Here is a 288,358-nt window from a genome sequence, read left to right as displayed (position 1 = left end):
GCTAGCAATTCATTCCCAAGTTGCCAAGACCCAGATGTTGGATGGAGAGGATAATGATTTTGGGGGGGGGGGGGGAAATGGTTTTCTATTGTAAGGCAGAATCACTTAAAAAAACCCTTCCCAATGTGATTGATTAGACTGAGGAAATGGCTAGTTGGCTGTGAGAATAACGTTGATTTTACAAGCTGCAAGGAGATTTAGGTATTTTTTCTTTCCTACACACTTTCTTCAAAGGAAGATAAATTGTCAGAAGAATGATTTGGTGAATCAAACACGTAGAGGGATAAATGTAGAGGGATGTTACCAAATTTTGCAGGCACTCTGGATCCATTTGAAAGTTCACTTATTTTTGGTTTCTCCACACATGGAATGAAGCTGTGGTCTCCTTTTCTTTTCATGATTGTATTAATGAAATTCAGTTGGAAATGGCACTATGAAATTCAGTTGGAAATGGCACTATCAAAATGAATGCCTGCTTGACATCATTTGCATATAAATGGGGTTAAAATATCCTTAAATGCTGCAAAAAAGAACAAATGGAAATCTGCCAAAGGTTTAAAATGGTTCTTTCATCTATGCCCAAAAACTAAAAAAAAATGCATTGGTGTAGAGTCTAAGAGTGGTTGGCTCTAATGAGTGACAGACTCATATCTGGATTTGTTTCCCTACTCCTCCACATGAAGTCTGCTGGGTGGCCTTGGGCTAGTGTTCTTCAGAGCTCTCTCAGCCCCAGCTACCTCACAAAGGCTCATTCTGCATATGCAGAATAATGCACTTTCAAACTGCTTTCAGTGCTCTTTGAAGCTGTGCGGAATAGCAGAATCCACTTGCAAACAGTTGTGAAAGTGGTTTGAAAATGTATTATTTTGCGTGTGTGGAAGGGGCCAAAGTGTCTGTTGTGAGGAGAGGAAGGGAAAGAGTTGGTAATCACTCTGAGACTCCTTATAGGAGAAAAGGACAGGGTGTAAATCCAAACGACTATGACTACGACTACGACTACGACTACTCCTTTGTAATTATCTACTATCATTGGAGGGCACCCACTCTGTGACTGTTTGTATAACTGTTCTGAGTAGGAGAAAAGTAATTTATTTTGTGTGTGTGTGTGTGTGTGTTAGAACAAAAGATATCCTACATTTTAATTTCAGAAATGTTCCTCCTATGAGAAGTAAACCAATGTAAGCCTTCTACATGCCCCAAATTTTGTAAAACATAAATTCTCCTTGAAGTACAAGTGGGAAAAACTGTATAGACTCTCATGGCACAGATGCAAGATGCTAGCATGTTATGAGAACTTCACAATTAATAACACATATGCACATGACATTCCAGCAGTAGGAATGGGGGACCAACTGATCTCCAAGTTCGTCAATCTCCCACAGGAAACTGTCTGGGATATTAAATTTAATTGTTCCTCACATACGTTCCCATTTATTGTTTGTGTATTGTGTCAAAACAGCACTGTGAGCTTACAAAAGGACAAGACATGCCACTTGCAAACTGAACCAGATGCAAAAAATATAAAGCACCTCTGGACTGTCCCAGCAGAACAAATGCTTCAGGAAGAGGAATCCCCTGGTTTCATCCCTGTCTCTCCCACTGGGAACCCAACGTGACTTACAACAGCATTCTCCTCTCCTCTGATCTATCTTTACGATAGCTCTGTGAGGTATGTTGAGCTGGGAGAAATTGACTGGTCCAAGGTCACCTGGTGAGCTTCCTTAGCAAAGTGGGGATTTGACCTTGCATCTCCAGGATCTTAGTCCAACACCATAACCACTGTACCATACTGCTGGAACTCTAACTATGAAGTGTTTTTAGGATTTCCAGCAACATTCCAACGCCAAACCATGAAGAACTCTTTAAGGCTGTCTTAATACATATGATACACCTATTTGTCTTTAATGTAAGAACTGCATGCAATTTGTAAAGTATATACACACATTCTGTGCTATTTATACTCTTAAACGTATCAGTATAAATAGCAAACAATCTCTTTCTGGGTATACATACATTTTGCAAATTGCATGCAATTCCCAAACAAAAAACTGCAAAAAGTCAGCATACACATAAAAGCAACACTAAAAAATGGAGAACTGAAATCCTTGGCAAAAAAATGAATACTGGAAGGATCAAAATTGAGAAGATTTGCTCATTGCTCCTATAGGATCTCAGCTAGGTGCATGATCATTTAATTATTATTCATAGTCTTCCCCCAGTGAAAACTGTCCTCTTATTTCTTTTGCAATACCCCCAAATATATAAGGGGCAGACAGCAGACACCACAGAGGCTATGCAGACAAGCCATCGCCACCCGCTTAGTGACCTTGGGCAAGTAAACTGACCCCTGACTATCTTGGTTTCTGGATTTTATAAAATGCAGATAATGATCTGTGAAGTGTTCCTGCAAAGCTCTACAAAATGTGAAGTGTTGCCTTGTCCAGTGTATTCTTTTGAACTTCCTGGCCAATGAATGAGCTGGTTTTTATATGGCAGTTCAAGTTCTCCTAAGCTGCTGGAAGCTGCTGGGAATGTGGCAGGCTTCTGCTCTTGCTGAGATGAACTGGATTCAAACTGCATTTTTCTGTAAAAACTTAGTTCAAAAACTAGGAATCTTCATCCGTAAAGTTATTTCTCTACAGACAGAGACATGTGGACTTGAGAAGCAGCACAAAAGTTAATCATTTCAGCTTTGAAATAATGCAGCTTATTCTCCCCCTCCCTCATCATACTCCAGTTACCACCTAGAGATCTCTCACTATTACAGTTGTTGTTGTTGTTGTTGTTGTTGTTGTTGTTGTTGTTGTTGTTGTTATTGTTATTATTGTTGTTGTTGTTGTTGTTGTTGTTGTTGTTGTTATTATTATTATTATTAGTATTATTATTATTATTATTATTATTATTATTATTATTATTGTATTATTATAGCCTCTCTTGCTGCTGAGCCTCACTGGGGGGGGGGGGCTGCTCATGCAGCAGCTCCCCTGGGTAACAGCCCCCACCCCTCCACCGGCAGAATTCCTGCCGGTGCAGGGGCACCCTTTGGCCCGTGCGGAAAGGGCCTCTGGCTGAAAGGTTTTGAAAATTACTTGTGCGATCTATTGTCTACATTTCCCACGCTTCTCTGCCTCACTGCACTTATTCCTCAGTGCCATTTTCTGAGCTCACTCGGTTCCCCCTTGCCTGTTTATTTCCAGCATTTCTCTGTTTCTTCTTTCATTTTTTTGGGGGGGGGGTAATCTTTGAAGCATGGAGTATAGGAGGAGTATCGAATGCAGCACGAGGCTGTGAAGCATCGATTAAACACAGAACTTAAAAAGGGGGGAGAGGAATCACGTAACGGTGGTCAGGTGCACGTGCAAATATTTGTAACCAGAAAAACCTCAACTGCCTGATAACTCTAAAATATGTATTGTTCTGGTTTTTTAATAAAGTTTTATTATATTTAATTATTGTATTTTATGTTGTTTGCCGCCCTGAGCCCTTCGGGGGGGGGGGCTATAAATTTAAAGAATACATAAATAAATAAATGTTGAATAATAAGTAGCCCTTTTTTTGACATTTCAAGGTTGCCGTTCACAACATGCAATTCAAGCACAGGGATGACAGAACATTGGTAGTCGGTTGAACACAAGAGGCTTAGTACAAAAATAAATGAAGCTGAATCATTCCCACAAATGTACTTTCCAGCTAAGCAAACTATTTTGTGTTTGTGTGTGTGGGGGGGAAATTAACCCTAAGTTTGAGTAACACAGTCACTTGCTATCTGATCCTCAAGTACAGATCCATTGAAACAAGTGGGATTTGTGCCAGCAAAGAATATTGAGGATCAGCACTGTTAGGAGAATGCTTTTATCTTTTAGATTATATTTCCTTCTTTCTCAAACCATGGGAATAAGTCTCTCTCTTTTTTGCCCTTGCCAAAACCACAGAAGAGAACAAGCATCAGTAAGTGATTAACACTGTCTGTCTTGCCTGATTATTTTCAACAACTGTAAGGTAGATGTCTAGGATAGAAGTTGAACTCGCTAAGTGAACCTTCTTGACAACAGTAATGTTGACATCTTCTGACCCAAAGAGGAGTTTGATGAGACTGCGCTGGAGAGAAATGCCTCCTGACTTGCTGACGGTTAGGAAGCCAACAGAGCTACACTTCATGCATATTTATCTGTCAGACTGCACGTTGACTCGAAAGGACTGGGGGAAAAAGCAGCGAAAATTCGCTGAAAATGTACTTGGAACAGATGATCTTTTCCACAGGAGAAAAGTACAGCCATATGGGGAACAAGTTTGCTGGAGGCAACAGAGAGGCATTTGAAGCGCAAGCAGAACTCAAGCAGGACTCAAATGCCCTTATGCAACACAAAAGGTTGGTTCAGATGTCAAGATTGCAGGGAGATGTAGGGCTGTTGGAGAACAAGGCATGACAGATCATGACAGATTATCATTCAAAGATGTATATCCATTCCTTTAGGAGGTCTCCAAGGTAGTTTATGAACTGGCCTGAATAGAATTGTTGTTAGTGTTAGCATGCGGTGAGGTTCTATACATCAATCTTCCATTTTGGAACAATTCAAATAGGAACCCTAGGCTGATATCCCTTTTGGAAGACCTTTTAGCGTCACTTTTGTAGTGGTGACAGGGCTAAGGGCGAAAATGGACCCCGCAGAAACACTCACCCCAAACTAGAGTTATAGGGAATTCACTTAATTCCTCTTTATCCAATTTTCCCCTAAAATCCGGCAATCTGTTTCTTTTCCTCTCTTTTTTTGAGAGTATGAAGTCTATTTTGAATCAATTCTATTTTGATCAAAAGGGAAATTTGAAGAGAGGAGGGGCAGGAAAGAAGGTTCCACAGAAATTCAGAATTTTATTTTGTCAGTGCTAAGATGCAGGCGATATCTTCCCAGACATTCCTACCTTCCCGTACCCTGTGGAGTAGGAAAAAAAGAGAACAACGCTCTCCAGCAATCCCTCTTCCCATAACAACACACCACTCCAGTTTGAGTTCAAATGCTGTTTAGTTCTTCCCACAAAGAATGGGCTCAAAGGCAATTACAGATTACTCAGCAACTGACTCTTAACGGCAGCTCACAAATAACACAATACAATAAACATCTTAAAACAATGCAAGAACATCGAAATCCAAACCAGTTCTGCAAAGTCAGAGCTTCCATAAGTCACAACATTTGTTGTTTGCAGACCAAAAGCTTTCTTAAATATGTTCCATACATCTTTAAAATGTTTTTTGAGGACACAGCCAGCATCTCAAAGGACCAGAGCCGATTTGGTGTCATAGTTAGAGACTTGGATGGTTCCCAAATGATGGGGTCCAATCGCCATAACTTGGTAGTGCAATAATATGTAGTGTGGGTGAGCTTGGGACAACCACTGGTCCTTTTGCCAAGCCAATGAAAATATTTGTAAAACGTGTTCAGTCCCCCACCGCTGTTTGTTCACACCCACCCCCTCAAAATTATTTCTGCCATTTTGTGCTTGTTCTGTCTTCTTTTAACTTCTCCATGGATTCGATGCCTTGATGCTTCAAAGCCTCGTGCTCTGATTCTTCATAGGTCGTGCACTCAGTGCTTCAAAGATATCAACCCCCCCCCCTAAAAACAACTGACAAAAATAAACAGGTGACATGATGGTGCAAGCTCAGAAAATGGCACAAAGGAGCAAGTCAGGGGACTGCAGAGAGTCAGGGGAAACATTTTAAAGAGCTATGTACCCGCAAGCCAAAACGTTTTGAAAACATTTCAACAAAAGAATCACTAGAAAAGAGGATGTACTTAAAATGTTTTCAGGCTGGAAATAAAACATTTTGGGTGACAAAAGTTGCAAAACTCCTTGGAGGAAATGTTTTATTTCTTGCCTCAAAACATTTTCTTTAGTCTGTGAAGAAAATGTCATTGTCTCAGCCTAACCTACTGTATGGGCTATCTGGGAAGACAAAATAGAGAGGGAAGATCCTTATATGCTCTCCTGATTTCCTTGGAGGAAAGATGGGGTTAACAGCAAAATAACCGGTAAGTCAACCTTCATGGGCAAGGAATTAGGAAGAGAATTTGCCTTCAGACAATGAAGGAAGATCCCTCAATAACTTATTTTGAAAATCCCAAAGTCTGAAAAAATAAGGCATTTTTGTTTAGGCTTTGAAGGTAGGACAATACTTCAAATTGGGCTGGGGAACAGAGGGCTCATAAGCTATCTGAGCACAAGTATCATAATCTTTCTAAACATTTTTGAAAGGAGCCTCATGTAGCTTTGGAATTATTCAGTCTAGAGGTCACTAAGCCCTATGTTAAGTACCAGTATCATGCCTGTAGTAGCATGTACCATGGTCTGAGAGGACATTTGAAGAACATATGCCTAGGGATGATTCTTTGGCCAGGCACATGAAAAATTGTCTCCTTCTGTTTTAACTCATCAGTTACGATCATACACTTCTCTCTGTGCCCCTGCCTGCAATGGTGAAGTGAATGAAGACCAGAAATGGGACTTTTTGAAGTGCCCCCTCACCAGTATTATATGGTGGCTAAGAGGTGCAAACTATACTCTGAAGAATAAGGTTCAACTCCCCACTCCTGCTGGGTGACCATGGGCCAATCACAGTTCTGCCAGGACTCTCTCAGGCCACACTGATGCAGACAATGGCCCTTTCCACACAACACAAATAAAGCATTTTCAGGCAGGAAAGAAAACGTTTCCTCCATGGAGTTCAGCATAGTTTTTAGCCCGAAACATTTTATATCCTGCTGAAAATATCTAATTTGGATGCTGTTCCTTAGCAATTCTTTTTAAAAAAATGTTTTCACTTGCTGTGCAATCTCTTTGAAATGTTTTCTGTGCCCCTGTGCAATCCCTGAACTTCCTCGTCAGTGCCATTTTGAGAGCTCAGGCTGGTCACTTCATGCTGCATTTACATCAGTTTAATTTTTTTTAATAGTGAGGGGTCATGTCTATGTAGCCATGTAGAAAAGACCCCTAGAGAATCGCAACATGAGTCTTTGAAGCCTCATAGCATAAGGATTGCAACATATATTGAATATATATGCCACATCTATAAAACATGTATCAATAAGCAGTTTAAAAAAAAGATGTATAAAAAAAAGTAGGCAAGGGTGTTTGGAGAGCAAGTTGCTGCATGGGTTAAGATCAGCTAGTGACTTTTCTTTGGTAAATAGTTCACCCTTTCCCTCAGATGAACTGTGTGGAATAGCAAAATCCACTTGCAAACAGTTGTGAAAGTGGTTTGAAAATGCATTATTTTGCGTGTGCGGAAGGGGCCTTAGTTTACTTACTTTGTTACATTAAAAACACAACTCTTTTTCACATTTACAGATTACAGGCTACAGGATTCCAGCAGAACAATAAACAAGGTCTGAACTCGCAGAAATACATTCAGATAGAGAGAGAGAGAGAGCTTTTAGTCAACTGAGTTTGACACAAATAGAATGTTTCACCCTTTGAAAATTCTCCCAGCATGTGGTGCTTGTATGCTAAATGAAAAAAAAGCATAACAAAGGCTTATAAGAATGGTGCTCCCCACATCCACAAGGAGCCCTTTCCACAAGTTGAGAGCCTATAGAGAAAACAGCTGGGCTTTACTATATGCAAAAATGCAAAGGGGGGAGTGGTACCAAAAGAGCTTTAGGTAACCTTTAGGAGAAACAAAAAGAAATTGACAACCAGAGGACTGTAATTGGTGCATGGGGACACATGGGAAGAGATAGTCCTTCAGACTGGTGGGTCCTAGACCATGAAAAAGAGTTTTCAACTGCTCACTTTGTGTCTTCGTGGTAGCGATGGAAAGGACCATCCATTCACAGCTGACTTATGGTGACCCTGAAGGGTTTTCAAGAGCAAGAGATGAACGGAAGTGGTTTGCCATTATCATTCTTTGTACGACAACCTGGACTTCCTTGACTGTCTCCCATCCAAGTAACAACCAAGGCTGACCTTGTTCAGCAAGCCTGGCCCATCCAGGTCAGGATGGTATGTGACTTTATCCAAATTGATTCATGAGAAATATAAGCATATACCTTGAGAGCCAATAAGATGCCCACAACAATAATGCTGCAAGTGATGGACAACCTCATGCAAAGAACTCTGTGATACAGCAAAAAGGATGCTTCATGTCTGGTCTTGTGAGGCGGGCTAGACGGTGTTCTCAAATATGGCTTGAGTCACTCCCACGTCTCTCAGTTAATCAGCAGGCATATCAATCCAGTCCCAAATCCTGTCTAAATGTCAGTCACTGATATTATCTTTGAAAATAATGTGCCGGAGCAGTCAGCAAAAGGTTCCTCCGTTCCACTTAAACAATTAAACAGACTTTCCCTCACCGTCTGAGCTGGAAACAGGAATGCAGTCTCACCAACCAAAACTATTTGCACTGCTCTCTGAATGGTATCAGTAGAACATATGGAAAAACCTTAACAGCAAATAAGCACTTGAGTTAATTTATTGTCACATTTTCAGCATAATTTAGGGATTTCTGACTAAATGTCAGTTAAATTAATATCACATGGTAGCAGCCAAATGGTACATTCATTAAGCCAGATCATTCAACTTTTTCCACAGTATGATCAACTTCCTAACTGCCCGGATCGTAGGGGTATGTGCCTGATTCTGCATCCTAGTTTGGATCCAATGGACAATGGAAGAATTTCTGGGAGTGGAAGGATTTTCCTCCACAAAATTCAATTTTTGCATCTGCCCCTACTTGCTTCTCCTGGGGAACAGAGGAACAAATGTAACCTCTATCTGTGGGTTCTGTGGGGCAGAACTTGGAATGAGTTTGCAACAACAAGTTTTAAAACAAAATGGTTTACTTTCTTAACATATAACATCAACATTTAACATCACACTTCAAGGTCCTGTTCAGGTTGCATTTTCAAGTCCTTATATTTACAGTCTACTGATACTGCCAAGTCCAATTTTTCTTTGCAAGTGGGTTGGCTCCTGAAGACTCCAAGGGCTTGATGAACAGGATTCAACATGATGAAGGTTTCCAGGAGAACTCTCACCCATTACAACCACAAAAAGAAACCCTGAAACAATAAACTCCAACATTTACAACATAACAAAAATAAACAACTACCTTCCCAGTAGTTCCCAACAACATTGCAGTTACCTTAACAAGGTGTTAAGGGCTTATAGAAATCAAGGTCTGAGTCTGGTAGCCTTGTCTCCTCCAAACTAAATGAGCTCTGCAGCCTTCTGCTTTGGGTCTCCACGCCTTTTTGGGTCAACCCATTCTGAGCATGGGGGTTACACAAACAGGAGTAGCGTGTGTGTGTGTGTGTGGGGGGGGACATTTTGAGCTGCAGCAAGGGGGGAGGGAGAAAAGGCACATTGTACAAACAAACTCTTCTGCCAATAGAAATGCTCTGTTGGGTCCCAGTCCCCAGTTTGCATCCCAAGGCCTCGATGGATCAAATAGTTGTCTTCAAGCAACATCTTGCTAAAGTAAGCCAGCATCACCAGGGAGAAAATATTCTACTTTGACAAACAGCCGAGCAAAATGGACTGGTGCTCTACTTCCACACATTGTTGGATCGTGCAGTAATTGTTGTACCACAACAATAATCTGCAACCAGATTTTTCAGTGTGGACAAGACTACTTGCCAGTGTCCCACAATAGGTGTGATCCAACTTACATGCTGCCATGTCAGAGTGAAGTTTTACCTTGGGTCTCCCAGATCTTAATCTGACATTCTAACTGTTATAGCATGCTGGTTCTCAACTTTCCTTTCCTTTAGAGCCCCTCCCTGGGAAAAGTTTGGCCAAGGTGCAAAAGTCATGCAGCGGCAATCCGATCTGGTGAGTTGTGGGGTGGCCACTGCCTGGCCCAGACAAATTGCACAGGTTGTGTGGAGGCTGCCGGTGGATCTAGGTGAGTTGTGTGGCATCAAATAATTTGGTAGCCACCACCAAACCAGGATGAGTTGCCCAGGGGTTGTTGCTTGGCCTGAGCTTATGTGTCTACCATCCATGGCAGGAGGGAAGAAAAGAGGAGTAAATTGGGAGGTAAACTGGAAAGAGTCCTGCCTCCCCTTGCCTTTTACTGATAGGAAACAAGGCTTGAAGGCTTGCAATATTATTGAGGTTGCTTAGCAACTGCCACAATGGACACTTAGATCTTCTTTCCTAAGTGTACAGGCACAACTTCTATCATCTGGTGCTCTTTTTAACACACACACACACACACTCTTTTTATTCAGATTTCAGGGTTGGTTGGTTGTTTTTTTCCAAACCTTGTCTGATCATGATTCCAGTCTTCAAATTTAAATCGCCACAAATTGGGACATACGAAGAATCTGATATATTAATGCAGCAGCAGCCAGGAACTGACTTGGGACTGGAAGCGAAGATAGACACACTGCTTCTGTTCAGTCTTTCCAGAAGCCACTTCTGGGTCTGGTAGAAAAACACCGGAGGTGAGGGACTTCCTTGACCAATATTTATATTAAATTTTTCACCTAATCCCCATTCCAATACTGATTCACATTTCTTCATTTATGATATTTCTAGCATTGGATCCGGGCTAAATTTTCTGCTGAGTGGGAGGTGTAATTTCTACCAGTTCTCCTTCCTACTTTAAATAACCCCCAATTTGCTCTTTGTGACATTCTTGGGGAGCCAAATTCCCCAGGGACAGCATTTCATGGATATCAGTGAGCTGTGTCCCACTGATGGAAAGCATGTCCATCAGTGGAAAATTTAGTTTGGACGCAGACCATGGAAGAATTTCTACCTTTTTCTGATAACCACACTGAAACTTTTCAAAGTAAATCCTTCCCCCTAAACTATTTCTTCCCCCTCCCCTTTCTTTAAGAGATGTGCATTTGGAATTCATAGAGAGAGAGAGTTTCCATTATCTGCACATTGGTGAGACATGAAATATAATCCAAATCCTTTTGTTCAATTAACATGGGTTCCTAGCGAACAATGAAGCCTCTTGTCTCAAGCATATCACAGTGTGTGCATTTCTATTAAGGTAATATTTTCCCTAAAAGCCTATCAGTGTATATGAGCAGAAAAACAGATCTGTAGATATGTATGCTTTGGACAAATGTTAAACCCCTATGTATATTGTTTTTAGATAATGCTGTAATAACATCTTTCAAAGAACAGGAAATGTAGCTTCTGTAGACTGCAACTTCTAGTGAAGATTTGAAACAAATATATGCCACAGAGGTCCTTACTGGCATATCAGGCAGGGTATGTAACATATAACTACTGCTTATAATGTAGAAAGCATTCACTGGTTATAAAAAGCATCTCTTTAGTATCAAGCATAAATTGTATAAACTGTCTTTGGTGTCAGGTTGCTACTTTGCTTGTAAAATTCCCAGAGACATCGGCCTAGCTGCTGGCCTTGGCTTTCATGGAAGAATGAAACCACAAGAGTTTACCTGTTTTGGTCAGAATAATTCATGTTCCGATCACATCTGGAATAGGCTACTGGGGTGACCTTTCTGTGGGGCTGCCCACAAAAACAGTACAGATGTTTTCATTGGTGCAAAATGCAATGACCAAAGAAGAAGAAGAAGAAGAAGAAGAAGAAGAAGAAGAAGAAGAAGAAGAAGAAGAAGAAGAAGAAGAAGAAGAAGAGTTTGGATTTATATCCCCCCTTTCTCTCCTGCAGGAGACTCAAAGGGGCTGACAATCTCCTTGCCCTTCCCCCCTCACAACAAACACCCTGTGGGGTAGGTGGAGCTGAGAGAGCTCCGAGAAGCTGTGACTAGCCCAAGGTCACCCAGCTGGCATGTGTGGGAGTGTACAGGCTAATCTGAATTCCCCAGATAAGCCTCCACAGCTCAGGTGGCAGAACTGGGAATCAAACCTGGTTCCTCCAGATTAGATACACGAGCTCTTAACCTCCTACGCCACGGCTGCTCCTAACTCACTTCTCTGGGTTTTCAGGAGCTGAACTGTACAATTCTGAAGCTTGTTTGTTGATTGTCCACTCCAGGCACCTGATGGATCCTGGTGGTTCCTGTCAGCCCTTGGGGATTTTCCCACTTCAGTTGCTGACAATTCTGTTAAGGCTCTTACCACTTTCTGGAATAAGAAGATGACCTGGACTGCTCACATGATTGCCCCCAGGAGCACTCTTCCCCCAGAAAGAGTCAAGACCCCCTTATTTACACCATTCTTTAAGTGTTTACTAGGGGGTTAGTATAGAAAAAAGTAAATTACAGTGCAATTCAAAGTACACAGCTATCCTTCTAAGCCCACTGACTTCATTGAACTTAGGAGGGTGTAATTATGTTTAGGATTGCAATATCAGCCTCCTTTTCACATTTCCCTCCAATGAAAAACATTCCTTTACTTTAGAAGCAATAAAACTTTAAATGTTCTCTGCACTTAAACCAATAGTGAGTGTGGAGTTCAACATAAGGTTTACATATACATATTCAATATGCCAGAGCATGCAAGGAAAAAATGATCTATTTTTCAAAAAATAATCCTGGTAACTGACCTTTAAAATAGTGACATCATGACCAGACAGAAATAACAAATGCTTTTAAACAAACATCCATATGCAATTAACAGTCTTTGCAATTAATCAGGGCAGAAAATTGGAGACAAGTCCAGGCTTCCCTTGATCTTGGTGCTTCCGCAACCATTTTTTCTCTCTGCCCCTTTGAACAATTCTCTCTCTCCTTCTCTCTCCCCCTCCCCTCAAGTTCTTTTTTTAAAAAAAATCATCTCACACATTTCAGAAGTGACAATTGTCACTCAGAGGTTTGTCAGCTTGGAAATCCTGTCTCATTAGGGTCAAAGGCAGGAAATATTTCACTGAGTCTGGCTGCAATGTGTTAGGCGTGGTTCTTATTTGGCAACTTCATATTCTATCCCCAAAAGGAAATAACCAGAAGATATAAGTAATAGGTGAGATAGGCATGTTTGTCCGGCTTCCAAGGGTTGGCATCACAGGCCTTATCTCATTTGCACAGGAGGGACTTTGTACTTAGCCTTTCAAAATCAACTAGTTCACAGCTGTAGTGCCTTTAGGATAAAGGTAGTCTTCAGTGCAATCCCTGGGTCATTACTGACTCATGGGGTGATGTCACATCATGACATTTACTAGGCAGACTTTGTTTTGAGGGTGGTTTGTCACTGCCTTCCCCAGTCAGCTACACCCCCCAGCAAACTCATTTTACCGATCTCAGAAGGATGAAAGGCTAATGCAGATTCCGCATGGACCAAAAACAGTGGTGTGAAAATGGTTTAAAAGGGTATAAAACGGTTTAAAAGGGTTTACACCATTTTCATACCATTGTCACACTGCTGTTTTTTGGACCAATGTGGAATCAGCCAAAGTCAATCCTGAGCTGGCTACCTGCAACTGATTTCCCTGGGATCGAACTCAGGTTGTGATCAGAGCTTTGACGGCAGTCTTTTAGTTTAGCATTCTGCACCACAGGGCTCCTTTAGTGCCTTCAGTAAAATGATATTTCAGGTTGATAGGGATGCTTCTGAAAGTTTCCTCATCTATATCTCACCTCAAATAACTTGTAGTGGAATTGATGTATTAGGAGAGTCAGCCATGTCATCAGTCTTGTGTCATGGAAACCCAAGTTCAGATCTGCCATTCTGCCATGAAAGCTTGCTAGGTGGTCTCATTGCCCCTCAGTCTAACCTAACCCCATAGGGTTATGATGGTGATACAAAGATGGGGGTGGAAATTCAGTATCCTTCATCTTGTTGTCTGTGTCCTGAGCATAATGAAGAATGACCAGCCAGCAGAGGTCATTGGGGGCGAGGAGTTACTCAGTCTTCAAAACCTCAACAACTGGGCATCAATGCGGACGTCTGTTTCTTGGGGTAAGACTTTTTCTAAGATGGGCCTCTTTGGCAGCTGTAATTTTACTCTTCTCATTGGCAACTGCTGTTTGGATCCACGGCTTAAAAAGAACCCACTTCATCCATCACAAATTGAGCTGAGCCAACAAGCATGAGAAACTGTTTTTCATCCCTACATTCAGTGGTGGGATTCAGCCGGTCCGCACCACTTCGGCAGAACCGGTTGTTAAAATGGTGCTTGTAAGCAACCAGTTGTTAAATTATTTGAATCTCACCACACCCTACATTGTACACATACACTGAATGTTACAACCATGCTATGTGCACATTTACACAAAAGCTGACAGTAACACAAATGAAGATAAAATTATGTGAAACAGGCAATATTCCTTATTTGCCCTGCCATTTTTACACCTTTTGCAGCATCCAAAAACCACTCCATCCCACCATGTTTTCATAAGCTGCCTTTGAAAATGTGTGCGACACAACCGCAAATCCTGCTCAAGAACAACTTTGAAGCCAGGCTCGCATTATTCTCAAATGAAGTTTTCCATTTTCAGCTTAATTGGAAACGATGAAAAATATAATTTTAATATTCTTTCCTCATTGCAGAGATCAAACGGCGACAAAAATCCTACGCGGTCCAAGAGTTAAAAATGGTTTCTTGAACTTACGTCAAGGATTGTTAACAGTTTGGAATCCGATGGATCACAGATGCTTCTTTTTAGGGGAGTGTCTCAACAGAGTTTATTATTAATACGATAGGACTTTTCATATTTTTTGCATTCCTCCCCCCCACCCCCCGAAGAAACATGCATTAAGTCATCCAAGATTTTTAGACAAGGCAAGAAATACAATGCAGATAATTAAGCAAAGGAGGAAAGAAAAATGCTAGTAAAAAAGGAGCTGTACAATTGTGTTAATGCAACCTTATTGAAACAGAGGATATATTGTATAGGACTTCTCTGGGAGAAATGAATGCACTCCAGTTTCTTAAAGAGAGATGTGCTAATCAAGAAGAAAATGAGTTTGTTTATGCAAATATTTATATCTTACTTTTTCCTGATAACTCAAGCTAGCTTCTAATTTTGAAACCATCCATAATATAATAAAACCACATTATCCCCTATCCAAAAACAATGTCTACAGCTCCAAACCCATTAAAAACTCTAGCAAGTGAAATACCTTTCAGATGGTTAAATATGGTATCTTTCACCCTTCCCTAGACATCCTATTCCATGAGATGGGAAGCATGATAAAGGAATGGAACCAGGGGGCATTCAATACTAGAACCAGGGGGCATTCATTGAAAATGCTGGGGGGAAGAATTAGGACTAATAAAAGGAAACACTTCTTCACGCAACGTGTGATTGGTGTTTGGAATATGCTGCCACAGGAGGTGGTGATGGCCACTAACCTGGATAGCTTTAAAAGGGGCTTGGACAGATTTATGGAGGAGAAGTCGATTTATGGCTACCAATCTTGATCCTCTTTGATCTGAGATTGCAAATGCCTTAGCAGACCAGGTGCTCGGGAGCAACAGCCGCAGAAGACCATTGCTTTCACCTCCTGCATGTGAGCTCCCAAAGGCACCTGGTGGGCCACTGCGAGTAGCAGAGTGCTGGACTAGATGGACTCTGGTCTGATCCAGCTGGCTTGTTCTTATGTTCTTATGTTCTTAATGGGCTCTGGTAGATGCCAAATGGACAGCATTAAGCCAGAGGTGGGAGGGAGGGGGACAGCTGAAAGATGACAGTTCGCATATCTGAGGTGATGGTCCTTAACTGACTGCCAGGCTGATCCTATGCATATTTATTCAGAAACAAGGTCCTCTGAATTTGAATGGCTTTAGTCCTAGGTAGGTTTGCCTGGGTTTGTGTGATTATTTGAAAGAACTGGCCCCATTTAGGTTGGTCTGTTCATGGCCCCCATCTAGTTATCACATTTTAACACATTCTGCCTCCAAGCTTTGCACTTCAGGTGAAAGAAAAAGCATGTCCTTAGCTTCACTCCTGCAATGGTGTGCTAAAGTTCAACGTGTACTGCATGTGTCACTGGTCTGCACATTCAAGTCTCCCCCCCTCCCCCCTCCCCGCCCCAGTGACACCAACAGTGAGAAGTTAGCATGAACAGCAGCTGTGATATCCCAGGCTAAAATATTCAGAAGGAATTGAGGGTCCCTCAAAACGCATAATATGCTGACCAGCGATGATACTTGAAGCAGATCTGTAATTTGAAGCTGGAAAAATAAGAGGGGGAAGAATCATGTTAACTTGGGGATTTGCACTTTCATTTGGATTGTGGAATTTTTAGCTTGATAGCTACAGGATTTTCCATCTGACTGATCCTTTTGCCGAGATTTGGCTTTAATCTGGGATCAGAAAGAAGGAACTCCCCCACCCCCATAATCATCGGTAAGGGCTAATTGCAGCTTTAATGGATAAGCTAACTTTAAAAGACGCAGGAGAATCCGTATTCGTCGAATGCTGGTATCCTCCCCCCCCCTCCCCACTTTGTTGATTGTCTTTGTTGTGGGAAAGTATGGCAGACATTTCAGGAATGATAACCTGGTGAGTGCCGGAAAAGATGTGACCATGTTATTGATACTGATGGGAAGATTTAACTTGGGTTTCATGGGGATTGCCTTGACGGGCAAGCTAAAGTGTACTCGGAGGGATTAGTCTTGTCAACAAGACATAGTGGGACTGGTTAGGATGGCCAGAACAGTTTGATTTCTTGAAATGGCCCACACAGAACCAGGGATGAATTAATCATAATGCTAACTATGGGTCACAGAAGGTTTCCTGCCAGATGAAAGTGCCTTTTATACAACTCTTACATTTTTATCCCATCCTCCAGGGCTCAATGAAGTAAATATGGATCTTCCCTTAATGTTATTCTTACAGTGAACCTGTAAAATTGGGCTTAAAGAGAGTGACTGGCAAAGGTCAACTGCTGAACTTAATGGTTGAGAAATCAGAGCGAGTCTTCTTTCTTTCTTTCTTTCTTTCTTTCTTTCTTTCTTTCTTTCTTTCTTCACCCCAAAGATTAATTCAAGGTGGGAAACCAAGGCTTTTGTGGGTTTTCCAAGCTGTGTGTCCATGGTCTGGTAGTTTTTGCTCCAAACATTTTGCCCACATATATGGCTGGCATCGTCAGAGGCATATCATGGTGATATGTGTTTCCCTCCATGACACAGTGTGGAGTGATTGGGTGGTGGGGTATAAGGCATGAATACCTCCACTGAACAGAATAAAATGGTTCTTGCATGTGTTAAATCTGGTATTCATGAAACAGTAATGCAACAAAAACCATGATGGAGTGTGACTGTGAAACCATGCATAAATTAAATGTTCAAGATTAATTAAGAAAGTCAACCATCACCAGTATAACTAAGAACATGAGAAGAGCTCTGTGGGATCAGACCAGGGGTCCATCTAGTCCAGCATCCTGTTTCACACAGTTACCAAACCAGTTGCCCTGGAAAGCTAACAAACAGGGCATGGAAGTCAAGGCCTTCTACTAATATTGTGTCCTGGTACAAATATTTGGACTGGTGCTATATATGAAGATACTCTTTTTTCACCATAGTTACTAGTCTCTGATGGACCTCTTCCCCATGAACCTAATCCCCTCTTAAAGCCAACCATGCCCAAAAATTCAACAAGATGCATTTTCAATTGAAATCCAGCCATTGGTATTAAGAAAACTGCTGGCTAACGATGGACCATAACAGTAAACAGCAATAGATTGGTCTTACGATGCTTCTGACTGATGCTATGACTTGGACTTTACAGGCAGATGCAAAACTGGAATCCATGCCCTATCAAGAGAGGCTAAGGGAGTTGGGGATGTTTAGTCTGGAGAAGTGAAAGTTAAGGGGGGGACATGATATCTATGTTGAAATATTTGAAGAGATGCCATGTCGAAGAGGGAGCAAGCTTGTTTTCTGCTGCCTCAGAGACTAGGATCTGGAGTGATGGATTCAAGGTGCAGGAAAAGAGATTCCACCTAAATGTTAGGAAGAACTTTCTGACAGTCAGGGCTGTTTGACAGTGGAATTCACTGCCTTGGAGAGTGGCGAAGTCTCCTTCTTTGGAAGTTTTTAAACAGAGGCTGGATAAACATATCTTGTGAGTGCTTCGATTGTGTGTTCCTGCATGACAGGGAGTTGGATTTGTGGTCTCTTCCAACTCTATGATTCTATGTGTTCTATGTGGAAAGCAGGGTACCTCTAGAAGTTATTTCTTCAACATATTGCTGTCTAGAGATGATGCATATGTGATGCATTTAAAAGGGGTTCCTTAGTTGATGAAGGGTGTATCGTAGGATACAATGAGGAAGGAGTTTCTACTGGGCTTGAATGAACCTAGGTAAAACACAGAGTCCTGAACTGTGATCAGAAATACATTGGAGCTGTTGCAAAGATCAGAGGGCCATAAAGGGAAAATCCCTGTAACTGTTCCACGGTTACTTTATGTTACGAAACAACGCTACAGTAATTAAACAGACAGCTGTTTTTTTCTCCCCAATACAAGGAAGTCTGTGTTCATATTCAGAGTTATAGGTAGGTATCCTGTGCCTTCTTTTGGAAAAAAAATCAATGTTCTCTGCCAAAGTAAACCAATTTCTATAAACCACCCAGACTGAGGGTTTGGTAATATGATTCAAGGGAGAGCCCATAGCTCAGTGGTGGAGTCTATGTTTGGCATGCTGAACAGCCCAGGTTCAATCCTACAGCACTTCCACTTGGTGGGAGAGCTCAGAAATACAAGACCTCAATCTTGGAGATCTACAGTCATTCATAGTAGACAGTATTCTGGACTATAATTTGAATCACTATAGGGGACTTCATATGTGTGTTAATCAGCTTTCTTGAATTGGCTGGCAGCCCTAATAACGCCTTTCTAAGCATAAGCATAAGCATAAGCATAAGCATTTATTGTCATTGTGCACGCACAACGAAATTTACAGCAGCATTCCTCAATGCACACAATTTCAGACTCATACCCCATCCTCACTTTCCCCTTCCTCCACCCATCCCTACACAGCCCCAAACACATCAACACGAAGCCATGGAGTTTAGCATAGCCACAGCTCTAGAGTAGAATCTGTCTCTAAGCCTCTTTGTCCTAGTTTTGATAGACCTGTTTTTTGATAGAATCAAACTAAACACTCCAGTTGCATTCATTAGAACTAGTCTATTCTTACTCATAGGTTTTCACGTACCATTAATAACTTCTAGTCTTAGGATTGGATCCGTTGAGTCTTGGTGACAAAGATTTTTTTCCCCTTTCTCCCCTCCTCCCAACTGTCCTTTTCAACCCCAGGGAAATGGATTCCCATGAGTTGTGAGGCTCATGTAGACCGGTTGCCACGCAGGTCAGAGGACTGCATCAAAGAAGGAAAGGGGCACATTTGCCCTTCTTCTGTATGTGCAACAATTAGTCTACACCCTGGGAATCACATTTCCTGAGATCAGAAAGTGAAATATCCACATCTGTCAGCATCTTCTACTGATGGATCACTGGATCCAACTCTTACATGGAGTCAGAATTTAAACTTCCTGGCGAGACTCTAAAGAGTTCATTCTTAACAGATAAATTACTTAACCAAGAAGGTGGACCCCAAATGAATTCTTTTTTTCCATGAACCATTTTGGTAATGTCAAAAATCTCTCTTTTCAATGATTCTCTGGCATTCCTTGCAACAATGTTGGCTTACCTACGTGCATCCTCACTGAAATCTTCCCGTGACCAAATCTGACTGGCTAAATTGCATTTAGTGCCTGATCCCTAATTGGTAGATAAGAGGGAGGGAGGGGCAACAGTAACTGGCGGTGCCCTGGAACCAGCTCAAGGAAAAAGTAGGGCTGAACAAAATGTTAATGTCTGTGCAATCAAAGTGTGTTTCAGGAAAAAAAATGTCTGCCCCACAGAAATTACCCCCCACATATTAAAACTGGAGCATATTTGGCAATGCTCCAAATATGCATAGACAGCCTAAGACAGCTTGAATGAAGAGAACTGAACCCACAAAGCTGAATTAAATAAAAATAAAACTTGATCCTTGGGGACATCTCTCATACATTCCACAGTGGAGATGTCAGACATATGCCGTTGGTTACCATTACGCCACATCAGGCATTGTCCTTGAATTACAGTGTTTGGGTGGCTTGTGCTTTTTGGTCTGGTTCCTGGTTTGTTCTCCTTTCACTGTGTTTGACACGTAGCAGATGCTCCTTGGGTCAAATAAATCTCCAAACAAGATCATTAAAAGTAAATCACATAAGTGACAAGTTGCAAGGTATGGGCTTGAAAGAAACATTCTGTAAATGGAAAGGGTGAAGATGAATTAATTCAGCAGGAAGCTGTAGAGGAATGGAAGCATCTGGTCGTCCCCTGCTTCACTCCATGCTGTAGCTTCCCCAAACTGGCGCTCACTGATTTGTGCCAAAGCTTGTCCTTAGGATATGTAAAGTATAAAAGAAAAATTAGCATTAGTACAAAGTGACCTTCCTTTACCACTGAATAAATCAACTATCTAGCTTATCAGATTGAAGGCAGCGTAGCCTGATCTCACCAGATCTCGGAAGCTAAGCCGAGTTGATACTGGAATGGGAGACCACCAAGAAAGCCTCTGCAGAGGAAAGCAATGGCAACCCACCTCTGCTTCTCATTTGCCTTGATAACTCCTAACTGGATTTGCTATAAATCAGTTGTGATTTGACCATTCTTAGGTACAATAGGTGGTTTATCTTGAGAGGAGGTACACTGAAAATAAGAATCCTGTGCCAAAAGATTTGTGCCTATGCCTGTGCCCGTACCGGGCCTTCAATACCTGAAACCTGCCTTGATCTTCTACAGCTGGCAGCTATAGTCACAAGATTCCCTGGTTAAGATTACAAAATGCACTGGGGGAAAGGCTAAGAGACTTGGGAATGTTCAGTCTGGCAAAGAGGAAGTCGAGGGGGAACATGATTGCTCTATTTAAGTATTTGAAAGGCTGTCACTACTGAGAGGAGGGCAAGGAGATGCTGTTCCTATTGGCACCAGAGGACAGGACTTGGAATAATGGGTATACGTTATGGGTTGAAAGGTACTGGCTGAATATTGGGCATTTTTTTACAGTAAGAGTAGTTCAGCAATGGAATCAGCTGTCTAGGAGGGTGTTGAGCTCCCCCTAATTGACAGCCTCCAAGCAGCAGCTAGTGGTTCTCAAACTGGGGGTCGGGACCCCTTTGAGGGGTCGAATGACCCTTTCACAGGGGTCGCCTAAGACTCTCTGCATCAGTGTTCTCCATCTGTAAAATGGATAAATGTTAGGGTTGGGGGTCACCACAACATGAGGAACTGTATTAAAGGGTCGCGGCATTAGGAAGGTTGAGAACCACTGAGCTAGATGAATGCTTGTCAGGCTGCTTCTGCATCAAGTAGAGGTTAGACTCGATGTTCTAGAGGACCCCTTCCAACTCTATGATTCTGTGGCTATGTATAAAGCACACACATCCAAATGTGTATCTGTCCAAATAAAGTCCTTAGAATTGTTGAAAGGAGGTCAGAACACAGTAAAACTGTGGAGCAAGTACAGAGCAGAAAGGACCAATTGACAAGACTGGGGGAGCCATTTTCTAGGAAAGGAAACATCCTACCACTGTCTTCCTTGGTAGCCCAGTAAAAGTACAGACAAAAAAAAATGGATGCCCTATCCTGGACTCCAGTACTGAGAAAGATACCCTTGTCAAAAACAAGACATTTCTCCTTGCATCCCAACAAACAAAGGTTTTTCTGGCAGCCTTCTGCCAGTCCATGCACAAGACAGGACGGCAGCCTTTGAAAACCACACCTATGCTCAGCCTAACAAAGGTCAGACCAAGTGCTGAGCGCTTGAATTGATTTACAATTTGCCCCTTCCTTTCTTGCCAGATTGCAGTCATCTCCTGCCCCAGAGACCTAGAGCTCTGGAGTACTTTAACATATTAATCCAGACTCCTTTCTACTTGAATAACCCTCAGTATCAATCTTTTGATTTCATTTAAAGCGCAATCAATACTCTGCCTATAGCTCAGTATAGCCATCATTTTCATGCATTTGTTCCTTTATGGGAATGAATCACTGACTTTGTCCAAGGAGTGGACTCCCCTTTTAGCATCGTCAGAGGGCCAGATTCCCTTATATCAAGGCTTCCCAAACCATAGTTCTGGGCCCATTGACCCTGAGCTGTCTGTGGCTCTGGTTCAGTGTGTGCCCAACATTGTCTCTTGGCATTTCCAGTGCAGGCACTGGTTTTGCTCTCTTGGACCCTCTTTTGTCAGGAAAGGCAATTATCATCCAACTGTGCAGCTGTTCTGATCTATCTTCATCTCTATCTTAGGCTTTCCATACATCTGTGTTTTTGTATTGCTCATTGTGTACACACTCATTGTGTGCATTTTGTTCTGACAATAAAGATTGTCAAACTTTTTTTCATAAAACCTCATCTCCTGCAGATTTCTAAGGGGAAAAAACCACCAAAACCCTGGTATAATTGGTGGAGCCATAGCCTGTTCTTTTGCAACACAAGGTCTTTCCCCTGCTAATTCCCTAACCCTAAAATGGGACCCTTCCAATCTGGGTATCATAATCTTTGGTGACATTCCTCAGCAACCAGCTGCATGTTCCTGTGTCCTTTAAAAGTGCAACTTTGAGGTGGTGGTAAGTTCGCCAATGTTCAGGTGGGACCTAGAAATCTCCTGGAATTACAACTGATATCCAGACTACAGATATTAGTGCCCAAAGAGAAATGTCCTGGTTTAGAGGTGGGGTCCATGGTATTATACCAAGGTGAGATCTCTCCCCAAACTTTGCCCTCCCCAGGCTCCACCCCCTAAATCTGCAGGAATTTCACAACCCAGAGCTGGCAACCAGAGATGAAGGCCAGGAAAACAGGGAGGCTGAAGTGACCTCAGGTGAACTCACATCCCAAAGGTAGTTTGGCAGCGAATGAATGATTCCATTCGCAGAATGGCATTCCAAAAACAAAGGGAGTAAGAAAGAAAGGTATTCTTAGGAAGGAAGACAGACCAGTAATGATTCCTTCTACATTAAAAGCTGGCAGACAGACTTCATAACAGTCCACTAGTACATACTGCACAGGTCTTCTGTGGGCACATGTTCGATGGTAAACACTTTAATGTCTTTCAAGTTCTTGTCAGAGCAAGCTGAGCAGTCTGAAGAGAAGAATGCTTTTAATATTGCAACACCCAAAGCCACTTGATAGGCCTTGTGGGTGAAATCTCATTCTTGAGTGGGGTTGCCCTTTTTCGTTCTCCCGAGTGTTTGCATCTTTGTGGTATCAGCAATAGAGGCTCAGCTTTAAAAAACCACACCAAGCAAGAAGCAACAGTAAGTCTTTGAAATGTGTCCTCAATATGTACAGGATGGTAGACTGAAAAAAAATCCATTCAGGATAAAACATCACTTCTGACCTAACCCGAAGGAGCTGGTTCTCACAAAAAACCCCACTTCAACCACAGTTTAGACCCAGGTCCTAGACAAAAGAAGAGTGTGTATATTTTTTTACTTCAAAAGAATACTCAAAACATAACATGGAATTGGGGGGTGGGGAGGCAGGAATCAAATTTGAAATGAACCAGGAAACAAAAGAGTACTGTGTAAATAGGCATCTCTGGAAACTGGCTACAAGGAACTGATGGTTTTGACATTAAAATAGTTAGAAAAGAAGAAAAGTTTGGATTTATGTGCCACTTTTCTCTGCTGTGAGGAGCCTCAACGCAGCTCCAAATTCCTTCCCTTCCTGTCCCCACAACGAGCACCTTGTGAGGTAGTGAGGCTGAGAGAGTTCTGAGAGGACTGGGACTAGCTCAGGGGTCTGCAACCTGCGGCTCTCCAGATGTTCATGGACTACGATTCCCATCAGCCTCTGCCAGCATTTTATCTATGCTGCAAATTGACAAGTCAAGAAAGTCTGTGACCCAAAAGTGTCCACTAACTCAGTACTAAATGGTCATTTGATGCTACCCACTATCCATTGCCTGTCATGTATAGATCCAGAGATACCTAGTATATGATCAAACACATCCATGTATTGATATAGTGAAAACAAGCCAGGACTAGGGCTAGGCCATATTTGTGTTATAAAAGGTCACATACTTGAATTGGAGCAAGAGAGGCTTGTTCCCTTCATCCAGAATTGTGACTGAAATTTGCAGTGAATCTGGTAAGCCATGCTGGCAGGGGCTGATGGGATTTGTAATCCATGAACATCTGGAGAGTCACAGGTTGCAGATCCCTGGACTAGCTCAAAGTCACCCAGCAGACATCGAGTATAGGAGTGGGGAAACAAATCCAGTTCACCAGATAAGAGTCCACTGCTCATATGCATGAATGGGAAATCAAACCTGGTCCTCCAGATTAGAATCCACCTGCTCTTAACTACGGCACCATACTGGCTCTCCAATAATAACATTTAGGATTTTTAAAAGTGTGTTACAGTGCAATCCTATACAGAGATACAGCTTGCTAAACTAATTGAAGCCAATGGGCTTAGAAGGCTGTAGCTTGATTTAGAATTCTACTGTAACTCTGATAATTGATATTACCAAAAATGGGTCATCCACAGGTCCACTCAGAGATGTTGGAATCAAGAACAGCTTGCCAACAGCTGATGGAAGCAGTGTAGCTGAACTGTGCCTGATCCAGCAATTAAAATCCCATTTTCTTAATAGCAAACTGGAGAAAAAAAATAAGCCATCTTCTCTCTGTTAGTTTTCTAAAACAATACAATCCCCTCAATTGGAGCAGTGAACAAGTATCCTGACTCAGCACACCTCCGAGTTGCATTGCTCTTCATGCTTTAAATCAAAACCAACACTCACCCCCACCCGCCAATTACTGACAAAAAATTCACTGCTGCCTTTTTAAGTGGATTGGATTTCAATTCTTCCAAATAATCCTTTAGAGAGATGCCCTTTCGAAAAACAAGGAAAGGAGATTTCAGTTTGCAATGCTAAAAAAAAATAAAATAAAAAATCATTTCAGCTAATAAAAAACACTTGTTCAAGCAAAGATGAGCCCAGAGTGGAAATGTGATTTTCAAATTAACTGGGATAAATGTATTGTGCAATGAAATAGCCTCCCAACAGAGAGGATACATTTTTACAACGCTGTCCTGTCGTTTCTTGTTTTGGAGAAGGCATAAGCATATGTTCCACTGCTGCTTACATACTTTTCTTTTTTTTTTTCTTCTGGCACGAATGCTATGTACAATCAGGACAAATGCTGATGTCGCAGATTGGAGCTTCGCTGAACTGTGAGGGCAGTTTTCTCTTCCCACTTAGCCTATTTCGGAGAACTTATCATCTAGGGACATCTTGCTGAGGCAGAAAGGTGCAATCTGCATGCTTTTTTGAGCCTCAAATTATCCACTAAAGCAGTGGTTCTCAACCTTCCTGATGCCATGACCCTTTAATACAGTTCCTCATGTTGTGGTGACCCCCAACCCTAACATTTGTCCATTTTACAGATGAAGAACGCAGATGCAGAGAGTCTTAGGCGACCCCTGTGAAAGGGTCATTCGACCCCCAAAGGGGTCCCGACCCCCAGTTTGAGAACCACTAGCTGCTGATTGGAGGCTGTCAATTAGGGGGAGCTCAACACCTTCCTCGACAGCTGATTCCATTGCTGAACTACTCTTACTGTAAAAAAAAAGCCTAATATTCAGCCAGTACCTTTCAACCCATAAAGGTGAAGAGCATTAATGACGGATCTGCATCTCTGAAGGACAGCTTGACCACTGTGATAAATTGTTCCTATAATGCTAAGGTAGAGAAGGATGATTCAGTGATCATTTGTAGAGCTGTTGAGTGACTGTGCTCAGAGAGCTGGGCTAGGCCCAATCATTCGGTGACCTTGGACTAGTCACAGTCTTCCAGTTTCATCTCTTTACAGAATTGCTGTGAGGATAAAATGGAGACCTGTGAAATCTCTCCAGAGCTCTTTGGAGAAAAGGCAGGATATAAATGGGAAGGCTTACACTGGAGCAAAAAGAAGTCTGATCGATTAAAAAAAACATTAACGCTTCCTGAAAAGTATGCAAATCAGCTTTTTGAAATGTGGGTTCTGATATGTCAGACAGGAAATTGAGTATGCATGCATAGTTCAACAGGTAGATTGATGACAAGAGGATAGGAAAGGTTTGAGGATTTAGGCCAGGTGGTTGAGTTAGTGACTAAGGTCCAGCCAATGTATAGGCAGTTCTCTCCAGTTCTCGTTTGTGGTGTTTTAGGACGAGGATCTAAGGAAACAGATGTTGCAACCAAGAGCTCAATATCCCTTCTGAAAGGAAACACTGAAGGCCCACTGAAGGAGCTGCTAATGAAGACGAACGTATGCAGGAAAAGGAATTCTGTGGCTTCGGTTTCCACAACACACTAAAAGGATGGTTGCAACCAAAGCATCTGTGAAACCATCCAACGAAGGACCTTGTCAGAGTGAAGCTGACAACACTTTGAAGTTTCACGTCTCAGCTTGAGCTTTTACCATGAGTAGCTGATCCTCAAAGTATAAAATATGAGGGAATTAAGTTGAACTGAAAGTTGGGGGCTGGCTGCCATGATGTAAAGCAAAGCCAACGAAGAGAAACTTTCAAGGAATGTGGTTGGAGTGCAGAAGACATATCCATTGCGAATTCTTACAGACAGATTTCTTCCTTCAAATTCCCTGAAATGAAAAGCAGTGATTCTCATCCTGTGAAATGTGTCACCTTCACAGTGGGGAGAACAAAGATTTCTCCATTTGTTGCCTTTTTGTTGCTTGGAGAAACATGTTATTTTCTCACTCGGCTGGATCTCATGGAAGATTTCCACACGGACAACAGTTCTTGATAAAGTTGAAGGGCTAAAACTACTCCTCACTGTCTACGCGCGCTGAGGGAAAATAACTGCATCCCTGCTATCTTTTCTGCACGTGTACGATGTAGCACAAAGTATTTCTTCCAATACAATTTCAAAACCAATGTAAAGGAAATCATGTAAATCGTGTAAATTGTTCATTTTTTTATATTGTTGCTGCAGCCATTGTTCTACAATTTGTGCAAGCAGAACTGTGCAATGTACGTTTACCTTTCTGGTTAAGTGTTGTTGGGTCCAACCCTTATGCGGTATGGAAGATCATAATGCACACTGAAAGATGTTTCTTTTACTGGCTGCTCCGGAGCTGTGGAAAGCCTATCTCCCTAAAAGTTGACTCAAGCTCAAGGCTAGCAGCTCCCTCCAAAGGAGGGATGGGGGCAAATCCAGGCAGCACCAGTGAATTTGTCCTCCCCTGGGCACTTGCCCTGGTGGAGGGGTGGAGGCCATGATGGTAGCCCTCCACAGTGATAGAACATGAGGCTGAGCACCACACCAGTGTCCCTATGCACCTACTACCATAGAAGGAGCAGTCCAGAGATGTGGCTGGGGGAGGAGCTGACACTACTCGGCTTCCACCCAGCCATCTGATTTTTGGGTCTTCCTCTTTTCCTGCTGATTTCAACTTTTCCTAGTGTTACTGTTTTTTTACAAAGAGTCTGGTCTTCTCAAAATGTGACCAAGGTATGACAGCCTCAGTTTAGTCATTTTGGCTTCTGAGGAGAATACCCACTTAATTGTCTTTTGGAGTCCAATGGTATCCATAAAACTCTCCTCAAACACTACAGTCCAAAGGCATCTATGTTCTTCCTGGCAGCTTTCTTCATTGTTCATCTTTGAAACCCCTACATAGTAATAAAGAATACTATAGCATGAATTGTTAATCTTGGTGGCCAGTGAAACTAGATAGACCAATGGTATCAGACAGCTTCATCTGAACCAACCCCACAGCAGAAGAGACATCAATGTGATGGTGAAGAAGGCATGACTTTAAATCAATACAGTAATTTGAGTCAAATATGTTCTGCAATGTCTCTATAATTATGGAATTACGGGCATTCAGCAGCCTTCAAGTAAGAGAGCAGAAATCCCCCCCCCCCCGTTTCCTTATAATGAATTTATTCATCAGGCAAGGAAAGGGGGAGGCAAATCCACTCCACCAAGCAAAGTAGCTACAATTTGTGAATCATCTGCCTTTTTACTAATATTTGTGGCTTTTGGCAGCAGGAGAACCATTCCATTTCCCTGGAGAAGTGCTCTCATAACGTTCAGAAATGCATCTGCCTTTATGGGAAGGCCCTCAAGAGCATCGGATGTGGCAGCTTGATTCAAACAGCTGTTGCCTTAGACTCTGCTAATTGAAGGAGGGGGGGATGAACGACATTCTAAAATGTTATATACTCCCCTGTGTTCCCTTTCTCAGCCTCGAGTAGAGTGTTTGCAATGCAGCTGCCACCTGTCTGCCACAGGGAACGCTTTCTGAAGGGCTCTCTTGAAGTTGCGGTTGGCTTCCCATAGGAAACTCGCATCCAACACCAACTGTTTGGCAGCATGGTTGAAATTGAATTCAGCTCTCTCTACCTATCGTTAGTAAGTGGGTAGAAAGAGCCAAATTCTATTTCACCCATGATCGATTATAATTTTATGAGGAATTTTTTTTTTTAAAAAAGAATCCTCACCACTCTGATATTCCACTGGAATTGCCAGCACCCATACACAAAAAGATTTCTGATAGTTTGAATGGTTTTTTAATTACGTGTTGCAAGGAAAGATTTTAATAGATTTTATTCTGTCTCTTGATAGAAGTCTGCAGGAGGCCTATTCTGCTTGGAACTGTGGTGTGGGAGGAGGGGCTACTGCCTTCCCTTCCACACCATTTTCCTGAGCGAAAACTGCCCCAGCAGGAAGTTTTTTGCATAACTTTGGATTTGCTCAAACTTGGAATACTCCACAGGGAGCTGCAAAGTTATGCAAATAACTCATTGCAGGGGACATTTCAGCTGAGGAAAACAACATGGACAGGAAGGCAGGACCCCTCCTCCCCCACACTACAGTTCTGATTAGAATTGGGCTCCTGAGGACTTTTGAAAAATGACTTTTCCTTCAAGTGCTGTGTGACTGAAATGACGGAAACCCTCCCTGACCCACCGCCCAAATAGTGTGCAGTTTGGCCTTCAGTTTGCTTCTACACAAAGCTTTTGTTCTGCAGCAGGGGCTTTTCTGGGGAGTTCTGCACCACCCTGTTGTCTGATCCTTCTGGGTATTCCTCAGCTCCACTCTGACATTTTCTAAACTTGCTGTTTGTTAAAATGCTACTTTTTGGAGGGGGGGGGAGGTCACCTTCACATGAATCATCCCATTTGACTCTGAAGTCTTAATGACAACAGCGTATTTTGAAGAAAGATTTCAAGGAAGTGCATACCCAGAAACCAACTTGCAGGCAATAAAGCTCCCATCACATTGATGTAATAATTCAACATCGATCACACTTTGCTTTGGTAGAAGCTTCAATTTACCATTTTGTTCAAGATTTTAAAGGGCACTCAAAAGTGTGGACCTTCATCATTGGGTCAGGAAAAAGGAAGATGCTAATAATATTTTTTATTTATTTATTTATTAGATTTTTATACCACCCTATCCCCGAGGGGCTCCGGGCGGTGTACAACAATAAACATAATAAAATGGCTAAATCTTTAAAAGCGGCGATAAAACAGTAAAAGCTAAATCTTATAAATACAATACAATAAAATACAATAAAAATACAATAATAAATATAATACAATAAAAATACAATAATAAATATAAATGGCGTCCAGCAGCTCCGTATTCGAAATCCTCTCCCCAAGAGGGAGGAATGGCAGGTCCCAGATGTAGAGGGCCATGAGGCAAAGGGCCATGAAAGGGGGAGGCACCATCAGCGGCCGGTTCCTCCAAAGGCCCGGTGGAACAGCTCCGTCTTACAGGCCCTGCGGAACTCACCAAGGTCCCGCAGGGCCCGGACAGTTGGAGGAAGAGCGTTCCACCAGGCCGGGGCCAGAGCCGTGAAGGCCCTGGCCCGTGTGGAGGCCAGCCGCATCACCGAGGGGCCAGGGACCACTAGTAGGTTGGCCTCAACTGATATTGAAATGCCTCCAGTGATCTCAAACAGAAGACAGTCAACTGGTGTTCATCCTACCTCATTAACTAGGAGTTAATGAAAGCTGTGTGCCCCTCCCCTGTGGTTATATGAGTACCTGTAAAAATCCCTCTAAAAAGCATATTGCTTCCCAACTAGAACATGCACCTTCCTTGGATTATGTACTTTCAAAAACCATCTACAGAATTTGGCCATGGCTTCAAATCAGAACTGTAATTTTTTCTCTTTTTAACACATTTGTGCCAATATAAAAGCCATCTGGCTCTTTAAAATCATCGCTTTAAACATTGCTTTGCATGTTAATTGGTCGAGGTTGGAGAGAAAGGCTACTCTAACATGTAGTCAAGCCATGGCCCCCAGCTTTTTTGAAAAATGCAGCCACCAATAACCAGAATTGTTCCAAAGATTTATGGCTCCCTCTGGCCTTCACTGAACAGTGTGGCCAATCTGGAATTCCAGCACACTCGGTGTTAGTGAGAGCTACCCCCATCCAAATTATTCTAATAAATCTCATTTTTGATTTTGCACTCATAAATGTAAATGAAACAGAATTGCTCCTGTGAGCCTTACCTCCAGTCTACAGCTTCTGTTTAAATATAGCAAGACAACTGTGGAAAAAGAAAAAAGAGAACAGCACAGAATTTGGGGAAATGCTAAGAATTCTGGGAATGGAGCTCCCATGGGGTAAAAAACAGACACGAGAGACACCATTCTAACCTGCAGTTATCTGTGAGGGAATAGGGTGGTGAGCTTTCCCCACTATACCATTTTGCTGACTTTTAACAGCCCACAGAGTTTCCGTTTGCTCTGTTCATGGCAATATGCCTGTAGGTTTTGTTACCTTGACTATGATCAGAATCAGGGCCACATTCCATATTTTTATGGGGGGAAATGCTAGGAGTTTTGTTCACTGTTTCCAGCTTCTTATTTAGTTCAGTCCTTTAAGGCAGGGGCACAGAGGAGGGAATATAATGACTAATAATTACTTGTGTATCAACATAATTACAACAAATATATAGAACACCAATCAATCATGTCTACTCTAAAAATAAGCATGTTGTCATTGAACCACAGAGCAGTGTCAAATCCTGCCCAGAGTTCCCCTTCACTACAACTATGGCAGTTTGTCTGTTTCTGTCTCTCTCTCTCTCTAACCATCTTTTCAGGCATTACCGTTTGACACTCCTGTTGTTAATGTACTGGGAGAATGCATTATACACGATCCTCTCAACAAGCACATTGCAGTGTGGTGGAGTCTCCTTCTTTGGAGGTTCTTAAACAGAGGCTGGATGGCCATCTGTCAGGAGTGCTTTGACGGTGTGTTCCTGCAGAGCCAGGAGTTGGACTTGATAGTCCTTGTGGTATCTTCCAACTCTATGATTCTATGATTTGCTACTTTATGTAAATGGGGCAACATATTTTCCAGTTTCAGTATGCCTGAATTCATGCCTTCAAAAATCTGGGTTTCTGATTGTGCATCCCAAAGCTGAAACATATGCACATTGTTCTGTTCATACAACATGGTAAAGACACATATTGAGTGTGCTATTCTGGCATCCCAGTATATAAGGAAGGAGCAACATAAATATAATGACTGGAAAGGACTCCTCTCTCTCTCTCTCTCTCTCTCTCTCTCTCTCTCTCTCACACACACACACACACACACACACACTCTATTATTATTATTAAAAATATTTATTCTTATATTTCAGATAACATAACGGCATAAAACCCTGGGCCTCTGATGTTAGAACTGCTTGTCAGCATGAGCATGTGTAAGCACCTAAGTCAGTTCAGGATGAAGGATGGTTTTACATTAATTGACTGATAAAGTGTATTGCTTAACTGTTCAGATAAATGCCATGTTTTGAATGTTCACTATCAGTAACCCAAATACAGGCTTGAGAAAGCAATTGTGTAACATTAAGGAACCCTTAAAGAAACATTAAGGAACCATGGGAAAGAAAGATTTTATAATAGGAACTCTGACGTAATTGTAGCACATTCTGTCATGTTCTTTTTGGCTAACATGGCCATGGCCGCTTTTAATTTTCTTGAGCAAAATCGCTTAGCCCTACCATATCGTAGCAGTCATCCATACCAAAGCACAGAAGTAACTATTTGATTAACAGATGTCAGAATGAGGAAACTTCCTCGTTCATGCCAACATTCACTAGCATGGAGAATTAATACCTATTCCACAGTTATGATTATTATTGTTCTCAGACAGAAATCCTGTAAAACCAAGGTTGTAAATAATTTCCTGACAACTTTAAGGAATAATAGTCAGAGCCTCAGTGGGCAACTTAGTGGGGCCCCATCAGAAGCTGATATATCTTCCTTTGTCACCTGTTACCATCATTGTGATGCACTGATATAACTCCCAGCCACACAGCTGAATCTGGCTGGCTGAAATTGCCCCATGTTACTCTGTATGGTTTGGGCAATGTAGGGAAACAATATGGTGGGGAATGAGGACATTTCGAGATTTCTAGTTTTATGTGTGTCTGGAAGGGCTATAGCAGGCTTTCCAGAACAACAATTCTGTTCTAAGCAGACTGACATCCTTCTAAGCACATTGACTTGAACGGCTCAGTAACCCACCATGATGGATGGTTACAATGGCACTACAACCCACCCTATGTACTTTACATTTTGTTTTTAAAAAGTCCAAACATTTCTATCCTGTCCTTCAACCGGAAAAATATTAAGACAGTTGAGACATTACAAAATACAAATGTCCATGTTAAAAAAAACAAACCATCAGAGAACGTGTAGAATAAACAGAACAGCAGCATAAAGTGTGTGTGTATATCATCATAAAGCTGACTTGTAGCAATTGCTGGTGAGGTTTTCAAGGCAAGAGACGTTCAAAGGTGGTTTGCCATTGCCTGAGTTCCTGACATTCCTTGGAGATCTCCCATTTAAATGCTTGTCAGGGTTGATCCTCTTTAGTTTTTGAGATCTGCAGAGATCAGGCTAGCCTGGGCTATTCAGGTCAGATATAGTAAGCAATAACTTAAAATCAGAAATTAAAGTGGCATGTGTGTGGAGGAGTTCACCTACAGCAGTGATGGCGAACCTATGGCATGCATGCCAGAGGTGGCACTCGGAGCCCTCTTTGTGGGCACGTGCACTGTCGTCCCAGTTTGGGCACTCGGCAGTGGCATAGCACCAAGAGGGCGAGGGGTGTGCAATGCACTGGGCACGTGCCCCTGCAGGGGCATGGTGAGAGCATTCTGGGGGCATGTTGGGGGTGTTTCAGGGCATTCCGGGGACGCTCCAGGTCAGGGCGGGGGTGGACGGGGGCACGGCAGGGACACAGGGTGCACGTGTGCCCCAGATAGAGTTTCCCCTTGCTCCGGCCCGGCACTCGGTCTCTAAAAGGCTCGCCATCACTGACCTACAGTATGACTGCACAGTTTTCCATCAGCACTGGAACCTCTGCACAATTTCAGGAAGAAACCATGCTGCATTAGATATTTTGCATAAAAATAAAAGCCTGGTTTGCCCCGAGACCAATTCAGATCTGCAGCTTCTGCTTGTCCTTTGGAAAACTCCCTGTCTCCACACTGGCTATGCCAACTGAAAAATACACAATGCATAAAACTCTGAAGGCCAAGTAGCGCACACTGTTGGAGATTCAGATTCTCAGATGTATCTTTAAGCTGCAAAAAAGCAAGTACTGAGAGGTGGGTAAGTGGGAATCAGACTGGATCCAGGGAATTAGAAAGGGGAACTTTAATTCTCCCCCTATGCTATTTCCCCAGTTGTAAATGCCGGGGGTTTGCTTCTAATGGTTTTAAAACCAAATATGGATCAGTGCAGAATCCAGTAGACCTCTTTAAAAAGGGAAATGGAGTCCTTAAAGTAAGGTAGAGTAGAAGAGTAGGTAGGATGATAGATAAAGCAATATGCGAAGAGAATCATTGGCCAAGAATTTTATGGGACTAGTGAGCTTCTTAGAGATGCTTTACAGAACGAGAAATGATAGAGGCAAACAGCTGCATGTAATCCACACACAAACTATGCATCCATTTATGCCACTACACAATAAAACAACCACATAGGATGCTCTTGGGTATATTTGTTACATAGTGTGAGGCCTTGCATGTTTCAGTTCCTAACAACAGACTCACAACAAATAGCGTTTGGTCCATAGAAACTTGATAGATCATTAATCAACATTTTAGTCATCAGCTGTGTAAAAATCATAAGGACGTAAGTATCAATCCCTATATACTTGTCTAAGTAGTACTGATAGATGATTTTTCCTTTTATTTTCTGAACTGGCATAGTATAGCCTATCATAATTTTTTTTAGCAGCCCCCTTTCTCCCATATGGAGATCACGACCATTTACAATGTAGATAAAATACATAAAATTTACCAGTGGATTTTCATGACATTAAATACAAGCTTTGTCATGGCACTGAACGAGTTAAGCAGATTCCTCGATTTGCTGATGTTCAAAGGACAAGACCCAGTTTCTATGCTTTTATTTTCTTTAATAAAATCTTTATTTGTATCATGCTACAAAAACAAATCACCTTCTATCATCTATTGAAGCAGCCCTACAAGAGGCCATAGATTGCCCACATCAGGGGGGCTTTAGAGAGGAGCCACCCACACATTTGAGAGACCTGCCCCACTTTGAAAACCAAAGGGTTTTGAGAACTTCTTACATTTCTCTTCTGAAATTCGGTCCAGCTTCTCCTCACCAACCAAAACAACAGTCTGCAGGTCCACACAAGTAAAAAATCTGTCGGAAAACCTGGTACAAGTTAAGAAGCGAATTCCAGGGCTTCAATATGTCGGTGGGCCCCAGAGCTAGACTGTTGTGTAATAATACGACAAAGCAGCCCACTTGGAGTTCAGAAAGGACACATAAACAGTGAGCCATGCTTTCCGAGAGGAGGTTTGGGTTCTTTCAATTGGGACTGTTGCTTTAGGAAGACCACATGCACAAAAATATAAAATAGTATTTTTTTCCTTGTCTCTGTTTCTTTTTCCAGTCCGTTTGATGCAAACACTGACATTTCAGGGGGTGAAAGGACTACAGGGATTCAGATCTACAGGGATTTATCTTTGCATTTACTGTGCTATACTAACTCCACTCCCCCCACCCCCGAATACTGAATTTTGCATCCTGGTTTCTCATCACAACCTGACACCAATGAATAACTCTTGTATAGCCTGATTTGAGTCCAGTGACACCTTAGAGCAGAGGTCTTCAAACTATGCCCCCCCAGATGTTCATGGACTACAGTTCCCATCAGCCCTGCCACTTGGCCATGCTGGCAGGGGCTGATGGGAATTGTAGTCCATGAACATCTGGGGGGCCATAGTTTGAAGACCCCTGCCTTAGAGACTAATGAGATTTTTGGGGTATAAACTTATTAGACTCTCAGCTCCCTTCATCTTCTGTATAGCTTGGGCCTTGAGCGCACTTGATTGTACGCAGAAGGAATATCCTAAATCTAAGAGATAATTCACTATGCTTGGAACGTGAGGCGATGACTCACTGCTAACCAATCACTGCTGAGTTTAACATTCTGAAATATGTATAGGGAGAGACAGTCCCACAGATACAAAGGTCTCAGACCACTCACTGAAGGCTTTGAAACTTAGTAATAAAAGCCCACATTTCCCAAGACTGACTTTCATATTTTCACATGCATTCTGTTGCTATTATATTCGTTGTATATGGTACTTTTAAAGGATATCAACAATTTCAGAAGCATACTGAATAATCTTTGGCAGCTAGAATCAGCAGGAAGTGGCACATCTAAAACACTAGCTGGTGGGCAGGGGAAAAGGGGGATTAACATGAAAGTTAATATTAGCATGCAGAAAAGTCACAGATGGACAATCCATGGCAGCTAGGGTCAGTAGGATAGCAAATTTTTAGTAACTATTATCAGAACCTGTATCCCACTGGTGGTAGAAGTACCAGTGGTTGAGAGCCACCAGGCTGAAAGTGCAGTTTGCATGAGCTCCTCTGTTCTAAAACCATTTGCTTCCATCCCTATATCTTATAATCATCATCATCATCATCATATATTGTCAAGTAGCAACCAATTCATGGTGACTGCATCCACAGGACATTCCAGGTCAGAGATGAGAAGTGGTGGCTTGCCATTCCCTCCCGTGCATAGCAACTGTTGTCTTTCTTGGTGATCTCCCATCCAAGTATTAACTGTTGCCACCCTACTTTTCTTCAGAGCTCTGATGAGATCAGGTGGTTCAGGGCTATTCAGGTAGCTTTCTCTGTATCTCCTTAGAAATAAATGGGTGTTGTTTTGAGCATATCCGCCTCTGCTGTATGAACCTGATTGGAACCTCTGTCGTTACCCTAATCCTGATTTACAAGCAAAAGGGAATTACACACTGCCAGACCACAAAGAATCATGGGAAAGAAAAAAGCCTAGGTCTTTCTCTTTATAGCCTCCTCCTTGATCCTTTCTGCTTACTTCTATCAGTCTTCGGTTTGCTGCCTTCTCATTCTTTAGCAATCAGTAGTGCCATCTGAACTATGGGTGTTTTAAATTTTCAGTATCTACACATGATCAGATATTATTGGTTTGGGAGGGTGTTTACCCTCAAATAGAGCTGCCAACTTGGGGGTGAAGCTGGGGACTTGGTTTTGTTTGGGATTTGATTCAGGTATCATTTTAAAGTTGTGGGTGTAAACCATCTTGGAGATTATTGGTGAAAAGATGATATGCACTTGGCAAAAGGTTACTGTTTTTGATTCATTTTGACCTGATTAATTAGACCACAATGAAGAAGTTGGAAGTGGGGTATAGTGCCATAGAACCCATCTTCCAAAGCAGTCATTTCATTTAGGGGAAACTGATTTGTAGTCTGGAGATGTTACAATCCTGTTGGTATTTTGCAAGTGACTGTCACAACCAGTCACGAAAGTGTTAACTGTTTGTTTGTGTATAAACAGGATGTTGAGGTCACATTCTAATGAACTGACCTATTGATTAGCTATTGGCCAGTTTGAAAGCCACTGCTTACGTGTTTGTGAGCACATATACCCAGTGGTGGGATCCAAAAATTTTAGTAACAGGTTCCCATGGTGGTAGGATTCAAACTGTGGCGTAGCGCCAATGGGGCTGGGCGGGGCACGACGGCGGCGTGGCCGGGCATTCCAGGGGCAGGGCATTCCTGGGCGGGGCTGTGGCAAGGACGCAGCTGCTGCACCGGTCCTTGGGCGGGAAACGAATGCACGCAGGAGCAGGCTGCCACGCATGCCGGTGCACCTCCTGCTAGACTGCTTCAAGTTCTGCGCGCTACTGCTGAGAGGAGGGGCGTAACTAAGGCAAAAATCACATGGCAAAATCACCAATTAGTAACCCCCTCTCGGCACACACAAATAATTAGTAACCTACTCTCGGGAACCTGTGAGAACCTGCTGGATCCCACCTCTGCATATACCTAAAGTTATAAAGTTAACTTGCTTTCTCTGTTCTCTCCTCCCTGCTCACTCAGTTCTTGCCATATGCGGGGACAACTGTAAATACGTAACAGTACAGTATAGTATCTATTGTTTTTCTCCATGTTTCCTACCCTTTTAGCTAGTAAACCTTTATGCCAAACAACTTAATAGTATCTGGGTCTTTATTGGTATCTGCTAAACTCTGCTAATATTGTATATCCACCAAAGAATTCCAAGAGGTCTCAAGGCCCCACATGAAGCTTGGCAATCCAACTCCCAAACAATCACACTTAACAAAGTGATGTTTTGCAGAACTTGTCCTTTTCTTCACCAATTCCAACACGTCTTGCCAGAAATTTATTCGAAGAAAGCTGCCCTAAACCTTATGCACCAATCTAGTTACTCCTCCCCGGCTACCGAAGCCTTCTTCTAAGCTGCTGACATCTTTGATTGAAAAGATTATGCCCTGCCTTTTTGCCAATAATCTCCACGGTGGTTTGCCCGCAACATCAAAATGATACATGAATCAAATCCCAAACAAAACCAAGTCATCACTAGGGATAGCATCAGTATTAGTAACGGTTAAATGAATAGACCTCTACTGATATCCCACCCATGGCTTAGGACAATAGAGCAGCTTGTACAAAGGATAGCAGAATGGGTGCCAGGTGAATCTATTTAGGGTATAGCTCACCTGCTGAAATCAATGGGACTTAAAGGGATTTAATTTGAGCAGGATCATCCATATAGTCTTTAAAATATGGTTCTGGGGTAGCTGTGATTATGATGGATAAGCAGGGTTGATTTATATTTAGTCTTTGTAAGACAATGATGTGTGAGGGGAGAAAAAAAAAGTTTGGAAATCTCCCTATCCATGAGAGTATGTTTTCCCCCCCATCCGAAGCTCACTTTTCTTTTGAGGAGCTGTTTATTTAAATGTCAGCAGCAGACATCTCTTTTTATGCGCTTGGCAAAAGGTTACCGTTTTTTATTCATTTTGACCTGATTAATTAGACCACAATGAAGATGTTGGAAGGAAGAAAGCGGACTGGTGGCTTGTCTTTCTTTTGTTTGAAAAATAAACATGCTCTTTTGAGGCCACCACATTCTTCTGCTGGAGCACCAAAGATTACATTTTCATGCACTTTGATTTTTTTTTTTTCGTTTTTTGGGAAAAAAAAGTTAAATATGGTTCTGATTAGTTTCCTTTGCTGGGAGCCAGGGCTTCTTTTCATTAACCTGCATTTTTTGGAAACCGCAGCTAGTGACCCTCCAGAAGTCCCCAGCGCAGCCTTCTCTGTCTCTTCAAGGCTACATTGACCTGATTAAAAGGATTTGTTCGTAGAACAACAACCATAATTGTGATGACGATTTTGATAATGTGTCAGCATCTTAACAGAGGCCTTTGGTGGCTGATGGCTCATTTGGTTATAAACATAGCTGAGCTGGAGGTGACCTTGAACCATGGATGCAGGAGGTTATATACAGGAAACAGTGAAAGACAAAGTCTCCGGTAGCAGCAAAAAGTGATCGGCTGGTACCTCCTGTACCTCCACCCCTGCTATTCTCATGGCCTGAGCATACCCATACCTGTAAGTTAGAAGAACCCCCAAAGGTATCTGTGTCTCTTTTTAAAAAGTGTACCATATAGAGGCAAAGAAAGTGTACCGTATTGAGCCATGGCTTGGTAGACATGCCATGCCTCAGTGGCAGAGCATCTGCCTGGCACTCAGAAAGTTCCGGATTCAATTCTTAGTAACTCCAGTCTATTATTGTCAGTAACCTTGAACCAGAAGGAAAAACCAGGTTTAATTTTGTATTGTCGAAGGCTTTCATGGCCGGAATAACTGGGGTGCTGTGAGGTTTCCGGGCTGTATGGCCGTGTTCTAGCAGCATTCTCTCCTGATGTTTCGCCTGCATCTATGGCTGGCATCTTCAGAGGATCTGGAGGATCTGGCATCTTCAGAGGATCTGAAGATGCCAGCCACAGATGCAGGTGAAACGTCAGGAGAGAATGCTGCTAGAACACGGCCATACAGCCTGGAAACCACACAGCACCCCAGGTTTGTTTTTTTTAATAAAGAAAGAAAGGATCAGTTAGTAGGTGGCATGAAGGACTTCTACTGAGTCCCTGGAGAGTTATAGACAGTAGAGTAGACAATAATCCCTTGACAAACTATGGCAGTACAGTTTGGTAGGACCCCAAAATGACCGCACTTTCAAGAATGAGGCAGCTAAGAACAGAAAGATGAAAGTTGGGAGGCTATGCCTGAGGGTTCACAGTCCAACCCTGGTAGCCAAGGTTTGGAGGGCTTAACTGGGCAAGTATGGTGGTGCACTGGATGTCCAGGTTGCAGGCAGCTGACTTTTTGAGCCCCGTTAAAGGGGAAGAATATTGAATTTCATCTAAGGAAGGGGCTGGGAGAATCTATAGCAGGGAGTAAGACTGGTCCAATGTGCCTAGGGCAAGCCCTCAAAGAAGTGTCCTGGTGAATGTCTGGGGTTGGACTAAAGAGAGGGTGGAACTGGAGCAAGTGAAGTAGCTTGACCTGTCTGTAGGGCACAGCATTATAAATAAATTACCTGCCAGCTGGAAGTAAACTGTTTTTTTGTTGCAGGTCTCCTTATGTGTGGTATGGCTCTGTTGAGCCCTATGGGATGGAGCAATGAAAGGTAAGCAATGAAGAAAGCTGACAGGAAGAAAAACTGAAGTGTGGTGTTGAAGGAGAGTTTTATGGGTACTGTGGACCATCCAAAAGACAAATCAATGGGTTCTAGATAAAATCAAGCCTGAATTTTCCCTAGAAGCCGAAATGCCTAAACTGAGACTATCATGCTTTGGTCACATCATAAGAAGACAAGAGTCCCTGGCAAAGACAATTATGCTAGGAGAAGTTGAAAGTGTTAACAAAAGTGTAAGACACAACGTGAGATAGATTGACTCACTGAAGGAAGCCACGGCCTTCAGTTTGCAAGACCTGAGCATGGAATTTGATGATGGAACATTTTGGGGATCATTAATTGATAGGGTTGCAGTGAGTTAGAAGCAACAGCAGATACCACATACATTCTTTGATAATATAGAAAACAGGATAGTACCAAAAAACACCTTAAATACGAACAACATTCATTGCAGCTTGACAGAAAGCTCACTTCCTCAGATGCATGAAGCAATCAACTGTGAGGCAGATGTGATAACCATTCAAAGCAGAAGACTTTGAAAACTGTGGAAGGGATGTTATATGTGAAGCACTTCACTGAAACAGCTATAAAATGTTCAGTGGGATTGCCGTTGTTGTCTTCTTTGTACACCAGGTTGCTTATGTGTCTTTACAAATCAGCCTCCTGGTATTCAACCTGTTTCTTGTATCAGATGAACAAAACTCTTCCTTTTTGGTTATTTTTCAAAACTTTAATTGCTGCCATTTATTTGTATTCGGAAATGAAGGGAAGGCGCAAAAACTTGAATGACTCAAGCTCACCATCCCAACAGTCTTCCCTTCTCTTAACAGTTCATAAAGTAGTTATTAAAAAAATCATTAAGCCCCACAGTCCCAGTAGCTAATTGCAACAAATGTATGTTTAGGAAAATAAATCCCACCAGGAAGGTTCAGTTTAAAGCACTGCTAAAACTTTCCTGCCTTTGGAGATCTCTTTTTTCCCCTTTTTCGGTTGTTTTTCTTTTCTAATTTGTCATGCTGATTTGAAAAGCTCCCTCGTTATTCTGGTAATGGAAACAGCCCTAGATAACAGCAGACCTTCTTTGTCTTGGAAAACGGCCCAACTTTTAAGTATCTCATTTGTCCAGACAGTTTTAGGCTCTCTCCGTTTTGAAATTACAAGTTCAACATCAGAAGTTGCGACAGCTAATTACATATTGCTACACCAAAGGTGTGTGTTTCAGGAGCTACCAAAAAGAAACGGGGAGTGTGCTTGTTTTTGAGACGGATGATGCTATCCAAATATTTATTGGCTTAAGACATTGCTAGCTCAAGTTTGGTTCCATATGGATCAACAACAAACATAACTCCACAATAATCTAATTTACAAGAAGAATATTGCAAAAGAGAAACAAAACCATTGTATTTACTTGGGCAATCTGTAGCCTATTTTCCACACATGAAAGAACATAGTGGGCACTTGCAGTTATAAATGGTAGATTCTTTTTCTTTTTGTTATCGAGTCACACCTGACTTATGGCAACCCCTGATGGGGTTTTATGGCAAGAGACATCCAGAGGTGGTTTGTCATTTCCTGGCTCTGAATCACAACTCTGTTATTCCTTGGAGGTCTCCCATCCAAATACTTGTCAAGGTCAACTCTGCTTAGCTTCTCTGACAAAGTCAGGCTAGCATGGGCTACCCAGGTCAGGGCAAATGGTACTATATCTCACATATGCTTGGAATGCAGCCATTACTATGATCTACGCGTATCTCTGATTCAATCTTTGCTAACAGCAAGGACCACCCAATCAAATTTCCAGGTTACTCACTTTTTACTAAGTGATTGTAATTCATAAATTACCTCAGCGGTAGCCATATGTCTAGAAAAAAAATTAAATTCTTAAACTCTGTATTTGGACATTTTACTTTTTAAAATGTTATTCTTCTGACAATCTTTTAATATGCCAATAAAGGTATAATGAATGGATGGATGGATGGATGGATGGATGGATGGATGGATGGATGGATGGATGGATGGATGGATGGATGGATGGATGGATGGATGGATGGATGGATGGTACCTACCAATCAGTAAAACATCCGCAGATAAAACATAGTGTACAAATGATAGCAACGGCAGCAATTCTAGAATTCGAGTCACTGATGGTCGAATCAGCTAGGGTGCTCCTGGATTTCTCAGCCATTGCTGTCATCACTGCAGTGTGGGGCTGTAAAGGACTGCCAAGGTCACAGGAAAACCAGCTGCCAGTGGCCTTCAAGGGCAGCAACTCACCCGGAACTTCCCCAGTAAGTTAAATAGCCCGGCCAGTCTGCTCTGGCAGGGGAACACAAAGGAAAGTCACTGACCACATGGATCCGTTTATGAGTTAGGTCCAGAGGTGGGATTCAAATAATGTAATAACCAGTTTTGGTGGTGGGATTCAAATAATTTAACAACTGGTTGTTTACAAGCACCATTTTGACAACCGGTTCTGCCGAACTGGTGTGAACCTGCTGAATCCCACCACTGGTTAGGTCCCAAAATGTGATAGAGAGTGCTAATTCTTTTCTAACTGAAGGGCTTTGACAATACTTCTTTGGTTTGAAATGGGATAGGATTTCCCCCCTTCTCAGGATTGCTACTGTTCTTCCTTGTTTTTCATCTTGTTTGCTTCATTCACTGGTAGGGAAAGTAGTTTCAGAGGGGTAGCCAAGATGGTCTGCAGGAAAACAGTTAGATTGGAGTCCAGTAGCACCTAAGAGAATAGCATCAATTTCAGGGTATAAGCTTTCAAGAGTCTAAGTTCCCTTTATCAGATACGAGTAGGAATGGAGATCTCTGAGTATTTATATACCAATTAGAAGGTGGAAAGGGTATTGTAAAGAAGGAACTCAGCAGGCAAAGCCCATAAGGGGAAAGACAGCATGTAAATTTAATACAATAAAAGGCACAATACTAGTGTAATAAGCTTAAGCAGTCCATAGGAGAAATCCTTGGGATAGAAAATTAACATCTGTAGTAAGATAAGGATTCTATGTCCCTGTTCAGCCCTGCTTTGAACTTGCCAATGATCTCAAGTTCTTGCGTTGTAACCTCCCATTGAAAATTCTTTGTTTGAGGCTCTTAGGTCAGCATGCAAACCTGGAAGATTATAATGTTCTCCCTCTGGACCTCTAAGGGATACCAGGGGTATGAGACGGAGGCAGGCAAAGGCAAACCGCCTCTGAAGTCTTTTGCCTTGAAAACCCTATGTGGTCACCACACGTCAGCTGTGACTTGTTAGCCCCCAAAAATCTGCAATGTTAAAAAATCTCAGGGATCAAAGAAAAGACATTTCAGGCAGTCATTAATGATGCTTTGTAAATTGAAACCATGATTGAAAGCAAAGATAATTCAAATCTAGTCGTAACCGAGACTGTTGAAGGTGGAACTCCTAATAGCAAACAAGCAAATTTGTTTTGAACGACTTCTAATGTGTAATATTTTCCAGATGCCCAGATTGCAGCTTGATATACTAGCTGGGGAAGGCACTGAAAAAAAATTAAGAGTGGAGCACCAGGCAACCAGCGTGGCGTAATCGTTAAGAATTGGATTCTAATCTGGAGAACTGGGTTTGATTCTTTACTCCTCCACATGAACAGCAGACTCTTACCTGGTGAACTGGATTTGTTTCCCTGCTCTCACACATGAAGCCTGGTGGACTAGTCACAGTTCTTTCAGAACTTTCTCAGCCCCACCTACCTCACAAGATATCTGTTGTGCGAAGAGGAAGGGAAAGGAATTTGTAAACCACTTTGAGACTCCCTACAGGAGAGAAAGGAGGGATATAAATCCAGACTCTTCTCTTCAGTTTTATAAAATCAAAGCATGCCAAACATAGCCTTTTAACATTTTTGTTTGGCGTAGTTCATATAGGTTGCCCAGGAACCTGACTGGGTAACATGAATCAAAGATGAAAGCAAAAAAACAACAAAAAACAGCAACAGGCTGTTCTCAACAGTGAGGCCCCTTCTGCACATGCAGAATAATGCACTTTCAACCCACTTTCAGTACACTTTGCAGCTGGATTTTACTGCGCGGAATAGCAAAATCCACTTGCAAACAATTGTGGAAGTGGATTGAAAGTGCATTACTCTGCATGCGTGGAAGGGGCCCGACACTGGGCAAAACTGGACTCAAACCAGATCAGCATTGTTTCCCCACTTGCTTTTCCCGCACAGCAGCAAATCCAGGAGTCCAAAACAAATGAAATGCACAATGTTGGACATACTGGAGACAAAAGAAAATGGCAGCATCAATGATGTGACTGTGGCCCATTTTGTTGTGTGTTTCATTGTTAACCCGGAGGGACATCCGGATGAGCTACAAATTCAGCAATATGGGCGGGGCTCATTCCTCGAGCTAATGCTGCCATCAGCGAGTTAATGCTTCCATCAGCTAACCAATTGCGGCAGCTGCCGTGACTCACTGAACTTGTGAACTGGCCTGAAATTCTATCTCATTGAAGTCTCTGGATACGCTGATTTCGGTGCTGCTGTGTCAGTTCACACCAGTACAGAATATGGCTTCATGCTCCCGGCAAGACGGCTGAGAGAAACCGAAACTCCCTTTGTAACCTGAACCTCAGCTTAGCTCTGTACATCTTTGCAGAGAGGTGATGGGAATATGATGGGGTTATGTGAAAACTGTCAGGCGTGTGGATTAGAAAAGCAAGGCTCTACTGCATTAGGAAACGATATACTACTTGGCAGCAAAAACTAATACCCAGAGTCAGGGGAGTCGACGGTGGGAGTCAAAAGCAGGGCCAGGTTGCAGACACGGCAAATGTTCCAGGTGACCCGGGTTTATGACAAAGACTGATCTTTCTGGACACTGCAACTCACAAAGGGGGCTCACACACAGCTGCTGTGCTAAAAAAACGCATGCTTCATTCCACAGTGTGGCTGTGTGGAAGTTCCGTGTGGCAGTTTCGCATGACTGGAGGAGTGGTGTATCATGTAACATGTGTACTGAGCTGGGTCGAAAGCAAAGAGATCAAGTTGGAGCTGTGGATTGTGAAAGTCTCTGTCTCACTTCAAACTTGGAGAATTAGCTTTTTGTCTCAGACATGGATCTTAACGGTATTTTACCCTCCGTTTTACTCTCACGCTAATCTTGTCAGGTAAATTAGGCAGAGAGCAGGTAACTGGTCCAAGGTCACCAGCAAGCCTTCCTAGAAGAGTGAGGATGAGAACCTGGATCTCGCAGATCCATAGGTGTCGGGGGGGGGGTGCAGGGGTGGAAGCCCCAGGTGCCACTCACATGAGGGTCGTGTCTGGCCACTTGCCCCCTCCCTCCCCAGCCGTGAGGAACTGCAGGAGCATTGTGCTGCCTGCTGCCTCCTTCTTCTGTGTCCCAGCCAGTTTTCCCCGTGGTGCTCCCTGCCCTGACTCGGCTTCCCCAGTATGGCTTCCAGGTTATTGTGACCCTGCTGGGGCACTGGATTCTGGGCAGGGGAATCCTCAGGCTCCCAAGGATTCACCTGCCCAGAATCCATTGCTTAGAATCGCTGCCCTGACAATCCAGGCTTTTGTGGCAGTGACGAGGAGGGGGGGAGTGGCTGATGCTCCTCCCCACCTCCCTGCTTCTTTCACCAAAGTGCTTTCTTCCTCCCATTTTTCCCCCTTCTCTCGCTTTCCCCCTTTCTGCCTTCCCCTTTCTCTTCCCCTCAGCCCTATGCTTGATCTGCTGGTTTTTCTCTTCGAAATAGTTTTTAACATGGGATAATATTTAAAAATATCCTTCCTTCCTTCCTTCCTTCCTTCCTTCCTTCCTTCCTTCCTTCCTTCCTTCCTTCCTTCCTTCCTTCCTTCCTTCCTTCCTTCCTTCCTTCCTTCCCTCCCTCCCTCCCTCCCTCCCTCCCTCCCTCCCTCCCTCCCTCTGGGGGGGGGGGGGGGGGGGGGGGGGGGGGGGGGGGGGGGGGGGAGGGGAGGGGGGGGGGGCGGGGGGGAGGAGGGGGGGGGGAGGGGAGGGGGGGGGGGAGGGGGGGGGGGGGGGGGGGTGCGAGGGGGGGGGGGGGGGGGGGGGGGTGGTGTGGGGGGGGGGGGAGGAGGGGGGGGGGGGGGGTGGGGGGGGGGGGGGGTGGGGGGGGGGGGAGGGGGGAAGGGGGGGGGGGGGGTGGGGGGGGGGGAGGGTGGGGGGGGGGGGGGGAGGGGGGGGGGGGGGGTGGGGGGGGGGGGGGGTGGGGGGGGGGGGGGGTGGGGGGGGGGGGGGGTGGGGGGGGGGGGGGGTGGGGGGGGGGGGGGGTGGGGGGGGGGGGGGGTGGGGGGGGGGGGGGGTGGGGGGGGGGGGGGGTGGGGGGGGGGGGGGGTGGGGGGGGGGGGGGGTGGGGGGGGGGGGGGGTGGGGGGGGGGGGGGGTGGGGGGGGGGGGGGGTGGGGGGGGGGGGGGGTGGGGGGGGGGGGGGGTGGGGGGGGGGGGGGGTGGGGGGGGGGGGGGGTGGGGGGGGGGGGGGGTGGGGGGGGGGGGGGGTGGGGGGGGGGGGGGGTGGGGGGGGGGGGGGGTGGGGGGGGGGGGGGGTGGGGGGGGGGGGGGGTGGGGGGGGGGGGGGGTGGGGGGGGGGGGGGGTGGGGGGGGGGGGGGGTGGGGGGGGGGGGGGGTGGGGGGGGGGGGGGGTGGGGGGGGGGGGGGGTGGGGGGGGGGGGGGGTGGGGGGGGGGGGGGGTGGGGGGGGGGGGGGGTGGGGGGGGGGGGGGGTGGGGGGGGGGGGGGGTGGGGGGGGGGGGGGGTGGGGGGGGGGGGGGGTGGGGGGGGGGGGGGGTGGGGGGGGGGGGGGGTGGGGGGGGGGGGGGGTGGGGGGGGGGGGGGGTGGGGGGGGGGGGGGGTGGGGGGGGGGGGGGGTGGGGGGGGGGGGGGGTGGGGGGGGGGGGGGGTGGGGGGGGGGGGGGGTGGGGGGGGGGGGGGGTGGGGGGGGGGGGGGGTGGGGGGGGGGGGGGGTGGGGGGGGGGGGGGGTGGGGGGGGGGGGGGGTGGGGGGGGGGGGGGGTGGGGGGGGGGGGGGGTGGGGGGGGGGGGGGGTGGGGGGGGGGGGGGGTGGGGGGGGGGGGGGGTGGGGGGGGGGGGGGGTGGGGGGGGGGGGGGGTGGGGGGGGGGGGGGGTGGGGGGGGGGGGGGGTGGGGGGGGGGGGGGGTGGGGGGGGGGGGGGGTGGGGGGGGGGGGGGGTGGGGGGGGGGGGGGGTGGGGGGGGGGGGGGGTGGGGGGGGGGGGGGGTGGGGGGGGGGGGGGGTGGGGGGGGGGGGGGGTGGGGGGGGGGGGGGGTGGGGGGGGGGGGGGGTGGGGGGGGGGGGGGGTGGGGGGGGGGGGGGGTGGGGGGGGGGGGGGGTGGGGGGGGGGGGGGGTGGGGGGGGGGGGGGGTGGGGGGGGGGGGGGGTGGGGGGGGGGGGGGGTGGGGGGGGGGGGGGGTGGGGGGGGGGGGGGGTGGGGGGGGGGGGGGGTGGGGGGGGGGGGGGGTGGGGGGGGGGGGGGGTGGGGGGGGGGGGGGGTGGGGGGGGGGGGGGGTGGGGGGGGGGGGGGGTGGGGGGGGGGGGGGGTGGGGGGGGGGGGGGGTGGGGGGGGGGGGGGGTGGGGGGGGGGGGGGGTGGGGGGGGGGGGGGGTGGGGGGGGGGGGGGGTGGGGGGGGGGGGGGGTGGGGGGGGGGGGGGGTGGGGGGGGGGGGGGGTGGGGGGGGGGGGGGGTGGGGGGGGGGGGGGGTGGGGGGGGGGGGGGGTGGGGGGGGGGGGGGGTGGGGGGGGGGGGGGGTGGGGGGGGGGGGGGGTGGGGGGGGGGGGGGGTGGGGGGGGGGGGGGGTGGGGGGGGGGGGGGGTGGGGGGGGGGGGGGGTGGGGGGGGGGGGGGGTGGGGGGGGGGGGGGGTGGGGGGGGGGGGGGGTGGGGGGGGGGGGGGGTGGGGGGGGGGGGGGGTGGGGGGGGGGGGGGGTGGGGGGGGGGGGGGGTGGGGGGGGGGGGGGGTGGGGGGGGGGGGGGGTGGGGGGGGGGGGGGGTGGGGGGGGGGGGGGGTGGGGGGGGGGGGGGGTGGGGGGGGGGGGGGGTGGGGGGGGGGGGGGGTGGGGGGGGGGGGGGGTGGGGGGGGGGGGGGGTGGGGGGGGGGGGGGGTGGGGGGGGGGGGGGGTGGGGGGGGGGGGGGGTGGGGGGGGGGGGGGGTGGGGGGGGGGGGGGGTGGGGGGGGGGGGGGGTGGGGGGGGGGGGGGGTGGGGGGGGGGGGGGGTGGGGGGGGGGGGGGGTGGGGGGGGGGGGGGGTGGGGGGGGGGGGGGGTGGGGGGGGGGGGGGGTGGGGGGGGGGGGGGGTGGGGGGGGGGGGGGGTGGGGGGGGGGGGGGGTGGGGGGGGGGGGGGGTGGGGGGGGGGGGGGGTGGGGGGGGGGGGGGGTGGGGGGGGGGGGGGGTGGGGGGGGGGGGGGGTGGGGGGGGGGGGGGGTGGGGGGGGGGGGGGGTGGGGGGGGGGGGGGGTGGGGGGGGGGGGGGGTGGGGGGGGGGGGGGGTGGGGGGGGGGGGGGGTGGGGGGGGGGGGGGGTGGGGGGGGGGGGGGGTGGGGGGGGGGGGGGGTGGGGGGGGGGGGGGGTGGGGGGGGGGGGGGGTGGGGGGGGGGGGGGGTGGGGGGGGGGGGGGGTGGGGGGGGGGGGGGGTGGGGGGGGGGGGGGGTGGGGGGGGGGGGGGGTGGGGGGGGGGGGGGGTGGGGGGGGGGGGGGGTGGGGGGGGGGGGGGGTGGGGGGGGGGGGGGGTGGGGGGGGGGGGGGGTGGGGGGGGGGGGGGGTGGGGGGGGGGGGGGGTGGGGGGGGGGGGGGGTGGGGGGGGGGGGGGGTGGGGGGGGGGGGGGGTGGGGGGGGGGGGGGGTGGGGGGGGGGGGGGGTGGGGGGGGGGGGGGGTGGGGGGGGGGGGGGGTGGGGGGGGGGGGGGGTGGGGGGGGGGGGGGGTGGGGGGGGGGGGGGGTGGGGGGGGGGGGGGGTGGGGGGGGGGGGGGGTGGGGGGGGGGGGGGGTGGGGGGGGGGGGGGGTGGGGGGGGGGGGGGGTGGGGGGGGGGGGGGGTGGGGGGGGGGGGGGGTGGGGGGGGGGGGGGGTGGGGGGGGGGGGGGGTGGGGGGGGGGGGGGGTGGGGGGGGGGGGGGGTGGGGGGGGGGGGGGGTGGGGGGGGGGGGGGGTGGGGGGGGGGGGGGGTGGGGGGGGGGGGGGGTGGGGGGGGGGGGGGGTGGGGGGGGGGGGGGGTGGGGGGGGGGGGGGGTGGGGGGGGGGGGGGGTGGGGGGGGGGGGGGGTGGGGGGGGGGGGGGGTGGGGGGGGGGGGGGGTGGGGGGGGGGGGGGGTGGGGGGGGGGGGGGGTGGGGGGGGGGGGGGGTGGGGGGGGGGGGGGGTGGGGGGGGGGGGGGGTGGGGGGGGGGGGGGGTGGGGGGGGGGGGGGGTGGGGGGGGGGGGGGGTGGGGGGGGGGGGGGGTGGGGGGGGGGGGGGGTGGGGGGGGGGGGGGGTGGGGGGGGGGGGGGGTGGGGGGGGGGGGGGGTGGGGGGGGGGGGGGGTGGGGGGGGGGGGGGGTGGGGGGGGGGGGGGGTGGGGGGGGGGGGGGGTGGGGGGGGGGGGGGGTGGGGGGGGGGGGGGGTGGGGGGGGGGGGGGGTGGGGGGGGGGGGGGGTGGGGGGGGGGGGGGGTGGGGGGGGGGGGGGGTGGGGGGGGGGGGGGGTGGGGGGGGGGGGGGGTGGGGGGGGGGGGGGGTGGGGGGGGGGGGGGGTGGGGGGGGGGGGGGGTGGGGGGGGGGGGGGGTGGGGGGGGGGGGGGGTGGGGGGGGGGGGGGGTGGGGGGGGGGGGGGGTGGGGGGGGGGGGGGGTGGGGGGGGGGGGGGGTGGGGGGGGGGGGGGGTGGGGGGGGGGGGGGGTGGGGGGGGGGGGGGGTGGGGGGGGGGGGGGGTGGGGGGGGGGGGGGGTGGGGGGGGGGGGGGGTGGGGGGGGGGGGGGGTGGGGGGGGGGGGGGGTGGGGGGGGGGGGGGGTGGGGGGGGGGGGGGGTGGGGGGGGGGGGGGGTGGGGGGGGGGGGGGGTGGGGGGGGGGGGGGGTGGGGGGGGGGGGGGGTGGGGGGGGGGGGGGGTGGGGGGGGGGGGGGGTGGGGGGGGGGGGGGGTGGGGGGGGGGGGGGGTGGGGGGGGGGGGGGGTGGGGGGGGGGGGGGGTGGGGGGGGGGGGGGGTGGGGGGGGGGGGGGGTGGGGGGGGGGGGGGGTGGGGGGGGGGGGGGGTGGGGGGGGGGGGGGGTGGGGGGGGGGGGGGGTGGGGGGGGGGGGGGGTGGGGGGGGGGGGGGGTGGGGGGGGGGGGGGGTGGGGGGGGGGGGGGGTGGGGGGGGGGGGGGGTGGGGGGGGGGGGGGGTGGGGGGGGGGGGGGGTGGGGGGGGGGGGGGGTGGGGGGGGGGGGGGGTGGGGGGGGGGGGGGGTGGGGGGGGGGGGGGGTGGGGGGGGGGGGGGGTGGGGGGGGGGGGGGGTGGGGGGGGGGGGGGGTGGGGGGGGGGGGGGGTGGGGGGGGGGGGGGGTGGGGGGGGGGGGGGGTGGGGGGGGGGGGGGGGGGGGGGGGGGGGGGGTGGGGGGGGGGGGGGGTGGGGGGGGGGGGGGGGGGGGGGGCGGGGGGGTGGGGGTAGTGGGGGGAGTGGGGGGGGGGGGGGGCGTGGTGGGGGGGGGGGGTGGGGGGGGGGGGGGGAGGGGGGGGGGGGGTGGTGGTGGGGGGGGGGGGGGGTGGGGGGGGGGGGGGGTGGGGGGGGGGGGGGGGGGTGGGGGGGGGGGGGGGGGGGGGGGGGGGGTGGGGGGGGGGGGGGGGGGTGGGGGTGGGGGGGGGGGGGGGGGGGGGGGGGGGGGGGGGGGGTGGGGGGGGGGGGGGGGGGGGGGGGGGGGGGGGGGGGGGGGGGGGGGGGGGGGGGGGGGGGGGGGGGGGGGGGGGGGGGGTAGTAGTGGTGGTAGTAGTGGTGGTAGTAGTGGTGGTGGTGGTAGTGGAAGACGAAGAAGACGAAGAAGAAGAAGAAGAAGAAGAAGAAGAAGAAGAAGAAGAAGAAGAAGAAGTAGAAGAGTTTGGATTTATATTCCCCCTGTCTCTCCTGCAGGAGACTCAAAGGGGCTTACAATCTCCTTGCCCTTCCTCCCTCACAACAAACACCCTATGAGGTAGGTGGGGCTGAGAGAGCTCCAAAAAGCTGTGATTAGCCCAAGGTCACCCAGCTGGCATGTGTGGGAGTGCAAAGGCTAATCTGAATTCCCCAGATAAGCCTCCACAGCTCAGGCGGCAGAGCTGGGAATCAAACTCGGTTCCTCCAGATTAGAATGCACCTGCTCTTAACCACTACACCACTGCTGCTCCACTGTACTCAAAACAACATGAGAAACATCATGCCCGTAAATGCAAATCACTGTATATTAAATTATTGACAGTGTTCCTGAGGAGTGAAAGGCAAGCATCAAAATACAAAGCTGAAGAAGAAAACTGGCTTCCATGAAATGGGAAATAACCAGTGTTGTTCTGTTGGAGCGATTTGGATTATTGTACCTGTCTGATTTGGACTTTGCAGTGACTGGTTCCTTGTATTCTGTGGTGTGATGCCTGCATGGTTGTTTTCAGCCTGTGTTTTTTGACTGGATTCTCATATCAGGCATAACACTTGGAGCTGCACGTATGGGCTTGATGGTTATCATGTTGTTTTGAGCATGCAGGAGTAAACTTTGTTAGTATTCAAGAATCATTCTAATTTGTCCTGCAGCTTGGTTTAGTGTTTTTTTACTTTAATAGAGTAAGGATTCAAACCTGGGCCTTCCAAATCCTAGTTTGCTCTGATCACTGCACCACACTGAGTCTTATCAGCAATTTTCTAACTAGCAAATCCCCATGAAAGTTAAATTAATTTAAGCTGAGGAGAGGGTGTTTTACACTAACTATTCTGTTGCCCAAACTTCTGAGTGCTCTTTAAATACTTCTAGAGTAGTCCAGATAATAGGAAAACATGGTTTTCTTCCTCGATAATGTGTCTACTCTAGAATAATGTCAATAAATTTACACAGCAATTGCTGCTCACAACGCTGGACACAAACAGTGTTATTCCTTCAAATATAATAAGTTTCTACAAAACTCCACTGTAAAGCCAATTTTAAAAACCTGGTTCTTTTGCCTTCGGATGCAGCTGGAGGATTGCTGTTAATTCTCGTGTTGTAGGAACGAGGAGTTATCCGAATGACTATGTAATTTCATTTCCTGTTCATTTCGCCGTTGTGAAATTTCTGATCTCTCAGTTGCTGAAGTCGGCAAAACCCCACACGTTCCACTGAATGCAGACACAATAAGAAAATGAAAGAATCGCTGTCACAGCAACCACTGAAACAATGGTTAGAAAACAACTGTCGAAGGCCCCCGTGGGCCAGGACATTTCTCTTTGGATTTGACACCAGACGGTGTCAGCTTTGTTTGCAAATTAGGAATTTGGTTTCCAAAAATAAGGCATGCAAAATCTGGAATTGCTGAGTAAAAACAGAGACTATCCATTGCAAGAAGATTTGGCAAAAAATAGTCTTTTGGAGGGGAAGTAAAAATTAATGTATAGAATGTAGGCTTCACATCAATTTCTTTTCAGCAACCCAAGGGGGAAAAAATAACCAGACGGGACAAGAAATTATGAGAGCCATGAATGTGTGATCTCTTCTTCAAAGCATCCAGTTTAACACAATGTGTGTCATAATGTCACTGGATGGTACTGTTGCCCCAGATCTGCCGCTGACAGTCTGTTATATCTGGGGCAGAGCAATAGGGTCACCAGAGCCTGCCAATGGCAGGGGATCTGCTGCTTAGGGGCCCTCTCCTCAGTGCTGTTTGACAGCAGGTAGACTTACCAGTAGTAAATGGCTTAGATCTTTGTCACATAGTGATGTGTTGATGCATTAATCGAATAAATGATGATGATAATGATGATGATGATGATGATGATGATGATGATGATGATGATGATGATGATGATGATAATTTCTGTCTTTGTGGAACACGGTCAAATGAAACCTGGGCATGTAAAATGGAGCTGTTCAATCAAGACAAAGGCTGAGGCAGCAATCGTATCCACCTAGTAGGCCTCCCTATCCTACCCTCTCCTCCTTTCTCCATTCCTTCCCTTCCTTTCCCCCTTCATTTTTGGATGTGAATGAGTGAGGATTTTTGGAGAACAATTTAATTCTTAACCCTATTGAAGTGAAGTGTTGAGTCTAGGAAAGATACGCTTGATTGTCCTTTGTAACTACTTAACATTGGAATCTGCCCTGCGCCCAAAAGCGGAAGGGCATCCTATGAACTGAATGAAATAGGTAAGTAAACACGCCATCGTGTTTTGGGTGACACAGAGATCTGGCAACCCTTCAGCCTATAGAAGTATATTGCATAGGAGTATGATCTCAGTGAGAACTCGGCATCTGTCTTGAGTATACAAAAACTCAATGGGCGTGAATTGGAAAATGACTTGTTTGGGTGTCACTTTAGAGCATAGGTGTCAAACTTGCGGCCCTCCAGATGTTGTGGACTACAGTTCCCAACATCTCCTGTCAGTACATTGCTGGCAGGGGATGATGGGAACTGTAGTCCATAGCATCTGAAGGGCCGTGAGTTTGACACCTATGCTTTAGAGTTGGCAACATCTAGGTGGGGGCTGGAGATCTCTTGGAATTCCAGTTGACCTCCAGACTGCGGGCATCGGTTCCGCTGAGAAAAATGGCTGTTTTGGAGGAACCTGTTGCTGTGCCTCCCAATCCTCACACCCAACCATCTCCTGGATGCACCCTCAAATCTCCTAACCCAGACTTGGCAACCATCTGCCCAGAGGAACATTTACTCCTCCAATCTACCGCTTGCTCTCTAAAATGGCTCAGAAACCGTTTTACACTCGCGGCTGCTATTTTTGTGAGAATCAGGCCTGTAGACCTAACTGAACTGAAAAGAGTTGTGGCGAGGATAAAATGAGAAGCACCCCATGATTGTCACCCTGACCTCCTTAAGGGAACACTGCAATAAAAAAAATGTGATAATTAAGAACATCTGAAGAGTCTTTGTCTGGCGATCATGAGACACGCTGCTTAGCTGGAATTGAAGGCTGAAACATAATGGCTAAAACGGACCTCAGCAGAGTTGCTGTCAGGTGATGTTAAAGACACAAATGAAATCCCATTTGTGCCACTTGGCAAGTTGTCTTTCCTACCCCTTGCATCTTTTGTTTTAGGCCGATGAGAAGGTCGCTGCTGGTATTGGATGAGAAGCGGGCAGAACAAATTTAATTCTTAATTGGAAAGAGCAGCTGAAACATTAAATAGTTCTGCAGAGCAGAAGTTTGGAAAAAAAGTGTGGAATGATCTGGAATGAAAGGCCGTCATGCCAGGTAGGGGTCTCTCTGCATAAGGGATGGTTTATGGCTGCTCTTGGACCACAGTTAAAAATGGATATATTGACAAGGAGCTAAACATTTGATTGCAAAGTACAAAAATGTATCCACCTTGCATACAACCAGGCCTAGTTTGGCATTCACTTTCCAAAACGGTAACAGCTAGGTATGTCTCAAAAGACTAAAAAACAGGACATGAAGGAAACAGATCAAGCCACCCCTGCTATCTGTGAGCAGCAGTGGCGTAGGAGGTTAAGAGCTCGTGTATCTAATCTGGAGGAACCGGGTTTGATTCCCAGCTCTGCCGCCTGAGCTGTGGAGGCTTATCTGGGGAATTCAGATTTGCCTGTGCACTCCCACACACACCAGCTGGGTGACCTTGGGCTAGTCACAGTTCTTCTGAGCTCTCTCAGCCCCACCCACCTCACAGGGTGTTTGTTGTGAGGGGGGAAGGGCAAGGAGATTGTAAGCCCCTTTGAGTCTCCTACAGGAGAGAAAGGGGGGATATAAATCCAAACTCTTCTCTTCTTCTTCTATGTGTCCTGAAAGGAATGGTCTGCTAAGCACCATCATGTCTTTGACGATGTATCCCAAGAGATAATTAAGTGTTATGTGAAGAACTACTCACAGGACCATCCTAAGCAGTATGTTATGTGCCATCAAGTCCTTTCTGACTTATGGTGACCCTATGAATTAATGGCAACCATAATAACCTATCATTAATAGCCTTGCTCACTTGAGGCCATGGATGCCTTTTTTTTAGTTCATCCATCTCATCTTGGGTCTTTCTCAAGATGTGTCTTTTGCAGTGAGTCTTGTCTTCTCACGGTGCAACTGAAGCACAAGAGCCTCATCTTAGTCTTGTTAGCTTCTAGGGGAAGTTCAAGTTTGGGTTGATCTAGGGAAAGGTAAAGGCAAGAACTGTGCCATTACTGTGCACTGCGCCATTACTGACCCATGGGGTGAAGTCACATCATAATGCTTTCAGGGTGCCATTGCCTTTCCCAGTCATCTACACTTTATCCTCTGCAAGCTGGGTATTCTTTTTATAGCCACCTGATTGGTGGTCCAAGGTATCCGTGAAAACCTTCGCTAGCACTACATTTCAAATTAATGAGTTTTTTTTTAGGAAGGGTACAACTGGTTAGATAGGCAAAAGGATATTAACTTTATAAAAATCTTGCCAAAAAAAAGTCCTGGAAAAAATAACTAGATTTCCACATAGGGTTGCTAACATCCAGGTGGCAACTGAAGATCTCCTGCTAATACCACTGATCTCCAGGTGGCAGGTGTTCATCTGGAGAAAATGACCACTGTGGAAGGTGGACTCTATGGCATCATATGCCATTGAAGTCCCCCCCCCCTTCTCCAAACCCTGCCCTTCTTAGGGTCCACTCCCAAATTCTCCAGGTATTTACCATCCTAGGATTGGCAACCCTATTTCCACACAACTTCTGGCAACCTATCGCAAAACACTGCAATGACAAATGGCCTTTTTCATAGGTGTCCGCCCCCAGCCAGCAGAGTGTATTTGTGAAGCAAAATTGATCTGCAGGCTTCTGCCAGGAGAGACAGCCCTTCATTTGTGCCTGTCCCAGCATGGAACCCAAAAGCAAATTTGGAAGCCAGTTAAGTGGTTTGATAAGTGGCATGGTGTGTGTGTGTGTGTGTGTGTGTGTGTGTGTGTGTGTGTGTGTGTGTGTGTGTATTGGCAGCCCAGTACCAATCAAGAGCTACTGAACTGCATTTTGTACCAGCTGAAACTTATAAAGCATTCTAGTCATCCAACCTGGAAGCTATAGAAGTAAGAATTTGCATCTGCCAAAAGGTGCAATTCTTCTGCACTATTCCTTCCGATTGTACCATTAAAAAAATTGGCCTGCCTTTGTGGGCATCGTACAACATAACGTTATTTTTATTAGAGCCCTGCGAATTCAGTGTCACCTGCTCTTTAATTACACTTGGCCAACTTCCAGAGAACTTCTCTGAAACAGAACACTTGGAAAAAAAAATCTAATTTGGGCCACCCACCATGACATCTCAATCTCTACCCCCTCCTCTTATTATGGGTGGATATTTGTATTTAATTTTCCCTTTGTATGTGAGAGAAAGAACCCCAGCGACAGAACCAACGACAGCTTCTTTCCTTGTTCATAGTCCAGCCGTCGGGGTGTTTGGTGCATTAAGACAAAAAACTTGTGATATTTGGAACCTGTCCAAATAAATTTGCCTGCTTTCCAGGACGTCTCCTTTGCTTTCCTGGCTTGGCATTCCTTTTTCAGAGCTTAAAAAAAAAAGTACGGGCGACACTGGAAGAGCAAGTCAGTTAATCTATTTTCAAATCCCGGCATTAACCTTTAGCGACCACTGAACGAGAACGGCATCCCGGAAGGCACCGCATGTCAGCCCTTAAACACTCAGCAAGGGGGCACCATCGTAGTTTTGCCCCCCGAACCTGTACCGGGCAGCAGACCACAGAAAAAGACAATGCCGGGATGTCAGCAGGATAGCTGGAACTTCATGCGCCTTGCCAGGAAAGAGGATATTCAGCAAACATAAATAAATGTGTAGGACTAATCAAATTAGGACAGCCATGCTGTGCTATACAGAGCAATTCATGTAAGCAGAAAATTGCTATTTAATATTTGTAATCAAAAGCATCTATTTGGGACCCGGAGTAGCCGGACAGAGTGATAATGTCAACATGTGTCTCTTTTGATTTCACCGGGAGTTTAGGGGGGGCAAAGCAGAAGGGGAGTTCAGGACCTCGGTTCCAGCTAACGTGATTAGAAAGCTATGCAAAAATGAACTGAAGGGTTTATTTTAAAATACACTAATACTGTAAACATGGTGAAAGCCAATTCTATGGAGATCTGTCTTTATTGCTCAGAGCTTGCCAGGATTTGTAGGTCTCGGTCCCAACGTTGGGAGTTTTAGAGCTCATTGGAGGAAACATTTCCACATCTCACACCACGTTTTGAGGCTTCTGCAGAATGTAGAATTTAATACGGAGACTTGGGAAATGGTTGGAATTTTATTCTAGGCGCTTTCTTGGCTCAAAAGTAACATAAATTAATGGAGGAACCATACTATTTCGAGCAGTAGATGTTTTTGTTACTTATCCTGTTTCCATGTCAGCTGAAATGTAGTTATCTTTAAACAGAATAGGTGGTGGTATGGCAGAGGCAGTACTATGTGTAAGAGAAGAAATCAGCGAATCGAAAACAACTCAAGAGCAGGCCATATGTTCATTAAAGGAGCAAAAGTTATATTTCAATGGCTGAAGTGGACCCTAGGAATACACAAAGCATATATTTCAATGGCAGGTCCCCAGGAAGGCTAAAATGCAAACAAAACATCATTTCACTGGCTGGAGCAGACCTTAGGAGCACAAAGGTGCAAACAACATAACTTTCAATTGCTGGATATCTCTGCATAATGCTATTACAGGAAACTCTAGGGTGTCAATTGTGAGAAGCAACTCTCGACATTTAAAAAAAGGATCTAAAATAAAATTACAAATTAGAACAAGGGGATTATACAGTTTTATTTGACCTTCCCGCCTAAGAGCTTAGTGCCTTGCTCACAGACCTGCTTTTACCTTCTCTTTTACTCTAACAAATAGGTTAAGTTATGAAGCAGTGACTGACTCCGCTACTTGCCAGTGATTTAAGATTTGTGGCTAAGGGGAGAGTTGAGCCTGCTTTTCTCCAGACCATGCAGAACTCTCTAGCCACTTCATTACCCTTTCAACGCTTTGTTACCCTGTTAGTGACCAGCTAATGTAGAAATTGCTGCACAAGTGCACATGTATGAATTCCCTCTAGGATTCAGTGTATGCCCGGGAACCAAAGTAGCATCCAGAAGTTAATGCATTCAGTAGTGAAAGTAAGTCAAGAGACATATCTTAAGAAGAATCAGGGAACTTGTAGTCAATTGCTTTTAATTAATTAATAATTAGGGATGAGCAGACCCACTTTGTTGTTGTTGCTGTTATTGTTGTTATAGTCCTTTATTCACTGTATTCCATTCTTCCTGAATTCTGTGATAACACTTATCTGAATTTCTGGCATTACAGAATTTACAGTGCAGAGTTTGTTGCAGATCTGCACTTTCAATCCACTTTCACAATTGTTTGCAAGTGGAATTTGCTGTTCCGCACAGTAAAATCCAGCTGCAAAGTGCATTGAAAGTGGATTGAAAGTGCATTATTCTACATGTGCGGAAGGGCCTTTGATTCACAGATAAAACCACTGCCAATCCTGCCCACCACCTATTCTTTGGGTCTGATCACATTAAGATTCTTTTAATACAGTGTTTTCCTGATGTAGACACACGGTCCTCTGCCTTGATAAAACAGCAAGGAAATAAAATCTTAGCACAATCATACCACTGTTGTTTTTTGCCATGTTCTTCCAATGCACATGTACATAATAGTAAGATAGAGGCAAACAGACCGAACTAAAAGCTGCAGCAAACTGCAGCTATCTTCATCTTTGTACATCAAAATATTTTTAAAAGGAGCAAAGATGGATGAATTCTGGTTTAGAAACACTGATTGACAACTCTGATTGAGAGTCAGCATGGTGTAGTGGTTCAGGGCAGGTGGACTCTAATTTGGAGAACCGGGTTTGATTCCCCGCTCCTCCACGGAGCGGAGTCTCATCTGGTGAATCAGATATGTTTTCCCACTCCTACACATTCCTGCTGGGTGACCTTGGGCTAGTCACAGTTCTTTGGAACTCTCTCAGCTCCACCTACCTCACAAGATGTCTGTTGTGGGGAGAAGAAGGGAAAGGAGTTTGAAAGCCCTTTTGAGTCTCCTTACATGAGAAAAAGGGGAGGTATAAATCCAAACTCGCCTTCTTCTTTGGCTGTTTTTTCACAGCCAATTTGCTCTGTGGTAGATCCCGGATCTTACATGCTGCGGCACTTTTTCCCCTGTTCCTGATTCTGCATGGCTCTCCAGTTCTTCCCAGGAGTTGAGGCAGGGCTGGTGTGTTATGCCCCAGCTGTTTCCGCGTGAGCCCAGGGCTTTCCCATTTGCACTGTGAGCTCTTCCGCAATCTCTTCCATGCATGTGCAGAAAACCTCCATTTCCCATGTTCTGTCTGGCTGATCCACCCCCCATTCCCCCACTCACTTTCACTAGTTTAGTTTTAAATGATTCTGAACCCAAAACTTCTTCCCTGTTGATTAGAGACATTGCAGTGGGGAAAAAAAACACAGAGGGATAAACCGTGGATCAGAAAAGCGGGGTGTGGTGGCGCCGCGAATGGCAAGGTGCCAATTCTCTCTCACACACAAGGATTTCAATCAGAAAAGCAGGGTGTGCCTGTTGATTGGTGGGGCAGGCCACAGCGGTGAGGCAGGAGAAATGGCTCCGGTTCTGCTGCCATGGTGTTTTCATGGCAGCGGAAGCATACAGAGGCAAACATTTAAACAGAACCTCCAAAGACATGGGGAAAAGGGAAATGGCGGTGCAACTGAGGGGCAGACCCAGTGCAGCTCCGAGGACCGTGAAGAATTCTAGGCTGCACTGGGATATTCCCCACGCTAGGAATGGAACAATTTGGCTGTGGAAAAAATGGCCTTTGATGGGCCAAAATTGGGCAGCAAGTTATCTCACCATTGGCATTCATGAACAAATTCCAGAGGAGTAGTCATTATTAGTCTATTGTAGCAAAATAAAATAGAAATGGCATCTTCAAAGGCTAACACAATGCCTATTCCAATATGAACATTTGTATCAAAGTGGATGCTATATACACACGTGGAATATGATTTTGTCTTCATTGCATCTGAAGAAGTGAGTTTTGACTCACAGAAGCTCATGCTGGAATAAACGCTTTTGTTTTTTAATGTGCTGTTGGACTTGTGTTTAATTTCATGAACTAATGTCAGAAGGAGAGGTCACAATTATCACCTAATGGAGCATTCAGAGTTATTTGCTTTTTAACAGACTCGGAGAGCATCAACGTGTTGCCCAGTGAAGAATTTGCTCTAACAAAGACGCCAAAGCAAATAAGAGGGCATTTAGAGCCAGGGCATATTTGTTCTGCATGCCTGTCATTACGGCTGATGTTGTTATGAGTTTGGCATGTGGGAAGGGTCCTGGAAGGTCAGTACCCTTTATCAAATTGTTGCCTGGCTTCTTGGGAGAAAAAAGGAAAGGAAAACACACTAATGGGGGAATGCTGTGCAACTGAATTTGGCTTGTACTTTCCCCTTGTCACATTGCTGACTTAAGACACGCACTTTCCTGGGAGTAAGTCCTATTGAACTCAATGTGATTTTCATTTGAGTTAAAGTTGTTTAGTAAAATCAATTCCAGAACAAGCTTTCTTAAGTCACAGATAACTTAATCAGATGCATAAAATGTATATCCATTAGGTAAAGGTAGTGTCCTGTGCAAGCACTGAATCATTATTGACCTGTGGGGTGATGTCACATCATGACCTTTCCTAGGTAGACTAGGTTTATAGAGTGGTTTGCTGTTGCCTCCCCAAGTCATCTCCATTTTACCCCCAGGAAGCTGGGTACTCATTTTACTGATCTCAGAAGGATGAAAGGCTGAGTCAACCTTGAACTGGCTACCTGAAACTGACTTCCGTTGGGATCGAACTCAGGTCGTGGGCGGAGCTTGAATTGCAATACTGCAGTTTACCACTCTGTGCCATAGAACTCCTGTATATCTATTAGGCTCATGCATTTATACTTAAAGCTGTATGTGGTGCATCTGTTAGTTTTGGAGCATGTGATTGACTAAAGGTCATTGGGTAAACTTTCATGGCTGAATGGGAACTGAAGGGCTTTCTCCTTTCTCTCCCTATCTGAATCTTTCACCCTCTCTTACGGTCTTGCCTAGGGAAGTGCCTAATGACCAGTACCTAATTCTGGCCTTTTCCCATTTGTGGAATTTTATGGGATGGACTTCTAAAAAAAGTTTTAAAAACTTCCTTCCTGAAGAAGAAGAAGAAGAAGAAGAAGAAGAAGAAGAAGAAGAAGAAGAAGAAGAAGAAGAAGAAGAAGAAGAAGAAGAAGAAGAAGAAGAAGAAGAAGAAGAAGAGGAGTTTGGATTTATATCCCCCCTTTCTCTCCTGCGGGAGACTCAAAGGGGCTGACAATTCTCTCCTGCAGGAGACTCAAAGGGGCTTCTCCTTGCCCTTCCCCCCTCACAACAAACACCCTGTGAGGCAGGTGGGGCTGAGAGAGCTCCGAGAAGCTGTGACTAGCCCAAGGTCATCCAGCTGGCGTGTGTGGGAGTGTACAGGCTAATCTGAATTCCCCAGATAAGCCTCCACAGCTCAGGTGGCAGAGCTGGGAATCAAACCCGGTTCCTCCAGATTAGATACACGAGCTCTTAACCTCCTACGCCACTGCTGCTCCTCCTTTCCTTACAGAGGAAAATCTGTAAGTGTGTTCTTTTCCATTTCACTTTCCACTGGATACGTTGTTTTGTGTATTAAGGCTTTCCATCAAAAGCCTGAAAGTTTGGCACATTCCTTTATTGTAATTTTCTAAAAATTAAGTGTTGACTTTGCTTTGCTTTGATGGCATTTGATATTTAATATTTTGTTACCTACCCAGAGCCATGTGGGAAAGGTGGGGTAAAATGGTGCAAATAAATAAAAATGGAAGTATATGTATTTATTTACTTACTTGATTTATATCCACCTTTATCTCCAATGGGTACCCAAAGCAGCTCACATTGTTTTCTTCTCTTCTATTTTATCCTCACAACAACCCTGTGCTGTAGGTTAGGTTGACTTGCCCAAGGCCGCACAGCAAACTTCCATGGCAGAGTAGGGATTTGAACTTCTGCTTCCCAGATCCTAGTATAGCACCTGAACCACTACACTATGCTGTATCCCTGATAGCAGGCATTGATAACTGTGGGTAAACCCCATGCCAGCAGTAATTTCAGTGATGGCACCACCATTATGAAATAACCTGCCCAAGGAGATCCATCAACAAACATCATGCTAATGTCCTATAAACAATCCAGTGCTTTTTACTACTTAGCCGTCCCCTTCATTGTCTTTGGTTGTTCTGGCCTTCAGCATGTCTCTCCTCTTTGTTTTTGAGGTGCCTGATCATGACGACAGATACAAAGTGGATTAGATGAATTCATGGAGGAGAGATCTATCAGTGGCTACTAGCTGTGGTGACTAAAGTGAACCTTCACATCCAGAGGCAGTAAAGCCCCTTCCGCACATGCAGAATAATGCACTTTCAATCCACTTTCAATGCACTTTGCAGTTGGATTTTACTGGATGGAATAGCAAAATACACTTTCAAACAATTGTGAAAAGTGGATTGAAAGTGCATTATTCTACATGTGCGGAAGGGGCCTTAATTTTTGAATCCCACAGCTAGGAGACAACATCAGGGGAAGGCTTCAGCCTACATGGTATTGTTGGCCACTGTGTGAGACAGGGGACTGGACTAGATGGACCACTGGCCTGATCCAGCAGAGCTCTTGTTATGTCCTTGTGAAGCTGATGAAAACAGACTTGGATATTTATTGTCTTGGGATATTGGCCTCCCTTCCCCCAAAGGCATAACAATGAAGTGGCAGGGTGGTGGGGAAAACTGAATGGAAAGTTAAGTGGACTTAGGTAGATTTTGATTTGGCTGTTTTTGGCTGATGACCACCTTTCTCTTCCGTTGATAAATGGTACCCAAGTATTTCAGGCAAAAACCTAGGAACATTTGCTGGCAGGTCTGGTACCACCTGGTTGTGAAAACACATACACTTCCCCTCTAAGAAGATGTCTTTTTTTTTTGCCAACAAGGTGTTTATATGCAATTGGTTTGGGGTGGGAAATGGTGGGGCAAACCATACAGACTCTCCTTCCCTGTATTATTTCCTGTCAATAAACATTAAATTACTCCCTAGCTGGGAAACCCCATTTCCTTTCCAGTCCTCTCAGTGGGATGCATTAGCACCTTGCTAAATTCATTGGAGCACAGTCTTTGACAGAATTCACACATGCCGCTTAAAGCTGTTTTCAGCTACTCTCCCGCTGTTGGTGTGCTGTTGGTGTGCGTGTGTGAAAAATCGAAGGGCAGCATCAAATGCGGTTGTCTCGACCGACTGACGGGCATGCCAGGAGGCTGATTTAAAATTGCATCTCACCTTCCCGTGTGTGTGATTTCATTTAATTTTGGCTGAAGCTGCAGGCTGAATCGCTTCTTCTTTTCGCTGGAGGGCTTTAGTGAAAGTAGAGTCAGCGGCTGTATAAATGTACCCCAAGGATTTTGCTTGAAAAGCATGCCTTTTATTTTGCAGCAAGTCAGTTTCCATCCATGTTACGTTTTTCATCCCACCCTTCTTCCAAGGAGTTCAGGGCAGTATATCTGGTTCTCCCCTTCCTTACAAGTCTACAGTTGCAAACGGCCTAGAAAAAAAATCCTGTCCCTCTAATTGAGATGTAGATTACAATTGTAAGGACACTTTCCTGGGGAACAAAAGATCCACTAAATTATTTGGGACTTGCACCGAGTGTGATGTAATGCTTAAAAGTGGTGGCAACCTAGTCTGCACCTAGTGAGATTAAGACATTGCTGAATACGGTAGTTAAATTAAGACATTGGCTCTCCATTTAAAGAATGAACAGAAACATTTATTTTTGGAATTACTGGTGTTCCAACCCTTTCTCAAAGGGGCTCCCTTCCTAATTTTGTACATCTGACCTTCGCAATCCTACCCACCCTAGCATTGAGTGGTTTTTTTTTTCATGATCTTTGGGCCTTTCCCCACTCCTTTCCCCTCTATGCCCCGCGCTGCTCTCAGCGCGCAGCATCCCAGGCGCGCGCCCGGCCGTCCCCACAACCCCACTTCCGGCGCTGGGCCACTGTGCAGCCGTTAAGAAGAGGCCGCCTTGGACAAGCTGTGCAACTGAGGGGCTGACAGTAGTAGCTTCAAGGCGGCTGGCGCTGTCGCCGCCCCTCTCAGTGGGGAGTGCCGAGGGACCCCGCGCTACTCTCCTTGAGTAGCGCAGGGCTTAAGGTAAGTGGGGAAAGGCCCACTGTCGCTCTTTTTATTCTGAAACATGCCTACCTTTAACACCTCAGTCGTGCTTAGAATTGCTCTAGAGAAGGTGATTGTAAGTCACTTTGAGACTTTTTGGGAAAAGTGGGATACAAATCCAAACTCTTCTTCGTTTCTGAATTGGTTCAAATCCATCCACACGGATCAGAGTCGAAGATTTGCTGTGGGAGACCAGTTGTCCAGTGCAGGGGCTGATCCTGCTGAGTTCCACAGGGCACAATCCCGACCTCCATTCTTTTCAATCTCTATGTGAAGGTCTTAGGACAAATCATTCATAGCTTTAGGGTTTGATGTCATCAATATGTAGATCATACCTGCCTCTATATATTCTTATCCAAGGGCCTTTCCCCACTTACCTTAAGCCCCGCACTACTCTCCTCAAGTAGCGCGGGGTGCCCCGGCACTCCCCACGACAGGGGCGGCGACAGCACAGCCGCCCCAACGCTGCCGCTGTCGTGCCCCCTCAGCATGTGGCATCCCTGGCGCTCTTGTAAATGGCGCCCGGGCGCGCGGCACGGGGGGATCGGGGCGAGTGGGGAAGCACCCCAAATCTCCTGGTGATGTGGTCTGAGTTCTGTTGCAAAGTGACCACATCAAAAATAAACCCTGAACAGACAGAGGCAACGCTGGTTGGGAAGGCAGAGATCTTGAAGGATGTTGTGCTCTCAATGAAATTCAGATGACCCTTGCAGACTCAGTGAATAGCCTTGAGGTTAAATGGACCCAACATTATTAGTGGAGAAACAAGTTAATGGAGAAGCAAGTTAATGCAGTGGCAAAAAAAGGGCTTTTTTTCCAACTCAACCTAGACTGGAATATGGCTCCTTACCTTGACGCAGATATTACGAGCTAGGGTCTAAACTACTGTGTATAGCTTGCTGAAACTAGGATCCCCCTATGGAATTTTGCATCATTTAATGTGTCATGCTAATAGTTGTCATTTGCTTCAGTTTTGTTTTCAGCCTATTGCATTGTTTATTGAATGTCCCATCTGTTGATGGCATAACGTCACTCTATGTTATTCGCCTTGAGTCCAAGTGAGAAAGACGGACCATAAATAACCTGAATGAACAAATAAATTCCCAGTCTGCCATGGAAACTCATTGAGTGATCTTTGGCCACTCACACACTCTGAACCATCTTCCACTGCAGGGTTGTTGTTGGGATAAAATGGAGGAAAGGCAGCGTTGGGTCCCCACTGGGGAGAAAGGGAGGGCATAGGTGCAGCAAATGAAAATAAATACCACCAGGTTGCAAGCTCTAGGTTGGGAAATTCCTTGATATTTGAGGATGGAGTCTGGGGAGGGGAGGACCTCTGAGGCTGAAATTGCCTCCAGGGCCAGGTTGACAGATCCCTGTAGCCTGGAGATCAGTTGGAGATCTAGCATGGTGTGGTGATTAAGAGCAGATGGGCTCTAATCTGGAGAACCGAGTTTGATGCCCCACTCCTCCACATGAGCAGCAGACTCTTCATCGGAAGAACCGGTTTGTTTCCCTGCTGCTACACAGGATGCCCGCTGGGTGACCTTGAGACAGTCCCAGTTCTCTCTGAGCCTCCCTCTCCCATCTACCTCACAAGGTGCCTTTTGTGGGGAGAGGAAAGGAAAAGAGTTTGTACGCCACTTTGAGACTCCTTGTGGTTGAGAAAAGCAGGGTATACATCCAAACTCTTCTTCATCATCATTCCAGGAGACCTTCAGGCCCCATGTGGAAGGTGTTTCCATTCTTTAGCTTTTAGGTGCGGAGTGATGTGATGTGCACCCCTCCCCATAACTGTGACGGTTGGCCCACAGGCCCCTTCCGCACATGCAGAATAATGCACTTTCTATCCACTTTCGATGCACTCTGCAGCTGGAATAGCAAACTGCTGTGCGGAATAGCAAAATCCATTTGCAAACAATTGTAACAGTGGATGGAAAATGCATTATTCTGCATGTGCGGAAGGGGCCACAGGAAGACTTATAACCCTGAGTCAGTGCAAGTGGAGGTTACTTCTGCGTAAACGTGCTTAGGATCCAGCTAGCCTTCCGGCATGGCAGTGCCACCAAACCAAGGCGCTCAGCAGGCGCACCAGAAACCCTCCGCCCCGTTTGGATGCTGCCCCCCTGCTGGGGGTGCTGGACCCCCGACGCGTCCCACCCACCGGAGCAGGGTCCCTCCCCGGGGTCCTCCGGCTAAGAGCCAGCCTCGCGTGCGCGCGCCCGCTCCGGGATTGGCGCGCGGCCCCGCTCTCGCCCCTCCTTCCCCGGGGAAGGGGGGGGGGACTCGGGAACGCACCGAGACGGGGCGGCCGCGCTTTGCAAAAAGCTGCGCGCTGGCAGCGGCGCAGGCGGGGAGGGATCCCGGCTCGTCTCCTCCGGTGCCCGCGGTGGGTGGCGCAGCCCGGCCATGCCCCAGCGGGCTGCCCCAAGCCTTGGCAGCATGTGGCGGGGACCGGCGCTGCCGCTGCACGTGTCCGGCGGCGGCAGCGGCAGGTAACCCCCGTCCCTCGCCTTTGCCTCTCCCCATATGCCCAGATGTGCCCAGGAGAGGGCCATGGACTGGCTCCTGCTTCTCCTGGGGGCTTTGCCCGTCGCGATTGGCAGCGGCACCTCCATGCCCGCGCTCACCCTCTTCTGGCTGGGCGGCGTTGCCAAGGTAGGGCGGAATGCGTTTGCTCTTGGGAAGGGGGGGGGCCCACCACCCCCGTACCCCCCTGCCTTTTCCCCTTCCTTCCTTTCTTGTCCTCCTTTTTTGCAGGTGTGTTGCCTCTCTCGGGGGTCTTTGGCCTCGTCTTTCAGCGGTGAGGGTGGCAGCAGCAGCAGCAGCATCGGTGGACTCAGCCATGGTGTGTGATCTTTTTCGCCTTTTTCAAAAATTGCATGCAGATGCACAACCTGCATATTGGAGTTGATGTCTGGTGTGTGTGTGTGTTTGGGGGGGACAGGTTGCTTCGGTGGACTCTGCTGGGGGGGGGGGGGAAGAAGCGTTGTATGAGTCTCAGCGGCGGAGGCTTTGCTTTGGATGCAGAAGTTCCCAGGTTCAGCCTGCAGCATTCCTGGGGATGAGGATCAGGTGCAGCGGAAGATCTTTGCTTGAGATCACGGAAAGCCGCTGCTGAATGATGCTGACCTTGATAAATCGCTGCTCTACATCTTTCAAGCGCCAACATCTGTCTCTAGAAACCAGATTGCTGGGCAAGTCACTGCCTTGTTTTTGCCTCATCTGTAAAATGGGTGGAAAAGGCACGGTCAGGTGTCCATGGGTTGAATCGCACACTGCTTTTGTGAAACCGAAGCAAGCAAAAGAAGGCTGATGTTAGCCGTGGCTAGTTGCCCTTTGCGAAGAACTGTTTGCAGGGGATGGGCAGTTCTGTTGATTAGAGCCAGCGTGGCATAGAAGTTAGACTGTAAGGCAAGGGTCTGGGAGAAGCTAGTTTGACTCCCCAGCCTGCCAAGGAAGCTTCCTAGGTGACTTTAAGCCAGTTACATTCCCTCAGCCTGAGCAACCTCACAGGGTTGTTGTGAGGATATGACAGGGGAGAGGAGAATGATGAATGTCGCTTGGGTCCCATCGGGGAGGAAGGCAGAGTATAAATAAATGGCTAGTTGTTGATGTATAGCTCTGATTACTAAACACCATCAGTTAATAGCTGTGTTGATCAGCAACTGGATTTGAGTCGTGTAGCACCATAGAGACCAACAAGGATTTTGGCGTATAAGCTGTTGAATGTCCAAGGTGCCTTCTTCAGATAACCTGAAGATCTTGTCGATTTCCAAACTGTTCCTGGACCCGAATGTAGCTGTTGTACCAGATACCGGCAACTGAAATCTGCTGCTTGCTCAGATTTGGAGCATCTCAGTTCGATAGGCAGGTGGCTGTCGAGAGTGCTGAGCTAGGCAGTTTTTGTATTCTTTCAAGCGTAATTGTTCTAAGGTTGGTGTGATTGCAAGCTTGTGTCCCGATCTCAGAAACGGGTGTGCTTGGAAGCAAGTTTGGTTTGTTTCCATGTTCAGGTTGAAAGATGCATCATAAAAGATCTTGAAAATGTTTTTTGAATAGTACAGTTGTAAGTAGGAAGGATTCAGTTGAAGTCAGTGGGGTCGGAAGAGTGCAACTCTGCTTAGGACTGCGCAGGGAATCGTTTGGACATATTTCCTTGTAAGTATGTTACGGAGCCAAGAGGAAATATCTGGCCAAAACCCACTTTTCTGCCTCACACTTTGCTTTCGGGGAAAAGCAGGAAATCGGAGTGGGTTGTTAATCTCTCCAAAAAAATAAACAAACCCAGCTGCTATTTAAAAATAATGGGGAAGCATCTTTCAGAATCTCGAGACTTCAAAGTATTTTCCCCCTTTTTAAAAAAAATATGAACTAATGAAATGAAGCGAGCTCAAAGAACATGCCTGAGCAGGCAATCTAGGATTGCTAGATTTCAAAGACAGCAGGAGAAAGAATGAATGGATTGGAGGCAGTTTGTACATTCCAACACTTAGAATTAATGTTCAAGAGAACGGAGGGGAAAAAAATATGCGACTCTTCCAGCAGCATAAAGTACATTGAAAAGGATGACAATTGCTATTGCTCCGTCCTGCCTGTACATAGTATGTTTCAGGATATGCATTGAATCTCTAGGATGGGAAGACACATGTGTTATATGCTTGCGTGGAGTGTAAACAAGTACAGGATGCACAGGGATCAGGACAGGCAAACCCTAGTGCCTGGTGCGCTGGGGAATTCCCTCCCTCTCGCAGCTGCTTGCTTTTTTGGCTACCAGCCCTCTGAGCGTCCGGAACTTCTGCCGCTGATTAACACCACTGGAGGAAAAGTGAAAGGCTCTCCATGCATTGTTTCTACTCTGCAGCAGTGCATCGCTTACTGTTTTTAACCATTTTTTTAAATGCAGTGGTTTAAGGTGAAGAGGGTAGTTGCAATTCAAAGAGGGCAGCTTCATTCCATTTCGCTTTTGGTCCCCGGCACTGAGCTAAAGGAAGGGGAATGAGCTGGCCGTTTTTGGCGCCAAAGGCCTCAGATGGGCCTGGTGGAAAGTGCTGTTAAGTCCTCAAGGGGTTTTCCAGACAAGAGATGAAAAGAGGTGGTTAGCCACAAAGAGATGGCAGAGGTGGTTTGCCATTGCCTGCCCCTGCTTAGCGTTCTTGGACTTCCTTAGTGATTATCCATCCAGGTACTAACCGAGGCTGGCCCTGCTTAGCTTCCAAGGTCTGATGAGATCAGGCCAGCTATGTCAGGACCTCAAAGGGCCCACCTGCCTGTAATGCTTTCCCCAGGTCTCTCCCTGGATTCAGTCAGCAAATGAAGACTGTGAGCTCAGTGCTTGGAACTCAATTTCCAGGCATGCATGGGGAGGGAGCTTAAGCTCCTCCTCCCAGTTCCCTTTTGCCAACCTCAAATATTCCCGGAGTTTTATTTTGGAAACTTAACTGATGGGCTGCATCTTTCTGGTAGGAGAGTATGGTAGGACAGCAGGCTAAATAGTGGCTCCCTGGGAACATATCAGATCCAGAAAATGGTGCTGAGGGAGAGAGAGCTTGAGTCTCTTCCACATGCATGCTGTGGTCCCAATCCAAGTTGGTCCCCTGCATTCCCGAGGACCACAGAACTCTGAGGCCCCTTCCGCACGTGCAGAATAATGCACTTTCAATCCACTTTCAATGCACTTTGCAGCTGGATTTTGCTGTGCGGAATAGCCCAATCCACTTACAAACAGTTGTGAAAGTGGTCTGAGAGTGCATTATTCTGCATGTGCGGAAGGGGCCTCAGACGTCCCAGTGGACTACTTGGTTATTTCCTCCCTTATTCTCATAATAATCTTTGAATTAAGAGTAGGTTAAGAGGGAGTGTCTGACCCATCTGTTTTTGTTGGGGATTTTCCAAGTCTCTGTCACAACTCAGTTATAAAAAGGTTAACTGTTTGTATGTAAACCACTCGTTGAAGTCACTGTTTATAACCTGATCTATTGATTAGCTATGGGTCAGTCAGACAGCCATTGCTGACATGTTAGTGAGCACGTACATCTGAAGTTATAAAGCTAACTCTGTTTCTGTGTTTGAGCAGACACGACACCAGAGAGGTGACAAGAGGTAGACGACTTCATGTGAGACAGCAGATAGGTAGCAATAATGTAATCAAACATACAGTAATGTAGATGTGTAACAGGAAAGAAAGGATTTTTTATTTTATCTCCATGTAACCCTCTTTTATAGTTAGTAAATTCATTTATAAAAAGCAACTGAGAGTCTGTCTCTTCTGTTCTACTCTGCTAATACACACAGGCACACACACACACACACACACACACACACACACTCCCCCCCCCCCAACAGTTTTGGTCTAATCCAAAGGTGTGTGTGAAATCACTGCTTGTTTGTGGCATAGGCCCATGCTGATAACTTTGCTCCCTCTGGCAGCATAAAGGGCACCCTACTGGTGGAAAGAGCAAGGATGCTGGTGTCTGGCTGCCCCATAGCTCCATGGCGGCCAACCCCAGAAGTGGAGGCCGCTGCAGAGCTATGCTGACATCCAGTTGGATGCCAGCACAAGGTGGGGTGGGCCAGGGCATTCCTGGGGGTGGAGCAAACTTTGGGAATGCTGTGGTGTGGGCCTTTCCCCCTGCCTGCCTGTACCACTTGAAAGTCCTCTGGAGGGCAGCATAGTGCCATCTCTGGCCACCAGAGCCCTTTGTATGGAGCCGCCCACCTAGCAGGGGTTTGAAACTAGTGGCCCAAACGTGCTAACCTAGAAGAAGAAGAGTTTTGATGCATACTCAACTTTTCTCAGTCTTAAGGAGTTTCAGAGTGGCTTTCAAGCTCCTACCCTTCCTCTCCTCACAGCAGACACCATGTGAGGTAGGTGGGGCTGAAAGAGTTCTACTTAGACAATATTGATTTTGATGGGCTGGTGATCTGATTCAATATAAGGCAACTTCATATTTGTTCAGAGTGGAAGGTAGCATATATATAATTCAGGATATGAGCACTAGCGTAGTGTAGTGGTTAGACTATTTGTCTAGGATCTGGGAGTTCCAGATTTGGATCCCCACTCTACCATGTGATCTTGCTAGGTGACCTGGGGACAGAGTCCCCCTTTCATAGCCTAACCTCACGGGGAGGTTGTTGTGAGGATAACTTGAAGGGGGAAGGATAATGACGTCAGCCAATCCAGGGTCCCATTGGGGAGATGAATGGGGTATAAAATAATTAAATAAGTAATGCAGTCGACTGTGGAGTCAACATGATGGAAAGCCATCAATTTTGGCATAACTCTGCACCACCTTGCATGGTTAGTGGATTGGTTTAAATCGAAATCTTCTAGTTGTATATACTGAAGGCTGCAGTTCTCGCATTAGAAGAAGTGAGTTGCAGCTGCAATAAATGATAGAAGAAGAAGAAGAAGAGTTTGGATTTATATCCCCCCTTTCTCTCCTGTAGGAGACTCAAAGGGGCTTACAATCTCCTTGCCCTTCCCCCCCCTCACAACAAACACCCTGTGAGGTAGGTGGGGCTGAGAGAGCTCCGAAAAGCTGTGACTAGCCCAAGGTCACCCAGCTGGCATGTGTGGGAGTGTACAGGCTAATCTGAATTCCCCAGATAAGCCTCCACAGCTCAGGCGGCAGAGCTGGGAAGCAAACCCGGTTCCTCCAGATTAGATACACGAGCTCTTAACCTCCTACGCCACTGCTGCTCGTGAATAGTCATTCATGTGTCACTCCCCGTGAGGTTTGGCTCTTGTACTCATAGCTTTGTGTACATGCCTTTTACCACAGGGCTCCCCAACCTCACAAACACCGGGTTTCTAATTTGTTCTGTATTGTTTGCCTTGAGCTGTCTGGGGAATTGATCTTACACAGCAGAAAAGCCGCTTAGGCATTTTCCAAACTCAAATAAATTTTAGAGGATGTTGTGAGCCCCTTGTTTCATCTAGGCCTCCAGTGCCCAGAGGTCCTTTCTGTGTCAACATGTGAGAGAAAGGTTTTACACCTAAGTCAGACTTTGCGCTTTGTGCCAAGAAGATAGTAGTGTTCAAAGTCCATGTTGAAAGCTGAAACTTTCCCCCTGAATTATAGTTTAATGACTAAGCAAGAAGCTTGGCACTTGACATGGTGTGCTGTGCGTACATCCAGGGTCGCACTGCTGATTCCCACAACCCAACACATAAATTGTAAATGATTGACCTGTGTCTTTAAACTTCTCTGCGCACATATGGGGGACAGCTGACTGTTCAGGGTACGTGAGCACATGTCTGTCTTTTACACTTGACTGGGGAAACTCTGTTGTAACCCCAGTAAATATAGTTACTGCTTAGAAAGAGTAGAAAGATTTTATATGTACTCAGGCCATGGAGTCGCTAGGCCCAATTTTATGTTAGCGGCACTGTGGACTTATTGAGTTGGATCCAGTCAGTGTTTTCACTCAGTCTCACTCAACCCCTTAATTATTACAAACCTCGTTCCACATAGATGTAATTCAGGCAGGCTCCTACCACAGCATTTTGGAGTTGCCAAAGAGGATCAAAAGAGGACTTTTTCCCTGTTTTTTACCAGCAGAAAAATTGGGTGAATGCAACCATAAGTCAGCATGGTGTGGTGGTTAAAGTTTTATACTAGGATTTGGAAGATCCAGGTTCAAATCCCTACTCTGTCAGAGAGTAGGTGACCTTGGGCCAGTCACACACTGGGCGGCTACCCCAGAGTAAAACAGATAAGGGGGCTCTGATGTGAATAGCTCCAGTCCAGCCTGATCTCATCAGATCTCCGAAGCTAAGTAGGGTCAGTCCTGGTAAATATTTGGATGGGCAACCTTCATGGAATACCAGGTTCATGATGTGGGGGCCGGCAATGGCAAACCACCTCTGAATGTCTCTAGCCTTGAAAACCCTGCGGGGTCGCCATAAGTCAGTTGTGACTTGATGCCACCAAAAAAAGTGGAGAAAAGAATGATATAAGCTGCTTTTGTGTTCACACTGGGGAGGAAAAGTGGAGAACAAGTGAAGTTAATAAATAAATAAAAACCCACCTGTTTACTACAGTACCTCAATACATATGACTCTTGTCGGTTCAGGTCCCCTGGTCTCCATCACAGCTTTTTTCCTTTATTACCTGCAGAAAAAAACAGGTTCAAGCTAACCTACAGTTTTTGCTCTGCCTCCATGCAGTATGATGCAACAGAGTCAGTTTTACTATGTGAGAAGTTTTTTTGGCTACAGGGAATCTTTTCAGTGCTGATGTCCAGATCCTCATGTGTGCTGATTTGGCTGCCTCACTGGAAAGATTCATATCTCTGATTGTTTTCTCTGAGCGTGTGTCTTAAAGATGCCTGGGGAGAGAAACAATGTTCCAATTAGTTTCTCTGGCTTGATTCGTACATGATGTGTCCTATGGGTAAAACTTTTAACCAGTGTAAGCGCTGCATGTATTTACTGTTGCCCTTAAATGCACCGGCCTGTAGACATGCTGTCTTAATGGACCTCAAGACTGCTTATGGGAGGGGGGGTCCCCAGACCAGATGCTGATCAGATATAATTATGGGAGGGGGTCCCCAGACCAGGTGCTGATCAGATCTAATCATGGGAGGGGGGGGGGGTTCCCAGACCAGGTGCTGATCAGATCTAATTTACGCATATCTTTATCTGAGTTACACCCTTCTAAATAAATTGAAATAATTGGGTTTAGAAGGGTGTAAGGATTCCTCTGAAGGTTCAGCAATATGATGGTCCTCCAACCAATTTTGTGTTAGTAAGTGGATGATTGGTGGCCAGGGTGAAGAATTAGATTCCGGGTAGATTTTCTCTCCATCCTATTTCTTGGAGTCTTTGGATTGCGAATAAGATTTTAGCCAGTGGAGTCCAGCTTTGCAGAGAGGAGATTATTCTTCAGTGCAGAAGATCAGTTTCAGCTCGAAAACCAGCCATAGATAGTGGATAAAGCATGGATCCTTTGAGTCAGTAATAAATTAATGGCTTAATCCATTTGAACAAGCCGTGAGTTCTTGCAGTGATGACCACATGTTTTTCGCTCTGCTTTCAAGGGCCAAGGAGACATAAGGAAGGTGGGCAACTTGGCCTTTCATGTAGTCCTTATTTAACTAGACAGAAGCAGGAAATGGAGCAGTATTCCTGTTGATGACAAATGTCTTCACTAGATTGACTGTGGGAAACTTCACAGCTGTGGCACTCTGTTTGTCTTAATGGGAACCATCAGAGGGCAGAGAAGGAAGAAGTCCTCTTTTATAACCCTTTTGACATATGTGGGACTGGCTGAAATTGTCTGTGGTTGGCTGTAATTGACAGGCTCCAGCCATTGCTGTTTAAAAGCTTGCATGGTCATCTTCTTTAAACATCCCTCAAGGAGATTAATTGTCAAAAACCAGCTTGTGCTTGGGTGATGAAGGTTTACAGCTAACCCCGCTTTATCCTTCCAGATTACATCTTTGTCACTCCCGTTGAGGTGGACTCCAGCGGATCATACATCTCGCACAACATTTTGCACGGCGCTAGGAGGAAGAGATCTTTCCCGAGCTCTAAGAGTTCCTTGCACTACCGTTTTTCAGCATTTGGACAAGATATGCACTTGGAGCTCAAACCTTCTGATCTTTTTAGCTACAGTTTTACTGTCCAGGTCCTTGGGAAAGACGGCATCGCAGATCTCAAAGACCACCGGGTTGAACCGTGTTTCTATCAGGGATTTATACGGAACTATAACTCCTCTTCAGTAGCCATATCTACGTGTGTAGGCTTGGTAAGTGCCTTCTTTAAAGGAATGTGTGATGTGGCCTAGACTTTGACGGGACTTACCATTTTGACACAGTTACCTGGCTCCTGAAACATTCAGTCCCCTTTGACCCATCAGCTTCCTTCCTCTCTTTCCTCCCGTTGCTCAGTGTGCCAATGTAATCTTATTGAACAAGGGAGCTTTAAATTACATCGTTGTTTGCCAAGCCAGTGGTAGTCTTCAGGCTACAGTTCTCGAAGACAGGTCTAATGAAAATAATTCGGGTGGCAGATGTGCACAGTTAATCCATGGGAATTTCCTTTCCGCATCAAGTCTTCATGGTCAATACAGGCAGCCGTGCCTTAATTGTGCCAGATCCTTCCTGGATGTATGAATAGCTTTTATTCTCATTTCTACCGTTGCCTGCTGCTTGCTTGTACGCCACACGTTTGCAGAACTGGCTATAATATACAAAGAAACAGGCTTCCTAAGGAATGCTGTATGATCCGATAGGTGCAATATTTGCTGGGGGTTTGATAGAAATGGGATGCCTGTGAGGTTCCATCCTGTGATTATCATCTGACGTGTCTTCCGTGTATGTGATTTTGTAGTGTAGGAAGGGAATTTAGTATCTGGAGTGGAATTTGACTTACTTTGATTCTGAGTTTTGTTTAGAGAAAAAAAAGTCTAATCCTTGAGTATGTAGAGGTGGGAAATGGCAACTGTGAACCATATGGGAAGAGGCTGGTGACTTAGAAGTGGTTTCAAGATGGCACATAACACCTTGTTCTGTTTGGTCATTGTCATTTAAAATATACAGCTCTGCAATGTCTCTCTTCTTATTCTGTCTATTCTCTCAGTACCTTCCAAAACATTCTGAATTCTGAAAATCTAGATTTTTGAACTAATCTGAAAACTGTGTTTTGTGGTCAAATGGATTAAACTTTTTGTTGGGATCACAATGGATTTTACCTCCATTTGGAAATTTCTTCCGTTTCTATGTCAGGTCTTTAGCTCAGCTTTATTGATTTTAGCTCTACTTTTTAAATTCATGGAGATGCATCTCTTTTATTTAATGGGCATTTGCATTAAAGGGCTGGGCATCTATGAGCTTGGTGTTAGCCCAAAGCTGATTAACACTGCAAAGGTTTTCCTGTATTTTTCCGGTACAGATTTTCCCAGGTGAATCTCTGTGCTACAATTCTATACTGGCAATGTGCATGCAGACATTTCCCTGTGTTTATGGAATTCCATACATTCAAGGGTAGAGTTGTAGAATCTCCTGAAATCTTGAAGCCACTGGAATTAATGTTGTTATTTGCTTTTCTGAAAACAATCGAAGGAACCCCCCCCCCCCCCAATACTGGGGAAAATGGGAAAATATAAAATACATAGCTTTCCATCAAATCTAAATGTCTTTTGCTGATTTAACAATATAAAATGCATCATGTATTTATACAATTGTACTATTTGGCATATTTATGGTGTACTATTTGGTGTATTTAAATACCATTCTCCATAAGAAAATTTTAACTGTACCCAGAAATTGAAGAGAGATACAAACTGCTGCATCCTGTACTACCACAGCACTTGTATGGTGCTTTTGGAATGAGTTACAAGGTTTTCTTACTCAAAAATAGAAAATATTTCACAGGAGATCTCCCTCCCCCCGCATTTTTCCCTGGAGCTTGACCCTCACATGTCTGTTCAAGGGTAGTTTAATCCTACACCCTCAGTGGTTGATAGGACATTCCACATCAATGATGAGAATCAGGTGGAATCAGCATGTGTGATACTCTGTTTTTATTAAATGATATTCCGCGTACATAGATGTACACCAGTGGTCTGAGAAGTACAGTTTGTCAGGTGATCTGACAAATACACAATTTCTGAAGCATCTGGGTGTGGGATTGTCAAGATCTTTCCAATTTTCCTTTGAACGTTTTTATAACAGATTTTATGGGAGGGAGCCCCACGGTGCAGAGTGGTAAACTGCAGTACTGCAGTCCAAACTCTGCTCGTGACCTGAGTTCAATCCCAATGGAAGTCAGTTTCGGGTATCTGGCTCAAGGCTGACTCAGTTTTCCACCCTTTCGAGGTTTGTAAAATGAGTACCCAGCTTGCTGGGGGTAATGTGTGAATGACTGGGGAAGGCATTAGCAAACCACCCCAAACACAGTCTGCCTAGTAAACATTGTTGTGTGCTGTCACCCATGGGTCAGTAGTGACCTGGTGCTTGCACAGCTGACTGTCTTTACCAATAAGTGTTTTTATTGATGTTCATTGCTATCGATCAGGAACCACCACCACCATTTCAGGATGTCAGTCTTGATCCTGCACTTGTGATTGGAAGCGTCTTGTGGACTAATGCCATCCATATCCTCCCTTTCCTAACCACGTTTGTCACTTGGTTGCCCTTCTTTCTCATGTGCTTTGTTTGCCACAATTAAACCCAAAGTGGTGTTGCTACTACATGGTTGGCAGCCCTAATCTCCCCATTGTTCCTTTCATTAGCAATAGCGTCTCCACAATAAAACTGCAGTGACCCATTCATTCAAGCCTGGAACTCCGCAGTGGGAATTGGAAGCAATTGTATTTCGACAAACTAGCGGGACTCTTTGATCTCATTCTTTTTTGGGGGGGTGGGGAAATGACCTAGAGAATTCACTTGCCTGGTTGTTAGTTTTGCCAGCATAGAGGATTACTGAGTGAGGTGGAGGGGGGGTGGGGGTGGGGGAGGAAAAGTCTGTGTGTAATCTAGCTAGAAAAATTGGACTGAGGATATGGTGCCTTGTTGCTGACCTAGTGTGAGAAATTGGCATTGAAGTACAACTATCTAAGAGGAGTTATTGAATTTTGCAGCCCTGCTGTTTTGCATCTAAAGACTGGGTGGCTTTGCCAAAATAAAGGCAGCCTAACACAGCCTGCCCCCGCCTAAATGTTAGCATTTTTAATATTTGATTACCTGGTGGTGGAAAGTGTTATCGAGAGGCGGCTGATTTATGGCTACCCTGTAGGGTTTTCAAGGCAAGAGACGCTCAGAGATGGTTTGCCATTGTCTGGCTCTGTGTAATTACCCTGGATTTCCTTGGTGGTCTCCCATCCAAATACTAACCAGGGAGGACCCTGCTTAGCTTCTGAGATCTGATAAGATCAGGCTCGTCTGAGCTATCCATTTCAGGGCTTGATGACATAGATCAGCTAATTTGAATAAACTGGTTAAACCCATTGCTGTAGTCTCTTATCTTTATTTGGGATGCTGGAGCAAAATAATCGTTGATACACTGATGTGTACAATCACATGTGCCATGTTTGCATTGGAGAGTCTGAGGAGCAAAGGCACCGCCTACTTTCACAGTGCAGTCTTACAAAGATTGCTCCAGTATGACTAGACATGACAGCATCTCTGGGCTGGATGCTACCACCATTTCAGCGCCATACAGGAGATTTAAAAACCCAACGAGGGCCCAATCCCTAGACTTTGGGAGCAACTGTTTTGGCTCTTGAAAAGGCTAGGGGGAGTGGGGGGAGAGTTTTCCTACTCCAGACCAAGCCCTCATGGCATGTTAAAATTGCCCCATTAGACACTAAAATGGCATCAGTATCCCTGGGTCCAACCTGAAGGTCTCTTCACATCTAGTTAATTTCAGCCAGACTGAAGTAACTCTCCTCAGGATTGCACAGTTAATCTCTTAACTATGGCTAAGCGATCGGAAGCTATGCCTACATTCTGGGCCATAATTGCTGCTTTCTCCTGGGAATCTTAGAATAACTACTGGACCGTTTCCAGCTATATTACCAGTGGTAAACCAACAGTAAACTGCTATTTAGAATCCATTTGTCTGTCAGCATTATAAATAGATCAAGCAGCTCATAACTTAAACATCAGAATGGTTTTTCCCTCTGTCTCTGTAGATAACGATATGGGAATTCTCGATATTTCTAGGAAAAAAATGTCAACTTGTTTTGGGGCTGCGTTCCTAATTCTGCACTGATTCTTTTCTTTTCTGAAAGTGGTCGGGATGCTGGCTGTTAATATCAATTCCATATGCTTTAAATTAGTCGAGTCCAAACTGCAGGAAACGTTTAAAGTTAATATTGTAATTGAAGTGTTTTTGGTAGGTATTTTTTTTTCTCCCCCCCCAAAAGTCACAGTGAAGAAAATCTGCTCATGGTACAGAATTGTGACAGATGAGAACGCTGGGAAAATTTCTAACGGAGGAAGGCAGTTAGAAAGTTCTGAAGCATAGCACCTGTTTTGCTCAGAGGGTTTTTCTTATGGTGGGGGTGGTTGTGGCTGTTCACTTGCAGGCAGGGAAAACGTGCTGTGAAGGAAATGCGTAGACTGGAGCTTTAATATTAGTTCCTTGCTGAGCTGAGGGTGGTACCGCTCGCATCCTGATCCCAAAGGCATTTGCTTGAAAACATGCCTCAGTGAATAACTTCTTAGTCAATCCACATAATGCTTCCCCCCCCCCCCAATTACAAGTTGATGCTTATATTTTAAAAGTCCTTGTGTGCATCTCTGTCTTGAGATAGGATTGAAAATGTTGGCTACGCTCAGATAGGTTACAAAGAAGACAACTAAGGGGGACATAATAGAAGATTATACGATTATGCATGGTGTGGAGAAAATGGACAGAAAGAATACTTTCTCCCTCTCCTTTTATCCTGGAATTTGGAGTCACCCAATAAGGTTGATGGGCAGTAGATTCTGAACTGACAAACAAAAACACTTTTTCATACAACACGGTTTGCTGGAGAATTATATACTTCACAGCTTATGCACAGATGATAGTTTCCTCATGTACATTAAACAAACACCCATCTCGGGCTTGGCCAATCTTGTTAGCTCTCAGAAGCGAAGCAGGGTTGGCCCTGGTTGGCATTTGAATGGGAGACCACCCAGGAAGTTCAAGGTTGCTTTGTAGAGGCCAGCAATGGCAAACTACCTCTGAACATCTCTTGCCTTGAATACCCTACAGAGGTCACCATAGGTTGATTGGGACTTGACAGCACTTTCCAACACTTTTTCATTTGCAAATGCATCTGCAGAGATTCCCTTATCAGGGAGGAAAATAGGAGTAACATTCTGCTGCTTTTTGGAAAACGATCCTTGAGCTCCTATTGGGTTTATTTTATTCAGCAAGACTGAAATCTGCTTGGGAGTACCTTTTCCCAACAGGGAGGGAAAGAGTTAGAGCTTCCCTCCTGTTCTTCCTCATCTTCCTCCTCCTGCCAAGACAATCCTTGAAAAGCATTGGCCGTTTCCGCACGGCCCAAAAAGCATGACGGCCACAGAGGGAAGTGATAAAAAGCGCCGCTCCCCAGGCCGCCAAGATTGAGGCCCGGCATGCTTTCGCTGCAATGCCAGCGAAGCGCCCGACCTGACTGTGCTCCCCCCCCCAGGGCAGCGTCAGGCCACTCTAAACAACAACCGCTAAAGGGTTGTTGTTGGGAGGGAAGATGTCTTCCCCGGGCGGCGCGGTCGCGAACCGCTGGGCATCGGGGAAAAGAACGCTGTCTCCTTCTCCGCCCCACTCACGATGTCTCCGTGCGTCGCCATGCTGGCCGTGGAAGCCCCGCCCACACTGTCCTCCGACCTCCAGGGGTCGGAGGGCAGTGTGGGCGGGGCTTCCACGACCAGCAAGCGGCCACGGTAAGCGACATCGATGAGTGGGGCGAAGAAGACGAGGCGACTCGTCGCGGAGCCGCCCCTCTCCTCGCGAGGGGCCTTTCTCGCTTTCTGGCCTGCTTTCGCGACGCTTTGATGTCGCGAACAGGCTAGCGCCCCCACGCCCGAGCAGAGAACTCTTTGGCGGCGTGAATTTATGGCGGCACCGATCTTGAAACGGCCATTGTTTAAAATGTACTGGGGAGAAGCCAGGGTGTATGGCTGAGCTCTTAGATGACTTTGTAAGGGGACTAGGCAACATTATGGTGGATACTTCCACCAGTGACTATAAACTAAGTCTACTGATGCACTTGTAGTTTGCCCCATAGTGAGTGTACATCTCTTCAGATTCTTGGTTGTGCACATGTTTCCCCTATCCTGAAGTAAACCTACAGCAGATCAGAGAAGCCCTGCGGTTTTTAAAACCTGGCAAAACTTGACTCATCCCCCTTTGTAGGGAAAGTGAAGGGGATTAGCATGCATTTTGCTTTCTTTGGGTTTCCTTGCTCCTCCAGGCTTTTTCTGCCCACACAACAGCAGTTCCTCCCCACACGGATAGAACAAGGAAGGAGAGGACAGGAAAAGGGTGGATTTGATTGGCTGTGTTCACTTTGCAGGGGGAGAAACCCATTGAAACAGAAAACTGCAAAGCACACAGCTGCAAGGTAAACACTGCATGCATGAATGGCCTAAGGTGGCTCAGTGATGCTGCCATGCTCAGAGTCAGTGTGCCCTGAATTCCAGTTTCTGTCAGTCAGCATTGGGAATCTGCTGTCATTTTCATTCCACGCTTGTGGGCTTCCTCAAAGTATCTGGATGACCCTTGTGGGAACCAGTTGAACTCTTGGTTTGATTCAGCAAAGCTCTTTTTGCATTTTTGGCTGTTCACACGAATTAAGGGTTTAATAACAATACCTGAAGAACAGTGATTTTTTTAAAAATTCCAGGTCAGCTTGTGGATCAATTTCTTGTGATAGATTGAAAGTGTAGCCCACATTTGAACCTCATCCTTAAGTGTGGAGTCCGTGTCACTGTAATTCGAAGAAAAAGAACTCTTTTGAGATCTCTCTCATTAAAACCTTTTCCCTACCACAAGGATTTTAATTGCTTTTAAATTGAAAATATCAACATGTGGTTTGAGTGCCCTCTGATTCCTTGAATTTGCTGGCCTGCCAAGCTTGGAACAGTTTTTAAGACCAGCATCCCCTACAGTTTTTATTTACTGCATTTATGTCCCACTGGGGCCCCATAACAGCTACCTCATTCTCTCCCCTCCATTGTATCCTCACAACAACAGCCTTGTCAAGTGAGTTGGACTGAGAGTGTACAATGGGCCCAAGGTCACCACCAAGCTTCCATGGTAGAGTGGGGACTCGAACCTGATTGTCTTTGATCCTAGATTGGCACTCTAACCACTATACTGCCTGGAGCAAAAATTAAGGGTAAATTCAGGCAGCCATTATCCCTGCTCAGTTTTTTTTCTTTTTTGCCTTCAAGTCACATCAGGCTTATGGCAATCCCTGGTGCTTTGCTGCTGACCTAGTTCAAAAAATTGGCATTGAAGTAAAAGTACCTAAGATCAGGTATTACATTTTGCAACCCTGTAGTTGTCCATCTAAAGTCTGGGTGGATTTGTCAAAATAAAGGCAGCCATGGCTAGGTTTCTTAACCAGCTTTCTCCATTAAATATTAGCATATTTCATGGACTCACAGAATCATAGAGTTGGAAGAGACCCAAGGACCATCAAGTCCAACTTCCTGCAATGTAGGAACACATGATCAAAGCACTCCTGACAGATGGCCATCCAGCATCTCTTAAAAAAGCTCCAAAGAAGGAGACTCCACCACACTCCAAAGTAGTGCATTCCACTGTTGAACAGCCCTTACTGTCAGGAAGTCTTTCCTGATGTTTAGGTGGAATCTCTTTTCCTTCACCTTGAACCTGTTACTCCTGGTCCTGGTCTCTTGGGCAGCAGAAAACAAGCTTGCTCCCTCACCAACATGACATCCCTTCAAATATCTCAACATGTCACCTCTTAATCTTCTCTTCACCAAACTAAACATACCCAACTCCCTAAGTCTCTCCTTGTAGGGCATGGATTCCAGACCTTTTACCATTTTTGTTGCCCTCCTCTGCACCCATTCCAACTTGTCAGTATCCTTCTTGATTTAATATTCAATGTTTGACAACATGGTGATGGAAAGTGTTGTCAAGTGGCAGATGGCGGCAACCCTGTAGGGTTTTCAAGGCAACAGACGTTCAGAGATGGTTTGCCATTGCCTGCTTCCATATGACTCTGGTATTCCTTGGAGGTCTCCCATCCAAATATTTGCCAGGATTTTCCCCTCTTAGCTTCTGAGCTCTGACAAGATCAGTCTAGCCTGAGCAGGGCCTGCTCAGTGTATGGACTTATGAAAAGAATGGCCAGATCACCTAATCCTTGTTGATTGGTTGGAAGCATTCACCTACAAATAAACTCATATGTTGAACAATCCATAAGAATGGAGACCACATGGTTTGCGTAATCAGAATAATAAACCCCATCATGAAAAATATTGGCATGTTTTTATTTTTAATAACACCCTCCATGTGGTCTCCAGTTGTGTGAATAGCTCAACATGTGTTCTGCTTGTATGCCAACAGATCACAAGGAACACATGAATACGGTGAGTATTTGGATTTTTAAAAATCACCTTATAGTTGGTGGGAAAATTGTTTCATTAATGTACTCATAACAGCAATCTTTTTCTTACAATACTATCTGTGTGGCCTTCAGTCTTGTAGATTGTTTGATATGCGGTTTAATTGCAAGCCAGTGCATTCAGCCAAACACATGGGATATCCTAAATGTGCTTATGATCATTTGTAACTGGTTTATACCATGACAAGAAAACAGAGTAAAAGATTGATAAAACATGCAGCAGGGAAACACTTTCACAGAAGTTGGTCAGCCTGAGGGCCAATAAACCTAGCTAGGTATATCATGCAACTTGGTTTCACATGATATTTGGGCTGGGTGTGAGTTTTGATGGGGAATAGAGAATCTTTGTCTGGGAACCTGTGGTTCTTAACAGCCCTGAATACTAAAGTGGAGAACTTTGGAAATGTCTATACAAGGATGCCCTGACCCTTGATGCCTTCATTTTAGAAGACTAGGAAGATGGAGAAAGGGATGACATGGAGGCCCTGGGGTGGGGGTGGGGAGAAACACTGTAGGAGAAGCAGCTTGAGAAATCAGGTTGTGAATTGGCCCTTCAGTAAAGCATCACAAAAACAGAATCTTGATACAGGCACACTCATACAATACTGTCTGTGTGTGTGTGTGGTGTTGTACTGATGCACATGTTAACACAGAATATACAGAATACACAGATGCACATAATACATTGAAAGCAGCAACAAAGCTGTACATGTTTCAGAATTAATTATAGGAACTAAAATCAGGAAGAATGAAATGGAGTTTGGGAAAATTATGGAACTATAAAGGAATAGGGTGAAATTCACTCTTGCTAACACACATACACAGATCATGTAATTTGTGCTGAACAAGCAAGATTAAATTATGACATAGTTAACTATGGCATATCATGTTCTGTACTGCCAGAAATAAATCACTTAGGAAGTGTGAAGTTGAAAAATATCTGTGTAATCCAAGGAGAATCTTGAAGTGTCTGAGATGAATTGGAGCTGTCTGGAATCCATCCCTTCTTTGTATCATTTTGAAATATTGTATGTCTGAAACACACACAGATACAATTGACAGGTGAAGAGAAAGTCTGTTTTGTTTTTGCAAGTCATGTCTGATCCTACTCTCGTAGTTCAGAAGCTATTGCAGTGCAAGTGGAGACCATTATCATTGCTGGAAAAGGGAAAATCCGTTGGGAAAAAAAAAGAGTATGCAGCTATCCTGTTCAGCCCCAAAATGCTGAGAGTGACAACAAGATTTTAAGGCAAATTTGGAAGCTCCTGCTGGGAATTGAACATCAGAATTACTCAAGGAAGTTCTCCATACCTACAGGAATATAAGTAGAGATCTGCTGTATCAGACCAACGGGACCTTTGTTTCAGAATGTTCTTCCCTTCAGTCAGTGAAGTTCCTGAGCAATCTTGATGGGGATTTAACATCAGAATTCCTCAAGGAAGTTCCCCACACCTAGAGGAACGTAAGCAGAGACCTGCTGTATCAGACCAATGGGACCTTTGTTTCAGAATGTTCTTCCCTTCAGCCAATGGAATGTGGAATGCTGACATTCATATTTGCCAGGGCAAGATCTGAGTCCAGATACAGGTTTGTATCTGATGAAGAGAACTTTGAGTCTTAAAATCTTTTACCCTAGAAATCTTGTTAGCCTCTAAGGTGATACTTGAATCGTGTTCTTCTACTGCAGGTCAACACAGCTACCCACCTGAAATTACATTTGCCAGGCAAACTTTCCTTGACTATAGTTCCTCACATATAAGGCAAGCTCCTTCTCAGATTGCTTTATGGGTTTTTTTTTGATGTGTGTGTCTGTTTACGTGTGTGCATGTCAACATACTTTTTGAGCCCCGTGGCGAGAAGCTTAGCACCTGCCCTAGCACATGACCATGCATTGATAGCTAGCAATAAATTTGTATTGCAGTGTGCCACCATTTTTGTCTTCGCACATTATTTGAATTGCATTTCCACAGTTACTGGAGAAGAGGCCCATATTCCACAGGGCCATGATTAGGTCATTAAAGTTACCTACAAAGAATCACTAAGAAGGATGCATCTTTTAAATAATTCCACACAGGGCCCCAAAGTGGCTTATAACATTCTTCCCAGTGTGATATAGTGGTTGACTCTAATCTGGTGAACTGGATTTATTTCCCTGCTCCTCCACATGAAACCTGCTAGGTGACCTTGAGCCAGACACAGTCCTCTCAGAACTCTCTCAGCCCCACCTACCTCACAAGGTGTCTGTTGCAGGGAGAGGAGAGAAGACGATTGTAAGGTGCTTTGAGACTCCTTAGAGAAAAGCTGGGGGTATAAAAACCAACTCCTCTTCTTCTCCATTTTATGCTTACAGCAGCCCTGTGAGGTAGGGTCGACTTGTGTAGAACTCTAACCTCACCCATTACAATCTTCTATTTTTCCTGCTTTGTAATTTCTTTTGAGGCTAACCAAGGAATGCTCTGGTTTACTGGTGGTCTTGGAGACCATGTTTTGAGAACATTCTGTTCTAGGCAGTAAATTTTGGAAACCTCCTCGGCGAAGGTTTTCATCAAGACATGGAATTCACGAGCATGAAACAAACTAATCTAATACATGTCTGCCATGTGGGAAAGAAGAAAAAAAAGTTAAAACGCTCACATCTCCTTCCTTGGTTGTAGCCCATGCATTGGCTTGTTTATAAACATGTTTTAAAAACACAACCAACTGGGGATAGGGACAGAAAGGGAAATGGGGCCACTTATGTGCTCCACATGAACTTCTTGCATTTCATCATTTCCTCTCTTCTTTGGATTTCTTTGCAAAGCACTGATTTCACACGTATATGAAAGGAAATCCACCAAGTGCTCCCACAGAGTTTATTATGCATTTTGCATGACAAGCATCCTAAACCACTCACATGTGTTTGCAAAATCATGGCATTCAGCTGATTCAAATGGGGAAGAGGATGGTGTGGAGCATTTAAACAGTGAGCGCTGTCCCTCTCTGTTACCCTTGCATGGTAGACTCAGACCGTCATGATTGGTCAGCGCCACAACAGAAGGCGAAGACCACAGGGTTCTTTGCTAGGGAGGCATTTATTTCCACTTCATACGGTTACAGTACTCGCCTCTCCACGTCTGTCCTAGCAACTATCCTGGGCTCTTCCCTCTGCCCTCTTTTTATACCCAGAATCAACTGGCTGTTATGGGTTTTCTGGACTGTGTAGCCATGGTCTGGGGTTTCGCCCGTGTCTGTGCCTGGCATCTTCAGAGGCATGTCATAGTGAGATGTGTTTCACCATGCCAAGAAGTTAGAGTTAACCCACCTTTCTCCCATGCTGTGATCTGATCCAAACTGGGGCCCCTTCCGCACACGCAAAATAATGCGTTTTCAAACCACTTTCACAACTGTTTGCAAGTGGATTTTGCCATTCTGCACAGCTTCAAAGAGCACTGAAAGCAGTTTGAAAGTGCGTTATTCTGCATGTGCGGAATGAGCCTGGGTCTCTGTGGCTGCTGTTTAGGTTTTTTTTTAATGAACCAGTGGAGCCATGAATGGGTTTCCTGGTCTCTTGTCTAATTTGGCTCCAGAAGAAGAGTTGGTTTTTATACCCTGCTTTTCTCTACCTGTAAAGAGTTTAAAAGCAGCTTACAATCACCTTCCTTTCCCCTCCCCACAGCAGACACCTTGTGAGGTAGGTGGGGCTGGGAGAGTTCTGGGAAAACTGTGACTAGCCCAAGGTTACCCAACAGGCTTAGTGTGTAGGAGTGAGGAAAGAAACTTGGTTCATCAGGTAAACGTCCACCGTTCCTGTGGAGGGGTGGAGAATCAAACCAGTTTCCCCAGATTAGAGTCTGTCACTCTTATCCACTACACCATGCAGGCTCTCAGGTATCTCTGGGATAGGTGGAAGACTTTCTAGTCGAAAGGAGGTTATTTCCAGACAGAATTGACCACCAGGTCAGAAATTAAACAATACCAGTGTAGAGAGCCAGCATAGCAACGTGGATAGAATGTTGGATTGGGATCCTGGGAGATCTGGGTTTAAATCCCCACTTCCACCATGAGAGTTTGCTGGGTGATCTTGGGCACATAAAAAATAAATAAATCTCAGCCTGGTCTACCTCGTACAGTTGTTAGAGAATGGAGATGAGGAGAATGATGTTCTAAATTGCTTTGACTCTCAACAGGGGAGAAAAGAGGGAAATAAAATAAATCAATCTACATTCAAGTAACATGGTTGTTTCAAAGGATGCTGTTGTTGATGCTTTTAGGATGTTTTTAGGATTATAACAGCATTGTACCACTGATGTAGATGCAGATAGATAAATGTCATCTAGGTATGGTGGTGAACAGATGAATAATCTGTTCCATATTAGAATGAATTAGCTGGCTTAGGACTACGGTGGTGTTGATTCAGGGGTTAATTTTCTCCCTTCCTCCACCACTTTTCTAGTTTAAATTCTGTTTACCCAAAATGGGAAAGGTACAGCTACCAGTAGCAGGGATTGGAAAGAAAACTCCCCCCCCCCTTACCCACCAAGACTTTGGAGAACCACAAAATAACTTGATGGTTTGACTCAGTATAAAATGTCTTCTTATGACCATTTATTACAGATAAATATTAGCTCCTTTAGGAAGGTGAATTTGTTTCCCAGAGTATCACTGTTGCCATGGCTGTTTCACTAGTCCTGTGTTTCCACATCTGACAGCTGATAGCTATCTCTTAGCATAACACCATAAAGGCAGGTTTTTATGGGTTTTGGCTCAAGAATGCATCTTTCTTTTTTTTAACAGACAACATGATGGTTATTCAGTTGTAGTTTTGCAGGCATGCTTTGTGCTTGGGGATCTGTTTGTGATTAAGACATGGATGTTTATGTGGTTTACTATACATCTAAATGTTACAGTTGTTATTTGGGCTTTGTAGTATTGCAGAGAAACCCTGAGAAAAAGGAAGAGATGGGACTTTAAACCTGTTGATCTTTAACAGAATCCTGCTATTCTGGAATTCAGATTTAACACAGTTTGACCAGTATTCAAGCAGGAATGAAGTTTACTGCTTTATCACCCTTTAATATCGGAATGAGAATCAGATGTGTCAAGCATGTTTTCTCTATTTTGACGGGGCCTTTACTGAAGCATTGGGAAAACAACTTGTTATCCCTGTGCTATGGACTTCTGTTTAAGCACCAAAGAAACTTGTTTTGTTCATGAAAATTATGGTGGGAATCCTTTGAAACATTTCTTCCCCTCACTCATTTCAATGGCATAAGTTCCTGGGGAGGGCAGTCAAATCACATGTTGCCAGTTGGGCCCCTTCTGCACATGAGGAATAATACACTTTCAATACACTTTCACAATTGTTTGCAAGTGGATTATACTATTCCGGACAGTAAAATCCAGCTGCAAAGTGAACTGAAAGTGGATTGAAAGTGCATTATTCTGTATGTGCGGAAGGGGGCTTTGACTTGTGGTGGGTTCCCTGTCCTAACGTAGGAGTAGTCAGTTATTGTATGAAAACTGAGCTGACATTTTTCCTTAAAAAATATGTACAAAGGAAAACAAAAATAATAAATTAACAAACAAAATATTACAAAGACGGCACTATGAGGTTTTTAAAGGCTCTTGACAAGCCTGTTTGAATGTACCTATTATTCCCTTTGAGAACCAGGTCAGGAAGAAGCCCCTACCTGTCAAGGAACCTGTTGGAATCTGAGCAAAGCATGCTGGGAGTCTGGGTTCTGACATAAAAGGCTTTGGGGCATGGGAGTATGGCTTATATTTGGTACTATGGAGTGTCAGCGGCACGTTGAAATCAGTTGTATAGCTCACCACTGTTGTTTGCGTGCTGACATGGCTAGCCAAAATCACTATGTGAGACCACACTGAGACCACAAGTGGAGGTTAGGTTTAGAAACCAGAGGCAGATTTGTTTCCAAGACTGCTCATGGGGCAATTTTGGAAGTGAAGAACCAAGCAGCATTTCTCAATGACTTAGCAGTGCCCAACCAGTTTGAGGTCCTAGGCAGGAGGTGGTGTGAAACTGGAACTTCTCCAGCCTTGCTGGGACATTAGCATAAGAAACACCTGAAGGGAGAGGTCCCTTGAGGCAAGAAACATGGTGGGACATGGGTTTCATGCTAAACCCTACAGTGGCTTCCTGCACCAAGGGCCCAATCCAAATTAGGGACCCACATGTTTGGGAAATGAGTTCCTGGGAGTTTGATATGTGACTGACTGCTTTAAACTACGATTGGTGAACCCAAATGGATTTTTAACCAGGCTTGAAAGGGAGATTGAAAATTGACCAAAGAAATGCATTATAAAAAATGTGTAATTTTGGTGATTTTGCAAGGTAGCAGTTAGACAGAAAGAAAAGAAAGAAAGAACAAGGCCAGAGGAATTTCTGTCCGTGTGTTGCCCACTTCCAGAGCAGTAGCAATGCTGCTAAGATATGGTTTTGCTCATGATGGAAGCTGGCAATGGAGTGTGTCTTTGTAATAAGTGTTGCATTTACAAACTGGGGATTTGAGGGGGAACCCCATGCCTTGTCAAAGCCTCTTGAGGCAGAAGAAGAGGATAGGGAAGACAGCCAAGCTAGGAGTGTGTTTGGATTTTGCAAGCATCTGTCACAACTCAGGCCCTTTCCGCACAGCAAATGTATAGCAGATTGCAGTCGGGATAAAACAACCCGCTTTCCCGTTTTTGCGTTCACATGCATCTGTGCAGGCAGTGATTGGAGGCCACAGAAACAAGGCGATTTCTGTGTGAAGGTGCATCTTTAAAAAAAAAAAAAATTCCCTCCCACCGATGCGTAGCTACGCAGGCATGCTAACTCCCTGTCCACTTTTATCAGGTTCCTGAATAAGTGTTTACTCCCCCATAGGTCTTGAAGTAGGCTATTGTTCTTGAAGAGGCCTCCTAGCCAAGAAGAGGAACTGGCTGCCACTCTGTTGGGTATGTATATGCATTAGCAGAGTAGAACAGAAGAGACAGATTCTCGGTTGCTTTTTATATAGGAGTTTGCTAACTATAAAGGGAGGGTTACCTGGGGATAAAATAAGAAATCCTTTCTTCCCTGTTACACATCTACATTACTGTTCGTTTACATCTTGGTACCTAACTGCTATCTTGTGCTCATGGTCATGGTGGTGGTGTCATGGCTGCTCAAAGAAACAGAGTGAACTTTATAACTTCAGATGTACGCGCTCACTAACATGTAAGCTATCTGACTGACCAATAGCTAATCAACAGACCAGGTCATAAACAGTGACTTCAGCAACTTGTTTGCATACAAACAGTTAACCCTTTCATAACAGAGGCCCGTTCTGCATGGGCCAATAAGCACAGGTTAAAAACAGTAAAAAAATCCCATCTTTTTTTGGGGGGGGACTTCACATGGATCCCGCCCCTAAAACGAGTCTGCCTCGTCTTATTTCCCCCAAACCAGGTTTTTTGAGAATCACACTATCTGCGAGTCTTTTAAAAAATCCCGGGTTCCAGCGAATGGCCAGGCAGGAAGCACTTTATTTGGCTGCACTTTCCTTTTAAAAATTTCCCCAGCTTATATCTGTGTAGCCATGCAGGCGCAAATGGTTGGATCATGGTATTGTGAAATGTCAGCATGGCTGTGGGAGTTCATTTGTGCATGTCTGTGTAGCTATGCATTGGTGGGAGGTAAATTAAAAAAAGACATTCTGTAGAAGCTTCCAGCATTTTGTGATCAGCAGCCTGTGGCAGCCATTTTTGTGATGTCATCCTTTATCAGTTCTCACCATCACAGAAATGTCTAGGGGCTCAACCAGGTTGGGATCTTTTGTGGTATAGACTTGTGGAATCTCTCTTGTGGTGCCTCCTATAGCTGGGAACCTGTGAAGAGCAAATTTCTCAGTCTTGTGAAGTGAGCCAATGTACACAAAACTCATCCCTTCCTTGGCTCTGTAACTACAAGACTGTCGGTGCATAGCTCCTGTTCTACACATGCCTTTAGAGGTCTAAGAGTGCTTAAATGACAGGTTGGGTCTCCTTTTTGTGAACCAACAAGCCTTGGAGAGAAGTGTGAAGTTCCAGAGAGAGCGTGGAGATGATTCTTGCAGCAATGTCTGCAGTAGGGTGCCTGTAGCTAGCAATGGAAGTTGCAAAGAGACTGGAAACAGATGGGATCTTCTGGCCATTGCAGCTTCTCCCCCTCCTGCCACCACCTTTGGCTGGCTGTCCAGACATTTCTCACACTTCAGAGGGTTACACACATGCAGCTGTGTGCAACACTCTTTTGAGTTCACCTGCCGGACATGAATGCCAATGGATTGGGAAGCATGGAAGGAAGAATACAGTTGAGTTGGGGCCTTGAATTCAAAGCTGGAAAAAATGTAGACTTCTTCAAAATCTCTGTATAAGAACAATGGAACAGGGGAGCAGAATTTCAGCTGTTAAATACAGCCAGGCATGAGAAATCACTGTTGATTCCTAATGAGGAATACAAGCAAGAAGGGCCAGGTATTTGGAGAACCATGGGGTTGGATCCAGCCAGATTTTTCCTTTAGTTCCCTATAGTTTCTCTCCTTACTACAGCCCCATCCCCACATACTTTTTGTTCATGCAGGACCCATAATCCCCAGCATAGCCTTTTTGGTGATTAAAAGGGACACCCCTTCTTCTCTTTTTCACTGATAGAACAGCTGGTTGAATCCAACCTCTGGACCATAGTTCAGATGTCCTTCTAGGATTAATTACAGCTGATTAGTGTTCTGATTCAGATTGGAACCATGCAGGAGAGGATAAGGGGGTTTAAGTTACTTTTGTAAAAACAAATACAGTTGCTAAGTAACTACTGTTTATCATCAAACTGCACCCTGATCATATATTAGTTTTTTTTGTTATGCCAATAAAGATTGTGTGATTATTAAGAAAAATTAAAACGATTGGTTCCTCTCTCTCTGCTCCCACCAAAGCACAGGGTAAGGTATTTTCAGTAAAGAAAACTATGCAGGGATGAAAGAGTTAAACCTTCCCTGCCTTCCCTGACTTGTCCCATTCTGAACTGGGTTTGTGCACACCTGTAACGTGCCATTACAAAACTGGCAAAGATCCGTGATCTCCGTCACGTCTTGTTTGACCCCGAGATCACCTAAGATGAAAGTATTTGCATTAAATGTAGCATTTGTTTCACCGTTCAGTCGACTAGCTTTCCAACAGTGGCTATATTGATAGGGTTTATCACCGTCCTCTTTGACAAGCTTTTTTTGGTATCACTCACCTGAGTTTTCACATTTCCTCATCGGTTCTTGTTGGTGCATGAGTGACAGTTCAAATACACAAGCGATTCTGCACAAGCTCCTTTCTCAACAGAACAAGTGAAGCATTAGAGAATTCATAAAATAATCCCACGGCTTCCTGTTTGCTTAGTGGCCGTTTTGAAACTGTCATTGCTCATAAAATAGGGAGACTTTTTTCCTACTGTTTTTAGTCACAGAGCCTTGCTCCAGCACATACTCGGCACCAAACTATGAAATCTATCTTGGGGTCAAGCCAGAGAAGACACCAGAAGGTCCATGCTTGGATCTCCAACACATATTTATTTTTAATAGTTAAATAGCAGCAGCATGGGACACCATTCAACTTGGGGCTGCAGTGTATGGGAAGGAAAGTTGCTCTTTTCTTCCATGTTCTTTTCCCATCTTTATCTTTTAAATTTTATTGATATCCTGCTTTTTTTCTCAATGGAAACCCAAACAGGCTTACAATACAACGTAATTCCCTACAAAAGGTTACAATATAAACAAACAGTAGAAGGAGGGAAAAGGAATGAGTCTTCCTCTCTCTGTTAGTGGATCTTGGTTATTCCCCACTTCCAAATGGGCCTGGTAGATGTTGTTTGCCCCACTGAGTGAAATACATAGGGTACCTAAGTGTTGCCTGGGATGTAGAATGGTGTGGTGTAGAGCAATCTTGTCAGAGCTCAGGAATTAAGCATAGTAGTAGTTGGATGGGATGACATTGCAGTAGAAGGCAATAGCAACCACCCTTGCTTTTCACTTGCCTTAAAAGCTCCCTGCTGTGACCACCATAACTTGATTACAACTTGACAACACTTTGTACACACAAATGTTGCACGTGTGTTTCCTCCATTGGTACTGAGGTGGGGTAAACTGTGTGAGGATAGGGAAAAAATGGCGAGAAGTTGGAATGCCATCCATATTACAATGTTACAATGAATGCATGTATAATTGGCATATATGTGCATGGATCTGTTTGTAGTGTGGGGCCAGGACCATGTCCCTGGTCCTACACAGCTGAATTAGTTTAAGAAAAACTTAAAGTTAGAAATAAAAGCAAAAGACATCTGACATCAGAAACAAACAGACAGTTTTTTTACTTAGCAGAATTTAGAAAGTTACAGAAGGTGAACTCTCCCACGGGAGAGGCACGCCTTGGTGCTCTCAAGTGAGAGACACGCCCCCTTCTGGGTGCTCTCGACCGAGAGGCACACCCAACATAGGAAGAACCTTAGTTTTTATAGATGCCAAGAGTACAGACGTCACACAGTTCATCCCCTTAAGTTCCACGTACATGATCCATACCTCTTTCACGTGCTATAAGCATGTACCTTAAAAATCCCATTGGATAGCTCTGTCTCGTGGTCACAGTAAGACAGCCTCTTATTCTACGTGTTACATTCCTTCTGTTATTCAAACGCTGCATGCTGTCAGCTCATGCCCTCTCTGCCCATATGCAAAGGGCTCCAATAAAACTAACTTCTGCCTTCAAGAATAACTTGTTTTTCTAAGTTTGCTCCCAGAGAGAGATATGTCCTTAAGGTATGCAGCATTCCTTAGGATCATAAAACTTCCCTTTAATTCCCCAGTTTGAAATGTTAAAACATGATTTAAACTTTTAAAAGATTATACAAATATTGATTCCAACACAATAGAATTATAGTGAAATACTAATACATGTAAATCTCTCATTATCATTTCTGTGTTCATTTAACTATATAGAAAAACACTTTTTAATTTAACTAATCACATTCATGTAGCTATTCTAACCCAAAACCAAAGTTATAAAATGCATATGTCTGCTGTCAGGTTGGCCGTTTAGTGACAAGATCTTAAAGATGTTATCTTTGCTTGCCTGCATAGTCACTAACAAGCTTCCAGCATGCCTTTTGACCTGCTGCTAGCAAGCAGTCTTACTGGTCACTATACAGAAGCTCCATTTTGATTCTTCATTTCTTTGGTTCATATGAATTTTCATATTCCTTAATCAAATACAAATTTATAGACATTCTGATCCATCTCCACAGCAGGCAAGAGCCAGGGTGTGGAACCAGGGACCAGAACCTGGATCAGTATTGGATTTCTGTCATACATTCAGCCATACATAATTTGAATGTAACACAAGAGTTATTCAGAGTGTGGTGCAGTGGTTAAGAGTTGTGGATTCTAATCTGGAGAACCAGTTTTGATTCTCCACTCCTCCACATGAAGTCTCCTGGGTGACCTTGGGCTAGTCAGAGTTCTCTAAGAGTTCTCTGAACCCCACATACCCCGTAAGGTATCTGTTATGAGGAGAGAAAGGGAAGGAGGTTTGCAAGCCACTTTGAGACTCCTTATGGTTGGAAGAAGTAGAGTATAAATCTAAATCTAGTGTAGATTGTACAAAGATTCTATGTTCATTTGGTGTAATTTGTGAGTAAGGCTAAAATGGGGGAGCTAGGGTGGTCTGCATGGGCTTGAAAGCCGTCATTGTCCATATGTTATCTTTCCCAGGGCTAATGCCTGAGTTTTGAAACCAGTCCTAAAACAACAACAAACAAACAGAATCTTCTGGCACCTTAAAGACTAACATATTTATTGTGTGACAAGGTTTCATAGAAATCCTGTGTTAGGCTGCGAAGGAGGCCTGGAGACATCTGTGTGCAGCTATTCTTTGCATTTAGTTTTGCTGGATTGACTATCTTTAAAAAACATGTACAAACTGGTGAGGGGGTGGGGGATGGGAAAATGAAAGTTTTCTGCAGTGCATAGTCTTGTTCCTGGAGAGCAAACCTTTCACGAGGCTCTGCACCATAATGCTCCAAGTCAGGGGATAAGAAGATTCTACTTAGGATGTTTGGCTGGGTTAGGAGTACCAGCTGAGCTCTGGCAACTGGCAGGAGACAGAATGGTGTGGGGATTGCAAGGTAGACATTTGCAATGATGTGCTATGTCTCTTCTGGCACTAAGCCAAAAGTGACATCACTGCATCGGGGCAACACTCTAGGATTAACGTGAAACTCTTTGGTTTTAGCTGGATTCTATAGTTTCAAAAAAATCCTAGAGCGTCACCTCAGTATGATGATATCACTTCTAAGTTCAGGCAGGAAGTGACCCCATGGGATTGGCATGGCAATGCCCCCCCCCCATTTTGCTCCAGCTGATCCCAGCAGCAAAGGAAATAGCAGGGCTAGGGACCAGGTTACCCGGCCTAAGAGGACTCTCTCTCTCTCTCTCTCTCTCTCTCTCTCTCTCTCTCTGTATATGTCTCCGTTCGTACACTTTTTTTTAATGCAAAGGCAAATATTCTCCCTTAGGATATGGTTAGCTGTAAGCATCCATCAGCAAAGCCGCTCTATGCATGATCTTCAAATACGGAAACAAGGATAATTAACCTAGCCCAGGAAATGGATTAAAATGCTGCATCATTGCTACATAATGATGGAAACAGGATGGCACAGAGATATTTTTAGACGATTCGGTCAACTGCCAAAGTACAAAGACACCATTCAGCGCAAACCCATCTCTGTTCGTATCCGAATAATTAAAAGGAAGACCCGCTTTGTTACCTTGCTTTAACCATTGCCGAATGTTCAGAAATAGGATTCATTCTTGTGGCACTAACATGAACTGAGCGGTCTTGTAGCTGGAGAACAAAATGATTGTTTGAAGATTTATCTCACTGAAGCTCCTGTAATTTGTGGGAGGACTAAAATGCTATGTTGTGTAAGCCAGTTTAACATCGTAAGTTTACAAATATATAGTTTACAAGACAAGTCTATCATTATGCGTTTTATTTCTTTTTCAACCAACCATTCTCTATCCTTTCCCAAGCCAGGAATTTTAAATTGTGTATCAGTTTTGAAAGGGGGGAAAAAGGTTTTACTGCAAAACATCTACACCTATAAATGAAACCCTTTTGCTTTCCCCTCAAATGCACTCCTGATTTTATCTTGGGCTGATTCCGCATGGGCCAAAAACAGTGGTGTGAAAACGGTGTGAAAACAGTATAAACCCTTTTACACCATTTTAAACCCTTTTACACCATTTTCACACCGTTTTCAAACTGCTGTTTTTGGCCCATGCGGAATCAGCCTTGGTTTATTTATATTTATTACCACATTTCTCTGAAACCGGTGCCTATTCAGGTCTGTTGAAAGTATGGAACTGAGGACCTCTTCTGACATCATTTCCAGAGCATGGAAGCAACTGTGACATACTCCATGCTTATTGGATAACATCAGAAGCCTAGGTTCATGTGGGTAGTAACGTAGTGCCTACACATATGCATCCTTCTCATGCCAGCAACTCTCCCCATAATGAGGCTGCTTTAGCATGAGGGGAAGAAAATAGTGGACAGTGTAAGACTTTGACCAGGGCGAAGCCATGGCCCAGGAGCAAAGCATCTGCTTGGCACTCAGGAGGTCCCAGGTTCAATCCCTGGCATCTTCAGTTAAAAGGGCCAGGCAGGAGATGATGTGAAAGACCTCTGCCTGAGTCCCTGAAGACCACTTACAGTCTGCATATGCAACACAGAAGGTGATGAACCAGTGGTTTAATTCAGTGTCACGCAGCCATGTTTACCTTCCTACCTTCTTCCTTTCTTCCTGGTAGCCATTTGTTGGTAACAAAGGATCTTAGGTAAAGCAATCAATTGTGACTGCTACAGAAGCTTCATCCAGGGGGGCATATGAGAAGATGGAAGGAAGGGAAGAAGAATCAGGTGACAGAGAAGCTGGCCTAAGAGATGGGGGAGAAAAAAAAGTAAAATGATTTCGGGGATTCCATATGAGTCAGGGGATCAATATCATTCTTTTCTTGCAATGACATTTCCTTTGCCTATCTTGGAATTGGGATCTTTGGCCTCTCCCAGAATGTTACTTAATACGGTCCAAGAGATCTTTGACCAGATCCTACTGGTCCATCCAGGTCTCATGTCGTCACACAAAGAGAAGATTTACTGTCTCAGACTTTGCACTAGTTAACTTGATTCATTTAACATGACGTAGTATGATAGTTTGATGGTCCTCTTATGTTCTAAGGTTTTAATTTCACGTTGTTGCAATTCATACCTCATTATGAGTATCTGGATTCTAAACTTCTGGTACATACTTCACTGAGGGCTTCTCAAGTCAGAAATTCAGTAATTAGCTGTGTGGCATTTGCAAGCTATTTAGGATAAAGGATAAAATCTTCTTCCTCCACCATGACCTCTCTGCCAACTTTTTGTTGATAGGCGACCGGCCAGACTCCGCCCCAGAAATTCTGGCCAATTGTTTGGAGGCGGCAGTGAAATAGTTAAAGCCGTCAGTTCTCAGCCCTAATCAGAAGGAAGCTTCTCATATATTTCTGGAATTCTTAAGCTCACCATGCGATGCGGCATCGTGAACTTGTGTTTGGTATTGCAGTGTGGCAAGGTCCTCACCACGAGCAGGTTTTGAAAAGGAAAACCCAGACAATTCTGTCCCATGTGGTTCAAATCATTTATGAAATGAATCCTATAGGAATAATTTCGGATGCTGGAAAACTTTAAAATGACAAAATAGAAAGCAGATTGACCGTGTTTCATTTTCTTTCTCTATTTTTCCAGCAGGAGTAAAATCAGGTTCAGATGCCCAGTTGCTGGCACAGAATAACCAATGATTATAAAATTCTCTCATCTTTCCTTTTTTTTTTTTTTTGACTCTGAACTGCACATGAATTGGATCATTTCTAAGTATCTGCTGACAACATTCATAAGGATTAAAATATCACTTTGACTCCAGCGGGGAGATTCTTTTTTTTTTTTTTGCCTGTTCTTCTGTGTGATTGGCCAGTTTGAAGGTTGAACGTTCATTGAACAAGGGCAAGTGAGTGAATGAAACTATTTTCAAAGATCAGCAGTTTTCAAGTCCTTGTTTGTTCACCAACAGCAAGAATTTGGACTGACAGGACTGGGGTGGACTTTGTTAATTTGTTTTGAAAAGAGGAGGAACTTGTGTTCTCAGTCCTACCAGCTGCACTGGTTATCAGTTGAATTCCAGTTCGTCTTCAAAGTTTTTGTGTTAACCTTTAAGGCCTTGAGAGAACCGCATCTCCCTGTACTGCCCATGGATGGCCCTTCGGTCCTTCAGTAGCAATCTCTTGGTGGTCCCCAGCTCCAAGGATAGTTGGCTAGTCTCTGTTAGAGCCAGGGCATTTTTAGCCTGGCCCTCATTCCGCACATGCAGAATAATGCACTTTCAAACTGCTTTCAGTGCTCTTTGAAGCTGTGCGGAATAGCAAAATCCACTTGCAAACAGTTGTGAAAGTGGTTTGAAAATGCATTATTTTGCATGTGCGGAAGGGGCCTGGGTCCCATCTGGTGGAATTTGCTGTTGGCGAACATTAGGGTCCTGTGGGATAGCAATCAATTCCACAGGGCCGAAATGATCCACCGAGCTTAAAGGTGAGGCTGCTATGGATTTTGTTGTGTCACACTGGCTCCGGAGCTTGTATCCCCCTCTTGTCCCACCCAAATAGGAAATTACAGAATTGGGGCAAGAGTGGGGATCTGTAGTATGGGCAGTGTGAATCTTGGATTTTAAAACACCATTCATGAATGCTTTAACTGCTAGAATGTTTTCATGTTGAATTATTTAATTGTCAGTTGTTTTACGATTGTTGTTGTCATTATGAGCCTGGCTTTGGCTGGAGAGGGCAGGGTATCAAATAAAATAAAATAAATAAAAATAAAATAAATAGTTCATACGAAGAGGCTGTGGGGAAGATTGGTGCTTACAGTTTGGTTAGCAACCGTCTTGTGGTGAAAGAGCGGTATGGCCTTCAAGAAGGAAAGTAGTGTGTTTACTCACCCATGTACTTTGGACATTCTTAGTTCAATCAATACTGGTTACCATATTATTTCTGTAGCATTATGGTACTAAGCTATTGGAGATTTTTTTCTTGCTAGAATGAATTCATTCCCACCTGCAGGTTTCCCAAGCTGGCGGGGTGTGTGTGTGTGTGTGTGTGTTACAATTGGATGCTCAGTTCTCCTTGCTGCCACTTCTCAATTCCCTGTGGACTTGGGAATCAGTGGGGGAGGAAGAGAACTGAATTCTGAACATTCAGTTAAAGTTCTCTGCACTGCAGCTTCTTAAGTCCACAGGAATTTGAAAAGCCATGGTGAAGAGAATTGGTGGATTTTGGGTTCAAGTTTCAAAAACCCAAAAAATTCAGTAAAGCCAAATAAATTCGATGGGTTTTTTGGCTTTACTGAAAAATTCTGGGTTTTTAAAACCCAAACCTGAAATTTAGTGCAAAAAATATTTTTTTTTGCTCATACCTAACTGAAACTGACTTCTGTCAAGACTGAATTCAAGTAATGAGCAGAGCTCTTGAATGCAGTACTGTAGCATTCTATATGAATTTCCATTCTGGATTTGATATTTTAAAATCCTGAAATCACCAAATTGTGGTGTTGTGGGTTATCGTTATGCTCTGGCAAATGGTGTCAATATCTAGATCTCAATTTTAATCTGATACTTTTGCGCCTTCTCAACCATCTCCTCTTCCTCAGCAAGAACACCAACGCAGAGTCACTTGGTGTAGCAGTATGTTGAACTAGATGGACTATATCAGTCACAAGCCTTTATTGGCATAAAATAAACATACAAAATCAGCATACAAAATTTGCCCATTATTGCTCACAATTATAAACACTGGTACTAAAATACTAAATACTAAAATATATACATGGTCCTTCTGTGACTATAGGACATTCCTTCAGCTAAGTTAACTCACTTAAACGTCATCGGATACTGACAGAAGCTAGCAAAATTACTGCTGGCTATATGTGGTCATAATACATAGACATTGGTTGGTATTCATCTAGACTTACGTCTATTATTGTTAGCAGAAATTTTGCTACATTCTCACACACTGTGGGATCCATGTTGTTCAAAAGCATAGGTATCTTAAGAGCATCAGTTAGATTGTTATACAGAAATGGGATAAGTGCAGATTGTGACGCATTTTTGATTTTGCAAAACCTTACACAATGCAAAGAGGGTATGATCGAGTGTCTCCACCTGGACCCATATTGTGTATGGACATAGCCTCCTCTGTTTATCAATTTGTTGATAATTCTGCCATAGAGCAGCATAGAAGGCATTAGATTGAATCTGGCCAGTGTTAAAGCTCTTCTTAATTTTAGGGTTGGTACGATCCACTGTAAAATAATTGGCCATGTGTCCTTGTTCAATTGGAATGAAGCAGGGTCAGGGGGGAATACGTTTTCCTCAGTAGGAGCTGTTAATCATATCCTCGATACTCTTGTTCTAATTAGCTTAGTTTTCAAGCAGCTATAATAGCTTCTGATAGGGAAAGAGGGGACTAACGACTCTAATGAAGAAAGCCAAGAGTGTTGATTTTTCCCTCAACTAGTTTCAGCCACCTAGAATTTGCATAGTCGAGAAAGCATGAGAGTGTAACAAACTGGGAGTGGATCCTGCAGATAGTGGATACGCTGAGCCAGTATCCTGACAGTTCTCAACCAGGCCATGCGTGGCATATGATATTTGCCCGAAGTTCCCTAAAGTTAATATAGGGCTGCATATGAGAGCACAATTTGGTAAGCCCATGAATTTTGTGGAAGAAACGGGACTGGGCTGTGTTTATATTTTTGTTTATAGCTCCGATTCAAATAGGTGCTCCATAGAGGAGCTGAGAGCCGCATTTAGCATTGAACACCTTCAATGCGGATGGTATATACTGGTGGCCCACAGTGAAAAAGAAACGCTGAATTGCTAGGGCACTGTTGTTAGCTGCAGCGAGTGCTAATTTCCTATGACTAGATGGACTACCAGTCTGATCCAGCAAGACCATTTTGATATTCTGACTTGGTTGAGTTCTGTTGAAATTCTTGATGAAGCAGAAGTTATGACTGCTTTCAGCTTTGGAAGTGATATGTGCGTGTGCCTGAAGAGTTTTATTTAGTCATTGAAGCCTGGTCATGAAAGTGGTAGAGATGGAAAACTGACCTCTACAAGGGCCAGATTTTAAGTGACATCAACATCTATGGTCAGAATCACTTACATTTATTTTAAAGGCAAAAACACTTGCAGGGGGTGGGGGTTAGGGGCATGCCTTCCCATCCCTACCCCTGGAGCTGCTGTTTGTCCCACAATGTTAAAGGGGGTACGTGTGGACCATTAGAAAAGTAGTGCAGGGAAAAGGGTTAATTCCTCTCCCCTCACTCCATGCCCCTGATCTGACCTCTTCAGCAGCTGTTTTTGCCTTTAAGAAAAATGTGGCTCTATGGATCTGCCACAAGGGTTGAATCCCCACTACCGTCTTAGCCAGGTTTCAGAACACAAACTAACCAGGTTTGAGGGACGACCTCCCCGGCCGAATCCCCACTACCGTCTTAGCCAGGTTTCAGAACACAAACAACCGTTAGTTTGTGTTCTGCAAACCTAACTAGATCAATAGTCGAAGAGATCGATTTGTCATCCCTCAAACTATGTAAATTTATCAATTCTAACTATGAAGATGGTCGACTAAGAATCGAATATTATCTATTGCAGTGGCTTTGAAACCTGTCTTTCATTGTGGCAGGTGAGGTGCCATAACATGGCAGTTGGTTGTTGAGACTGCCACAGCAGAGTCAAATCCCACGCGAGCCTATGGAGCAAGTGGGTACCTTCTTTGCTTCATCTCTATCTAGCAAGCATATTTTAATTTTCTTCCCCCCCGCCCCAAATCTTGCAAACATATTATAACTTTCTCTCTTTTTTATTTTTTTTATTTCTTTAGTCAGGTTTGATAAGGACCCAGGAGAATGACTTCCTTATATCTCCATTACCTCAACACCTAGCGCAGGAACACAACTACACGGCGCCCGCTGGACACCACCCTCACGTACTGTACAAACGGACAGCTGAAGATAAAGTTCACCGGTACAAAGTAGATTCAAATCCCCATCACATTCCCCTTGGCCATGGCAGCAATCACCCTGCCCACAAGTATCAGGTTCAAGCGAATGATTACCACCATGGAAGGTTTCAAAAGCAGCATTTTTGTGGACGTCGCAAGAAATGTATGTAAGGAAACTTTCTCTCTCTCTTTTTTGACGTAGTAGCTCTTAGTTTATTAGATGCTTGCTGTTGCCATGGGTTACAGTCACTGCTGTGATGATATCTTCCCATTGTGGAATTGCGTGGCTAAAAATGACAATTTTAGTTAACTGTATACCATGGGCATACAACTAGTGAGCACACAGGGGATATAATGAGCACATGGAAGTTAGTGATAAGCAAATGTTCCCTTTTGGGATTTGTTTTATGTAACTTTATATTTTTGTAAACAGTTTTGGTTCTGAGGATTTTATTGCTAGTCTCCTAGATTAGTTTGGACGTGTGGACTCAAATTATATATATAGTACCATTACTACGGTATTCACAGTTCTTTCAGAACTCCCTCAGCCCATATGGAGGCAGACAATGGCAAACTACCTCCAAAGTTTCTTGCCTGAAAAACTTTACAGGGTCGCTGTAAGTCAGCTGTGACTTTATGCTGCTTTCCACCACCATTATACATACAGTCTATGTCATTTGTATGTGTGATATGGATTTAACATATAATGCTATTTTGTTGTCACACAAATAATGTTGGATAAGGCATACATTGTATGGGAAAAACAGTTGGGGCACAGAAATAGAAAAAATCATGCAACGCTAAATAACCAGGGGTACCATTTGCATAAGGAGAAGCAAAGTTAAAATGGGGACTTTCAGGTAGAAACTGCAGGGGTGAGAATTGCAAACATATGCAACATGCAAAGGTCTATAACTTTCCCATTTGCTTGGATGATGATTAAAAAGGATGTCACATTGTCTGCCCAAAGCCACTGCAAAACCCTGGAAACCCTGGCCTCCACACGGACTCTCACACAAGGAAGGTAAAAAAAAAATAAAAAATAAAAGGAGGACATGGGTCACACATGAACGACATTATGTGCAATCAGGTATACGCGCATAGGCTCAGTGAGCCAACAGCCTTTGGAGCCATTGAGGTGAAGGCAGGCCTGGTTGCCCAATCCTGATTTCCCCTCTTAATGTATTCATCTCTAGGCAGATGAATGAATGAAAAAGGTTTCTGGCTTTGAGGGTAGCTTGTTCATCCATCCTTCAGAGATAACAAAATTGATCAGAAAGGGGAGGGTGGAATTAGAGAGAGCCAGTATGGTGTGATGTAGTAATTAGAAATGCGAACTTGGATGTTTTCCAGACGCTGATTTTCTTGGGAGTTGATCCACAAGCACCGGAACCGGTTTGGGCAGAGTGCTTCTAGATGTCGCACACACTCATCCTAAGCTACCCCACAGAGCTATTGTTGTGAGGGTAAAATGGGAGAGATTTATGTCAGCTGCTATGGGTTCCAATTGGGGAGAAAAGTGGGCTATAGATGAAGTGAGTCAGCGTGGCTAGGAGCAGTGGACTCTAATCTGGAGAAGTGGGTTTGGTTCCCCTCTCCTTCACACAAGTGGCAGACTCTTATTCGGTGAAATGGATTTGTTTCCCTACTCCTGCACATGAAGCATGCTGATTGACCTTGGCCTAGAATTACTGCAGTCCTTTCAGAACTCTTTCAGGCCCACCTACCTCACAAGGTGTCTGTTGGGGAGAGAGGAAGGGAAAGGAGCTTGTAAGCCACCTTGGGTCTCCTTATAGGAGAGAAAGGCAGGGTATGAATCCAAACTCCTCCTCCTCAATAAATAAATGTCGAATTACATTGTAGAACCTTTTCTTCTTTTATGTTAACATTTCTCAAAATAGGCCTTTCCAGAAGTTTTTGCTATTTATTTGAGCAAATGTGAAACAGGCCTTTGCTCTACTTTTGATTTTCTTAAAAAAAAATAGGCTTAGTGTAACTCACACCTGGAATGGATCCACTTTTTAAAAATAAATGGGGAAGGGGGAATTAGCATTATGCCACATTTGGAGCAGAGGCCTCCGTTTCATCCCTTCTTGCTTCACCGTAATGATTTAACTCAACATGTAGCTTTTTATCAAATTGGCATTAGTCAGCAATCGTTTGAAAGCCGGTCATCCCAAGGTACATAATTACAGAGTGGGCTTGCCGGGCCCCTCATATTTAGCAAGTCATGGTTGAGTAACGCTGTTTCTTCTTAATAACTCTTTTCTTAACAGCAGCAAAGACAAGACTAATCTCAAGGCCAAGGTGGCTGAGAAAAGCTCCCTGCATGTGATTGCACTATATATTTCATGAGGAACATATGATCTTAGATTCCCAGCTAAACAAATATTTTAGTCTGCACTTCAAGCCATTTGCTTTGTGGGGCCAGATGGCTTGCTTGCAAAAAAGAGAAGACTTTCCAGGTGAAAGTTTCTTTCTTTTTCTTTGGAGTGAGTACTAACAATTGGTATAACTGAATGTCTTCACCTGGCTCTGAAATTGAGTGTGCCCACCTCCTGGCAAGGCCTGGGGCAATCCCAGGATTACTGCTGATCTCCAGACTCCAGAGATCAGTTCTCCTGGGAAAAATGACAGTTTTGGAAGGCAGACTTTATAACTGAGCCTTCCCCTGCCCACCCACTGAATTTCTCTTACTTCCCCAAATTCCCACCCTCCCCAGGCTTTACTCAAAGGTTTCCAGGAATTTCCCAACCCAGAACTGGCAACCCTAAATGAACAGGAACTACTTTCCATGCACTTTAGTGATTGGCTGCAAGTGGATCTTGTCAGTTCACACAGTAAAATCCAGCAGCGAAGTGCATTGAAAGCAGGTTGAGAGCAGCATTGAAAGCAGGTTGAGAGCAGGTTGAGAGCATTTCAGCATGTGTGAAAGAACCCAGGATCTGAAAAATTTGATGTTCCTTGTTGCCACTTCTTCTGGATCTAGCTAGCAGAAGATGCTAATAACCTACTATAACAGCTTGGTGGTGGAGACTGTTTTTGTTGTTGAAAAAGGTACAAAGAGGAGAAGCTAAATACCCTTTCTCAATGGGTTTTCCTCTTTATATCAGAGCTTTTGTGGTTTTGTCCATTAAAACAAAAAAATATCTGAGGAAGTGGTGGCAAACCTTTGGCACTCCAGATGTTATGGACTACAATTCCCATCAGCCCCTGCCAGCATGGACTATTGGCCATGCTGGCAGGGGCTGATAAAATTATAATCAACAATCCGCTTATCTGGAAGTATAAAAGTTCCATAATATAACATGTTGATAGTTCACTGACATCCTTCAAAATCTCTGTATTTCTGCAGTGTTAGTATCATGGATTTTTGGCTGCCCCATTGAATGTTGGAGTCCGTTGGCATGAACTGTACATAATTAGCCTGAGCTAAACACCCTTCCTCAATGGATCTTGCTCTTTATATCAGAGCCCTTCTCATTTCATCCAGTAAAACAAAAATTCCTGAGGAGAATTATCATAGTATGTGTAACTCGTTGATAGTTCATTGACATCCTTCAGGAACCCTTTATTTTTGCAATGTTGGCATCATGGATTTTTGCCCTCCGTGTTGAATATTGTAGCCACTTGGCATGAACTGTAAACAAGTAGCCCATCTCTTTACTTACTTGCTTACTGTATTTTTTTTCTCCACAAACCCCTGCACCTTACTGTAAATCGATGAAAACTGAGGCAAATCAATGAAAACCGAGACAAATTTTTCACTGAAAAAATCGATGAAAACCGAAACCGATGAAAACTGAAGGCAATAAAAACTGAGGTTCCACTGTACATCCATAGTCCCTTTCTCTTTATAAAGCACCTTCCTGAACTATTGTGTTACGGCATGGTAATGTTCCTTTACCGAAAAATTATTCTGCTCCAGAAAGTTTCACATAATTTGTGAAATGGCAGGAGCGCGGGAGCCTTCCTGATATCCTCAGGCAGGCCATTCCAGAAGGTGGGGGCCACATGTGTGTATAGTCGTTGCTGATCTCTCTAGTTTACAGGATGACACCTGTACAAGGCCTTGAATGGATGAGATGAACGAAGTTGTCATGGGGGCACATGAGGAAAGGCAGTCATGCAGATATGAGGCTCCAAGTGCAGGACTTTGTACATGCTAGTCCAGTGATGGCAAACCTTTTTGAGACCGAGTGCCCAAATTGCAACCCAATTCCCACTTATTTATCTCAAAGTGCCAACCCGGCAATTTAACCTGAATGCTGAGGTTTTAGTTTAGAAAAAAACGGTTGGCTCCCTCTTCCTCTGCCCCCACCCACTCGAGGCAGCGAGGACCAGATCTGCTCTAACCTCCAGCAATCCGATCGCGCAGCTCATGTGCCTCTCTGGCATCTCTGCCTCCTCTCTCACGCCCACCCTCGGGACAGCAGCCACCGAACACAGGCACCAGGCACGACTTGGCCAGCCCGAGCGAGTCCTCCTGCCCACCGCCAGTGCGGCATGTATGGGTGCTCAGTGGCTCAGGCCAGCCTAGATGTGTGTGTGCTATTGTGTGTGTGGGGGGGGGGTGATTTTTCTGCTCCACATGATGAACTCTGTGTGCGTGTGCCCACAGAGAGGGCTCCGAGTGCCACCTCTGGCACCCGTGCCATAGGTTCGCCATCACTGTGCTAGTCAGTACCTTGAATTGAACCTGGTAGTAATAGGCAGGCAGTTGAATGACTGCAGAATGGATTTAATATACATACCCAGTCTAGCTCCTGGTAATACCCAAACTGCAGCATTTTGTACTGACTGGAACTTGGGTTGACTTCAAGGGCAGTTGCGTGTGGAGGACCTTGCAACATTCTAATCTTGATGTTGCTGTGGCATGGACCCAAGTAGCTAGATTGGCTGAGTCAAGGTAGAAGGCTATCTTTAAACAGTGTCATGGTTAGGAGTGTGGAGGTGGGCTTGAGCCCTGGGTGCCACTTCCTAGGGGTAAACTTTAAGGCTGTGCTCCCCCAACTGTGCCCCCATCCACTTGGAGATCAGGGCAGAGGTGCAACTGAATGTGGCTTGCTGACCCCAATCTCCGTGTAGAAATCAGGCACGGCCAGCTGGGCTCATCCCACCCCCCATTTCATGTGATGTTTGGGAGGGGGACCAGCCAGATGCCGCACTCCAGTCTCCATGTGGAGGTCAGAGAGCCAGGCTCAGACTAAGCACAGAGAGGCTGTCAACTCTACATTTATACTGCTGACTCCATCCCCAAGCTCCACCTCAGGTATCAACCTGCAGCCGATAGCCCCCCATGCTCAATCTGAGGCTTGTCTCAGCCAGGCGTAAACGGGTCCCCCAACCTCCACTTGGAGATCGGGGTGAGACAACCTGCCTGGCCCCACTCCCCAACTCCACATGGAGATGGGGGGGGTGGGAGTGGCATCTTGAGAGGCACCAAACTCCCAATCTCCATGTGAAGATTGGGGGGCAGGGTGAGTGGGGTGGAGGGTGTGGCACTTATGTAAGCCCCATGCACTGTTTTTTAAAACTATGCCCTTGTCTTGAAAGAAATGGAACTGGAAGTGTTTAAGTAACTGTACTTTTGGGACATTTTTAGTAAGGTGTAGGTAGTAAGGTCCTGAAAGGAAGAGTTCCTAGAGTCACTTTTCTTTGAATTCTGCCCCCCCAAAAATATGGAGTAGATGTTTCACCCCAATGGTGTTTTCAAAACCTGGGCAGCCCATCACTCCCTTTTTCAGTAAGTTGTTTCTGTTTCTATGCCTACCTTCAAATGTATACTTTATTGCTGCAGCCCTAACACGGTTCTGCTTTGTGCTTGTGCTTAGGGGCATCCTGCTCCTTGAAAAATAGGAATAACCCAGTCAGGATGAAAAAAAAAAATTCTGTACACACAGAATGGCTGAAGTAGTTCGAAGTTATTGAAGTCCTGAGATAATGCAGGGATTTGAGGGGAGGGAAATGAGTGTGTATGTGTGTTTCATGAGCAGATAGAAAATAATTAGGCAGAAATTTTCCCGCCTAAGCATGTGAAACTCATTTTTTTTCTCTCAAGATGAATATTTTCTTCTCTACAACTTATTGTATTAAGTATCTTTGTTGGGGGTTTTTTCTCTCCAAAAGACGATGGATTCGGATGAATCAGGACTGAATTAATAATGTCTTTAGAAGAACTCTGCATCCGACAGACCATTTTAATCAGCGCTTGGCATCCGTCACAATGTCGTACAATTTGTTTGGGGTTCGAGTCCCTGGGCACTTTTGAGACAGAACTGAATTGCTCATTAAAAAAAAAGAAGAAGTTCTGAACGTTTTCCAAATCTCAGCTCTGTTTCCTTTTAGACACACCTAAGCCACCCACCGAGGACACATTCATCCTCTCTGATGAATACGGGAGTTCGACAAGGTTGAAAAGATCCCCCATTAAAAGCGAGAAAGGCGGAAGCTTGAATGTGGAGACTCTGGTTGTGGCTGACAAGAAAATGTTGGAGAAACACAGTAAGGAGAATGTCACCACATACATCTTAACAGTGATGAACATGGTAAGAATGGGTGTTGCTGGCGGGAGAACATGACTTCAGCTTTCTATGTGTTTGTAGGAAAGAGAGTGCTAAATTTATTTATTTATATTTTATTTATTTATTTATTTATTCGATTTGGTAAACCGCCCTACCCCCAAAGGGCTCAGAGTGATTGCTGGCAATAAATATAACAATACAATAAAAACAAATCGAATAACCCAGTTAAAATACAAAACCTTAAAACTATAAAACTTCACGACAGCAGTAGTAGCCTTCAATAAATAATTTGATTAATAATAGAAGGCGTCTGGCACCCCAACCCCAGTGATCAAACCCTGGGAAGGGAGAGTTGGCAGATGGTCCAATAGATAGCCAGTGTGCAGGACTGGCCATGCTGGCAGGGGCTGATGGGATTTGTAGTCCATGAACATCTGGAGAGCCGCAGGTTGCAGACCCCTGGTCTAGACCAGCATACTCTTTCACAAGGTGGTTAACCAATGGATTGGGAAAGCAAACAAAAGGGCCAACAAACCAAGCTCCAAAGATGTCTGATTATGGTCCTTTCTGCACAACCAAAATACAATGTTTGGAGGCAGGAAATAAAATGTTCCCTCCGTGGAGTTTTGCATGGTTTCCCCCCCAAAAAACCCTTCAAAGACACAACCCTTAGAACATGGCAGCACAAGGTTTTGAAGAGTTGTAGCATCAGATCCACGAATCTGTTTTAAAAAGGAACAACCACAAAATAGTGGCCAGCAATTGTTGTGGGGGGGGGGGGGGGGAATGTGGACAAGCCTGGGGGAGGCGGGGAGATAGAAAACATTTTGCAAATGTTTTGCAAACATTTTCAGGGATCTGTGCAGAAATGACCTATCTCCTGACAGTACAATAAGAACATAAGAACATAAGAACATAAGAACATAAGAACATAAGAACATAAGAACAAGCCAGCTGGATCAGACCAGAGTCCATCTAGTCCAGCTCTCTGCTACTCACAGTGGCCCACCAGGTGCCTTTGGGAGCTCACATGTAGGATGTGAAAGCAATGGCCTTCTGCGGCTATTGCTCCCGAGCACCTGGACTGTTAATAAAAGTTAGTTGGGTTGATTCTGATTAAGGATCTATGAGGCCTGCCTCATTTCACCTCCAGGGCTCATCAACTCCTTGGGCCTGCAAAAGCCTGAAGAAAGCTAGAAAGGACAGGTCAAAGCATGGGCATGATACCATCCCAAAGCAGTCATGTCATTTATTTTATTGTAAAATGTTCATAAAGTCTCAAGATGACCTTTGTGATATCTTCTTAAAATCATAAGTGCACATTTTTCCAATATAAACTTCCAATCCTATTTGTCCTCTGATATCACGGCACTGGTGTTATACGTATAAATTCATATTAATTCCTGTACAAATGATGTACAGAACTTGTGCAATGCACGCTTGCAGTACAAATTGATCTACAGATCCCACATTCAACAGCAGAAAATGGAATCGGTTCACTCAAAGAAAGGAAATCCAACACTCTTCCTCACCCATGTCCAAGACAGAGGGTTTACAGGTCTTTTATTTTTCCAGAAGTTACTTTAAACCCAACTTTCAACATGCCACGAAAAGCCAAGAGTTCACATACCCCTATTAGAAGGAACTGCAAGAAAAGGTATCCCTGAAAGGACTTTCAATGATCTCATTTCTTCTTCAGCTGGTTTATATTTGCCAGCCTATGTATTCCTCACACTCTCTTCTTTAGGAAATGTCATGTGCTAAATTCGCTAGTTGAAGGGATACAGCCCGTCTAATCTTTTTCACTTAAGCGGAACTCTTTTATCCCTTACACAGAGTTTACATCTGTATCTCATAAGCGTGGCTTTGCTCTGTCCAACACATACTCTCTTTAGGGGAAATCAGAGCTAATTTATCATGTAGTAGCTAATAATAAAAGTTAGGCTTTCGAACTGCATGCTGGCTCTCACCCAGGAGCTGCTAAATTATCAGCAAAGTCCTTCCACCTGGTTTCCTTCCTGCACTCTCCCCATTGACAAAGAACAGAGGAAATGATTTATTCGTTTTAATTAGACAACTTTTCCTCCTTTGAAGATCCATTCCCCTTTTTTTTGCTTCTGGTGAATGATCGGGATTTGGTTAAGTGCCCCATCCATCCGTTACCTCTTGCATTGGAGATAAACTCATCTAATTTCATGGACGGGGGAAAGGGGAAGAGTTGTAATTCTTTAGCTTAATATTAGACAGTTTAGCTGAGGGTTCCATTAATTCTGTGCCAAGTCATAATCCTCAAAACCTTCCAACTGCTTTTTGCACATGGTGCAAAGATGATTTGGGGGATGTTGTCACTTATTATTTATTATTTCCAGAGCACCTACATCAACTCGGCAGGGTGCGTAAAACAAAAGTCCTCCAAAATTAATCTGAGCCTTGCATTGCTATCCAAGCTGATGCACCTCCCTTATTGGGACCTTGAAAGCTTCAATCACTGTGAATAACAAGAGGCAGTATGGATTATGGGAAATGTAGTTTTCTTAGAGCATATCTGGTACTCTTGGGGATCAGGTGTTCAGAACTCAGGCACCTTGGGGCAGGGGAAAAACTACATTTCCAGGTACTTAGAATAGTAACACCGAGCAGACTTGCGGGGGCAGGGGAAGCTTGGGAGGATGGGTGGTGATTGGATTAAGGATACAGCCCAAATTCAGAATTGGCTTAGGGGAAAATAGCCATTTTCAGATGTTTATGATATCCATTTGAGGAACCGAATTTCAAATCAAGTCAAGAAGAATAGTACATCAACTGTTATTGCAGTTTTTATCAGGGGTCCTTCAAAATTAATCTTTGGCTTTGATAACATAATGACTGCTGCCTTTGAACTGGGCTGTTTATTTCCTTTCCAAGGATTCTACAAGACTCAGATTGCATCAGAGATGTAGGTGTGCCAAAACAGTGGCCTTTTTATTCCCAAAGGTGACATACATATCCCATTTACTGTTTTGTTCCTTGAGAAGTTGCTAGAAGAAATACAATGGATTCTAGGAACCATGGGGTATTAAGGACACCCACTGGGGGGGGGTAACCCCTCCCGCATTTCTTCCACCCTTGGTCCAGGGAGTTGTTTCTGTGTGCCAACAGCCAATGTAAGCAATGATGAAGCCACAGTCAGTTCTTCTTTGCCTAAATGCTCAAAAATTCTCTGAGTTCTGTACAAATTCTGTACATTGAAATCAGATGACCTTAATTCACCTATGCTAGAACCTAAACAAATGTTTTAGTGTTAAGCACTTAACTGGATTAGGAGCTTTAAAAAAATCTGCATGCTTCCACTTAAGATGATACTGCTACATTACTCAAACCATATGCTAACAGACGGTATTAATTTATGATGCCAGATGATCTTTGGACTATCATATACCTTCCTCATTGTTGGTCTCTTTCTTCCCCTTCAGACAGAACCTCATAGTTTTGGCCAGTACTGGCTGACTGCAGGTATAAGTCCCTCTTTGAGGTACCCGTTCACGCTTACCTTGCCATTAACTTCATTTGCCCTCAGTAATACATTGTGATGATCACTGTAATGATAACTTCAAAGGGTAACCAACCACCAGGTGGGGGCTGGAGATCTCCTAAAATTACAACTGATCTCCAAACTACAGTGGTCAGTCCCCTGGGGAAAAAAATGACTGCTTCAGAATGGTGAACACTATGGTGTTGTCCCCCACTGAGGCTTTTACCTTCCCCAAAACCAGCCCTTCCCAGGCTTCATCTCAAATCTCCAGGAATTTCCCATCCCAGAGTTGGCATCTCCCTAACTTCATGATTTTCAGGAACAGAGTTGGAAAGGAACAGAGATAGAATGGCACCAAAGCAAGAGTTGATCAGGGCTGAAAAAACTGGTGGACCAGTGTGAAAGAGATAAGGCACTGGGAAAAGGTTTGGGGAATATTTCAAATGCCACCCTGCCTCCTGCAATAAAGCTATATATATTTTTGTACTCTGAAAATAAAGCATTCTTGCTATCAAGCATTCATGGCAGATCTCAAAAGAAGAGCCAGTGTTGTATCGAGGTTAGAATGCTGGACTAAGACCAGAGAGTCTGGTTCAAATTCCTGCTTAGCCACAAAGCTCAATGTGTGACCCAGCAACAGTCATTATTTTTTTATCAGGGAATTGAAGATCTGTTACTGCAGGCAAGCACCATTGAAAAATAGTGCTCAACTAATGACCTACACTATCTGCAGCTGTATTCCAGGGTAATTTTGAGACCCAACAGACCTCAACAGTGTCTTTGTGAACTGAGAATGAACCCTAAAAACACTCCCTAAATCCTCTGCAACACACAGGAATTCCATTAAGACATGGAGAAGTTCTTCAGCAGGAAAACCAATACCGAAACCATTCTTTGAAGCCATGATGTTTCAAATCTGCCAACGTATGCTATAATTTCCCCCCAGTTTACTCATTTGTAAGCCCCATTGAAGTTAATGAAACTTCCTTGTACACAAGTGCTGCCCCCCCCCCCCCGCAACATCCCGTCTAAAACAAGTCAAAAGTAAGGTATGCTATACACACAAAAAGGCCAAAGAAACAAGATGTTCTCAAGAAGCTTCTGAGTAGACCCTTACTCGCAAGCAAGTTTTTATTCACAAGCAAGTCAAGGCAACTGGCTCACTGTGGAAGGAGCTGATTCTTACAAGTCAAGAGAACCACCAAAAAAGAAGAAGACGAAGAAGCTGAGAAGAAGCAGAAGCAGAAGCAGAAGAGGAGGAGGAGGGTGGAGGAGGAGAAGGAGGGAGGAGGTGGTGGTGATGATGGTGGTTTTCGATTTATACCCTGCCTTGATCTCCTTTTAAAGCTTAAAAATTCCTTTCCCCACAACAGGGAACTGTAACTAGTCCAAGGCCACTTAGAGCAGCAGAGATACAATCAGATAAAAGTCTGCTGCTCATGTGGAGGAGTAGGGAATCAAACCAGGTTCTCTAGATTAGACTCCATAGCTTTTAACCACCAAACCTTGATGGCTCTATCAAGAGGTAGAGGCAAAACCTTAGGAGGGTGGAGTTTGGGGAGGAGCAGGATGTCAGTTGGGTATGCAATAGAGTCCATCCTCCAAAGTTGCCATTTCCTCCAGAAAAACAGATCTCTGTATGCTGGGAATCAGTTTTAATTCCTGGCAGTATACCTCTGCTTTATCATCACTGCAATCCTGCAAAGTAGGACTAGGCAGAGACAAAATGCCTGACCCAAAGCAACCAGTGGTGAGGAGGGAGTTGAATCTGGGTCTCTCCAGGACTGGTTCAACACAACCACCACACCACATTGACATGCTGCAATTTTGATTTATTTATTTCATTAATATCCCACTTTTCCCCCTCCAATGAGGATCCAAAGTAGCACATCTGTGATGAGATGCGGGGCCCCATGGAATGGTTCACACTAACTGCAGCTTATTTCTTGCCTAAAAACCAAGGCTCATTCCGCACATGCAGAATAATGCACTTTCAAACTGCTTTCAGTGCTCTTTGAAGCTGTGCGGAATGGCAAAATCCACTTGCAAACAGTTGTGAAAGTGGTTTGAAAACGCATTATTTTGCATGTGCGGAAGGGGCCCAAGATTCTAAACAAAGGAGGAAAAGGGTAGGAGGACCTGTTCCCAGGCTATACAAAGCATGGGTTGTTTGGTTGTTTTAACTCAGCCTTGATCTACATCAAGCGGTTTCAAAAGCCTTTCACCTGACCATGCAAACAACCTTGATGAACTATAAGAGCTGGCTTTTCTCCTACACACTCTTTAATTTGTTGGAGGAAAGCAACATGGAGCTGTAGTTGTCACTGGTAATTCTCTAACAGACATCAAGGATAAAATGAACAGAAAAAAACCTACTTCAAAGACCAGGGTCTCATTAGTTGGCCCAATGGCGGAAAGTCTCTCTGGAAGGTTGAACGAACGCTGATAATCAAAGATAGTCCCACCAAAATGGAATTTTCCTGGCCAGTCAATTGTCCAGTCCTTCGTTAGGTAATACTTTCTGTTCATGTTGCGGACAGCAAGGTAACTGCTGGACATTTGTAATTCCTGGACTTCAATACTGCGAGCTCCTGCTGGAATGGTAACCACTGGATAATAATCTAAAATAGAAAAAAATATTTCCAGACAAAATCGTATATAAAACCATAGATTTCCAGATAAAACCCACAGCGTTTCCTCTGTAACTAATTTTTATTATTTACAATTTATTGTTTACAAAAACAGGCATTTGGATAGTGATTTGAAGGCCCTTTCCGCACATGAGGAATAATGTACTTTCAATCCACTTTCACAATTGTTTGCAAGTGGATTTTGCTATTCTGCACAGTAAAATCCAGCTGCAAAGTGCATTGAAAGTGCATTGAAAATGCATTATTCTGAATGTGCGGAAGAGGCCTAAGTATTTACGGAGTTCTGCATACATTGTTTTCGATAGGATCCACGTGTCTTTTGAGACTGCATTGCTGTAATTGTTTGCTTCCTGTTTTTTTTCTATGCAGAGAGTCAAACTCAGAAGTTAACCTGACATTGCAACCTTAAACAGAGTCACCCCCTTTCACTGAAACCACTGGGTTCATAGGCTTGGTCAATATCCTAGAAATTCGGTAAAATTCAGATTTATTTGGACATAAAATTATCTGTATGCCTGAATAAGACAAATAATATATTCGGATATACCCAAATATTCGAATATACCCAAAAAATTCAGGTCTGATTTTTTTTGTATTCTTCGGGTTTTTTGCATTGCACCCTGCAGAGGGTGCATTTTTAAAGCTAGTGGCGCCAGAATTTCAGAGTATCATCTGTAGACTGTCCCGATAATACCGTCCGCATTTGGTAACGTTTGGTTCAGGGGGACCAAAGTTATGGACCCTCAAAGGGATAGTTCCCATTTCCTGTTAACTCTGATTGGAAACAACGGAGATACCCCTTTTGGGGGTCCATAATTTTGGCACCCCTTAACCAAATTTCACCAAACTTGGGTGGTATCATTAGGACAGTCTCCAGGTGCTTCTGGCTTTAAAAATATGCTCCCTGCAGGCCAAAATGCAAAAACACCAAAGAATACCCCAAAAAGTCAGAATACCTTGCATTCAGATTTGTTCATAATCTGGCAGGACATATTCAGCCGATATTCGTCTGAATATGCCAGAATTCACCCAGATTTTGGGCAAATCTGGTATTTGTTGCACCCGAATCTCCAAGCCTAGTTCAGAAGGGGTAACTCTGCTTATGATGGCACTGTGACTACGGTGATAACAAAGCAAAGAAGGGACAGTTTTGTTCATTAAACAATTCCAGAGGAAAACATCTCCCTTCAGTAGCTCCATTTCTCTGCTCTAAACTCACTAGGCTGTATTTTTTTAAAGGATAAATGATATTCGAGTTGTAGAACTCCTAATGAAAGTCTCCCAATGAACAACCTTCCTTACCATTTGTTTTGTGCTGGGTCAAGTAATGGCCAGAAAAAAACTTGCATGTTGAATTGTCTCCTTTGCAAACTCCACAAGCATCCAAAACAGCTTTGGATCCGAGCCGACGATCACACCCTACTTGCTACAACAACAACAAAGCATGAATGAAAGACTAATAGGGAATCAAGGGGGTTTTCTCCCCCAATAATGGGGATGGGGGGAGCCATTTCTCCACACTGCCTATCACTTAAAAATGAACTCATAAAGTTGTCTGGTACTGAGTCACTCTATAGTTCAATTCCAACCACATTGACCAGCAGGGACTACTCAAGATCTTCTCCAACCACACTACCTGACAATCTCTTTATTTAAAATACCCAGGATTGAATTTTTGGATTTCAGCATGTAAAGCATACACTGTGTTACTAAGCAATATCCGAGGCACTGTGAGAGAGAAAAAATCAGCTCAAGCTTACTTCACAAATGCCATCGATGCACACATCGTCTCTGTAGAGAGAGCACGGAGTTCCGTCTTTCACTTTGCTGGACATTGCAAAGAAAAAGTCAAAGTCTTCCGCAGTGCAGTACAGTTTGCACCGATCCTCCTCTAAAAAAAACAGAAAGCCATCAAAAACAGCAATGGGGAAAACATTACCACAGACCTTTCCCCATTTCCATGACCAATTTATCTACAGAGACCAATATTCCTTCCCTGCAGCTGAAAGCGTTCACTCTTGCACAACTAGGGAATGACATTTCTGCAACTTTCTTTCACAAGTGACAAGGCAAATTTCTTTCAGTTTTGATGTCTCTTCTTAAAATTTGGTAACGGACCAAGATATCTTTCGGTGTCTCTCAGGACATATCTCTCTGTTTGGCTTCCCTCCAAATACAGATTTTGTAAATGTCAGATATAATCAAGAAGATGATCTTTCCCTGCCTATTTTAGTACAGCTTCTTTCAGTTACGAACATAAGGTACCAGACTAACTTTGCCTCTAGGTATCAAGGAATTTGTAATATAATATGTAATCAACACTGATAAAGGAGGTTTTCTAAGGTAAATTTAGGTTTGAGGAGTGCTCAGATTGGGTGGTTTTAGAAATTCTTTCATATATTTACAGCCATTTAAAACCTGTTGAAAATCATCCTTTTTTAAGAGCGTGGACCAAAATTAGCAGCATCTTACAAAGAACGGAACCAGCACTGTCCACTGTACAGAGTATTAAGCCAGAATCCCAAATAGGCTAACTTGTTCTAACCATATTTTGAAAGCCAGAGTGTAGCAGTACAGAAGTTAAAACCAAGCAGTATATACAATACAGTCAAACAATCAACTTGCACAGTATACCCAGGTGTTAGGAGCATATGTTACATAGCCCTGTTCACCAGTGTGGAATAAAATGCATCAAAGGAAGAGACTGGCATCATTCTCATTGCACTCCACCAACCTCACATTAATGGGCCTCATTGCCCAGACCCTGTGCACATACACATTAAAATTATGCATGGGGTGGATAAAGTAGTTAAAGGGAGTTTTTTTCTCTTCCTTTGCAGTAATAACTCAGGGCACCCAAGGAAGAAGATGGGCAATAGAATCAAGGGAGATGAACAAAAAATACTTGTCTACTCAACAAGTAATCACATGGTGGAATTCACTGCCAGTGGTCACAATGATGGCCACTATTGGACAGAATAATGGAAGACAGGTCCATCAATGCCTAATAGCCACAGTGAGTAAAGGGAACCTCTAAAACCCAGTGCTAGAAGGCAACACCAAAGGACAGCCTGGGAATATGTGCTCTTTTTGTTGGACCAATAGGACAACCAGTGGCCCACTGTGTACAACAGAATGGTGGACTAGATCGCCAGAGGGGCCACTGGTCTGATCCTGCAGTGCTCTTCTTATATTCCGATGATTCCTACACCCTGAGTTATGCATTGTTCATACTGCAACTTATGCTCACTTGTTCTGTTGATGGATGGCCAGCAGGCTGCCATCCCAGATATTTTGGAGTGGCTGGAGGCTGTGGCTGGCTAGTTGGAAAAGAGCAGGTTAAAACTAAATCCATCAAAAATGGAGATCCTCTGACTGGGTTGGGTCAATCCAGTAGAGAGTTTCCAGCTGCAAAGATATGGCGATGCGGCATTATATCCAGACACATTGCCCAACGAGGATGCTTTGGTTCTGCAACAAAAACCATCTGGTACTCCCTGGTCCCAAGGACATGAAATTGGCCTTGACCACAATTGTTTGATCATACTAACCATGGTTAATTTAAGTTTTGAGTGAACTGAGCCATAACCTTATGTGTATCAGGCCCTTGAACATATTAAAATCAGGGGTGGGAGTAGCAAGAGAACCCAGTGTCTTCCTCTTATCCCTTCAACATGGATGGATGTGTGAACAGGGCTCATGTCACATCTCAATGTATATCCATGACACAAAAATATACATTTCATTTCATTTCATAACCTTTATTGGCATAAGACACAACAATATACAAGAGAGAGATAAATCTCATTTCATGCTAACCCTGGATTACCTTCAACTTTCATGTAAGGTTTCCACTTGTAATACCATCCACGGAAAGGCTTGCTGTTATACTCAGCACACTGCTGGGCTCGGAAGTCAGGGCTATTAGATGCACATGGCTGAATATTGCACAGTTGATAAATACGATTTGAACCCTGACAAAACTTTCCACCATACTGAGGCCTATAAAGACAAAAAAAATATCCTTCAGCAAGATTCAACACTAACACCCATTTCCATTCTACCAGTCTGGCCATAGTTTTCCATACTTGTGTCATATACAGGTTGGATTACTGTAGTGTGCTGTACATAGATCTGGGTGATCTTGGGCCAGAAATACTCTCAGCCTGACCTACCTTGTTAAAATAAAGTGGAAAAACCATGTACTCTTGTCTAAATTTCTTGGAAGTATAATAAATACATACAAATTGACAAATCATAACATATAAGGGAGACTGACTGACACACAAGTAACAATGAAAAACTTATACATTGTATGGGACAAATTTGGTGCAAGGAAACAGAAAATTTGCAAAAAAAAACCCCACTGGGTCGATTTATACAAAGGATAAGAAACACAAAATGGGAATGTTGGGGTCTAAATGGGGCAATCCCCTCAAACTTCTTAAATTAAACTGGAGGTTGAGAAAATAGGGCAGAAAGTGGAATGAGGAGCTTACACATACCCCTCTCCATTACCACACTTCAGATAGCAAGACCAAACAGGTATAGTCCATTTCCAGAGATCAAGCTTCAGACCATCCAAAATATAATAAAGTTTAAAATATAAATAAAAAGAATACCCATGGTCAGTTCAAATATTTGGTTAAACAAGGGAACAAAGAAAAGGTGGAAACGTGCTGTCTCTTTTCCCTACGCTCTGTACTTATCCTAAACAATCTTTAAACAAGGCAGGTTTATATTACCTGAAGCTGCAGTAAATGGTTGGAGCTCTGCCTCATTTTCCCTTACTTCGTGGACCAGATGGAGTCCCTAGGTAAGAGTGTAGTCTTTCATGGCTTGTGCCTGTCCAAGATGAAGAGCAAGTGGAAGAATGCTTTTTCTCTATGTCCTGAGAATTTATAATCTACCTTGGGGAATCCATTCTTGGAATTGTTCGCATCCTGCCGACTCAAGAGGAAGAGAATATATTCTAGTATCGTGGCTCTTTCTCTCTGTGTCTGTTTAGGGCCCTTTCCACACGGGTCAATAAACACAAGTCACCCATGTGGTTAAACCAGTGGGCGAGGCAACAATGATGGCCATATATCACAGAAGTAGTCCTGGATTTCAAGGTAGGGTCTCCTGGGGCTGATTACATGATGTGCTCATTCCTCAAACAAGGTGTGCAGATGGTGTGCTTTGTTCCAGATTTCTGAGCCAATGTTATCATCCATCCAAGCATGTCTCTTAAATACACACGTCACAAAGCCAGCCGTGGGCAAATCTACCTTGATCTGATCTGGACCATATACATGGTGCACGAAGACACTCAGAAATATTATGAGACGCATTTTCAGATCAACACACAGTATTTACTCGACAACAATGTATAAATCCATATTTGTTGAGCTATCAATAGATGCTAAATCCCTTATCCTGCCATCATGTCCTAACTCACAGTACTGCTGAATCCATCATGGAAACATCTTGTTAACATATGTAAAACAGCATCCAGGTGCAGTTTACAATCAGACCTTGATAATCTCTGCTCAAATCCCATACCCTAATCCTCTCTCTCTCTCTCTCTCTCTCTCTCTCTCTCTCTCTCTCTTTCTCTCTCTCTCTCTAACACACACACACACACAACAAGCCAAAGCATGTTTCAGCAGTTTATATGCCTTGAAACACCAATTCAAAAGTATACTGCTTCCAACACTTTTCACAAAACAGAATGCAGAGCCTACTCTATGAAAGGAAACAGCATAAACTGTCCCTACTTCCATTTCAATATGGGTAACAATACAGCTGTGAAACAACAGATTATCATCTATGCAACTGAAGAGCACAGCAGTTTAAAAAACTGAACAGAATGTAATAATATTTAGTTTTTATGTCCCACCCTTAAAGAGCTTTGTTAAATTGTATCATTAATCCTTTCAATAGCTCTGTAAGATAGGCCATTACTTCTACTGCTACATTTAAGATGGGATAGTTGAGCATTAAAGAACAGCAACTTTCTTAAGACAATTTACAAATTAATTAAGATTGAATCAGGGCTTTCCAAGTTCACCAGCTACCTTTACATCAACTATGTATTTATTCTTATTTAAAAGATTATCTTAATTTGACCTAATTTGTAGCATCAGAAAGCAATGATGTGAAGCCTTAGGTCCCTTCCGGACATGCAGAATAATGCACTTTCAATCCACTTGCACAATTGTTTGCAAGTGGGGTTTGCTATTTTGCACAATAAAAGCCAGCTGCAAAGGGCATTGAAAGTGGATTGAAAGTGCATTATTCTGCATGTGTGGAAGGGGCCTTAGATGAAACCATGTAGTGATGACAAGGGCTCCACCCACACGGTGATGATTCTCTGTGTTGCTTTCATTGCCACATGTGAACACAGAAGAATTTGTAGTGGAAATGGAGTGTTCATACGATGAGCTGAGCAGTGTCTTCCCACTTCACTCCAAACATTCTGTAGCTTCTCCATTCCTTTCCCTCTCGATAATTTTCAATTGTTCGATCTCAATCTTAAGTTGATGGGAGACTTTGCACCTGATACTGAGAGTTATATCAGTTTGGAGTCAAATGGAAAGATAAGATAAGTCTTCCCACTTCACTCCAAACATTATGTAGCTTCTCCATTCCTCTCTTTCCGATAATTTCAATTATCTCCATCCTCATTCATTGGTGAGTTGAAAGAGATTGAAAGGTATAACACTTTTGTAATCAGATTGAATGGAGAAGAAGAGAGGTTTGGAGTGAAGTGGAAAGATAAGATAAGTCTTCCCACTTCACTCCAAACATTATGTAGCTTCTCCATTCCTTTCCGGATAATCTGGTTGCAAAGTGTTTATACCTTTCCCATTATAACTCAGCAACAAAAAGAACCTAATTTTTTACAATGAAAGTTGGGGATTCAGTGGAACTACCAGACTGAAGAAACAGAGCCTCATAATATTATTGCACTACAGAACAACAACAGTTACTGTTTTAAAAATTCCCCAAAGGCATGGCAAAGAAAATGGTCACCATGAGTGGCTGACAGAAGGAAAATGACACTGATGAAACTTTGAAAAGACACACCTTGTCATCTAGACGGCATGCAAACATGCCTGGACTATATTCTTTCAAAAAAATCTTAGCAAAGCAGATCTGGGAAACATCAGCGCAAAGCAAAGGAAAACCAGGCAAGTCAACAATTAGACAAATTAGACAAAGCAAGAGAAAACCAGGAAAGTCGACAATGTGTAGACCTTCAAAAAAAAGTGTGCAAGCAACAGTAGAGCAAAACATATGTGTAAAACTACCTGAATAAGACGTTCTTGTTTCACTAGCAAAACATCATATGAACCTGAAGATGCAATTCTGAGCATCGTACTGCACCATAAAGCCGAACAGATTTATTGTGGCATAAATTTTCATGGACTAGTACCCATTTTCTCAGATACAAATGGACTCCAGTGCTCTACAACATCTTAGATCGCAATACATCTATTAATCTTTAAAGTGCCACAAGACTATTTTGTTATATTATTGAAAACAGGCTGCCTTTGGAATTTACAGACTTGCTTTATTCGGAATGTCCTCTGAAATCTTGTTTTGTTTTTCCAGAGCAAGCATGATAGGACCAGCCTGTCAGAAGTGTGTCCTAACTGCATACAGTGAACAACTAGGGAATTCCACCCATGAACTGTCCCTCCAGAATCAAGCTAATTACTGCTCTCTTTGTCCACTCTGTTGATATTTGCAGTTCTCACAATCTTTCCTCAAGCAAGAGCATGACAACAAATAAAAAAGTACATATGTTGAAGCCATTGTTTCACTTCGGTATTTTATTTAAGTACATGAGAGTCTAAAATTGCATTTTAATATTTGAGTGAACAATGTGCTATTATAAAGCAGGTAAGTCTGAATCCCACAGATATGAGTTAGTATGAGCTTACGTCTCATGGGCATGCTTCACGTTCTTTACAGCCAAGCTATTAAATTATGCAACCTATTGCATTCTCGGGGAAAATACCTTGACTGTAAAATGTTGTGATGTATGAAAACCAGATCTCATGAATTTACGCTACAGCAGCTTTATGCAAACATAATGATTTTAGCAAATCTGCATAGAATTGCTGTACTGTGGATGACCTCCAAAGGTGCTGGGAGGCTGTAACGATGAACTGAATGTGGACAGATACAATACCATTGCCAATTTTCTTACCTGAACAATGCGTGCTATTTATATTGTAGATGTTCAACATTTATGACGGCTGTTGACCCCAAGCAAGAAGTTGGAATCATTTGACAAAAGAAACAAAATAGTGTAGACAACACTTTTTCCAGCGGTTTGTGACCTTTGACATCAACATGTGTTGGGAACTGAGTTGTGGTAATGCAGCCAAGACAGAGTCCAGAGACAACACTTACAACCCAATCCAGAGGAGGAGGTGGGACCCTACTCTGGAAGAAATGCCCTCCCTGGGGCACTTACCCAATCAGAGGGGCAAATCCACTGGTGGGTGGCTACTGTGGCTTTCTGGGATGCCCTGCTGGTTCTGCCAGCTTAGCAGGGGCATTCTAGAGCTGTGGCAGGGGGTGGATTCAGCATCTACGCTGGCTTCTTCTCTGGCATTGCCTCCTGGGATGCCAGTACCTGGGGCAATAGACATATGCCAGCCTTTTGGGTGCTGTAAACCCACTGAGCCTAATGGAGGGGGGTTTAGAGATTGGGAGGCTTTTTTGTTTTTTGCTTCCATGCATCACTGAAAAGCAGTGATGAAAGGATGGGGAACTATGCCAGGGGCACGAACTGCCCACAAACCCCCTCCCACCCCAAAACTCCCTGCCCTGCCCCCAAAACGCCCCAGCCCCTGACACGTGACTGCAATGGGGGCACCTGGGGCAAGCCGCCCTGGATGTCCCCACTGCGTCTATGCCTCTGCCGAAAAGCCCTCTGGAGGTGGGAGGGCGCCGTCCCTAGATTGGGCTGCAAGAGGAGAAATCTGAACCAACATCAAGAAATTATTTTTGGACATCTTATTACTGCGGTTTCAACCTGAAAAATCCACCTTCAGTTTGTGCAAATTCAATACTTTGCAGCGCATTTCGTTTTCTCGCACCAAAGTTCTCCCATAAAACGTATGCATTTAAAACATTATTTGTGCGTCAATATTTTTATTGCTGTTTTGTGTCATCTTTTGTTCTGCAAAGTAGAAAGGCAGCTAATAAATGGTTTGAAATAAATAAATCAAATAATGTGGTATTATAAATTGCTCGTATAAATGTTTGTATGCTCAAATACTGTATTAATTGTATATAAGAACTGTATAATTTGTGTATGCAATATCAACAGATCTACAAAACTAGTTGAAAAAGACAAGAATACAAACAAAAATAAAGAAATGTCTTTTAGCATGGGCGGTTGCCCTCTCCTGCCACGACTAAACAACTTTTTTTGCACCAGGTCATCTCAAAGTCAGGGGGACCTTGGGGGAAGAAGAAAGGGTATGGGAGTGATTTTCTGCCACCCATGTGACTAAATGGCCACAGCCCAGGGACATTTGACCCCATATGTTCCCCTAGGTGGTACGCCCCTGCTGAAAAGGACATGACTAGCCCAAGCAAGGTGAGAAATTTTAACCTGGATCTCCCAGTTCTAGTTTGGACAGAGCACCCTAATAGTCCACACAATGATCTCAGATAGTAGGAAAATCTGTTAATTCTCAAGGGAAATCATTCTGCCCTCTGCCTGGCTAGATACCAACTATCCATAAGAATAATAGCTAATAATAATAGTGTCTTACTTTGGATTATTGCAGTGTCTTTCTTGGTATGTTATGCCACCTCCACAGGTCCGGGAACATTGGGACCACTCAGACCAGATGGACCACTGGCCATTAACAGGTTTGGGACCGTGGTCTCCATACCGTATGCACTGACCTCGTCGACACCACTGTAGGAAGAAATGTAGAAAGGCAGCGCTTCATCAATGTTCACCAATCTTGGAAGTGCATAAATCAGCATTTCTTTGATAACAACCTAGGCAGTCTGGTTAGGACCTCCAGGAGGGAAACCAGCTAAGAAAAAAAATGAATAAATTAAAGTCACCCAGTGAACATGATCCATTCTCTTTTTTTTCTTTCCAATTCAACAAGTGAAGAATGGACACTAAAATGAAATATGTAGAACTATTGGTAAAAGTAAAAATTGATGTAAATAAAGATTTATTAATTGTGGGGATAATAGAGGATATCAGAGTGAATAGAAGTTTGGAACCAATGTGCGTACACGACAGAGCAGCACACGCAGTGTTGGCGCGGCCGGAAAGTTACAAAAAATGGACAGTTTCAAAATGGTTGGAATATATTTGGGAACAAATACAGTTAGAGATATTCGAGAGACTGACAAAAAACATTTTATGGAAAGAAAAAATAGAAGATATCATGAAGATATGGACAGTGTATGAAAAATGGATCGAAGAAGCCGGATTTAATGAAGAGCTATGGAATAAGAGAATAAGAAGAATGAATCTCCTACTGCTTGCATGAAATAACCAATAGAAAGAAGGGGGGAGGGGGGAGAAAATGGAAAAAATGTATAGATGGAATAAAGATATTAAATGTAACAAATGTACAAATACTCTATACAATAAAAATTATAAAAGAAAAGAAAAGAATGGACACTAAAATGGGAAGCTGATACATTCTCCGGTCAAAGCATTCAGCCCTATGCAGATTATGCAGGTGAACAACTACTGAGAGAATGGAAGGCAATAACACAGTTTCCTTATTTAAGGCATTTTAACCTGTCTTTCTCTTCAAAAAAACATGAGGACTGTGCAGATTTCCCTCCGTTCATCCCATTTGGTGGACAGAAATCACATGCTTAAATGCTTTATCTATATTAAGAAAGCTAACATGTCAAGGAAGAGACTTCCTTTTCATTTAACAATGCTCACAGATCAATATAGAACACAGTGAAATATATACATTATTATGATTAAATGGCATAGACAAAAAATTTACCACTGCAAAAGTCATGTGAGGGTAGGGATGCCATCCTCCAGGTGGGACCTTGGGATATCCTGGAATTGCATGGGGATGTGTGGAGACTCATTCCAACAAAAACACTGACACATACTTGTTGGAAAAGAAATCGGCCGCAGCCCAAATTTATTTAACATATAACCAAAACGTTGAAGCTGGGCGAGCATAACAGAGCACATCCTGGCCCCCAGGCAGCAAACCGCTGATCCTGGTTATAGGGCAGCCCCAGCTGACCCCTTAGGCCCTTCGGACAGAACCCCTGTCCGGCACATGGATGCAAATCCAATTTGTGACACCCCTCCCTGCCGGGCAGCGAGGTCTCAGCGCGGCCCCAAAGCTTTGCTTTCAAGAGCTCTATCGCCACCACGGACCTCATATGGCGGCCCCAAGGTGGGAAGGTCCGGCATGCAAGCTACTGCCTTCCCCAAATAGGATGTGCTCTTATGCCCAAACCGCCCAGTGAACTGCAACAATATACAACACAATAAAGAACCCCAATAATCCCTCAAAATGGGAGTGGAGGGAGGGCCTTTTGAAGCAGCCGGCCTCGAAAGAGCCGGTTCCCGCCAACGCCGCCTTTTATAGGCGGCTTGAAGGCACCTGTCACATGCTGGTACCCGGCCACATGACAGCCTCGGCCGGCTGGCGGGGAAAGAGGCTTCCATTCGTTCCTCCCCCCACGCAATGGCGCCTCCTGGCTGAAGCCTCGGGCATGATTTATAGCACATCTCTAGACCATAGAGATCAGTTCCCCTGGAGAAAGAATTCTTTGGAGGGTGGACACTATGACAACATTCCCCACTGATATTCCTGTCATCACCAGGCTCTATCCCCAAATCTCCAGGCGTTTCCCAACCTATATCTGGCAACCTACTCCCCACCCCTTCATCCTTTGCCAGTGGCAATTTAGCTAAATTCCACAGTTCAGAGGCAGTAGTACATTTTTGAATGTAAATTGTAATCCACATCTTGGGCAATGCTATATTTTATTACAGTCAATTAAAAAATGCTAAATAGTATCTGATTTTCCAGATGGACAATTACAAAGCTGCTCAGAAAATGGAATCCCTGCAAACCTACCAGATGATTCCCCTAGGCAACAGATTTTATCTTGCTTTAGAAAACAGGATTCAATATTTACACACTGTTAGGAGCTTGTGATAAGAGGAAAGAATCTTTGGGATTGAGAGATTTAAATAATATAGGAAGCACACCTTCCTAGCTTTTAACAATATAGGAAGCACTCCCTCCAAGTGCTTTTCTTAACATTTTAGAGTTCTTGGAGCAGGAATTTGCTTTTAATAAGACAAAGCCTTTGAACATGCAATCTCTCCCCAACCACCCACCTAGCCACTGAATGCTAACTTACCATGCTGATCCCACAAGTTGTTCCTTCAGCCGCTGGCATGAATTTTGTCTCGCATCGATGACCTACTCTGTGACACCAAAGTGATTTGCATATATCCTGGAAGTTTAAAAACCTCTCATTATTTTTATTCTTTCATGACTAGATCCATCCAATGTGTTCATTTCCAGCTTCCCCCCACCCATGCACCTCACAAAAAAGTCTACGAAGGGATCATGGCCCTACGACCCTTCAAATTTTAAAAGGAAGGGGCCAAACTGGCCTTATATTGATCATGATGGCATCATCCCTGTTGGAGGCTTTCCCCCACTACTGGTGTCAGAGGCAGGATAGCCAAAATAGAATGAGCAGACTGAAAGACTGTTGGACTCCCATAAGGCTTCGCTGCTATAGTGCTCATTTCCTGTCCTGCCACAGAGACTTTTTTAAGGCAATTGCATAGCATTTTAGCAACATAACAACTCTTTAAATGAAAGCTGAAAATTCAAGGAACCATATATTAATAAACATTTATATTATTACAACCATTCAATTGCACCATTATTACACCGTTATTATACCATTCAATTTGGTTCCCATGCCATTCTTGCAGATGACTGGGGCTAAGAGGCTTACAAAAGCCACCAGGATCAACTATTCAGAACTGACCCATTTTGAACCCACATCTGACCTGTCTGGCAGTAGGAAGATGAATATCTGCATTTGAAACCTCTCCAGCACTTCCTCCTTGATATGTTATCAACCAAACCAATTCAACCACATCAAAACATCCCCTTAACCACAACTGTAGCTCTCCTATTTATATCTTTATTACCATCTAACTGATTTCCCAGACATATGCCCTCCAAGCTATTTCTGAGTCCTTGCCCACCCTGCCCCCCAACAATACAAGCTGCTGCAAAATCTTTTGCCTCTCCCTCTTTGACAATAACAAGGTACGCCCCTGCCTCTCCATTTCAGCTGCCAGCACTCAGCTCATCATACTCTTGTTTGGTCTTGCCTCAAATATTGAAAACACCTCCCTCATCATTCACCCTTGATCACAGCTTCATCTCCTCTCGGAGTGTTGGTTTAATGGCAGAGCATCGGTTTTGCATGTAGAAGGTTCAGTCCCCAGCATCCCCAGTTAAATGGATCAGTTGATACAGAAGAGTTCTACCAAAGGTTCTGGAGAACTGCTGTTAACCAAAGTAGACAATCTTGACCTTAGTAGCACAGTGTGTCTCAATATAAGGCAGCATCATGTGCAATTGATCTGAACATCTAAAATTGTTCAGCTTGCCCCATGGATTTCCTGTGCTATTTAGTTGCTTTCATGATTTCTCTTTCTCCTTGAAATTAACATTTCACTTACTGTTAAATTCTCTCTCTCTCTCCCTCTCTCTCTCTCTCTCCCCCCTCCCCTGCCCCAGCCCATTGTCTGGGACTGGTGGAGGACCAAGAAACTTGGCAGAATAAGTTCTTTTCAGGGTGACTGTTTCACTCTCCCTGTCTTGGTCTCACATGCCAGGTCCACCTTTTGCACTACTAGGTAATCCCATAGCATTGTGGTCGCATTATTTATGGACCTGACGTTGCACAACAACAGCGCTGGAGAAGGGTATAACTTCCTATGCCTACCACACTCATCTCTCAGAATGGGACAAAGGTCAGAAGGGGGATAAGCAGGATTGTATCTCATCCTCCTTTCATTTGGCCTTCTCCCACCACTATACCTTCCCTGCCCCATGATCACTGGGATCTCTGGCCCTGATCCAGCTTCTCTGAAGTAGATCACCCATTCCTCCCCCGTCAGTCCCCACACAAATAACTTACGTAGTATGGACTAATACTTTATGCACACTTAATTACCAAAAACTCCAATAGCCTCATCGGGTGTACTCAAACCTAGTATATTATGGATATCAGATCCTAGAAAATACTTCCCTTCTAAAACCTACCACAAACATCTAAAAGGATCACTAATTTCACATAACATTCCAATAGTGGGTAGACCAGAAGACCAGTTCCCCAGGAAGGGACAACAACAGGTAAAACAATTTAAATCCTAATGATCTTCTAGACAACAAATCTGCTCAGAGTCAATTTAATACCATCCCAATTGATGTTATCCAAGAAAGTGAGAGTCTTCAATGGAAAACACACTGCCAGGATTCTTGCTGACACTAGGAATTGACTCAATCTGCTCTGGTAAATCTGGGCAATCGCAAGTCCTCACTTCCTAACTACACTCCTCAGTTCTTATGTTGGAGGTGCCCTATTGTCCTGCTCACCAGAGACCATCAGGCAGAACTCCACCAAAGTTCAATTCCCTGGAGGCAATGGAGGTACTATGTGAGTGAAAAGTCTTTTTAAATTTTTGCATGTTGCCAACAGTGCATGCTTTACGGGCTTCAGCCATTCTCAACTAGTTTGATTTAGTGGTTGTAGTCACTGCTGTTTCAGTAATCGCTGTTTTCCTAGCCATTCCAAGCCTAATGTCTGCCACCTATCTTCGGGGTCTAATAAGATCCAAGTGGTGCAGCCGACATCCTTATTCCACTACCAGCTCTGTCAGCTATTTCTCTCTAGCTCTCCACAGCCAGGAGAATATAGATACCACCAATCTTTGAGTCATTGTTTTTCAGGCTGGAGCAAGGTCTTCCAAGCTGAGGCTCCTTCCGCACATGCAGAATAATGCACTTTCAAACTGCTTTCAGTGCTCTTTGAAGCTGTGGGGAATAGCAAAATCCACTTTCAAACAGTTGTGAAAATGGTTTGAAAACGCATTATTTTGCGTGTGTGGAAGGGGCCTATGATAGGGTTTTGCCTTCCCAGCTGAACCAAGGACTCCTGAATCCTCCACAGCAGGTTTTCTGACCTGCTCTCACAACTCCAGCTCCAGCTCTTATTCCAGTTCCTGTTCTCTCTACTGCTGTCATCATTGGGCTGCAGGTAGTGGGTACAATAAGAAGAGGGAATTGAGCAAGATTATATGGAAAGGTAGAAAGAACCAACCCCGTGTCTCTTCTAGTCATCTCCATATTGCTCTTGGATTGCAATGGTTTGCAAGTTCTTTGATGCCTTCTTTCTCATTATTGATTAGCTAGCTGGCAAGATCTCCAATGCCCTCTCTTCCATTACAAAAAACAAGCAAGGGATCACAATGTACAAGACAAGTACAGAAAGACAATCCACTGTGAAAAATATAAATTCATGGTCAAATAGTATGCAGTGGCAAGGATGCAATGTATGCAACAATTTTTACTAAATGGTTAATGCCCCCTGTGCGTGGATGACATGCAAAGTTGTGAAGTGTTCCATATTTTTATTTTTTAAATTTCTGTATACATTGCATCACTGTCATTGCATATTAATTGAACCCAAATTGTGATATTTTCCCCCCACAGGGAATTGTCTTTCTTCATCTCTCTTCTATTGCAGCATCATTTTAGGACTGGGTCATGCCATACTTTCTTGTATATGTTTTACAGCAAAGTCCTTGCACATTCTGTAACCTAACAAATCTGGGCTAACTGCCATTCCATTTCAGCGCGCGCGCACACACACACACACACACACACACACAGACACACAGAGAGAGAGAGAGAGAGAGAGAGAGAGAGAGAAAGAAAGAAAGAAAGAAAGAAAGAAAGAAAGAAAGAAAGAAAGAAAGAAAGAAAGAAAGAAAGAAAGAAAGAAAGAAAGAAAGAAAGAAAGAAAGAAAGAAAGAAAGAAAGAAAGAAAGAAAGATTGATTCTTAATGCAAAATGGAGATCAGGCATTCCCCTCCTGTTCAGTCTTTAATGTCATTTGCAATTTGATTCTACATCCTGTAGACACAGCCTTGTCCTGCAGCTATGATGGCCCACCTTGACTTTATCCAAGCCAACACCTTAAAAGCAAGCAAGAAGCATGCCAAATCACTGAAGATTTAGACAGGGTCCAAACCCTGGAGCTCACTGGAATCCCTCCACTCATTCATAATGCCTCCCAATTACAGCTTGTTGCTATTTCCCAGTGCAAGTTCTAACTGTAGATCTGTAGAAATCTGTAGAAACGTACCTTCACAAAACTCAGGTTGCAGAGTTTGGCTTTCCCTCCAAATTGCCATTTGCACTGTGTGTCAGCGTCGTAGATTTGCCCTGGGAGTTTATCAGGATATTCGTAGTCCCCAGTTTGTCTGGGTTCATCGATCAGGCAAGCCGCTTGAGCTGTACTATAAGAAGAGATGCATCTCTGAACGAGCCATTTGATCTTCGTATGTGGCTCAAATTATATCCTTTAAGAGCAAATCAAAGCCAGACAGGGTTTTGCTTAAATGTGCACCCTTAGCAACATACCATTCAGTCGCTTGCAGCTTCATGTTATAAAACTGTCTGCAAACGAAACACTTTGTGGGATGGTTTGCATACAGATAGCCCTGATGCAAGTACCTCAGGGCTGATTTCCACATCACAGAGCACACAGGCCCAGGACCCTCACCCTTTGTTCAGAGTAAAAGCTGCACCAGTACCCCATTTCACAAATGTACAGTGACCAGTAGGGGAAAAAAAGATCCCACATGAGATGGATTGACTCAGGACAGTTTCAATGAAGTAAGTCACAGCTCAGGAAGACTGTTAACAATAGGGCACGTTGGAGATCCTCACTTATAGAGTAACCCTAAGTTGGAAGCGACTTGATGGCACACAGCACATACACACCATGACCACATCAGATTGTGTGCAAGCCATTTGTGAACCATGATAGCGTTTTCATGTAGGTTCTCCAACAGTCTAAATAGTGGAGCTTTCCAGGACAGTTTCAGGCCAGGAAAATTGACTGGAGTCTGAAACCCCTTTTCCACAGCTGCAAAAAGGACAGGGCACCATGCATCGGACAGCCAAACATGTGACTATTGCACAGGACACACAATGGGGACACACACGCGCGCGCACACACCATTGCACTCCATAAGGTGGAAATCGGCCCTCAGAAACACAGGGTAGATGGTACTTGTACACAGGTGGCACACTATTATTCCAAACTGCTTGAACAATAAGCCAATTGAAAAAGAAATTAGTTCAGCTGTATAGACAGGCTTCATAGAGATGTACTCATTCTCACAAATTCCAGAGGGGTAGCAAAGTGGCAAATCTGCATTACAAACAAACCATAACATAACAAGAGCATTGAAAACAGACATGAGATTGCAAACTTTTTACACCTTGCAGTTTTAAATATAAGAAATCCAAGCAAAGGCCAAACAAGATCTGTGGGAGACAAACAAACGTCCTCCTAAATTTTTCTGAATGAAAAGCTGAGAATGTTCTCCGCTTCAATAGAGGAATGGCAGCATCAGCTGAACACTTTCTTCCGATTCATTCACTCAAACGGGCCATGGGCAAAGTGTTTTCCAAACCATGCGAGGAAAGAGCAAGGGGTCATGGATATTTTTCCAAACAGGTGGGATAGTAGTTTTGAGGGAGGGGGATTCAGAGCAGAAAAAAATGGAAGGAAAGAAAAAGATAAGTAATTCTTCCCTGCCAGACTGCTATTCTCAGTTTTTGACACGACTTTCCAGTTATGAACATAGTTCTGGAAGATTGCTCACTTTTCTCCAACCAGTCATTGAGCTTTGGCCCAAAGACAGAAAGCCAATAATGGGTCTTTCCCAAAGAAGACCTTTCAGCATCTTAAGGAAAAAAAGTCTACATTCAACATAAGTATTTGAAGATCAAAAAAGGAGAGGAGGTAAACTTGTATACCAGACCTATTTGTGTACAGACCTTGTATACCAGACCTATTTGTGTACAGAACTTGTATACCAGACCTATTTGTGTACATAGAGTAGGACTGCTTACAGACATACAAGCTGCTATTTTATACTTTAACTTTTTGCCTCTTATGTCTATAAAATTTGGAAATTGGCCTTTTAGGAATTATTGACTTATTGGTTGTTAACCATAAATAAACATCCATCCATCCATCCATCCATCCATCCATCCATCCATCCATCCATCCATCCATCCATCCATTCATACAAGCTGTTGTTAATTTGGTGCATATACTTAGGTTTTGCACCAATAAGTTGAACAGATGGGAGTAGGGTTACCAAATGGTACCAAACTCTCCTCTCCTCCCAATACACATTATCTGTATGTCATGTGTACTAGATTCAAACGGGCCATGGGCAAAGTGGATTAAGGAGATTTTAGATTAAATAAAAAGGATGTTATTTATTTCAATACTTATACTCTATTTTTCTCACTAACTGGGGCCCAAAGCGGTTTACCATACCCTTTCCCCCTCTTTTATTTTATCGACACTTGATCTTAGCCAAAAGGCTGAGAAGTGAGAAGCCACACTTTCATTTTATTGTCACAACAAACCAATGAGGTAGGTAAGGCTGAGAGAGCTTCTGTGACAGACTAGGAGCAGGGCTCAAACTGAGTCTCCAAGATCCTAGTCAAAACCTCTAATCAACCCACCACATTCCCCTCCCCAAACCATACTGATTTGTTCAATAGATTTCTGTTTGCAGATGTTTGGTCTGGGGTCAAGATTCCAACCATTTGTTTCTTGCTTCAAACTTACCTGAGAAATTTGTTAAGATACTGCCGACTGCACGCTGACCACGAAAACACTCCGTTGTTGCCTGTGAGAGTGGGAGACATGATGTTACCTTCCGCTTTTCTGCAAGGATTCCCTTCTCCATCATGGATCATGCCAAAGCTAGACGCAGAAGTAAAAAAAAAAGAAAACATAAGACCTCACTAACGTATGGGGAAATTTTAAAAAACAAGGAATGATTTATGGGAACAATAGTGTCTGATTTGGGGGGATCATATTATAAAATAGTGGTTTTCATCTTCAGCCTCTCCTGATGACCTTGAATTTCTACCAGGTTTGACTCCAATGCACAGATTGGCACCCACTTTTGTTTTACTGTGCAGATCTATGCAGTGACACTCCCCTTGAATCAATGGGATTAGGTTAGAGTAAATTTGCACTAGATGGCAAAGTTAATTTTATACATTGGGCTGGATCCTGAGATATCTTTTTATACCTTTTTCATGATAATGATGAAAGGAGATTTGTGAATTCCTCCACCATTTCCTGGAGGAATGCTCCACTTGAGACCTAGTACTATCCCCAAGGCATTGGGGGCCAAGAGGACCATTCTAGAACAAAGACAGACCAGGAAATGGTGGAGGAATTCAGAAAGCTGAAGTAATACTCTGACCCAGTAACAGGTCAGTAATTAAAGTGGAGACACTTTTGTGGAGACAGGTTCATCAGTGGCCACCAGCGATGATATTTAAAGGGAACTCTGTTTTCAATAACCTCTCTATGCCAGTTGCTATGGCCTTGGCTTCTGTGTCCTGTCTGTTGATCCTCCAAGGCAACTGACAGGTAAGTGCATGAGATATGTTGAACTAAATGCAGAGGCATAATCTAGGGTGGGGTGAGGCAGGGCACAAGTACCACTTCTCAAGGGGCACCAGCCCATGCCCTGCAGTTTTTGGGAAAGACTGTGCCCACCCTCAAACACTACATGGAATTCAGTGTGGTTAAGCCCAGGTGAATGCTAGCTGGGTTCAGCGTTCAACTGTGTGTCTGCCCTTTAACCACATGTGAAGTTTGAGAGTGAGGCGCAGTTGAATGTTGACCCCAGCCAGCGTTCAACTGAGTTCACCCTGAATGTGGAGTTCGGGGGTGGGATGCACCTGTTCAACCCTGATATCTGCCAGGTCCAGCTTTAAATTGCAGGCTTTAAGACCAGCATCAAACTGGATATTCAGTCTGACTTGGTCCAGTTTTATACTGGTTTCATCCCCAAGGTCCACCTCCGGTCAGATGAAGCTTGGGGGATGGAGCCAGCTGGTATAAAGCTGTAGCTGGTCAGATTGAATGCTCAGATTCAATGCTGGGCTATGCTGGGTCGAGCTTTATACTGCAGGCTGGAATCCTGCAGTTCAAAGCTCAACGCAGCTACAAGCAGGCTGCCCCTGAGCTCCAAGTGAAGTTTGGGGGTGGGGTGAGTTCTAGTGCTTGTCCTGGGCACAGTTTTCAAAAGAGGCACCCCTGACTAAATGGACCACAGTTCTGATCCAGCAGAGTACTTATTTGTTCTCATAAAGAGGAGATTTTAACTTCAGAAAAAAAGAGCCATTCTTGTGAGGAATGCTGAACATTCTCCGCCCTGCAACTTATACCCTTTCAGACTTTTCCTCAAGGTACTTCCCCTGTGTCTGAGGAACTTATACCAGCAGTAACTCTGAGAAACAAGCCTGTGGAGAAACATACTTCAAGGAGATCATAAAAGGGATGGTTTCGCTCCGCTCACCTGTGCGCCCTTTTTGTGTTTAAAGTCAAAGCTTCCCATCCCTTCTGGGCCAGTTCCCAGTAACATGGAACCATCACTGCCCACATCTCACTTGAGCCCAGATTTTTTCACTTTAAAACTTCTGGTTCTCATAATTAAACTAGAGCATATTGATGGCATCCATCAGCTCATAGGGAAGGAAGTTCTATTAAGCCCAGACTGATTTATCTGCCTGGAAAAAGCCTACAATTGTTTCAAAAGTTCCCTCCCATCTATAATTATTATCCAACTGCTAATAGGATCATTAGGCACCACTTCTAAGGACCATCTGCCTCTGGGCATCTTTAGGTCACTGCTGCCAATTTCCCATATTATACAGCTGAAAAGGCACAAGCTTGGATAAATGACAATGTTTAGCAGTCCCTGCCAAACGAAAGAACTGCAGCCTTTCCAAAATTCATTTTTTATAGGCATTTCATAAATCCTTCCTGTCCGGATATCAAAACATATATGCCAAGCTGCAAAGGAAAGCTGAAAAAACAAGGAGGGAACCCTGAATAAAGAACATAAAATGTAAGTATGCATTGCTGAAAAGCAAAGAGAAAGACAAGATGAAGTTGAGACACCAACAGTGCAAAGCTAAGCTGAGTTGCAGCCTTCTAAGTCTATTGAGGTCAGTGGGCACAAAAGGGAGGAATTCTGATTGTACTGCAGCTAGCATGTTCATGTCATGACTCTATTCATTTAGTCCCATTGGGCACAAACATCTAGGACTTTTTAAGGCATGGCTGACAATTATTCTTTTGTGTGGTTCCTGCTTAAGTCAATGAAATCTGTGCAGGAGACTGTCTCAGTACCGTGTTCCTGCACAGCTGCCATATTTTTTTTCCATTGGGACCTGTGCAAGAGAACTTTTTAGAAAACTTTCCAAATTTGAGTCCTGTGACATCTTAGAGACCAGCAAGACTTTGACAAGGGTAAGCTTTCAAGAATCAAATCTCCCTTCACCAAAACCGCCACATATTTTGCGGAGGACTTCATAACTATTATTTGTGTATCTTTTGGTGAAGTTTTAATTTGTCCACCAGACTTGCTCCCAACACTGACGTTTTAGGATCAGACATCTACATTCTGCACAACATGGATTTTCTTGACATAAGCCAAGGCTAGGGAGAGTCAGCCAGCCAGATGTCACCTTTTCCCTTCGGAAGCCTCATGTCTCAACCAAAAACCCAACATGGAGTTTTTATTCTTTCAAACAGCAGCAACCAACAGTCCCTTTGAGAGTGGGCATCCAGTGATAACTGAAAATAGGAAGTTAGTTCATTGTCTCGGAAAGGTCCTCACATGAACTCGTGAAGCCTTATATCAAATCCTTAACCTCCATTACCCACTGGTCTATCACTCACCTCTATTAACCATTGGTCTAACCAGGTCAGTATTGTCTACATAAGAAAGAGCCTACTGGATCAGACCAGAGTCCATCTAGTCCAGCACTCTGCTACTTGCAGTGGTCCACCAGATACCTTTGGGAGCTCACATGAAGGTTGTGAAAGCAAAGGCCTTCAGCTGCTGCTGCTCCCGAGCACCTGGTCTGCTAAGGCATTTGCAATCTCTCATCAGCACTGGTGTTTCTCAGCGGGGATTGATTGCCTATGATCTACCATGTAGATTAAGTAATCAGCTCTTCAGGCCCTCTGGTGCGGAGGCCCCATCCTCATCATTCACTGCTTCATCCTTTTAATTGGAACTGCGTTGAGGATCACCGGACATGTGCTTCGTGGTCAGTCCCCGTTAGTAATCGTTCTGAGCTGCCTAAGGTTTGCCATTATTCCCCTACTCACTGAAATGTCCCACAGGGTTACCATTGGGATCAGGATTAATCCTTAATTCCTCATTTCCTTTCAGACGAACAGCAACCTGCAAAGGGGCCACTCATAGAGACGTGGGGTCACAGCCAATGTCGCGCACAGTATTGACACAAAGAGGACTGAATAACTCCGAGCAGTCATGCAGAATCAGGGATTCATGCGACAAGCAAAAGGAATGGCCACAGTGTGGCCATTGACAAAAGAGGACGAGCTGAATGGAACTGACAGCCAACAACAGGAGCTTCTGTGTGGGATGTATTTTCATAAAGATTCCCGAACAAAAGAAACCCAGGATTTAAATCCTGCCTTCATGCTAAAGGCCACGATTAGACTGCTACCAATGCCTTGGCAACATGATGTCATCACACATATACATTTATTTAACTGCATTGCCTGCCATGACTCAGAGGTTCAGGATGGGAATAGTAATATTTTTTAAAGACCCAATTAAAACTCAGCTGCAATTGAGCATCTCTGCTTGTGACCGTCACTCATAAGCCTCCATTATTCTTTAACATCCAAAAAAAATCTGCATGGTGCCACCTCAGTTCTTTTGAGAGGGGTCGTAGCTCAGTAATAGAGGGCCTGATGTGCATGAAGGAGGTTTTAAGCTCAGTCTTCAGCATTTCCAGTTAAAAAGGACAAGTGGATGTTGACAGGTAGGAGGTAATGTGAAAGATTAGACCCCCAGACCCTGTAGAGTTACTGCCAGTCATAGTAGAAAATACTGACCCTAATAGAACAGTGTTGTGTGTTCAAAGATCCCTTACTTCCTGAAATAGCTTCACCTTTTCCAACCCTGGCTGTTCCCTAAGTCTTCACCCCACAATACCTGTAACGGTGCCACCTCACTTCCTCCGAATCCTATCCTCAAAATCCATTACTGTCCTACTGAAACTAGGCCTCTGTCTTGTTTGTTTTCATAAAGTTGCAGCTGACTTATGGAGATCTCATCGTGTTTTCAAGGCAAGAAATATTTATAAGTGGCAAGCCATTGCCTGCCTCCGTGTCACAACCCTGATATTCCTTGGAGGTCTCCCATTCACATACTTCTTAAGAGTCCGGGCTGAGAGTGTGCAACTGGTTTCCATGTTGTCAGACTTCCTCTAAGTGGAAGACAGAAATGAAAGTGGCACCACAAAGGGCAGGAGCTATTAAAAAACCCAACTTTCTGTCTTGATGCCCAGCCTTCTTGATAATTTGACACAGACTTGTCAAAACCATGATGGTTTTCTGAAGGGAAGGAATCTTGTGATACTTCTCAGCTCAGGACAATGGAGATGGGATGTTAGCCTAGTCTCCCTTGGAATTTCCAACAAGAACAAGGTAAGAACCTCCCATTTGTCTCTGCTCTGAGAAAGTGCAGATTTCCAAACCTCCTTACCTATGTCTGGCACCATTTCCCCTCCTTATTCCCTCGCCCACCGTTCCCAAGTCAGTTTTTACTTTTACAAAAAAAAACAGATAGCAAGTGTATTGCTACAATGCAATAGCCAGTCAACTAGACATTTAAATGCTATTGTTTATGTCATGGGCAGTTAGCAATTTCTTACAACAGAATAAAACTGGAAATGAAGTGAAAACATAATTTAAAGGCTTAATTGCTTAAAATAATATAACTGAAGAACAATATGTTAAGAAAAATAGAAGTTTCCGAATGATCCCATACCTTCTACAATTGTTGCAAAATATTTAGCCATTATCTTGTTGGCAGCCAGTGCAAAAAGTGAAGCATTATAGGTAATACAAGGATCAATATCGGCTGTTAGTTTAACCAGCTTTTCTGTTTCTGCTAAACTGTCTAAAAACAGTTTGTCTAAAATTTGGCCCCAGGTTCTAGATATAGTGGACAAAATAACCATAATGTACCATATACTACAGCAATAAAGCAACTGCCAGTTGTCGAAGGCTTTCACGGCCGGAATCACTGGGGTTCTGTGTGGTTTCCATGGCCGTGTTCTAGCAGCATTCTCTCCTGACGTTTCGCTTGCATCTGTGGCTGGCATCTTCAGAGGATTCTCTTAAGATGCAGGTGAAACGTCAGGAGAGAATGCTGCTAGAACACGGCCATACAACCCGGAAGCCACACAGCACCACAACTGCCAGTTGTTGTTTTTCAGCCAGCAAAAAGCCTTTTGGCAGTATTGAGAGGAGGACAGCAGGGCACAAGGTGTAGAGAGGAAAAATTGAGAATCACCCAATGCAAATGTTCCAGTTCCTGGAAGACATACCCATATGGAGACCTCCCAGCAGGGCACATAAAAAGGAACGTACAACAGTTTCATTTGTGTTCTTGAGAGGATGCCATAAGGGGCACAGAAGAAAAGCACCACACAAAACTCCAAGTTTGATCATTATTGCCTGTTTCAGTTATCTTGTAGGGAGAAAGAACTCACGAGGAATCGCTTACTTATGTCCGGATTCATGAGCAATAGTAAATGCCAAGCCAAGCCCAGTGTCTTCATTGATGGTACAACTGCGGTATTTGCTGCACATTCCACTGATGGGAGCAAAACCTGCCAGGGAGGATTGAGAACAGGAAAAGTGGTGGAAGAAAGGGATGACATTACGTTCTGGTGCACAACTTCACAGAGATTCATCACATATTTCAGTCGGCTGCCTGGGGAAGATTCAGTGCTCATTCAGTTTTGGCTCGTAGAAAGAATATACAAGGTAAACTCTCACACACATGGCAATGTTGGGCCCAATCCAAGGGGGGGGGGGAATGCATTCTGTCTGCAGCAGCTTACAAAAGTAACACAAGCTCATGTTCTTTGCTGACTCAACACCGGGCCAGTCAGCTGGGAAAGTGATTTTCAAAAGGGGGCTTCAGCTCCTTTTTGGAAGGTCAGCCAGAGAGAACAAGAATGCTGTTGGCCAGAGGTAGTTTCAAAATCTAAAACAACAATCCGAAGCGAAAGATTCCCCAAGCACTCGAAGCCATCCAAAATAAGTTCCCCCTCAAAAGACATCTCTTTTTTTGGTCCTACATTGCAGGGCCCAAAATACTGCTAATTAGATCATGTGATGAAAACTGTTAAAGTCTGAGATCAACTAACTGTTCTGACTCCACGCTGGGCTGACTTGGATGCTGGATTAACTGGGATAAGTATGCTATAGAGCAGGGATATAAGAACATAAGAACCTGCTGGATCAGACTCATGGTCCACCTAGTCCAGCATTCTGTTACACACTGCGGCCAACTGGTAGCCTTGGAGAGCCAAACAAATGGGATGGAAAGGTCAAGGCCCTCCCTCACTTCTGCCTCCCAAAACTGGTATTTGGACGTCTGCTGCCTCTGTCCATTATTGGGGGACCAGATCCCTGCAAACAGTTCTTCTTGCTCCCCTGTGCTTAAGTCAGAGCCAGCTTCAGAGGTTGCAGGTCAGCCGAGAGAGCTGTTTGCTGGGATTGGACAACCCCATCCCTGCAAACACATATCCCCACTGGGAATTTTTCAGGTTTGGCTCTTAAAAATAAAAAAAAATAAAGAAGCCAAAATAGCTGGCTTTTTCGAAAATTTCCAAGTATTTTGAAGTTGAATCTGGAAAATACTGAAAAGGAAATCTTGCCCACCCCTACTTCTGGCCTTGAAAAACCAATGGGGTTTCCAAAAATCAGCTGCAAGTTCATGGCACTTTCCATCATTGGTGTTTAAGATGCCACTGGACTCTTGTTTTAAATCCAGTTGAGTTACATCAGGTTAGATCCAGCCAGTGAATCTCACCCACATCCTCTCTTCACTACAGCCCGCAGCCCCCATGACTTCTGTCTATCCCATGATATCAATCATAGGCTTTTGTGAGGGGGTCAGCAAGATCCCTGCCTTCCTTTTTCCTCAACAGAAAATCCATTATCCATTATGTGGGTGCCTCAGTTTGCCACAGAATATTTCCTTGCCATACCTAACGTGTCACATGGTTCATTCTTCCAGGAGCAGATATCAAATCCAGTAAGCAAGATGGCATGGTCGTGACGCTTTCCATTCTTTCCAACCAGAGCAGACTGCCATTGACAGAAGCTGTTTAGTGACTGGTCCGCATGATGGTTAATCAGTAGTCCACCCTAAGGGACAATTCACGGACAGAAAGAAAAAATAATCTATGACCAACAACCAAACAAAAGTCAAATAACGAAGAAAAATCCTGAATATTTAGCGTAATGACTTTATGTTATCGAGGGATGCAAGTCTGGCTTGCATGTTATTCACAAGCCACCTTGTGGACGTGGAAGACATGCTTAAAAGGCTTCCAAATTGAAATTTCGTCCTCTGTGACCCCAATCTGTTGATGCCATGTGTACAGAGAGAGTACCGTAAAACCCTGCCAAAGCCATGTTTAAAGTTTCCACTTCAACTGATCCTCCAGCTGAAGTAGCAAGTTGTTTTACAGAATGCCTCTTGCACATGAACTGAGGCTATCATGGGAAGACAAGACTCACTGAAAAAAGCCAGTAATGGTAAGAAAAGTTGAAAGCAGCAGGAAAGGAGGAAGAGCCAACATGAGGCGGACTGACTCAGTCAAGTAAGCCATGGCCTTCAGTCTGCACTTCCTCAGCATGACGGTCAATGCTAGGATCGTTTGAAGGTCATTGGGTCACTGTAAGTCAGAAGCAACTTGATGATGCATAACACCCTTCTATTTCATCAAGCATGGCCCTTGATTTGTATCAAGGAAGTTAAAAACTTCCAACCTAAGGTTCATGCATCACCATTCATTCAATACATCTCACATCTTCCATTCTTAAAGGAAAGACAGGACTTAGACACCATTCACAGTTGACACAAGACCACTCTGAAACTTCTGAACAAACTTGCTGAAATGAATGGGACACAGATTCAATTATGCACTGATTCCCTTTCCTTTCAATGATGTGTATGCAAGAGCACTTCCCCAGGGTTTGGGGACCAACAAGAGAGCCTTCAGAGAAGGCATGCATAGTATTTCAGATAATCATGCAATCAAAGTCAACGGATGAGGACCCATTGCCAATGAAAGATCTTTAAGACATAGGCTTGAGTCAATTGGATAGGGTTGAAGAAAAACTTCCCAGTGTAATATTACATATGACATGTCTCACATTTAACTCAGGTAAATCTCATTCTGTAAATTACAACATTGCCAGAAGAACTGTCCAAGCAGTTTAAGAATATCAGATTAGGACCAGAGAGACCCAGACTTTATTCCTCATGCTAAACCTTATGGACTTTCAGTTTAAGCTGTTTTTCCGCGCACACACATACCCTCCCCCCCCCTCTCTCTCTCTCACACACACACACAATGGATGGAGAACCATGAACATGCAGAAATGCACACTGGGAGCTCCATGTAGAAATGGACAATGCAAATGTGATAAACTTCTTGATCACCCAGTGTCCTCATTTTAAGCCCTTCTCAATTATTTTCCACAGAAATATTCGACTAGTGCTGACTCACAGAATCATTACCCTTCCACATCCCAAGTGCAGCATTTCTTTACTTAAGACTGTAAGAGGAGCCATGCTGGATCTGACCAATGGTCCATCTAGTCCAGGATTCTGTTTCCAACAGTGGCCACTCAAATGTCACTGAGTAAACCTCAAGCAGGGCCTGAAGACAAAAGCTCTCCCTTGCTGACTTCTACCCAGCACTTGACGTTCCAAAGCATTCTGCACCTGAGGCAGAGGTTCCCATTTAGTTATCATGACTAGTAGTCAACAATAAACCTCTTCTCCATAAATTTGTCCATCACTCCCTTCATATCATCAAAGACAGTGTCCTCCACCACACGTTGTAGCAGTGAATTCCACAAGTCAACTGAGCTCCTTCACCCAATAGTTCCAGGGAGAGTGGGAGGGAGCAGTAGCAATAGCAACACCATCACATCATAACATGTGTGTGAAAGATCTGTCATGATTTGCACATTTGCTCTAGGCCCTGGGGAATTTCATCTGTGTTGCCAGGCTTATATAACACTGCCACTGTAAAACATTTTCCCTGACAGAAAAGTGTGGCATACATTACTTACAGGTTCTTGTTCCAAAAGAAGAAGGCTCACAACGACAATGTTGATGTCACTTCCGATTGTACCATCCTTAAAAAGGCTAGAGACCTACAGGAAACAGGAAACGAATACAATAGTAAGTTTGAGAACAAAAGTAGCAGGAAGCTCCTTTAGAGCTGCTCTATATGGTGGTGGAAAGTGTTGTTAGGACCCAGTTGACTTATTGTGAACCCATAGAGTTTTCAAGGCTTGGTGGTGGTTTGCCATCGTCTGCCTTTTCATAGGCTAAGAGAGTTCTGAGAGAACTGTGAGGTCACTCAGAAGGCTTCATGTGGGGGAGTGGGGAATCAAACATGGTTTTCCAGATTAGAATCCCTAGCTCTTAACCGCTATACCACATTGGCTTTCGGAGCTGCTCCATACAATTGAGCGTATCCTTAATATGCATTCATGAACATTATCTTCTCTTTTCCACTGACTTTTCGAGGCAATAAAAATCCAACACAAGTGAAAATTAACATACAGCAAACAAAGTTCCTAAGGGAACGGATGTCAATTCTGGGCTGCACATGCAGGTCCACACAAGCAGTAGAATGAGATGGTAGAATGGATTAGGAAAAGGGGGGGAAAGGTCAAATTCTTAACACCCTGGGTTCAAGGGGTTCTGGTCTCAGTCAGAGATCACATCACCCCCGTGTTGTGCCGCATGCATTGGCTCCCAGTGGAATTCCGGATCGTCTTCAAGGTGCTGGTTCTGACCTTTAAGGCCCTTTACGGCCTGGGGCCCTCATACCTACGGGACCGTCTCACCCCTTACGTCCCAAGTCGTGCCCTCCGCTCTGCGGAGGCGAATTTACTGGTGGTCCCCGGCCCCTCCATGATGCAGCTGGCCTCCACCCGGGCCAGGGCGTTTACTGCCCTGGCTCCTGCCTGGTGGAACGCCCTTCCTCTAGCACAGGGGTAGGGAACCTGCGGCTCTCCAGATGTTCAGGAACTACAATTCCCATCAGCCCCTACCAGCATGGCCAATTGGCCATGCTGACAGAGGCTGATGGGAATTGTAGTTCCTGAACATCTGGAGAGCCGCAGGTTCCCTACCCCTGGTCTAGATGGACCACTGGTCTGATCTTCTTACATTCTCATATGGTTACACATCTTTTTGTTCACATACAAACCCACACACTGCATGTGCTATGATGTCCTAAACATAATCTTCCTAGTAAACGTGATGTGACATCATTCCATGGGTCAGTAATGACTCAGTGCTGCACAGGGGACTACCTCTAAGCTTGAAGGGTATTTGATGCCCAAAAGACTTGTCTGTGCCTTGTCATCACTTTTGACTTATATAACCGATCCATGAGGGGCATAGTCTGAACTGTATTCCTAGGCTTCAATAACCACTCCTGGATCAGCAGAAATACCTCTGGAAATCCCATCATTGATACTGCTGTTCTTTATCAGGATCAAATCCTGTGTCTTAGTTCTGTCATTTCTTCTTCAGTGACTCTGGCTCCTTGCTTTCCTCTGACATTTAATCCACTGACAGGAGATAAATAAATAAATATACATATTTTCTGCCTGCCTGCCTGCCTGCCTGCCTGCCTGCCTGCCTGCCTGCCTGCCTGCCTGCCTGCCTGCCTGCCTGCCTGCCTGCCTGCCTGCCTGTCTGTCTGTCCCTCAATTTTTGTCCGTGGGGACCCTAAATGGCTTTCGACATTCTTCTACTCTCCTCTGTACTACCTCACAAAAAAGGTCCCTGCGAGGTAGGTTAAGTTGAAGGAGAGTGATTTGCCCAGCATTAAGCAGTGAGCAGCCAAGGTAAAATGGGGATTCAAATCTGGATCTCCCAGATTCTAGTCCAACATTCTAGCCACTATACCATGCTGTCTGTGCCAATGCAATCATGTTTTTTACTACCTACATGTAGTGTATGTACTACATACAACATAACATGGAGTATATCATATTACACAGCGTTTCATATTTGCTATCTTAAGCCATTGCTAGAAGGTATTTAATTATTCAATGTAATTAATTTAGTTGAGCTGTCATGACCAGATTGCAGTCTAAAATCCCCAAGACAATTCAAAGAAAGTGTTGACATACATTTAAAAGAAACTGCTGAACTAACCCACAAATGTTACTATCCCTTCATACACTGATAAAGGGCAAGGATTGTGAAGGGGGAAAAAAACTACAACAAAGAAAGAGATGCCCAGTTGGTTTAGAATATTTATTGTTCTAAGTCTGAAATCCAAATTAGCAGAAAAAGAGAACAGCTGTCTGCTTAAGAGTGTTCAATTTGCCCATTGTTCCAACTTCCTAAAGCTCTGAGCAAAAGTCTTGTTCTTCAGAACAGACCTGGAAGATCTTAGCCATAGAACCTGTGGTTTGTGAACCTAAGAAGTTGTAAATTTTATAACTCTGCACCCTGCGGTTAAAGCTGCTGAGTGTTGTGTCTGAAGTCAGGTGGTTGGTGTGTTAAAGGTAGATGTTAAACAGTTCTGTGGAAGGACCTGGAAATGTTTAAGAGCTTGTTTGCCAGCTGTAAATTTGGGAGCAAACACCAGTTGGCTGGGAAGTCTCTGGAATATGTCCAGTTAAGTAGACAGGAGCACTGGAGGTCTTTTCCAGATTTGTAGTTTTAATAATATGGCGGTGTACACTGACCATAGATATTGCAAAGGAAACCCCTATTTTGGACCAGGCATGCTTGTAGGAAGAATGCAAATTTAATTCTGAGGGTTCTTGTTACAATGACAATGAAATCTAAATATTATTCAATGTTCTGGATGCAAATAAAAGTAATATCAGACTCCTAATTTTTGCAGTGATACGATGCTTGATCTGCTAGGAAAGAGCAGAGTGTCTGGCTGTGTTGGCTGAGCTCTTCTGATCCTAGAAAGGAACAGGGTAGGTAGGGTTATGCTATAGAATGACAATAGAAAAAGCAGAGGTCTAGGAAAGCAACAGCTATGAAGCTGAAAACTTATGGGAAGGTATGAAAGAGAGTCAGTAAATGGAGAAGGGGAAATAAGAGCATGGAAGGAAGCTAGAGGAAAGTACCAGATGAAAAAATGAGTGAAAAACAACCATTTAGCTGCAGAGATGAATAATCATATTAGGGATGCTAGACCACCACTTAGTATCTCTGTTGGTGATGGGGCAAGCATGCTGGCATGACACTGGCATGGAATGTCATTTCTGGCAAAAAAAGGAAGTGATGTCATGATATTAAGGATGCTGAAGTCAAGGCCGAGTGCATCTTTTTATGCTTGCATTGTTGCACAGAAGTGAATAAAAATTTCTTTCAAAATCAGTTCCCTGTTGTGACTTATTGGCCCTACCCACTTCAGGCTGCAATGTTTCCATTTTCTGAATATCTAGAATCTCCCTTTCATGTCAATAGACTCTTCTTGATCAGAATTTAGAAAGATGGTTGGCAATTCACCGGTTCTGTCTTCGCTCTGTTCATCTTTGGAGACCATGCTTTCATGGGGGTGTACCTGTGAATTGAGATCATGTGTGTATGGAGAACATGTATTACTGTGGTTGCCAAGTTGGAGATCACAGCCCAACCGCAACAAACCATAGAATGACATGATTCTGTGATGTCTTCAAAACTGCAGAATTTGGCTTCTTTTTGCTCCTGTTGATAATCTATTCCCTACCTCTGTCTCAAATCTAGATCTTGTTACAAGGGAAAAACCCAGGAATTGTTTGGCAGTACACATTCTCAAAGACAATCAACGAGAACAAGATATCCACCAAAGGACACAGCTACTTGTGGGTGACAGTGCAGTCAGATTGTTCAGCAACGTGTGGTGGGGGTGAGTAACCTACTCAAAAAGTCCAAAGCCCTCAGCAGTGTGATGCAGTGCCACTACCGCACCACCCCACCACCTCTAAGAGGACTTTCCAGCAGCACAGGGAGCAAAAAGTGCAAGAACACCCCCCCTCCCCCAGCAGGAAAGACCTCCATCAGGTTTATGGGACTAGTTTGAGGACTGTGGAGCCACACTATGGGCCCTATTAGCATAGGAGCTAACGAATTTTAGCTCCAACCTTGGGAATGCCCTGGCCTGCCCCCCACCTTACTACAATTTGATTGGGATGCCAGCACAGCCCTGTCGTGGCCCGAACTTCCAGGTTTTGTGACAGCGAGGCTGAGGGGTGGGTGGCCGCTGGTGTGTCTGCCTCCTTCATTGGGCTGAGTGTTTTGGGGAGGATAAACCTGCCTCCAAAATAGTGTGCTGCTCCCTCAAGCCCTTTTGTCCCCCCCCCTTTAGATGGACCTGACAGAGAAAGAGAGGTGTGTGTGCTCTCTAGGATTGCCAACCTCCAAGTCAGGGTTAGAGACCTTATGGAATTACAACTGATCTCCAAGTGACAGAGATGTCCCACATTTTAGCCCTGGAGAAGCTGGCTGCTCTGGAGGGTGAACTGTATGGCATTGTACCATACTCAACACTTCCCCTCCCCAAACCTCACCATTACCAGGCTCCCCTGCCCCAAATATCCAGGTATTTCCCAATCCAGAGATGGCAACCTTGTCTCCTAAACATGATGTTCTGGTACGTTCACCACAATATATTGTGTTGTTGAACGAGAAAGGTTTTGTTACACTCTTTCTGCCCACAAAAAAATATAACTGCTGTAGGACAAAGTAATTATGAAACCAAAATTCAAGAGCTGTGGACCTTTCGACAACAATCAGCAGCATGAAAAGTTAACAGGGTCTTGTGTTTGTAGGAGATCCTTGTCTTTTTTTTAAATAAAGCACATGGTGTTCCTTCTGTTGTATGCTGAGCATCTGGTAGAAAAGAATGCACAAGCATTGCGTGGAAAAGAACAGGAAAGCCCCTATACTCATTTAGTTCTAAGATCTAAAATCCCTGTATCTGAATTTAGATGTCTTTCCTAGAGTTAACATTTTTTTTAAAAAAAATGTGTTGGATCTCATTTTGAATCACTGTTTGCGATATATTTTCATCTCCTTAGGGCACTTAATAGCAAAAGCTGTCTGTTTACAAGATCACCGCACCCGAGTTAATTCCTCTTTCTGTGGCCCAAGGATAAAACCCTTGACAGAGACAAAGATCTGCAACACACATCCATGCCCAGCCTAGTAAGTGTTACTGCTTTTCAGTTCCCCACCCCACATTGTTCCCTACCCAAGTCTCTGAATTCATTCGGCACTGACAGATACCTGTTTCTTTCTGGATACTCTGCTTGTTACATTTCAGCCAAAAATTAATCCCCAGAGCAGACTTTAATGGAAATGATAGAATTCAGTGCAAAAGGTCCTTAGGGAAGATAGTTGATTGAGGCATGATGGATAGAGTGCCCAGCTACTTCTTTCTCTGCTTTGAATGGGCCTTCCTGCTAGGCATTATTCTCAGCAGAACAGGAAGGCCACATCTGGGGTACGAGGACAAAATGGAGCTAGGACAAACAGCAAAAGAGCTGAAGATTGCTCCCTGTAGCATAAGGTGACTGTCTTCAAATCTGCTACAATCCATTTCTTCTCTAAATGGCTCCCAACTCCTGGAAGGGACCAGTGGCGTATCGCCCATGGGGACAGGTGGGGTCAAATGGCCTTGGCCACAACGACGGGGTGGTGGTGGTGCAAAATTGCCCCCACTCCCCTCTCCCCCTTGCCGACCCGGCTCAGAAGAACTGGTTCGGCATGGGGAAGCACCTAAAGACAGCCGCGGCACCTGTCCGAGCCGCCTCCTTCCCTCCCCAGACCCTTGGGGTGGGGCTCAGGAGTTCTGCCAGCCTGCTGCCTCTGCAGTGCCCATCCAAACCACCCCCAAGCAACAAGCCCCACACCTGGGGTGGGCATCCAGAGCAGATATTGACCACCTCTGGAAGGAACACCCTGAGGAGAACAGTGGAAGGGCTGGAGATGGATGACATAGGAAGTAGGCAGGTATGACATCAGTATGTCACTCTTACCTACAACCTGGATGTTCAAAGGGTAGCTCTAGGAATTGCCAGAAATTATGTGGTTTTATCATAGAATTTCTGCCAATTCCTACAGCTATCCTTTGTCACTTCCAGGTTGTGTCCAGAAGTGACATAGCAAGGGTCAGCAATGTCATTGTTCTATATCAGTGATGGCGAACCTATGGCACGGGTGCCAGAGGTGGCACTCGGAGCCCTCTCTGTGGGCACTCATGCGCAGAGTTCGTCATGTGGAGGGGCGGAAAATCACCCCCCCCCCCACAGATCTAGGCTGGCCACTGAGTACGACATGCACACACCGCGGTGAGCAGGGAGGACTCACCTGGCGGGCCTGGTGCCTGTGCTCCGGGTGGCTGCTGCCGGGGTGGGGGGGCGCAGAGGAGGCAGAGATGCTAGAGAGGCACAGAGCGGTGCGCGCGGGACTTGCTGGAGGCTAGAGCAGGCTGGCCCCTGCTCGAGCAGGTGGGGTGGAGGAAGAGGGAGCCAACCGGTTTTTTCTAAACTAAAACCTCAGCATTCAGGTTAAATTGCCGGGTTGGCACTTTGCGATAAATAAGTGGGGTTTGGGTTGCAATTTGGGCACTCGGTCTCCAAAAGGTTCGCCATCACTGTTCTATATTCTCTCATGGCAACAGAGCTTGCCAGCGGGAGACCTAGCAAGCCTAGTCAAGAGGCATCATCTTTGTGAGTCTTCGCTATATTATTTGTGACGGCTTTTAATGGCAAGTGGCAAGTATTTCATGGGGAAAGGGGTTAATGGGGTTTTATTATTAATTTTATAACTGTAAGCGGTCTTGAGCCACTTAGAGGCAAGGTATAAATATTATAACTAAAATAAATCATGTCATTCATAAAAGGTTGGATCAAAAAAAAAAGTAAGGTTGGATCCAGAGCTTCCTTTCCTCTCGTGGAAGGCATCCTTTTTGCTCAGACAAGTAACTCTCAAAATCACTCCTTCCATAAGGATCCAGTGCCATTGTTTGGATCCAACACACTGTGTGAACAACCTTTATTTGATGAAATACAGAGTCTGTAATGCATTTTTAATGTTCAGCAATATTTAACCAATACAGTCTAATTTTTGCAAAAGCTTTGGGGAAAAAAGAATATAGGATATAAAATCCAAAAGGAAATTGTAGCAGAACCACAAGAAGGCTGAGATAAGGTTTAATTGGGGTAACATATCGTGTGACAGCTTCAGCAATTTCATTGCCCTGAGCCACGTCATTGTCTGAACACTAATTTTAAGTAATCTCGCTTGCCAAATAATCTATTTGCATGCGATTAATCTTCTGCCAAACGTTATTTTTGGACCAATGGGCTTAGCTGCTTGTAGACAGAAAAGCCTTCTATTACGTTTCCCTTGGCTTTCTTAGGGATTGTTTTCCTTTGCCTTCTAATTGTGGTTGGCAACTTCTGAAACATAGCATTTATTGTAATCAGGGGAAAAAGCCACACAAGTTGCTATCATCATATTCCCTTGCCATTATTGGAAACCCTGAGTACATTTTGAAGCTGGGTGTGTATAGACCTTAAATGTCTGGTCAGGAGATGCTCACACTGAAACCCTCTGTAGCTTTCAGGAAAAAAACCAGAGTGCTAGGAAAAATGTGAACACATATTGCGAGAACCAACTGTCCATTGTGGTTAGAGCATTGGACTAAGATCTGGAAGTCCCAGGTTCCAATCCCAACTCTGTCATAAATCTCATGGACAGTCTTTGGATCAGTCCCATTTTTTCGGTATAATCCACCTCACAGGGTTATTGTCAGGGAAAAATGGGGGGGACGACTACTGAGGTAGGTCATCCTGAGCTTTTTGGAGTGAGGTCAAGATGAAAATTTACAAAATAAATAGAATAGTGTAGTGGTTAGAGACTCAAAATAGAATGGCAAGACCACCAAACTTACTGAGAGATGTGGGGTCAGGGATACAAGAATAGAAAAGCAATTGTAGACCAACTCCAGCCTTGTAGACCAACTCCAGAAGATTGTAGGCCAACTCCAGAAGATGAATCACAGGTCCAGAAGAATTGTAGACCAACTCCAGAAGATGAATCACAGGTCCTTCCTGAATAAATTCTCTCTACCTTTTCATCCTCACAATACACCTGTGAAGTAGGTTAGACTGAAAATCTAGGCCACCAAGTTTGCTTCATGGCAGAACTGGTCCTTCAACCAAAGTCTAGGCAATTCTGAAACATCTACACCACAGGATCCCTCATTTTAACTATTGTATTTTCTTGGGATTTTTTTTCTGAATTTTGTGAAGCCCTTGACATGCCTTGAAGATATATCTGTCAGCCAGTGGTCAGCTGAATAAGTCACTCTTTTCTTTATATATATATCTGCCAGAGGACGGCTTCTAAATCTGCCAAACTCTAATTACAGGGCTGCTGAATTTGGAAAGTTATTTCTTCCTTCATTCTAAAGATTAATTGAGCTTGGGGAAAATTAGGGTAATGTAGTAGTTAGAGCTTTGAAGGTAGTTTGGACAACAACCTGGTTCAAATCCTCATGCACTGCGAAACTCAGTGGGCAAGATTTGGCCAGGCACTTTCTCTCAGCCCAGTCTGCCTGGCACATTTGTTATGGGAGGGATGACCACCTATGCTGACCTTTGGAAGGAGGGAAGGGCAGAGTAAAAATGTCATAAGTATAGAGTTGTGTTGGCTTTCCTCCTCAAAGGAAGGGCAGATACAGATGGCAGATGTGGACTGCGACTCTCATCGTTGTGGATGAAAACCTTTAATAATACCCTTCCAATCTGAAGAATTGGAAGAGTTTATGTATGCAGCAAATGCAAACCAGTTCAAATGCTATGCCTTCTGCCCAAATCCAGGGTAACTGTGGCTCAAATTTGGGGGCTTGGAATTTGTAGTGTCTTGCCAGTATGCTTCCCCCAATGAATCGCTGGAGTTGAAAAACTGCATAGAAGAAAGATCAACTTCCTCCCTCCCCTCATACTGTAGTCTTGACCTGAATCCACCCCCACCCCTCAGCTGTTATCTACTCTGTTGATCCATTCATTAATCTCCTTGCATTTTGCTTTCAATGATAATTAAACCAGAATAGTAACTGTGTTGTCAGCAAAAATAAGTAGGAATTTAGTGGCAACTGAATATTTCATGGTGCTCTTCTTGAATCTAACAGCCCTATGAGTCTGCTTTAAAAAACACACATTCCTTATATATAAATGTCTGCTTAGGATTTGTTGTGTTGCATCTGATGAAGCGGTCCTACTCTCTCCAGGGATAAGAATCGAACATAGAAAAATCTTTCAATATATGATATCAGCAGCAAGGACATTAATTGCAAAAAAATGGAAAAGCGAAGAGCTCCCAGAAGAAAGAGATTGGATGAATAAATTAATAGAATATCTTGGACATGAAAAAATTGTCATCTATAATCAATCAGAAATCCCTCGATAAATACTTAAAGGACTGGGACTCACTGCTGAAATATATGAAAAAAGAAAAAAATGATGAAATAGTTCCAAGTTTATGTCAAAGTTAAAATGTAAATAAATAAAATAGAAATTTGTCTTTAAGCTTTGAATGAAGGAAAGAAAACAAGGAGAATGGTTATACAAAATTAGGAATTAACTTGAGATTTAAGTTTAAAGTTATAGTAATGAGGAAGGAAAATTATGTTAATATTTTGTTACAATAGAATATGAAAGAAATGGAATGTAATTTATGTGTGTTATATGTTCTTTTAAAATTTTGAAACTAATAAAGATTTATACGGCGAAAAAAAAAAGAGAAGCGGTCCTACTCTCTGAGCCACAGGGTTGGATCTAAAGTTGCCACGCCATACTTCTCGAGTCTTACCATGATCGCCTTTTGATCCAGTTCTCCCTGATTTGGGTCCCACCCAGTGATTTTGTTCTTTCTTGAAGTTGGTCAGCAGGTGAGTGGAGTGTTTGCAGCCGGACCTGCGGTGGAGGAGAGCAAAGCCGTCAGATACAGTGTGTCCAGAGAAAGAATTTTCAGAAGGAGGAAATTGTGGTCCATGCTTTCTGCCCTGTGAGCACTCCAGCACAAATACAGACATGTAACAATCAAGATTGTCCACCAGAATGGAATTCTGGCCCCTGGTCTCAGGTAATTAAGAGAAACAACTGGTGTTACCTTGCTTCTTATTTCTACTGTAACAACACAAGCCTTTATTGGCATATAAAACAGGACAAAATTTTAAAACAAAACAAGGTTAAGAAATACAGTTAAGATTGCTAAAATGTATTTCTACTGTATTGCCTGATACCTAGCCATTAAACCACCATCATTGTCGTTGTTGTTGATGATTTTGGCTAGCCATTCCTGCAAAGACCACTGAAGTTAGTATCAGACTTTCCTTGGTAGTGATTTTGTGTATGCTTACTTACTTCACTCTAAATTAGGGACCCATATCACTCCAAGAATTGGTTCAAGGAACACCAGGAAAACCTGTTCCTAGATTCCACTGCATCTTATATAATTAGGTCCTTAGTAGCTCAGCTGTCCATCTTTAGGTCATCTTTCATTCTTATATGCATGTTCTATATTAGAAAAACAGAATCTTAGAAATGAAAGGGGGCATACAGGAAGAAGGGAGAGTAGAACACTCCTGGGGGCAGGTACCGAAGGGGACAATGTTGCCCCTCCCCTTTACCTATGGCAGTCTCCCAAGCCACGTGACTGTAACTCTATGAAGGTCCCACAACCCAGGAAACTTGATTTCCTGGGGTCAGAAATGGTCACGGGCAGGAGGGGGAAAGCCCAGAAGATCTGACATTCCTGCACAAATCTCACAAGATCCTTACACTGGATCCACACCTCTGCATTGAATTGCTGTCTAAACATTTGGTAATAGAGCGAATAAGATATGACATGTCAGCAGTCAGGGATAGGTTGTTTGACCTCATGTCACCAGTCAGGGAAAGGTTGTTTGACCTTTTCCCAAAGTAAGGACCTATCACAGTTCCACAGAGCCTGCGAGACAGAGCTGCTCTGCCAGGCCTACAGTTGAGGGCAGCATTCACATCCAAAATAGCCAGCCTCCCTTTTTCCCTTTTCCTTTTTCCCTTTCCCTATCCTTCCCTTTCATTAATTCTCCTTAGTTAGCGATTAATTTTTGTGGTGCCATTATATAGCATGCTGCAGTATTGATGGCTTAATTTTAATTGAGGATTTATTGTGGTTAAATGTTCTGCCCCTGCTATGGGGAAAAGTGGCCTATGAATCAAGTTATAAAGCAAAATAAATGAATGTAATGTTCTTACTAGCAACCCCATAATGGGAATGTGTGTGCTCTTCCTTTCGATAACGTAATTCCAAGCAACTTGATATTTATTTGGGCACAGAAAACACTGTGCTTAGAAGCGTAGGTGATAGCCTGGGGCCTCAGACAAATTCCAAAAGGTGTACTCCTCTGCTGCAGAAAGATACAGGAAGTCTTGACAGCTTTCATGCTGGAAGTGAAATACATATATGCCATTTTGTAAAGCTGCCAAGGTAGACATTATTGCCAATTAGTGATCTGAGTGAATGAGCTCCTGTAAAGGCTTTCAGGGTAGTCTAATAAGTGCACTGAAGCTGTGCAAGGGAAAACTTCACTTAATGAGCATGATGGAAATGAAAATGGTGGGTTGGACCCAACCAACAGCCCTAACCCATCCTGGAGCCCTACATCCTTCTGCAGTCCCACCTTGTCTCGTCCCATGCCGTTCCCAAAGGTTGCTTCGAGTCCAACCACCAAGAAAGGCTGTTCAAGAAATGTGCGGGCCAGTAGAAGGAAAAGGAGGTGCTTAACAGTTGTGACACAAGCTCCGTTCGTAGTTTTCTAGAACCGTGGAAACACATGAAGCTACCTTATCCTGAATCAGATTGTTAGTCCATCAAGATTGGAGTGGTCTGCTCAGATTGGCAACAGCTCTCCAGAGTCCCTGGTCAAGACCCTCCTTCCTGGTCCTGAATATTCTGGAGATTTAACCTTGGACCTTCTGCATGCAAAGCAGATGCTGTACCATTGAGCCCTAGTCCCTCCCCCAAGCCATAATTATTTTCCTGATCAGGTTTAAAAATTGCTATCTGGAATTAAATGGAAAGAATAATATAGCCAGTACATTAATGAGATAAAAGCCAGCTTTGGCTTCACCTTCCTGCTGAGAATTAGGCAGCAGCTTGATGAGGTAAAATCAACTCTGGGTAATTGTGTCAGGTTTCAATCAGTTCTTTTCCAGTTTGCTATTCTACATATTTCCATAATCTATAGCCTGCTTTATTTACTCGTGCTAAGGTGTGTTGACACATGCTAAGAATTAATGTTATGGGCATATAAATGATGCTTGGAATCAGTGGCAGAGCTACATGGGGACGGGTGTGTGTGCCATGCACTGGGCTCACAACTGGGGGGCTGGAAAATCACCCCCAGGCCCATCCCCCTTCCCCCGTGGCACCCCTCCATCCCCTTCTTACACTTACCTTAATTCTTTTCCTTTTCCTAGAACTTTTTCAGGCTGAAAAAATGGCCTGTTCACAGTACAGGCTAAAAATGGCCTGAGGAACTACAGTTCCCAGGAGATCTTAGGGCTCACAAGGTCTCTTGGGAAGTATTTTTCCCATCAGGCCATTTTTAAGCCTGAAGTGTGAATAGGCCTTTTTTCAGCCTGAAAAAGTTCTAGGAAAAGGAAAGGAACTAAGGTAAGTGTGAGAAGGGGGGGCGGGGGTTGGGGCACCATGGGGGGCCAAAGGGGGGGAATATAGACTGCCCATCGGGCACAGTTTGGCCCAGCTACGCCTCTGCTTGGAATGCTGAACCACATTGGGTTGGATCTTAGGACCCCCTTCCACTAAAAGATCCCCTTCCACTAAATGGTAAGTCTTGCGCTGGAGGATAGACTCTTGTTCTGAAAAAAAGAGTCATAAGATCAAACTCTATGAGGAAGTGTGTAGCCAAGGATATGGATGAAATTTGCGTGGTCCTGTTGTTCTAAAGTAAAAGAGAAGGGCCATATTAAATTTCCTTACATCTGGTCTTAAATTGTTTCTCCTTCTCCTAAAGTGTTCCAAAACTTGTGGAAGAGGCATGGCGAAACGTGATGTTTTTTGCAAAAGCATGGGATCCTCCATGATGAAAATCCTGTCAGAGAGCAGGTGCAATGCTGAAACAAAGCCTGAAACACAACAGATGTGTGTGTTGGGACGGTGTCCTAAAAACGAACGTCTCCAATGGGTTATTTCTGCTTGGAGTGAGGTAAAGTAACAGGCACACAATGCAATGTGTGGAGATTGGTTTGCACATCTGCTTATTTTATCTTCCAAAGAGTGCCAGGGTTTGCTGCTAATGGTCAAGCTGTGTTTCCAGAACAGAATGGTGATAATGGTGTCTTCTCGATACTGACTTCTAATAACCCATTCATCCATTTCCAGGCTAGTGAAAAACAGTGCTTCCAGTGTGTGTTGGGGGGTCCAATTATTTGGGAAGGACCCTTAGTTACCATGAAGAACATAAACACCCAGGATGGTTTTGTAGAGCTAGCCTTGGCATGTATTATTAAAATGCCCCAGAACACTACAGTAGTCGTGTAGTAGCCACTACACCACGCTCATCCTCAAGTCAAATGAAACCTTCAGTTCCAGCCAATATGTCTGTGCCTTCTGCAGTGTTCTTCCACCTGTGGCCCCGGTATAAAGAGGCGAGAAATGCAGTGCAGCGAGAAGAGTGCTGGCGGCAAACTGATCACTTTCCCCCAACGGCGATGTCGAAACCTGAAGAAGCCAAATGTAGAACTGGAAGAAGCGTGCAACAGAGGGGCATGTCCTCTGCATCATGTGTACAACAGGGTGTCAGGATGGTATTCTTCACCTTGGCAGCAAGTAAGTGAGGACTCAAAAGCAGTCATTTTGGAGATGTCTTCAGTGATGCTCTTTGCTCCAGTTACAGTGCAGTCCTAAGCAGACTTACACACTAAACCATTAACTCTGAAGGGTGTAAACTCCATTTAGCATTGCCTGCAAGCGGGAAGAGGAAGGGAATGTTGATTGTAAACTGCTCTGAGGTTCTCTTATTCTGCATAATTTTCCTTTTCAACATCCCTGGGAGTTTGATTAGGCTAAAAGTGAGTGACTTGTCCAAGGTCACCAAAAGACCAGCTAAGTAGGTATTTCAATCTGAACCTCCCTGATGCTGGCATCTCTAGTAGCCCATGTTCAGCAAAACCTGTTCTTCTAATCTTTTGCTACACAGTTCTCAGCAACCGTTGATGAATCCTGTATGCAGCATTCCTGGGACCTTTTCCTGTCGTTCTTCTGAGAGTTGCACTGTGGTTGAACTATTACAAATCTTTATGTGCAATGTCCTTAGGGATCTGCAGAGACTGTCTGGAATTCCTTAAATAGCATGATTGATTACTGGATCAGTCTATGTTTGTTTCCACTGTCTTGCAAACAAGCTTCTGTATTTTGGAACACATCTAGCATATGAGTCACGTATCCCTATGACAAGCAATTTCTCAACAGCTCATACACACATGACTGCCTAACCTTCATTCATAATCAGTTGAAAGGGATCACATTTCGTCTTGGAGACACAGTGTTCATAGACAGACTAGATCCACGTATTTGATAACGTTTCAGGGGTTTCCTTGGAAATGGCCATCTCCCACCAGATATGTCATGACACTATAATAACTTTTTTGCTACATAAACTGGCAGACAAATTCCAGTCACGTTTTTGCTGCCTGGTGATAGCTCTACAGAGCTACATATCAGGTTGTAAATTTTGAAAAGTCAACAGATAATGTTTTCCAAGTGTTACTGTCTTGTGGGTTGATGGTTTTCTCATCAATTTGACGTGTGGGACATGTATGTGCGCTTTCAATGTAAAGGATCATCTACTGAGGAATATTTGAAGTGTCTGTGTGTAAAATTCCATCCAGTTATAAGTCTGGTATGGTGATCTTTTATGAGGTTTTCAAGGCAAGGACTAATGGAGGTGTTTTGACACTGCCTTCCTGTGTAGAGCAACTCTGGTATTCCTTGGTGGTCTCCCATCCAAATACTTAGCTCCCAAGATCTGATGAGATCCAGCAAGCCTGGGCCATCCTTTGGAATTATTAAAATTAGTTATTTAAGCAATTTGTAGATCAAGAGGGAATTGATTTGTGAATGTTTGACATGGGTTGGCTTTGCACTGCCCAAATCTTTGCAGGAGGTTTGTGTTGTGATTCCAAGCCACACCAAGATTAGAAACTCTGAATATTGTCTTGTGCTGATCTCTTCCCTCACTCTGTTTTAAAGTTCCTAATTATTGTCCTGCTCTGACTTGGATAGCCTGGTCTCATCAGATCTTGGAAGCTAAGCCAGGTCAGTCCTAGTTAGTACTCGGATGGGAGACTGCCAAGGAATTCCAGGATGGCTACATAGAGATAGGTGATGGCAAACCATCTCTTTGTCTCTTGCCTTGAAAACCCAACCAATAAAGATGCAGCAATGTGACAAGTTCATCCCTACAGATTCAAAGCAATGCCAGTGAATCCTTGGCTGTCTTTGTTGCCTAGGTTGCATCCACAAGTGGTTTGCACAAGCAGCCAATACTTATTTATCACACTAAGAGAACAAAGTTGGAGGGGGAGGGCTGGAAGGAGGGAAAGCAAACTTGTTACTCCTGTATTTCTTGCTATGAAGACCCCTCCATTTTAATACCCAACCTAAGTCAGCATTCACTGTTCTATATAGTTCTTTCTCTGTTCACCTGTGTGTTTATTGTCTAAGTGGGCATGGAGGATGTGCATGCTATTTTATGGGCTTTTGTGAGAGTGAGAACCCTACTCCTGAACACTCTGTGTATTGGACAGGCTGGTGATTTGCACAGAGGCAGAAACACACAGGGACATATCAGTAAGACAAGGGGCCTGCAATCATCTTTGGAGGTAGTCTTCATGAGTTTGTAGGGCAAAATCAGTAGCAGGCACTTATTTGGCTAGGGCTTTGGCAGTGAAAGGATTAATGCAAAAAGTCTTAGCCATACTCCAAGAAAGGAAGGTGTGGCTCTGTGGTTCATTGGCATTCCAAATGCAAATGAAGCTTTCCCAGAGAAGCTTCACCACCCTTAAATAGAGAGTGAGCAATGGTGAGTGAGGTAGCGATGCAGCGAGTCTTTGCTATCAGTTGGTTGCATCAAGGTAGGCTGGGGTAGCTGGCAGAGATTTGGCATGAAAAGCAATGATACTAAAGCTGAGGTTTGCTATAAGGCAAGGCAGGATTCAGTGATTGCCCTGGTTTCACTAACTAACCCTGGCTCAACTAAGCCACAATTTTGTGTGGTGCCTGACTTGATCCATAATTTGATAAATAAATGTCCAAGATTTTCCTGGGAGAGAATTGTATAATACAGGTCCTACCTTGAAAGTCTGCAAGGACAAGGGTTTGAATCCTACCCTCTTTTCGTCTGCCTGTTGGGGGGATTTTATCACGCTGGGGAGCAGGGGTGTAACGAGGCAAACTGTAGCCCTGGGCAAAACCTGAGTTGGATGCCCCCCCCCCCATGGGCAGCCACTCCACCACGACCAAATTATTTTTGCACCAGGACATTGGTGCCTGCAGGGGGTGAATTTTTAGACATATCAGCACCACAATTTCAGCGTATTATCAGGAGACTGTCTTTATACTACCCCCCAGGTTTGGTGAGGTTTGGTTCAAGGAGTCCAAAGTTATGGACTTTCAAACTGTAGCCCTCATCTCCTATTAGCTCCCATTGGAAACAATGGGGGATGGGGCACCCCCTTTGGGAGTCCATAACTTTGGACTCCCTGAACCAAACCTCACCAAACTTGGGGGGTAGCATAAGGACAGTCTCCTGATGATACACTGAAATTATGGTGCCACTAGCCTAAAAACTGCACCCCCTGCAGGCCAAAAATGGAAAACCACTACAAATACCCAAAAACGAACCCTGCATTTTGATGCCCCCCACAAAGTGGTGCCCTGGGCAGCTGCCCACCTTGCCCAATGAGCATTACACCCCTGCTGGGGAGTGGGCCCTCCATGATTTTGATTGTGTTCCTGCATTGCAGGGGGTTGGGCTTGATGGCCCTAGGAGTCGCTTCCAACTCTGTGATTCTATGAACAAAGTCCAGGTGGATGTGGGCTTCATTTAAGATGGGAACATGATCACATTGAAAATCTCATCGGATCCAGTCCTATCAGTCAAGCTCATGCCATTTCATGTTGACTTTGAAACTGAGGGGCTTCATATGGGTAGAGATCTTTGTAGGATACATGAAAAGGAATGCTTTTCTTGGAGACCCATTGATTCTCATGCCTACCTGAAATACAACCTCTCATTTCTCCCTTCTTGCAGTGCACAGTAACATGTGGTGGAGGTGTGCAGACGCGGACAGTGCAGTGTCTTCGGCAGGGTCAGCCATCGATGGGTTGTCTGCCCCATCAGAAACCAGCAATATCAAGAGCTTGCAATACTAATTTCTGTCTAGTTCCTGAGAAGAGAGGTAAACACTGCCAATCTTGCTAGTGAATGTGTGGTGAAACAGCTCTTGAAAAGAGTCCCTTATTTTTCACAGTTAGTATGCAAAACCTCATGATCATTGAATGGATGCATTCTCGGTCCTTCTGGAAGAGTGAGTGAAGGCCAAACATGGACAAAACTAAACATGGGATGATGCTGTTGGAAGCCTTGCTGGTATTATCTGTAACGAAATGTTTCACACATGCATACACATTATTTCATATCCCATCACTCGGTAATGACCAACGGAATGCATGACCAGGCCTCAGTGAACAGCAAGTAATTTGTAGTAACTTAGTGTGACAGGAAAGAGCTAGCAAAATTTTGGATCTTGATGCTGGGAAAGTTGTCGCTTGATGGTTGTCGCGATTCTGAAGTCATCAAGCAGTGAGTATTAGGGGTGATGATTTGAGTAAACATGAATCACTTTCCCCCACCAAAAGCCATATAGGCTTTCTCAGGTTTTTCATTCACCAATGGAAAAAAACCCCAGATGTATTCAGAAGAACTAAAACAGAAGAACTCTGCCATTTTCCAAGTCTCCATGGACTTGGAGGAAGGGATGACAGAGAATTCTATGTCGAGCTAGGCAAGCTCATTGCAGCATGGAGTTATCTCCCCTGCCAACACTTTCCAAGCCCTCCGGGGTTTAGGAAATATCAGTGAGGGAGCGACAGAGAGAACTCCATGCTGAACTGGGCAGGCTCTGCACGGAATGGAGTTTCTCTCCCCATTGGTGCTTTCCAAGTTGTTAGAGATTTGGGAAATGGGGACAGGGAGGGGAGAACTGAAATTTTTTAAGTTTTGAGGTTTTTTTAACCTGGAAATCTTTGGTAAAGCTGAATAAAACCAATACCTATTAGCTGTTACTGAAAATTTCCAGGTGTAAAACCCGAACATGAAATTTATCAACCGCAAGACATTGTGCTCACTGCTAATGAGCAACCAAGTGGGAATCAGTGTGGAATCATGGGTATCCATGGATCCTGACTGGTCAAACCAAGTGGAGGAATAGCCTGAAACAGGTTAGCGGTTCAATGCAAATTGTTTCGTATTTAGGAAATTTACTCTGAAATATAGTTCCTGCTAAAGTCCATCCAAAGTCCCACAACCTGTGACATTTGGTATGAGAAGCTGCCCTCAGAATTTACAGTGTGTGCGTGAGATTAGAATGCTTGAAGCAAACTATTTTGCATCACTTAAAAATGCCCACTTTTTCTCCTCCCAGAGTACATATCTGCCCCCCTCCCCGGTCTTCTCACTGGACCTCTTATGTAGCGTCTGTTGCTTGTTTTGCTTCAGCCTGCTCCCTTCCCCCTCCTGCAGCTGTAGAAGTCCTTTTTGACTTTATTGTAAGTAGGTCTTCGGGCTCTGGAGATCAATTATCTCTTCGCCGCTTTCTAAGTCTCTGTCTCCACCAGCAAACGCAGCCAGCTGTGCTGGAACGGTATGGAAGCCAATCACTCTCAATTACCCACCGCATAGTTCCAGCTCAGTGAGTCATTGGGGAGAGATTGTGGGGAAAGAAATGAGTCTTTCAGGGAAAGTTAGCATGCTTTCCTAGACAGCCTGGGTCTGCTGCTCTGCTCGTTTTTCCTCATTTCCATCAGTCTGTTAGGTACCGTAACACGCAGCCTGTAAGTCAACTTGGAACAGAAAATAAATAGCATTTAAAGGAATGTCTTGCATAGAGTGACTGATCCCACCCCCCTCTAAAAAATAAAGGAACATGCTTTGGATCTAAAAGCAGTTCTTCTGAAGACAAAGCAATGTCATGGAACAGGCCAGGGCAAGAGATAGGATATTCCCTGTTCCGTTTGTTCACTGTTCCCTGGGGACTGTTCGTTCCGACTCTTCTTGAATTGCTTTAACTAGGACAGTTGTTCAGATGGATTGTGAAATAGGAGCACATGTGGTTTGCAGCAGGTTTCTGTTTCTTCCTGTCTGCTCTGGCACATCACGAAATGCACCTTGTAAGAAAGACTGTTGACACGGCCTCATGTCTGATTCCATCAAGCCTGCATTCTTTCTGTTTTGTCAATGAGCGTAAAATTTGGATATTTGTAAAAAGTGCAGAACAGTGGAGGAATCATCTTACGCTTCAAAGGCGAGACTGGAACTCCAAAACCCATGGAGAGCGAATAAATAGGGAGAATCCCAGAAGCAGCCCCATAATGGTTAATGGTGTTGCCGGTATGCAATCATGTAGAATGCTCTTGTGTTTATAGTGGAAAGATGGATGGGCAAAATTCAACACATCTACCAGTACTACAGAAAGCCAGCGTGGTATAGTGGTTAAGCTATTATACTAGGACTTTTTTAGATACCATGTAGCGTCTCTTCACTTCCTTTTAATGTAGGAGACATAGATTGGGGGGGGGGGGATCAGCATCAAGGGGCCATAAAATACAGGAAGTACTGTATGAGATGTAAATCTCATCAAGAATAATTAGAGGCCGTTCACTAGTTTTGCTAAGCTTGTTAACACCAGTCATTGATAAGGAGTCCCAGGTGTTGCTCATTAACATCTGTAGTGACTCAGGTCCCTTTGCGATAGGTTCTTCAACCCTTCTTGGCTTCTGAAGAATAACATATTTTTAAAAGGTTTCACACAACTTACATGTAAAACTGCTTAGGCTTTTAAAGGCAAATGGATTTTGCCTTTAATAAAGGTTCTGAAATGGAATGGAATGGTTTTTTTAAAAAAGTTCCACACACTTTTAGAATGAAGCGCTGTCCTCCTGTTTAGATGTTCGTGTATATGTGCATGCACTTTATCTTTTAGACATCTGAAACCTTGGGAAAAAATCTGTTTGCCTTCAGAAGCCAAAGTAGGTTTAACAAGCTTGTACGAAAGAGCTCCCTATTTTTGGTGACTGCTTGTGTTAAGTATCTTCACCAACTCTGGGATTCCCTGCATCTTCTAGGTGGCATCTAGCAATGCACCACTGTGTTGTTCTTGATTTGATTAAAATTGTATGTAATTACATCTCTCTTGTGGGCAGGATAGCTATTTTGTAATGGCAGAGTCCATTATCAGACTTTTGCACCTTAAAATGCTGACAAATCAGGCTCCATAAGTACTGAGGAGTGGCAAGTTACATTGCACTGAGAACAGTGACAGTAAACTTGACTAAGGCCTGGTAGAGGGAGAGCAGAGGAAAAGTCTCAGTGGAGATCTATGATAGGATCTGTGCTTTCTACTGGTACTAAAAACCCCAAAGCCAAAAACTAGGGGACTTTTCAAGCACCATTCAGCAATGTACCAGCTACTACAAACTCCTTCGCTCCACCCCCCTCACCACCTCACCTCACTCCAATTTCTGAGCTGAGTCCCATACATTCAAACCACCAGGACAGACACAGACACACGCAAACGCAACTGCAAATGAACTTCAGCCGGACACATGGAAATGTGGACCTCAGCCTCCTCAGAGATGGTGAAATACCCAGTTACAAATACAAATACCCAGTTACACAAAACACTTCACACTGTGGTACAAAGAGAAACACATCTTACCATGACATGCTTCTAATGTCAGCTGTAGATGAAACATTAGGAACTAAAACTACCAGACCATGGCCCCTCAACAGCCAGTACAAATAAAACTAGACAAATTCATAGAGAATGGGTCAGAGGTATGTGATTGACTTATGTATGCATTGATATATATTGGATTAGATGGATTTTTGCTCTGTCTAGCAGGACTGCTGTTTGCAGAGCTCCTAGAAATAGACTAATGCATAGAAACCAATGTTCATATAGCCAGCTGTTGTTGTGAACTAGCTCTGAACTTTAAATTGTCTTCTGCATTGTTAACTAAATGTGCTTGCTTGGTATTTTCACCATTGCAGATGACCCTTCTTGCATGGACTTCTTTACTTGGTGCCACCTGGTTCCCCAGCATGGAGTTTGCAATCACAAGTTCTATGGCAAACAGTGCTGCAAATCATGCACACTGAAGAACTTATAGAAGTGGCTTCATCTGACCGTTGAATGGCAGTTACTGGCAAAACTGAGTTTCCCAGGAGGCCCTCCTGCACCTTGTATTGCATACATTTCCAGCGGAAGAGACTTGAATTTGATAGAGCAATATTTGCTGTGGTACTACTTTTGATGAACTGTGGGTGCAAAAAGACTGGGTTTTTGACCAAAATATACAGGGTATTATTAATTTTTAGAAGGTTCGGGCAATTTTTAGCCTTCTCCTGATTCAGCATTTCCATTGGCCTCTGTTACAAGCAAAAACAGCCTACTTTCTTGTTAGTGGCCAAAGCAGGTTCTTTAAAATGGACTTGTACATTTGGCATGGTGCTCCTAATTTGTTCAGTGCATTAGACTTCCAATGGAGTAGTGTACTATCTCATGATATATTGGTCATTTTTTTAAAAAAAAATCACCTTTAGCACATCCAACAAGATTGCATATCTTGAGAAATTTACTTTGTAGCTGATATGATGCATTGCCATACGTAATGTAGGTATTATTATCAACATTGAGCACAGATGCTGCACTCTCAAAATAAAAGGTGCTTTTTTGTGTTTTACTTGCTGCTGGAAAAGCAAGTATTGCATCAGAGTAGACTAAATTTTATTTGATTTTTTGCCTTCGGTTTTAATTAGTATGGTTGCGTCCATGGTAGCCATTTATTCTCGCATTGATATGACCGGTTCACTCAGTTTTAACAAAGAATCCCAATAATCTCAGTGGCAACCCTATTTCATTTCTGTATTTTCACAGTTGTATGGGGTTTTTTTTTTCTGTTTTGTGAAATTTAAAATTAAATGTTATTCCCCATGTAATATAGACTGTCAAAGTGCCATTGAGATCTCTCAGCGCTAATCTCGTTGCATCTTTCCCCTTTCCTACTGCTTTTAGCTTACTTGACTTTTCCTCCCTACCGGGCTATGGTATTCCCAAATCAATTGTTAATTAGCAGGTCCTTTTTTATTTGAGGAGGATAGAAACTGAGTACCCTGACTTTGCAGCCATAACATTGCCCATTTTTTCCTATCACAATTTCTTTACTTTTTATTCATAAGTGTTGCTTCAATTGAATAGTGAGCAATGGTTTTGGCTTCTATGTGAAAAGCAGCACTTAAACACCTGCCCCTCCCCCCAACATTCAAGACACAAAGAACTAATTAATGAATGGTTCCAATGAATCGACTAACTAATAAATGGTTCAAGAATAATGTAGCCATAAGAAAACATGAAGGAATGAATTAGGGTGCAGAACAAGGATATACAAGAACAATTGGGTGGGAGAAAGAAATGGCTACATGGGATTGTCTTCCAATAAATATAGAAATGCAAGCATTGCTGGAATTCTGTGGGGAGTGCATTGTGAAACCCCTATTTAGTTCTGCTTGACTGAGCAGCAAAGTCACCAAGAGTTGAAGTATAACTCAACCATGGTTAACTTGACAGGCACTCAAGATTCCAATCCAACAGAATGCCGCAAAACTTTCTCTTTAAACATTTCTGCATAGTAGGAGCCAAACAGAATTTTGTACTTCAACCAGTTCATGAAATAGGCACACTGTTATCCCACACTGTAATTATGTATGAAAGAAATGATCACTTGGATTCCACAATTCCAAGAGTTTCTCTATACGTTAACATAGAATTAAGCTTTGAATAGTCACATATCTTACGGAACATAGATGTCCAATGTGAAAATTACATTTTGTGGATACAGAGGTTGGGTTTTCAGGCATGAAATCTGGATGCAAGGAAACTTAGTTTTACAAAAGTCATAGCTGTCTGCACAAAATCTACTAATCTGTTTCCACAAACGATCATGTTGCAAGATTAATTATGGTGAATCCAACTAGTATTTCCTCTTTTAATTATATCATATTCCATATTTGAGGGATGCAGTCTTCTGACTTAACTCAGTTACTATTGTAACAATGCACTACAACAAGTCATGGTGGTTGGCTTTAGCTTAATTGCCAGGTCAGGTTAGAGCACTATGATTCATATAGATTGGCACGGTGGAATTGCATATATCAGTTGTATGGTGGCAATAGAAAGGAAAACCGGGAAATGGGCCATGACATGTGTAGCACCTTAAAAGGATTCTGACCACTGTGATGTGCAATCCTATGTGGTTTAGTAAGATATTTCGAAAGAATTGCAATTGATTTAGTGCACAGTAAAATTCGAACAACTTGATTATATCCCTGTAACTTCACAGACATTTCTGGCTTTGTAATCAATGTTACGAGACTACGTATTTTTACACAATCAGGGAGTAAGTTCATTATGTCATGCTAATGCACCAGACCCTGTGGAAGTCTGGTAAACTACATGTGTAGCAACTGCATTTTGAAACTCCATTGTTCTAAGTGCCAATTTGCTGAAAATTGACTGTATGTTTGCCATTTCCCTTATATATTTAAGGAAAATGGTGATGGAATCATGCATCAGTTAGACTCCAGTCAGTTAAACTATGGAGAAATATGTGATTCTCTGATAATCTCATGACTTGCAGACAAAGTGTTTGTCTGTATCCCAGTAGCTTAAAGCTTGTTGATAGATATATATTCATTTGACTATTTTTCAATACTACTGACATTTTTAGACCCAGAATTCAGAGAACCCAGGCCACAGCATATTTTGGAGGCAAAACTAAAACCCATGGAAGAAAGCAAAAAAAAAAAAAGCATTTATTTCAATGCCAAAACCCATATGGCTAAGGCAGAGTTGTGTCCTGCTATAATTTTCTGGGGAGTGGCTAAAAATGCCATTTCCCCCCTTGTCACTTCCACCCATTCCCACAGCTTCATTTGATGAATGGAGCTGAACTTTATTGCTTCGTAAAGTACCATTTCAAACTAAAATTAGCCACATCAGCACTAGTGGCAGACAGCGGTCAGTTAAAATTAGCAGCAGCCTTTGCAACAGTTCAAATGAAAACAACATGCACGTTCCGATTTGTTTATGAAATTATTATTAGAACCATGTCTCAGCTTCTGAATGCTCTCTGTTTTGAACATGGAACATTTTTAAACAATACATCAAGGGGATATTTTCCTTCCCCCAGAAATGCCAAGTTTTGTTTTATAATTGTGTCATTTTTTTATTATTTGATGTAAAAATATTAATTTATTAATGCATAGCCTTTTTATTTCATCACTTGCTTGCTAAGTAAGTGGCAACAATTCAGAAGAGAAAAGTTACATAAAGGTATGGATTATGGTGTAAAAAAAAGGGCAACGTATAAAGTGTACTATTTAATTATTTTATACGTTTTATAATAAAATACTCGGTTTCATTATGATTGTTATCCGTACAAGTCTTGAATAAAATATGGAGGCTCTATGTATACTCAAAGCAGTGGTCAGTTTTTTTTCTATTATTTCATTTTCTTTTGGGTTCCCTGCTTGGTGTGTGTTTTTATACCATATTCTTGGATATTCTGGGTTACTTTACCAACAGTGACTGAGATAGTGAAGCATGCTTGATTGAGTCCCATGAAACCTATTCCCTTGTCTTTGAACAACCAATCCATTCCATATTTTAAAAGTCATTTTGAAAATTCTTGTAATTTCAAAAACAACTTACTGTTCAAAGCTATGTTATCCTAGGCCCTTTCCGCACAGACCTCTGGGCACCCTCACACCGGCAAGAATTCTGCCGGCGTGGGGGTGGAGGCCGTTCGCACGCAAGCGTGCGAGCGGCCCCAGCAGAGGCTGGCGCAGGAGAGGCAGCTCCGCATGGAGCCGCCTCTTCCCCGTCCCTCTCTTACTTGCCTCGTCGCCGTCGTCGCCCTGCTGTCTTCCTAAGCCCCGCCCACGCTGCCCTCCAACCTCCAGGGGTCGGAGGACAGCGTGGGCGAGGCTTAGGAAGGCAGCAGGGCGACGATGGCGACGAGGCAAGTAAGAGAGGGACGGGGAAAACAGCGTGTTCCCGGTGGTGCCGTTCGCACCGCGCCGCAGGGAACACGCTGTTTTCTCAGAAACACCCCTTTAAAGGGGTGTTTTTGAGGACCGCCTGACGCTGCCCTGAGGGAGGGGAAGGGGAGCCAGGTCGGCGCTGCTGCATTTCAGCAGCGCCGCCTGTGCGAACGGCGGCCTGGGGGCGGCGTTTTTGCCGTCCCCAGGCCGCCGTTTTTGGCCGGTGCGGAAAGGGCCCTAGAGTCTTGGGTATTTGATCACACACACACCAAACTTGAACACCACATTCTAGTAATGATGCAGAGCACGCTACTGCACTAATACAAGTCCCTTCATCCTTTTCTGTGTTATTTATGCAGCTCAGGGAGTAATCCCCATAAGTGTAACTTTATCATAGAAAGAGCATCTGTAATTACTATGATTTAGACCTTCAGAGCCACATGGAGCTTCCACTGCTGGCTGCAGTCCATGCAGCTGATTATGAGACATTTCTTTCCTCAACTTCCAACAGCAATACTAGATTGTCCAACAAGTGGTTTGCTGAATTGTGCCCATTATTTCACTTATTCCCAACATGGGATTGCATCTTTGCCCTTGTGGCCTTAGCCAGCCAGAAGATTTAGCCCACTGTGTTTTATGGTACCCCTATACAATGTTATTCGAGGTCAACATCTCAACCCAATTTTATCTGAAATTACTGGTTCAGAAGAAGACAGGCTGAGATTTTTATTGGTTGATGGTTTTTCCTCAGGTCACCTCCAAGGCGGCTACTTTTATCTTCTCAGCAGGCACTTTAAGTAGGAAACTAGTTGCAGCTCAAAATTTTCAAAGCTAAATTGTAACTGTAAACAGTGATGTTTGAATTTTACTGTTTTACATTGAAATGTTGATATTGTGCCAGCGTACATAAGGGATTGCATGGTTTTTATGATATTCTATGTGATTGTGATGGCCTATGGCTTACAATAAATGACACTCTACTTAGGTCCCCTCACAACTCCTGACGTATTTTACCTGAGCGGGACACTTCAAATATGCATTCAATTTTGCTTAAATCAGGATTTGGTAGTAATCTAAGGATGCATATACCTAACTTGTTCAAATTTGTTTAACTTCCCTCAAATTTTTGCACTATTTGTGGTACCACAACTTGTAAAATTATGCCTTCAGTTAGGTAAAATTCACTAGAAAACTCTACTTCACATAAATGGAATTTGTTTCCAACTGGTTCCCAGCTAAATTCCAAGGACTGTCATCCACCAAGAGTCACTGAAGATTTATTCCTTCCCACCTATTTTTGAAGTGTTCCAGATTTTACCCACAGAATCTGGTTTTATCCCCACTGATCTTGTAGCTTACGGGTGAAAATTTCATATGATTAATAAATGTCTCATTTATGAGGGCTAATTGGAAACACACAGGGTTTAAATTGCTCCCAAGCATGCCTGGCATAAACAGTTGTTTTCTTGGAACTCAAAAATCCATCCAGATAATTTCTTTTTAAAGGAATATAACTATGTGAGACAAATGAAGGGATTTTTTTTGTAGCATGTGCAAAAGATATTAATTAGTGACAGACTTCCTCCATTCCCTTTCATTGTACCATGTGTTTTGTTCATACTTAATTCCAGTTTATGTAGGAAAATTACTGATCTTAATTCTGGAATTAGGATAAACATATAAATAAAGTACTGGCAAGTCACAGCCAACACATGAAAACCCCTCATTGGATTTTCAAGATGAGCTGAGCAAAAGTTTCATTGCTGTCCTCTGTATACTGGCCAAGGTCTTCCTTGGTGGTCTCCCATCCAAGTGTTAATCATGGCTAACCCTGCTAAGCTTCTGCACTCTGACTGTTAAGGTAAGCATAGTTGGTCTAGAACTGAAGCATACACAGCTTTACCTCAGCTTCCAGTGTATGCATTCCATTTTATCTCCCCCCACACTTAAGTAAGCAATGGGAATAGATAAAACTCTGCACCAAGGTAACCTCAGTGCAATTGTGTGTGCTATTGCTTGTTCCCCATCTGCAGACATGCAGATGGGCAAAACAAAAGGGAGGAAAAATGACCTGGAACTGAAAGTTGCTACATGTTGTGTGTGCCTGTGTGATGTTCAGAAACAAGAGAAAATGACATTTTAATGAAGCTTTAGGCTATGGAAAGCAATGTTGATGTGGAATCTTTGATGCCATTTCTCAAAGCAAACTGCTAATGTGTTATTGTCCTTTTCTGGAGCACTAGAAATGTTGATTAAAAAGTAGCTACAATTGCCGTCATGTGTACGTGCTGAGGTTTGTTTTTTTTAATGGCTGGATGGCTTCTTTGAATGTGACAAAGCTGGAAGATGTTCAGCCACCCTGTGCTGTGAAGGACTTTTATTGCATTTCCTCAAGTCAATACTTTACATGAAACTTTTCCATCCTGGTAAAAATGATCACTGCGAATTTGAACGTGTCATTTGCCCACATTTACTAATTTAGTGTATTTCAACCAGATCAAATCATAAAAGGGTTATGGCTAATAGGATGACTGAATAGCTTTCACAAATAAGGCAAAGGGTCAAATTCCAGTTGCAGCTTAGGGGAAAAAAGCCCATTCATGTTCCAGGCAAATCTTCCTGAAATGCACCAGTGCGTACAATATATAGTAGATATGGAGGCATCTTTCCCCTTTCATTGTGTGAGACTGAAAGAGAGAGAGAAGCTTTTCTGAATGAATGAACACTGAAAAGAGACTCTTTATAGTTCATCTTTTCTGGCTACACAAAGTCCTAAAATATGAGAAGCGCATGAAATCACAGATGCATTTCCTATCAAACTGTAGTTGAAATTCTGTTTCTTCCATTAGCTATCTGTACATGACTAGTTTTGCCTGAGTGATATGTCTAGTTTTGCCTGAGTGATATGTACATGCTCACTTTGTTCACGCACAATGTTTGTATAAGTATGTTTCATGGCCAGAATCAACTGGCTGCCGTGGGTTTTCCAGGCTGTGTGGTCATGGTCTGGTGGTTTAGCTCTTAACTTTGCACCTGTGTCTGAGGCTGGCATCTTCAGAGTTGTGGTAAGATGTGCGACCTGCCTGTGAAGGTGTCGACTACAGATGCAAGCAAAATGTTAGGCTCTAAAGCCACCAGACCACAGCCACACAGCTGGGAAAACCAATAGCAGTCTGTATAAGCTCAGGAACATGTCACACATTCTGAAATTTGATAGACTCATGATTTCCATATATGTGCATAAGTGCTGCCAAGCCACAACTGACTCATCGTGACTCCAGCAAGCAGCTCACAAAGCTAGGGAAGTAGAAGTGGTTTGCCATTGTTGCCTTTGGCAGAGCCTTCCTTGGTGGTCCTCCATCTACGTACTGACTCTGCTTAGTTTCTGAGATCTGATGAGATCAGGTCAAGCCAGGCAGCCTTCCCTCTCAAGAGTTCAATTTAGTTCCATTTATATTTGATGTGAATTTTAATCCATACTTCTGCAGTATTGCCATAATGATCATGAGGTGGATTCAGCCACACGGTGCTCACCCAGTGCTCCTCCTAACTACACCCCACAACCCATCTGCATTTTGTCTATGCAGGTCAGTAATCTTCAGCATATCCTGGGGGGGGGGGGGTGGAGTGGGGGTCTTCCTTGTTCACTAGCAGAAAAAGCTGGTTAGACCCAAACCATTATGTATCCAGTGCATACCCCCTCAACACAGGTATGTATCCAATGCATACCCCCTCAATACAACTTCTGATCACAAGACACTTCCTTCTTCCTTCTTGGTTGCCTATAACATCATGTGGCTCCTACCGCCCCCCTTCCCTGGGGTTCTCGGGGTTTTTTGAGGGAATTGATAGTAGGCGCCATCTTGAGTTATTAAATTAATCAATTAATAATGCTGCATTTTAATGGGGTTGGGTTTATTTTTATTAGAGCCGTATTAACCTATATTTATTGTATTTTAATCTGATATTGTGCTCCTTCTATATGTTGTGAACCGCCCTGAGCCCTCCGGGGGAGGGCGGTCTATAAACCCAATAAATAATAATAATAATAATAAGACCACACAAGTATGGTGGTTAAGAGTGGTGGACTCTAATATGGAAAACCGGGTTTGATTTCCCACTCTTCTACAAGAGTGGTGGACTTGAACAAGGTTTGTTTTGTCACTCCTTCACACAAAGCCTGCTGGGTGACCTTCGGTTACTCATAGTTCTCTTGGAACTCTCTCAGCCTCACCTCGTTCACAACATGTCTGTTGTGGGGAGGCAAAGGGAAAGTGATAAAAAACCTCCTTGAGATTCTTTACAGTTGAGAAAAGTGGGGTGTAAATTCAAACTCTTCTTCTTTAAAAAAAACTTTCATCGAGCATCAGAAACACTTGAAATTGTAACTTTGCAGACTCAGGAGCCCTTAGATATGGCCATTCCTTAATTCAGGCTAATAATATTGTCTATTACATTTTTGAAACTGCCCTTTTTCTAGGAGTTCAGGGCATCAGATGTGTTTTATTCTCACAACAATTTTGTGAGTTGGTAAGGCTGTTTGAGAGTCACCCACTGACCTATATGGCTGATTGGGGATATGAGCTCAGCTTTCGACCCCCATCACTCTACCAGATTAGCTTTCCCTTAGGGAATCCATCCTTGATTTTCTAATATGTAAAACCCCAATTTCTTGTTCTCATGGATGGTTATATTTTCAGTCAAGAGAAGTCTGAAAGCAAAATGCACAGCATGTTTCTAACATGGAAATTGTGGAGTTCCTCATAACCACAAAGAAAAACACAAGTCATAGTCAAGGAGAATCGTATCCCATAAAAAGAACTAGACAACCACATGGAAATTAATGGAAGCACCGCAAAGGAAATCAAGTGGTTTGGGGTTCAATTAGAACATATAACACAAAGGACACATTTATGAATAGATTACTGTTTAGGAAAAGTACATGCAACGATGCACATGTTGTATTGCTAGGAAACAATGCAAGTGTTTGACAGACTGTGCCCCTCGTGTGTTGCCTATTAGATTTGCAGTAAGGTTGTTGTGTTCGGTCAAACAAAGGGAATTATCATAGGCCCTTTCCGCACGGAGGCGGAAGGGCTTGGGTCGCGTTTCTGACACTGACCCGACGACGCTGGGACCGTCCGCATGGACGGTCCCAGAAAGAACTGGGCGCCGTTGCCCGGTTGACTTACCTGCTCTCCGGCCCTCCAGCGCGTCGCCGGGGCCTGGGGACACGCCTCCCCTGCCCTGCGCGCCTGCTTCCGTGTCGCAGAGCAGGGGGGGCGTGTCCCCAGGCCCCGGCGACGTGCCGGAGGGCTGGAGAGCAGGTAAGTGAAGGGAGGGAGGGGGGAAAGCACTGGGAAGCCGCTGCCGTTTGCATGGCAGCGGCTTCCAGCCGGCGTTTCCAGAAAAGTGCGCTTCCCAGCGCACTCTGGAAACGCCGGCTCGGTGCTGGGCGGGTGGCGCGAGGGTGGCGCGGCTGCGAAGCAGCTGCGCCCCCTGTGCGAATGGCGGCCTGGGGACTGCGTTTTTGCCATCCCCAGGCCGCCATATTCCGCCCGTGCGGAAACGGCCATAGTGTTTTAGAGCCTGCACTGATTTGCTTTCAAGGACAACTGAAAAGTCATAGCAGCTCCTGGTCATGTCATCCCAGGCCTCTACAATTATGTAAAAGTGGGGGTGGGGTGAAAAAGAAATGGTAAAATTCAGATTTGTGTATATAGGACCCAGACATTTTAAGGATTTGCAAAAATCCCAAATCTTCATTATGGTATAATTTTTTTTCAGGAATCCCAAGAAAATTCAGATCCATTATACCTAATGGGGATGCACATAGGTTCTCCTGGACGTTAATAAAACATCACACACATACACATCTTAATCATCTATCACAGTGATTACTTTTGTATGATGTCTTATCAGTGTAAAAGCTCATATCAGTAACGAGGGGAGGAAACACAAGGAACTGAAAGCTTTGCTCCATAACATGCATAGGAATTAAAACAATTTCTAGACCTTGATTACACACACAAGTTAAGAACCAAAAATGTAGGGAGACCTTTGAATGAGGAACATTATAGAAATATCTCTTCTTTCAACTCGCTAAGAAAAAAAGCAAAACATCTATGAGCTTCTCCATATCTTTTTAGTTGCGCGCAAAGTGTTCAGTGCCAGATATTTCAGCTTTAATTCAATGTTACAGTCTCACAGCCAGCAAATTTAAATGACTGAATGTCTGGATTCATCCTCCAGTATTAATGCCAGCCAGTGGCACCAACATTTTAAAACAGAACTTCTCCACTCCCCAGACTGTAAGTCTTGCCTTTGTACATCCTTTAAAGGTTACTTCAGAATGTCCAATCAATTTTCTTGTGTTGTGATTGTGTTCCATAATGTGATTATAATTATGTGTCTTTCTTTTGGCCCCAATTTGATGCTTTTGATCAGAATATCATCATTTGTGAACAGACGGCAGATGAGATAGTGGAGCGGAGAGTATCTATCTCCCACCGCTCCAAATATTCATACTCCATCTTTCCTTTTGACTCAAGATTTCCTCCAGCCTAAGGATGCAATCTCTAAACTGTGGCCCCTCTGTTGTAGGAAGGTTACTTAAAAGATGATGAGAACCACCTTGGTATAGGGAGAACCAGGAAATCCTACATTCTTTCATGTTGGTATCCTTCATGTTTCCCCTAAGCACATCAGTGGTGCCATCAAGCCAAAGGCGATTCATGGTGACCCCATAGGGTTTTCAAGGCAAGAGTTATTCAGAGGTGGTTTGCCATCGGCTGCCTCTGCGTTGAGATCCTGGACTTCCTGTTAGCAGAAGGGCTAAATGCACACAGAAGTGGCAGTGTCGCTCATTAAAAGATTAAGGTAATTTTTTAAAGTAGGGAGCTACATTTCAGGTAGGAAAGCTGACAGACAAGGATAGCCTGCAGCCACCTTGGAAGCTAGAGAAGGAGGAAGAAAGTAACTTCCGAGAAGGAGGAAATTAGACCTAAGAATATCAGTCTGAGGACAGACAAGAGGTGACAAAAAGGGTGGAAGGGTCTCTAACCTTACAGCCCTACCTACCTGATCACTTGTCGGCCCCTGCTGGGTCTCCTTCTCAGTTCTGCTGCATGCTAGACATTGCTACTTGCCATACTTCCTTGGTGGTCTCTCATCCAAAATACTAATCAGGGCTGCCCCTGCTTAGTTTTCGAGATCTACCAAGATCTGATTAATCTGGGCTATCCAGGTCAGGGTGAGTGCGTCAGAATCTACATACTCAGGTGCATAAAACAAGTTAATGTCTCCAGATTTCTGGGATGCCGACATTTCCAGAGTTCTCATGGGGGGGCCACTGTAGTCATAGCTGTTATATGGCCATTATGAACAGGGTTTTTTTTTATTTGTTTTGTTAGTGGAAGTCTTGTATTGTAAGCTGCCTTGGGGAAAGAAGAAGAAGAAGAAGAAGAAGAAGAAGAAGAAGAAGAAGAAGAAGAAGAAGAAGAAGAAGAAGAAGAAGAAGAAGAAGAAGAAGAAGAAGAAGAAGAAGAAGAGGAGTTTGGATTTATATCCCCTCTTTCTCTCCTGCAGGACACACAAAGGGGCTTACAATCTCCATGCCCTTCTCCCCTCACAATAAACACCCTGTGAGGTAGGTGGGGCCGAGAGAACTCCAAAAAGCTGTGACTAGCCCAAGGTCGCCCTGGCGAGTGTGGGAGTGTACAGGCGAATCTGAATTCCCCAGATAAGCCTCCATAGCTCAGGCGGCAGAGCTGGGAATCAAACCCGATTCCTCCAGATTAGAACGCACCTGCTCTTAACCACTACACCACTGCTGCTCCTATTTGAGAAAGGTCTCAATAAACACATGAGAAATCACACTCGGTATTATAGCTAGCAGTCTACCCTCTTTCTCACTTTCCTTTTGCATCCATTAACTGGACTGTTACTTTCAAAGCATCTGTGCGGTAAGTCTGAGGAGGAAATCTGCGGTCTTTCCAGCAGCGTTGTATTCTAAAGCGGTATCACTGTTTGCAGCAGCTGGCATCGCACACATGCGAAGGGACACTGACAGATATTTTTAAAAACAAATTGTCAGCCTACTTTTCTCCTAGCATGACCACTGTTATTACACTTGCCCACCAGTGTTTAGGGGAAGGGCCATGGATACACACAGAACGCAGTCTGGCAATCTCAGATTTCATAAACGTAGCCTTGCTCAAAGTGTTCCTCTCACCACTTTGTCGTACTTGGCATTTCCCACCAATTCCCAAAATGCTAGTTTTCAAACCAAAATTACACCCCCACCAATGTGGCGAGTTATTTTTAAAGTTTCCAAGGATCCACAGCTTCGGCTGCATCATTGATTACCCAACTGTTTCTGCTTCAGAAGGGCAAATACGAGATTTACCTCCCTCTCAGTGGCGTAGGAGGTTAAGAGCTCGTGTATCTAATCTGGAGGAACCGGGTTTGATTCCCAGCTCTGCCGCTGGAGCTGTGGAGGCTTATCTGGGGAATTCAGATTAGCCTGTACACTCCCACACACACCAGCTGGGTGACCTTGGGCTAGTCACAGCTTCTCGGAGCTCTCTCAGCCCCACCTACCTCACAGGGTGTTTGTTGTGAGGGGGGGGAAGGGCAAGGAGATTGTAAGCCCCTTTGAATCTCCTGCAGGAGAGAAAGGGGGGTTATAAATCCAAACTCTTCTTCTTCTTCTTCCTCTCTGCATCCTTATTACAACTGAGCTTTGGGAAGGCCGCCCTGAGAAAAGTGCAGCATTCTTCTGCTGTCTGGGCCCTGAAGGCACCTGAAGCCTGGCTGTTGTGTGTTTTCTGGGCTGTGTGTTCACGGCCTGCCAGTTTTTGCTCCTAACATTTTACCCACTTCTATGGCTGGAATCTTCAAAGGATGTTATGGTGCGATGTGTTCCTTTCTTCCTGTCTTTGACTGAATAAGACCCGCAGTCTAATAAAGTAATACTGTCTAGTCAGATTGGCAGAAGCTTTCCAGATTCTCAGGCCGAGGCTTTTCACATCACCTACTGCCTGTTCCTTTCAATTGGAAATGCCGGAGATTGAATTTGGGATTTTCTACATGCCAGGCAGATGCTCTACCGCTGAGCTATGACCCCTCCCCTGCCTTATCAGAATAGTTACAAGAATTGAGCACAAAGTGCAGCGGATTATCCTGGGACCAGCCAGAATTCTTCAGTCTAGTCTAATTCACAGGACTGATGTCAAGGCGAATGAAGAGGGGGGAGTTATATGAACCATTTTGGGCCAGTTGGAAGACGGATGAGCTAAGGATGTTTACTTTCTGGCTCCCAAGTATATAGAGATGACAAAGCACAGCCAGGTCCGCTTTGATGTGTTGTGCGAGGAAACGTACAGATCAAATTTTGGTTGAGGAGTTCAGTAGTAGGGAACTTTTTGAGTGTCTCTAATTCATGTCTAAAATGGGAGATGTCATGCCCTGTCTCGAGTTGATAATATAATATGTTTTTCTTCTGGAAATGCCTACTCTAGGCAGTCCCTCCCTCATTTTTGAGATGATATAAGTTCTCTTTGTCCAGGTTGAAGTCAAGAGAGCTGCTTGAAAGTTTGTTATTCTTGGGGGCTTGCTTTCATACATGTCTCTTCTTGATTTTGTCATGACATTTTGCAAACCACTTGCCTATTGGAGCCAAGCCAGTTTTCTCAAACTGACAAAAAAAAAAGGTTCTCTGAAATGAGCATTTTTCGTGTTAGCATGCACACAATTCTCACCAATAGCAGCTTTTATACCTGGTCATTCCAAACTTCGAACAAGGTTTGACTACTGATATATTATGGATTTCCTTGTGTAAAATGCCCAGAGACTTTTTGATACGTTCTCCTTCTCCCTGTCTTATTTATTCCATGAAACTCTTGCTTCGTGTACCGTTTCCCTAGAGAACTGTTCTTGACCAAAGTATCCTGCAGTAATCCACTTTGACAGGAACACTCTACTAATTGAAATGTATGCCTTTTGAATAACAATTCTGCCACTCCCACCTGGATTAGAACCTGTTTTGAGGGCTTGTTATGCATTTAAATCTTCGCAGAGATCTATAATGAGGAAGGGGGTGGAGGGAGAAAAATTGAGAACATAGTTTATTATTCTTTTGAGAAAAAACTCCCCTCAGGAGACAATTTTAAAAGTTTCATCAACTCCAATCTCAAGATTTAATTTTTCGTATTAATCCTGGAAATGTTCAAGCCAAGAATAGTGGTTTTCATTAGCATTGCTCTGTTTTCTCTGATGTTCAGTTTGGAGGGTGCGTCCAAAGATACAAAGATAGCGATCTTTGCAGGAGAAAATATCACTCATGCAGTCATCTTAATAACCAACTGCATTTGGGGGTTGACACAAATAGTTTACCCTGACCTAGATAGCCTGATCTCATTAGATCTCTGAAGCTAAGTAGGGTAGACCTGGCAAACATTTGGGCAAGAGACCGCCAAGGAATACCAGGATTGTGGTGCAAGGCGGGCAATGGCAAACTACCTCTGAATGTCTCTTGCCTTGAAAAGCCCACCAGGGGTTGCCATGAATCAGATGTGACTTGATGGCAAAAACCCCCCAACAACTTATAGTTCTGTTAAAGGATCACAATTGGCGTTGGAATTGTTCATCAACGACCAACATTGTTGTTGACCCCATGGATGTTTCCACTGATTCAGCCCATATTCTTCTTGCCAGTTGCGAGCAGAGCCAGTTTTTCATTGAGAAATTCCGCTATTGTGAATAATTTGATCCTGTTTGGATGGCTGTGTCTGTGCTTGTGTGTGCCACCAAGTCATAGCTGACTTATGATGACCACTAGGGATTTCAAGGCAACAGGTGACATGCCATTGTCTGTCTCTGTACACACTGGGTTTTGAGAGAACTGTGATTGGCCCAAGGTCCCCCAGCACGCTTCATGTGAAGGAGTGGGGAAACAGGTGGCTGGAGACCAACTGTGGGAAACAATACTTTAAAAGTCTGCAGGCTCAAAATAACAGCATGAAGTTCATGGCTTCCCTCTACAGGTTTTTCTTGAGCCAAAACATCCCCAGGGGGCGTTATCCACCCCATTTTGGAACTGCACACAATATAACAGGAAAAGGGGACGACCTAACCTGAGGTGGATTCACTCAATCATGGAAGCGATGGCCCTCAGTTCAGAAAACCGGAGCAAGACTACTAACAATTGAATATTTGGGAGACCTTAATTTATAGGATGGCTGTAAATCGGAAACCAGTTGCACTCAACACATACACACATATGGAATTCTGTGCAAGTGCAGCTCCAAAATGAGGAGAATAACTCCCACCCCTCAGCTGTTTTGGCTCAGTAAAGGAGTTCAAGGGGGGAGAGAAGAACACAGATGCAACTTGTTAAACTGTATTATGTAGTCTGGCCTTCAGAAGCCTAATTTCCCCAAAACATCACCCCCATTTTTACCACATTGTCTAGTTAAAGAGCCATCCCCATAGCAGACGTCTTTTGCTGTTTCCTTTGGAATGGGAAAGGTTGTGGTTGGGGAAGTGAACTAAAAAAAGGGGGGGGAGTCAGCTGGAAGGAAGGGTAATTGGCATCATCATATGTGGGTCATGCACACATTTTTTGGGGGGGGGGGGTATTCTGGGAGCATTTGAAAAAGCCTATAACATTTTTGAGTGTTTAATTAAAAAGTCTGCAAAAATGCAAGCAGCCACTTTGGGCCAAGTACAGTAGTACCCACGTTAATAAGTTTTAAAATCTTAATAAGATTGGACATGTCTTGTTCAAAAGAAATGGTGGGAAGCAAAGGGTTGGGTCCTGCCAGCTTTTTTGCTCAGTCTTTCCAATTCTGCTCCTTTCTACAGAACTCAGCTGTATATGACTTTCCTGCACGCAGGACCCATGATCACCAGCATAAACTTTTCTGTGGGTGAAAAGGAAGGAGGGGGTCTCCTCTGACCACCGAAAAAGGCTATGCTGGAGGTCATGCTGTAGAGTCATGTGGGTTGGGTGCTGTCGGAAGAAGTGGCATTGAATTAAAAAGAGGGGAGAGCGTGGTAATAAATGAAAATATCCCTTGAGCAACAATCTAAATACACCAGTGTGGTGGTGGTGGAAAATATGATCAAGTTGCAGCCAACTTATGTGGGTATACATAAACACAAGAACTGCAGCTGAATTAACTTCATCTCAAATGGACTCCAAATGAATGGAATTGTTGCTGAAATGAGAGTTGAGCTCAAGATCTAAGGGGTCATCTGCACTGCACGAGTCTTCATGAGGAATGGCAGCATCAGTCTCAAACATAAGTCAAATACTGTAGACATCACAAATTTTGAGGAATATTTATCAGGTAAAGCAGTTTCTGCTTTGATCCTGAGTCATTCTGAGACTCACTATTGAAAACACACACATTTTAAAAATGGATTTCTGTTTTGCTCAATATTATTGCACATGTCAATGGATGGTATTACCGGACTATGCTTTGCACAGGGTACTGCCCTCTACTGTATGACCTAAGAAAACTCAGTTAAATTTTGAGTCTTAACAAAGTCGAAAAATATAAGTGTTCCTACTCTGCCATCTTATGGCCTTACTAGGTAATGAAAGATATAATATTTAATTAATGCAGTTTTATGATATTTAAGATTCAAGTCCGGGGGCACTTTAGAGACCAACAAGAGCACCAGGTTGTCAGGTTTTGAGAGTCAGCACTCCCTTCTCTTGACAGCTTATACCATTCAAACTCCTGTTAGTCTCTAAGATGCCACTTGACTTGAATCTAAGTGTTGTACTGCAGACAAACATGACTAGCCTCTGAAATTAATTTTAAGACAGTATAAACCTTGTGAACCCTGACCTGGAGAGTCGAGACAACCTCAGCCTTGTCCGATCACAGTAGTTAAACAGGGTTGTCCCTGGTTAGTACATGGTTGGGAGATCACCAAGGAAATCAAGGTTGGGAGTTTGGGAGATCACCAAGGAAATCAAGGGCTGCTATGCAGAGGTAGGCAAACCACTTCTGATCACCTCTTGCCTTGAAAACCCTATTGGATCACTATAATTCAGCCATGACAACATATTCTCCATTACTAGGTTTAGTGGTTATAGCTCAATGCTGCCAAATGGGAAATGATGCAGGCCTTGGAAATAGTGCCAATGGTGCTGAGTTGCAGTTGGCCAGGGAGAATGAGACTGCAGGTCCCAAGGAAGACGTGCCTGAGCCCAAGAGCTACCTGTGGCTCAGAATCTTTACATGAAGGAAAGTGGACACGGCTAGAGAGAGGGAGAGAGAGTGGGTGTACTTGTGGGCTACATGTTCGGGGATGCGTGATCCAACCACTATATAATACTCCCTTCTAAACTGGGTTTTAGAGAGGGCTCATACAGGACAGGACAGGAGAGGTGAGTTTAATTTAGCCTAGTGGCTTGATATAGGATCAATGCAATCCTAAGCATAGTCAGTCTAGTCCAGTGGTGGCGAACCTTTGACACTCCAGATGTTATGGACTACAATTCCCATCAGCCCCTGCCAGCATGGCCAATTCACCACCACGGGTCTAGTCTAAGTCCACCGATTTTAATTAAAGTATATAAAAATGTAATTTCCAATGTTGTCTCATCTGTGGATACTTAAATCCTGAGAGTGAGAGAGTACATGAAAGGCACACCTGTGGGGTGGAGGGCAGGCTCCTCTTCGGACACAGGAGGAAAAAAGAGAGAGAGAGATGAATGTGGATTTTCAAAAAAGGAAACCCCTCAAGGCCAGAGAGGTGCTGATCTCACAGTCAAATGGAGAGATCAGAAAAGGGGATGGAGCGGTGGGGGAGATTGACTGTAAATGTGTCTGTGTATGTGCACCAGTCAAAATGAGTGCTTGAGAGAGGTGGGCAGATAGAGGCTCATGAGTTAGATTCCAGTCCAGCTGCAGCTTCTTAGGATATGGTGGTCTTTGGGGTAATAGTGGACTTGAATGGAAGGGTTTTGCTAGAGATTTTGGGGTTGTATTATAGCAATCTGTATTCAGTGGTGGTGGTGGTGGGGGGACAGTGGGCTGTAAATCCAAACTCCTCCTCCTCCTCTTCTTCTAAGATTGAGGACTATGGGAGCCAGGCATGGAAGCAACTACCAGGTGGGTCCTTATCACATGACTTGCTTGACTCACCCTGACTCAGCAGCAACCACCTGCCACCTCACTACTATCCAACAGTAGCCACCACATGAAAGCCAGGGTGGTTTTTGCTCAAAAGTGTCAGATTAGGATCTAGCGGACCTAGGTGTGAATCCACTTTTTGCAATACTTGGGTGACTTTAGGCCAGACACTCACTTTCAGCATAACTTACTTAACAGGATTATTCTGAGAATAAAATGGAGGTGAGGGGGAAAAGTATAAGCTGTTTGGGGTCCTCTTTGAGATGAAAGGTGGGTATAAATTAATGGGAAAGTTGGTGGCTGGGAGAGAAGGAAGCTGAGAAAGGTGAGAGGCTATGCAGGCTGCCAGGAAGACAGGAAGAGAAAATAGCGTGTAGATGAGGATAAGGGAGAATTCAAGTGTCCCCTACAAGTCCTTGAGGATTCTGAGCTTCTTTCATCTAACATCTAGCAAGTAAATTTATGGAAATGTTTGCATTTGTCAATGTCTGCTCTGCCTTGCTATCAGCACTGCATCTGTTTGCACCTTATCTCAGCTAGGGAGAAGATTAAGTCATTTGACAGGAAAACAAAACAAAAGCCAAACATTAGTGGTTAAATGCAGGAGATTTAAATCATGCCGTTTTCAGAAACTTCAGAAAGGTGAAAACACTCCACAGCTTTACCTGAACATAAAAAGGAGGTTTGTGCTTTTCCTTTCATTTTTTATGTGCTTCATGAGACATCTCAGTTGCTGATGATCTCTTTGAGTGGCCTTTATTTTAGAAGGAAAGAACTCCATTACAGAAGCAACCTGCTGGGCTCAGGCAGGGATTGTAAAATCCCGCATCTCTAAATGTTAATAGCCGACAATAATTCTCTTAAGAGATCATTACAGAGTGATTACCAGAGTGCTGGCTTGGTTTGAATTGGGTTAAAGTCGATGAAACGTTAGACACCTATAGACTCTAATCTTAGGCTTTTCTTCTGAACTTTCCCCATTTTTTTTTTGCTATATATTCTCATAGAAACATTTGTCCTGCATCGTAATGAGATTAAAAGCACCGATACCCTTGATTCCTCACAAGAACTGGGACCGAGATTTCTGAGCAAAACTCTCACCATATTGCTTCTTAATTTAGGCTGATCATACTGGTGTTCTGCCTTGCATTTCCTTCGGGGCAGCAATTTCATTGCAGATATGCTCATTCTAATGGTGCTGAAGATCCCAGAAGCTCCATGGTTTCTGAAAATGGGGAAACGGTAACCCCAATGTTTTCCTTCACTTTGGGGTTTCTGCTTCTTCTGGTCTCTCCCACCCACTCCCTGCAGGTATTTCTTAAGGATTGATGGCTGGCTTTTCTCAAAAAACCCACAGAAATTAATGATAATGAGCCTGCACAACAGTGATATGAGAAATATCGATATGATATTTAAAGGGCACCAAAAAGAAAAGGTGGCATCTTGTGATTGATGCAAGCTGTGTTGCAGGCAATGGCTTACCTTCTCCTGTGTAAATAAGGAAATGCAAGGAGACCCCACTACGAATACACTGTAGAGCAAGGAACATTGTGGGAAGTGCTCCATGCACAGTAGACCTTAGACTCCAAAGCTGTCAATATCTTGCTGTCCATTCTGGACAACTAAATGGTGGGGTAGTTCTCCTTCGACAAACAACTGCAGCTTCTGACTGACCAATAATTGCAACTCCTCTTCTCCCCGTCTTCCTGTACTCCTACTTCTTAGAGGCAGCCTAATCAGGGAATTGGGCCTACTGTCTGCACTGAGCCACCTCTGCTGGGCAATTGACCCTCCCCTACCTCCTAGCAGCAGCCTAATCTAATCACTTCCAATAAAAAATTTGCTACCATTTCACAAGTTGTGAGATCAGAATTATCCAGTAAAAAAAGGAGTCTTCATGAAGCATCCATTTCATCAGGAATCAGAGAAAACAAATTAGAATATTTTAATTTAATATTTGGGGACTTAGGGCAGCAGAACAATGGATGTATCAAGGGGCCTTTCCCCACTCTCCCCTATCCCCCCTGTGCCGCGCACTGCTCTCAGCGCGCGGCATCCCTGGCGCATGCTCCTTTGCAAGAGCGCCAGGGATGCCGTGCGCTGAGGGGGTGCGACAGTGGCAGCGTCAGGGCGGCTACGCTGTCGCTGCCCCTCTCATGGGGAGTGCCGGGGGACCCTGCGCTACTCTCCTCAAGTAGCGCAGGGCTTAAGGTAAGTGGGGAAAGGCCCAATGTTTCAATTTGTTGTTCGTTACAAGAGCACACCTTGGTGAAGTGGTGAGGCACATTCTCCACATACCTCCTCGCAAGTTGAGGTAAAAAAAAAGCCCCCTTGTAACAAGCATTGAATCAGGAGCCGATTTTCTGCCATTTAAAAATTGAGAATTGTGTATGTTTTTGCAATTCTGCACATACCTTTTAAGTTCTGTCCAAAGCTTTAATAATCAGTCCTTGTTGAAGAGAAAGAAAGATGTGTCACAATCACTCTGTAAAAAAGATTATCACTGCCTTGCGCCTTCGTTTTTAATAAATATTTGCTGTTTGCTTGCCCAAAAAGCTTCAGCGTTTGTTTGCCAGCTCCAGCCTTCCTTTTCACATACAATTTATCAAAACCAAAGTGCTAAACTCCACAGGAATATCAGTTCTCTTTATTCATTCCACATACTCCCTCTGGCTCAGCAGGGGCAAATAACCTGTCTTAAGTTGTGGCAGATGCTATTTTATAGTTTTGTATGAAGGAAAGTGAATGTGAAGCAGAGCTGGATTACTGGTGGCGTTTCCTCACAGGGTTCATAAGAACCAGCCAGACAGCTGCTTTAGTGTTCTTGTGCGTAATGTTCTTTTATGCCCTCAAAACCCAATTCGGCCGTTGTGCATATTCCTATTTCCCCCCTGGATACCTATGTCTATCAGGTACAGCCAATCTGACAACAATTAAATCTGCGATGGGTACGTACCCCCTTCTCTAGAAGTGCTCTGTCCTTTAGGTACAATACATTGTGTGCACCTGTAACCTCTATCTGTGGGTTCTGTGGGCCAGAACTTGGAATGAGTTTGCAACAACAATTTTTTAAAACAAAATGGTTTACTTTCTTAACATACAACATTAAACATCAACATTTAACATCACACTTCAAGGTCCTGTTCAGGTTTGCATTTTCAAGTCCTTATATTTACAGTCTACTGATACTACCAAGTCCAATTCTTCTTTGCAAGAGGGTTGGCTCCTGAAGACTCCAAGGGCTTGATGAACAGGATTCAACATGATGATTTCCAGGAGAACTCTCACCCATTACAAACATAAAAAAACCCCTAACAAGGTGTTAAGGGCTTATACAAATCAAGGTCCGAGTCTGGACCTTGTCTCCTCCAAACTAGCTCTGCAGCCTTGTGCTGCTGCTTTGAGTCTCCACCCCTTTCTGGGTCAACCCATTCTGAGCATGGGGGTTACACACCCTCTCTTATGAGACCCTAGTTGCCTCACATGTTTGCATCTGACTTGTGCAACTTTCTTCCCCATTTTGATAGAAATAATCTTTGTGTTTGGACCTACACGTGAAGAGAAGAGGAAGAGTTGGATTTATACCCCCCCCCCCTTCTCTCCTGTAAGAAGACTCAAGGCAGCTTACAAACTCCATTCAGATGGGATATTGGTGAGAGTGTATGGCTAGGATCTGGGAGCTGCAAGATCAAATCTCCACCATCCCATGGGTGACTTTGAGCCGCTCATATGTTCTCAACCCAACTACATCTGAGGCTCATTCCGCACATGCAGAATAATGCAGTTTCAAACTGCTTTCAGTGCTCTGTGCGGAATGGCAAAATCCACTTGCAAACAGTTGTGAAAGTGGTTTCAAAACACATTATTTTGCGTGTGCAGAAGGGGCCACAGGGTAGTTGCTGTGAGGAAAAATATGGACATGGGGAGACTGAGATATGCTATCCTAAGCTCTTTGGAGGAACAGTGGGATAAAAGTATAGGAAATAAATATAAAATGGGTCCATTTGAGTCTTGCAGACACATTTGCGAAATCTCCCTTCAAGTTGACCATTTCAGCTTCAAAGAGGTGCTTTTCATTAGTCACTTAAATCCAGTTTATACAACAAGTAAGTGTAGTTCACCACCACCCAAGAACTGATGGTCACTAATATAGATAGGTTACTGATAGAGTTAATTCAGAAATTATCATTTGCATAGGTTTTGTCTGGGTTCTCCACTCTGTCTTTCAATCAGTTGCAAGTTTCTTCCATGAAGAGCCCAATCAGGGTCACAGGCCAAGACAAAAGACTTCAGATGTACTGGTCTCATTGGGGCTGGTAGAGCAAATAGGTTTGCCAGTATTGGAGGTTTCCAGAATTACAACCGATCTTCAGACTACAGAGACAAGTTCCCCTGGAGAAAATTGCAGCTTCACGGGTGGGACTATATGAGATCACATCCCCTCCAAGCTTCCTCCTCTCCCCAAACCCAACCCTATCCAAGCTGCATATCCACAGCCGAACAAATTTCCCAAACTGGAGATGACAATTCTAATTACTATGGTTATTGTTGTTACTGGGCCTTTCCCTACTTTTCCCTCGGCTGCCGTTGCTGCGAGCAGTTCCCAGCGCGCGGCATCCCTGGCGCGCATCTGGGCGTCCCCACGACCCCCTGCTCTGCGCGGGGTCATCAAAAGGCACCCTTTGCAAGAGCGCCAGGGATGCCTCGCACTGAGGGGGCACGACAGCGGCAGTGTTGGGGCGGCTGCACTGTCGCCGCCCCTCTCGTGGGGAGTGCCGGGGGACCCCATGCTACTCTCCTCAAGTAGCGCGGGGCTTAAGGTAAGTGGGGAAAGGCCCACTGTTGTTAATGTTCGTTGGTTCTGGGAACATCACTGAATCAGGCATTTAGGGCGTTTATTTATTTATTTGATGTTATACTCCACTCTCTCCTGACGAAGTAGGCTCGGAGCAGTTCACAATATATTTATACAATTTTTTAAAAATACCTTAATAATAATATAAAAATAGGTAATCTTATACAAAATACAGAGGGTGCTAAAAACACAAGGGTGGAACAACTTAGCACCACCCCCCATTTAATAAAATGGAAGGAAAAAAGTGTAGGGGAAGATGAGAGACCTATTTGAGCTGTTAGCCACTGTTTTCCTTTAGTATATATTTGGGACAGAAACAATTTTTCAGATTTCTCAGCAGACTGTATTTTAGTTCTTAATCCTAATCAGAGAAGAGCCTTTACACTTGCTCGCTTTAATGTCTTTCCCTCTGCTTTATTGCGTGGTAGATTCAACAACTTAGAAATGAGCAAAGAGAAATGATGCTTTCTTGTAACTTAGTAACAACAAAATCGAAACGATTGGATACATCAATTGTTCTGCTTTGCCCCCCTAAGTTCTGCCATAGATATTAGATTAAAAATAAATGTTCTAATTCTGAGTTTTCTTTGATTCCTGATGAAATGGGTGCTTCATGAAGACTCCTTTTTTTTACTGGATAATTCTGATCTCACAACTTGTGAAATGGTAGCAAAAATTTTTATTGGAAGTGATGTATAACCAGTAGCCTACACTTATGCCATATATTTTGTATTTGAATACTGCTTTCATTATAAATTCTGTATTTTTGATATGATGTTATTTTATTTGTTTTATGCCAAATAAAGGCTAAAGGAAGATTTTAGTTCTGAAGCCTAAATGCGGTACAGCAGGAGTGCAGGGAAATGTCCTTTATCTGGAGTATGGGTTAAGAATGACACAAATAAATAAAGGTTGAGAATGCAGCTCCAAATCAAAATGCTCTCTTTTACTGAAAATGTCAGAACAGATGAATGGTACGTAAGCAGAGTGCTATGTAGATTCTCTGACATTTAACAGCAGCACTTAAAGGTGCACCTGATACAATCAAGAAGCTGCTAATTGATAGGAGGATTGGAGAAATACATGCATGTATGGGGAGGCAAAGCCCTATGCCCACCCTGAATCTTATTTTGTCCCTATATATTCACGGAAAGCTTGAGCCATAACTCAGGGAAGAGGGAGCAAAGAATAAGAAACTTTTTGGGGTCTTGTTCTGCTCTGTTCCCTCCAACTTAGGTCACTGTGAATCAGTTTTTGAAGATTTTTTTAAAAGTCTCAATATCTTGCTGAATGGCAAAGTTGTTTTTCATCCCAGGAAGTCCTTACGGGGGATTTTCTTCCTCTTGTGTTTCTTCATCAGCTCCTTTCATTCTGCTCCTCAGGGGGACCAAAAAACAACAGCTAGACTAACGGTGGAGAGGTAGATGAAAGTAAGTGCAAGGGGAACTTCGAAAGACCCAATTCCCTCGCCCGTGTAACGCCTGAAGCAATACAGCAAAGCAGGGCAACATCTGTGAAGTTTTAATGGAGTGGATGCTCGCATGTGCCACAGCTCTGACTGCACCCCCCACTTCCTGTATCTATCTCTAGTCCAAAAATAACAATACAGACTTGTGCTGCTTTCTGCTGACTGATCCTGCAGTAACATGCAAGAAGATGGTAATTTACTTCTTTGTTACATCTGCAATGGATAGGGTTCTCCATCTCCAGGTGGTGTCTGAAGATCTCCCAAAATTACAACTGGTCCCTGGGTTACGGAGATCAACATCTTGGAAAAAATGGCTGCTTGGGGAGGTGGTCTCTATGGCATTATCCTCTATGGCATTATATCTCCCCTCTTTAAACCCTGCCCACTTCAGGCTCCACCCTCAAAATCTCAAGGCATTTCCTAACCCAGAGTTGGCAACCCTAGCAATGAAAGTTGCAAAACGCACATATAATTGTATTGAGGTTGCTTTTTTGAAGCATTTAATTCATTTGTGTATGTACATTGGTAAGACTGAGGGGTGGGTGTTGAATGAAAAGAAAAAGAAGAGTTTGGATTTATACCCTGCTTTTCTCTCTTGTAAGGAGTCTCAAAGCAGCTTACAAACTCCTTTCCTTCCTCTCCTCAAAACAGACACTCTGTAAGGTAGGTGGCGCTGATAGAGTTCTGAGAGAATTGTGAGTAGCCTAAGGTCACCCAGCAAGCTTCAGGTGGAGGAGTGAGGAAACAAAGGCCCTTTCTGCACTGGCCATTTACAGCAGCCCAGGGACGGCAAAAACGCTGTCCCTGGGCAGCTGTTTGCACAGGCATCCTGTGCGGCCCCGAGCAGCATGAAGGCGCCGCTTTCCACCTCCCTTCCCGAGGGAGGTTTTTGGAAAGCGCCGCCTTCCCATTGGCACGGTGTGAACCGAAGGCGCCGCTTTCCCTTCCCCCCCCACTCACCTTGTCCTCCAGTGTCAGTCTGGAGGGCTGCTGAGACCTGCCCACGCTGCCCTCCGACCCCTGGAGGTCAGAGGGCAGCATGGGCAGGTCCCTGCAGCCCTCCAGACTGATGCTGGAGGACGAGGTCAGTGGGCGCGGATGCAGAAGAGGCGACTCCGTGCGGAGCCGCCTCTTCTGTGCTGGCCTCTGCGGGGGCTGCTCGCACACTGCCGTGCGAACGGCCCCCTCCCCTCCACCAGCATAATTTCTGCCAGTGGAGAGGCACCCTTTCTGCTGTGCGGAAAGGGCCAAACCCAGTTCACCAGTTTAAAGTCTGCTGCTCTTGCAGAGGAGTGGGGAATAAAACCTGGTTCTCCAGATTAAAGTCTATGGCTCCTAACCACTGCACCATGCTGGTTCTCAAACAACTCAGAGGAATGATGAAGTATACATCCTCCAAATATGAATTTAATTTCAGACATTCTAGTTGAAGTTTCTGTCCTCCTTGATTGCAGGTAATTAGTCTGAACATGGCCAGATGAGGAAGCTGTCTGATGCAAGCTGAAGGGCAGAAGTCAAAGGGCTCCTGACTCTTTACTCAGGCTTCATAACCTGTGCCCCAAACAAGACCACACAGTTGATGCAAAATCAGCATAGCAGTTGTAGTTGTGATGTACACATTTTTGTCTATCTATCTGTTTTTTTATATAAGCTTTTAGAATTCTGTTTGTTCACACCGACATCAAGCGAACAGAAGGAATAAATGTGCGGTTGGGTTCTGTGGCATGGACAATCTGGATCATAACTGCCTATTTCAGGGAGAGTTCCTGTTGGGAGAGGAATCTGGAAACCTTTCAAGTAACAGTGGCAGCAAACTCCAGGGCCCAATGCAAGAGGTTGCTGCATACACTCCACACGATAACATTCCGCCTCTTTATGCCACCAGCCGTTCTTTAAAAGCCGGTGTTAACAGTGACAATAAACCCTTCCCTACAACTTGAGCAAGTGGGAAGTAAATCCGGTTTATTTTTGTAAAGTGCAGATCATATTCATTGTCCATGACAGCTTCAGAGGGGGGGAAAAGTCTGTAACATCAAACCGGCATTAAAATGACTGATGCTGAGATTTCTGACTCATTGAAAACAACATCGTTTAGACTTATGGTTGTGTGAGATAACGTGCAGCCACATTGGCGACGGAGGATATGCCATAGGCTGTAAATTGTTACCGAGCTTGCGGCATTGTTCTCTAAGGAGCACAAATGCAGTCTTTACGGTCCAGGCTGACCTTGCTGTGCTAAAATCTTGCTGTCACTGTCTAACCCAGCCTGTGAAACATGTGAAGACAATGAATAAGTTTTGGGTTTCTCTTGGCTCTTGTCATTTCCCTTGCTTGTTGTGTGTGTCTGTCAGATATTCAACTCTACTGCTATGAGAGAGTGTTGTCACAGCCACTTTTGAGACTTGGCATGTTGGCAAGTGACAGAGAATGGATTATAAGAGGGTTGAAGGTGGTAACAGCTGGAGAAGTGAGCTCCGACTCATGGAAGTTCAGGCTGAAATAAACAATGTTGGTTTTTAATTTGCCTCTGAACTTCTCTGGAGGTAATGATAAAGCTGATTGAACCCAAGATGTACATATTTCTTTGGCCTCATTTTATAAGGAAACCAGATTTTTGGATTGCTGTAGAATTTTTGGATTTTTAGATTTTCGGATTGCTGTAGAATTTTCGGATTTTCAGATTTTCGGATTGCTGTAGAAAGCTTTAAGGTCTGTTTACCAGAGATGATGGTGTATTGTGAATGCACAGTGTATGTAAAAGTCCCTTTATTGTATTACTTTAAGTACTCTGTAGAAAAGTGAAGCTCTAGAGCCTTGCTCCAGTAGGAGTGACTGTCCTTGCAACAGAAAAAGAAATTCTAGATAGTATATGATCCGTATCAAGAACAGTGAATAGAATTTCTCCTCATGAGAATTCCTCTCCCCATCAAATTGTGGACTTTGATTTAGCCTTGTTTCCCATGGACACTATCAGCATTATCAGTGACAGTATATCTGTGCCTATTTCACACAAGTCCCCAAAAGTCCCCAGAAAATTTGCAGAGCATTTGCAAAATGCTTTTGATCCCCCCCCCCCCAAATACTGGTGTAGTGGTTTGCTGACTCCAGAGGAGGATTCACCCCCCACTGGATTGGGCTAACCGACTCGAAGTGAAACAAAGACTAACAAGTCATAACACACATGATATTTTTCCTAGCCCACTCTTGATTCCAAGAAAATATCTTTTCACCTTTAAAACCATGCAGGTTATCCAAAAGCAAATTAACAGAGCCTGCAGCAGGCAGAATAGAACTTTCAGGAGGACTGGGCCATTACCCATGGTGTATGAATGGGACTGATTATAAGCAGTCCCCTATTTTTTTCCCCAAAGCCTTTATTGGCATTATAAATTACAGAGTTAGTAGAAAAGGGGCATTTATCTACTAACTGAGACATTAAAATATTAAAATACATTAAAACATTAAATACATTAAAACAATGTTGAACATTCACAACCACGCCTTGTAAACTGCACATATAAATTAATTTAACCATTACTACTATGTAGGCAATGATTGCGCCTGACTAGTCCCCTATTTATCTGGGCATTGTTGCTTGTGTTACTTTCACTCATTCCTTTTTTAGGAGATTTATAGTCTGCTCTTGTACTCTAGAGTGTGGTCAAGCCAGCTTCTTGTAGTAGAAAGAGTCATGAAAACATCAGTCACAATGTATAAAAACAGAGATAAACACGTTATATACCAAGCATGCCAATCAGTATGCGGCAGTGTTTCCACAGGAATCCATTATGACCTGCCTCTACAAAGGCACCACTTACATGCCACTGCTGTGTGGGTCATGTTTCAACAATGCCAAGGGATTAGGGCTCTCAGCCTATGGTGGCAGCTGGAGATCTCCTAGAGTTACAACTGGTTTCCAACCAACTGTTCCCCTGGAGAAAATGGCTGCTTTGGAAGTTGGTCTCTAAGGCTGATTCCGCATGGGCCAAAAACAGCGGTGTGAAAACGGTGTGAAAACAGTATAAACCCTTTTACACTGTTTTAAACCCTTTTACACCATTTTCACACCGTTTTCACACTGCTGTTTTTGGCCCATGTGGAATCAGCCTAAGGCAACGTCCACTGCTAAAGTCCCTCCCTTCCTGTGATGGGATTCAAATAATTTAACAAGCAGTTCCGGTGGTGGGATTCAAATAATTTAACAACTAGTTGTTTGCAAGCACCATTTTAACAACTGGTTCTGCCAAAGTGGTGCGAACCTGCTGAATCCCACCACTGCTCCCTTCCCCAAAGTTTACCCTTCCTAACCCCTTCCCGCCAAATCTCCAAGTATATCCTATCTCAGTGTTGGCAATACTATTTCACATCCATATTTCTGAAAGACATATCTGTGTTTTTTTTTTAAAAAAAATAGTTCTAGAAAAATGCCAACTGTGCATTTTAATGGCTGCAGATGCCCGCATTTTCCCAGAACATTGTATTAGAATCATTAGTATGTTCATTGCCTCAGCCACACAAACATGCATCCACACCAAATTCCACCCACCCCAACCACTCCCCAAAATAATAAAAACTGAAGAGTGAAAGACACAGGATTCTCAGACATACACAACACTTTAAAGATGGACGAGGGCACCCATAAACAGATGCCAAACCTGAAGTTTGGTCAGATACGAGTTCCTAGGCATTTACTCTGAAGTCCAGACTGTGCAAAGTCACGTGTGCCCCCAAACTTAGAATCCTTGACAGAAGCCATCTTAGAATTTTCAACAAGCAGCCTTTTTTTTCTGACATTTGTGGATGATGCTTATAATTGGCAACTTAATCACCGTTTACGTGGTTTGCTTATGATCAGATCAGACTCAAGTCCTTAAATCTCCACTCTTCCATGAAAGGAGAAGATAATAATGTCAACCACCTTGGGACCCCATTGAAGAGAAAGATGGGGTATAAATGAAGTAAATAAACACATGTTACTTTTTAAAAAAAAATGAATCTCTATCTAGAATCATTTTGGTTAATTCCAGATTACATATGCAGGGTCAGTTGAGTTTGCTTGAAATCCCTTGTACTTCAGTGAGGCAAAAGCTTTGTATGCACCTTGTTATAAAGCTAGAGTCTCCACAGCCTATGATAAAGCGATCTAGTGATTTGTTGATGATACAGATTAAATCTCTCTTCTGCATTCAACGACATCTAAGATGTGATGGCTGTCTCTTCCTAACTCTCTAAAGTCAAGTGCTTTATTGCAGGCCTCCCTTTCTGAACATTTTTAGATAACACTAGGGTGAAATAAGGGACGAAATTTACTAAGGTAGTCATGAAACCGATGCGTGCCTTCAGCTTATGAATATGTAAGCAAGGGTGAATAGCATTATGGGGACAGATGTGTTTGTTTTATTGTACAAAGGAACAGAGCAGAAAAGGGGTGTGAGCAAAATTCTTGAGTCCTTTCAGATCTTGCTTGGATAGCGGAGTTACAAGGATGTGTCGTCCTTTTACAAAGGGAGAAATCAAGGCCATTTTTTTGAGGCAGCATCTTATTAATGTCATTTTCCTACATTTAAAAATGAAGGGGATGAATAACCTAAGACAAAATCAAAATAACAGAGCCTACAGAGAGAGTTCAAAAGCATTTTGTGAGGTTTTTTCCTCTTACCTTCCTTCTTTATGTAAAAGGCTGCTGTTGAAGAGGCCAAATATTTTACTTATGCTTTATTGCCCAAACTCCATGTATAAATTGAAGTGCTAAAGCTGATTGATCACTAAATGCGGGATTTTTTTCCAAAAAAAGTTTGATTCTTCTGTTTCACCAGAGTTTGATTTATCGCCCTTTTGTACGGCGCATCGAGGTTATCCATTACGGCTAACAACTTTGCTTGCTTGGAATTACTATTAATAAAGAACACTGTCTCAAGCATGAAAGCTTTTCTCTGCCAAAAAAGAAAGCAAAAAATAAAGCCAATCCTGCTGGTTTTTTGCTCTCTTGTAAATTCAGGATGTCCGTTTGCCCTGGATTGATAGCTCAGGTGATTATCATTTGGGGGGGACTTTCAGACTTTAAGAAGGGCTTTTTTTTTGCTTTAAAGATAATAAAAATAAAAGTTTTTTAAAAAAACATCAAGAGCAAAAAAAGAAGAAAGAATGCCGTTTAAAGGAAGGAAAGGAAGCTAAAAGCAAATCACAAATAACGTGCTAACAGTTGACGACTCCTCGGGAGAATGTTTCTAAAAGCAATCCATGTTGTTTGAGACAAAACTCTTGGAAAAAAATGTATTATTAAAGGCTTTCACAGCTGGAATTAACTAATTCTTGTGGGTTTTCTAAGCTGTACGGTGATGGTTTCGAAGTTCTAGTTCTCAACATTTTGCCCAAATTTATCGCGGGCATGTTCAAAGGCATGTCACAGTAAGATATGTTTCTCTTCATGGCATAGTGTAGAAATTGTTCTTTTTACTTGGTATAGGATACAATCCTTTCAAAAGTTTCTCTTGACAACCAGCTTGATAGCATAGCTGTGGGAAAATGAAAAAAACACACTTCCCTCTTGCTGAAGCAGACCAAGATGTCACAGAGACTTATGCCCAAGTTTTGTTTTGTGCATCCCTCCACTTAACATCTTCCCAAGCCATGCTTTTGATGCCCTCACCTACAAACCTCCTTGTGAGGGCTGGAGATCTCCCAGAATTACATCTGATCTCCAGCCCGCAAAGATACAGAAAATAGTTGCTTTGGAGGATACACTATATCAGTGATGGCGAACCTTTTCGAGACTGAGTGCCCAAATTGCAACCCAAACCCCACTTATTTATCGCAAAGTGCCAACCCGGCAATTTAACCTGAATACTGAGGTTTTAGTTTAGAAAAAAAACAGTTGGCTCCCTCTTCCTCCGCCCCACCTGCTCGAGCAGGGGCCAGCCTGCTGTAGCCTCCAGCAAGTCCCGCGCGCAACGCTCTGTGCCTCTCTAGCATCTCTGCCTCCTCCGTGCCCCCCCCTCGGGCAGCAGCCACCTGGAGCACAGGCACCAGGCCCGCCAGCCAAGTCCTCCCTGCTCACCTCAGTGTGTGCATGTCGTGCTCAGTGGCCCAGGCCAGCCTAGGTGTGTGTGTGTGTGTGTGATTTTCTGTCCCCCACATGATGAACTCTGTGTGTGCGTGCCCACAGAGAGGGCTCCGAGTGCCACCTCTGGCACCCGTGCCATAGGTTCGCCATCACTGCACTATATAGTATCATCTCCTGCTGAGGCCTTCCCTGCTCTCAGCTCCCAAGCCTCCAGAAATTTAATACCCCAAAGCTGGCAATTCTAAGGCTTCCTCATGGCCTCTGCTGTGTTCACCCCACATTTGGAGATCTCCCCCTTGCCCAAAGCTTACCTGATAACTACTTTACTGCCTTTTGACTGCCAGGCCAAAATATTTATTTTTACCAGGCTTTTAACTGAAGTGTTTTGAAGCTGTTTTATGGCCTGATTTTAACTTGACATCAGTTTTAAGAATTTCATTTTAGGTTGCTGGGTAGTGTTTTATGTTTTGGGTGGCAAGCTGAGCAGGAGTAGGGTGGGGATTGCAGGAAGGGATATGGGAGAGTATGTAGTGACAAAAACATCACCAATGTCACTAGATCACTTTTGGGTACAACTTGGAAGTAACAAAGATTTGCCAGAAACTCTATGGTACAACTTTATGGTAAAACCATAGAGTTTGCAGTAATTCCCAGAGCTACCCCTTGCAATTTCCCGATTGTACCCAGAAGTGGAGCTATGGTGGGTAATGGCAGCAATCAGCATGAGGCCTTCTAATCTTAAATAGTACTTATGACTTGTTTTTAGCTTGTGAACCACTTCAAGGTGGTGTCTGGAGAAATAGCATATACATTTTTTAAAGGCATAAATTTTGGTATGAGAAATCTTATACTATGGAATCAGACGGAGCTGAAATGGGGACATTTGGGGTGGCTTGCCCTGGGTGCTGCCCATGCCATGCCAAGCATTGCAGTCACGCGGTCAGGGCTGGGGTGGTCATAGGGCTAGGGCCAGGGTGTTTCGGGGGTGGGCCGGGGTGTGGGCGGGAAGTGGCATGCGGGCAGTTCATGTCTCCGGTGCAGATTCCCCTCCCTTCGTCACTGTATGGAATATTTCAATAAGAGGAAGTCACACTTGTTTATCCTCTTATTGGTGTATATGGATATTATGACTGTACTTGTGGATTGCCCGTCTAAGGAATTGAATCTTGAGGTTATTTTTACATAGCTGTATATTTTATTGAATGGACGTGTAACAGCTGAAGGCAGATTTATATATAAATATTTTATGGAGGAAATGATGTAGACACTTTTAAGGGCTGGTCTTTGACCATAATAATAAAATTATTATTATTATTATTATTGGATTTTTAATCTCTCTAGTCCAAACCTTAACCATGCCAATTGTGGCCCAAGCCATTTGTTGGCACCATTCTAGATTTGGATTTCCAGTACTGAGTACCATGACAGAATGGACTAGACGGTCTACAAGGTGCTTTCCAGTTTGAAGACTGTATGGGTGCACTGTGAAGGACACTTGAAGAACGTGGGACTTCTGTGTAAGCCTGGGCTCCCCATGACTGTCATAGAATCCAACCATTGTTTTTCATTGTGTTCATGTTCATGTTTTTCCCTAGATGTACTTTAAAAACTTATTTTTTGTTGTTTATTCTCACCAAGTCAGATCAGTAAAAGATACTGCTTGACTCTTCTAGCATCCAATCAGAATTCTCCTCTCTTTTCCACAGCTAAATCAGGACAACGCTGAACATCCTATAATCTTAACTGGAATGAGTTTCTGAAACCTTGCGTTCAGCATGAATATGTGGAGTGCTTTGCCATGTGCATTCTATTTAATACAAGAAAAGTATGAGAGACAGAAAGATTGGAAGAGGCAGAGAAAGAGATTGAAATAATCTTTTGTTGTTTTTACATTTCAATCAATAATTACAACACTTGCTATCTATGTTGAGCGAAAGGATTTTTCACAAGTTGCCAGCTAAAGTTATAGAATAAAAACTGACATCTTGCTAAGAAAAAAAAAAGAGGCCCAGTGCCGTTGTTGCTTTGAGATTCCTGTGTATTGCTTAGCTTTAATTTCTGTCACAGAAATGCTCGGTAAAATTTGCTCGCTCCCGCACCCCCCCGCCCAACCTCTGGCCAATCGTCCTCAGCTACATCTCTGTATACTGTGAAAGAAGGTTATCTGCACTATTAAACCTTTGACTTCTTGTCTTTTGAAGAGAGCATTTTGCATTCTGTTGTGTCAGGGCTGTAATTAAATCTGTTAATTAAGCAAAGAATGAACTTTGAGAAATTCTAAAGCGCTCGGCATTTATGATAAGTTTGCTTAGGTTGCTTCTGACCTCGTTGGGGTGTTTTGCCCCTGTTCATTAATTGCTAAATTTTAATTAGGCAAGTTGATGAATGTGCTAGCCTTTGCAATAAATAAAAAGAGGATTCCAGTTGTTAGCATTTACATAGCAAATTACACTAAAGTTATCGGTGGGTTATAGGACATTATAACTACTCAGCATGCTGTTTAAACTCCAGGCATGAATTCACATTATGCGAATAGCCACAGCTGGCATTTTGAGTATGTGATTTTACTTTTGGTAGTCACATGACTAAATATCCCAGATCACTGTACTTTATCATTGGGTCAAGTACACAATAGTGCAAATCATGCAGTGGTCTGTGTTTTTTCTGCTTTTTTAATGTTGTGTGGATTTAATAACACAGAGAAAGTGAATACCTGTTCTCCCTCTCTTATAATACTAGATTTTATGGATAGCCAAGGAGGTTGATAAGCCATAGATTAAGGACAGATTAAACTACTTCTGTATTCAGTGAATGTTTAAATTGTGGGATTAGTCGCCAGCGGACATAGTGAGTATAGATCGCTTTAGAATGAGTTAGACAGACTTCCGGGGGACAGGTCTGTCAATGGCTTCTATGACTTTTACCTTAGGTTGTAAACTGCCCTGAGACCTTCAGGTATAGGCCAAGCTGAAATACATATATTCATACAAACAAACAAATCAATAAAAGTGAATTAAGGAAACCATATTCAGAGGTGGTTAACTCTGAATATCAGTGCTAGGGTGCAATATCAGGAAGCAAGGAATTTTGAGTCAAAACAGCAGGTGATGGCATCTAGTTATGAATATACTGCTGGATAGAGTTCTTTTTTTAAAATAGATGGGAACTATCTGAATGCATAAGAAAATAATTTCTGTGATATCTGTGTGACTTACTCACAAGCAGCCTACAAGATGACACTTCTATTTTTCAAACAATAATGAAATCATTCTATTTAGCCCTGAGAAAGAGTGAAATGAACTGTATCTCCTTGTGTTTGAACTTGGAGGCTAAAACTTTCAAAAATGTAATATGATATTTGCTTAAGGGCCAAAGCTTTATTAAATCCCTGCAAGTCACCCTAATAGCGCACATTGTAGAATATAGTAGAACTTCCACAGAAACTACTCAATAAGGAAATGGTATAGCACTGTCTACTGGATGGAGGTGGTTAGTTACTATTCCAAAAACATTGATTACGGGAAACTTGGGAGAACAACGTGGGGATCTCTGGAAATATTTAGACTGCTGTTCTCCCTGACTCACTAGTTCTTGAAGAGAAGGGAGAAATGTATGGAAGAAAATTCAATATCATAAGCCCCTTCCGAATTGCTATGGCCGTGACACAGGTCTCACTGAGAATAATACAGCTGCTGCTGGTTAGCAGTCAGTTTGTGCTGTGGGTTGTCATTTGCAGCATTGTCCTTCTTGGGAATCTGAACAATGTGTCCATCCAGTTAGATTTTTATACAGTGCATAATTAACACATGAACCTCACTGTAGTGGAACACTTGTGATCTCCTTTGCACTGATTTGCACAACCTTCTGGTTGTATTCTCATTTATGAACATGTTTCCCGCTCTTCAGAACTCACTACGCTTTCATATCAAGCTCTCCTCGTGGTTTCCGAAACCTGTAAAAGTGCAAATTTTTGCCTCCCTTTGCAAGGGGAAAAAAAAGAGGCGAGTGTGAATTATGCTTTCTTTTCTTTTCCTGCTGCTCCCCCTGCCCACACAGTGGCAGTTCTGCCCACTGCAGAGAAAACATGGAAGTGGGTGGCAGGCAAAATGGTGGCTTGGCGCGATTAAAGGAGATCTGGGGTAATTAGCTGCATTATTATGACAGTTTGGGTCCAGCAATTCTCTTTCTTATGCACCTGAGGAGGGGAGACAGAAAAAAGGGGGGAGGGGGCTGATCAGAGGCTGACTTGGGAGCCATTTGGGAGTCTTTCCCAAGCTCTGACGTGTACTTTGTAAAAAGCCTCTCAGGAAACTGCATTTACCTTAGCCACAAAAGATGCTGAAGTGGAAGTCATACCCCTTTCGCACATGCAGAATAATGCACTTTCAACCCACTTTCAATGCACTTTGCAGCTGGACTTTACTGTGTGAAATAGCAAAATCCACTTGCAAACAATTGTGAAAGTGGATTGAAAGTGCATTATTCTGCATGTGCAGAAGGGGCCTCTGACAGACAAAGATGGGAAAGTCAGGGATTTAATAAAAATAAATCAGTTAATGTAACTATTTTCTGGGCTACCTCATTTTGCAGTGAAGGGACACTTGGCAGTTTTAAAAAAATGCAGGATAACCCCACTGTGAAGGGAGGCAGCCATAAGCATAGCACAAAGGGGGTGGGGGTGCACGATACACTGGGTGCACATCCCTGTGGGGGCAGGGCAAGGGCGAGGCGGGGGCATGGTGGGGGCAGATGGGGGCATGGCAGGGGTGCAGGGTGCACATGTGCCCTGGGTGCAGTTCCTCCTCACTCCGCCCCTGGAGGCAGCCCGCTCCGGGTGAAGTGCTTCATATATAAATGGCATATGCTCAAAGGCTGTTTACCTCTGAACACCAGAGAGAAAGGATCAGCTTTGACCTCTGTGCTCTTGCTGTGGGCATTCTGGTTGGTTGGCCTTTGCCAGTATGATGGAGAGACTTTATTTAAATAATAAAATGGTCAGAAATATTTGGCACTCAAGAGGCTTTTCAAAACACAACTTAAAAAAACAGTCTCTTCTTATGGGATTTAAAAGTTAGTTTAGCAAACCTTCAAAGCAGGAAATGTATATTATAATAGGATAAAAGAACTGCGAAGGCTGTGATGGTAAAGTTCAAGTGATATATTGTCCCTCTAAATGTATCAAGGAATTTCACATACAAGTGTCTGAATCTGAATTATGTACTGAGAGGGCTTTATCTTGGCAGCATCTGGTTTCTTTCTTGAACTTTAGTTTCTTTTACAGTTTTTAAAATTTAAGCTTTTTGTTTTCACAGTGGGTCTTGCAGTAATTGGGAACATGAACACACTTGCCCAGTTTCTCTCTTAAACTGTCCTGGGATCACTCAATTCATAAGACATATTTTCCCCTTGAACTACTGGGAATCATTCTATAAACCTTACAGCTATTTCCCCCATATAACTGGTTATGGATCCTGTCCTGATCCCAAAACCGAAATGTGTTCTTTTGGACTCTTTGAGGAGAATCCTTTGCCAGGCCGCTTACAGTTTACACAGCTGCTTCCAAGCTTTATCGGTTAACTAATCTCTTAGTCAACTGTCAGTTCTTGACTGTCAATCATGAGGGTCCTATGACTGGGACAACACTTTAGAATGCAGCTGTCTATCACAGTGGAGAACAGGAATGTGGAGTAGGTGGCCTTTTCCAACATGGATTGTCTGATGTTCTGGTCCGAATGCTTCAAACTGACTTTGGAAACCCAATGTAAATACAAGCCAAGATAGGCCACCTGTGCCAATTTGGAGACACGTCATAATGCATCCAATGTGGCTTTCAGACATAATAGAAGTTTAAGAGTTGAGGTATACAGTCCATTCTAAAATGTAGGATGAGGCATGAAATAGGAACAACTGAACATTGCTCTTAATAACTGTCTCTACAGAGTGGTATTGGCAAGCTAGGAGAGTAGAATCAAAAGCAAATAGGATCTTTTTTTTCTTTGAACACAGAAGCAGCATTGGGAGAGGAAAGAGCTGTAATAGAATGTTATTTTACGAGAAGTAAGTAATGCATCAGAGTCTATAAGGCAGTCAGCAGGAGAGTTAGAACTGTCATATCATAATCCTGACTTGAGCAACAATGTGTGAAAGCATCGCCCGCAGCCATTCTTTCCCTCAGTACACGAATAATTTCTGTTCTCTCTCTCCCTGATCTTTATTTACGTTGTGTATGTTGTCAAAGGCATGTTTTACGTCATGTTGAAATGTGAATTTAGAAGAACAGAACATACTCTGGGCATGAACCAACTTTAGTAATCTTTCCTTTATGAGTTAGGGTTGCAGAAACAGGGAAATTGTATCTGCCTCGTGGAAGAAATTGTGAGGACAAGTATATCTGTGAAGAAGAAAACACTGAATGGCTAACTCTCTCACTCTCTCGTATTCACTCCCAGACTTTTATTTATTCCTCATATCTAATAAATAATTCAGTAAATTGGCGGGGTTACGCTTCACATTCCTCTGTGAGAAAGCGGCAGCTGTTTCCAAGGAGTTCTCAAAAAGAACTCGGGAGGGTCATGAAACTGCATGCATCTCATTACGGGAAGACAGCAACATCTTTCAAAACACCCAAATGCTTCTTGATTATGAGGGAGCCAAAGCACAGAGTTCAGCGCTTTGATGAAGAGACTTGCTATTTATTAAGGAGAAGTTGATCTAGCAATTGAAAGCAAACTTGGCACACTTTGTTCTTCTTTCAAGGTTTCGGCAAACTCATTTAGGGCTGGTTTTAATGTTGCAGCCCCCCTGCGTAGAAATGGCTGCGCTGTGGTGGCATTCCCATGTGGCACAACCTCTTCCTCTGTATGTCAGTGCAAATGTATGCATTCTCTTCCGCATCAGAATATTTGTTTTCGAAATGTCGAAAGCCTGTGTGATTCTGTTGCTAATTATATATTTTCAGAACCAACATCATATGAAGTTGCCTTCTATAAAACGCTGATGGATCCACTCAAACTCTTTGAAATAAAAAAGTCCTTTCCACCCCCTGCTCTTTGAAATCCTTTGACAGGGCAAGTTGGAGCCTGAAGCTGGGACTTTTGGTGTGCGAAGTAGGAGATGAACCAGGGCACAGCCAAGGAGACCTTAACAATACATGAAGCTGCCCTCTGTCTATCAGTCCATCTAGTTCAGCAGTGTCTTCTCTGACATTAAAATCCCTTAAAAACACAATAGCAGCATTATCATAAAACCCATATTAATCTATCAACGGCATCCAATCCTAAGGCCAGGAGAGGACCAGCAATGCCAGAAATAAAGATGTAATACAGGGCAGTGCCGGAGATGGTATAAAATCTAGTGTGGGGGCATCAAGTGGACTATATAAAAATTCTCATCTTTTCTCACTACTCCCTGCCTCACAGAGGACCCACATGTTCTGGAATAGAACTACTCTGTCTACAGATTTTCACAGGGACAAGATCTACTTTTGTGTCTTTGTCTCAGGAGTCTGTCATACAATTTGACAATAGAGTTGTAGCTGTCACCCTGTCACCCAACTGAGTCTGCAACATCTCCTGGCGTCCATTTTAAGAACTTTATCAACCGCGATGCAGCCTCCTTGTCATATAAAGCCCTCAAGACTTCTTGTCACTCGGATTGGTGGGGCATTATAGAAACAAAAATTAACAAATTAGGCTATTCTTTGGATTATCTGGCCATGCTACCATCTAAAGAGACTTTCCAGCTTCTGAGGAGAAGGTTGTTTGACCAGGAACATCAGATCCTACTCGAAAAGGCTTCCAGGACTTGCTCTCCTTTAGCTCTAGGTATCACCTACACTGGTAATAAGGGGGCTCAATACCTGCACCAGATAACCGTGCCCAGGCTCCGTAGAGCAATGATGTTGGCCCGTTGCAATGCCCTTCCATCAGCCGTATCAACAGGGAGATTCACTAAAACCCCTTACCGCCAAAGGCTATGCATATGCAACGGGAACTGTGTTGACTCTATAGACCATATTTTACTTTATTGTCCACTTTACACAGGACCCAGAGTCAAATACCTGTCACCTCTGCTACTCAAAAAAGAGTATGCATCTGACTTGCAAAAGATTACCTTTCTGTTGGACAGCTCCAGTAGTGATGCAAACGATGCAGTCACCAAATTTTTGGATTTGTATGTAAAACAGCGCTTTAGGAGCAAATCCTGAACATCAGCCTTCTCTACCTGTACATTTATAGCTTCCCTCTACTTGGTTAAGTGGATTTGTGTATATAATGCTGTTGTGCCAATAAAGGTTCTTTGTTTGTTTGTTTGTAAGAACTTTATAACTGCAAAGAAACTTGGGATTTTCCCCTCATGCCTATCTAAATGTCTGGTCCTTTCCTCCTTTTCTGCACCTAACATCCAGTCTCCTGAGAGTATGAGTGCTTGCACTCACTAGTTTGCTCGGTCCTAATTTTACATTCCTGTGATTGTTTGGGGATTGATATTAGTGGAGGAATTTGTTGTTGTGTGTGCTGGAGTTATTTCACGGTTGGGCTGTAGGTGGCATTGTTATCTCACAAGAGTGCCCTATAGATGTAGATAAGAAAAAAGCTCCTTGGAACATTTGTAAAAAAAATTTCCATTCCCCTCCCAGCTTTAAGAACTAACAGCAGTAGACATAAAGATGAGAAAATGTATGTCAGAGAGGAAAGTGGCCAGACAGCTTGTGGATTAAGTTTGACTATACTTCTGCTGAATCCAGTTACCTGAAGTATGTTGACAAAGTCCCGGAACTCAACTATCCTGTAGTATAGGGTTCCTTTGCCAGATCGCTTCTCCTGGGATTGAACAATACTGACACGAGTATAGATGTAATTTCCCCCTGGATTACAGATGTGCTGTCAGAAGAGAAGGCAATTGTTCCTATGTAAGAAATAGAGACGATGTTTTGCAAATGTTTTCCTACTTAATTAGAAGAACTGCAGTGGGAAATTGTAATACTTCTGCTGCCTTCCCATTTAGCAATCTGTTGCTTTCTTTTAAAAAATCCTTCATTTCTGCCCCCCCCCCCCCCCGTGTCTGTCCTGACCCTGGTGAAGTTGAGTGGGCCTTGGAGAAACTGGCTCTAGACAGACACAATGAAATACTTCGTCACATGATGCCTAACAAAGGCCCCTTCCGCACACGCAAAATAATGCGTTTTCAAACCACTTTCACAACTGTTTGCAAGTGGATTTTGCCATTCCACACAGCTTCAAAGAGCATTGAAAGCAGTTTGAAAGTGCATTATTCTGCATGTGCGGAATGAGCCAAAGTGTGGAAGGGCTATGACTCAGTGGAAAGTCATCTGCTTTGCATGCGGAAATTCCCAGCTTCAGTAAATTGGTCAAGTAGGAGGTAATGTGAAAGACCGCTCCTTTACCCTGGACAGCTGTGGCTAGTCAGAGCTGACAATTCCAGCCTTGACAGACCAGTGAGATGGCTCAGTATGTGGCAGCTTCATGTCTTCATTAATTGTACTGCAAAGGTTCCCAATATGGTGCCCATGGGCACTAAGGCCCTCATTGACACCTCTTCTAGTCCCCACCAACTGTTATTGGGAAGTGGATGGGGCCAAGAAGGGCTTCTGCCCAGCACACCTGATTGACTATTGGAGATCTGAATGGATGTTCAGATTATACTAAACATTGCTTTGGTAGCACATCACAAAGATCTGCACTACTTTACTGAAGTGAGGCTGTGGCAATCATTTTGTGGCTGGTCCGACTTCTGCGGCAGCCATTTTCTGACATCCGTTTTGTTACCGCACCCACCAAGCCATGTCAGAATTCCAAATGTGCCAGCAGGCTTGAAAAGGTTGGGCCCCAGCTTTACAACATTGCCTCCCCCCACCATCACAGTAAAATAATGTATTTCATTATTTACTTCACTGATATCCCACCTCTCCTCCATTTTAGCTTCACAACTTGGTGAGGAAGGATAGGCTGAAAGTATGTGGCTGACCCAAGGTCACTCAGGGAGCACCAAGGAAGAGTGGAGATGTGAATCTGAGTCTTCCAGTCTGAAACTCTAGCCCCTGCAATTCAAAGAATGAATAAAACCATCATTCCAGACAGTGGCATCTAAGGCTATATTGTCAGTTGGTTAACACACTGAACCTAGATGTGTTAAACAGTGTGAATACATTGTAGGTAAAATCTTTGTTAAGTATTTTTCATCTTGTTCCATTTGGAGGTAGATACATAATACTTTCCTTATGTGTGTGTGTGTGTGTGTGTTTGTTGTGTGCACGCAAATACAACTTGGCAGATATAGCTGAGTTCCTTTGACACATAAAACAATAATGATTATAAATTTATAACATACAAGATATTCCCACCTGTTTTCAGACATAGATCTGTAGCTCGTAGCTCTTGTAGCTATCCCCTTTGTAGTCTGCCCCTCTTATAGTTCTGTAGCTTTGTAGCTTTGTAGTTTAATTCTGTATCTTATCCCTGTTGTTAGTCTGATAGTTTTAGCTTAGGTAGTAGTTATCTGTAGGCTTAGAGTAGGTGCTTCAATTTTTTGTGGCCTTATTAGTGGTTGCCCTTTAGATGACCTATTGTGGGTTCCAAAGGGCATAGTGTTCTGCTTGTTCTGCCTGAGTTAGTATATGAGTTCATGGGATAGGTTGGGAGGGGTGAGATTGGATGGTTGTGTCCAACTCCCTCAGGGTGGAGGGCTAGACCAGGGGTCTGCAACCTGTGGCTCTCCAGATATTCGTGGACTACAAATCCCATCAGCCCCTGCCAGCATGAACAATTTGCCATGCTGGCAGGGGCTGTTGGGATTTGTAGTCCATGAACATCTGGAGAGCCACAGGTTGCAGACCCCTGGGCTAGACTATCTATTAAGTCGCCATCTTGATTCACTTGTTCTGTGTTGTTTTGGTTTATGGTTCTAATTTTAATTTGTAAAGTATGTTTTAATACTATTTATATGTACCTGTACACCATAGGTGTCAGACTCACGGTCCTCCAGATATTATGGACTACAGTTCACATCACATAATGGGAACTGTAGTCCATAATATCTGGAGGGCCGCAAGTTTGACACTTGTGCTGTAAACCGCCCAGAGCCCTTCGGGGGTAGGTGGTATAACAAATCTAATAACAAACAAACAAATAAATAAATCTAACCCACAACAAATATCATACAACTAATGATGTTAAAACACACACACACAGAGGTCCTTAGCATTGGCTGTTATGAGTTTTCCAGGCTGTGTGGTCATGTTCTGGTAGCTTTTGCTCTTAAAATTTCACCTGCATGTGAAGTTGCCAGTCATAGATGCAAGCGAAATACTAGGAGGGAAAGCTACCAAGCCCTGGAAAACCCACAACAAGTCGATTCCGGCTGTGAAACTCATCAAAAGTCCTCATCTCTCACCATTTAACTTTTAACATATCAACAACCTCTTTCTGAATTTGTAATTTAGAGTCGCTAGAGGGCTCTCCACACCAAGCTATGCAATGTTACAATTTCTTTGATATTTCTCACATTCTACTGCTTTCGTTCATTCTAATTTCTATTTTGGATTCTCATTTCATTTTACCTATTTGACAATTTACAGGGAATCACCTGATCAACTAATGTTAGCACTAACACTTCCCCACCCTGATTAAATTAATCACTTAGTGGGCCAATTAACTCCAATTTTTTCTCATTGTAAGGATACAAGAGTTATCTTTATGAAAGGCAAATAACATTTGGATACTGAAAGGTAAGTGTAGCCTGTCTTGTTCTGAATGGTATGTTACGAACCTGGAAGGAATTTTGAAATTACCCCAAAGCATCACATTTGTTCTTAAGGTAATAATTCAATTTTCATTGCTTCAAGCTGCTTTTTTATTTAATTCACATTAAGTTGTAAGTGCTTACAATTATGCAGTTGTATATGGTATGTGGTATATGGTATATATATAATTGCCTCTGGCCTCTGTGTTTCGTATGCACTGACTAACAAGGTAGACTTTCTATTTCATGCTTTCCTGGTTGGCTCCATTAAAAAAGTATTACCTGCCACCTTGTTGCATATTTTATTTATTTACTTATTTATAGTTGAGTGGGCTAATAGGTTTTTGTCAAGGCTGTTTTTCACTCGCTAGACACATTAAGAAAACCAGTTGCACACAATCATTTGATGCTTAATACCTGCCAAACAATCAGTATTAACCTTTACACAAAGCAGTGTTATGTTGGGTACTCAGTTACGAAGAGTTATTAATACAGGCTCTGGCACAAACTTGACCTTCTTGAGATCTTTTAAGGAAAGAGAGCAGTAAATGAATTTTCTGCCTTGAAATGCAATCATGGTGGGTAGCCTGTCAGTCTGTCTCTGTAAAGGTCCCTAACAGAAACAGGTATAGAGAGAACAGCTTACATGTAATCCGCTCTTTGGCCCTTTCCACAAAGACACTTTAAAATGTTCAGGAAAGAAATAAAATGTTTCCTCCAAGGAGTTCTGCATTGTTCCCCCCCCCCCAAAAAAAACCATTTTATTTGCAAACTCAAGGTGTTTCAAAGGAATCCCCTTTTACAACAATTCTCTGGCTGGATAGTTTTTAAAACAGGATAGTTATCTGGGGAGGGGACTTAATCACAGCATCGACTACAGGAGACTCAGGGAATTGAGGCACGAAGCGTGAAGCATAGAAGCATTGATTTGTCAGTGCATTGGGAAAAAAGAAAAACAGAAAGTGGCAGCCAGGAATCATTTCAAAGGGGTCAGTGTGAATAAAAATTGTGTTATTTGGGGGCGGATCTAAAATGTTTTAGGTGACCTGTGGGGAAACAGCCTTTCTCCTCCAGTGGACAGATTCATTCATTCATTCATTCATTCATTCATTCATTCATTCATTCATTCATTCATTCATTCATTCTGCCTTTCTCCCCAGTGGGGAACCAAAATGGCCTACATTACTTTCATCTCCTTCATTTTATCCTCACAACAGTGTGAAGTAGGTTAAGCCGAGTGTTTGAACAACCAAAGGTGACCTAGGCTGTTTCCGCACGGGTGGAATACAACGACCCAGGGACGCTAAAAACAGTGTCCCTGGGGAGGGGTTCGCACAGCGTCCCTGGGGAGGGGTTTGCACGGCCGCTGCTGCTGCAACCTCCTGTTTCTGAACCTCGCTCCCTGGGCAAGGTTTTTCGGAAACAGTGGCTTCCAACCGCTGCCGTGCGAATGGCAGCAGCTGGAAGGCACCATTCCCCCCTTTCCTGAACGCCTTACCTTCCCTCCAACCTTCCGGCGCGTCACCCAGGCCAGGGAACACGCCCCCCTGCCCTGCGACTCCAGAGCTGTCACGCAGGGCAGAGGTGTGTGTCCCCTGGCCTGGGCGACGCGCCGGAAGGTCAGAGGGAAGATAAGGCATTCGGCGATGGCACAGCCTCCGCTCAGGCTGTGCCATCTTCCCCATCCCTACTGGGACCCCCTGAGTGTGGCTGTGCAGAAACAGCCCTAGAGAACTTCCATGGCATGAGAGAAAATTCAAAGCCAGGTCTCCCAAGCATTAGTCCAACACTCTTAACTATCTCACCAGTCTGCCTCTTATGAACACCAATTTGGCATCCCCTGCTCTGCCACCTGAGCTGTGGAGGCTTATCTGGGGAACTACATTATCCTGTGCACTCCAACACATGCCAGCTGGGTGACCTTGGGCAAGTCACAGCTCTTCGGAACTCTCTCAGCCCCATCCACCTCACAGAGTTTTTGTGGGGGAGGGAAGGGAAAGGAGATTGTAAGCCCCTTTGAGTCTCCTTATAGGAGAGAAAGGAGGGTATAAATCTAAACTTCTCCTCCTCATATTTGTGTCTTGCTGCATTTTTCAACAGTGTTATGGCAGCTTTATAGCATTTTTTGCTGCACTCTACTTCAGCAAGGTACAGGCTGCCATAGCCAGTTGCTGCTTTTATACAAGTGACACAGAAGGAGCCAACTCAGATGGCATAAGTGTCCACTCTCTCTACCAGACCTTCTGGTGGTTGTTGTTTTGCAAAAAAAAAAGTTCCTTGTCAGGTACAGCACTGTCACACAGTGTGTTTGCGGTTTCTTGAATGCAGTGGTAATCTTTGTGATGCTTGTTTCACCTTTTAAATACCTACCTTTAAGAAAAAGCAGAGAGGGGATGCAAAGAAAACTCTCTGGCAAGAATAATAAATTCATTTAAATTAAGGCAAGCATTTCTATGCAACCCTGACCTTTCAAATCTGTTGCATAGCTAGGAATTAAGATTTCCTCTTGGCAAAATGATTGAAAGTTTTTTTTTTCTTTTAAGGGTTAAAAAAAACCTTGGAAGCCTGTAAAGTAAAAGCTACAGACTGAAGTCAAAGCATATCCATTATCCTCATTAGCAATATTTGCCATAAAGATATAACCTACTCCATTGTTAAAATAGGCTTTTCAATTGTGTGTTACATTTTAAATTAAAGGAAAGCTTGAAGGTTGGCTGCTAGGGAGATCCTGAAAGGCAGCAAAAGCCATAGATGTATTTGCAGGAATTTTGTTAATATTGCTTAGCTTCTGAGGTCACATGAAATTGAGCCTGAATCATCCAGGTCAGGGCATGCATAAGGTAGCAGAAAAAAGGGAGAATGGAAAGATGTTTACGGGTAGTGCCTTATTGTTCAAAAATCTGCTTTGCACACAGAAGATCCCTGATTCAGTTCTGAGCATCTTGTGTTAAAAGGATTAGGTAGCAGATGATGTGAAAGATCTCTATGTGAGTTCCTAGAGAGCTGACGCCCATCAGAGTAGAGAATACAGACAATAGGGCAAAGGTCTCACTCAGTATAAGATGTCTTTCTCTTTAAAGGGCCGTGGATCAGTGGCAGAGAAGATGCTTTCTATGCAGAATTTCACACCACTACCTGATCTCAATGGATGAATGGTCTGGTTTAGTATAAGGCAGTTCCATGTTCACTAGTGATAATACAGATTATTGGAGGGGTGTTCCTTGCTGAAAGAAATGCTTGTATGAACTATATCTTTTCAAAAAGAGAGGAATGAGAGGAATTGTGCCCCTTCTTCTAGAATTAAAAGTTGATGTATTTCAGGGAGGTAACCAAACAGCTAAGAACATCTGGACTTACTTGACCTACAAGAAGTCTCAGGATCGGAAAAGGGCTGTAATCAGTTTCCTTTGCTATTAGCCCTTCTTTCCAATCCTTGGCTTATTTGCAAACCAATGAAAAGCTATTGCACTTCATGCTCTCAGTTACAAAGTACACAATCACTTGTCCCAATATTACAGTAAAACTGTATGTGAACAGATATCTTGTTGGGCTTTAAAGGGTAAATAGCAAGGGGGGGAGAGAAGACAGATCATGGTTAGGGGGTTGTTTTAACCCTTTTCAACACTACAGTCATCCTTTCACATTGGGAGGGTTAGGGGTATGGTGCCCCCTGCATAAAATTGGTTATTTGAAAAAACAGAAATTCTGGACCACTCTGAAAGCCACTACGTCAGACTACACAGAGAAGCAATTGAAATCCACAAGCACATGGACAATTTTAACAGAAAGGAAGAAACTATGAAAATGAATAGAACTTGGCTACCAGTGTTGAAAAATACTAGAGTCAAGACAGTGTCTAACCAGCTCCACACAAACACAGGATGACCATAGACAAAAGAAACAAAGGCCAGGATACTTCTATTCAGATGCTCCCACCAGTGACCTTGCTATCTCCTGTGTTACTCCCATGCTATAGTCTTCATTGTTACTCATACTTCTATTCAGATGTCCTCAACTATTGACCTGGTTGCCTTCTTTGTTACTCACAGACAATGTTTCTCCACCCACCCTGGACACTCCAACAGATATATATACTCCACTTGCTTTTCCAACATCAGATCCTCTGAAGATGCCAGCCACAGATGCAGGCGAAACGTCAGGAGAGAATGCTGCTAGAACACGGCCATACAGCCCGGAAACCACACAGCACCCACTTTCACAACTGTTTACAAGTGGATTTTGCCATTCTGCACAGCTTCAAAGAGCACTGAAAGCAGTTTGAAAGTGCATTATTCTGCATGTGCGGAATGAGCCTTAGTTTTAGACTAGTGATGAATGAGCATTCTGTGCTCTCACAGTGAGGTAGCCTAGTATATCTCACAGTGAGCTAGCCTTGGTCCTGATTATGGTTAACTCCTTTCCAACATCGCCTTGTCTTGATGATTCTTCCCCAAGCAGAAGAATTTCTCAGTGGAATCACTTTTGACAAATCTTTACAGAAACTGTCATGCTGGGAAAAGTTCAACTTTTTTTGGGGAAAATCTCAATATGATCAGGATAAAGTTGCAAAAAGAAAAAAAAGGGGATGTATGGATGCAATGACAGATGATTCAATGGAAATCACAGGGATAAGAAACCATCCCCCCTCCTTCTCCTTTCCCCTACAGCAGCCAACATTTTATTTGCCATGTGGAAAAGGAAGGAGATGGTGAAGAAACTCTAATTAAATTGGATCCCTTTCCTGGCATCCACTGGAGTACAGAAATGAGAGCATTATAAGAATTCATAACTTCATTGTCCAACTGCAGATCATTTTCTTAGGACAAATTTTTCCATCATATTGATCCTATTGTGTCAACCAATATTGCTTTTCCTCTACTGGACTCTCTTTTCTTTTAACAACAACAACAACAAACTTAGGTCAGACTATGACCCACCAGTGAATCCCAGCTCATTCACTAAATTTTGTGTTGTTCACCGCCCTGAGCCCTTCGGGGATAGGGCGGTATAGCAAGTTTAATAAATAATAATAAAAATAAAAAAGAACAATGCAATACAGCCAGATCCTCTTTGTGGTGAAGCCTGAATGTCTCTTGCCTTGACATCTAAAGAGTCCTGCAGCGATCTGATGATCCTTAGGGTGGGATCCAGGTAGCTTTTTCACTTATCTCCTCTTCCTGCTTACTTTTCCTTAATAGATTCGTATTCCCAAGTTCTTTTTCTCTACATTCCTTTAATGGTATAGCTTTAACAGCCTCTCCTTACTATAGCCCATGTTCCACATAGCTTTTATCCATGCAGGTCCAATGAGTTATCCAGCCCTTTGTCTTGCTCTTTCGCAGTCAGTACCATCTGACAAGAGTATCTTACTGCATTGCATAGTAGTATGTTTGAATCCTTTTTGCTGTTTACAGTTTTGGTGGCAGATGAAGTAAGAAGTAGGTCTCAGTTGTTTAGATGAACTAGAATAGAACTGCATGCGTAAGTCCAGAAAGCATGTAAAGTCAGAGTTTTATAGTGCCATGACAGATCTAGAAATAACGCTTGTAATTTACTAGATTTCTGGGACACTTTAAGTTCTAAATGTAGCAGATGGAAATTTGTTGCTTTGCAAAAGAACGGGAGATAAAATCCAGGAACAATAAGGTGCTCCTTTTAAATCTGTCTTTTGAGACTGGTGAAAGACTCTTCAAGGAGTTGGTGGGGGAAAGACATCTTTAAATGTGCTGCTTAATGTCTTGCAACTGATGTAGGGTCACATTTCCTCACCACTGTTTCCCTGTTCTCTTTTAAAGTACTGACAAGGAATTGGAAGTTGGGATGTATTTATTCAGAATCTCCCCTGGATCATTTTTTCATAATTTTTTGATGTGCATTTTACAACAACTCTTTTCCCATTCCAGTCATGTTGGAAATAAAAACTAAAAGGAACTGTGGCTAGGTTCAGATACTCAGCAGGCTCCATATATAAAAATATTTTTAATGGGAGTATGCTGGGAATATGACTAGTTTGCATTTAAGGAGACTGAGAGCTAAGCTAGATAGTACAGGGATCATAGATCTTCAGGGGTTGTTCTGGCTCTTGAAAAAGCATGAGTGGAGGAGAAGATTGTGTGAACCTGCTGGGCTGTGAGGACTGGACTCACAATATTTTAAAATGTCCAAATTCATTTCTAAATGGCAACAGCATCCATGAATCAGACTCATGAATGCCATAACATCTAGTTTGAAACTTGAGTTTTTCAAGTTCCTGGTTCAGTCTAGCTCGATTTCAATGTTGTTTCTTCTTTTTCAGTAGGATGATCCGTGGGCAGCATTTTATATTTTCCATTTCCTTATGCCAGTTGAGTACAAATGGTGGGTGTCAACACTCCTATGTGAATTAAAGGGAGAGGGAAGCACTTGTTTGTACATTTCTAAATGATCTCTTATCCAGTGGTTTATGGGTGTACATAGTGCTGATTTGGGAATAAGCAGGCAGACGAACACTGCCAAAACCGCTCTGTGACACTTCTAAGATTGCTGAACTATTGATTTGTAAATTATAGAGCCATTTAATAAATCTCAAGTCCATTTCAACTATTGGAACAAAGGAAGGAAGAATAGTTTTTCACTGAGAGCCTCTGGGAGGTGGTGGTGGTGGTGATTAAAATAGGCTTACAAACTCCAGGTGCTGGGTGGAGACTTCCTAGAATTACAACTGATCTCCAACTTCAGAGATCAGTTCTTTTGGAGAACGGCTGCTTTGGAGGGAAGCATCTTTGCCATTCTTCCCTCTCTGAGACCCCTCCCCTCCACAAACCCCACCCTCCTCAGACTCCACCCTCAAAGCTCCATGAATTTCCACACCTAAAGTTGGTAGCTCTAAGTTCTGAGTATTGGCTATCAGCGGCTATTTTCCTGAATGATACCGACTGCTCTGCCACAAAAGCAAAGCATCGACTCAAAGTGTAGCCCATTATTGATGACAAACAGATCAAGAGTTGCAGGGTAATTCTGCCCATTGCATAATACAAAATGAGAAATGTGCTGAACATGCCATCAGGTTATAACTGGCTTAGGTGGATTCCACATGGGCCAAAAACAGCAGTGTGAAAATGGTGCGAAAGTGGTGTAAAAAGGTGTAAAATGGTGTAAAAAGGTTTACACCATTTTCACATGGCTGTATTTGGCCCATGCGGAATCCATCTTACAGTCACCCAAGTAAAAGTCTTCCAAGGCAAGTTAAAAGCAGATAAGGTTTGCCACTGCCTTCCTCTTCTGAATCTTCCTTGGAGGTCTCCCTTCCAAGTACTGACCCGGCTTAGCTTCGTAGATGTGATGAGATTGGACCATACCATGCCTCCTTCCCTCCAAAATGTGCATGTTAAGTCAAGAATGTATATTATCCACAATATCATCAGCATCATTTAAAAATTATGTCTTTCTGGATGCCCCCTTAAATTTACCCTGCTAAGTTAGTATGTAATCCTAAGGGGAAATAGGGAGAAGAGTATTTGCTGGGATTTTAGCCAGCTTGTCTCTACAAGGTTGAGCCATCAAGTCCTGATGGGCACGCTGCCTAATCCCACCTTGAAACCTTGAAATTAAGCTTTTAGCTCCACAGAAGCATGTAGGGCTTCCATTTACATGCAAATGGATGCTATTCATGTGTGAATTATAGCAAGGACTGACTTTGTTGAACAGAATAATTAAGTAATGGTCACATTCCTTTCTGCTTTGGGTGTACTTCCTGAGGATTATAATTGCTGTAAATTATTTCATGTGTCAGATAATTAAATTCCTTCCTTCCTTCCTTCCTTCCTTCCTTCCTTCCTTCCTTCCTTCCTTCCTTCCTTCCTTCCTTCCTTCCTTCCTTCCTTCCTTCCTTCCTTCCTTCCTTCCTTCCTTCCTTCCTTCCTTCCTTCCTTCCTTCCTTCCTTCCTTCCTTCCTTCCTTCCTTCCTTCCTCCCTCATAAACAGGAATATCTACAGGCAGTATGAATAGGGATGAAGATTTTTTGTTTATTTAGAAAATTTACACATCACCTCCTCATAGAGCTGCTTGAAGCAGTTTGGAACCCAAAACAAAAGATCATAAAGCATAAATTCATCAAAATTAGCAGATCATTAAAAACCTAACTAAGGCTGTTTCACTTGACGAGGCCGAGGAATACAGCATCCCAGCGACAGCTTAAAGAATGCGCTGCGTCCCTGGGAGAGGCAGGTTTTGCACGGCCGCTGCTAAAGCTGCATCGCACTCGCAGCAGCGGCGGCGACCTCGCTGGCAACGGCGGCCAGCGAAGCCGCACTGTTCCAGCGAATTTCGAGATTTTGTGCGGAATGGCGGCCCGGCTCAGTTCTTACTCTAAATATGGGAACGCCACGGGGCTGTGTGTTGAGCCCTTTACTGTTCACCCGCTTTATACATATGAGTTGTACTCACATACATCATAGTAACACCATTATCAGGAATTTGCTGATGACACAGCGGTGGTGGGACCTTCATCTCTGGAGGGATGAGTCTGCCTATCGGAATATGAAGTGGACGACTGCTCTCGTAGTTGCAGGGAAAATAGCCTGGTTCTTAACACTAACAGAGACAAAGGAGCTCATGAGTGGACTATAGAAGGAATGAAAACAAGAATTCAGCCCATTGACATTTATAAATGGAATCAAGTGGGCCGAGGGTGGCTATTTTTTTAAATTCCTGGAAGTTATGATTAAGAGGATTTGACCTGGGGAATTACAGACTGTGATTGGTTAGAAAGCCCAGCAGACTGTACTTTCTGAGACTTTAAAGGAAGCAACAACTAGATAAAACTTCTGGTGTCCTTTACGCTGTGTGCTATAGAAGCGTCCTAACCTACTCATCTGTGTATAGTTCTCGAGTTGCACAGTGTAGTGGGAAAGGCTCCAAAAGGGTGATCAATACTGCACCAAAAGAGTTATCGGCTGCCCTCTCCCCTCCTTGGAAAGAAATCTATAATGCCGAAGTCTAAATAAAGCCCAAAATATTCTAAAGGGACCCCCGTCTCATCCTTACCTCTCTTTTTTAAACTGCTACCATCTGGCAGACGATACAGAACTGGCCCTCAGAACCTGAGGACAAAAGAGGCTTAGAGACAGCTTCTACTCTAGAGGCTGTGGCTATGCTAAACTCCAGCTGCTTCCTTATTGATGTATTTGGGGCTATGTAGGAATGGGTGGAGGATGATATTATATGGAAGTCTGAAATTGCATGGAGTCTGAAATTGTATGGAGTCTGAAATTGTGTGCATCGAGGAATGCTGCTGTAAATTTCGTTGTGCGTGCACAATGACAATAAAATGCTTATGCTTATGCTTATGGCTGGAAGGCGCCATTTCTCCCCTTTCCCAAATGCCTACCTTGTCTCCTGGCTTCCGGCTTGTTGCAGAGGCCAGGGGACATGCCCTAAACTGCGACTCCAGGGCACAGCCGGCTTCGGCAGGCTGCTGAAGCGTAATCCCTGGCTTCTGCGACACAGCTGAAGCCGAGCTAAACAAGTGTTAACTGGCGACGGCATAACCTAGTATTGAAGCAGCTGTGCCGCCGCCTGCCGCCCTCCCGGGACCATCCATACTAACGGTCCCGGGGGTGTGTGTCGGCATTGTTTATGCTGACGCACCCCTGCACCATTGCGGTGCGGAAAGGGCCTAATAAAAACTCAGAACAGAAAACAGTGTAAAAACCCAGAGCATAAAACATTTAGCAGTCTAACTGTGCAATGTGTAGGGGTGGGGGCATGAAGCTGCATTCGCCATGGTGTGACCTTTGCACTGGCACCATTGCCCCCTCAGCAGCAGGGCATCATGTGGCTCTGCAGTGCCTGAACCTAAATGTTTGCCCCCACACTTATCAGTTTGAAAGCTTTAATAACAATAACAGTAATAGTAATAGTAATAGTAATAGTAATAGTAATAGTAATAGTAATAGTAATAGTAATAATAATAATAATAATAATAATAATAATAATAATAATAATAATAATAATAATACCCCTGAAAATATGGGCATATTGTTTTCTTTATTTGTAAATCTGGATTTATATTTGTAAATCCTGACCAGGAATGTGTCACATTTCTCTTGCATGCTAAAAACTTTTAGCTTTCTTCAAAAGAGGTCAAATCTTTTTCCAAAATAGGAACCTCTGCTTTCTCTCTGAATTCTGCAGTAAGCAAAATTCGGCAGCCATTCCCAAAATGACAGATATTTTCCCATCAGTCAGAAATCACAACCAGAGCCCATGGGTTTCATTTGTCAATACTGATTGTTAAGTAGTCTGTAGATAGAAAAACTGTACACTGTAGCCATTGACAATCTGTCACTGTCTGCGAAACACACAACTAACAACTGGTTGGATAGATAATAAGGAAAGGGCAGGAAATTGGATCATAAAGAAACAAAAGGTTTTCATGGCTAACTTGGGGAAGTGTATGAAAAGAATAGAAAAGGAAAAATTGTGCAATATCTGTCCTTTCTTCCACTTCTATCTGGAAATTAATAATTTCATTTTGCTGTATTACTCACTTGTCCTGTTTATCAAAATTATCCCCTTTTTGGTTTGTGTTACCCTATTACCCTCTCCATCACTGACTGAGGCATTGATTTCTGTTTGTGATATTCTATCTTAATGTCCCACCTGTTTGCCATTCTGACTGACTGTCCATTTTCTCTTCCTCAGCTTTTTTGCTAGCGCAAGCTGGAGAGATATCACTAGAAAACCAAGACTCTGTGGGCCAAATTATAAATGATGGCATCCAGTTCCAAATCATGGATGTCAACATTATTTTACAGGGATTTAAGAATGCCACAACCTTGTAATATTTTTAATTCCTTTTAAATGGTGGTAGTGTCCATGGAGTGGAGTTGTGGACATTTTCACATCTAGTTTGGCCCTTTGCTGAGGGACTTGAAGACTTTGAGAAGGAATCCTTTTTCACAACGTCTCTTCATCAATAAAAACTGTGGGCAGAAATATACACCAGCGAATTCAGTGTAACTTGGCAAATGGATTAGAGCCAGCGAGACCTGGGTTCAAATCTGTGGTGTGTCACAAAACTTATTGGGTAGCCTTGGGCCACTCTCTCCCACCAAACCTAGCCTACCTCACATTGATGCTGTGGGGTTAAAACCACAGGGATGAGCTGATTGGAGGAAGCATGGGGATAAAAATGCAAGGCAGATAGCAGTCTCTACACAGTCCTCGCCTCAGAACTATTTGCATACCTGGCAACCAACATAATTCTCACAAAAGAAAAAGTCAAAGACAACGATCCTTAAAGGAATAAAGATATGAAAAGAAGACTAAGATGCTGTTTGGCATAGTACACATTTTCCAAGATGTAAATAGAAGCAAAGTAAAAGGGGGGGGGGGGCAAACCTTGCTCATCACTTAAGGATTCATCCATGGCTAAACAGCACGCCCACCATTTGGTGAACAGTGTCATCATATGGACAGCAAAACAGGCTAGAAAGAGTGGGAGGGATTGGGTCACGTACTGTGTGCTGTCCGCTTTGTGTTTCTTCTGCTCATTTGGGAATTTTGAAAACCGCTCTTTTGCCATAACCTACAACCCACTTCAGTGTAGCATAGCATAGCATAGCAGGTCTCATGGGACTGCTCTGTGAATCTCCTTGAATACTTTCTTATCAACTTGGAGAGAAAAAAAATTGCAAGATAGCAGTTTCATTTTCTTTTCTTAAAAAAAAACTCCCTAGAACTTTATCTCAACCATATTGCGGAGCAGCAGTGGCGTAGTGGTTAAGAGCAGGTGCATTCTAATCTGGAGGAACCAGGTTTGATTCCCAGCTCTGCCGCTTGAGCTGTGGAGGCTTATCTGGGGAATTCAGATTAGCCTGTGCACTCCCACACATGCCAGCTGGGTGACCTTTGGCTAGTCACAGCTTCTCGGAGCTCTCTCAGCCCCACCCACCTCACAGGGTGTTTGCTGTGAGGGGGGGAGGGCAAGGAGATTGTCAGCCCCTTTGAGTCTCCTTACAGGAGAGAAAGGGGGGATATAAATCCAAACTCTTCTTCTTCTTCAACCAGGGTAATGTTGTACTTTGTGAATGGAATGTTTAGTATCACTCCCCCAAATGATCTCCAGACGACAGAGTTCCGTTCCTTCGGAGCAAATGACTGCTTTGGAGAATAGGTGCTGTAATATTTATACCTTTTTTAGGTTCTTCCCCTCCCAAGTCTCCACTCCCAAATCTCCAGGTATTTCTCAGACTGGAGTTGCCAACCCTGACTGAAGAGGAGTATCAGGTGGGACTTGATGTAGCAGAGTGGAATATCATGTCTTTTATGCAACAGTGCTGATACTCCAGGCACTGAAGTCATGCCTCTGCTAACAACATACAGTGAAAATTCTTATTCCAGCAATTCCACTTACGTTGTCATGCTACCACTGACAAAAAGAACCAGGGCCATCCATTCAGTGTCAGGAAGAACAAAATGGTGTGCTTTGTTGCAACAATATCCAGGAGAGCTACACAAGGAACGTAATGTCATCAAAGAGGAGTCTTGCATACAAGAAGTGCTGAAGATATAGTTGGGGAAACCTTGGACTACCAGTCATGGGAAGGTTGAGTTTGAAACACCAATGACACCACATAATTCTTCTTCCATTTCCAACAGTATCACTTTCTGAGACAGAAAGTCCACAGTTCCATCCATAGCTCTAGCTGATTTGCTACCTGCATCCAGAATGGGATCCCTGTGTTTGGACAGTTGTTCTCTGCTCTCAGTAAGTTCTATTGGCTGCCTGTGAGTGCTCTTGCTTGAAATATCAGTTTGTCCAATACTCTGCCTCCAAATTGGTGCAATCAAGACACACCCAGTTCTAGTGATAATGACCCTGATGGATGTGTGGTGTGAGAAATGAGCAAATAATTGGGTGGTGTTTGCTTATATTAACATTGCAGTATAACTTTTGACCCTACCAAAGAGACATTTAGCAGAATTCAGCTCATGCAGTGGAAGGTAATTTACAAACCAAGCCTCAGAGAAAACTTGTGTAGCATCTTTAAAAGCTTATAAAATATTTGTGGCCTTCTGAAGGCAGACATATAGTTATATTATAGATTTCTTAATACATTTCCTGACATTGTCCAGGATGATCCTACAGCAGTGGTTAAGCTAGGGAAATATGGAATTTATGTACCACTGGCAGCCCCAAATATGCTTATCAAATAAACAGCATGACAGAATACACTGTGAACCATATCTTAAGGCAACAGAGACAACCTCCCTGCTGTGGTCTGGATGTAGGATAGAGTTGCCTTTCCTAGACAATGCATAAACTGACTTCCATTTTTTTTTACTACGTTGTCCAGATGATTGCCTTCCATTTTTGGGGCATCTCACCCTGAGCAAATACAATTTTTGCTAACTTAGGTGGATTCCACAAGGCAATAACCCTGTTTAGCTCTAGTTGCTCTGATGGTTCAGCTGGTGAGATAAACAGGCCTCCACAACTCCCGAACCAATCACAGGAGATAATGGAATTGGGTCTCAACATATAGCACAGGAGCTTTAGCCCTACATATGAAATGGAGGTATTAGTAAACTTCTATTTTTTCAGGGTCAAGAAAGGTGACCTGAAGTTGCTTCTGGAATTCCAGTAACATTGTGAAGGAAGAAACAAGAACTTTCAGTAAGAACTTTTCACTCGACTTTCTGTCCCTTACCTCCCAGGCAACCTGGGAGAGGGAGATAGCAATACAAATTTTACACAAATAAACTATTTAAAATCCATCAGACTCCCTCCAACAGGGTATACATTAGCATAAGATATGCAAGCAGAATATTTTCATACCCGCATCAAGCTTTTCTAGAGGACCTGGATCCAGGGATACACAAGTGGGAATGTAACTGGACATAGTGCAGTTCCACCTATACAATATCTTATCTAACTCTGAGCACTTTCCTCCTTATATAATATAGGTCCAAAAATTGGTTGCACAAGATCTTGTGTGAGTATAAATACAAGTGAGAATACCATGCATTTGACCTAGCACAAGCAGTTACCATCCTCTTTTTCTTGTGTTTCTACATGCAGAGAGCTGCGGCCAAGTGGCCATTTTGTGCTGGATCTAACTCAATGCATGTTTCAGAAATAACTTGGCCATTGTCAGTTTGTTTTGAGTGTAAAGGTGAACTTTGGGAAGCGAGGTCATGGTTTAGTGGAAGAACATCTGTTTTCATTCAGAAGGTTCCAGATTCAATTTGTAGTTAAAAAGTTCAAGTGCTATTTTCTGTTTCACAGAAAGATGACAGTTCAGTCAGTTGAAGCGCAGCAGATGAGAAATTGTATGCTTCCATATTAGAATATAGTTCCAAATGAATATGAGAATTATATGCAAATTATCATTCATTGTGATGTTCTGTCTTTGTCAGAACCATTACTTTGTGCATTATTGAACATGGTACTTTGACGCAAGAGCATTTAATGCCAAAATGTATTTCAACCAGATGGGGGGAGCAGGGCTAGGTAGGCACTAGGACCCAGGCGGAGCATTCTACAACAAAGAGGGTCCAGTATGCTTTGCTCTGTGGCAGGGGAATATGCACCTTACTATTATCGTTCTGTAGAACAGAGTATAGTCAGCGTGAATGATCCTAGAGAGCCACTGCTACTCAGAGTAGAAAAGACTGACCCTAATAAACCAATGGTCTGACTCCGTGTAAGACAGACTCATGGATTCATGTTCTATGATTTCAAGATTATGCAGCACAAGCAATATGCTTTCAATCTGCATGTATTCCACAGCACTCGGAAGTCAAATATTTACTTATAAGCAAGTTCTGGCAAGATGTTTGCATATTTTTTTTCCTGGTGTTTGCTCAACAGTATCTGCCTCGGTGCTGGACATACTGTGAACAATGATGTCAGCGTGCACTTCGTGTACCAAGTCATGTCGCTCTATTCCCCGTTCTGTCAGTTTTGTAATGTAGACGAGCAAAAACGAAATGTTAATGTCGCCCCTTCTCGCTTTCTCCTTGTGATTTCGAATACATCTGACACTTTCTCCGCACATGCCTCTATATCTGTAATTACATTAACATGCTGATGTGCACCAAGGGACTTCATCTGGAATCCATCTGGTAAGTTTAACAAGGGGGGAAAAAAATCTCACATCATGAAGAGAGTGACTTTTCCCCCCTCCTGAAATCTTCAAAGCTTTAACCCGAAAGCTTTGAGAGACCTGTCACTTTACAATAACACCTGACACCATCAGAATCTTGCAATTATCAATTCCAGGGCAATCACAGCCTCTTTTCACCACATTTTCCCTTCCTTAATTTGAAAGAGAAAAAAAACCCCTCCACTTCTTATTCCTTTAAGCCTGTTAGAGAAAAAATGCAGGCTTTGGATTCTGCAAATAATTTCAGCCACGCTGGCCAAGGGGACTTGGCCAAGATTGATTTCAGTCAGGCTGAAAATGACACACGTCAAGCTCATTTGCAGATGCTTATTCACCCATCAGATTGCATAAAGATGACCCTGGGATTGCTAAAAACTTTAGCCAGGAAGTGAGAGGCAAACTGCTAATGCTTCGGCTGGCATGCCGGGTTAGGAAGACTCTTCCAGTGGGAGATAACAGGCCCGGCTTGTTGAAGACAGCTGTAACCTTGTCATTTTATATGTCAAGAAAAGTTGCTCTGCTGTAATACAGGTTCACAGCCCTGTTTAAATTTTTAGCCCACCCTTTCCCCCAAGGAGCTCCAGGCAACCTAAATAAAGATCCATTCCCTTTTATCCTCACAAGGACCCTATGTGGTCATTTAGTCCTGGAGTTTCCAATGCGGCACCTTCCAACACCAAATGTTTTTAGGAAATGGGCAGGGCCAAGTAGGGCATTTGCCCAATCAGCCCTCTGATGACTACTGAAGACTTGATGCCTGTGCAGATTTTTTTTAAAAAATGTTGTTTTGATCGCAACTGCCACCACAGTACAAGGATCTGCACTGTGAAACTGAAGTTAAGCTGTGGCAATCATTTTATCACTGGCTCCACCTTCTGCAGCAGCCATTTTGTGGCAGCCATACCATGTCAGAATTCCAAATGTGCCCATGGGTTCAAAAAGACTCCTGGCTTAGACACAGAATGGTGGAAGGTTCCATTGAAGATGACACTGACTTGTACTGAACTGGGCCATTGGTCTAGGTCAGTGGTGGCGAATCTTTGGCACTTCAGATGTTATGGACTACAATTCCCATCAGCCCCTGCCAGCATAGCCAATTGGCCATGCTGGCAGGGGCTGATGGGAAGTGTAGTCCATAACATCTGGAGTGCCAAAGGTTCGCCACCACGGGTCTAGGTAGTATTGTCTATTCTGGCTGGCTTCAACTTTCCAGAATTTCAGTTTTTTCTCATCACTATCTGACCCTATTTTTTGGAGATATTGGGAACTGAACTTGTGATCTTCTGCATGCAAAGCAAATACTCTACCACTGAGCTCCAGCCTTGTGCCAGAAGTTCTAGATTAACTGTTTACCTCACTCTAGTTGTCCCTTAGGTCTTTTCCCAATTCAGTGGTCAACATGGAGAGTGTACCAGCATAGAAAAAGAGTTGGTTTTTATATCCCGTTTTTCTCTACACTTAAGACGTCTCAAAGCATGTTAATGGAAAAGCCCAGGTCTGCGGATTGTGAGAAGTTTCCTGTAATTAATTCTATACTAGGCTTCCCTTGAAGTTACTCCAGTTATTACAGTTGGTCTAGAACACAGCAATGAGGCTCCTTACAGGGATCCCAGTAAGATCCCAGATATCCCCAGAGTTTGCCAGTTGCCAGTTGAGTTCCTGATCAGGTTCAAGGTGTTGATGCTCACCTTTAAAGCCTTAAGTGGTCTGGGGCCATTGTATCGGTAGGACGACATCTCCCCGTACCACCCCCAGAGGACCTTATGTTCCTTTGGGGGAACATGTCCTTTTTTCTTTGTGTCCCATGACACACATTCTTTGGCTGTTCTAATATTAGATGTTCTGTGTTATTACTGTTTAAAGTTGAATTAAGGTTAATTTGATTGGCAGATTGGACTTTGCTGTATCATTTTTTAATTATATTGCCTGATGTTACTGTTGTTCACTGCCCAGAGCCCAACTTTGCCGGGGTAGGGTGGAATAGTAATCTAAAAGAAAGTAAAGTAAAAGTAAATTGACAAAGAGGATGTTAAGCATACTTACACTTGCAATCCAAGGGCAGGCAGGAGCCGGCCTGCCACTGTGGCACCCACCTAAGCTGCCTGTCACCGAGCCCTGCCCTCCCCGGTCTCCCCGCTGGCTGCCATAAGTGGGGCATGGGGGGGGCATGGGGAGCTGGGCAGGGGGGCAGGGAGCTGGTCATGCCCCAGGTGCCATTTTTGCCTGGTATGCCTTGACCTGAGACCTGTTGACATTCACATATTCTTTAACATTAAGTATAGTCCTTTTCAGGTATTGAGACCAGGGACCTACCGAACACACTTAGGCCACTGTCTTCCCTCTCTTCATAATATGGAAGTAACTGCATAATGATCATACATTTCCAAATGTGTCTCTGAATATGTATAAAAATACATTCCTGGCAGTTTGTGTTAAATTATACTGGTTATATCCCAGTTTGCATTTCCACTTGTGAGACTATGCGAGTAATCGTTGGCTGGTCTGTATCTAGTGCTTTTGATTGCACAGATGGGATGGTACTGAGTTTGTGGTTCTGTTCATGCACTGACAGGTCCTTTCCATTGCTGCTGGGACAAAGACATCAACAGTGTTCTTACCTTGGTGTTCCAGATTTACCTGCATCAAGGAGCTCATTTTTTCACAGATAGATCAGCTCTTCTCAAACTAGTTTGGTCCAACTTTTTTTTTTCTGGGAATAAGCTGTTAGTTTTAATAAAGTAACTGGAGTGTCACATCAGTTTTGTCCCTGGATTTAAATGTATTCACGCCATCTGTCTCACCATCTCCGAAGGTAGAAACAATTGTGTCGTGGGTGACTTCCAGTAAATTCCCAGTTGTTCTGAACAGCTTGAGTTGTCTTACATCTTACTCAGATTTTGTTTGGTGGAAAGATGCGGCTGCACAGTTTTCCATTAAAACTGTTTAAGATTCCCTTTACTAGCAAATCAGAAGCAAAAGCAGTTTAGGTGTTTTTTAAATCATCACCCCAAACTGCTTCTTGTAATTCTGAGTTTACTCTTTGCAGAAAATGAACTCCTTCCCATATGTTCTCTATCCTGAGGTTTCAATGTCATCTTTAATTAGAAATGGAAAAGTAATGTTTCCCTGGCTTGATTTATATGTGGGTTTGTCATTGCTGCTGTGCTGAAGTCTTGTTAGGCACCCAACAACTAGGACTTGGTCAAAATACTAACACCAGTGTAACGACTAATGAATATGAAACGCCCAATTTAAAACATTTCCTTTTAGGAGCTGAGTGCAGCATTCCTGGAGCTTGTGTATGACAAACGGAATTGCACAAGGGACAAACTAACACATCAATAGCCTCACCCCCCTTTCCACTCCAATGTTATTCCTTTGTTGTGGAACTGTTTGAGGAAGGGAAGAGCATGTGTAAAATGTGCAAGCAAAACTTGTTGTCCTGGCCAACACTTGCCATGTATATCAGGACTCTCCAAAGGTTTTTCATGAGTGTCTTTCAATTCCAAGAAAGTTATATTCCTATTCCAAAGTCGCTATTAATAAAATTAAGCAGGAACACCTTGAGGAATAATGTTTAGAGCAGTGGACTCTAATCTGGAGAACCGGGTTTGATTTCCTGCTTCCCTACATGAAATTTGCTGAGTGACCTTGGGCTAGTCACAGTTCTCTCAGAACTCTCTCAGCCTCACCTACCTCACAAGGTGTCTGTTGCAGGGAGCGGAAGGGAAGGGGTTTGTAAGCCACCTTGATACTTCTTAAGGTTGAGAAAAGCAAGGTAGAAATCCAACTCTTCATAAAGTTTGTGAACCAGAGCTCACTTCATTAGGTGTGAGCACACAAAGCTCTACCTCTTGCTCTAGACTTGAACAAAGATCAATCTAACTCAATATTTGAGTCCAGTAATACCTTAGAGATCAACATTTCCCAGGGAATAGGCTTTCATGAGTCACAGCTGTCTTCATCGGATACAAGATGAAATATCTGTCAAATTCACCACCTTTACCTGACAAAGAGAGTTTTGACTCATGAAGGCTTATACCCTGGAATTGTTGGTCTTTACAGTGCTACTGAACTAGATTTGTGTTCTACAGCTGTCTAAAATGGTTACCTATAACATACATACTATTTATTTATTTTAAAAATCATTCTGCCTCTCTAAGAAGCTTGCCTGATGTGGCTTACAAAATAAAACATAATAAAAATATAAAACATTAGAAGTTATTCATTAAAATCCAGAATTACAAAGCCCCAAACCTAGCCAGAGTCCAAGAACAAATAGTTGAGTGGCATAATTCAAGCATTTTGGGTGCTAATGACTCAGCACCCACCCTTTAGAGATTTTAATTTTGCTGCACCTTTAATATTTGATCCCTGCAACATAATCTAATCTGCAGGATCCAGCATAGTATATCCAAATGTGCCTTTACATGCATATATAGCTGAACCTGGGAGATGGCAATTTACACAAATAGAATGTGTCAGAATTTGAACTCAAGATCTCAAAGCTTCAAGCCAACCACTGTATATTTGTGTGCACAGAATGGGAAAGATGTTTATTCCTTGATCTGAACTGGGAAGTGACATGACTTCTGCCTGTTTTTCTGTGAGCTTTCTTCTATTGTAACATGAGTCACTGGAGCCTGGAAAGATAGTATCAGCCTCTGGGGCCTTTTAAAAGTTACTAATCTCTCAATGGCTACAGCTCTATGTAATTTTTTTCCCTCCATTCCCTTTGTCATCTTGTGCAGCCTCTTCGATCACAAGGTGCTAGTTACCTAGAAAATTGCTATTGCCACCTCAGACGTCTCAGCTTTTCCAGGGTTGTGGATGTAATGCCCTTAAAATAATAACTCTGGGATAACAGCCGCTCTCATCATAGATAGTGACCTGAGTAAAATTATTGCCTTATTGGACATCAACAAAGAAACTTTCATCTCTCTGATCTCAGGCTCAGCTATGAAAGCAGGAAGAAAAAGATGATGTCGTTACATGTAGATACAGCTGTTGTGCTGCTGCTGCAGGGTCTCTGAAATTGTGGTCACAAAATAAAGCCATCTAGTTTCCGTGACAAGAAATAGCTCTTAGCAGCCAGCTCCAGCTATGAAATGCCTGGATTTTACATAGGATTGTAAAGAAAATTGAGAAAGGGAACAATAATTACATACACCACGGGCTCAGCTTCATACGCAGACCACACTCTGCTCCTGAGCTATATCACTGGCCAGAAACAAGGACTTATCACTTTACCAGGTAAAACAGAGACAATTTCCAAATCACAAGTTGATAATGAGGATGAAGACAAAGAGTTTGGATTTATATCCCACCTTTCTCTCCTGTAAGGAGACTCAAGGTGGCTTACAAGCTCCTTTCCCTTCCTCTCCCCACAACAGACATCTTGTGAGGTAGGTGGGGCTGAGAGAGTTCCGAAGGACTTCGACTATCCCAAGGTCACCCAGCAGGAATGTAGGAGGGCGGAAACACATCTGATTCACCAGATAAGCCTCTGCTACTCAGGTGGAGGAGTGGGGAATCAAATCCGGTTCTTCAGATTACAATCCACCTGCTCTTAACCACGCTGACTCTACACCACACTGCTCTTAACAAGCTACTGCATGCTGCCATGGTCTTGCTGTACAACACATTGCTAAATCCAGACTTGGAGGACTGTGTACAGTTCTGGAGACCTCACTTCAAAAAGGATAGGGCCAGAATGGAGTGGGTGCAGAAAAGAGCGATGAGATTGATGAGGGCCCTGGAGGCCAAGCCCTAAGAGAAAAGGCTGAGGAACTTGGGGCTTGGGAATGTTTGGGAATGTTTAATCTTGAAAAGAGGAGGTGTGTGTGTGGGAGTGACATGATTGATCATTTGAAGTACTGAAAAGCTGTCTCTTAGAGAAGGGCAGGGAGCTATTTCTGTCAACAGCAGAGGATAGGACTCACAAAAATGGGTATAAATTACAGGCAGAAAGGTATTGGCTGGACATTAGGACTTTTTTAAATAAAAAAATTAACACTAAGCGTAGTTCAGCAGTGGAATAAGCTCCCCCTGATTGGCAATCTTGTCAGGGATGCTGTAGGCTGATTCTGTAAGTGGACATCCCTGGTATTGAACCTGGGACTTTCTGTATGCAAACCAGGTGCTCCGCCAGTGGGCCATGGCTCCTCCTCATGACAGAGTCATGATCTGAACACTGTCTTTCAGATCATAGCTTGGCACTTTAACTACCACACCATACTGGTGCGTGAGCTCAGGTGCCTGCACTTTCGAATTTCTCCAAACTTTCTGTGTGTTATTCTTTCCCACTCAATCCCATATAGCTATTCTTCAATGTTAAAACAATTACAGCAGGGAGAAGGTAGCTGTGCAGTCCTGCAGGCCAAGTCTGATTGACAGGCCATGAATTGTTCCTTCTTTGGCAACATCCTTCCCCATTCTTTCATTATTCTGCTGCTGAAGCCACCAGGAGTGTTTGCAATACATTCTCAACTGATATTTACATTCGGTGGACAGTTACTCAATTAGTCCAATTTAATGCACATATTAATGAACTCAAGGTCCCATTATATGAGTTAAAGGAGCATTTAAACATGTATTGCCTTCATTATTTTTCTTTACCTCTCCTTCCTTTCCCACAGCAGGAACTTCTGTTCATTTGGAATAAATTATTCCACTCATATAAGACGAACCCTTCTCATCCATCTGCACCACCAAGTACTGCTGGAATAGGAGAATAGGTGGCTTTCTCCATTTCACTGTGATAGAATAGGCGAGACAAAGATTCAAGCAGAGCCCTTTGGGGATAGGGCGGTATATTAAATCAAATAATAAATAAATAAAAAGAAAAGAAAAGAAAACTGTGGGAAAATTCACGTACCTTAAAAAACAAAAATAGATACCACTTATGTATGGGAACATAGTGTGTCACATGCAAAACTGCCATGTTTACATCACCTTGAGAACTAAGACGACCTGGCCTCAAACACTCACTCATGCAGTATAGCTTAATTTGTGGGACTGTTGTGAGGATAAAAGTGAGAGGAACACATGAAGCTGCCTTATACTAAATCAGACCATTGGCCATTCAAGGTCAGTACTGTCTATTCAGACTGGCAACAGCTTTCCAGGACTCTCCAGGGCTGAGGATTGCCTACTATTTGGCCCTTTCAGCTAGAGATGCCAGGGAACTGAGCCTAGGGCCCTCTTTAAGTCAAGTAGATTCGCTATGAGTGAAGAAGAAGAAGAAGAAGAAGAAGAAGAAGAAGAAGAAGAAGAAGAAGAAGAAGAAGAAGAAGAAGAAGAAGAAGAAGAAGAAGAGCTGGATTTCTCCCCCTTTTCTCCTGCAAGGAGACTCAAAAGGTCTTACAATCTCCTTTCCCCTCCCCCCCCCCAATCCTGTGAGGTTGGTGGGGCTGAGAGAGCTTCGAAGAACTGTGACTAGCCCAAGGTGGATCCATTAGTGGATCTCTTACTCCATTACAGAGACTTGATATTATTTTATTTGGGATCCTCTGTGTATGTATTGTTCATTGTTTTATTGATGTTGTTGTTTATAATATGTATGTTTTTGTTGTTGATTAAGAGATGTGGTTCCAGTATATAAATGTTTAAATTATTTTCATTTAAATAGATTTGTATCATTCGGACTAGAGCTAAACAGGTTCTTTTCCCTTCCTTAAACTAGCCCAAGGTCACCCAGCTGGCACGTGCTGGAGTGCACAAGCTAATCTGGTTCACCAGATGTGCCTCCACAGCTTAAGTGGCAGAGCAGGGAATCAAACCTGGTTTTCCAGATTAATGTACCTGCTCTTAACAACGACACTTCGCTGGCTCTCTTGAGCCATGGCCCCTTGCCTCCAAATATACTCAGTGTGTTTATTATTTATTTCAATGATTTCTACTTTACTTTCTAAGATGCTTAAGTGAGGCCCCAGACAATTGAAGCAGTATGTATACTCCTGTATATAATATATGATATATGATAATGTGTGTACACGTAAGCACAAAACTGTGATGTAGGCACCATTAATATAGATAATTCAAAAATGATTTAAAGTAACTACAAATCATTTTGGAAGAGAGCATAAAGATGTTTGGCATAAGGAATGAATCAGTTTCTCAGATAGAATTATCCTTGGAAGAGCTCATGAGAAACAAAACTGAAATTATTTCTAAACGCCTTTCAAATGATCTTAGTTTGCTTTTGCTGTGTGCAGTCCTTTTTATCTTTGCAGAGAAGAAAAATGAAGGTTGGATGGATGGGAGAGCAAACTTGAAGGCCAATCTGGGTCCTCAATGGGGGAATAAAGGGGGCTATAAATAAATAAATGAGAAACATGGGTGGGATAATATAATATATCCAAGCTTGGGGAGAAAACTATCTTGGGTACAAGGGATGGGTCACAGTGTTCTAGAGGACCTCAAACGGCCATTTTTTCAATGAAACAGTTGGTATTTACTTGTCTGGAAGTTTTAAAATACCTTTTGGGGAGAAAAGGTTGTAGGAACACCTGTTTAAAAGTTTTCTTTCTTCTTAGCAAATGTAATTCTGGAAAGCTCTTAAAATAACTTTCCTAAAAGACTGTCATTTCCCCCCCATATCGCTTTGCTTCCTAAAGGCGTCAGAGTCTGTTCTGCTCTTTCTTTCCTCTCTCCATTCACCCATGACATGCTTTTCGTTTATACTTCTTTGTCTTGATTTGTTTCCTCTACAGCCTGTCTCAAAAAGGCCATTTCACAGCTTTAAGGATCCGTACTCGAAAGGATAATGTGTGATCTATCACCATCCCACTGATAACATGGAATGACAAAGTATGTCTTAGTCACTTGCTCATGCAGTAAACTGCTAGCAGTTCTGTCTTTTCCAGCTAGGAACCAAGTTATGATGGGAAATGAAATAAAGCGTTGTGAATAATGTCTTCATCCTGGTTTCTTTACCCCTCAATGTCCATGGAAAGAAGAATATTGTTTTGTGAGAGAAGTAGACTCTTTGAGTCATTTCCCCTCTACCAAGAAACTTTTCTCCCCCCCCTTTTTCAAAAAAAAAAGAAGCTGAAAGACTCAGACTGGGTCCAAGCAGATCCTATTTCTAGTTCATTTTTGAAGAGTAGCTCTTCTGGAAGAGTGATTCCTCCACACGAGCTGCAGACTTTTATCTGGTGAACCTGATTTGTCTCCCCACTCCTACACATTCTTGCTGGGTGACCTTGGGCTACTCACAGTTCTTTGGAATTCTTTCTAGAAGCCAGAAACCAGAGGAAGCTGCAGGGAAAAACAGTCTGGCTTACTATAACTGTTGTTCATCTAGTGCAGCCTTTACCACCCAAAGAGCCATTTGGACCCGTTTTCCACGGGCCCGAAGATCTACCGAGCCGGAGAGCCGATTCAGCCCCTCCACTCACCTTTCCTTCCAGTGCTGGGAGGTGGAGGTGCCGGGCAGGGAAAGCCCCTCTGCCCAACGGAGCAGGCAGCCACCTGCTCTGTGGGGCAGAGGGGGGATGGTGGCTGCGGGCATGGCAGGGGGATGGTAGCTGCTCTGGAGGGACACGCCCACACTACCCTCCGACCTTCAGGGGTTGGAGGGCAGCATGGGCATGTCCCTCCAGAGCAGCACTGGAAGGAGAGGGGAGTGAAGGGGATGCAAAAAGCCGTGCCCTCACACATGGAGCCACCTCCGGTTAGGCTCCTCCACTCACTTTTCCTTCCAGCACTGCTCTGGAGGGCTGGAGGGACATGCCCACGCTACCCTCCGACCTCCAGGCCACGTGGAGCCGCAGTATAAGGCTGAAAGAGTCTCATGCAGCTCCAGAGCCGTAGGTTGCAGACCCCTGATCTAGTGGTCCTCTGCGCAGGCACACATGGGACTGGCTTGTGCAGGCTAGCCGCAGAGCATTTTTGTTAGCTTTTTAAGAGCTTCTAGCTACTACGTAGTTGAGTGCAGCATACAAAATAGCAGGTGCCACTGTGAAATTGACAAGAGCTCTGTGCAGCAGGCAGGAGAAAAGATCTGTTATGGCTGGCAATGCTTGTATACTCCCACACTGTGGAAACACAAAATGGCAAGATGGATCTTTTTATATAATGTCCTACAAATGTTATATTTATACTGTGTGGAATTCACCAGTGTTGTAAACTGCTTGCAGTTAAAGTCTTTCTGCTGGAAACAGCTGATCTCTGTGTGCTTCTTTGCTCCATAAGTAGTTTGCTAGGGTGCTGGCCTTCCCAGCAAGGATGCGGAGGAGACATGGTGGAGAGGGGATATGCTCACAATGACTTACGACCTTGCACCTAAGTTACTTGAAGGACTGTCTCCTCTATATCGGTCAGTCTGTAAGTTAAGACCCTCTTTCCATTTCCTGTGTTAAAATCAGCACCTTTAGAGCAAATTGGCTGAAAGTCCACACCTGAGTATTTGAGATCTCTTTTTGTGAGGATCTAGTATTTTCTCACAATACTAGAACCAGGGGGCATTCATTGAAAATGCTGGGGGGAAGAATGAGGACTAATAAAAGGAAACACTTCTTCACGCAACGTGTGATTGGTGTTTGGAATATGCTGCCACAGGAGGTGGTGATGGCCACTAACTTGGATAGCTTTAAAAAGGGCTTGGACAGATTTATGGAGGAGAAGTCAATCTATGGCTACCAATCTTGATCCTCCTTGATCTCAGATTGCAAATGCCTTAGCAGACCAGGTGCTCAGGAGCAGCAGCAGCAGAAGGCCATTGCTTTCACATCCTGCATGTGAGCTCCCAAAGGCACCTGGTGGGCCATTGCGAGTAGCAGAATGCTGGACTAGATGGACTCCGGTCTGATCCAGAAGGCTATTTCTTGTGTTCTTGTGTGTAATGTTAGCTAATGGGTATACTCTGCTTCTATGCCTCCATTGTACAACTCCAATGTTGTCATTCAATCAACCTTGACACTACTGCTTCTGGAATTTTGCACTGTTCTGATAACCCCAATCTGTTCATCCTAGACAGGTCTTTTGTTCCGGGTGAAAATAGTTGGTTGAAAACCAAAGTAGAAGAAATGCAAGAAAGTTGAATGCCAAACTAAAGCCCATTTTCAATTAGCAGGAGGTACCATTTATCCTTCTCTTTATTCTTATGCAAAGCATCATTTATTACTCTTGATAAATTGACTGAATATAAAAATGGACAAGCCACCAAATTGTCAGGAGCGTAAAATGAAGATTGTTTCATTATTGTGTACATTAATGGACTGCAATATATTCTCTGCTATTGTTGAAATTTCTAGCCACCCAATTTGTTCCTGCAGTCTTCTGCTTAAATAAGATGGATTGGAATGAATTCAGTATAGATTTATTAATTACTGTAACAAGAAGGGTGTGATCCATATTATTTTTTAGAGATTTAGCAGGCTGGTATTATTTATTCAGGGTTCAATAATAAAAAGGATACCGCTGGAACATCCTAAACTGAAGGGGAATTGAGACAAATTACTAGCACATATAATTGGGTGATCTTAAATTCCTCATCCCAGATGTTTCAGTCCTGAAGTCCCAATTTCAATTTCACTTCTTTATTAAATTAACTGAAACTATGAATCTTTAGGCTGGTTTTACCAACTTTTCTGCTGATGAGAAAGATAGGAAGCTGGCCACAAAAAAGTGGTTGGGGATCGTGGGATCTGCATGGGCCAAAGCTATATGGAGTTGAGGCTATAGTAGGGAAGGGAATTGAATGAGCTGAAGTGAAAAACCCATCACTTTTAAATCATTTTCTGTTGTTTGCGTTGAACTTTTTCCTTTACAAAATATGCATTTTTCAAAATTACTATTTGTACATAAATAAACCATTATATGCATATTACACATATGGCTATCTTATTCATGTACACATTATTCACACACATATTGCATATATAAATACTATATGCTATGTAAATCACATGACATGATCATACAGTGCAAATAAATTTGTATAAAAAATAGCAAAATGAAACTAGTGACAAAGGAGAGTAAACAAAGATGAGGTAGAGAACATAGGTCACCACAGTAGATATCTAAATCCAGATACTAAGGTCATGAATAGATCAGACAGTTCCTTCTGGAAACTGAGAAAAGATCCAGGTTGTTAGAAGCCTAATAATAATCATAAAATAACATCACGTAGGTTAAAAACGTCCAAAATTGCAGATGCACTGCCTGTAGCTTTAAGAAATGAATGCCATCTGCAGTGGCTCTGTGGTGGTTGCTATGCAGAACAATATTCAAGGTTTATTTTTATTTTTATCAATAAAAGGCAGGGGAAGGAGGCAGAGTCCTTTCCAGGCCTATTTTGGCCATTGAGGGAGGCCTTATTGAAGCTATGCCTGGCAGCAACCACTACACAAAATCCAGTGGTTAGAAGTTTGGATTTGGAAGATCCAGGCTCATATTCCCACCCTGCTGTGGAAGTTCACTTGGTGACCTTGGGCCAACTGCATATTCCCAGCCTAACCTACCTCACAGGGTTGTTGTGAGGATCACATAGGGAAGAGGAGATTGATGTAAGCCGCTTTGGATCCCCACTGGGGAGACAGGCAGGGTATAAACGAAGTAAAATAAATAAATAAAATTATTTATTGAGTAATGGAGCTGCTGAAAGAGGAACAATGAATGCATTGCCATCATAACCCTCAGTTTTGTCTTCACATGTAACAGCAGTGAAGATTCTCCCCCTACCCCCACCTCAAGATCAGGAGTGCGTTGCAGACAATATTGTTACTTGGTTTCTGATACAGTAAGAAGAAGTCAATAAAACTGCTCTGACACAGTCTACCCCTCAAGGGAACACATTACCCAAGATTAAAACAAATATTGTTCCCATTAGTGCTCTCTGAGTGAAGCTTAATCTTACAGGAGACATGAGAAATGGGCTGGAAAGGAAATCTGTGCTCTAATATTCATTTCTGCAATCTACAGAAAGAGCAATGCTTTAATAAAACATGCCCATCTTCTATTCCTATGGTAATTATTGTTCTCTAGCAGTTCCTTCTGTGCTTCATCTTTCTCTCTCTCTCTCTCTCTCTCTCTCATAAATGGCAGTGAGATTTACTTGTTCTATGTGCGTTTTGGAGAGCCAGCATGGTTTAATGGCTAAGATGTTGGACTAGGATTGAATCCTCACTCTGCCATGGGAAATTGGGGTGGGGGGAATGACCTTGGGCCAATCGCACACTCTCGGCTTCAACCTCGGAAGTATTTGGATGAGAAACCTCCAAGGAATACTATGAACATGATACAGAGGCAGCCAAGCTAATTTTAGGTTTAATTTGGCTCATGTATACCTGAAGGCACACCCTTAGAAGACACTTGTTTAGATTATGGAGAGGAGCTGCCAGGCAGAGTATGCTACCCACAGTTACTGGCTCAATAGTTACACTCAGTAACTTCATATGGCTATTATTTGTGAATGAGGTATTGAGTTAAATGTATGTTTAATCTCTGGATTGCCCTATGTTTAGAATTGGGGTCGATGAATAATATACTCCAGCTATAATTGTGGATTTTTGGTTTCCACCATTCTGACTACACTTACTACTACTAAATAATTTATCTGAACAACACTGCTCAGAGTTTTCCAGGAGATTATTAAGAAATATATACACATACACACACACACACACACATATATATACACACACGAACCCTGTAATAGTAGGTTCTTTAATTTAAGTGAATCATAACTGCACACAGGGTAATTTCTTGCATATAATTTCTTATATCTCTGGCAGAGTACGTCCCAAAGCACCAGCATTACACATATGGAATTTAATAATAGGAACATACATTATTTAATTCTGAGGAAAAGTAGTTAACATTTGAGACAGCACAATCAGTTTCCAAAGGGAAATATGTAATAATATAAGAGAAACTTCCAAAGTCAGTTTGTATTATACACATATCACGGGCCACTTCCGCACATGCAGAATAATGCACTTTCCATCCACTTTCACAATTGTTTGCAAGTGGATTTTGCTATTTTGCACAGTAAAATCCAGCTGCAAAGTGCATTGAAAGTGCGTTATTCTGCACGTGGGGAAGGGGCCATGGGCCTAGCGCTGGACATACAGAAAAGCCATTGCTGGACTAACAACCAAACAGTGTTTTGTGGAAATGCTGGTTGTGAAAAGCAGAACTTCGATGTGGGAGGGTATAAAATGGTCACCATGATTTGATAGGTGCTGCAACCTTTCCTTAGGATGAGAATTGTTGTGGCTTCCCTCATGCAGAGGCATTTCATGCACAGGTTCTCTCAGACATTCTGTGTTCATGGGAGAGTTGCCAGACTGTTATAATACTCTGTATTGGTTTAACCATTTAAAGGAAGCTCAACAGAAAGTAAGGGGCTCTGAGAAATCTTCAAGATGCAGGAGTGCATCGCAGAAGGGAGAAAGAAAAAACAGGGAAAGCTGAATGGGGTGGGTAGAAGTAGCCTGGTAGGTTGAAAAATGTCAGAATATGTTTTGTCCCTTTTATAGATATTTAATATGTGGACGTGCACAATTAGCTCCGATCTGGATGGCCCAGGCTAACCTGATCTCATCGGATGATGAAAGCTAAGCAGAGTCAGTTCTGGTTAGTATTTGGAGGGGAGACCTCCAAGGAAGTCCAGGGTAGCTACACAAATCCCCTCTGTTCATCTCTTGCCTTGAAAACCCCACCAAGGGTTCTATAAGCCAGCTGTAACATGACAGCACTTTACATACTCATGGACAACTGAGGGAGTGAAAGCAGCATGGTATAGATCTCAGAAGTTAAGCAGAAGTCACCATGAGGAAGAATCTGCAGAGGAAGATAATGGCAAACCACTTCTGCTTAATCACTTACCTTAGAAGTCTTTTGCTTCCTGGGGTTGCTGTAAGTTGGCTGTGACTTGACAGCAGTTCACATACACTTACACATACACATGCTTAGCTTTAAGACTGCTGCCAGTGGTGGGATTCAAGCAGGTTCGCACCACTTCGGCAGAACCAGTTGTTAAAATGGTGCTTGCATACAACCAGTTGTTAACTTATTTGAATCCCACCACTGACTGCTGCCTCCTGGGCAGAGCAGCCTGTGAGACTGATGAGGACTTAGCAGCAATGGCAGAATGTATTTTGTTTTTGCAGAAGTAGAATGTCATTGTAAGTAAATCCTCCAATTTTGAGTGCAACAAACTAAGGTCTCTGCAAATAAACTTCACCATTTCCACTATTAAAGAAAAAAAAGTCTGTTGAGCTCTTGCTCGTTACTTTCACTCTTTCCCCTCCTAAAACAGAAGCTGAGTTGCCCATTTCTCTCTCAGCTGAGGCAGCACTTAAGGGGGAAAACCCCTGACAAAGAACCAAAAATGTCTGCCAAAGCTGTACATAAGTTGGAGACGTGGATTGACAGACACACAAATGGGCAGCTGAAACTTTCCTTGGTATGGCGGTAAATAAAAGCACCTGGTAAATAACATCCCATTAAATTTCTATTAAAGGGACAGGACTCTTTAAAAATTGAGGTAACTGGCAGACTTACGTGCCAGGCGATATAGGCCTTTGTGCAATCAATCGCCTATGCATGAGATCTACTGTTGAGCAAGGAGGCAGATAGTTGTGGCTGGCAAGCCACATATAAATGGGAGCAGGTGTAACCTCTAACTGTGGGTTCTGTGGGGCAGAACTTGGAAGGAGTTGCAAAGAACTAAATTTTAAAACAAAATGGTTTACTTAACAAATAAAACTTTTAACATTTACATTTAACATTAACAATTTACAGTCCTTCTAAGTTGCATTTCAAGTCCTTATCTTGACAAACTACTGATAAATGCAAAGTCCAATTCTTCCTGCTGGTGGTTGGCTTATGAAGACTTCAGAGGCTTGGTGAATGGGATCCAAGATGATGAAGGTCCCCAAACGAACTCCCATCAATTACATACATAGCAAGCCCTGAAACAATAAATTCTAACATTTACAATTATAGCAAAAATAACCAACTCCCTTCCCACTAGTTCCCAACAACTTTGCAATTACCTTAAACAAGGTGTTAAGAGCTTATAACGGATTAAATCAAGGTCCCAGCCTGGTAGCCTTGCTTCCTCCAACTTCACCAGTTTTTTGCAGCCTTCTCCGGCTTAGAGTCTCCACCCCTTTCTGGGTCAACCCATTCTGATCATAGGGGTTACACAGGCATGGGATTTTCATTGCTCTTCTCTTAATCAAAGCTTCTGAAAATTCTCTAGCTGGTGCCCGAGCCATCACTCAAGCCCCAGTGACCACTCAGGCTTCATAACGAATGTTGAGAGGATGCACTGATTCAAACATAATGTCTTTGGTTCTATGGCTAAGTGCTGAATCTTCTGTTGGAGGAAAGACTCCTTACCCCAATAGAAGGAATCATTCTTCAGTGGAAGATTTGTAATGCAATAAGAGGGGATGCATGGCTCTAGCCCCGTGATGCCACAAGTTGTTGCCTAAGGTTTACATGGAAACTTTTCACTGGCCTCTGAAACAGTAATTTACTTCGGCAGTAAAGTGTAGCTTCCGCACTGCCAATACAATGGGGAGTAAACTGAGTTAGTACTGTAGACATATGTGAAATATTTTACCACTGAAGTATGCCGGTGCTATTTGGGAGGGCTGAGATGGATGTACCCTCCATGTCTAGTACTTTATTCCAGTAGTAAAGTTCTTCATCTCTCTAGGTTCAGATGCAGCAAAAGTCAACACAAGTCATTGACTTTGTGCTACTTTGGCAGAGAGACTAATATGGAAAAAAACATACTTTACTGATGAAGCCACTGTTGTCTGAAAGCACAGGTGTGAATCTCCACCTGATTATTTAGAATAGAGAGAAAACATGCCCTTAAAATTGGGAGATTTGTGTAAATCCACTCACAGCGGACAGATTTCATGACTGATCTTCCTCTGGCCAGCATTTCCCCTGGAATATGGAGTGACAGAAATTAACGTCATACAAGACCTTCCAAGACCCATGTAGTCACTCTGAAAGAGTGTCTTCCTTTTGTTTGTCTTAGTAAATGCTTTAATGGAATAAAAAGTGCTTTACAGGCAAAATTCATATTACCAAAACCAATTGGATTTACAATTTGTTTTTATTACCACTAAAGGAGCACTAATTCAAGTTCTGCATGCAATATAATGGCACGGAACAACAATAATCTCATTTTTATGGCTTTAAGCATGTTGAAAAGCTAAGCCTTTGTTGCAGTATATAGGGCCCAAATGTCATTATAACCTGAAAAATGTAGCTGACAGTCATAATTTGTCTTTTGGTTTATGGCCTTATGTTGCTTTCTAACATAAAGTACTTTCCCCCTCAAAACCCAGCTGAAACTTAGTTTCCCCTACCACAGCTTCCAGTCATTATTCAAAGTATATGTGAGATTTGGGGGATGATAAGGTCTATTGATTTGAAAGGAAGTTGTTGGTTAAACATGCTGAGAAATGGAGAAACTGACGGAAAAGCCAAAGGTAGGAAAGAAAACAGGAAGGGGTCTGCTGACTGGAAGAGTCACCAGTTTTCTGGAACTGTTAGTTGATTTTAGTTCATATCTGTCCTTCATCCTATTTTTTTTAGCTTTCTATATTTGCGTACATCATTTGTATTACTTCTTGGTTCTGTGGAGTTCAGCACATCATAACTTATCTTTATCATAACTCAGTGAGAGAAGACAAATATCTGGTCCTGATTCTTGAAAGGTAAAGTTAGCCCCTGGTGCAAGCACCAGGTCATTACTGAACCATGGACTGATGTCATATCACAACATTTACTAGGCAGACTACATGACTTGCCATTGTCATCCACAGTTGTCTACACTTACAAATTCTTACTGAAGCAATAAACTGTGTATAAGAGTAGTAGTTTAAAAGGTAGAAGGTTAAATTATATTTGGCTGAGGGAGTGACAGAAAGCAGGGGAGGAGACCACATCCAGCTTGGGAATTGCTGTAGCCTGTCTCAGAAAAATATGTTAGTTGGGCTGTATGATCCTTTCCGCACGGGCGTTTTATGGCGGCCTGGGGATGGCAAAAACGCCTCCCCAGGGAGCCATTCACACAGGGGGCGCAGCTGCTGCGCAGCCGCGCCGCCTGACCGGCATGAAGCCGCCGTTTTCCGTTTTTGGAAATAATAATAATAATGACAATGGAAAAAAAAGAAAAGAAAACGGCAGCGGCTCCAAGCGCCCTCCCCCCACTCCTACCCTTCACTTACCTTGTCTCCGGCCCTCTGGCACATCATCGAGGCCTGGGGACACGCCCCCCCTGCCCTGCGACACTGAAGCAGGCGCACAGGGCTGAGGGGGCATGTCTCCAGGCCTCGGCGACGTGCCAGAGGGCCAGGGACATGCTGGGCCGGCTGGGCGATGGTGCTCCGCGGCGCCATCTGCCCGGCTGTTTCTGGGACCGTTTGTGAGCTGTGCAGACGCCGTGCAGAAACGGCCTATGTTTCTCCACCACAGAACTCAACATGCCGGACCTTCTTTATTTTAGAATGATCTGCCTGGATCCTCGTGCCTATATAGCCCTGCCCCCAATCCAGTGGTGGGATTCAAATAATTTAACAACCGGTTGTTTACAAGCACCATTTTAGCAACTGGTTCTGCCAAAGTGGTGTGAACCTGCTGAATCTCACCACTGGTTCTAAGTATAAAAGGGAAGAGAAAATAATGATGCTGTAAGCCATTGGGGAGAATAGAGGGATATAAATAATATGAAGTGCTACAAATCAGGATTGACATAGCATTTGTACCTCTTCAGCCCAGTCCTGCCAAGAGGAGAATACTATGGGTACAAACCTCCAAGTCCCCTTGGAAGCCTGGTCTTGGCAAAGAGACTCTGGGGTATAGCTAGAAACTCAGTTGAACTTGTATTGAAGGGATGGGGATGGGAAAATGTGTTGTGAACACAGACACTACCAATTCCAGGTCTATTTTTGCAAGCGGCAATTCATTTAAACTGTTCTTCTGCAATGTCTCATTTGGGTCTGGGTCAAGGGAGAGTAGGATATAATAGTACCTTTTTAAGGATCTATTAAATACAAAGTGTAGTCAATGGTGTAGCTTGGATTTTTGAGCCCTGGGAAAGGCTATATTATTGGTTGATGCAGCCCCATTGTGACATGTGCAAAGAAAATGATCAATATATCTAATATTCAACATGGCCTCATTTTTGGTACTGAAATCCAGACTGTACTCATGAACAGACAATGTACAAAAGGAAGGGCGCATGGTCCAAAAGTATTGAAACATCTGAGCAAGAACTTAACTGTACATAGGCTATTATAATCAATTCAACAATCTGTACCTGTTGAATAAATACATGTAGAATGCAGATATTTTGTAAAAATTTACAAAACCCTACATATAAGTCTAAGGTGATACAAAAAGCACAGACAAATATACTCTTAACTTTCAGTGACACAGTTTTGAGACTTGAACAAATGTAAACATTTCATGGCATTCCAGTCTACTCCACAGTCAGACAATAGTAGAAGTCTGATAAGCGGCTGTATTGTTCTGTAGCTGGCAGCTGTTGTTAACACAAAAGCTGGCTATTCCTCAAAACATTTCATGCGTACAATTGCACTCCATCAGCATCTTCAGAACCATGATTTTTTCCAAAGAATGCTTTCACTTTTCTCCTTACACAGCTACGTAGGTGACTGATTGTGCTGATTTCTTGTATTGTTTGATCACAATCTGATAAGGAATATCTTTCTGCAAATTTGAGAAAAGCTACAGGTTAGCAGAACACATGGAAATCTAAAAAGCATTGCACTGGAGGGGGGTTTAAAATCCCCCAAATTTATTGAAAGTGGTTTCAGTAGCTTTAAGAGACTATTTCTCTCATTGCTGGGCAACAACGACAGTATTGTCAGCTTTTAAGCCTTGGTTTCTGTCAGTACAATGTTGGGGTAAGGGGAGAGTGTACAGTCCTTTCCAAGGTTCTTGAGCCTTTGAGGGAGTACTCATCAGGGCCTGGCTACCACTGAGTGGCTTGCTACTTCCTGAAGAAGAAGAGTTTGAATTTATACCCTGCCTTTCTTTCCTATAAGGAGTTTCAAAGCGGCTTACAAACTCCTTCCTTTCCCCTCCCACATCAGACACCTTGTGAGGTAAGTGGGTCTGAGAGAGTTCTGTGAGAACAGTGACTAACCCAAGGTCACCCAGCAGGCTTTATGTGTAGGAGCATGGAGACAAATCCAGTTCACCAGACAAGAGTCTGCCACTCAAGGGGATGAGTGTGGAAATAAACCTGGTTCTCCGGATTAAAATCCACTGCTATAAACCACTACACCATGCTGACCAAAATGTTACAGTCAGGTTCAGCTGCTTGCTACTGCTCAACACCAGCCACTTCACTAAAGCAAGAGTGGTAGAGTGATTAGAATTTCTGACTAGGATCTAGGAGAACCAGGGTCAAATCCCCATTGTGCCATTAAATCTTCCTGGCTGACCTTGTGCCAGTTACACAATCTCAGTCTAACCTACTTTACAGGGTTGTTATGAGGATAAAATGGAGGAAAGGAGAATGATGTGAGCAGCTTTGGGTCCCCACTGTAGAGAAAGGTGGGGTAGAAAAAAGTGAACAAGCAATAAATATAACTGAAGTTGGGAAGGAAAGAACAAGGTTGGCAGGGGAAGGAAAGAATGGCTCAGAGAAAGGGGAAGTTACGAGAGGTGCCAGAAGTCTTGGCAAATCCTAGGCCATCTAAGATGCCATGTCCCATTTTTACTGGCATGACATGGACACGTGCCCCACCATTTCCTTCCGGTCACATTTCAGGCATTGGTGAGCAACACAATGAGTAGCCAGGATGTCTCCTATGAGTTGCAGTTTACCACATGAGCTTTGTGACTCCTTGAATCCAGGGCCCCTTCTGCACATGCAAAATAATTCATTTTCAAACCACTTAAACAACTGTTTGCAAGTGGATTTTGTCATTCCGCACAGCTTCAAAGAGCACTGAAAGCAGTTTGAAAGTGCATTATTCTGCATGTGCGGAATGAGCCCAGGAGAAAAGAAAGAGGCCCATGAGCTTAGCCTTTACTCGTCTGAATTTAACCTGGAACCTTCTGCATGGAACAGAAATGTGCAATTGAGCCATAGCCCCTACCATTGTAGCTTGGTTTTAAAAAGGAGGTTTTAGTCAGGTTGCTGTCAGATGATAGGGAAGGGTCAGGATGGTTAGGTTGGGGAAATGGGTGACTCTTCTCACAGCAGTGGCATTTCCAAAACAGTAGATTGCTTGATCACAGGGGAAAAAACCCAAATATATGTGGTCCTGAATGCCTGAACATGTTTTGTCTCCCTTAAGAATTATTTCAATTCCCCTCTCTCCCAAATGGAAATGAACATATTCCATCAGTGAAGAAACCCCAGAGTGCAAATGTAATTTCCCATGGCTAAGGCTGAGACTCCATAAAGTCACTTATGCCTATCATTCATACCCAGTAAAATAGTTTCTTCAATGGTATTAATAAAACTGACACATGGAACATTTCCTCAAGTGGCAAAGAGGGATATTTTTGTATATAACCTTTGTTTAATTTACTCTTCCATTATATTTTATCCTTTTGGATCAAAAAGGAAATTAACATACCCAAATGCCTGGCTGTACAGTTACACAAACAGGTCACGGACTTGGTAAGATTTCTGAATGCTAATAGGTTTGACAAATAGGAGAAAAGACTATTACACCATTATCCAGAGAACATACTGTCATGGCAAATCCTCTGGGCTAGCCATGATTATGGAATGAGTTATTCTGGCTATTGTCACATTTGATTTGAAAACAGCACAGAAGCAAATGACAATCAAGTTAATGGAAATTATTTAGAAGTTTTGCTGATATGAAGACTGCTTTTTCCCACTCCCCCTTTCTTTTTTTAACATCAGTGGGATAGCAAAAAGAACTTCTCTCTCCAGTGTCAGGAAACACCTGGACATAATATGCTATAAGTACAGCATCTATAAAAAACCAGTTTATTCTTGGCCCTTTCCCTTTGAACTATCTGGGCCCTAATCACGGCTAGGAATGACAAAAAAACCATCCCAGGAGCCGATTAGCACTTTCAAGGGGGTGCAGCTGCTTCACAGCCATACCGCCCGAGAGGTGCGAAGCCGCTGTTTTCCTCCCTCGCTTCCCGAGCGAGGTTTACAGAAAATGGCTGCTTTGAGCCACTGCTGTGCAAATGGCAGCAGCTCAAAGGCGCCTTCTCTCCCCCCATGTCCGGTCAACCTACCTGCTCTGCGACCCCTCGGTATCGCCCGAGGAGCCTGAGGTTAGCCCCCCTCTGCCCTGCTACTCTGGGCGGTCGGCGGAAGGAGGCGGGGGGGGTGTCCCCTAACTTCAGCGGCGTGCTGGAAGAGACACATAAGCACAAATAGGTCGACCGAATGGCCAACGCAACACTGCGCATACATCGTCCCAGTAGGTTCTCCCGCGAACGGTCCCAGAGGGGTTGGGTCGGCGTCATGTACGCCGACCCAACCCCTACCGTGGCCGTGCAGAAATGGCCCTTGTTTGTTTAGAGACGTAATTCAACTTACTTATACTGACCATGGAAGCTCAAAACTGTTTGGGATCAAGGCCTTCGAAAGACAGGCATCTCTCGTATGAGTCTGTCCAACAGTTTAAATTGCCATGGGGTATCTTTGTATATTCCCGTATCTTTGGAACAAAGGTGGTTTTCTTTCTGAGACAGGGTCTTATCTGTGGTTACCACTTGGTTATTGGGTTCTTTTCTGGTGGATGTTTGACAGATTCCATCTCTGCCATCTTTATTTTTGTGTGCCGGGTTAATCTGCTCTGTTCATCTGAGCATTTGGTGGATAAGTAGGCCCACATGTATTTCTTTATTAATATAGTATTGACTGCTTTATAATATTTAGTTTTTATGAAATGTTGCTGTTTATTTTTAGTTAATGCTGACATCAGATTAAGTCAGGTAATGTGATTGATACTGTTGAATGTGACTTAATTTTGTTATTGTGGAAAAGGAGCATGTAATTGTATAAACAAATGAAAAAAAGGTCTAGATACTAAGAGTTGATTAGAGAAATATTGTTCCCATATTGAATATCAAAGTCCCTCAAGAATGTAGATACAGAAGAAACTAGAAGCCCTGGAAAATGAAGAGTTAAGTGCAGAAAGAAATTTACTCCCCAATTTCCTTCACAGTGTACATTCTCCATATGTTCTCTGAATGTTTGCCAAATAGTTGACATCTGTATTTGGCATGCTATCATATTTGATTTTGTAGCTGATATCTCACAGGATCTGGCATGCAGTAGTATTTTATATTGGACAGCATACAGTTAGTTTGATTTTGTTTTTTATGTCAATTAAACTAAAGAAAGAGATATCAGCTGGTATAAAATTATAATAATAAACGTACTTGTCAGAGTTTAAGTCCCATAGAAGTAATTAGCATTTGTTACATCTTCTTACACTTGCTTAGGATTGTATTGTACATCACTCAGATTTCAGATGTCAAGGATAGATGTCACATTCAGAATTCGAGTAGCAATAGAAGATGCATCACAATGAATATTTGTGGACAACCATTTCAGTATTACTGCCTGTTTTCTCTAGCAGTGGTTCAAATAATCCACATTGCTAGCTCTAACTGTCTGATTCCTTCTTTCCTTTTAATGTATACTTTCTCTCTAATCTCCTTAAGTACACCAACCATTCATTTCTGAACCTCTGTTCCTTTCTGCACAGTATCCATTTAGCCTATGGGGTGATAGTAACAACTGGTTAGAGGAAATAATTGGTGCTTCATTGAGAAGAAGAAGAAGAGTTTGGATTTATACTCCACCTTTCTCTCCTTTAAGGAAACTCAAGGTGTCTTACAAGCTCCTCTTCTTTCCTCTCCCCACAACAGACACCTTGTGAAGTAGGTGGGGCTGAGAGAGGTCCGAAGAACTGTGACTAGCCCAAGGTCACCCAGCAGGAATGTAGGAGTGTGGAAACACATCTGGTCCACCAGATAAGCCTCTGCCACTCAGGTGGAGGAGTGGAGAATCAAACTCAGTTCTCCAGATTAGAATCCACCTGCTCTTAACCACTACTCCACGCTGAGGGAGAGAGTGATCTTGTGGCTTTGCATGTAGTAGCTATGAATCCAGTTCTGAAGGATCAAAATAATCTTGGTAGGTATTTGTAGTCCAAGAGGCAAGGAAGGACACAAGAGTGTGAGGAGGGTAAAGTACAGAACCTTGCTGGAGGAAAATAAGACAGTTTTAATTGAATACAGTTGCAGGAACACTAACAACCCTGGATCCAGTATCAGGAGACCTACCTGCTGGCCAGTTACTTCAACCCTCACTCTATCTTGCTGGCTAGAGGAAATCATATGGGTTGGCAAGTCCTGGAATTCCTCTCAGGTTTGCTGCATGTTTTCCTTGTCACCCAAGGACTAGAACTGGGTGATAGCCCTTGAGCTGGCCATGCTGCTGCATGGTATAACCCCCAAAACCTCTTATGGGAGTCACCATACCAAGGGAGGCAAGCATAAAGGTTCAAAACTTCCCCCAAGATTGAATCTGGTCCAGTGCCTAAACTGTCTATGAAAAGCTATGACAGAAGAATACAGTGCATTAAACCTTCCCTGTTTTTCCCCTCCACCTCTTGTTTTTCAAAGCAACAATTTTGTGTTGACCTTAGATTTGCAAAATTGGCTAGAATTAGGATTAGTATGTCAAATGGGAACACCTGTTTAACAGATAAACATATTTAAATACCAACCTTTCTCCCTTGATTGGTTTTTGTGGAAGAGAACGACTGATTAGAAAAAGACATTTAGGTCCATGACCTTCCAAAATGGCAGCTAAAGTGTATTTAATGCTCAGCTACGTTTGTTGCTCCCTGCCCAACTCATTTAGTTAAAAGGGCACTTTAAAGTGTCTTCTGGCTTGTTTTTCTTTTCATCCTGATCTATAGCATCTAATGGGAGACAAAACAAAAGTTTGAGTCACCCTTTCTCAGGTGAAAATTTGCTTCTTGCTGTTAAAACCAGTCTAAATGTTCAGAAATGTTCAAATTAACTCCATCGTATCTATATTCATAACCCATTGCCCATGAGTCCCTTGGACTATCCCAGCTCCATTTTTCATGAAAAGGCTAATTGGCTTTTTGTTAACATTTGAACATCTCTGGCATATTATTTGTTAAGTATCGAGATCTTAACAGTATAAGTAAACAGGGATGCACTGAAATATTGAAAACAAACATGGCAGCCCTCTTGTGTGCCCCGAGCCCTGCATCTTGGCAGAAGGAGGTAACAACAGAAGTGCCTCCCCTTGAGATCTCAGTGGCTGGTACATATGGACACAGGCACTCCTTCGGGTAGTTTAACAGATCATTATGCCCAGTACTGATACCCTTTGCTTCCAAGAGTTTATGGCAAACCTTGTAAGTTTTGATTTAAAACTAAATTCATATGCAGGGTTTGCTTCCCATGAAGAAAACACACACTGGATTTAGATTTGTAGCCATAATCTTGTCAGAGCAGATTATCAAGCGATTAGTGCAATTAAAACAAATGAATAGGGGTTTAAATTTTTATGAAAAAGCTGTTATATTGTGGGATCAGACTTTTTAATGGACTGCAGGCATTAAAGAGACCTTGTATTAGATTTTGAAATTAATAGGTCACCGTATTGCAGTCCAGACTTCATAGCTTGATAAGATTAATGCTTGCTTATATAGCAAATTCAATGGCTCATTTAATTTCATATGAATGTTTAAAGTTAAATTGCTTTTGGATTAAGTCTAAACTCATTATTCATTTTAATGTTTGAAAGAAGTTACATTTTTCTTCTTTTTCTTTAATCAAACGCCTTGCCATTAACTAAAGCCTACGTTCTGACGCAGCTGAGAAACAGAAAAGAAGTTTACTGATTTAAACAATACCAATAATAAAGATTGGTTGCTTAAAGATTATTTGATACTGCAATCAGTTATGATTTCAGAGTGTTACAGATTCTCTGTGAAGAGCTTTGGTTCTTTGGATTCCACTGGGAAGGAAACACAGAGCTTCATGAATCACTTGGTTTATTGCAAACAAAAGCTGAACTGAAGCAATTTTAAGGAAGACAATCTCAGTCTCCCAGTTTAACAGTTGCGATGTTTATCAAACAGTTTTGAAGGCCTGGGCAAAAAAAACTGAGAAAAATCAGGAAAAAAATATTGTCTCCTACAGACTAAAAAAAAAAAAAAGCCAATAGAAAAAACTGGAAAATTTGGGGAGTGCTAAAATATTTTTAAAATGCCGAAACAGTTTTTAAATGAGTGGAATGGTTTTTAAGACAATGTTTATTCACCCAACATGTGTTGCATGAAAAGTCTTTTGGAATGAGTGAACAGTGCCAAGACAACATAAGATAGAGCCGCTCTCTCTCTCACTTTAGTGTTTGGCATGGTTGCAGTTTTTCTTGTTGGAAACTAAGGCCTTAAAATCCATAAATATGTACATCATGAATACAGCGTTATACGTAACGAAATTATAAACGATGTATTTTTGCTTTTAAAGCAAGGTAAGTTAGGAAAGTTAGCATTTCGCTATGGGGCTTTCAGGGAAGGGAAAGAGGAAATAGGAAAGGGAAAATGAAATGCTCCCAGAAGTCCTTGCAGGTCCCATGCTTATTAAATATATTGGGGATACATCAGGTACTAATACAAGAGAAGAGTACTGCCCAGGGACAGGATAGAACCATAACGGAACATGGTATGTGACAACCACCTGAAAGATTTTGTTTTGTGGCGGGGGAGAGTTTCTTGTTCAACTACCAACTTCTGACAGAAAAAAAAACCCCTACATTTATTTTTATTATTTCACATTTTTATCCCACTCTATCTGGAAATGCATGAAATATCGCCTCCACACTATCCGATTAAAGTCAGTCTTTGTAGAGCTTATTTAGAATTAGGAATTTGTAGAGCACACACCATAATGTTTTAAAAAGGCAATGTGATCGAGATTTGGAGCTATCAAAGGCCCCTTCCGCACACGCAAAATAATGCATTTTCAAACCACTTTCACAACTGTTTGCAAGTGGATTTTGCTATTCCGCACAGCTTCAAAGAGCACTGAAAGCAGTTTGAAAGTGCATTATTCTGCATGTGCGGAATGAGCCAAATTCACAGTTGACTATTGTTCACCTTTTCATAGTTCATAGTTTTAATTCCCTCTCATATTGATTGTTTTACCCTATTTCCTTTCTGTTCCCACACCTATGTGTGTTCCCAGTTTCCTTTTACCAGTCAGTTTTGCTTTTTAGACACATATTTACTGTTTTATTATATCTTATCCTTTTAGTGTTATTCTGTTAACCTTATGCTGGTCTATGACCATAGTATAAATTGATGATGATGACTAGGACTTGGGAAGCCTATGTTCAAATCCCCACTCACCCCAAGAAGATTGCTGGGTGACCTCGGGTCAGTCCACACTATTTAGATGGCAGACCTCCAAAGAATACCAGGGATGTGATGCAGAGGCAGGCAATGGCAAACCATCTCTGAATGTCTCTTGCCTTGAAAACCCCACCATGGGTCACAAGCCATTATAGAACACTTTAAATGGTTTTGATGACACTATCTCCATAGATTAGGTTTATGGAGATAGTGTCATCAAAATCATTTATCTCAGCAACAAATATCACCAGTGCACATTCAAAACACTGCACAGTTTATAGATTGCCCACTCGACAGTACTTGAGAATCAACGATAGGTATATTCATATCACTCGAAATAGAGCCATTGGAGCAGTGTCAGCCAATTCTGTACTGAACAGTTCCATCAATTGAGCCATTATCGTCACTACAGACACTGCATATGGTCTGATCTCTGTGGGGCGATGCTATTACCCCTGTGTTAGTATGAATGTTCCCTCTTGTATGAATATTTTCACCTTTCCCAATGGGTTGCTTAATCAGGATTCTCTCTCCTTCTCCCTCCCTTCTCTTTTGTTGTTGTTGAGTGACAATTTTCAGGAAAATAACAAAGAAAAGAGGAAAGTTATTCATAGGTAGTGAAAGGGGCCAAGGGTAAACGAAGCAATATAGATTCAGCTATTTTATACACCAAGATTAGAAACCCTTGGAGAGCAAGGGAGTTAACAGATGACAGCTTCATTCAAACAGCTCAGAAGTTGAGCTCAATGACACATGAGAATCCCCCCCTTGTGTGGTAGAAAAAAAGAACTTATACAATAAATACTGCATTATGGGAAGGATTCAACCAACTGTTCTACTCTCATACAATTTTCCTCCTTACTGCAGCTCTGCTCTGTTTCGTTTTTGTCCTTGCAGGTCTCATAATCATCAGTATAGCCTTGTTTAATGGTCAAAATGTCTCTTCCTTCCTTTTTCACCAGCAGAAGAGCTGAGTGGATCCAACTGTATATATGGCAGATTTTGTTAAGAAATAACACACAACGCAAGCAAACATTTGAAGATGTGAAATCTGCACTCGCTTAACCTTCCCCAATCTCCCACGGTTTCAAATAGAGGGGAAAAAACCCAAGCATTGTTCCTCCCTCCCTTCCCAGTGTTTCCCACACCCACAAACCTACAGCTAACATCTCAACAACAGAGCCACTCTAAAAGAAACCAATTCACCACACAATTAAGTAGAAAACTGAAGCCCTACAGCTGAATTAAATGTTCAGAAACTCTAACAAACCCTATCAAGCCCTTACAACTAGCCTCTAATTAAATGTAACAATGGAAAAAAACTCCTTTGGTGCAACTAGAGAATCCAGAAGTAGTACCTCAACAGTGCTACTTGACCTTTCTCAGCAGAGAATCAATTCCCCCTCAAACCCCTTTACACTAATGTGGGGAGACCCACAGGTCCACCCAGCTCACAACAGCACCAGCCAGAAAACCAACCAAAACCATCAAGCAAACACAGGAACACCATTGAAGCAGCAACAATGGGGATGGGTGGTGGGGAGAAAGTTTCAACTATGAAACCATAAGATCTATCTGTAACCCTGGTAGCAGCAACAACAAGCATTAATTAAAACTCTGCAAACATTGGCTCATTCCACACATGCAGAATAATGCACTTTCAAACTGCTTTCAGTGCTCTTTGAAGCTGTGCGGAATAGCAAAATCCACTTGCAAACAGTTGTGAAAGTGGTTTGAAAATGCATTATTTTACGAGTGCGAAAGGGGCCATTGAAAGAACAAGGAAACACAAACAGTAAAATTTGGTGCAGACTTTTTTTGGTAAACTTTTAAATACCCAGATCAAACTAGGCTTGTCGGCCTAGCCTGGGCTGTTGGGCCTTAGCCCCCACACTTTCTCCACTGGCAACCCATCACCAAGGCCAAGCAGAAGCAGGGAAAACAAACAACAATTAATTTTTTTCAAAAGGTAATTTTTACTATATAAACCACAAGTTTTATCTGTCCATTCATACAAAGTTAAAAGAACTTTCTGAATATACAAACAGCTAGGACTAAATGGATGCAAGGCACAAAAGCATTTTGGTTTTTAAACAAAACTGTGAAAACTTCACCAATAGAAGCAAAGCTCAAGAAAAACTGAAAACTGTGCATACTTTTAATCACTGTGAGAAAGAGTTGCCATTTCCTGTTTATTTGCAGCTAACAGTTCTATATGGTTAATCACTTTAATTAGGCTTATGGAAAAGTTAATGATTACTTTTGACAAGAAAAAAATTGCTGGGCATGATTCTTACAAACACTTATACATGATAGTATCATTTAAATTCAGAGCCACAGCCAGTTGCCCTTGCTAGGTAGAGGAGCCACACTCTCAAGTGGGTTTTCCCTGTAACTTGTCCCAGGCTGATTTATTAGCAACAGAAACAGGTAATGAAGGTTTTCTAAAAAAACCCAAACATTATCCATTTCTTTGAGAATTTGTAGCCTTCCCCCCCCCCCCCCAAAATGAGCTTAAGGTGAGTTACAATGATAACAAAAATTATACACAATTAAAAAGCCAGAAAAACCAACAAATAAGTTATCTAGGAGTGAAAAAAGTCATACCGAAGAATTCTAGCTTGTACAATTTAAAAATCTCAACCAAGTAGTCACCCAAAAGGTAATTATTTTTTTACAAAAATTTCAAACAGGTTCAATCAAACCCTTTTACATTTTCTCCATGCAGGCAGATAGGACTCCAATGTGCAAGTGATCCCACAAAGATAGGTGCTCCAAAGATCAGATAGAGCACAGGTGTCAAACTCGTGGCCCTCCAGATGTTATGGACTACAGTTCCCATCATCCCCTGCCAGCACAATACTGGCAGGGGATGATGGGAACTATAGTCCATAACATCTGGAGGGCCACGAGTTGGACACCTATGAGATAGAGGAAAGAGAATTTCAAGAGCCAAAGACAAAGCTCTATGCTATCACTCAGAACCTCAGTCTGAAACAGAATGGATTGGTCAGGACCTGGTGCTGTAATTTATACTGTCTGGCCAGGTATCAAAAGAAGCAGACATTTGAACATATCCCAGGAATATAAACCTTCCCTGACTGGTGAAACAGTAGTGTTGGCCACTGGCAGCTTTCTTCCTCTTTCCTTCTTCTCTTTGAAAAGGGTTTTAGCTTTGCAAGGAACTCAACTCCTTGCAGAAATGCATGGCAGCCATTGGCTGAGAGAGAATCCCATTTGCTGGTGAGAATGCCCCCCTGTTGCCCTGGAAAGCACACATGGGGCATTAAGAGAGCAGGGAACACTCCGATTAGGCCCTTCAGCAATCCTGACCCTACCAGTAAGCCCACCAGAGAGACCCAGCCAAGGTAAATAAGGGGATACGTGATTGAAAAAACAACAACAAGCCTTTTTAAAGGGTTTCCCAGTGGCTACACACTGTGCAATAATCTCTTTACACTTTAAATGGATGAAAACCCAATAACAAAAATATCTATTGGGCGGTTGGAGTTTTTTTGTATTCCGCTTGGGGTTTTTTTTATGCTTGGTACGAACCCCCCCCCCCAAATAAATAAATAAATAAATAAGCTGAATAGAACTTTTTGGGTTTTTTCCCCCCGATTCAACTTTACCAAATCGACAAGCTTAGCCGTCAAATTATGTATTAAACAAGACACTGCTGCTTACTAACAGTTGCCAAGCTAAGCAAGAATGCCAAAGTAGATAGAATGCCAAAGTAGATAGAATGCCAAAGCAAGGGTCTGCTCGGCATGCAAAAGGCCCCACATAGCTTCAACCCCATCATTTCCAGTTAAAAGATCTGGTATAGGTGATGTGAAATACTCTACCTGAAACGGCTGCCAGTCAGAGTAGACAATACAAAGACTAATGGACCAAGGGTCTGATTCAGAATGGGGCAGCTTCAGGTTAGGTTAAAAAGAAAATGCTAAATACTAAAAGATAAAAACTACAAAGGGTGGGAAAAAATTTAAAACTTATCTTTAAAAGGTGGAGGAGCTCAACAAAGAGCGGCCGCTCGGCACGCCAACCGGAAGCAACCTCGGCAGCTTCAGGTGCTCTTGTGGGTGTTGTCAGAACTGCACATGTGTAAAAAAACTTCTTATCTAAACATACTGGCAGCCATGAAAATCGTTAAGGACTGCCATTTCTTTAGTTTTGCTCAACGAAAGTATATGGCTGTAAACTCATACAAACCGCTCTTGTTTGAAACATGCCTGCACTAATTCCCCCCACCCCTGGTCCCGTTCATCAGGTAAAGATGCTGGAATTGCAAAGTTTGGCTCCCAGGTGATGGCATGTGGAAACAATGCAATAACTATGTGGCAAATTGATGGCAAAGCAAGGCAGGCTTCATTATTACCTTTTTCCTGCAGGGCTTTGGCTCTGAGGTGTGAATGTGTGTCTCTCCCACCTGGTCTCCCAGAGGATACATGAAGGATAGCTGTTCATACCTTGCGACAGTCCTTTGTGAATCAGGAAATGGGAATTCTGCTTTCAAAACACAGCCCGTTCTGATCTTCACTCAGCAGGCAAGAAACTGCAGCTCATTTATGAAAGTACATCTCCCAAATGGCAAGGGAGCCACCTGATCAAAGAAGCGACATCAAGTTGTCAGTCATCCATCTATTGCGCACCTGTGATTGAGGGAAAAAGGTTTCCTTTAATATGGCTTGATATTTGATCAGATTGTGACAAAAACTAAGTTGCCTTCACGTTCTTCACTGGTACATGACGCCTTAGGGGGTTGCAAAGTTGATCTAAAATCTGTGCCTATTAGGGAGGCGCAGACAATCGGAAGATTTGTACCGATCTCTAAACAAAAAAGCCTCATTTAGACAGCTGACAAAGTTTCTTAAATCTAACCAAAATGCTGTTATAAAGGTTCCATCTCTGAAACAGCCTGATAAATATCTTGATAGACAGTTAGCTCTCTGTCCCCTTAAACAATAAAAGGTGCCTACTTGAGGAATGATAAACGTATCTTTTTTAAAAAACAATGAAAGGGACCTTTTAACAATATTCTATGATGGCTAGTTTACACAGCTCACTGCTCCATCATGAAAAAGAAAAACTGTATCCTTCATCTCGATTTCAGTTGCATATCTTTTTTTGTGGATCAACACATAAAAAAGGAGATGCTAGAACAAGGAAAATAGCTATATGCAAGAGGAGGGAACCTCAGACACAAATGGAAAAGAACTAATGCCCTTTTCATGTGTAGTAGAAAGGATGTGAATAAGATGGCAAAATAATACCAGGGATTTGGCAAGTGATTGGTAATATGCTTCTGAAGTTATATAGATATGCATCCCTGGTGACAGAACACTTAGAAGGAAATATAAACAAAGGTAATTATCATTTGTTTGGATGGCTCAACTTTTCAAAGGAAAGTTTGAACCCATATTTGTTTAGAAATATGTTTCAAAGCATTGGATGGTGATGCAAAGAAAAAGTCTTATTGAATATTGCAAAGAATTCAGTGCAGAGAACAGGAAGTGAGTCAATTGAACTTCCCTGTCTGCTCATATCAGGCAATCATTTTTCGACACACGTTCTCATGTACAGCAACACCTTTATGATAGTTGGTTAATATAAAGAAAACATTTTGAATTAGGGATCTTTCTTCAATGCGATGCAGTGTAATTCTTGACAAACTTTGGAATCCCAAATGACCTTGTTTTGATCCTCAAGTGGAATGGAAGGAATACTTTGCATGTCCTCACTTCCATTTTGCCATTGATATCACCTTCTCACATTACTTATGAACAGGTTCAAATAGGTAAAACACTGTACAAGAACAAACTCGGGTGTGATTGTCTGTACAGCTATCTTAATTTTTTTTTCCTGGTGTGGCTTTTGGTTTTTACAGAGCACAGAAGTACATGTTCATGTCTGTACACCTCCAGTAAAAAAAAAGATTCTCGACAGAATCATACATGTGATCATATCAAGATTGCTTTTTGCAGTTTTTTTAATCAATGTACATTGAAGAGAAATGCACATAGACTGGAAGCTGTGGCAAGCTACCCACATTCTAATTTAGAATTTTTTTTCTAACATTCTCCAGAATAAAGAGGGCTAAACCATAGAAAAAAGTGAAATTCTGAATGAAATTCTGGAATAGTAAAGGAACAGTAAAGGAAATGAAGGAAAGCTATATATTTGCTATTACAACTGTTCTGGTCATCTGCCATGATACTTCAGTTGAGTTAATGTGCCTTTTCATTTTGTTTGCCACTGCACTGACTGATCAATTAAAATTCCAAAAGAGCAAACTTCCATTATTTCTGAGGCTGCTTCCCGAAGGGCTCATAAATACATCAAATTAGTTGAAAATGAGTCCCAGAAGTCATTTATACAGATGCTGAAAGGTACCAGCGATTGAATCCATGGGTTTAAAGATATCTGACTCTGTCCTGGATTGTGGTGCATGGCAAAAATCCTCTTGGGCTCCCTAGCCATGTAAACAATTGAAAGGAAAGAGTAAAATGTCCCATGCCAATCAATATCCTTCGATACAAAACCATCTGGAATCTGTGATGACCTAATTAAGACATAAGAGCACAATATAGTCTGTTGTTTCACAGGGAGCCCTCTGTTTATTTGTTGTTTGAATGTTTTCTGGGATTAAATCTGTTCCGTGTATATATAGAACTAGCGGGCCCGGCCACGCGTTGCTGTGGCTGAGTCTGGTGAAGTGGAAAAGAAAGAAAAGGGGAAGCGAACGGTTCGAACATGTGTCATTGCACAATGATTGCAAGGGAGGGGAGGGGCAAGGGGCCCCTCACTCCCCTCCCTCTCTCCCGTTCCCTTGCATGGCAACCCAGCCAGTCCATCCCTAATGTTCCCCTTCCTCTGCTAGGGTGGGTGGGCCATGTGCAGGTGGCTGGTCCTGTCCCTTTCACTCCCTTCCCTTGCAGGCGAATTATCTAGCGTAAAACACCCTGGGAGGCATGAGCTATGTTGTGTTCAAATTTCAGAGCGTTTGGTCCAGCAAACCCCTGGACCCTCCCTCACCTTCCCCTTCCTCCGCTAGGGTGGGTGGGCCATGTGCAGATGGCCTGCCCCATCCCTTTCACTCCATAACGTAGTGGTTTTCAAGGAAGGCATAGTTGGTTCCCTTGTATCAGAGGGTGTTGCTTTGACAGCCAGCAGATGGCGCTGTTGCGGAACAGAACTGTGGTTCCAACTGTCACAGGTGTGGCATGTACACAACAACTGGCACAGTTGTGACATGTACACAACAGGAGGTGTAGAAACAGTATGGAAACCTGGCCGCACGTGAATGCGACGTTGTGTGAAAATTTCAAAGCAATCGGTCCAGTAGTTTGGGAGATTACCTGTCAACCCTAACTTTTTGTATTTTATTGTTGTATACTGCCTTCTGGGGTGGGCGGTATATTACATTTAATAAAATAAATAAATAAATACTTGCGCAGGGGACTATCTTCACCTATAATAACTAATTCAAGGATCAGGTGGTTCAAGAAGGCCAATGGAGCCTTACCAGGTTCTAGCCTGAAGATCTTAGCGCTTAGACACATCCCAAGCTACCTGGGTTCTCTCAGCCTGATTTTTCTTTCCTTTTTAAAAACATTTTTTTAAAGGCTGGGTTAGTAAATCTGTGCCTTCTTCTCTTCTCTTTGTTTTCTTCTCCCTGTTTTCATTACCTTCCTTTGTTGTTGCTTTCCGTCAGCTCAGTAGGCTACAACAGCACAAGTTAGAGTTTCCTTGGGGAATGGCAAGAGATTTGAAATTCATATCATCCCCCCCACCCTCCATAAGCCTGTCAGATGATCTGATAGCTGAAGAAACCAGTAAAAGCTTAAGCTCTGATGAAATATGTTTTTCTGTGCAAAATTACCTTTGTATTTTGTTCTCCTTATCCTTGATTGTCAGCATTTTAATTAAAAGGAGAGGCAAGTGAACCTGGGGGGTGGGGAGGAAGGAAACCCTGTTTTTTGAGAAAAGCCTTGCCTTCTCCTTGAAGCCAGCCTGGCTAAGTTTGAAAAATGGATCACCTGAATCTGCTGCTTTTGTTTTACTATGTGCCCTATCTCTCTTGGCTTTCTCTTGCACTACGGTCAATGGGACATTAATTCAAGGGACCAGCAATATGAATTATTGGATATACCTTAAGTAAGATGTATGAGGGAGCTGGCTTGTATTATATCTGTCTGCTACATTTCAGGCCTTTTTTTAAAAAAAAAACCTACAAGAGACAGTGTGCTTTTAAATAGCTGCAGAACAGGCAAAAATCCAACAGGCTGAGCTATTTCTAGCACAACCATGTGGTAATGGGAAATGCTGCCCCATGGGATTTTTATTTATTTTATTTTATTGCATTTGTACCCTGCTCATTTCTCACCACAATCGTGTTCAGGATGGCATACAGAAGTATCAATATATTACATATGAAAATATCATAGCTCTATAATAAAACTGATAATAGTATTAAAGTACTCAGGCTGTGTGTGGGTGGGTGGGTGGGTGGGGTGGGGTGGGGGCTACATAGAATCATAGAATTGGAAGGGGCCATACAGGTCATCTAGGCCAACATCCTGCTTAATGGAGGAGCATCCCAGAAAAGTGTTTGTCCAGCCACTGCTTAAAGAGTGCTAGTGACAGGGAGTTCACCACCTCCCTAGGCAGCTGATTCCACTGCTGACCTATTCTTGCAGTAATCCCGTCCCCCCACACACACACCCAATGTCCAGTTGGAACCTTTCTGCCTGTAATTTACACCTGTTATTGCAAGTCCAGTCTTCGGCCGCCAACAGGAACAGCTCCCTACCTTCCTCTAAGTAACATCCCTCTGGTTTGGGCTGCCCATAAATTTATGTATATTAAGTGCCATCAAGGCACAACTGACTTACGATTGCCATTGACTTTTTTGGTTTTCTCCCAATGAGAGAGCTGACAAGATCAGGCTAAATACTGTGCCACCTTCACTCCTGTAAATAAGTCAACACAACCTCAAAAATATACCAGTTACAGAACAGTATTAGAGATGTATTATCGAAGGCTTTCACGGCCGGAATCACTTGGGTGCTGTGTGGTTTCCGGGCTGTATGGCTGTGTTCTAGCAGCATTCTCTCCTGACGTTTCGCCTGCATCTGTGGCTGGCATCTTCAGAGGATCCTCTGAAGATGCCAGCCGATACCCAGCAATCAGGAAAATGCTACTGAAGCTAACCCTTAACTGAAACCACTAATAACGAATGGCTAACTCTGTGCCACTTACCTCTTCTATTCCTGTGAAGATTTTAGCACTGAGGCTCATCCCTGCCCACAAAAATGACCATCCAAAAGGTATTGACATAATAGTCATATCTTTAATGGGAACTGGTGTAGCATGGGATCTGTAGTGACTCCACAGCACCCTGTACCAAAACAGAACAGAACTTTACTAGATCACAGGCATGACCAGGTTGGAGCTGTGCTAGGCCTTAACCAGCCACAGCCAGCACCAAGGTTACCAACCTCCAGGTGGTAGCCAGAGATCTCCTGCTATTACAACTGATCTCCAGGTTACAGAGGTCAGTTCACCTGAAGAAAATGGCCCCTGAGGAAGGAGGACTCTATGGCATCGTACACCATTGAAGCCCCTCCTCTCCCCAAACCCTGCTGTCCTCAGACACCACCCCCCACCCAATTTTCAGGTGTTTCCTAACCCAGATCTGGCAAAATAAAGCAAAGTTTTTTCTTCTTCGAGGATCATGTTAAAAGAGGTTTACAATACCGTAAAGGGATGTTTTAAAGGCATGGGCCATTCAGAAGCCACTCCTTGTTAATAAATTAGATATTCTTGAGAGCACCCTTGTATCATCAGTATGAACCTGAGAGTAGAAACCTGAGTGAGTAGAAGAGTAATAATTTGGATTTATACCCCACTTTTCTTTATCTTTAAGGATTCTCAATGCAGCTTACAATCACCTTTCTTCCCCTCCCCATAACAGACACCCTGTGAGATAGATGGGAATCCAGAGAGAGCTGTGACAAGTCCCAGGTCACCCAGCAGGCTTCATGCATAGGAGCAGGGAAACAAATCCAGTTTGCTGGATAAGAGTGTGCTGCTCATTTGGTGGAGTGGGAAATCAAACCTGGTTCTCCAGATTAGAGCCCGCCTGCTCTTAACCACTGCACCATACTTTAATACCCTAAACTTGACTTGCAAGCAGAAAGGAACATTACAAATGCTAGGCGAATAGGGCCAATGATCTGAGCATGACAGCTTTTATGTGTTCACGGTAGTACAGGTCAGACCAGCGTCATACAAGGTTTCCACATAAGACATATGTAACACTGAGCAGCAAAACAGAAGCAAATGCATATATATCATATTCTGGCCTACAATGTACTTTGCTACTATATTTTAGCTTGGATATTTTATTTTATTTCTGTTTTCTCAGCTAACCAAGATTTTATGAGAACAGAAGCTATATTTTCACAACCGAGACAATATTAACAATGTATCAAGAGAGGGAAAGATATATGATTATAAAGTGAAGGTTAGATTAGATTAGAGAGATACTTCTTTCATCGGGGTTGTGTTGCGAAGCAACCATGGCAGTCTAGAGTGTGAAAACCAAGGTGATAGAATGATTCAACAGGAAGAACGACGCAATGAAAAGAAGTAAAACAATATGATAAAGATGGAAGATAATAAAGTCTAAAGGCTGTGAGAGAAAAGCTGGAGAAGTAATAACAGAAAACGCAGCGGGAAGACGTAATGGGTCAGAGAGGAATTAATGTAATATGGTTTGTGATTATTCTTTATGGGAGAAAGCATTAGGGTAATCTGATGGAGAGGGAAGGATACTGGAGAGACCTAGACTGGATCATACATTATTTGGACAAAATAGAATATGGCATAAAAAGTGGTGGATGAAAAATGTCTTCTTGAAATCAACATAGACTAATTTCTTCACACGCTTAACGACTTGGGTTGCAGATAGGTTGGAAGAGAAAAAAAACTTGTGCGGGGTTCAGTACAAGATGAGTGTGGGATGAATTCAGTCTTATGATTGGCTGCACCCTTTCTTTAGCTTAATGAATATATGAATCAATGAAAACAGCAGTCCAGGACAATTTTTAATCTGCAGAGCTGATTAAGGGTACTTTCAAATGGGTTTTTCCTGAGCCTAGTTTGCTTCTGGTGTGCTTCTGGTTGGACTCCCTTCCTGGAGCTTTTCAAATAGAGATTGGATATTTGTCAGATTATTCTAGTTTGAATTGCCTGCACTGAGAAGGAGGTTGGGCTATGAGGATCTTTGCTATGATTCAGATTGGGGGTGGGGGTGGAATGGGCTATGGGAGTGGCACAGGCCCATGTCAATGCATTTGCCCACCCAACCAGTGAAAGTGGCACATACCTGGAAGAAGTCTCCACCCATAGTTGTGTGAGCATAAAGGAGGATGCCGGGATAACTGGAGGCAGGCAAGGGGTGTTCCAGGGGGTGGAGCCAACAGTATTTGACTTCCACCAGGGCTTTGGTCCTGGTGCAGGCCTGTAACTTACACCATAAAAACACTTGGCATACATCACTTTTGTCACTGGAGTCTCACACCATCCCCAGCCACCATGGAGTTCCCTCCAATCTGAGCTGGGCTGCCCAACTCCAAGAATGAAAAAGACAATAAAAAGTTTTCTTAGACGTCTAAAAAAAAAAGAAACGTCTTCTGTATACACAATCTTAGCACTTTTCTTAATGTAGCAAAGTCTCACACACTACACATTTATTTAACAGTTAAGTTACAGGACTGAGATGTCTTAAGGGCATTTTGCTTGCAGTTAAACTACGCCATACATGATGAACATGTGCTGAGATTTTCTCTGTGCATTGTTGTCTCTCCCTTCAGAGGTAAGTTGCTTTCTGACAGCAAACAGGACTGTGAGGAATTCAAACTACTCATCTCAGTTTGCTATGGCAAAAAGATACACATTTTGATTTTGCTTCTCCTAAGTAAGAAATGAACATACCATTTTTTATCAATGTTGTGCTTTTATAAATCATTGTAGGTATTGTGTGTGTGTGTGTGGTTATATTGTATGCATATATATATGAAACCAATGGCAAAAATTACAGAACTCAAATTACTGACAACATATAAATTATTACATAAAAAAGAATTACATAGTGAATATATGAAAATCCATATATAGCACTATGTACTGAAGAAATGCATTGTAGTGGTCTTACCAAAGTATAAGTAATTTAGAATTGGTAAATGTAGAGTTGCCAGTTCAGGCTTTGGAAATTCCTTGAGATTTGGGAGCTGTTCTTGAAGAGGGCAAAATCTGGGGAGAGAACTCATTGGGGAAGTGATGCTACACAGTAATGTTAAGAGTATAATGGTTAAGAGTATCAGACTAGTATCTAGAAGATCCATGCTTGAATCACTCATACCATGGAAGCTTTTCCTGATGGAGGACTTTTTCCTCCCACAAGAGAGAGGCTCCATAGTGCTATGGTAGGATATAACCAGTTAATAAATGAAAAAAAATCCAGCATTTCAGTTACATTGGGTTAAATCCACTCTTGTTTTTAACTTGATCTCACATGTTTATCCATTTTTACTGCTAGTCTGGCAATCAAAAGGAGATATACTATGAGAGGATCATCACCAACAAGATTGTGGCACCATTGCCAATGTGGTGACATCACATTGATGTTCTAACCATAGAATTTTGGCTGAATGCTAAAGCACCACCCAAAGCAATGATTTCACTTCTGGGTCACACCAGAAGTGACATCATGGCATCATGGCACCCATGGGATACCAATTGCTTTCCCACCCCTTTCCACTGAGCTGTAGTGGGCCAACAGTTTACTGCCCATATAGTTTTTTTTCCATGCAGGCTCCATGATCCTCAGCATAGCATAGCATTTTTTGGCAGTCAAAGAGGACCCTTCCTTCCTTTACCACCAGCTCAATATTTTCACATTACAGATGAGTTTTGGAATATATTTCTCGTCCATCATTTAGTTCTAAGGACTTCCATCCTGCATAGTGAAACTGAGCTACAATCCAGAGTCCTTGATGGGGAGGAGGGGAAGAATTGTAAACCTTGAGGTTTTGTTTTGTTTTCTCCCATAACTACTTAGGGATTCTCTTTCTTTTTTCTCTTTTCTTTTTTTTTTTTGAAGAGACATATGAGGGAGATAGTGTTGTTCCATCTTTTGCTCACTGAGGCAAAATTAGAAGCCTTGAGCTTCCTGCTGGTAGAAGCCGCTCTCCATTTCTCACTGTTGAAATTCAATCTGATTTCTATCTTTTTCACTAAAAAGCTGTCAACAGAAAATAAGCAATTCCCATCAAAGAGTTATATTAGTTTCTGAGGTATATAAATTCGGCTGCTGATGGGAAAAGAAATATCCAAGGAATTTAAATGGTTTTCTGCCTTAATTTGTTTTTCTGGGAAATGTGACCATGACAGAATCTTCACCCCGACTTCTCCCATATAATCATTCTTTGTACCCCCAGAAATGGCTGCCATAGGGGGGAGCAGTTGATGCACTAAAATCATAAAAGCATGTAGAAAAGTAGCCCAGTTATTGGCTGAGGGGTCAAATTTGCCCTCCTAGCCAGAGATCTTTTGAATTTCTAATCCCTGCTGTTTTGACTATAAATTCGGTTTTGATTTCATCAATCCATTGCTGAACATGTGATTTTAATCTATTTCCATAGTTTTTTTGGTTTTTCCATACAAATGTATGGGGTCTTTGTATGATTGCCAATTCTGATTTAGGAAATTCCTATTGGTTTGGGGTTGGATTCTGATGAAGAGAGCTTTAAGGAGAAAGGGAATTTTATGAAGAAGAAGAAGAAGAAGAAGAAGAAGAAGAAGAAGAAGAAGAAGAAGAAGAAGAAGAAGAAGAAGAAGAAGAAGAAGAAGAATAATTTGGATTTATACCCCAATTTTCTCAATCATAAGGAGTCTCAAAGCAGCTTACAAACTCCTTTCCCTTCTCTCCCCACAACACACATCTTGTGAAGTAGATGGGGCTGGGACAATTCTGTGAGAACTATGACTAGCCTAAGGTCACCAAGAGGCTTCATGTGGAGGAGTGGGGAAACAAATCTGGTTCACCAGATTAGAGTCTGCTGCTCATGTGGTCCTCCAGATTAGAGTCCACCTGCTCTTAACCACTACAACCACACTGGATGAGGTATAATGCTATAATGCCATAGAGTTTTTCCTCAAAAGCAGCTGCTTTCTCCAGGGAAACCGATCTCTGCTTTCTAGAGGTCAACTGTAATTTCAGGAGATCTCCAGACCTCACCTTTGCGTGGGCAATGTTAGGCAAATCCATATAGGCAGACAGGTCGATCATGGAGAGCTGGGAGGAAGGATAAAGTTGCCAGCTTCAAATTGGAAATATCTGGAGATTTTGGAGTTTGGGAAAGGAGGTCCTTCAATGGGGTATAATGTCGTTGACTCCACCTTCTAATGCAGCCATTTCCTCCAAGTGAACTGACGTCTGTCTCCTGGAGATCAGTTGTAATTCCAGGAGATCTCCAGTCATCACCTGGAGATTGGAAACCCAGGGGGAGCTCTTTGTATATAGCTCTGCTTCTCCTTTGGATGCTGCCCCACCTGCCCATCTGACACTAGACCAGGTGTGGGATTAGCTCTAAGAATTGCTTTTCTGCCGGATAGCGGCGGCTCTGGGAGACCCAACCCCTTCATGCCTGGCTTAGAGAGAGACCTTTTAAAAAATCTGCTCCCCAGTGATTGGTTTGGTTGGAAATTATAATAATTAGATCTTTATGTTGGCCCGATTTAATAGCTTTCCTTCAGCTGTGACATCGGGCAGATACAAAAAAATCCCGAAACATCAAAGGTTCTGTCATTGTGGCTCACTTGACTCCCTGACCCATATTCTCCGTGAATGTGACTTAAATGCTGATGTACGATCAAGTCTGATTCACCCTTTTTTACTGGCAAGGAAAATACAAAGCTCTACTTATGCTGTACATTTTCTTTTACAGGACCATTCTTTTGATGTTACTTGTGCAGTTGCTTCCTTCCTGGCCATTATTTTAGAACAATAGCTATTGTCTTTATTTGACTGTTGCTGCTGTTCTATTTCTAACCAGTCATTTAAACTATTTATATATGTTGTTGTTCTACCATGCTAATAAAAGGCATTGAATTGAATAATTAGATCAAATATTTGAGGACTTGCTGTAACTGACGAGGGCAGGAAGAGTGCAGGTTTCTTGGAGATAGGTTTGTTTCTCCATTCCCACACATGGAACCTGCTGGGTGTAAGGAATTCCAAAGAGCAGAAATAAAAAGGCTTTTGATTATAAGTCCGTTTATTCAGACATCCTGGAAAGCACACACACATGACATGACAGGAATGGGACCTCCCGCCTAAACTGCAGGTTATAACATCCCCTGTCCCATCCCCCTCCCGGTGTCTCCAGTCCCAGTCTCATTCTCATGGGAACGGAATGGAATGCTCATCTTGCACCATAAGATAAGCCCTCTAACAGTGTGGTTGCAGCGGATTCTGGCCCGCCGCCCGTGCCAAGGAATTCAGTCAAGGCCAAGCAGGCTGTCAGAAGAGAATCAGCACCGCTGAGATCTTTACATTCTGCTTCTCCTAACAGAAAACCCTTCCCCCCCGGTTTCTGGCCCGGAAGGCCACGATGAAACGCAGGAAATCAGGGGAGGGGGGGCATCGATGTTTTCTGAATACATACATTGATTATAGCCGGAGGAGAATACCCCACCCAAGAAGCCAAATGGCCTGCTTGATTGCGATTAAAGCGAGAGTCCAGAATAAGCGTCTATTTCATGGTGCTTGTGTCCATCAATTATAGTCGTTGGGGGTGTCTCCGGAGGGTCGTTACCAGGCACAGAGCAGGAGCCTCCTTGAGCAAACTGGAATGAAAGACAGGATGAATATTACTTAAGGAGTTGGTAGAGCTGGTTCTAAGCGGGCAGTAACATCATTGATCACTTTTGTAATCCTAAAAGGACCCTGAATTTCTTGCCCAGTTTTGAATATTTGTGTACGTCTCTAAGGTTTTTTGTAGACAAATAAACCCAAGCCCCTACACGTAAAGGGAAATCAGAATGATGTTTATCCGCCTGAAACTTTTGTGAGTCCTTGGCTTGCTTTAAGGCAGTCTGGACCGTCTTCCACCCCTCAGCCAGGGATGAAATCCACTGCTTGAATTCTGGAGGATGTAAGCCTCTGTGGGCAGTTGGGGCAGTGGTGGGAAGGAGCGACCAGAAACAAAGGGGTCTTCTGTGTGCTACTATGAACGGCATTGTTGTGGCATTACTCCGCCAAGATGGGATTAATTCGCTGGTGTCTTGATGAGTAGTGGGTGTAACTTAGTAGAGGTACTGCTCTAGTGTTCTGTTAGTCCTCTCCTGATTCACCGTCACTTTGAGCGTGGTAGAGGGCGGCAACCGCCCGGGGTGGTTCCCAATAGGTCCAGGAAAGCCTTCCAAAATTTGCAGAGATGAATTGGGGCCCAGCGTTCGGATTACCACCTTAATCGGGGGAGGAGTGTAGGCGATAGATATGTTGGATAAACATTAGTGCCAATTTAGGAGCCGATGGAATGGTGGTGCAGGGAATAAAATGTGCTTGTTTGGAGAACAGGTCCACCACCACCCACAAAACTGTGTTCCCTGATGACTGTCCGACAGAGTCTGTAATAAAATCCATCGAAATAACCTCCCAGGGCCGGGAAGCAACTGGGAGAGGTTTTAAAAGTCCATAGGAGTTTTCCAGGAATGGATTTGGCACTCTGCGCATGAGCGGAACACCCCTTGATATAAGCGCAATGTCTTTGCGCATGGAAGCCACCAGAACTGGCGGCAGACCCAGATGCAGCGTCTTGAGGAAGCCAAAATGTCCTGCAGGGCGGAGACTGTAGCGAGCTTCGAGAACCTGCCTGCGAAGGGGGGGAAGCCGCGTGCCAACACCCCCCACGTTTCCAAGCGCCCACCCCTCAAAGCGTAGCTGGGGATCTCCTTCCTCCGCAGGCAGTTCGCGGAGCCCCGCCTCCCCGAGTTTGTTAGGAAGGGGGAGGCGATACTCGGAACAGGCAAAAGGGGGGAGGAGATGCGGAGGTCTGAGACCGAGTGACAGCCAAACCCAGCTGGGAGGGGGAGAGCACGGTGCGCGGGATATCCCGTAACGAAGAAACATTCCCCCCCCCCCGGGAAGGCGAGACAGCGCATCAGCCAGTTGTGGTTTTTTTCCAGGGAAAAAATGAACTGTATGAAAGGAGAAGCGGGAGGAAAAAAATCAATAGCCCATTAGTTGTTTTGTAGACATTTTGAGGGGGGTGGAGAGGGCGTGCCAAGTTCTTGTGATCCGATAGCCAAACCTGGAAGGGGTGTTTGGCCCCCTCAAGCCAGTGGCGCCAGGTGCATAGAAACCACCCAGATAGCATCAGTCTCCTTATCCCCCACGGTCCAGTTGAGCTCAGGGCCAGAAACTTTTTGGATAAGTAAGCACACGGAACAAGTCTACCATCTTTATTTTTCTGCAAGAGGGCTGCGCCGAGCACCTTGTCCGAAGCATCCACGTGAACAACGAAAGGGAGGTCGGGGTCGGGGTGTTTCAAAATGGGTTCGATGGTGAAAGCTGATTTCAAGCGTTACTTGGAACGCCGATTGGCATTCCACAAGAGACCAAGGGAGGGGAGCTCCGGGCTTGGTGGCTTGTAAATCCTTGCCTTTAGTGCGTGAGAGGTCTGTGAGTGGAAGGGCCAGGTGGATTCAGCAAATTGGGGTATAAAGTCACACGATAGAAATTAGCAAAACCCAGGAAGGATTGCGATTCTTTTTCTGTGTGGTGGGGGCGGGTATTGAAGGATTTCTGACTGGCCTGCTGGATCCATCTCCAAGCCAGCCGGTGAGATCCGATAGCCGAGATAGTCTATGGAGGACTGATGAAAAGCAACATTTTGATAATTTTCTGAAGAGGGAGTTGTCAAGTAAAGCGTTTATAATACCTCAGTCCAGGGTTTCATGCTCCTCCATGGTTCTACTTGAATAAATCAAGACATCATCCAAATTACCACGATTACCCCCCCTTATACAATAAATCTTGCGAGCAGTTGATAAAGGAATATGAAAGCTCCGAGCGCTCCAGCTAATCAGAATGGCATTATTAAGTATTCATATTGTCCGAATTTAATTATTAAGTACATTTAAATGTTAAGTAGCCCTCTGCAATCAGGACCCTGTAATAAGCCTCTCTCAAATCTAACTTGGTAAAAATCCGTCCCTTACCTAGTGCATCCAAAAGATCTTTGATTAAGGGCAAAAGGTATTTATTGGACATGGAAACAGCATTTAGTACATTAATCAATTTGTTACAAAGTCTCAAGGAGCCGTCTTTCACTTTTTTACAAACAGAACAGAGGCGGCGTGGGTGTGCTTAGTGGCTACCGCCCGTATGAATCCGAGAGCCAGGTTCTTATCTAAGAAGGCACGGAGCTCCTTCTCTTTGGTGGGAGCTCATGCGATAGATTCTACCCTTAGGGCAGCTGAGCTCAGGGCTGTAGTATGATTTTGCAGTAGGTATCCCTATGGGGGGGGTAATTGATAAGCACTCCTGTTCCTGAAACACCCTGGCCAAGTCTGCGGTAAGCTACCGGAATATTTGGTGGAATTGGAGATTCACTGAGGTGTGTGCAAAGCTGTGAGGAAAACTAGTGGTTCAATGTCATTTTGGAGGAGGGATTTCCCCCCCCACTTCATGTGCTCCCTTGCATGAACAGGTCCAATGGAATTCTAGAATTCGCTCTTTCCAAATGATGTTTGGCTCATTGCTTAATAGCACAACCATGGCATGCCCAAGACAATGCTGGGAGTGTTTGGCTACTGGAGCTGAAGTATGAGAGCTAATCTTCTCCCAATGGTCAAGTATGCTTGGAGAAGCTTACGGGTTGCGTTTTAAACTGGGGCAGACTGCCATCCCATTTGAGTGGGAAGCAGGATGGAGGAAGCTTCACTAGGGGGACTACCAGGTCTAAGCCAAGCTCCCTCAGCCACCTGCGACGCATCAAACAGTGGGAGCAGCCGGAGGTCCAGCAGTGGAGGCTAGGATCACAGCATTAATGCTGCTAGCAGGGTTGGCTAAAGAGGCTTGAATAATGGTAATGAAGAAGCGCTGCCTTCACTCACTGGAAATCTGGAGCCGGACCCATGTCCGCCAGAGCTGAAGAGGCCGGCACCGCTACACCTCCCCCTCCTCGAAGTCCCCGCCGATGGCAACAGGACCCGAACCTGATACTGGAGGAGGACCCGGACTTCCGATGGAGGCTTGAAAAGCAGAGGGGGTGCGGGGGGTGCCTTGTGAGGCGGGCAGTGGGTTTCTGTTTTTTTTTTAGGCGAATTGGCAGCCAGATGGCCAGGACCACCGCAATAAAAAAAAGGCACTTAATCCCTAAGCGGCGGCGTTGGATGATGTGGTTTTGAAGTTGGAAACGGACGAAGACGATTCTGCGAGTAGCTGGGGTGGCCATGGTAGTGGGTTTTGAATGACGTGGGCGTTCCCGGCACGATGCGTAGTCAAGGCGGGCCGCCCACTTGCCGATCTGAGATCCGATCCATTCTGCGACGGGTACGCGGGATGCGGATGAGGATCACTGTTTCACGAAGTTTGACATCCATAGCCTCGAAGGAAGTATTTACACTTCATCGCGTTCCCAGCAGGGCCAGTCGGGAGGGAGTTTACCTTAGCCGCCCGCCACAGAATTCCACGGGCAAATTGGCAAAAGAGCGGGTTTGCCCTGCTGAATGGTTTTTATTGTGCGAAATGGCCTGCGTTTTCAGCATCCGGATCCTGGAGGCGGACGCGCATAAAGCTTGGAGAAATCCTGCCGCACTGTGCGGAGTGTCGTCAGCTTGTAATTAAGGTAGCGAGAGTTACAAACCGATTCGGCCAGCCACCCCATCAAAGACTGACCCTATGTCCAGTATTTTTCCGCGTTCAGAACTGATATAAATCCTTCCGAACTCCTGCATATCGCATCAAAGTTGCAGGATAGATGAAGTAGAGGAGCTTAAGCCCGGTCCCGTCAAAAGCGCAGGCTGGAATGGGGATTACCGCCAATATCCTCTCAAGCGCTCTTGGAACCCGTTAGGGGTTGAGAGGTTTACCAGCGGGTAGAGCTGGCCGGGGCTGGGGGAGCAGCGGACCGGTTTGAGAGGTGCCCCAGGTTTGAGGGTGGAAGTAGGGCCCTCGCACCGTCGTCCCTCCAGCGAGAAAGGAGGCAGCAGCAGGCGCGCGAGGAGGGATTGAAGTAGGGACAACACAGTTGCCATGGCCCCTGCGGCAAGGGAAGCGGTGGTAGGTGCTCAGCTAAAGGTGTAGGCACCGACCTGGAGTTCGTGCCATTGTATCCCGCGCTGCCTTTTCAACTCCTGCTCCAAAGGCAGCCAATTCCCCTCTCTTTCTGGCGTGTTAATGCATCCTGATGCGCTATGTAGGGCCGTTCTTTCCGCGATCAATTTGCTTCGCTCATCCCGTTGTATGGCCGCAGTCAGCTCACTCTGCGTTTGTATGGCCCCTAATGCTTTCGCAGCTGGGCGTTCAAATCCATCTTAAGAGAGTGATCCAGTACTTTGTCATGGATGCGTTAACGATTCTGCTGATACTGCCGTTGCAGCGCTTCCTTGGCCGGTTCAGCTTCGAGTTGGGCGTCTGCGTTGTTGTTCCACACGGTCCTTGCAGACCCTCGCGCTCACTCTTCCCAGAGCCTGCGCTCACCGGTCCCCACAAATGCTTCTTTGGCATAATGGCGCAAGCCTGGCCTCTTAAATCTAGATCCCAACTTTCTTTGGGCGGCCGGAAACGAATCTGGATGGGAGTCAGATCTTCCCCTCGCCAGTTCTACTCTCCTCTCCGGAAGGCAAACTCCTCTTGTCCCCGATGGCTCCACGGAGCGTCTCCTGCCTTTCATCCGCTCCCTGTCATCAGGGAGACTGGGAATCCCGGATCCGGGGAACTGGCGAAACCCTTCCGATCATCGATCCCAATCTGCCGTCATAGTCCCGGTTTCAGCTGTGGATTTGGGGCCGGGCCCCAGTGCTATGCCACTGTTGATCCTTGGGAGCATCATCCGAGAGTTATAAGGAATCAAGGAATCAGTTCAATTGACTCCCGGGTATCAGCATGAAGCGTAGTCAGACCCATTTCCTCCAGAGACTACAGCGGTTGCATTTTGGGGTTTGCCTGTAATCCACACGAGGAAGCGGGTAGAGATCCGATCAACAGACGCTTTCGATCCATAGCCAAGCTTTGCCCCAAAGCGATTAGCATGCAACTCCACATGATCGCATCCGCATCGCTCATCCCAGCGGAGTAGAGGGGAAGACTTCGTGCACTGGGCGAGGATGAGGAGAGGAGTTACCAGTGAGACCCGTTCCCCCACTGGTTCCTCCAGATTCTGGGAGGAGGCTTCCGAGGAACCCTCTATGGGGGCTACCGTGCCTTCCACAGTTTCAAAAAAGAATGTTTGAAAATCTCTGCATGTTAAAACACCTGAGAGATCCCACTGGTTTTAAAATTAGTATTAAAGATAGTTCCAAATGTCATAATGTAAGAATTCCAAAGAGCAGAAATAAAAAGGCTTTTGATTATAAGTCCGTTTATTCAGACATCCTGGAAAGCACACACACACGACATGACAGGAATGGGACCTCCCGCCCTAAACTACAGGTTTATAACGCATCCCCTGTCCCATCCCCCTCCCGGTGTCTCCAGTCCCAGTCTCATTCTCATGGGAACGGAATGGAATGCTCATCTTGCACCATAAGATAAGCCCTCTAACAGTGTGGTTGCAGCGGATTCTGGCCCGCCGCCCGTGCCAAGGAATTCAGTCAAGGCCAAACGACTGTGAAGAGAATCAGCACCGCTGAGATCTTTACACTGGGTGACCTTGGGCTAGTCACAGTTCTCACAAAACTCTCTCAGTCCTGCAGTCCCAGGCATTCCTACTTAGAAGCAAGCTCGACTACTTGCTTCTGAGTATGCATGGGGACAGTGTTTCAAACTGCTCTTTCCCAGGAGGTCTGTCTAAAGGACAGAAATATCTTTGCCATTAACAGACTGCTTTTAACTCTGGCTTTGCTGTCAGATGGTACATCTGATTGGTGCATCTCCTCCCTTATCTCATTGCCAGATAAATGAATAGTTGGCTTCCTTACTTTAGAATGCTTGAATTGACAGAGCCTCCCCCCCCCCTTCAGTGCATTCCTTACATCTGTTAGTGCCTTTTTTGATTTTCAGGAGGAGTTCAAGGTCCAGCTTCAATCAGATTTCAACTGACAGTGTCAGGATGGCATTTATAGAAAAAGTGACTCCCATCTTTAGTTAAGGTACATCCACACAGGACACTTGCTGGAGCTTGTTGCAGCATCTCCACTTGGAATAATTTCTCATGCCAACCATACCAGTAACTGCATTTTACTTTTGAGACGAGGGCAAAAAATTCCTGGGCTTAAATCCTTTTTTTAAGGGACGCTCCCTCCCAAATTTTAGGCACATCCAAGCAAAGTTTCTTTCCTCCACTGAATGCAGATTTTCCATCATTGAACAGCCAGCCGCTTGGCTAAGGACTTTTAGATTCTGGCTGTAAATTCATTTTCTCTCGGACTGTAATTCCCTGGTCCACCGTCTGCTCTCTGACACCCATTCCAACCCCTGGTTTTCCATAATTGAAGAAAAAATTGCCTCTATTGGACTGTCAGGGGATTCACTTTGCCCTTTGTCCTATTCAGAAGCTTATAGGAAATTAAAAGGTCAACTATTGAATAGAGAGTTCTCTACCCTAATCACCGCAGCCAAGAAAACGTGCTCCCCCGTGTATTTTTCTCTCCCATTTGAACGGGGCCACTTGGCATACTACCTGTATTGCTTAATAAACCCTGTTCAAAGGAGAGCCATAATGCTCGCCAGGTTTAATGTTATGCCTTCTGCCTTGTTACATGGCAGATTTAATAAGCAAGAAAAGGCTAAAAGATTGTGCCCATGTAACGATGGCTCAGTTGAATCTCTGGCCCACCAATTACTTCACTGTCTCAGATTCAAGGAAATCAGATCCAAGTATGTGAATCTCACTCCTTTACATTTACCCGATCTCCCCGGTTTAATTAGATTACACTACTTCTTGGACAACCCTGATCCTTCTCTCTGTATGATAGTGGCAGACTTTCTCCTGGAAATTATTAAATGCCAGTAGATTTCCTTCGTCCTAACATGTATATCCTGTATTGTATATGCTTTTTAATCTGTTTTTATTATTGTTGTACTGCTATCTATGCCAATAAAGTCTTGCTAAATAAAATAATTGAACAGGACCACAAATGAGGTCAAGATTCTGTCCTGCCTTACAGCATAGGCAAGCAAAGCCTCCCCCCCCCATCTAGATTGCAAAACTGTGGTTTAGTGCTCGATCAATCTATGGACCCACCCCTTGCCCTCAAGATCTATTTGTTTTTGGCTACATTTTTTTTTTGCTATACTTGCAATAATATACATTCCGTTAAATCCACAAACCTATTAGCATTGCTAGAATGAGATGCCAGAGCCCCTTGAGCCCAGGATAGACAGCTCCTCCATAACAATGCAATCCTAAACAGAATTAAACGCTTCTAAATTCATTGAAGTCAAAGGGCTTATTAGGGTACAACTCTTAGGATTGCACTGTGTGGTTCTTTTATTCTTCCTCTAAAGGATTCAACTTCAGCCTCTCTATTGTAACAGCAGGGCTGCTAACCATAAGTTGCATTCTGTATCTCAATTAACCAGCATTTCTTCTTTCCCTGGCTGCCTTTTCCTCCTAAATGGCACAGTTTAAGGACTGCTTTCTATTTTAAAAGAGCTTCTTTTTTATTCTCTTCTTATCTGTTTTCTTATTTGCTTCCTTACTGCCAACTTTTTTTTTTTGGTTCATGCTTCCATTCATTCTCTCTGCAACTCCCTGTTTCCCAACATTCACACCTCTCTCTCCTTGGAGTATTTGAAAACATCTCTCTTCTCACAAGCAACTGATTCCTGTCTCTTCCTTTTACTCTTTCTCCGGTGTTATTTCCCTCTGCTTAATCTTCTTGTTTGACTTCCCCCTTCCTATCTTGCAACCTGGGGGCAGGATTTGTTCTTTTTTTACTGGACTACTTGATATAATTCCTTCACAAATGACTAGGTTGAAGTGTGTGATAAATAATAAATATTGCTGATGTCACCTCTGACACAAGTGGTTTGTGCATGTAGCCCTCGGGGACTTAGATCTCGCTATGGAAGCACGAATAAGATCACCATGAGTAAGCATTCCCTGTTTCATTTCCCCCCTATTCATTTCTATTTTGAGGAACTGATTTGGAATTCTGATTTTACCCAATGGTAGATTAATTTTACTGCTGTTCTATGCAATGTATATGGTAATTGTACACATTGTTTATATGTGTAATATTAGATGTCTCATGGTTATTTATTAGCTACACTGCTAGGGTGGGTGGGCCATGTCCAGATGCCAGAGCCCCTCCCTTCCCTCCCTTGCATGCCACCCCTCCTTGAAACAGTCCTGGGGGACACTATTTGGAGAAACATGAAACTGCCTTTTATAACTACGGTTGTCAACTCTACATTGGTAAATTTCTGGAGATTTTAGGGGTGGAACCTAGAGAAGGCAGGGTTTGGGAGAACCTCAACAGGGTATACTGCCATAGAGTTCACCCTCCAAAGCAGACCTTTACCCCCCCCCACACCCCCCGGGAGAACTGATCTCTGTCATCTGGAGATCAGTTGAAATTGGGGAGATCTGTGGGCGCCACCTGGAGGCTGCCAAAGACAACCCAGCCAATTATTGATTGAACATATGGGGTGGGCTTCAGGCATGAGAGTGCTGCCCTACCCCTTCCTCTGTGCAATTGCTGGGTCATCTGCACAATACAAACACACAGAGGAAATGTCTGCACTGTGGATCCCTCTTCATTATCAGGGATGATATTTTCATGATGGTGGTGAACACTGGGTGGGAATGAACCCTTTCTCTCCATGTAGGTGCCATGATTATTAACCAGTAATCATGTGGATGAACGTGTGTGTGTGTGGGGGGGGGGTGTGTGTCACTGAATATTGACAGAAATTAGAATCTTTGCAGCTCAGTGTAGCTGCATGGTCACTTGTGTTCCCCATTCACTGCCTTTCAGCCACCATTTTTAATGGTTCCCCTGTCCCAAGTGTTGGGGCCCAGCAGTCCTGATCCACCATTTTGCTGTTCAACTGCCTTCTTTGTTGCCATGCAATCTCCATTTTGGGAGGTTTAAGTGGTTTCCCCAACATAAATCTCCATCCCCCCTCCCCAGTTTTGTTAGTTTTAGCCGTATCAGATTAGCAATAAAAAACTGATCTTATCTGTAAACAGGGTTCAATGATGGGTCCAAGGGAGGGGAGAATTTGCCTGATTGTACAAACTATCAAACTACCCTAGGGGCTCCTCTAGCCAGACAATGACAAGTCTCACATCTGCTTTCCCCAAATCAATATTTTTTGTGGGGCCAATATCAACAGGCCACTCTCTCTCTCTCTCTCTCTCTCTCTCTCTCTCTCTCTCTCTCACACACACACACACACACACACACACACACACACACACACACACACACACACACACACACACACACACACACACAGGCAGCACTAGAGAAAAATGAGAGGGTGCCTCGTGGGAGGAAGCCAAACAGAAACTTCGGGTGATGAGTGGGAAATAAGTGTGCAGATAAATAAATAAATAAATAATAAAGAAAGAAAGAAAGAAAGAAAGAAAGAAAGAAAGAATGAATGAATGAATGAATGAATGAAAAATTAAACAGAATGATGTTGTTCCAGAGCCCCCCTCCCATCCAAGTAGCGCCATTTCTTGAAATATTTTCAAAAGACCTACTAGAAGTATTTCCAGAATTTTTAAACATGATTTCTTCTTGGAATACAGCTGCTATAGATGAGCTATTTTGGGGTGTCCCATGCAGGTATTTTCCCCAGCAGATCAGCAAAACAAGTGATTTAACTCAGGTGTTTCATTTTGTACTTCTAATGCACTGAGAATATTTACTGTATGGTGTTTAATGGGCCTGAAAATCACACTTCCCCTTAAGGTTTGTGATGGGGCAGGGAAGCCAACTGTATAATCGCAGTCCTATTTGAGAAGAAGCTGTATCAGTTGCGACAAAAGGGGCTTTTTTCTCACCCTTTTGCTTTCTCTCTGTGGTGCTTTTTATTCATCCAAACATATTACTTTCTTCTTGCCAACTGTTTAGCACATTGAAAAGGGACACTGCTGAGCTTTTTCCCCCAGAAGGGATTAGAATGACCACAAATCTCATTGCTTTCAGAATGAAATGTAAAACTGGCTCTCTTTGACCTTGCTTTCCTGGAGCAACAATAATCTTTGCCGACCTGGGGATTCGGAGAAGAAACAAACATCTGGTAGGTGTAACTGTGACAATTTCTAAACCATGCCGGAATCCTGGTGAGCTTCTTAACATTGCTCAGAGAGAGCCAAGCAGTTTCAGAGTACGGACGTCCATCTCCCAGGGCTGGGGAAGGTTCATCTCTTTGCAGGCAAATCAGAGTGGTCTTGGGGATAACCCATGCTGTTATCACTCGAAAACACTAAATTCTACTCCAGGGGAAACCCATTAATACACAACATATATGAGAAAGCACATGTAGTGGCCTCAACTGAAAGGATATTGCATTCTTGTATCCTTTTTCCTACACTGATGTTTGAAATAGAGTGTTCAATTTATGCAGTGATCTGGGTCCAAATCCCAGCTAGCTGGGGGGTCAGGGTTATATCAAATAGTTCAGGAACTGGATTGAGCAAGGATGTATTTGAAGTGCATAATAAGAAACAATAAAGTTATCTGAATCAGTAAGAAACATTCAAATTCTAGGGTTTTTTCTCTTATAACAGATCATGCTGAGAAAGTTCCACTTGAGATTCAGTGTAGTAAACGGCATGGTGCCAGGATCTCTGAAAGATGTGTTTCTCTGTTATGAAAAATACTGTCCACTGATATCAAATTCTTATGATATGAGTTACCCTTTTCAATAAGTGATCATAAATTACAAGGTATTTTTAATGGTGGCTCCTGTGAAGCTTGATTGGTGCTTTCTTTGGCAGATTTCAGAAAAACTGTGAATTTGGGCTTTGTATTGTCAAGTGTTTTTTTCCCCTATTTTAAGACTCAGCTGCTGACTCCATAAAATACTTGTTGTTAAATGCTGGTAAATTATTGAGATGTAATTCTGCCCTAGTATGCATTCAGTGCTTGCCTCGCAGCTCTTTTCTTCACAGAGGGGCCGTTTCCGCACGGCCTTTTTATGGTGCCCTGGGGACGGGAAAAACGCCGTACCCAGGGAGCCATTCGCACAGGTGGCGCTGCTGCAACGCAGCAGCGCCGACCTGACTGCGCTCCCCCTCCCCCATGGCGGCGTCAGGCCGCCCTAAAAAACAACCCTTTAAAAGGTTGTTTTGCACTAACAGCGATGTTCCCAGCGGCCAGCGGTCTGAACCCATCTTACCGCGATTGAACACGCTGTTTCCCTTCCCCGATCCCACTCCACCCCTTGTCCCTGTAAAATTACGGCCCTGCTGGCCTCTGCAGCCCTCCCCTCACTGTCCTCCGACCCCTGGAGATCCGGAGGGCAGCATGGGCCGGGCTTCAGAGGCTGCGGGCACGCAGCGGAGACAAGGTGAGGATGTAGGTGGCAGAACGAAAGCTGCTCCATGTGGAGTCCAGCCCTTGTCCCTCCTCATTGGCCTCCCCTGAGGGCCGCCTGCGCATCTGCAACTTTTGCATGCGAGCGGCCTCCATACGCCTCCGGCAGAATTCTTGCGGCGTGGGGAATGTCCTTGGGGGCCGCGTGGAAAGCGACCAGGGTTCTTTCCTGCAGTTTCTGAAATGCAGTTTTAAACTGGGGATTCTCCCACTGCAAAATGTCCCCAGTCGAGCCAGCTGCTATTTTCGTTGCTTGTTGCTTCCTTTTTGTGTGTGTTGCCTGCCGTCGTTTTTCTTTTTTCATGTCTTTAGACCAGTAATTCTTTTTTAAAAAGGGAAGAAATCCCTTTGGACCATTCTGTAGCCCAACAGGGGAGGAATTGCTATCAGGTGGCTGGGTGAAGTTGGGAGGGAAGCCAGGGAGGAGCAGAAAACCCAAAAGAAGCCCAACACACAGTGATCTCTTTCACAGGGACTGCAAAAGGAGACAAAATGTTGTGGCTTACCAGGGCCGTTTTTTCACATTTGAAATGCCCTGTGGCATATCCGTGGAGCGTACTTGCTGCAGAGCTTCTCACCCTGCTTGTAGTTCCCCACTGCTGCCTGGCTCTTTGCATTGCTTGAGTCAGGGCTGATGTGGGAAGCCCCAAATGGTTCCCCATAAGCCTGGGGCTTTCCCATAAGCACTGCTTAAACACCACAAGCTCTTCCATAGTCTTTTCCATGCATGCGCAGGCAGCCTCCGTTTCCCATGTTCTGATTGGCTGACTTTCCCTCATTCTCCCACTCACTTTCACTAGTCTGAACATAAAATAGGCACTGACAATCGGGCTGTTTCTCCTCCCCTGTCTGAAAAATCCACACAGTATGTCACAGAAATGCCGTTTCTCCTCCCATCTCTCTGATGTTTTCACAGCAGCAGGAGTCTCTGGAGTAACAAAGGGGCATTCCAAAAGAACCTCAACTTTTGTGGTTCTGGAAATCCATGGAGCAAAGCCAATGCTGTGGGGTGGTGCTGCGGCAAAAACGTGGCAGACATGCTGCTGTGTCGGGAGCAGTGCAGAACTCCTGGTTGCATTGGGGCATTCCCTGTGCCAACAGAGGAGCAATTTCGAGGTGCAAAACCGGCCCAGCTTTGGGAAATCGCAGGGATTCCAGGAAGTCCGAGAGTGGTGCATTCCAGAGCAGGGCGGGGAACCAATCCCTTGAGTCCCCGTGTCCAGGTCCAAAGTCTGAAGTAATTCTATTAAACTCAAAATATAAATCCAATTTATTAAACTACAACAGAACGCTGTTGTGAAAATATTCCTAAAGATATCAACACTAGCTCACTAACCACTATCTTATATCAGAATCCTCTTTACTGTTCCTTGCAGACTGCACTGTGGGTTCTTCCTGTGATCAAGTCTGGAGCAGCATTCCAAAAAATCCTTCTTGCCACAGCAGGAAGTCTTCCTGGAAAGACTTCAGGTGAGAGAATGGAACTTTGAGCTCTGGAACTATTCCAGAGCTCAACGATTTGGAATGACCCTTTCAAACTGTGCTTACAATCTAGTAGAGCAGCGGGTTGCTAATGGATTTGGGGGTGTCAATTCAGACACAACTGGTTCAGTTCCTGACTGGTAATGTTGCTTTAAACCTATTCAGACAAAGTTGCTTGCATCCTACTTGTGTCCAGTTGGCATCACATGGGCTCTTCCACTTTTTATAGAAACTGCGTCACGTAGGGTTGGTAGATGCCAAAAGAATTCGGGCCCGGTTCGAATTCAGTCCAGTCTTGGATGAATGGGCTCGGATTGGCTGAGCTCCGAGCCTAGTTACCAGTTTTCTGTTCTTCCTTGCATTTCTGAATAGCTCCAGTGTGCTGTTTGAATTGACTAGAGCACTTCTGAAAGGACTTCTATTTTTTTCCTGCCTTTTTTTTGGTGGGATGTTCTTTTCCAGCTTTTTAAAAAATTCTAGCTTCAGCAATCAACTTAGAACACAAAAAAGCCAGAAAAGAATGTACCACTAAAAAAGGCAGGATAAAAAAAAATAGTGGCACTGTTTGAACTGACCAGCGTGTTTTAGAGATGGCTCCTAGAGGGATTGTGATCAGCTGTCTGAATACCCATCCTTGTATTGTTTTACTCAGAAATGGACCAACAATGGATGACAAACAGTTTAGAATGGTAATCTGAAAGGGGCCTTTGACAAGGCTGCTTCAGGCAACCAACATTCATATTTCTTCCGCATTAAGATGTTTGAGGGAGCTTAAGAAACTTAAACGAGGAAAGACAGAGCAGGGAATTGTTCATTGCTCAGTATATCAATTTGCCAACAATCCATTTCAGCCATCACGTCCCAGACAATTTCAGACTCCTTTCATTCCTCACAAAGTGCTGTTAAAATTGTATCCCAAATTATAATGGATGCAAATATTTGTGGCATCATTTAACACTTGGATAGCTCCATTGAGCTCTTCATCTAATGGCGCTTGAGTTGCACTTTCCTTTCATTTCTCTTTCTGTCGACTCTTTCATCTATCTGAAAAAAAATTATTATGCTTCAGAGAACTCTTTTACTTATGCAAATAAAACAACTCTGGGGTTTTGTGGCAAATTAAACAGTAATTGTAGCCAGCTAGATTTTTCTGATTAGGTTAGAAACAGCGCTGTTGATCGCAAACAAATGGAAAACATAATCTATCGTTCTGCATGCTCGAAGCCAAATGACGAAAAGGTGGCTTATTAAATCAACAAATAATACCACACCAAACGTATTATACACACCATTTAAAATAGCTAATAGCATCTCTTTCTCTGTCTCCCAAACCCTTCGGTGAAATTTCTTAGGGAACAATAGAGCTATGAACTATAATATAAAGTCTTTTTAAACATTTGCTTGTTCAGATGGGTAATTGTCGACCTCTTGTCAGTTCTTGTATGGAAGCAGAGGGAACGTGTACAGCTGCAGTCTTGGCAAAGGTATTGGGGATGGAGCCTTGAACAAAGGGTATTATAGATCAGCATTAATGCATTGTGCACCAAACTAGTCGTAATTGAAAAAAAATATATCCAGCTTTCACCCTGCCATGGCACAGGGGTCCATCTTTTCCTTCCACTATGTCTCCTGCATAATTCCTGATTGAGGTTTGATGGCAGAAGTGGCTAAGAAAGAAAAGGAATGTTGGTGCTGGATGGAGAAAAAACAGCAACAACAACTTTATTGAGCAGTTTGAGGAAGGGAGTGCAGCTATAGGACTCTCTTGTAGGTGACATATCAGTTCTGAAAGTTGTAAGCTAGAGGTGATTATATACAAAGGACTCACTCATTTGAGGGAATTCATGGTGACACATTCCTTCTGTCCACACCAAGGAGAAGCAAGCAGTGGTGGGATCCAAAAATTTTAGTAACAGGTTCCCATGGTGGTGGGATTCAAACTATGGTGTAGTGCCAATGGGGCTGGAAGTAGGCACTTGCGATCAGGGGAAGCGTGCCCGGGAGTTCGAGGAGACGGGGCATTCCCTGGCAAGGCTGGGTGGCAAGGACGCTTGGCCAGCTGTGCCGGGTCCTTGGGCATGAGGAAACGAATGCCACACCTGGAGGTGCAGGCCAGCTGCCACTTGTCGACAGGGGTGCACCTCCTGCTAGACTGCTTCAAGTTCTGCATGCTACTGCTGAGAGGAGTAGGGCAAAAATCACGTGGCAAAATCACCAATTAGTAACCTCCTCTCAGCACACACAAATAATTAGTAACCTACTCTCGGGAACCTGTGAGAACCTGCTGGATCCCACCTCTGGAAGCAAGCTTGGCAATGACTTGGGCCCCCAGTCATGTGGTGTCGTAGTTAAGAATGTGGTGTAGTGGCCAAGAGTGATGAACTCTAATATGGAGAATCGAGTTTGATTCCCCACTCCTGTACTTGAGTAGTGGACTCTTATCTGTTGAACCAGGTTTGTTTTTCCCACTCCTTTACAAGAAGCCTGCTGGGTGACCTTGGACTAGTCACAGTACCATTTGAATTCTCTCAGCCGCACCTACCCCACAAGGTATCTGTTGTGGGGAGGGAAAGGGAATGTATGCTACTTTGAGACTTTTTACAGGAGAGAAAAGCAAGGTATAAAAAACAACTCTTCTTCTAGCTATCTTTTTTTCTGTTGGAACAACAGAGAGGTGGTCGTTCAGTGAAAGAAGGGCAGGGAGACTCTGCAAGTCCCAGCGGAGGGTCATTTGGAGTGATAGGGGGGAGAAGTAAAAAACAAGGGCTCTAGTATTCTTCTGTTATTGTTTCTGCCAGTTGTACTTATCCTTGTTGTAGGGAGCTGTGGCTCTGTGGTAGAGCATTTACTTGGCATGTGGAGATCTTAGGTTCCATCTCCAGCATCACCTAGTTAAAAGGATCAGTTAGGAACTGATATGAAGAACCTCAGCCTGAGTCCCTGATTTGCTGCTGCAAATCTGGATAAACAATTATGACCTTAAAGAATCAACAGTCTGATTCATTATAATGCAGCTTCATGGGTTCTACACACTCAGGGTGAAAGTATTTTGTAGGTGATCATATTCTTTCAACCCAGGCAAGATCACTGATTTCATGTTTTCGATTTATCATTTGTCTTCCTGTTAATATGCTTATCAGCCCCATTCAAAGGAGGGTGAATCTGCCAGTGGGAGCTGCGTAGGGCCCACTGGCATATTTGCCTTCCCTGGCCATCTGGTGGTGTGGCTAGGGGAGGAGCCGATTCTAGTTGGCTTCCTCTCAGCCACTGCCCCATTCTGCCAGTGGCTGGGACTATGGACTTATGCCACCAAAAAGGTAGCATAAGTCCATTAAGCCCCATGGAATCTTCCAGGCCACAGGCAGGCTTTTTTTCATTTCACCCTTCCCACACCACCAGGAAGCTTCCTTGGGACGTGGGAGGCCGGTGCAATTGTGGCACTGAGGCTGGGTCCCTGGCCTGTTGTATGGAGCTGCCTGACAGTTAAGAAATTTAAATTGTACCAATTAGCACAACAGAAGTGAAACTCCAAGTTTCACTAAAATAAATAAAGACATTCCCAGACTGTAGGGATGGTTAAAATCTTCTGAGTAAATATGCTGCCCAGTGGAGGAACCCCTGTGGGATATGTAAAGCCTAGAACTAGTGTACATTGGTCTATTCTTTTAATCATAACTCTTCCCATGTCATAATGGAACCAACATCCAAAATATTATCTTTATGATAAAGCTTATGCTATGCTATCAAACTGCTTATGTAAACCAACTGCAATTTTTGACACTACAGCTGGATATAGATGGCAGCCATATCCTTTCTAAATCTTGTACTTCTATCTGTGTCCATCTGTATTTTACCTTGTTATGCCAATAAAGGTTTTGTATTGTATTGTATTGATAAAACCACAACAGAAGTGAGACCACATGAATACATGATGTTACCTTATACAGAGTCTGACGATTGGTCAGTCAGTGCCTGTATTGCCTGCCTTGACCAGAGGCAGCTCTTTGTGGTCTCAGATTGAGGCCTTTCCTGTTGCTGTTACCTGGTCATTTTTTTAACTGCTGGAAATTGAACCTCATCTCTTCTGCATCTAAAGCAGATACTATACTGAAGAGCCACAGCCTCCTCTTGAACATTGGGACTTAAATTAGTATAAAATGTAGCAGTTTACCTTTTGCCACCATTGGTATGTTTTGAAGGGGTTACATGGTTCTGAGACATCTTCCTTGGTTACATTTGTTTCTGGGCCCAATGTAAGGATATAGTCTACAGTGCTTTGTACAATATTCTGAAATTCAATTTTTTAATGTGTTACTTCATCTTCAGAAATGAAATCCAGCTATTCAGAATTCCAAATGCCGGAGCGAAATCTGGTAAAGGGGGATTGTGGAAGCAGCCTTAACAAAAATATGGATCATGTTTGGTTTACCATGTAGTAGAGAGCTTTTAACATCTCCATTTGTGCAAGTCTGTTCATTCTGGATGTGTTTGTTAAATGTTTCTGTTCAAACAATTAATATTTAATTTGCTGCAGGCTGCTTTGATAAATGCTAATTGAATATCTACAAATTTCTCACGAAGTTTATATACTAATATGAACAAAATAAAGCATTTCTTTGCTTCTGTAACTTTTGAGCTAATTACTTGAGTATTAGTTTTATCTTGCCAATGCCTGTGAAGTCTTTCCCCAACCATTATTTTATATTTAATTAAAAAGCAGTATCAGTCTTGGCATTTTGTGAAGGAAATGTGTCACTGGAAGGAAGATACTACTTTTTTTTTAAGTGCTGGAAATATTTTGCAAGTTATTACAGGGTGACTGGTTCAACTGATTAATCCAGGGAATAATCCCGATGTAAAGTATTATTATTATTATTATTATTATTATTATTATTATTATTATTATTATTATTATTATTATTATTATTATTATTATTATTGATTTGATTTGATTTAATATACCACCCCATCCCTGAAGGGCTCTGGGCAGTGTACAACATAAAACAGTATATATATAAAATCATCGCAAATACAGTTTCCATAAATACAATTAAAAACAGCAGTTGTTTCCCAAGATAGGCATCTCATGAAAAACCTTATTTAAACTTAAACTTAGCCCTCCTAGAAAGAAGGAGGAGGGGAGATAATGGGTCCTGATGACATTGGGGACCCATGGGAAAGAGGGGGGCACCACAGATCATTAGCATTACAGAGTATAGCAGCAGATTGTATTTAATGCATACACGTTTGTATGTGCACCAGTAGAATACTTGGTCTTCTGAGCTGGAATACTGTTTGGGTATGGATGAAAGGCAGATGCATGGGAGATGCAGTGGACACCCTAGGAATGCTGCTTGAGTTTCATAATGGAAGACAGTTTATAACTGTCACAGGAAATTGGTAATTTCCCCATGAATGAGGATCCCTTGCATGAATCAGCTGTGTATTGATGCCATATAAATTATGCACAAAAATGGAATACATATATAAACAGCGATGATCTAGGAGGGACTCAGAGGACATACAAAAAGTTCTCCAGTGAACCTAAATCAAAACAGTGATTGGATTCTAAACAAAACTGAGATAAATGTTATAATCATAATGTATCACATCTATTGCAAGTGCAACTATCACACCTACTGCAACTAGGTGTGGGCATTCCACTAAAGCAGAACAGAAACCTCCCTGAAAAATACCTTATTGGTATTTTTTGGGAAGATTTGCACCTGAAAGATGGGAATTAAAAGAGATCTGAGAAGTGGATTCCAAATCATGCTGAACAATTCAGCATGATCCAGGCTACTTCAGATCTCCCACCATTGGTGCTACCTCCCAGCTCCACATGAAGCTCAGAGGCAGCAGGAACTTTTCAACTTCGAGTCTAATAGACCAGAACATTTTCAAAAACCCAAAGATGCCAATAGTAGGAATCAGCTGTTTGTGTGGGTTTTTTTTAAAAAAAATCTGGGACTATTAAACCCAAATCCAAAAAAAATACTGATTAAAAATTATGCCCATCCCTAGTTATAATGGCTTCTGTCCCCCTTTAAAGATATTACTTCAAGACTTATGGTACGGGAACATCAGTCACGTAAGGGTTTTTAAGGTTTCACATGGATATATCTCAAAGGAGTCAAAGGATAATAGGGAGAGTATAAAATAAAAGAATTAAAAGATAGGTCTGCAATGCAAAAAGCTATAGATAAATCTAGTCAAGCCATGCGAGTGAGCTATTCTCTGCAGCTGTGAATTTGAAAAGAGCACACATTAATGGCCCACCATAACGTTTAATGTGAGGAACTAAACTTGAAGGAAGAGAATATGGTTCAAAGATCGAAATGTACTTATGACAAGGGAGGGACAATTATGAGCCATGTGCTAGCTTTCCTGTGTAACTGTGATGAGGTTTGATTTCAATCACATGAACTTATATTGGTCAGTTCACTCTGACAGCTGAGAGTCCATCATGACTAGCTAGTGTGATTTGTTAAATGATAACACAACATTTTAGTACAATCTACAATACAGAGACACTTAGGAGATGGGCAGTCCCTTGGTGAGAAGGGAAAGAATGTTCTTTCTTTATTCCTTCAATTTTTTTTCTTGTGGACTGGATCCATGGATGTATGGAGAGATCAAATCCTCAATGGGATAATGCTAAAGAAATCTGCTAATTTCAGCTGGAAACTCACCTAAGGCAAATTTTATTGAAATGAACTGAAGACATGCAAGAACACATGAGCAACAGATGTAGCTGATCGGTTAGTGGGACAATCGGCATGGCTGCGAGGTTCATTTCTGTATGCCTGTGCCACTTTGCATGTGTTTCAGGAAATTTTTAAAAAGAGAGAGAGAAGTGTCTCCAGGTGAAGGCACAAAAGAAACCTCGGTTGTTTCCGTAAGTTCTAATCACTGCCTGGATGGACGAAGGGCACACATGTGAATGGGAAAAAGGAGAACAGATTCCTTTATAACAACTGCAACCCGTTATTCACATGCTGTGTGGAATTCACCTGGCTCAAGCTCACCCATCCGGCTTCATGTAGAGGAGTGGGGAACACACTTGGTTCACCAGGTTAGCGTCTGCTGCTCTTGAAGCACTACACTATGTTGAGTTGTTGTGAACAATTTCTGGGTTATTATGTGAAAGGCTTTGTGTTTTTATATGGGTCTTCTGTTGTGATATGATTAGAAGTTGCATTGGACAGGTGGTACAAAGTTTTTGCAATGAACAAAAAGTTCAGTATTGGGGTGGGAATAATGGAACCATGGAAGGAAAGTGGTGGTTTAATATTTTGTGATATTCCTTCTCACCACAACTATTAGTGTGTATGGGTACTAAAGACTGCCATTCCTGCATGTAACTCCTAGATTTTTGGGGAGGCATCTAAGATTGAAAAACTCCACTGTATGTCTCAACAGACACCAGAAATCAGAATGTTCTTAGTCAATGGGCAAAGTTTATAAAGCCCTCAAATGTCTGACATTTTCATCAATTCCACTTTCCAGATGATATTTGGTCATCGTTTTCCTGTCCGAACATACATTAAACTTGTATGTTTTGTTTGTTGGGCTCCTGGGGTTCATTCATCATACACAGGGCTTTGCCAGTGTTTCCTGACACCTTGGTTTGAAGAATCATAGGAATGGAAGGATGGGATATTTTGACAGTAAATTTTACAGAGAAAGTTCACATTTTTTATGAGGCAACAAAAAATGTCTACCTCGTTTTTAATTTCTTGGAATTTAGGGCAGGGGCTGGGGTTCAGCAGCAGAACATCCACTTTACATGCAGAAGGACCTAAGTTCAGTCCTTGGCACCTCCAGTTAAAAAAAAATGACCAAGCGCTCATAGATTTGAAAACCTCTTTCTGGGATCCTAGGAAGCCTCTGTCAGTCCCAGTGGACCACACCAAGGGCAGGATTCAGTAAAAAGAAGCTTCATAAGGCAAAAGATAAAAAGGCATACTCTCCAGA

General features: G+C 43.8%; 2 protein-coding genes across 2 annotated transcripts; one reads left to right on the top strand and one right to left on the bottom strand.

The window, feature by feature from the left end:
• Positions 1 to 66,703: 66,703 nt before the first annotated feature.
• LOC125443741 (A disintegrin and metalloproteinase with thrombospondin motifs 18-like) lies at positions 66,704 to 112,719 on the top strand. Its single transcript, XM_048516040.1, has 6 exons — positions 66,704 to 67,051; positions 67,154 to 67,241; positions 74,831 to 75,147; positions 102,507 to 102,789; positions 108,975 to 109,174; positions 112,603 to 112,719. Exons 1-6 carry the CDS (start codon positions 66,923 to 66,925, stop codon positions 112,717 to 112,719), a joined length of 1,134 nt encoding a protein of 377 aa, XP_048371997.1. The 5' UTR covers positions 66,704 to 66,922.
• Positions 112,720 to 114,933: 2,214 nt separating this feature from the next.
• ADAMTS18 (ADAM metallopeptidase with thrombospondin type 1 motif 18) lies at positions 114,934 to 225,418 on the bottom strand. Its single transcript, XM_048516039.1, has 13 exons — positions 225,371 to 225,418; positions 143,870 to 143,953; positions 141,769 to 141,928; positions 140,274 to 140,379; positions 134,261 to 134,398; positions 131,747 to 131,900; positions 127,706 to 127,801; positions 125,095 to 125,243; positions 119,142 to 119,314; positions 117,073 to 117,203; positions 116,615 to 116,738; positions 115,038 to 115,282; positions 114,934 to 114,996 (listed from the first exon to the last, which is right to left on the bottom strand). Exons 1-13 carry the CDS (start codon positions 225,416 to 225,418, stop codon positions 114,934 to 114,936), a joined length of 1,671 nt encoding a protein of 556 aa, XP_048371996.1.
• Between the last annotated feature and the right edge of the window lie 62,940 nt (positions 225,419 to 288,358).

The sequence above is a fragment of the Sphaerodactylus townsendi genome, linkage group LG14 (assembly GCF_021028975.2).
Source record: "Sphaerodactylus townsendi isolate TG3544 linkage group LG14, MPM_Stown_v2.3, whole genome shotgun sequence".
Taxonomy (NCBI): domain Eukaryota; kingdom Metazoa; phylum Chordata; class Lepidosauria; order Squamata; family Sphaerodactylidae; genus Sphaerodactylus; species Sphaerodactylus townsendi.
Note: the sequence above shows the minus strand (reverse complement) of the source record. Positions and strands in the feature narration are given on the sequence as shown.

Coding starts and splice junctions, on each gene's coding strand:
- LOC125443741 (XM_048516040.1), top strand. CDS start 66,923: ATGCCCAGATGTGCCCAGGAGAGGGCCATGGACTGGCTCCTGCTTCTC. Junction 75,148..102,506: donor TATCTACGTGTGTAGGCTTG/GTAAGTGCCTTC, acceptor TTATTTCTTTAG/TCAGGTTTGATAAGGACCCA. Junction 109,175..112,602: donor TCTTAACAGTGATGAACATG/GTAAGAATGGGT, acceptor CTTCCCCTTCAG/ACAGAACCTCATAGTTTTGG.
- ADAMTS18 (XM_048516039.1), bottom strand. CDS start 225,418: ATGTCGTCCTACCGATACAATGGCCCCAGACCACTTAAGGCTTTAAAG. Junction 127,802..131,746: donor GCAACCTGAGTTTTGTGAAG/GTACGTTTCTAC, acceptor TTAAACTTCCAG/GATATATGCAAATCACTTTG. Junction 114,997..115,037: donor ATGAGACCCTGGTCTTTGAA/GTAGGTTTTTTT, acceptor GATGTCTGTTAG/AGAATTACCAGTGACAACTA.